Source organism: Cynocephalus volans, chromosome 4 (assembly GCF_027409185.1).
Source record: "Cynocephalus volans isolate mCynVol1 chromosome 4, mCynVol1.pri, whole genome shotgun sequence".
In the NCBI taxonomy this organism is placed as follows: domain Eukaryota; kingdom Metazoa; phylum Chordata; class Mammalia; order Dermoptera; family Cynocephalidae; genus Cynocephalus; species Cynocephalus volans.
In genome coordinates, this window is record NC_084463.1 from 115,085,986 (window position 1) to 115,374,343 (window position 288,358).

General features: G+C 42.5%; 1 protein-coding gene across 2 annotated transcripts; it reads left to right on the top strand.

Moving 5' to 3' along the window:
* Positions 1–33,802: 33,802 nt before the first annotated feature.
* INSC (INSC spindle orientation adaptor protein) lies at positions 33,803–157,497 on the top strand. 2 transcript variants are annotated; one of them, XM_063094610.1, is made up of 13 exons: positions 33,803–33,898; positions 64,827–64,927; positions 89,848–90,193; positions 91,262–91,314; positions 92,481–92,604; positions 104,479–104,592; positions 113,616–113,741; positions 133,653–133,824; positions 138,095–138,273; positions 147,203–147,269; positions 149,997–150,152; positions 151,688–151,764; positions 157,369–157,497. In XM_063094610.1, exons 1-13 carry the CDS (start codon positions 33,803–33,805, stop codon positions 157,495–157,497), a joined length of 1,740 nt encoding a protein of 579 aa, XP_062950680.1. The 2 variants fall into 2 exon arrangements, with proteins under 2 accessions (XP_062950680.1, XP_062950681.1); XM_063094611.1 differs by lacking the exons at positions 33,803–33,898; positions 64,827–64,927; positions 157,369–157,497 and adding an exon at positions 152,811–152,837 and having other exon boundaries at positions 89,858–90,193.
* The last annotated feature ends 130,861 nt before the right edge of the window (positions 157,498–288,358 follow it).

A 288,358-nucleotide genomic window follows, 5' to 3' on the forward strand; every position in this document is an offset into this window, starting at 1 on the left:
AGATGCAGTTATAGTAGTACTTCTGTAAATTAGTCTTCTTTTCAGTAGTAGCTGTGATTACTCACTTCTTGTTCTTCTTTTTCTCCTACTTTTCCTTCCCTTCTTTTTTCTCTTTGTTTTCCGCTCTATCCCCTCATCTCAGGTTACCATGAAGCTGAACTCACCACTTCTATTATTATTTGTTGACAACAACTTGGTGAGGAGGCCCCATGGAAGATACGCATGTTTGCATCCTAATAGATACTGAAAAAAGCACCTTTGTCACTTGAAAGGAATGAAAGTGAATGCAAAACAAGCTAATTCCATATTTGTTGTGCATCATTTTTATATTTGATTATATGTCCAGTAAATGTGATGGCATCTCTCATTGGCTTATCTAGTAGCAAGTTGGTTCTTTGAGACTCATCCTATTGATTATGGCAGCTCTGCCAAACCTTAGGGAGACATGAAATCACTGCCTCTTGTGGCCTTTGGGACACATGGTAATAGTGATGCTGTGCCTTGTTGTCTAAGAACATGATTGTATAATTTGTTTAAGGAAATGTCAATATTGTGCCATTTGTGAACTTCATCAAGATTAAAAACATATTTTGGATACATTTGTTTCAAGACCCTGGTGATTCATTTCAACTTGTTTTCCTATGTAGCAGTAGTCGTAGTAGTAATAATAATAATAATAATATTTTTGGGGTGCTTACTATGGGTCAGATGGTATTCTAAGACAGTGCTTTATACCTGTGAATTCATTTAATCTTCATGAAAAGACCATGGGATAGATACTATTATTCCACTTCAGACAGGCAGGGAGAAGAAAAGTCTAAGGTTACACAGGAAGAGAGTGGCATACCCAGGTGTTGGTTTCCAGAGTTTACAGTAGAAACCATTGCATTATGTGCTTTTCAACAGTGGATTATGATGTTTTCCAGAGACCTGTGAACTATTCTTTAGCCTAGCTGCCTGCCATGGTAGACTCCTGGATTTTGGAGAAAATTTTAAACATCCAAACAACCTAGTCTTTGTATAATACAATGGATTCTTTGTACCCATTACTTGACTTCAAGAATGATCAGTGGTCAATATTGTTACTCGTATATATCATCTACTCTGGTACTCCGAGTATATTATTGTATCAATACATCCATAAATATGGGAAAGACTCTTTAAATGTAACACAATTCCAGTTAACAACTTTAATAAATTAACAATAATTTCTTAATTCATTAATAACCAGTCATGGTTTAATTAAATGCACCCATTATCATTCATATGGATAATCAGGGCCCAAATTGGGTCTTTGCATTGCTGATGGTCGATATGGTTAGGGCTTTTAGTCTGGAAGTTACCCCTCCATCTTTTTTACCCCTTGCAATACATTTGTTGGAGAGACAGGTTATTTGTCTAGTGAAGTTTTCCACATTCTGTATTCTGATGATTGCATCCCTGGGGTGAGGTTTAACTTGTGTTTTCTATGAATTGGCAGTCAGACCCAGAGTGAGTGATGAGGAAGAGAAGTAGGAGATGAGGTTAGAGAGTAAAGGGGGAGAACAGTCATATGGGACATTGTAGGGCACCAGAAAGACTTTGGCTTTCCACTCAAGTTTTAGTCAGGAAAACGGGAACTACATCAGTAACTTTAACAGAAAGAATTTCATATAAGGAATTTACTAAATAGGTATAGAGTCCTGAAAAGGCAAAAGAGAGCAAGAGGTAGAACAGATAGAGAGCGTAGGAAGCAGCCACCATCAACAGGGCTGGGGAACAAAGGCAAGAGGTGGGGTAGTTAGAATTCAGAAGCTTGGAGAAATATTCTCAGACCATTGAGAAGGTAAGTCAGCAGACTCTGGTATGTTTGAGGGGCTGCAACAAGGCTGTTCTAGGAGTACGGAAAAATGAAACCAAACTGTTCTTGTACAGCATTTATTATTAAAAATGAACATTTATTATCAAAATCAAACCAAAACTGGAAACTGGAAAGAACTTCACTGCTAGAGTCAAGCAACTCTGTGTGTGATGCTGACAGAAACAGAAATCAAGATCGGAAAGAGCCAGATCCTTCCTCTTCTTCATGCATTCTTGTCTCCTTTTAGGACCGCCACTTGGCAGAGCCTAACGGGGTCCAACTGGAGAAGGAAAATGTGGTCTCCAGAGTCCCAGCTCCATATCTCACTTTAAACATGTAATTGTAAATTTACATATCGAAAACTTTAATCTTTTTGGTGTACAGTTCTATGAGTTTTGACAAATACGTTGAGTTGTGTAATCACCAAAACAAGATGTAAAACAGTTCCATCCCTCTCTCAGATTTCCCCGTGCTTCCCCTTTGTAGTCAAATGCTCCCTCACCCCTCAACTTCCGCCAGCAGCTGTTCTGTTCTCTCTCCCTTCTGCTTTCTCCAGAATGCCATGTAAGTGGGATCAGTATATAGTTTTGAGTTTGGCTCTTTTTACTTAGCATAATGCATTGAGATTTATCCATGTTGCTGCAGTTTGTTTCTTTTTATAGCTGAGTTGTATTACATTGTATGGATGTACCACAGTCGGTTTATCCATTTACCCATCAAAGGACACTTGGGTTGTTTCTAGTTGTTGGCATTTATGAATAGAGGTGCTATAAACATTCATGGATAGATTTCTTGTGTTAAGTGTAGTGGGCCCCCCAAATATGTCCATGTTCTTATCACTGGAAACTATGACTGTTACCTTATTTGTAAAAAGAGTCTTTGCTAATGTAATTAAGTTAAGGATCTTAAAATGAGATCATTCTAGATTATACAGGTAGCTCCTAAGTCCAATGGCATATCCTTAGAAGACACACACAGAGAAGAAACACATGCAGAGGAGAACATGACATGAAGACTGAGGGAGAAAGGCCCAAATCCAGGAAGCCAAGGGAGCCAGTGACTACCAGCAGCCAGAAGAAGCACAAAACAGACTTTTTCCTAAGAGTTTCTAGAAGTAGTGCAGCCCTGCTGACATCTAGATTTTGAACTTCTGGCCTCCAGAACTTAATGTAAGCCACCAGGTTTGTTGTAATTTGTTATAATAGCTCTAGGAAACTAATACAATACATTTTCATTTCTTTTGAGTAAACACCTTGGAGTGAGATTTCAGGGTCATTTGGCAAGTATATAGATAACTTTATAAGAAATGCCAGGATGTGGCTGTGTCCTTTTGCACTCTCACTAGCCAAGTATGAGAGTTCTAGTATTTCCACAAATGGGTATGTAGTAGTATCTCACTGTAGTTTTAATTTGCATTTCTCTGATAACTGATAATATTGAAATTTTTTTCTGTGCTTATTTGCCATCTGTTTATCGTTTTTGTTGAAATGTTTGTTCAAATGTTTTGCCAATTTTTTAGTGGATTGCTTGCTTTCTTGTTGTTGAGTTTTGAGAGTTCTTTCTGTGTTGTGGCTGCAAGATAGTATCAGATATGTAACTTGCAACCCCCTTCCAATCTGTGGATTGTTTTTAAAATTTTCTTAGCAATGTCTTTCATAGAAGAAAAGTTTTAAATTTTGATCAAGTCCAGTTTATCAACTTTTTCTTTTACATGTCTTAATCCTTTTAAATCCCTTAAGACTAATTGTTTTGACACATTGGTTCTTTAGAAATGTATTTTTAATTTCTAAATATTTGGGAATTTTCCATCGTCCTATTATTGGTTTACAGTTTAATTTCATGCATAATTTCAATTTTAAAAATATTTTAAAGTTTGTCTTATCATCTAGAATATTGTCCATCCTGATTAATATCTCACAAGCACCTGAAGAAGTTTGTATTCTGCTATTGTTTCATGGAATATTCTGAAAATATTAATTAGAAAAAATAATTTTGTAGTGTTGTTCAGGTCTTCTATATCCTTACTGCTTTTATGTCTATTTTAACCATTACCGAGAGAAGATTGTCGAAGCCTTCAACTTTGATTGTAAACTTGTCTATTTCTATTTTCAGTTCTATCAGTTTTTGTTTCCTACATTTTGAGGTTCTGTTTTTAGGGGAATTCACATTCAGAATTGCTATTTCTTCTTGGTGAATCAAACATTTAATTTTATGTAATGTTCCTCTTTATCCCTGGTAATTTAATTTTTCGTGTTCTGAAGACTACTTTATCTAATATTAACATAGCTACCTCGGTTTCTTTTTGATTATTTTCTTCATAGTGTATCTTTTTGTATAATTTTACTTTTATCCTCTCCATATTTAAGTAGTCTTATTTAGTTTTGTTTTGTTTTTGTATAAAGCACATATTAGGGTCTTAAAAAAAATTCCAGTCCAACAATAGATGTCTTTTAGTTGGTGTGTGTGGACCATTTTTAACATAATATTTGATTTAGTTGGATTTAGGTTTATCATTCTGTGATCTATTTTCTGTTTGTGCCCTCTATTTTTTATTCCTCTATTCTCCCTTTCCTGCTTCTTTTTTTTTTCTTATATGGGATTTTTAATTAAAATTTTTTGAAAAGTATTCCACTATGACTTCTCTAATGGCCTTTAGTTTTATCTCTTTATTAGTACCCTTTAAGGGTTTCTCTAGGAATGACAATAATTATACCTAACTTTTCATTGTTTACTTAGAGTTACTATTTTATCACTTTGAGTAAAATGTAAAAGTCTTACAATTTCAAAAAAACGATTTTTTATTGTGGTAAATCATATATAACATAAGAATTTCCATTGCAAGCATTTTTAAACATACCATTGCATGGAATTGATTGTATCCACAATACTGTGTAATTATTACCTCCACCTATTTCCAAAACATTTTTATCATCCTAAACATAAACTCTTGCACTCATGAAGCAATAACTTCTCGATATTCCTTTCCCCCTCCACTTCTGGCCTCTAATCTACTTCTGTCTCTGAAAAACATTTTTTTCTTTTAAATCTAATTTTTCTTAATTGACCCATGATAATTACATACATTTATGAAATACAATATGATATTTGGGTACATTTATACTGTGTGCAGTGATCATATCAGGGTGTTTAGCATATCCATTACCTCAAACATTCGTCACCTCTTTTCGTTGGGAACATTCAACATCCTCGACTAGCTACTTGAAGTTATATAGTAATTTGTTGTTTGCTATAGTCCCCCTATATTGCTATAGCAAACTAGATCTTATTCTTCCTATCTCTCTACAATGTCGTATCCCTTCACCACACTCTCTCCATTCCCCATCCCCCGCCCTGTACCAGTCTCTAGCAACCACTATTCTAGTCTCTACTTCTATGAGACCAGCTTTCTTAAGTTTTACATATGAGTGAGGACATGTGGCATTTCTCTTTCTGTGCCTGGCTTATTTCACTTAACATAATTTTCTCCAAGCTCATCCATGTTGCTGTAAATGGTAGAATTTCATTCTTTTTTATGACTGAGTAGTATTCCCTGTTGTGTATATGCCACATGTTCTGCATCTAATCATTTGTAATGGACATTTCCAGCTCTTGGCTATTGTGAATGCAGCTATCATAAACATGAGAGTGCAGATATCCCACTGACTTGTTGATTTCCATTCCTCTGGTTATACACTCAATAATGAGATTTCTGGATTGCATGGTTGTTGTATTTGTAGTTTTTTGAGAAATATCTGTATTGTTTTCCATAATGCCTTTATTCTTATTTTAAAATTGAGATATAATTTCCATACTATAAAATCTATTCTTTTAAACTATACAATTCATTCGTTTTTAGCATATTCTCATGGTTGTGTGATTATCACCACTATCTAATTTTAGAGCATTTTTATAATTCCCCTCCCAAAACTAAAGACCCATTAGCATTCATTATCCATTCCCCTCTCCCCGCATTCCCTAGCAACAACTAATCTACTTTCTGTCTCAATGAATTTGTCTATTCTGGACATTTTATGTAAATGGAATCATGTGGCCTTTTGTGTCTGACTTTTTTCACTGATCTTAATGTTTTCAGGGCTCACTCATTTTGTTACATGTATCCGTACTTTATTGCATTTTATGGTGGAATAATATTCCGTTCATAGATATGCCACATTTTGCTTATTCATTCATCAACTGATGAAATATTTTTTCCTACTGTTTGGCTTTTGTAAATAATGCTTTCATGAATATTCATGTGCAAGTTTTCGTGTAAACGTGTATTTTTAGTTCTTTTGAGTATGCATCTAGGAATTAAATTGCTGGACAATATGGTAACTCTTTATTTAATCTTTTGAGAAACTCCAAGACTATTTTCCAAACTGACTACACAATTTACATTCCCACCAGAGTGTTTGAGGTTTCCAGTTTGTCTATATTCACCAACACATGTTATTGTATGTCTTTTAGGTTATAGTCAGCCTAGGAGGTGCGAAGTGGTACGTCATTGATATTTTGATTTACATTTTCCTAATGACTAATGATGTTGAACATCCTTTTTTTATGTGCTTATTTGGTCATTCGTATATTTTTTATTGAAATGTCTGTTAAAATCATTGACCATTGTATATTAAGTTATCTTTTTATGATAGTGTTGTAAGAATTGTTCATTTTGAATACCAGACCCTTGTGAAAAAATGATTTGCAAAATTTTCCCTCATTCTGTGATTTATCTTTCCACTTTTATGATAGTGTCATTTGAAGCACAAAAATTTTAAATTTGATGAAGTACAGTTTATATTTTTGGGGGGGTATTAACTGCTTGTGTTTTAGGGATTATGTATAAAAATCTATTACCTAATCTAAAGTCATAAGATTTACCTATGTTTTCATCTAAGAGTTTTATAGTTTTAGCTCTTACATTTAGATTTCTGAACCATATTGTGTTAATTTTTAACTATGGTGTGAGGTAGGAATGCAAATCGTTTTATTTTTATTTTTTTGCATGTAAATATCCATTTGTCCCAGCACAATTTATTGAAAAAATGATTCTTTTGTGCATTGAATTGTAATTGTGCATTTTGTGCATTGAAACTTTGTTAAAAATTAATTGATAATTGATGTTTAAGTTTTTTTTCTGGACTCTCGATTTTATTCCATTGATACTTATATCTAGACCTTACCAGTAATACATATTTTTAAAATAACGGTAGCTTTGTAGTAAGTTTTGAAATAGGGAAGTGTGAGTTTTCAACTATATACTTTTTCAAGATTGTCTTGTCTATTCTGGGTCCCTTGCATTTCCATATTAGTTTTAGGATCAGCTTGTCCATTTCCGCAAAAGAGGCAGCTAGAATTTTGGTAGGGATTGTCTTAAATCTGTAAATCAATTTAAGGAGAACTGCTGTCTTAACAATATTACATCTTCCAGTTCATAAACACAGAATGTCTTTTTGTTCAGTTAGATTTTCTTTAATTTCTTTCAGTGACATTTTTACTTTTCAGTGTAGAAATCTTGCACTTCCGTTAAATTTATTCCTAAGTATTTTATTAATTTATGTTCTTATAAATAAAATTTTCTTGATTTTATTTTGTGATTGTTTATTGGTAGTGTCTAGAAATACAACAGATTTTGTATATTGATCTTGTTTTCTGCAACCTTGTTGAACTTGTTCATTTGCTCTAAAAGGTTTTTGTGTGTGTGTGTATGTGTGCATTCCTTAGGATTTTCTGTATACGAGATCGTGTTATCTGCAAGTAGAGATAGCTTTGTTTCTTCCTTTCCAATCCAAATTCTTTATATTGATTTATTTTTTATCACTCAGTTTCCCTGGCTAGAACCTCCAGTACAATTTCGAATAGAAGTGGCAAAAGTGGATATCCTTGTCTTTTTCCTGATCTTAAAGGAAGTGACTTTCAGTCTTTCGCCATTAATTATGTTGTTAGCTGTGGGTTTTTCATAGATGCCTTTTACAGACTCTCTTCTATTTCTGTATGGCTTAGTGTTTTTATCATGGATTGTTGAACTTTATCAGTAGATTTTTCTGCACCAATTGAGAGAATCATGTGTTTTTTTAAAAAACACTTATTTGTATATATTTGTGGGGTAGGGTGTTGTTTCAATACATTCATATACTGCACAATGATTCACTTAGGATAGATAGCATAGCTTTGTACTTGTTAATCCACCACTTCCCCTCCCCCATCCCCTCCTCTCCTTCTGGCCTCTGGTAAGCATTATTCTACTCTCTACTTCTATGAAAACCACTTTTTTTTTTTAAGCTTCCACATATGAGTGAGATCATGTGTTATTAGTCTTTCTGTGCCTGGCTTACTTAACATGATGGTCTCCAGTTTCTTCCATATTGCTACCAATGACAGGATTTCATTTTTTATATAGTTTAATAGTATTTCATTATGTATATATGCCACAGTTTTTAAAAGTCTATTTATCTGTTGATGGGCATTCAGGTTGATCCCATCTCTTGGCTATTGTGAACAGTGTTGCAATGAACATGGGAGTGTAGGTGTCTCTTTCATATACTGATTTCATTTCCTTTGGGTATATACCCAATCAATAGTGGGATTGCTGGGTCATAAGGTAGTTCAGTTTTCAGTTCTCAGAATGTTTATACTGATTTGCACAATGGTTGTACCAATTTACATTCCCACTAACAATGTAGAAGAGTTCCTTTTTCTCTGCATCCTTGCCAGCATTTTTTTTTCTGTCTTTTTGATAATATCCATCCTGATTGGAGTCAGCTGATACCTCATTGTGATTTTTAACTTGCATTTCCCTGATGATTTTGATGCTGAGTATTTTTTCATGTGCCTGTTGTCCTTTTGCACGTTGTCTTTTGAGAAATGCCTGTTCAGGTCCTTTGCCCATTTTTCTTAATTGGGTTACTTGCTTTTGTTGTTGAGTTGATTGAGTTCCTTGTATATTCTGAATTTTAGCCCCATGTCTGATGTGTAGCTTGCAATAATTTTCTCCCATTCTGTATGTTTTCTGTTAGGTGCATCTAGTCTATGGTGCCATTTAGATCTGATGTTTCCTTGTTGATTTTTCTGTCTCGATGATTTGTCTAATGCTGAGAGTGGAGTGTTAAAGTCCCCTGCTATTATTGTCTTGGCATCTATCTCTCCCTTTAGGTCTGATAATATTTGCTTTGTATATCTGGGTGCTACAGTATTGGGTTCATACATTTTTATGGTTATTATGTTTTCTTGCTGTATTGATCCCTTTATCATTATATAATATACTTCCTCATCTCTTAGTATAGATTTTAATTGGAAGTCTGTTTTATCTGATATAGGTATAGGTACTCCTGCTCACTTTTTAAAAAAAAATTTAAGGGAAGTTTATTATGTGCAAGGAACAGTATTTTATACTGATAAAAAGAATGCCTAATCCATCATCAAAATGATTATGCACATGTACATAACGTATGATATATAAATAAACAAACACTAGACATATTAGAATAAATTGACAGATATAGTGAGTGATTAAACACATACTCTCTGGGAACAACATTTATATATAATTAGACAGTAGAACATATATGTAATTAGATTTTTACAATTAGTAGCTTTATGTAGGATATGTAAAACCAACATCCATCCCCCTCCCCAAATGCTTACATATGTGATTAAATCAGTTAAGTACTAATGCAGTACTAGAAAGATAGTTCATTTGGAGCAGAATAGAGAGCCCATGCATATATGGAAACTTGGTATATAATAGAAGCAATACAGTAAATCAGTGGGGAACAGGGAGATTTAAATATTGGTGCTAGAAAATTTGGCTTATTTTTAAAGCATAGTTTTAATGGGCTTTGTTGTTCTCTTTTTTCCCCCACTGGAATATTTAATTAATTAATTATTTTATATATATTGATTATGTATATTCATGGGGCACTGAGCTGACTGTCAGCACTGTGCCAAAAATGTGATGATCAGATCAATATTATCAGCATACCCACTACCTCAAATTGCAATTATTCCCCATGTCCCTCACCCAACCTCTCCCCAACCCCCCTCTTCCTTTCTCCCCACCTTGCTCACTTTTGTTTTCCATTTGCATGGAATATCTTCCCCCCGCTTCACTTTCACTCTATCTATGTCTTTATAGGTAAGGTATGTTTCTTGTAGACAGCATATGGATGGGTCATGTTTTTTTTATCCATTTTGTCAGTCTATATTTTTACATTGGGGGATTCAATCCATTTACATTCAAAGGTATTATTGATATGTGAGGTCTTACTCCTGTCATTTTGTTAGTTAATTTCTGATTGGTTTTTTTATGCTTTGATCCTTTCTTTCTCTCTTATTGTTTATCCTTGTGGTTTAGTGGTTTTCTGTATTGACAAGGTTTGACTTCTTTCTCTTTCTAATTCGTGTATCTACTGCAAGAGTAAGTTTTATATTTTCAGGTGCTTTCATGATGGTATTATCATCCTTTCTCTTCTAGATGCAGGACTCTCCTAGCATTTCTTGTATGCCCAGTCTAGTTGTGATGAATTATCTTAAGTTTTGTTTGTCTGAGAAAGACTTTATTTCTTTCATTCTTTAAGGATAGGTTTGCTGGGTATAATATTCAAGGCTGGCAGTATTTTTCTTTTATTATTTTGAATATGTCATTCCTTTATCTCCTGGTCTATAGGGTTTCTGCTGAGAAGTCTGCTATTAGTCTAACGGGGATTCCCTTACAAATGACTTGACATTTTTCTTTTGCCGTTTTTAGAAATCTCTTTTTGTCTTTATCTTTAGATATTTTGACAACAATGTGTCTTTGAAAGAACCTTTTTGGGTAGAATCTAGTTGGGTACCATTGAGCTTCCTGAATTTGGATGTTTGTATCTTTCCCCAAACTAGGGAAAGTTCCAGCTATTATTTCATTAAATACATTGTCAAGATCTTTTTTGTTTTCTTCTCCTTCTGGAATGCCCATAATTCCAATATTTGCTCACTTAATAGTATCACTAGATCTTGTATGCTTTGTTCATTCTTTTTAATTTATTTGTTTTCCTGTGTTATTTTAAAACAGCTGTCTTCAAGATTAAAATTTTTTTCTTCTGCTTGATATAGTCTGTTGTTCAGGCTCTCAAATGTATTTTTTAAATTTCATTCGATGAATTCTTTAATTCCAAGATTTCTGTTTGATTTCTAAAAATTATTTCTATATCTTTGTTGAATTTCTCATTGAGATCATGAATTGTTTTACTGATTTTGTTGAATTGCTTGTTTGTATTTTCTTATATCTCATTGAGTTTCTTCAAGATTATTAATTTGAATTTTGTTTCTGACAAGTCAGAAATTTCCAGTTCTTTGAGATCAGTTACTGGATATTGTGTTCCTTTGGTGGTGCCATGTTACTTTGTTTTTTCATGTTTGTTGTTTCCCTGCTTTCATGTCTGTGCATCCGGTGAAACAATTATGTCATTGAATTTTGTAGAGTGGTTTGCATGGGGAAAAAGACTTTCACCTACAAATGCATACTAGGGTATAGATTGAGTAGAGTGCAATGGCTTTATTGTGGATGGATGCAGTAGTGTAGATTCTGTGTAGTTTTTCCAGCTATAATCCGCTTTCAATGTCTGTGAGTGACTCAGCAACTGATGCTTGGGAGGTTTTTGGTGGTGGTGGTGCCACAGCATTACTAGGGGAGGGATGTCTGGATTGATTCACAGGCTGGGGGTTTGTACACATGTACTCTGTGGGTCAGTCATCTTAGGAGCTGGCTCACTGGGGATGGGATTTACAGATTGAATCCCAGGCTAGGAGTGTGGGCATATGGAATATCAGGGTCTCTGTGTCCGGTTCCCCAGTGGCAGGTCACTGTGCTGCTTCTCTAACCAGCAGTGGGATGACTAGGGGCATTTCAGCTAGGCTGTTTCTCACTTGGATGCATGTGTATGTGGATGGTTCAAGGAGTCAGGGCAAGTCTTCCAGGGGCATGATCGCTGGGCTGTTTTTCTGAGCCAGGGGCGTGAGTGTACTTTGGCTTGGCTAGCTGGGTGTGGGTCTGCCAGTGGCCCATTTGCTGCATGACTTCTTACTACCAGGTGTGAGTTTGTGCTTCTCTCAGCCTCAGTAGTTTCGGGAGTGGGTCTGCCAAGTTTGGGACTGCTGAGCCACTTCTTGTTCAGCGGGCAAGTCCGTTAGGTAAGGCTGCAGAGAGGGGGCCCAGCTAAGCCATTCCTCATTTGGTGGGTGAGGTTGGTAAGTGGGTTGCCAAGAGGAGGAACAGCCAAATGCTTCTTTTTTTTTTTTTAAATTTTTTTTTTTTTTTTTTGTCCTTTTTTCGTGACCTTCACTCAGCCAGTGAGTGCACCAGTCATTCTTATATAGGATCCGAACCCGCGGTGGGAGCGTTGCCGCGCTCCCAGCGTAGCACTCTACCAAGTGCGCCACGGGCTCAGCCCCAGCCAAATGCTTCTCAGGCAGAAAGTGAGGCCTTGGGTTGGGGCTTCAGAAAGGGGACCTGTCCAGCCACTTCTTGGGTGGTGGGCGAGTTTGGAAGGCTGGTCTGCTTAGAGGTGGCCCAGTCATTCATTTCTCCAGTGGTGGGTAAAGTCAGAAAACTGGTCTGCCAAAAGTGGGTTTAGCCAACCGTCTCTTCGATGGAGGGCAAGACCTCATGGTGGGCCTGCAGAGAGAGAGAGAGAGCCTGGCCAGCATCTTCTCATGTTGTGGACAAGGTCAGGAAGCAGTCCTGATGAAGGGGTCCTGGCCAGCTGCTTCTTGGCTGGTGGGAGAGGTTGGGAAGCTGGCCTGCCAAGAGAGGGCCAACCAGCTGCCTTTCGGGTGGTGGGCAAGGCCACTGGTGAGACTGTTGAGGGCCAGACCAACTGGCTGTTTCACTGAAGGGCTTGGGTGAGCTTTATTTCCATCAGACTGAGGGCGTGTTCATTAAGGTAGGGACCCATGAGCTATTTTCCCAGGTTAAGGGCTCAGGTGCACAGAATTCAGCCAGCTATTGGGGGGTAGGGAAAAGAAGAAGGGTGGTATATCTGAGGCTGGTCTGCCTGTCTGATCTCTGGCCGTGGATATGGGGGTGTACCACTTCTGCAGGCCTGGGGTTGGCTTCCCAGATATGCAGGGCTGGGGTCACAGCTGCCACTAGGTCCAGGCTTCAAGTCACTGGGATTAGGGCATTGTAGCCATTTGTGTGAGTGCACTGGGATGAAATCTTCAGGCTGGGGAAGTGCTGTGAATTTTGGCCCAAGGGCAAGTTGTGCCACCCCAGTGGCTCTGGTTTCAAAACGGTGCTGTCCTGTTACAGCTTGAGTCATGAGGGTGAGGGTGGGATGGGGAGTGCACTGTATGTGCTCCAAGAGAAATGAAGGGTGTGAATTCTAGGCAGCTCCCCACAGTTTGCTCCAGGCTTGCAAGGGCTGTGGAATCCTCCTGCAGTAGGATCTGCAGGCCTCCGTGGTGAGGATGGGGGTTGTTATGGGCCTTCTGCCTACTTTTTCACCACAAGGGTGCCAGTCCTGGTGGTGGAGATGTTCCAACTGAGGCCGTGTGCCTCTTTCTCCTCTCTATGCTGCCATAGTGATCTTGCCTGCACTCCTCCAATCTCCTACAGATGCTCTTGTCACTATTTAGCTGTCACTATTTAGTTGCTCTGGTCCTTTTCCGTGGGAGGATCATGCCCCAGGCACTTCCAGTCAGCCATCTTCTATTTCTTCCTTTTTAAGGTAAGTATTTACATCTATAGATTTTCCCTGAAGCAATGCTTTTGCCACATTTCATGCATTTTGGTATGATTTATTTGTTTGGTATATTTTTATATTCATTGATCTCAAAGTATTTTTTAAATATCCTTTGTGATTTTATCTTTGACCCATTGGTTATGTAGAAGGGTGTTATTTAATTTTCACATATTTGTGAGTTTCTTAAATTTCCTTCTGCTGTTGATTTCCAATTTCATTCCACTGTGGCAGAGAACATACACTATATGATTTCAATTCAATACTGTACCTCATAAATATATGCAATCAACTATGTTTCAATAAAAATTTTTTTAAAAATTATTGATAATTGTTTTGTGACCTAATATATGGTCTATCCTGAAGAATATGCCATGTGCACTTGAGAGGAGTGGTATTCTGCTGTTGTTTGGTGGAGTGTTTTATAGATGTTTGTTATGTCTATTTGATTTATAGTATTGTTCAAGTCTTCTATTTCCTTATTGTATAATCTTAAAAAAATTCATTATTGAGAATTGGGTTTTAAAGTCTCCAAATATTATTGTTGAATTATCTACATTTCCCTCAGACTTTGTTCATTTTTTTTCTTCATGTATTTTGGGGCTCTGTTATAGGCACACATATGTTTATAGTTGTTATATACATCTGGTAAATAGACATTCATGCCTATAAAATATTACTGTTTGTTACCAGTAACAATTTTTGTAATAAAGTATATTTTCTCTGATATTAATATAGCCATTCCAGCCCTCTTTTGTTTACTGCTTGTATAATACACATTTTTCCATCCTTTAACCTATTTGTGTCTTTGAATCTAATATGTGTTTCTTGTAGATAGCATGTAATTAAATAATATAATTTTATTAATTCTGCCAAGATGTGCTTTTTAATTTAGTGTTTAATCCACTTACATTTGATATAATTATGGCAGGATTTATGTCTGCCATTTTGATATTTATTTTTTACATATATTATGTCTTTTCTGTTCCAGTATTCCTTTATTATTTCTTCTCTTCTGTTAAATAGATATTTTTCAGGTGTACCACTTTAATTGTTTTGTTTTTGTTTTAACTACATATATTTAAGTTGCCTTCTTTGTGTTTTTCATGGGCATATCAATTGGAATATAATTTGTAACAATATGGTTCAGATTAATAGTAATTTAATTTCAATAGTATGCAAAAACTTTGCTCCCATATAGCTCCATTTTCCCTTCTTTTTGCTGTTATTTTCAGGCAAATTGCATCTTTATACATTGTGTCCTTTCAACACAAATTTATGAACATTCTTTTGTGCAGTTGTCCTTAACATCAAATAAGAGAAAAAAGTTACAAACAAAAAATACAGTAATACTGTTTTTTTTTTTGTTTACCTATGTGATCACATTTACTGGTGCTCTTTTTTCTTCATGTGTATTTGAGTTACTCTCTAGGGTCCTTTTATTTCAGCCTTAAGGATTCCCTTTAGTACGTTTTGTAGGGAAGGTCTGCTATTGTCAGATTTTCTTAGTTTTTGTTTATCTGTAATTGTTTTAATTTCTCCTTGATTTTTGAATGATAGGTTGGTTGGATATAGAATTCTTGTTTGACAGATCCCCCACCCAGTACTTTAAATGCATCATCCTTCTTTCTTCTGGCTTCCATGGTTTCTGATAGTAAAGTATCTGTTAACTTTAATAAGGATTGCTTATACAGGATGAATTGCTTCTCTCTTGCTGCTCTCAAAATCTTCTGTCTTTTCCTTTCTACAATTTGATTTTAAAGTATCTAGGTGTGGATCTTTTTAGTTTATCCTACTTGAAATTTGTTGAGCTTCTTGAATGTGTAGATGAATCTTTTTTATAAACTTCATGGAGCTTTTGGTCATTATTTTTTCAAATATTCTTTCTTTTCTTTTTTCTTTTTCCTCTCCTTCTGGGACTCTCATTTTGGATAAATCGGTATACTTAATGGTGTTCCAAAAGCCTTTGAAGCTTTGCTCACTTTTCTTCATTCTTTGTTTTTCTGTTTCTCAGGGAAGAGAATCATCATTAATCTATCTTCAAGTCTGATGATTTTTTCTTCTGCCTGCTCAAATTTGCTACTGAGCCCCTCTAGTAAAATTTTAAGTTTTGTTATTGTACTTTTTAAATCCAAAATTTCTATTTGGTCCTTTAAAAAGAATTTCTATCTCATTATTAATATTCTATATTTGATGAGATAGCATTCTTATACTTTCCTTTTTTAGGCATGTTTTCCTTTAGTTGCTATGATATATTTAAAAGAGCTGATTTAAAGTTATTGTCTGGTAATGTGATGTCTGGGCTTCTTAAAGGACAGTTTCTATCCTGTGTAATGTGTGTTCTTTCTTGTTTATTTGCATGTCTCATAATTTTTTAATGTTGTTGTTGAAAACTGGGCATTTTAGATAACATAATGCAGCAACTCTGTAAATCAGATTTCCTCCCTACACTCAACCTCAGGATTTGTAATTGTTGCTGTTTGTTGTGGCTATTTTTACTTGTTTGCTTAATGACTTCTCTGAGCTAATTTTGTGAAATCTGTATTCTTTTTGATGTGGTCACTGAAATATATGCTTAGTTAGCTTAGTTATCAGCTGATGATTAGACAAATATTTCCTTATTTTCTGGAAACAATAATTCTCCCAGTCTTTCTTTTTTTAAAGGAGCTATGTGTACATAATGGGACATGACTTCAACATTCAGCCAAGCAGCTGAAAACTCTGCTTTACTATTTACTTCATGCTGGCACAGTCTTAAGGTAAGCCAGAGGTGACAGCTTAAGGCTTTCTCCAGTGAAAAATGCAAGGCCTTTTGATATTGTCCAACAAATTTTCTGAGATTCTGTTTATTTTTATTTTTTTTTCAGTCTTGTTTCTCTGTGTTTTTCATTTTAGCTAATTTCTATTGATTTTGAATTTACTGGTTACTTCCTCTGTCATCAACATTCTTCTACTGAGCACACTCAGTGAAATTTTTTTGTTTGAGATATTATATTTTTCAATTCTAAAATTTCCATTTTGTTCTTTTAAAATAACATTTATTTCTTTTCTGCCAGCTTCTATATATCTATTGATTTCAAGAGCATTCACTATTACCACATAGAACATGGTTGTAAAAGTTGCTTTAACATTTTTACCTGAATATTCTAATATCTAGATCATCTTGAGGTTGGTATTGATTAGTTGTCTTTTCTCTTGAAATTTGATTAGAATTTCCTGGGTTTTTATAGTATGTCAATTAGATTTGGATTGTATCCTGAGCAGTTTGAATATTACACTGTAAAGTTTTGGATTTTGTTAAAATTCTCTGAAGGGTGCTCATCATTTTAGTCTGATTATATTTACACTGCTGATTATATAAATCTGATTATATTTATACTGCTAGTTTTGTTTTGTATTTTGTTGGCAGTGGTTCCAATACCAGGTCAATTTTCAAGGCCTTTGCTGTGCCATTTTGGTCTATCTGTACATAACCAGCTTGGGGGTGAATGCAGAACTTATGTTGGCTCAGGTATCTTCTCTCTGAGACTTTCCGTCTCTTACAGGTGCTCTTTTCTGTTTCCTCTGGCCATAAAGATAGGTTCCTCATGGAATTCTGATGCATTCCCCCACCCCCATAATGTTGCAGTTTTATGCAACTTAAGTCACCCTTGGGCAAAATATCAAGAAAAAAGAGAGCAAGAGCAAGTGTAAGAGTGGGGGCGGGGGAGAGAGAGAGTTTTTGCACATTCTTTGGCACTCAGAGCTGCACTTTTATAGTACCTTTCATCAGGTGTTGAGATTTTAAGTGCTTGCACCTCTGCCATTACTGTGGCTGAGCAGGTCTGACACTGGGGCAGGCCTTGAAGCAAGGTCAGAAGAGAAAAGAGAAGAAACAATAATGGAGATTTTAGCTTGAAGGGAATCCTCTTCTTCTTTTGGCCAGAAAGAAGGGGATTCTCTCAGGGTTTTGGTTGTCTAAGCCTACTGCACAGTTCAGTGACTCAGACCATACATGGGTTACATTTAGATGATAAAATAGGGGGGTAAAAAAAACCCTAGAAAAATCATGGACATTCTTATCATATTTTTCCTTCCTAAATCTACTTGCTATTGCTTACTTTTGAGAGTCCACAAGTAGATCCTTTTTATATTCTGTCTGGAGGTTTTACTTATAATCAATGTGAGAGACAGGTTGTAGTGGGCCTACTCCCTCTTGGCCAGAGAATTTATTGAACATAATGAAATTAAGATAGAAGTGAATAATAGTAACAATAATAGTAATAAAATTTAAATTGTTTAAAATTATATAAATCATTTCTAAACAAGTCTAGATTCAAAGAAGAAACCATAATGAAAAATTTAAAATATCTAGAATTGAACGAATGATAATGAAAATACCTCACATCAGAATTTGGGAATATAGTATAAGTGGGAACTTTAGAAAAAAAAATTTTTTTTTTTTTTTGGCAGCTGGCCAGTATGGGGATTCAAACCCTCGACCTTGGTGTGATCAGCACAGGTCTCTAACCAAGTGAGCTAATTGGCAGCTCCATTGAGAAAATTTTATAGCCCTATACAATTATGTTAGTAAAGAAAAATGGCTAAGATATAGAGAGCTAGATATTCAATTTAAAAAATTAGAAAAAACACAAAGAATGTGAAAGGAGGAGATAAAGATAAAAGCAAAAATTAATAAAATGTAAGATGAAGACATAACATAGAGGAGCAACAAAGCCAAAAGTTGGTTCTTTTTTTTCCCTGCTTTTTATTTTTTTAATTGATTATGCATATTCATGGGCACAAAGCTGACCATCACCACCTGTGCCCAAGACGTGATGATCAGATCAATACTATCAGCATGCCTATTACCACAAATTGCAATTATTCCCTGTGCCTCCCACCCAACCTCTCCCAATCAAAACCCCTCACGTCCCACAACCCTAGGCCTGTGTATGTTCTCTCCTTCTGCAAGTCCAACACACCACTGTGGTCAAAAGTTGGTTCTTTGAAAAAAAAGAATGAAATTGACAAACCTCTAGTGAGCTTGAGCAATAAAAAATAGAGCAGACACAAATAATATCACGATAAAAAAGACCACACCTGCAAATACAGCAGAGATGAAATGATAGTAAAAGAATACTGTGACTATCTTTACACCAATACATTTTACAATGTAGATAAAATGGACAAATTCCTAGAAAATATAAAACCTATTAAAATTTACTCGGGAAGTTATAGAAATCCTGAATACTTGTATAACTATAATATATTGAATCAGTTTTGTTATTACAATGACAACACCAGACCTGTTGGATTTGCAGATGAATTCTACCAAATAGTCAAGGAACAGATTCTAATCATATAAAATTTTCCCAAAAATAAAAAAAGAGAAAATACTGCGCAGGCCAGTGTGACATATATAATAAGACCAGACAGTAAGTTTTAAAAAATTTTTATTTTATTTATTTTAACCAATTTTTCTTTATCAATATACAATGTGTTGATTTTTGTGTCCCTTTACCAATTCCTCCTTTCTCCCCCTATTCCCTTCCCCCCCATCAATATCATATCTGTTCACTTGTCTTAACAAGTTCAAGGAATTGGGATTGCTGTCGACAGTAAGTTTATGAGAAAGAAAAATTATAGGTCAATATCACCCATGAACATAGATGAAAATATCCTAAACAAAATAACAACAAACAAAAAAAGTAACAGTATACGCAAAACAATGTATCATAATCACTATTTTCTTGCTCTTAAAACATAGAAGTGATTTGACATTTGAAAATTCATAAATCCATTAAAAACTATAAATAGAGTAATATTAACAAACTAAAGGAAAAAATATGATTATCTCAGTGGATGAGAGAATCTGAGAAAACCTCAGAGAAATCAGAGAATAAAATGGAAAATTGTTAATCTGATTACTAGTATCTACCAAAAACCTGCAACAAATATCACTCTTAGTGAAGAAACATTAGAAACACTCTTTAAAATCAGGTACAAGATTAAAGAAGCTCACTATAATTGCTTCTATTCAGCAATTCATAGGAAGTCCTAGTCAACTCACTTTAAAGAAGACTTAATGATAGGGGAAAACATTTTTATAATTATGTACACAGAATCTCCAAACAATATACAAATATAGTATTAGAATGAAAAAGAATATTTCAAAAAATTGCTGGCTTATGACATATAATGACATATACTTCAGATTGACTAATGTGTACTAAATGTGTTTAACATAGTAAACAAGAGATACCAATGACAATAGCAACAAAAACTATCAAGAACCTTGGAGTAAATCAAACAAAGAATATGCAAAACCCGTGCTGAGAAAATTATCAGACTTTTCTGAGAGACACTAAAAAATAGCTAAATAACAGGAGAGACATACTACATGCATGGCTGGAGAGACTCAGTATCTCAAAGGTGTCAAATATCCTATAATTAAATTTAGTGCAAATTCAGTAAATAGTAGGATTTTCTTAGAATTTGGTAAGTTGGTTCTAAAATTATTTAGAAAAGAAAATGATAAAGAACAGCCAAAACGCTCTTAAAAATAATTCTTTTGAGAACAATTTGCCCCCTCAGTTATTAAGATTCATTATATACCTGTAGTAATTAAGGCAAAGTAGTATTGGTCTAGCAATTAACCAATGGAGAATAATCAAGATCCTAGAATTAGACCTATGCATATACAAAATTTCTATGACAGAAGTACTATTTAATAAATGGTATTCAGGCAATTGGTTATCCATAAGGAAAAAAATGAAATTGGTTCCTATCTCACACTTTGCAAAGGGATTAGGAACTTTACTGTGAAACGCAAATATTTAGAACTTTTAGGGGAAAATATAAGAAAAATCTTTTAAATCCTGGAGTAAAGAAGTCATTCTAAACAATCTCAATAGTGCTAACCATAGAAGAAAAAGTTGATAAATTAAGAACTTTTATTTTTTCTAAAAAGATATCATTAAAAAAGTGAAAAACCAGTAGAGAGCTTTGTAACACACATAATGGATATAGGATACCATTGTGTCCTCTATATAGGAGGTTTTTAATATATATATATATATATATATATATATATATATATATATATATATATATATATATATATATATATATATATATATATATATATATATATATATATATAAATAGATAGGTATGGATAGATATACATTATATTCGGGTATATGTGTATGTACACACACAACACACACACACACATACATGCACACAGAGCAGTCATGAGGGAAACAAGTCTTCTTTTGCAAAATAAAAGTATCCTTAAGCAAGGGAAAAACAGCCTTCTCAGCTGGGTATGGGAAGTTTATTTCTCAGGCACAGAAGCCTCAGTAGAGGAGTGGGGACTTTAGATATCCAAAATCACTCTGAATTATTCGGATATCTACTTTCTAAAATCTTAGGATCATCCTCATTCTATATTAATGTCTTAATTTCATATAAGACGCCTGTGGTCATTTAATATAATTCTGTGTCAGCAGGTACATATGTCATTTGGATTTTGGTCGTGTTGGCCCTACAATTGATAAAAAATTTCTTAAGCATTATCATGGAAAGTCCTTGAGTTTCAGTTCATGCCTTGAGTTAAGAGTTTTGGGATTTTAGCAGCATGAGCATTCACCTTCACTTGGAGATCCTTGGATTCCCCAACTCTTATAGTCGATGGGAACTTGATTCCAGGTAACTAGTTTTATACTAAGTCTACAGTCAGCAAAGTCTTGAATGGGGCTGGAGGACCTGCTGTAAGCCCATCTAGCCCATCTTGCTAGATCCCCATTCTGGAACATGAATTGTTTATTTGACATGCATCAGCCATATATTTCTACATTTCCCACATTCCTACATTTCCCACATTCTGCACATTTTCCTGAGTGTCTTTTTTCTGCACTCCACTCAGTCGATCTCTATTATCAGTTAGGATTCTTGGCTGTAAGCAATAGAAATGAACTCGGGCCCTCTCATGTAGAAAGGCAATTTGTGAGCATCAGAAATGTGGGCGTGGCTTCACTCAGTGGTCCTGGTTCATGTTCTCTCATGAGGAGGCAGCCGAGATGTCAGCTAAGTCTGCCGTCACCAAAGTCTTGAATGGGGCTGGAGGACTGGCTGTAAGCCCTTCAGTGTGGCTGTTGGGAGGAGATTTTACTTTCCTACCATGTGGGCCTCCCTGAAACGTTGTTCATGCCATGACTTATCTCAGAGCAATTGACTGGAGGAGGAGGATGCAGGGTGGAAGGAAGAGAGAATGAGAAAACGAGACAGACACTGCAGTGCCCTTTGTACCCAGATCACTTCTGCTGTATCCTCTCTGCCACACAGACGAATCCTAGGGTCATGTGGGAAGGAGCTGCACAAAGCCGTGAATATCAGGAGGCAGAGATGACTGCGGGCCATGCCGGGGGCTGCCTTCTGCAAGGGCTAAGGAAGGACAAAGCTGAGGAATAGAAAAAAACTAGGGGTGCTCCATAGAGCAGACACTGGTCTTTATGCTGGTGTTGCCTCTGTGATGAATATGACCTCTAGTCATTCTATACTGTTGGGTCATTTGCTCAAGATTTACAGCCCTTGGAGAGAGATGAGCCCATCTCGTGTGCTTGTGCTGGGTTAGGGAAGGCTAACCATTCAGCTTCCATCATGGGAAACAAGCGTTATCTTGCACCAAGACGGCACACAACAGGGAATCCTCAAAATGAAAGGTCAGGGTGCTAATAAGAAAGAAGGGTTTAATGCTATGTACCTGTACATACCCGTCCAAAAAATAAAAGACAATATTCACTAGAGTTGTATAAAGTTGACAGAACTCCAAGCGGCTAAAGCTATCTGTAACTATGAGAGATCTACACTGAATAATTAGATATGGGAGTCACTGGCATTTGTTAAGGAGGTATTTGAGATCACGGTCATACTCAAAAAGAGCTAGTGAGTGTTTGTAGAGACAAAAGGAGAGGGCAAGGATGGGCGCTTAGAACATTTAAGAGGTGACAATGACCATGTGGAGGCAGGCTGGGAGCTGAGAAGGTGGCACCGAACTGGGTCAACCCTTTGAAGCCAGTTGATGGAGATCTCTCCAGGATGGGAGTGATATAATACAGGCCTCTGAGCCCCAAGAATGAATTCCAGGTGGCAAAAACAGCCTTGGGCAGTACAGCCAGACTTCCTATTCTTTTGGCATTTGTTTATCTGTTGTTTCCCATATGGGTTTTGTAAAATATGTGAGCGTTCTGGGTGGTCTCAGCTAAGTTCTTAGGGTACCCAGATTGGGGCCTGTGTTCTGTATGGGCTGGAGTTATAAAGGAGAAGTCATAGTCCATTTGCCCTTGGCCAGCCGAGTGTTTGCAGTGGGGGTGCAGAACGAAGCATGAATATGTACCATGCATCCCACGTGCCACTGAGGCCGGCCCTGGAGCATTGGCCCACCTGCGTGGGCCTTACCAAAGCCCGGCAGTGGCCAGTGGCCACACTGCTGGTCCCCACTCCTGCCGCCTCCCTGGCACCCCAAACCTGAGCGGTATCCACTAGAAAGGACGCAAACCTCACTTCAAAGTAAGGGCCTGTACTTCTTACCACTCAGCTCCAAGAACTATGACCTGAGGGCCTAAAACTTTCTCAAGGACCCATGAAAATATTTGCGTTTACAAAATATGTTATTGGCTTCAACATACAAAAATGGTAGAACAGATAAATAAATGTTGATTTAAATGGCTTCATGTCCATTGGTCAACTACAGCTCAACTCTTATGTAGTTGCATATAAATTATATTTAATCTGAAATACAGATGCATTTTAATGTGATGTGGGGTGAGGATTTTAAAAATGAAAGTGTAGGGGGCTTGGCAGCATTTAAACACACCGTCTCTCCCCGTCCCGCCCGCTGGGTGCGAAGCAGCCCCTTCTCCACCAGAGGGCGCACCAAGCAGGGCTTCAGCTTGCTTTGCCCGGATCCCCTCCTCCCAATGGGGTACCAGGCAGGTCGTCCAGATTCATCTCTAATCCTTCCTTCTCTGTGAGCCTTGGTTTTCTGGCCTATAAATTTGGATTAATTTTGCCTCACAGAGGTGAGGCAGAATCTTCCAAAGCCCTCAGGATTCTGGAGGCAGAAGGTAATCCTTAGGGAGGAGGGAAGCTTGTCTGAGAAGCCTTCCTGAGACACTCAGGGACTGAGAATAGGGCAGCCACAGGGAGGCACGTTTTGTAGCACTCTTGATTTCTCTCAAAGGACAAAGGCTGGGGCAGGGATAGAAGAGTGGCAGGAGTGAGGGGCATTAAAGGGCATGAACAGGGATCCCTTAATTTTGACACAGGACTGCTCATTTTCTTGAGCCTGTCTGTCTTCATTAAGATTTATTATTTCAAAATGCCTTCTGAACTCGGAGGTGGCTTGGATATCTCCTGGCTGGAGGTGGCGGGTGGCGGGAGGAATGGGTAAAGACAAAATTAGGGAGGTTTATGGAGAAGTTAGTCTTGAACTGAATGTGAAAAGGCTGGTAGGGTTTGTTTTTTGATGAAAAAAAATTAAATAATTTTTTCTCTTAATAATAAAATGGGACATACTTAAAAAAAAAGTGAGTGTGCATGTGCGTGTGTGTGTGTGTGTGTTTCTTAGTTATCCAATTATCCAGAGAAACCCACCATCAACAGTCTGGTGTATGTGCTTTCTTTTACATCTTGTCTTAGTCTGTTCTTGCTGCTATGACAAAATACTTTAGAATGGGTAATTTACAAAGAAAAGAAATATATTTTTCACAGTTCTGGAAGTGAGCAAGTCCGAGATCAAGGCACCAGCAGCAGGTTCAGTGTCTAGTGAGGGCTGGTTCTCTGCTTCCAAGATGGTGACTTGTTGCTGAACCTTCACCTGGAGCAAGGGCAAAAAAGAATGAATGCTTCTTCCTCACATGGCAGAAGAGATGGAGGGGGGAAACTCACTCCTTCAAGCCCCTTTGTAAGGGCTCTAATCTCATCCATGAGGGTGGAGCCCTTATGGCTTAATCACCTCTCAAAGGCCCTACCTCTTAGTACCATCACCTTGGGGTTTAAGTTCCAACATATGGATTTTGGAGGGACATGTACATTCAAAACATAGCACATCCTATGCACATATTTATAAAAATGTATCACACCAAACTTCTTTGAAATCTGCCTTTTTCATTGTACATCTTTCTGCCACTCCATGTTCTTTTACTTATTTTTCTATTATTTATCTATTTCACATTCCATTAAATAAATGTGCCAGAATTTGTTTCATCAGTCCCTGTATATATGCAAGTTGTTTCCAGATTTTTATTATCATAAAAATTCTGTAATAATCTTCTTTGGAGCTAAATTTTGCAAAAAATTCATATTTATTTCATTAGGAGGAATGTACAAGGCACAATCTGGGATCATCTTAATCTAACTTTAACGTAATACCATTTTTTATCTTTTTAAAAAGTGGCGTTACATAGTCAAAGGGTAAATGCATATGTAATTTTGCTAGATATAGGCAATGTGCCATTTTTCATTTCTCCTCGCCTTATATAAGAGTTCCTGTTTCTTGTAGCCTCACCAACTGGATATATTGTCAAATTTCTCAATGAATTTCTGGATGAACAGACATAGGGGAAGACAGGGCAACTTATAAAACAGACAACAGAAACAGACCCACAAGTTCAAATGTAGGAGGAAGTAACAGGAAGAGAAATGTCAACTCAGTATGGGGAAGCACTTTCTGTCATCGTACCTGTCTAAGATAGCATGAGATTTTCAGGAAGTGATAGGCTCCCTGTCACTGGAGGTGTTCCAGGAGAGTCCAGATGGCCATTCAGGGAAGGTTTCAGTACCAGTTTGGCATTTGAACCAAGGACTTTTAAGACTGTAGAAAAACACATACCCATATTGATTGCCTTTTTAAAAATCCCTGAATCCATGACCATGAGCCTTAATTAGGCCTTTATATCTTCCAGGAATTTATATTATATGTCCCTATTCCATTAATTGTCTCACTTACATCTAGATTGCTATTTCACATCATCTTCTCAACCCCTGACATCTCCACCATCTTCATTCTCAGCTCCTGACCTTGCTTCCTACTTCACTGAGAAAATGGCATCAATCAGAAGAGAGCCTTTGCAGACTCCCACCAAAACATCCTACACCTCCTGGCATCTGCACTCAGATGCTCTTCTTGCACTGGTTGCCGTGGATTAACTTTCCACGCCCTCAGCTAGAACCATTTCCTTCCTTTGTACATTAGATCCCATCTCCTTTCCACTACTCAAGGGCATTGCTCCAGCTATTGTTTCTCTCTGTCTTCCTCTCCTCCTCCTTCCCTCACCCTCTTTTTAACTGCTCCACCTTACTGGTTTTTCTGCTCTTGCCCAAAGACACCAGACACACTTGCTGTAGAAGTTTTGCTTTGACTATTTCCATTTTGGGGGGAAAATTCTTCTCCGAGACAACTATTTGTATAACACATAACTCTCTCACTTCCATTTACATTGACTGGATTAACAAAAAATCTAACTGTAGGCTCTCTACAAGAACTGCCAAAAACACAAGGATACAGTAGGGCAAAAGTAAAGGAATGAAAAAACACTATACCATGCAAACACTAACCAAAATAGTGATAGTGTCACTATATTAATTTTGAATAAAATTGACTTTAAGGCAAAATCACCATAGAGATAATGAGAGCCACCTTATGATAACAAAATTTAAAATTGGCCAGCAGGACATAAGAATTCTAAATGCATATGCACCTAATAACATAGCCTTCACAATTTGTAAAGCAGAAATTCACAATTATAGTGGGCATTTTAACACACCTCTCTTATTAATTACCTCCTAATATAGGAATGATCTATTAATATCTCTTTCTCTACTACTATGCTATGAGCATTCCAAGGTCAGAGACCCTGCCTTAATCATAGTTGTATCCCAGTGATGTGCCAGGCATTGGGCTGGCCTTCATTCATTAACGTTTGCAGTACTAAACTTCCTCCAGCAATCGTGAGGTCACCATGTTCTGGAGCAGCGCATTCTTTGGGAGTGCTCCTACTCTTAGAAGGGTCTTAGTCTTCCGGATTGAAACCTCTCTCTTTCTTGGTCCCTCTCTGCCTCCTAGTGGGGCTTGGGTATGGATGGGTTCTGGAGGTCAGAGCTTTGAAACCAGGGGTGGTGTTATTTGTACAGATCAATTTTTTTTTCCCTACAAAGTCATGGGCTGGGCATGGATTTTATTAGAAGGATCCTTTCTGGGCAATTACCCATCCATTCTCAATAATGTATCTGGGGGTTGGCATTAAGGCTTTTCAATTATTCAAATTGTCAGATTTTTAATTTCCTGGTAAAACTTTTCTGGAAGCTTCCGTTGGAGCTGTTGTGTGTGCTTGATAGCACAGCTAAAGCCCTTGCCTCTGTCTTTGGCAGGCTCTTAGCCGAGGGCTATAAATCTGGGCCAATCAAGACCATTGTGGCTATTTAGAGGCCTTCTGGAGGGTTCTGTGTTTCTACAGAGAGATTTAAATGAGAGGGAGACTGTGAGGAGTTAGAGAGTGTGTAGGTCTTGGTTTCTTTCTGGGTTCTGGGTATAGACCTTTTGTACAGTGCACCTGCCCCATAGCTTTGCCATCTTTCTCTGCTGTGCTCTATGTCCTGAGGAGCTGGTCCTCAGACCACATCAGCAGACTCCCTTGCTCACTGGTTGGGTTCTGCACTGGCTGGAGATCAGAAGGATGAGCAGAGAGAGGTTAGGGAATCTCTTCCCTACGTCCTCTTTTTGGAGCCATGGTTTTACGATTGCAGCTTCTGCTGGGTAGCCTCTTCCATGGTTCCATTGGCACCAGTAAGCTGTTTTCCTCCTTGTGCCTCAAGACTGAGAGGTGGTAATAGCTTCCCAAAGTTGTCAGTCCCTGGGTGCTTTAAAACACTTGTTATTCTCCTGACCGTAAATAGCCTGTCAGTAAATTGTCTCCCAGATCTCACTTGAATGGTCTTCTTTCCTGCCGGGCCCTGCCTTGGATACAAAAATGTACAGAATGTGCATTTTGTCTGAAAGATGACCCCCTTCATTAGCTATGGGCTCAGAGTACTCATCAGATACACCTGGAAGGACTCAGACCAGGTCTCAGGTGCTACAGACAGGGAGACTTGGAGGAGAAAAGAACTCAGCAGGCTCACAGAGATAAGAGCTAAGCCTCAAACCCTTATCCCCTGTGCTGTGTCCTTCCCACTGACTTGTGGACTTTCTCTTGTGGCTGTCTTCACCCAGGAGACATGAGGACAGGGTACACATTAGGACTTTAAACCTTGAAGGCAAAAGAAAAAAAATCTCAAACCAGCTTAAGGGAAATAAGAAAAATATTGTTAGAATGTCCAGGTGTCTCATGAGATCTCCAGCTCAGGGAAACTATTGGGGTTTATGAGCCAGGGGTATGAATGCCCTTAGGGAAAATCCTTAGAAATTCAAGTCCTCTTCCTTTTGGGGGCTGGATTTTCTCTTGGATCCCTTTATCTTTTCACTCCTGGTTCCTGGATGGTCTCTGCCACCTCTCTGCTCTGCCACACGGGGCAGCTACTTCCTCCGCCATATTTCAACCATTCCACTGAAGTTTACTGAATTTATATGTGTCAGGCTCTGTGCGTGAAATTAGGGTCTCTGTCTTGTGGCATGGAGGGTGGGAGAGACGGACAATAATCAAACAAATAAATAAACAAGGACATTTCAGACAGCGATAAATGATATTCACAGGAGAAGGGTGGGTCAGGGAAGACCTCTCTCAGGGCGATAATGTGATCTAAGATCCTAATGGAGAGAAGAATCATGTATCGTTTTGTCAGCCAGAGTAAAGGGTTTGCGATTTTTGCTCTAAGTGCTCTTATCAGAAGCTGTGCAAGAGTTTTAGGTTGGAGGAGGACAGAATCTTCCTTACATTGTTAAAGGATGACCCCTTGATCAGCTGCGTGGAGGTGGTGCCATTTATTGACCTGCCTTGATTTGAGCTCACAAGTGCTTTCAGAGCACCCTACTCTCCAGGGGAAAGTTCTTTCCTCTCCAGGCTCCACGGCTGCCCTGATGGCTCCCCGGGGCCTGCACTGACCACCTCTATCTGCAGGCCTCATTCTATCTGGGATCAGCCCTTGTCCCTAAAGTCAGATCCGGAATCACTAAGTTCTTGCTTGTGTGCATTGCCCTCACTGGCTTCTGTTCCTGTTCAGCCTTCACGTGGGAGCTCATCTGTCTCTTCCCTGACTCCTCAAGGCCCCACCTTCACTTCCACCCCTTTCTTCTCCACAACTCCCCGACCTCCCACTTTAGAAAAGAGCCCTCCCTCCTCTCGTCCCCATCCTGTGCTTCCTGCTCAGCAGCAGGTGCACATCCTCCTGTCCCAGTGAACCTCTGCACCTGTACTGAAACTCCAGGTTCTAGACTCAGGCTGACCTGAGTTTGCATCTCTGATCTTCCAGCACTGGCTGTGTGATATGGGGAAAGCTATTTAACCTCTCTCAACCAAGTTCCTCTCCTCTAAAGTGGGGCTAATAATAACTACATCATTAGATTGTGGTGAGAAATATAGGAAACAAAGCATGGAAAGTACTTATAAAGTGGGGCTGATAATCAGGAAGAAGTCAATACTTAATGTAGTAGTATTTTTATTATTATTTTGCCCTTCTTCCCAAGACCTCACTTCCATTACCCTCAAACCTCATCTTTTTCCCTGAACCCGGGGAGCACAAGAAATGGAGGAAAGACTGGATTCAGAGCTGGAGAGGCCAAAACGGCTTCAGGAGCCATGTCCTTGGCAGGCCTCCTTCCAGAGGGACACCTGAAACTGTCCCAGGCTAGGCAGAGCAAGCTCCTGGGAATTCATTGGGCCAGAGAAGGTCCACTGAGTCACCCCCTCCATTAGGCACCAAGATTGTGATGGAAGTAGCATTTCCCTGCTGTGTCTTTGCTGAGGTCATCCTGCTGTTTTTGGAAAAGGGGACTGTGTCTTAGCTCAGGATGCATGACCGCTGCTTAGCCTCCCAGGATTCCCTAGGAGCACGGGGTTAAGGAGGCTGGGCAGGAAGGAGTGTGACTGGCCCCACACAGCCTGTGCCGGGCTTCACTCCGACAGCCTTTCCTCCCTGAGCAGGAACAACTTTTGATTCATTGTTAGGCAGGCAGAAGCTATGGCCCCTCTGGCTAGAGCGATGGTCCTCAAAGTTTAGTGGGCATCTGAATCACCTGGGAGGTTTGTCTAAACACAGCTTATTGGACCCTAGCCCTGGAGTTTCTGGGGTGAGGCCTGAGAATCTTCATGTTTCTATACAATCCAGGAGTTGCTGTTGCTGCGGGTCTAGGACCACTCTTTGAAAAGCACTGCCCTCAAGAGATGCAAATATGCACAATTGCTCATCCTTTGGCATCCTGTTTGAGGGCAGAGCATGACAGAGGAGAAAGGCAAAGGGGCAGGAGTCTTGGATTCTTATTTTCATGAACTTGCTCTGTGGCTGTACTTAGAGGTGGTTCTGGTTGTAAGAAAACATAGTTTGTTACTCTAAGCAATACGGAATTTTTGGGGGAGGATGCTAGAGCATCTCTCTGAATTCAAGGAAGAGTTGAAGAGTTAAGGCTTGGGAAGGGCAGAGCAGCCCTGGGGCCCCTGGAATTCATGTCCCTGCTGCCTAGAGCACTCCAGTCAGGTGATTCAAATTCTAAATGCTGATGAGAGATAATCCGTCCCACAAGGGGAACTTTCCTGACCTCCCCTACTCAGCCAATAAGCCACAACAGGTATGTGGTGGAGGGGACACAGGACAGGGTCAAGTAAACAGGCAGGGCTGCTCCTCAGCCCTCACTACCCTGGACTGAGCAGCCTATGACAGTGACTTTGACCAAGATCTTTCTCCTCACTGGGCCTCAGTTTCCCTATTTGTAATATGAGGGGTTTGGATTAGAATCTCACCACTAGATCAGTGTTTCTCAAAGTGGGCCTGCATCGTATTTACTTGGGATGCTTGAAAAGAGAGACCCACAATGCCCTGTGGTATGCTGGTAGATAGTCAACGACAGGCTTTCCAAACCAAACCACACACCCTGATTTGTAGTGTTTGCCTTAAATCCTCCTACCTTGACCAATCCAAGTTGAAAAAAAATGAAGTCATTGAACTTCATGCTGGAAGAGAGGTGCACGTGGACTCGAGCGCACCATTACTGCTGAATCAGAGCCTCTGAGAGAGGCACGGGACTCTGCATTTCAGACCCCCAGGTGATTCTGGTGGATCATAGAATTTCAGAAGCCCAGAGATCTCTGAGGGCCTTTCTGGCCCATTTTTTTTTCTCCATTCTAATTATATTATAGGTTCTCATCTGGCTCTGGGAGTTGGGGAACATTTTTCCTCTTGAGACAATTGCAGAGCAAGAGATGAATGGGCCATTGCCCAAGTGTGTCCATGGGTGTCCACCCTGGCCCGTCTGGGACTCTGCCGCTAGATTCTTGTCTCCCCATCATCCGTGAGTGCCCTGTCCTTCCATCATCCTGGAGGCACAGCAGCAACTCGATGTGCACATCTCAGGGATACAGGAAGGGCATGAGGTTGCAGCGGTGGGTACTGGGACCCTTGCCCATTGCTCATCTTTCTAGTGGGGCTGGTATTTCAGCTGTTATTGTCTTGATCCTCTGCTCTGTTATCTCCATTCCCAGAACTGGGAGCCTGCCTGGTCATCAGCTAGTTTTGTGCCGGTCCCTCATCTTGATAACCTTCCCTGTGCAGGTCGAGGACAGAGTGGGTGATACCACTTTTGTCTTGAGGTGTGCTGAGGCAGAGAAAGTCATTGCAGAGCCATGAAAGACCTGCCCACCAACAGAAGGGGTGACACAGAAGCTGAGAAGATGGAGGTTGGACAAGGGGAAGTACAAACTGCTGACAGGATTATAAATTCTTTCGTTAGGGAACTTTCAGGAGAAACCACTTATGCTCTGAAGTTAGGCTGGAAATTTAATTTTGAAGTCGAATGACCTCTGACTTTTTTCTTATTCTAGAAGGCAGTGGTTCTGAAAGCATGATCTCCAGGTCAGTCACATCATCACCCGGGAACTTTGTAGAAATGCCAATTCTTGGGCTTGAAGTGTTTCCCCATCTTAGAGCCATTGCCTGAACCGCCATGATTCCTGGTTCATTCGTGGGGGTTAAGCTCTTCTCTCAAAAAACCCTTTTCCAATGCTAAGGCACCACAGGGCTGCCATATGGAGCCATCCTCTGGCCACAGAACGAATGAGCTGTGACAACAGGAACCACTGAGGAATTCTGGGATGGGGCTGGGACTGGGGGAAGCCACGAGAGATAACAGAGATTGCCGTGGTTATGACAGGCTTGCAGGGACGCTCTCTATTGGCGCTGCTTTGGAGGAGGCCCGGGGCTAGCATGCCTCCCGCCCTGCTTGGAGATTTCCAGCATAGCATGGAAACCTCAAGCAGTGGACAAGTTCCTGAACTGCTACAAGTAAACTCTTCTGTTTCCCCTTCTGCATGTCAGTTCTCTCAACTCCCTGGGCTTGGGATTTCACTGCTTGTCCCACATTATGGCCCTGCCCTAACCCCCCTCTCCTCCCATTCCACCAAGATCTTGCCATCTTTCTGCAGTATGGCGTATGGCTCTAGTTCCCTGGGGCCTCACATGCTCTTTTCCACCTGGTGCCTGCACTCCTGTGCCATGCCTTGTCCCATGGGCCCTGTCCAACCTCATCTGGGCCTGGAGGGCAGGAACCAAACAGTGGAAGTTGAGAGGCCTCCTTGGCCAGCCCCTGGCAGTGCTCAGAGTCTCTGAGGTGCTCCCTACGTGGAGTTTGTGATCCCCATAGCAGAGCGTAGCTGAGCCTTCTTTCAGTGGCCATGTTGGCTATGCTGGGGAAAACTGGATTTGGAATGGAGGCTGGGAGTTGGCTATGGGACTGGCTGACTGGAGTGTAAACCTGAAGTCTTTCCTCCATTTAGGTCAGAACTTGTCCTTCCTGAAGTGATGTGTGAAGTTGGTGGATTTGGGATACGCCATGTGAGAGGGGGAAGAACATGGAGTCTGGCTGGAGCAGACCTTTGCCTGATACGGCTCTGGACCATTCCTGAGACTCCTGTTTTGGTCTAGGTAGAATAAGCTGTTTGATTCTTCGAAGTTGATACGACAAGCAAACAGAAAGGACATTGTTGGGAGGGAGGGGGGAGCGGGAGGAGGGAGGGAGGTTTTGGTAATGGGCCACAATAATCAACCACATTGTATATTGACAAAATAAAATAAAATAAAAATAAAAATAGAAAAAAAATAAAGAAACCAAACTCAAAACTCTTTTGGAAAAGAGAAAAATTAATAATAAACATTTTTGAAGAGGCAAAAAAAAGAAGAATCTGCTCGTGGTGTGCCTCTGAGTGTGTGCATGTGTCTCTTTACCCGCATGTCTCCCTGTGCAACTATAAGGGTTCCCAAGCATATCTGAGTAGAGTCTACCTTCTTCTCCCCAGCTGGGAGACCACAGACAGGTAATTTAAACCACTTGACTTCCATTTTCCTTGTCTGTATAATGGGAATAATAATGACTTCTACAAAAAGTTACCATGATGGCAAAATAGAACAATGCACATAAGCCTCTTAGAGTAGTTCCTGGTGCTCAGGTGTTAGGCTGTTTTCACCAGATGCTTTATGCAAATTACTTAACCTCCCATGCCTCAGTTTCCTTGTGCGTAAGATAGGGATAATAACAGATCCTAGTGCTATTATGAGGAGTAGAGAAATTGGTACCTGCACAGTACTTAGTACCACTCAATAAACGTTAGTGATTAGAATGCTCACTATCTTTTGGTGTATGGATATGTCTAGGTGAGAATCTCTGAGTCTGTGAATGTCTGCGTGCATGTCTTTCTGCTGGTATGTGTGTATATGTGTATGTTTGTTTTGTGGCCAGGCAGGCCCCTCTCTCTGGATGGAGTTTGCTGTTGGCCCAAGCCTGGACTCCCTGAGCCAGCCAGGGCTGGCGCCAGGGATGGAATTTCCATTAAGAATTAAGCAGGACAGCACTGGGAAGCCAGGAAGGCAGAGAGGAGGGGGTGTAGGGGGATGCTGCTTCAACTCTGAGCTCCTGAACTGCCTTGGAGAAGGTCTCTGCCAGCTTTGCCTTCATTCACAGGCCTTCTGAGGCCATGGCCCAGAAGGATGGGCAGGGAGAGAGAAGCTGTGCACAGGGGCCTCTGTAAGGAGACTTGGATTTGCTGTGGCTAAGACTGCAGCCATGAGGCGCCCCCCCAGCAATGGAGAGGCAGCCAGCGAAGGTCCAGGTGGCTGGGGCCTATGGGAAGTCCAGGAGTCCAGGAGGCTGTGCTGTGCTGTACGTATTTGGGAAGGTGGATGTGTGTGTGTGTGTGTGTATGTGTGTGTGTTTGTGTGTGTGTGGTGTATGTTGGGGAATGCAAGAGGGGAGGGCATTTATGTCAAGTGACTCAAGGGAACATCTAACAAACCAAGTCTCTTTCTCTCTTGCCCTGAAACCCAGGCACAGAGTTTGGACCTGGAAATAAAAGACCTTTGAGGCCTTTTGCTAACACTGATGCTATAGTGTTTGTAAGTTCCATTCCATTTCTAGCATGTTAAAAAATTATTTTAGTTTTCCAGGTACTTTTACATCTTTCACCTCATTATGTACTTTGTGCAACCTTATGAGCTAGGCAAAGATTATTATGATCCCCATAATATGGGAAAATGAAGCTCAGAGAGGTTAAGTGACTTGTCCAAAGATACACAGCTAGAAAGTAGTAGAGGCAGGATGCAAAGCCAGGTCTCTTTGAGGACAAAGTCCAGGCTATTTTTATTATACCACTTGACTTATCAGAAACAGACTCAGAAAGAAGATCTGCCCATTTGAGGAAGGCTATGGCTCCTGTGTCAATGCCCAGCCAAGTGGCTGGCTGGAGTCCCCAAGCCCTGTCCTCAGGCCCTGAGACAGCCCTTGTTGAGACAGAAACTGAAGCCCCCATTCAGGGGACTGGGAAGTAAAATTGGGCTGTCCTGGACTGGTTGAGGCTAGAGTTGAAGTTGCCTTGTCTGAGGGGAATGACTTGGCTAACTACAGAGCCCCAGGCCCCCAGGGAACTGGGGCAGGTGAATTAATGTCAGGGGCTGCTATGTGTTCAAGGCCAGGGAGCAACAGTCACTTCCAGCCAGATCCTGGACAAGGGAACAGGGGTTATTAGCATTAAGGAAGAGAAGGGTGAGGTGGGACCCTGAGGTGGTCACTGTGTCATGGAGATGGACTTGATCATCCTCTCCCTGAACACATAGTGTGAGCACCCTAACATAGTTTGTACATGAGGGATTTAGTTTAGGTGCCAGGGAGAACTTTCTGTCAAGAGAGTTCAAGCTTTGGAATAGGGCCCAAGGAAAGCCAGGGACTGCCTTTTCTAGGTGATGCCCAAGAAGAGGTAGAGGCTCTCCAGGGCCCTAGGGATTCATGGCAGAGGGGAAGGAATTGGACGGAATGACCTCGAAACTTCCTTCCAGTTCAAGAATGCAACATTCCTGAGCTTTTGGGTAGGAACCAGGCTTCTCTAGACTTAGCCATTTGACACAGAGTCCAGAGGGGCATAGGCAGTCTGATGTGCCCAACTTAGAAGGAGTCTGCAACAGCTCCTTGTCATTTTTGGCAGGTCCGTGATTTGGAGGGTGACTTAGGTTCCAAAGGGAAGCACCTGTGGTGCATAGACCTAGTCGCATTCCAGGTCTTTGGAGGTTGCTCAAAGTTAGGCGGAGCAGAGCATGTGAACTGCTCCCAAATCCCTCCTCGTTTGGTTTCAGCTCCAAGGGATCGCGGCACATTCCCTTCCCGTCTCCAGATGCTGGCATGCGGGGCACATGTGGGCGCCCCCGCCCCGGACGGCTCCTGGGTGATTACCCGCCTTGACTCTGGCCCGGCCCGGGGGTGAGCCGGGTCTCTAATTAGGCCTGACCGCGTCCCCATTCCAGCGCTTCCGCAGATGAGAGCGCGATGTTTCCATTGCCGAAATAGCCCTCGCGGCGGCCCAGCTGAGTCTCGCAGGCAGCGGTGCCTGACGCGGGACAGAGGCTTGGCAGGGAGCGCAGTGGGCGGGGGACAGAGGGCGGGGCGGGGGGCAGCGGGCGGCCCCCTCGGGCTGGGCCGGCAGAGCGGCCACTTTGCCTCCGGAGCTCCAGCTGCGCCCTGCCACCGCTGGCCGCTCGCACGCTCAGAGTAAGTGGACACGCTCCTCTGGCTGGATTCAGGGGTTGCTGCTGGATCTGCCAGCCTAGTTGGGGACAGAGCTGGTTTGTGACTTTTGGATAGTAGGTGTAAGTGTGTCGGTGGGAACGCTTGTGAGTGGGAGCGGGTGTCAGTGGGAGGGAGTGTGTCTGGGCTGAGATGTCAGCATGTGGAATTTTCTAACCAGTGCCCTGGAGTGTGGGTGGACAAGTGTGTCAATGTGTGTGGTGGGCCTGGAGCGTGCCCACAGGTGGCTGCCTGTCTGTGTGGCACCTGCGCCATGGGTGGACCTCGTCTGTACCTGTGGAAGTGCATAACTGCGTGTGGTAGCAAGCCCTTCGTGTGGGCTGAGCCAGTCCACATGTGGATGGGTGGCTGTGTGTGAGAGTGAGCCCGTGAAAGCAGACACAGGAGGATAAGGAGCGTTATCTGAACTCTGACTTTCTAGGGTGACCTGACTTGTCCCCTGCTAGGGTATCTTCTCTGTGGGTTATGTGGCTTTGGTTTCTCAGGGCTTTGAGCAGGACAGGAGCACAGAGCGCTCACCCAACACTGGAGTGAATGGGGATTTGAATGACCTCTCCTGGCTGCGCCAGGGGACCCCACTCTCACGCCAGGAGAAGAGGCAGCAGGACAAGGAGATGAGCAGACACACAGCCACGGCCATGGCCATGCTCACCCACTCACTGACACTCACGGTGTCCCCACAGCCACATGCTTGCATCTGTGTATGCGTACACGCATCCCTGCCCACACATGCTGTTCTTATAGGTCTTACACTCTCTTTCAGGACATCTATGCAAATGCTCACACATCTTCAACATGTACACCGTGTACAACAACATGTATGCAACATGCACTCACACTGTAAAATGCATATGCACACACATGTACCCCTGGCTTGGCCCCACCCTCAGCTTTTAGACCCCCCTTTTAACCCTTTTAGCCCACATGTGGTACTGCTGATAATGGGGCCAAGATATTGGCCTTAGTAGGGAATATCTTAAGTCAGGGGCTTTTGCTGGGGGGTCAAGGCAGATGGTGATATGATGCCTTGAGGGTGTCCCATTTAATCTGAATCTGAGGCTGCCCATGGAGCTCAGCCAGAGAGCATCCTTGGGCCTCAAAGACTGGGACTTAGAAGCAGTGTTTGCTGTTTTAGAGGTGAAAAGGCAGGTCTCACAAGGCAAGTGGGCCAGGCTAAGATCTGAGGCGGAGCTCAGCACCTATAATTTGCTCCAGGTTCTGGTTTATACTCTGGATTGCTCCTGCTGCAGAAAAGTAGTGAGCCTTCCAGGCATCTGCAGTCTGGTGGGGGGATAGCCTTTGCTCTGCTCCTCTTGTTTCTTCCAGCAGTTATCTCTTTTCTTGACAGAATTTTCTTCTCCATGCTGCCTTCCCCTGGGGACCACTGGGGACACCCTAAACTGTGCTTGGAAGAATAAGTGTCCCAAAACATCAGCTGATGGTGGTGATTATTATTATTATTATAGTTATTATTATTATTGTTCTTATGGCTTCTAGACATCTCTCATTCTGTCCATTGTCTTGTTGACAGGCTGCAGTGAGGTACCCAGACTAAATGTGCTCCTTGAATTGGGAAGGTAGACAGACCGTATTGACCTTCTTCTTTCCTAGTGTTTATGGTTTGGTTTAAGGGGTGCCTGAGCCTCACCCACCAACTCCCTTAATATGCAGGACACCAAGTCCAGTTCAACCACTTCCTAAGGGGAGTGCTGGGATCTATCTTCCCCTTAGCCTGGTTTTAGGCTTGACCCTTGGGGGTGTTAAATAAGAGCAGGCTGTGGTTAGTCCAGCAGGCTTCCTGCAGAGTGAAGGTGGTGGGGAAAGGGTGTATTTCCCTATTGTGTTTCCCTTCTCACTCTGGCTGCTAGGAAGCTCTTAGTCTGTCATATTGCTCCATTCTAGAAACTGTGTTGGTTGGAACCATGGCTTTGACTTCTAATTTCTGCTTTAACAACTTTATAGAATATACATCTTTAACTGTAAACTCCCACATCCTTTGCAGAAGGAGATCAGAATAAATAAATGAACAACCAGCAACTGAGCATTCTATTGGCTTCTGAAGATGGGCATCCCACTGCACGGATTTTTTGGGGGAAATCCCCAATTTCAAATATTTCGTTTGGTTTTCAAACCATATGTCTCAATTTTGGCTACTGTATCTTTGGACTCTGATTCGTGACCATGTCTTGGGGTTTTTCTTCCCAGCAGCTTTGGGAGATAATGCCCATCTCTGTGCTGGCCCGGACAATGGAGATTGTTGAAAATGAATTGGGCCATTGATAAGCACCCCCTGCTTTGAGTGCTTCAGCTGCCAGCTCCTCCCTGTCTCAAAAGCTCAAGTGTCTGAATGCCCGAAGGAGTTTGACATTTGCCCTAAGCCTGGCTCTGGCCCCATGGCCACCCCTTCCCCATGTGACCCTGTCTAGCCCAGGAATCTGCTGGGAGGTCTGTGTCTTTCGGATCTGAGCCCTGCTTCCAGCATGGACCACACCATCTCTGATCAGGGATGGCCCTTGAGGAACTGGAGCTTGGGATGAGGAGCTCGAACTTTAGAGTATGGAGGGGCTTTCCTGTCCCTCCCCTGGGTCTGTGAGGCCATAGTCCAGTTCTCAGCCCTTTAACTCTCCCCGTAAGAAGTCTCAAGTTTGCCAAATGGTCAGGGAGTCATTTGTCACCTCTTACCTGTCCGAGACATCAGTCACCAGGGCGGGGCTTTGACTGTGTTGCAGAGTTTATGAAACTTCTAATTCACTTCAAGACTGATCATTTTACCCTGCCCATGGCCCTTAGTGTTTAGAAAGGGGAATGCTGGAGGGCAATTCTCAGCGCCAAAGAATGATTGGAACAACTGGGCTTTGGGGCACCGTGTTAGGGTCATTTCTCAGTATGTGTTGTCAGCCTAAGCTGGTGGTTGCTGCCCCACATTCAAGACTAATTCTCTTAGAAACATTGATCACAAAGCGGGTTAGAAGACATGCCTTTTGACCTGGTTCTGGGTAATGTGCTGATGGATTCATATAGATGAGAGGTTTGTTCCTTCCCAGATAAATGTCATCTCAGAAAGGTAAGACTAAGACTTGATTGCATCTCTGCTGAGAATTCATACTGTTTAGATCCTGGCTGTTTCCTGGACTTTAAGCTCAGCCAAGTGAAAACATGGATTTAAAATCCAGCAAGAGGGCATCCTGTAAGATGGGAAGAACTTCTGCAGGGGAGGGTGGCTCACGGTTACTGCATTTATTTAGTATCTACTAAAGACCAGCTCCTTTTTTAGGTTCTTTGCATCTTCTGTTTCATGAAACCTCTACAACAATGCTATGAAATAGTTACTGCTATTTTAAAGATGAGGAAACTGAAGCACAGTAAGGTTACATGATTAGCCCAGGGTCAGAGCTCCAACAGTTCCTTCCCAGGGCTGTCTGACTCCAGAGTCTTTAGTGAATGTGCTCTACCCACTCAGAGAGACTGGGAACTCCCCATTTTGAAGGTCTTGAAAGCAGGAAAAAACACCCCTTTGGGCAGACATGGAAAGAGACTAAGGGCCTGACTTGTATGTCTGCTCCCAGAATCTGAATGGCATCAGCATCACTGGGCTTTCCAGCCTCAAGGAGACTACTGCTCTGGGGGAAGCAGGAAGAGGGGGTGGTGTGGGAAAGGCCTCCTGGGCTGGGCAGGGGTCCTCTTCCTCTCTCCTCCCCCATCACCATGGGGTGGACAGCAGTAGACTTCTCTGGCTCTATTTCTCCCCTGGAGCAATCTCTGTCCTGGGAACCAAGCCTCCACCTAGACTCTGCGATTCAACCAGCCTGGTCTCCCCTTCCCCAGCTCCAGGATCCCCTTAGTGCCAAGCTCTGGGGGAGTCCTGGAGCTTTTGAGGACATCTCTGGGCAGGCCAGACCCTGTCCGTCATGATGCATTGTCTGTAGGTGTCAGCAGTTTGGCCAGGTAGTTGTGTATAGTGTTCACTTTCTGCTGGGGGAGTGGAGATTTTGTCTTACAAAGCAAATATCCTGGGTTTGGAAACCATGTGAAATGTGGCCTGTGGTCTGAGGGTGTGAGCTGCATTGTGGGTCTGTGTATGGTGCCAGTTTAAAAGGCACTGTTGAGTGGCAGAAACATCAACTCAGACCTTCTTGTTTCTTCTGATGGAGGGTCAGAGGTGGACAGTACATGCTTGCAACGTACAGAGAAAAGAGCATGGCTTTGCAGCCAGACAGGCCTGACTTGGAGCCTCGGTTTCTTCATCTGTAAAATGGGGTTCTTCAAATGCAATAGTAATGCTAGAACCAGAAAATTTATTTGAAACATAGTGTCTAGTGTAGAATAGGCAAACCATAAAAGGCAGTATTCTTCCTTCCTGTCACACCCACCTTCTGTGATAGAGGTGGCTTATTGGCAGAGATCTGGATTTCAGCTCCAGCTTCGCCTCTGGGCACACTGTGTTATCTTGGGTAAGGTCACTTACCTTTTCTGGGTATCCTTTTCCTTGTGAGCAAAATGAGGGTAGAACTCATTTTCCTCATTCCTCTGTATTTTTTGAGGATAATGAAAGAGACTTGGAAGATCCAGAAAGTTCGGTCAATACTGACTCATTTATTCATGGCTCAAATATTAATTGACATCCTTTGCTGTGCCAGGACCTGTGCAAGGCATTGGGGTTAGGGTGTGTAGGGAATATCCGATCCTCAAGCAGCATTCAGACCATGTGGCAAGACAGAATTTTAAACAAAGGCCTGTCTGTGGGACAGGATCAAAGCAGGTACTGGAGGCATTGGTGTGTCGGAGAGGAAGTGCCATCTTCAACTGGGGCAATCAGAGAGGCCTTCCCAGAGGTAAAAGTACTTGGTCTGGATCTTGAAAGATAACAGGAAGTTGCCAGGAAGATACGAAGAGGGCATTCCAGGCAGAGAGACCAGCGTGTGCTAAGGCACTGAGCTCTGCAGAGTGTGGTAAGAATGCGTGGGGATTTTAAGTAGTTAATTTGATTGCAGCGTAAGTGTGCGTGTTCAGTAGTGATGGAAAGTGAGATGGGAGACGTTACAAAGAACTGTGGATGAATTGCTGTGAGACAGTGTTTGGATTTTTATCATGATATTTATGGGCAGGCACTAAGTTATTTTAAGCAGGGGAGGGTCAAGGTTGGATATGGGCTCACTCATTCATTCAACAAACATTTATTTAAGGCTTACTATTTTTATGTGACTTTTAATTTTGATATCATATCAAACTTAATGGAAAATTTTAAGACTGGTATAAGAAATCTCTCTTTATCTGTATACCTCAATTTATATAATGTTCCATTTACTTTATCATTCTATTCCCTCTGTCTCCAATAATATGAAAATACCATTTTTATTATTTATATATATTTTTGTTTATATCATTTACATCTCATTGCTGTATATTATTATATTTATCATCTTATTATATATGTATATATGAGAGTACCTCAAAAAGTTCATGGAAAGATTTGCATTATCTTTTAATTCTATTTTTTCATGAACATTTTGAGGTACCCTCATATATGAATACATATAAAAATGTTTATATTTCTGATCAATTTAAGAGTAGATCGGAGACATGATTCTTCTTTACCCCTAAGTACTTCAATGTGTATTTCCTTTAAAAAAAGATATTCTCTTACCACAGTGCAATTCTGTCCCAATAATGTCTTTATGGCTCCGCCATCTCCCTACCCCCTTCAGGGTCCAATCCACAGGTTGTGTTTAGTTGTCACGTCTCTTTATTCCCCTTCAATCCAGAGCAATTCTTCTGCTTTATCTTTCTTGATCTTTATGTTTTTGAATAGTGCAGTCCAGTTATTATGTTAAATAATAAAAACCTCAAATTGGGTTTGTCAGATGGTTCTGCATGATTAATTCAAGCTGCACATTTTGGGCAGGAATACCATTGAAGTGAGGTTATGTCCTCTCCAGTCTTCATATCAGCAAGCACAGGATGTGGGGACTGTCCCAGGACTGTATCACTTGCTTAAGGTAATGTCCACGGTTTCTCCGCTGTGTAATTACTGTTTTTTCCCTTTATAATTAATGAGTAATTTGCAGAGCAATACTTTGAGACTATGTATATATCCTGTTCCTCATCAAACTTACACCCACTAATTTTATCATCATTGATAATTTTGAGTTCATTATTTCCTCTATATTTATTAGTTGGCATTCTACTTAAAGAAAGACCTTTTCCTCCTCCGTCCCTCTCTCCTTTCCTTTCTTCCTGTCACTAGGGACTCATGGATTCTTCATTACTCAGTAAGTTATAATAAATTACTACCTTTATTTTCATGTTCACATTGCCCTAGGTTTGATCACTGGGGGCTCTGTAAGCTGGCTCCTGTTTCTTTTTGACTTGTCCCCAGGCAGTAGCCTCTGGGCACCAGCTGGGTCATTGAAGGTGGTGGATACCCTCCCGTAGGGAGCCAGGCATTACTGTGCATGGACAAAGAGGTAGGGCGGGTGCCTTCTGAGTCCCTAGTGATAGAAAGGAAGGAAGGGAGGGAGAGAGGAGGAAAAGGTCCTTCTTACAGTAAAATGCCAACTGGTAAAGATATCTGCCGTAGCAAGAAGTTACAGGCTCATTTTGTGCTTTCCTTGCTCCAGCCCTGGAATTAGCCATTTGCTCAAGGAGTCTTGGGTCCTTTCAGTGGAGAATGAGAGTTAGAAACCAAGAGTTGAATGCTCCGTGTGCTCCTTTGTTATTGCCTCTATGACCTCTTAGCAAACAGTGCCAGGACATACATGTACTCACATATTTATTTCTAAAATAAACAAAGACTATAAACTGTTATGGGTTTTTGGAAGGAAAAAAATCCAAGTGACTGAGATGGAGAGTAATAGGGCAGGGGTGCTTTAGATGGGTGGTGAGGGAGGGCCTCTTTCAGGAGGCAGTATTTAGAAAGACCTGTAGCACGAGGTGGATAGATTGGAAGGAGAAGGAGCCTGGAGGCTGCTTTAATTATCCAGGCAGTAATTACAAGGGCCTAAACCAAGTCAGGGTGGAGAGGAGGTAGAATCAACAGGACGCTGTGACTGGTGAATGCAGAAGGTGAGGGAGATGGAGTCAAGGGGACTCTGGGCTGATGTTTCAAAGGCCTCTCAATCTCAACATGTTTAAAATGGAGTGTCTGGTATTCTTTCCCTACACTAGCCTCCTCTTACCTGGCCCTGCTCAGGTATTTCAGATCTCCTTGAATGGCTCCTTCATCTATGCAGCTGCGCAAGTCAGAGAGACCTGGCAATCACCCCTGACACCCCTCTCCCTCAAAGCCCATACCCAACCCATCCCCATGTTCTGTTGGGGTTAGCTTGTAAATATCTCTCAGATCTATCTCTTCTCTCCAGCTCCACCAGCATCACCCTAGTTCAAGGTAGCAGCCAGAGTGCATTTCAAAACACAACTCCATTCATCTCATTTCTCTCCTTAAAAATACTTCAGTTGCTTCCTATTGATCTTAAGATAAAGACCAAACTCTTTAATAAGTCCTCTGAAGTCTCGCTTGTCTGGCCCCTGCCACCCTCCCCTACTTTCTCCTACACAGCACTCCCCTCGCTTTCCCCCCCACACTGGCCTTGGCTAAGTCTCAGTGCATTTGGTGGACTGGTGGTAGATGACATCTAATTCCTGGATGCATCTGAGAAGCTCCCTGGAAGAGGTGGCTTCATCACATGGCATCTCTGAGCTGTGGCTTCTCCATCTACCCCTATCTCTGATTTGTAGAGTATTCAGGATATATGAGGGGTCTCCAGGTGGCCCTGTCTTGGCTCCTTGGCTACTTGCATAAAAGATGGTTACAAATCCTATGAAGACTCCTTGGAGCTAAAGAGTTACTTGTATGATACACATTGGTCAGGAGCTGCCAACCTCCTCCCCACCCCTGAGACGGCACTAGAGATAGGCAGAAAGAGAATACAGAGAGCTGGTCTTCCGAAGCCCAGTGAGCCATCCTGGCAAAGACGTCATTAGCAGTAGGACAGAGAAGCCCACTTAGTCCCTCTGGCTCACCTACTCTTGCAAGTCCCTCCCTCACTCATTCAACTATTTCATCTTTGTTCAGTCACTTACCCACCCCCTGCCTATCTGTCACCCACCTATCCTTCCACAAACAAGTCACCCTCACCCCACTCTCCTCCATCCCTTTTTTCTATGGTCCTCCCAGCCCAGAAGCCCAGGACCGTCAGGGGTGAGAAGATGTTACTGTGCTGGCTGAGAGCTGGGTGATTGCAGGGTGTTAGCAGAAACAATGGGGGACCAGAAGCTGCTGCACTGATTACTCCTCTTGTCTCACTCTCTGCTTTTCTGGCTTCCCCTCTGTCAGTGGCAGTTAGAGCTTAAGAATTAGGCTCCTTGATCAAGTAGGTAATTGGTAGCTGGGCTCTGCAGAGGTGCTAGGGACTCTGGCCTGAGGGTAAGGAGAAACACAGCTCTCCAGGAGCTCTGCTGTGGAAAAGAGGTTGCTTTTGTTTTCTTCTTCATTTTCTACGATGATTGCGCTTTAACCCTGTGGAATTTGCAGAGAGGCAAGGGGGTGGGTGGGAAAGCAATATTTTAAAATGTGGTATTTAGAAACCAGGCAGTGGACTAATCCTGGCTCTGCTCCTCCAGAAGCTGCTCTTTCAGTCCTCTGAGGGCTGTCATTTACAAAGAGCTCCTCAGAATGTGTGCTGTCCATCTGCTGCAGTGGCAGACGGCACTGCAACTGAGCAGACATAGGGCAATGGCAGCCACATCAGATAAGAGCATCTTGGAAAAATGCCCAAAGATGCCAAGGGCCTAACTCATTCACTCATTCCCCCTCTCACTCATTCATTCAACAAGTATCTACTTAGCCCCTACTGTATGCCGTGTATTGTTCTCAGCACTGGAAACACAGCAGTGAGCAGAACACCAGTTTCATGCCCTTGTAGGATTCACTTTTTGGTTTAGGAAGACAGGCAATAAAAAGGCTGATATGTAAAGTTTGCAAAATGGTGACTGCTGTGGAGAAATGTGAAGAATGGTAAAGGAGTTCCAAGGGTGGAAGGGGTTTTGTACATTTATCCAAGGTCAGGAGGTTCTCTCTATAATGAGCAGACATTGAGGCAGGGGCCAGGCAAAAGTGAAAGGGCAAGCTTGTGAATATCTGGGGGAAGAGCAGGCAGATAGAGAGAAGAGTAACAGCAAAGGCCCTGAGGCAAGGTTGGGGATGAGCATGAAGGTCACCGTGACTGGAGTGAAGTGCAAGACGGGAGAGCAGAAGGAGTTGAGACCAGTTATGGGGGCCGGAGCGCGAAGGCTCCTGTGCATTACCTGAGGAAACTTGGTTTTTAATCTGCATGATGTGGGTGGACATTGGAAGGTTTGGAGCAGAAAAATGACATGCTGTGGCCGCTATGAAGATTGGGGCGGTTTGGAGGAGTAGAGATAGATTAGGAGCCTATTGTAATTTCGGTGAGAGATGATGGTGGCTGGGACAAGGTTCACTTATTCATTCATTTATGCACCATTTCATTCTTTTTTTTTTTTTTAAAGATGACCAGTAAGGAGATCTTAACCCTTGACTTGGTGTTGTCAGCACCACGCTCTCCCAAGTGAGCCATGGGCTGGCCCTATCATTTCATTTTTTATTCTTCATGTCTGTGTAACACTGCCTCTGTATGAGGCCCTTCATCACTATTCATTCATTCCTTTGGTCCCCTAGTGATCTTCATTGTCCAGCTGTCTTCATTGCTTTTAACAAGTCTTCACCTGTTGCATGTAGAGCATTGTGCCAGTTGCTGGCAGATATGAGCATATTCTTGTGGGCCTTAGGCACTAGCAGGGAGACAAGATGCACCCACAGGAGATCACCAATCAGTTATGAAACCAAGCAGGCCACAGCAAACGCAAGACGAATGGTATCAACACCTCAGTATTCTAGGAGCCCTGTGGGCCAGGGGTCAGAGTTAGCCTCTGGGTGGAGGCCACACTTAAGCTGAATCTTGACATGTGGAGAGGGCAAGTCAGTCATGAAGAATGACAGGAAGCTTGCCCTGAAGCTTGAACATAAGGGACATACTGGGGAGTATAGGGCAGTTATGGTAAAAAGAGGTGGGGAGGGCTAGAAACAGGGTCCAGAGAATCATGAGCACCAGGCTAAGGAGCTCAGACCTGAATTGAGAAACGCTGGGCAGACATAGGTTTTCAAGGAGATTTTACAACGAGAACTGTGTTTTAAAAGGCTGAAACTAACATCAGAATGAGGAGGGATAGGCTGGGGGTCGGGAGGTCAGCAAGAAGACTATTGCCTTGTGTGACACTTCTTGAGTTTATGTCCAGGAGGGACCCTAAGATTGGCAGCACTCTTGGGGTAGCTCCCAGATACACAGTGGGCAGGGATACAATGATGTGGGGGCTTTAATGGCGAACACAAACAGCAGGATATGTGAGTGGCAGTCACTGGGACAAACCCCCAGATGTCTCCTGTCACTTGAAGCCATCTTTGAGTGAGGAACACAGAGCAGCCTGTGTTCTGGGCAGAGCAAGATGGAGAAAAGAATCTGGTCTCTGCCCATGAATGACTCTTTTAGAGTTAGCTTCTAGGTGGAGGTGTCATTGGATTGTAGGGATGTTAGATTCAGAGCAGGAGCTCATCTAATCCAGCCCTCTACTCTTACAGATGGGAAATTGGAGGTCCAGAGAAGGGGCATAAATTGTCCAAGGCCATATAGTGCACTTGTGACAGAGAAAGGTCAAGCATTTCATTGAACTCATGCTGAAGGAATTACTATGTTTTATTTAATTATGCATTTACATATCTCTTTGAAGAGGAAATTCTAAGAAGAAGAAAATTGTTTTATTCATCTCCTTCTCTATCATCTAGCTGGGGCTTAATACAGAGCACATGCTCTGCCTGACCCTAAGGACCACACTTGTCCCAGACCAAGGCAGGATGTTAGAACAGTCTCAGAGATGGCCAGAGTGGGATCAGAAAGAGCAGCCCAAGGATGGGGATAGAGCCTGGCCCTGGATCCCTTACTCATTCATACGGGTTGGCCTGTGCCAAGTTTCTACTTCAGTTCCACTCACAGTCCTTCCCAGAGTCTCACCAGTGGCCATGAATGTGAGTGGGTAAAGGCGGTTGCTGCCATGAAGGTGCCTGCCGAGAGGAAGAGGGGAGAGAGCGTGGGTGAGAAACTGGGGTGTCCTGTGCCTGAGGCCACTGGAAGAGGAGAAAGCCCCTGCCTTGCTCAAGAGAGAGTAGCCCGCAGGGAGATTGGCAGCCTCTGGCAGGCACCTGGGATGCATTTTCAGGTCTTAAGTCCAGTGCTTGGTCTGGCTTGAGGCTGGGTCCCTAGGGACTTCACCAAACCCACTTATTTGCTCCCTTACTGTCCCAAGGAGCTAAAAGCCACTTCTTTAAGAACAGTGTCTCCCCATGGCATGCAGAAGTCTATGGCTTCACAGCAAGATGTCAGACAGAAGCCTGCATCCCTACTTTCAGGGTCCTAGTGGGGAGGGCTAAAGCTGGAGACCATTTCCTGAAAAGTCAGAAGGATTTGGGCCTTAGCTTCTGCCAGCCCAGGCCCCAGCGATTGCGTCAGTGTTGGATAGGTAACTGGTTCTTAAGTTCTTGGTCAACACGTCCTGTTTGTCTTGTGCTGTAGAATTGGCAGGAGGATTTTCACATGGAGGGAGTGAGTTATACTTGTGAGTAAGCTCACTTGTAGACACAGGAAAATAAGTGTCCCAGGTTCTGCATCCCTTGGTGAATGCCCTGGGGGAGGCAGCCGTGTTTTCTTCAGCTGTGGGGTCAACATGCCTTCCAAGGTGTCAATCATGGGCCAGGCCAGGTTTTGGATGGAACTTGAGAGGAAGGCTAGAAAGAACTTGGGTTCTAATCTGGGTTCAGCTTCACATTTGCTATGTGACTTGGGCAAATCACTTGCCCTCTGCGGCCTCAGTTTCCTTTTGCATGTAAACTACAGGGTTGGAAGAGATAATTCCTGAGCACATGTCCTGCTGTAATATTCCAGATTTCTTGCTTACATTATGCCAACAGGAATTTTGATTAAGACCCTGACTTCCAAATTTCTATCCTGGCCTAAGTCTGATTTTTCAATTTGCCTGAAATTCTGCTTTTATAGATTCATTTAGGGGACTCCTATTTCCATAGACCATATTGCCTAACAAAATCCTTTCTATTTTTATGGCCTTATATAGGGATACAAAGCAGTATCACAGTGTCATATCCATTATTATATTTTGATCTTTAAACAACTTTGCCAGGTAGTCAAATATTTATTATTATCCCTACTTTGCATATGAGGAAAGAGGCTCAGAGAGGTTAAGTAACTTGACTCATGTTAGACAGTTAGTTACTGGCAGAGCTGAGACCAGGCTGCAGGTTTTTTGGCTGCTAGTCTGTGCTCTTTTTGTGTCATTCTTTGGGTTTGGGAAGGGGCATCATAAGGATTTCATGGGCTGGGGGTTGTAGTATTCACCAGCTGACATAAATATCAGGATGAGAGCATCTGTCGCCACAAACCTGTACCACGTAGGGCTGCAGTGTTCTTAGCCTGGGGCTTCCCCGCCCTGCCTCCTGGGCCTCGTGGTGAGGGGCTGGGCTGGTTCCTGTGCTCCAAGATGCAAAGGTCAGGGCAACCACAGGCACTCTGCAGCAGCTTTTACCACTGATCCTGCCCTGCTGTCTGCTGTTTTAGCAGGGTGGTGGGTATCTGGCCAAGGTCAGGGCCTCTTCTCTTTTCTAGAAGCTTTTTCCTCTGCTTGGTTCTGAAGCTGGCTTGGCTCTTTCTTTTTCTTCTGGTTACAGAAAGGGGCTCTTAAAGGAACCCTCTTAGCTTGTTTCTGGCTCAATCCCGCCAGATCATTGCTCTGGGGCAAGAGGGAGCCTCAGCGGCAGAGTGTGTGCGCAAGAAGGAGCTCTCCCCTCACAGACCAGGCAGGAGCAACAGTGGCATTATCTGCCTCCCCAACCCCCCAGTTCGTTTTCTGCTTGTGATTTGGGATGGGTGCATGTGTGACTTCTGAATCTGTTGCTCTCCATCTGCCCCTCCTCTGTCATTAATCAAGTTGCCATATTTGCTTGGGTCTATTTTGGGGCTCGCTAAATGTATTGCAGGGTCAGTGTCACGTTGTATTTACTATTTTTAAATAGGACTTACTATCTGGCAGGAAAAGTCCCCCCAATTTCTTTTTCAGGAATATTTTGGCTATACATTTCAGATTCAACTTTTCAAGTTCTAGGAAAAAATCCTGTAGAGATTTGATCAGAATTGCACTGGATCTATAGATCAGTTTATGGCAAATTGATATTTTCCCATCATGTACATGATACTTCATATCCGTGAACTGTCTCTTAATTTATCTTAGCCTGCTTTAATGTCTTCTAATAATGCTTTACGATTTTCTCAGTACGGGGCTTGCTCATGTTAAGATTCATTTTCACGCATCTTGTATATTTTTGCTGCTCTTGTGAATGACCTCTCTTCTAAATTTCACTCTGTGTGTATGCTGGTGTCTAGAACTACACATGACTTTTGTATATCCATTTCCAGACCAGTTTCTAAGCTCTTTTATGAATTAAAATTATTTATTTGTTGATGCTTTGGGGTTTTCTGTGTGGACAGAGAGTGGATTGCTAGTTCATATGACATTTTTATAAGAATTAGTCTGGGGGGCACACAAACAGACCCATAGACCCTTAGCTTGCCCAGTGGGCTGCAGGTTGGTGCGTGGTGGGCCAGCCTTGCGTAGGGCACGTGGCTGGGTGAACACGGCAGAGACCACTTTTAGCCTCCAGGCATTCCCTTGTCTGTGTGCTGCTGTGCAAGGCTGATGTCACAGCCCTGTGGAAAACTGTTATCAACAGCAAATTATGCGTTTTGTTTCTTCCCATTCTTACACATTTTCTTTCTGTCTACACTAGCTGAACTCTCTAATAAAATAATGAATAGCAGTTGGTGAGAGCTGTGCGTCTTCATTTTGTTTCTGATCTCACAGGAAATACTTTCAACATGTCATCATTAAGTGTATTTTTCATGGTATTTTTTTTCGGTAAGTGTCCTTTAATCAGTTTAAAGAAGGTCCCTTCTATTCCTAGTTTGCTAAAAGGTTTTGTTATGAATGGTTCTTAAATTTTATCAAATTATTTTTCTTTGTCTATTAAGATAATCATAAGATTTTTTTTTCTTCTTTAGCCTGTTAGTGTGGTGAGTTTTATTAATCTATCTTGCAATGTTAAAATAACCATGTATTTTAGACTAAACCCAACTTGGCCATAATGGATTATCCTTTTCATATATGGCTGAATTTTATTTGCTAATATTTTGTTTAGTATATTTTCATTTGTGTTTCTATATTTTTTTTTCTTGTGTTCCTGTTTAGTTTCTGTATCAAAGTTATGTCAGCCTCAGAAAATTAATTGAAATGTATTTCTTTTTTCCTATTCTCTGGAAGAGTCTGGGTGAGTTTATCTTTCTTTTGAATGGTATAAACTCATCTGTGAACTTTTCTGGGTCTGTTATATGAGAAGATTTTAAACTACTGATTAATTCATTCAGTGGTAATAGATCTATTTCTTTTTGAGTTCATTTTGGTATATTATATATTTCTAGGAGTTTAGTTGATTTATGTTTTCAGTGATATTCCATTATATTCTCTTAACTCTGCTGCATTTGTAGTAATTAAACCGCTTTTATTGCTAATATTTTTGTGTTTGCTCTTTTTAATTTTTTTATCTTACGATATGTGTCTATTTTGTTTGTGTTTTCAAAAACTAACTTTAATTCTGTCATTTTGTTTGTGTTCTGTTTTCTGCTTTTATTTGTGTTTTGTTTATTTGTTTCTATGCTATTTTCCTTCAGATACTTTCTCTGGAGTTATTTTCCTCTTTTTTAAAAATTTCTTATACTGGTAGGAGTTAGAAATTCTTCTAATTTTCAGATTTTCTTGTTTTCTAATTTAAGAATTTAAGGTTATAATTTTTCCTCTTAATTCTACCTTATCTATATACTACAAGATTTTCATATGTGTATTTTTATAATCATTTAGGGTTTTTTTTTGTAATTTCTGCTATAATTTCTTCTTTGACCTATGATTTGTATATTTAAAAGTATCCAAATGTGTGGGGGTATTTATACTGGGGTAGAGACTGAAATCTATAGCATGTCAGTCTTGAAATTTGCTGAGGCTCTCTTTAAGATCTAGGAACTAGTAAATTTTCTAAAAAAGAGAATGATTCATGAATGCTTCAAAAGAATTTGTATTTTTGACATGCTGGATGCAAGGTTATATTCATAAACATTAAGTCCAACTTAATCATGACATCCTGATCTGATATATTTTTACTGATAACTTTTCTGCTTGATTTATTAATTAACGACAGAGATGTGTTGAAATCTCCGTGTGTGACTCTGGACTTGTTCATTTTTCCTTGAAGATTTATCAATTTTTATTTTGTGTATTTTAGGACCATGTTATTAGAGACATCCTCATTATTATATCTTCTTAATGAGTCGAATTTTTTATTTTTATGTAGTGAATCTCTCCATCTCTATAATGCTTATTTTCTTAAAGTTTGTTTGGTGTTATATGAATATATTAACACCAGATTTCTTTACAAAAGTATTTTTATGGCATGTCTTTTGTAGCCTTTGACTTTAAGATATTTTGGGTCTTTTTGTTTTAGGAATATTTCTGGTAGTCAGCACATATCAACATATCACATAAAATCTCTCTCTCTCTCTCTCTCTCTCTCTCGCTTGCTCTCTGTAATGCGCCTTTGGTAATCTTTGCTTATAACTGGCTAGTTTAGCTCATTTTCCCTTCCTGTGTTTACCATTATACATTGATACTCCCCTCTCCACACTTTCTTTCTTTTTTTCGATTGATTTTTTCCTCTTACTCATTTATTTTTTCCCTCCTATTCAGTTGGAGGGAAATGTTTATTTCTTTCTCTATGTCTATTCTTTTGGTTATTACTCTACATATTATAGCATTAATAATAGCCTAACAAGCTCAAAGTTAACATCTCTATTTTCCTCGCCCTCAAATAGAAACTTAGAATACTTTAACTTACTTTGGTCATCCCCTTCTGAATTTATATACAGTGGTTTTGATTTATCTTTTTTCCCTTATCCCATGAATGAGGTATTATAATTGTTTCTTGTAGTCAAAGTTTGCTTGGTTTTACCCACATAGTTTCAAATAAGTTTGCTCATCATTCTTTGTTATATCTTAAACCTTCCATCTGACATTACGTTCTTTCTGCCTGCAGTAAGTCCTTCAGCATTTCCTTTAGTGTGGAGTTTTTGCTTGTCTGAAAATGCCTTTATCTCATCCTTATTCTTGAAAGAGAGTTTCGCTGGAAATAGAATGATAGGACAATTATTTTCTGTAATCAGACATTTTCCTGTTGTCTGCTGACTTTCATCATTGCTATGAAGTGGTCATCGGTCACTCTAATTTCCTTTTTCCTTCGGATGCTTTCAAAGTCTTCTCTGTCTTTAGCATTCTTTAGTCTTATGAGTTGTCCAGGGTGTGTATATATTTTTTATTTGTTCTTCTTGGTATTCATTGGGATTTCTGAATTTGAAGTTGCTTTGTCTTTCAAAAATTCTGTGAAAATTTTTAGCCACTATTCCTTTGAATATTAGTTTTCGCCCTGTTGTTTCTCCTCTATTTCTTTGCAAATGTGATGAAATGCTTGTTAGACTACATCACTCTATATTCCTTAGCTTTATTTCTCTCATATTTTCTCTCTCTTTGTCTCCTTGGGCTGCATTTTGAATAGTTTCTTTTGTTCTTTCTTGTAATACACCAAGTCATTTTTCAGCTGTGATTACTCTGTCTAGTAAATTTTTCTTTTTAATTATTGTATTTTAATTTATAGAAGTTCTATTTGGTTTTTCTCAAATTTGCTTGGCCATATTTTATAGGCTTTCTTCCTTGAAATTGTTTCCAAGACTCTCTTTTATTTCTTGAGACTAAAATCTCTACTTGCCTTTCCCCAACAGACAATGTGGTCATTAATTCTTGACATTTCTTGCTGACACTTTTGATATAGAAGGGTTATTTCCCATTTACCCTTACACTGACTTTATGGTCTACTGTGCTCCTATATGATTCCTATCCTTGGGAAGTCCCTAGGCTTTCTCTCTTTTCTCCCCTGCTATATATACACATGAAACAAAAGCTCAGAGGATACAGCATTCAGCAGATTTTCTCAGGGAAAAGACTCCCTTCAACTCTTGCTTAAGACCCCTGGTTCTTCATTTGCTTTATTTTTGGGCTCTCCAGATTTCTTGCATTTTTGCCAGCTCAGTGATTTTTAAAAATATTAAAAGCATCTTTATTCATCCTTTAAAGTTGTTCTCACTGAAAAGTATTTTAGAGTATCTGGTTTACCATATTGCTGGAAATAAAAATCCGAACTTTCTCTATGTAAAGATGACTCAATTGTCAACTAAAAATCAGGTGCTAAAAATTGTGGCATGGTATGGAGAACCTTAAAGACAAAGTAGAGTCTTCATTCTTACTCAACTTATTAGCTGTGTACCTTATCAAATTATTAAACCACTGTGGTCTCCATTTCTACATCTTTAAAATGGGGACAATAGTCACACTAATTATTTATGACTTTTGGAGGAATAAATGAATTTATTTATGTGAAACACTTAAAAGAGTTCTTGGCACATTGTTAAGTGCCCAATACAATATTTCATTGAATTTAAGAATCCATATATTGTAAGATCCCTGCCTGTTACTTCATAAAATAGAAAATATTGTTCCCATTAAACTATGATTCAGTGCCAAGATGCCATTGACTGAAAATACATCCCAATTTCAGATGTTAAAATATGAAAAAAATGCATCTTAGAATGACCTGAGTATAATAAATTCTAGTTATTATAAATGAATGCACATGAGCAGAGAAGGCAGTGGCCGAGAAACAGAATCTTAGTCTCAGCATTAATAAACTTTAAATATTTGTAGATATTCATTTCATCCCACCCTCACTCTGACAACTTCTAGACTCTAGCTGCATTGTGCATGAGCTAGAGTCAGTGTTCAGAAGGCTAATTGTCAGTAGATGAACAAAATATTCCAACATCTCCTCCAAGACTGAGGATAGGAAAAAGAACTTAAATTTATTGAGGGACTTCCATGTGTCTAGTGCACTCATGAGTTTTTAAATATAGCGTTTGCTTTAATTCTCACTATTAGTCAGGTAATTAAGACTAGTTGCTGCAAACAACCCCCTAAATATTAATGATTTAGTGCATTATGTTTATTTCTTGCTTATCCCACTCTACTCTAAGCTGTGATTCAGGACTCTCTTCCATCTTTTCACTTTATATTGTGGCTTTCAGGTTGTTCTGGCATTATCTAACAGGCAGAAAGGGGAAGAGAGAGGGAGCATCGAGAAAGTACACTTTCTATTACAATATAATTTAAAATTGTTCAAGACCTCCCAGTTTTCTTTATTACTTGTTAACTTTTTTGAGGGAGAAATTAGTATAGATTAGGATGTTGTCCTACATAACAGATGAGGTAGCATTAGAGCTGAGTCCTGAAGCATTGGTATTACCTAGAGAGAGAAAAAGATAATTGACGAATCTCAGTCTGGATATCTTGGGGTGCCATGACCAATTGCATAGAATTATGGAAGGGGAAAATGTTTCTGGATAACCATGGAACACTATGTTCGGGGAAAGACTAACATTGATTGAGCTTCTGCTTTGTGCTAGACGCTGTGCAAAGCACTGCTTGGATGAGACTATGACATGTGGCTACTAGACATAAACGAGTTTTGGCAAGACAGCACTCTGCAAATGGGCTTATCTTTTGTGTGTGATTCATTTTGTGCTCCAGGTAGTTAACTCACATAGTCAAACGAGGACCATGTGGTTCATGTACCTGACATTCCTTTCCCCCAACATAAAGGATTCTTTAACTATGACAATGACAATAGGATTTATTGAGAATGATTGCATTGTGCTCACACTCTGGGTTGTTCTGTTTACATACAGTGGTTATAGAGTGGGTTATGAGTCTTTCTTTGGTTTCTTTTCACTAATGAGTTGGTGACAACCTTTCCCCCTTGTGGCTGAGCCAAAGTTCTGGTTCAGTCTGGATTCTCCCTTGCATATCCCATGCTACTTTGGTCATACAGGATGTGAGCTGGGATGTTAATTGTTTCTTTGGGGTCAATGCGACTAATCACAGAAAATGTCTTACTGTTTTTGTCTGTGCTTATTCAAAGCATGGTCTCTGTCTTAGTCCATTTTGTACTACTATAACAAATGACACAGGCTAGGCATTTATAATGAACAGAAACTTATTGGCTCACACTTTGGGAGGCTGGACATTCCAATATCAAGGCACTGACAGGTTTGGTGTCTGCTAAGGCCATTCGCTTCTTCAAAGATGGTGCCTTACATGGTATGGAGGGGAGGAAGTTTGGATCCTCACATGGCGGAAGGTGGAAGGATGGAGAGAGCGAACCCACTTCTACGAGTGCTTTTCATAACAGCACTAATAGATTCAGAACTTTCATGACTTAATTGCCTTTTAAAAACCCCACACAAACATTCAAACCATAGCAGTCTCTATGTACTGAGTTTTTATCAAATTTCTTCCATGGGAGACTTTGCTTCTTTCAATATATTTAATATATTCTGCTTCTTAATTCTTTTTGGTGGGAAACAGGTCTTTGAACCTGAGGTCTGAGTGGGAAATAGATTCCTCATGGGGCATAGAAATGTATATCATGAAACTTCCTAGGTAGCACCATTAACTAGCTTTCCAGTTCAAAGTAGCTTCTGGTGTTATTATTTCATTTGCTCTGTTGTGTCATGTAGGCTATGTGATCTTATGTGATTCTAACAACTCCTAGAATAGGTTCTATTCCCAGTTTACAGATGAAGAAGCTAAAGGTCAGAGAGGCCTAGTAAGAGGCAGACTTGGATTTACATGACTTTACAATGCAACCTTCTGAATGTTACCAGGCAAGCTCTAGTTTGGAGTATTTGAGGGAGGAAATAAAATCAGAGAAGATTGGACTATCATAGTTTTCGATGTAGCACTGTCATCTGATCATGGCTTTAGAAGTAAGAAAATTATGGTTGTGAAACTATAAGAGATTGTACAATTTTCTCTCCTATGTCCTCTTTCCTAAGGGTATATAGACCCTTTCAACCTGGGTCCTCATCATGACTCACAGAGGGAAAAGCTTGCCAGTGTGACCTCTGACTGTGATTTATGAAACAGGATGTCTTCAAATTTTCACCATGTTGGAACTATTCAATTTTCTCTAATGGCCTTTATCTGAGAGTTATGTCTATTCGTGGCAGTCACAACCAGTAAGTCATTAGCTTAAAGTATACTGATTGTTAATTTTAGCACCCTGGGACCTGGGCCCGGTGGGAGAGGTCTCTTAGTTTTGCAAATTGAAGCTAAGGAACACTTGAGCAATTGGCTAACATTCATTTCAGGAAAAGTTAAGAAGAAGGGGTAATTAAAATGTAAAAGAGTAGAAGTCGAATAGTTGGAATTCAGGAGGTGGCCGAGTGGCCTCTGTCTGACTGCCTCCCTACTGTTAGATACCTTTGGTGTTCTCACCAAAAGACAAATGAAACCAACCTTTATATCAAACACTCCCTCTGTGCTAGGCACTTCACACATAGGATCTGATGTGCACAGTATTCTCATTTTATCTTTATTATATATCCCACTTTACAGACAAAGAAACCTAATGCCCACGGTCACATAGCTAATAAATGATGGAGCTTGCGTTTGAATGTGGGCAGTCTGACTCCTGAATCTGTATTCTCAACCAACAGTCCTCTTCATGGGGGTAGCCCAGAGGCCCAGCCAAGCCTCCCTCGGGGCTACACTCTACCGAAGGTCTTAGGGGTCTGGGCACCAGTTTCTCACTTTTGACGCTTAGAAAATCCCTAGTTCAGGGCCAGCTCCCAGAATGCCAGTAACCGAAGCTTCCTTGTGCTGCTCAGGGCTGGGAGCTCCTCTGCTGGGCAGCTGAGTAGTCAGAGCCCCAGAGCCAGGAAGGGCCCTCCCTGAGACATGGTGGAGGCAGCCACCACTTTCCTGACTCCAGGAACCTAAGCTTTCCTCCAGGACTGCCATGCAGACTTCTTTAGGGGAGGCTGCCTAGTGGTTTGCTTGGACAAATCGGAGCCATTTAAAGGATGAGTGGTCATATAAGTCAGGTACTAGAACATGTGGGCCTCAATGGGGAGAGTTTGACACTAGGCTCCTCTCTCTCTGACCTTTGGAGACGTGTGGACACGCCTGAGTCAACCTGGCTGTCCCATTTCACAGCTGAGCTGAATCCCACCAGGACCCTTGAATTTCCCTGTCCACCCTGTTCCCCTGTGCTTGATAACCATGGCAAAGGAAAATGAGTAGGCATTGTTACTTTTGTTTTACAGATGGGGAACCGAGGCTACATTGACATCCTGTGGTAAACCATTCTGAGGCCCTGGTTGGTCTCTCTAGGCTCCTACTAGACAAAGCCTTATTTGAAATTCCCATGGAGGCAGTTTATGGGATCAAGGAAACCTGCATGCATGTCCTGGGTATGGCTTGGCTCATTGTCTGAAGGTGTCTCCCTGTCTGTCTGCATTAACCTCTCTGTGCTTCTATCTCCTCAGCTGAAAAAGGGGAATAAATATAGTAACTTATCTCGTGGGGTTGTTTTAAGAACTAAACATCAAGCGTTTAGAACAAGGCTTGCACACAGTGAGACCCAACAAGTGTCTCTCTCTCTCCTCTTCCTCCTCTCTGTTGCTGTTATTCTGTTGTTCCTTATGGCTGTTATTATTACAAGGGGTATCTTCAAGGCCCCCTACTACTTCTGATACTCTAAGAGCATGATATGAGCTCCTCCAAGAAGGCTGCCTGGATTTTGCCTGCAAGCTGTACTCTTACCCCTGTCAAATTCACGAACATATTTGTGTAGATAGGATTCCTGTTGCCTTCTAGGTAAGGTCTAGATGATAGATGTATCCAGTTAATCAGGTGGAAGCTTGGAACCTTGTCTGTGTGTTACTGAAACTGTTCTGGCTCTGGAATTGATGAGCAGAGCCAAGTCCTGGGTGGGGCTCCCCTACCTGGTGCACAGTCCTTCTGGGCTGTCCACCAAGGGTTTTCAGGGCCTGGAGGGGAAAAGGCTCAGATCTGTGAGTCTTGAGGCTTGTCTGCTTACTTGCTGGGCTCTGTCGCCCGACAGCTGTGAGGGCCATGGGGGTTTCCTCCAGAGAGCCAGAGCTCTCTATATTTCATGAGGTCAGTTCATTCAGTAGGGCTGGGTGGCTGTTTGCTCGGTTTCTTGCGCCTCCCCTGGGAACGAGGGTTCTTAGAGTATCTGATTGCTGCAGGATGCTGGCCACCCCAGCAAGCAATACTGAGATATCTCCAATGACTATCACCACCTTTGCATGGGTCAAACAGAGGCCCAGAGTGGGGGTGGGGATGGGAATTCATTGTCATTACCTACCAAAGCTCTAGTGCTTCTCCTGGAAGCTTCCTCCTGCCTCTTGAATAACCCCCTGCTACTGGTCTCACTTTCTGGAGTCCATCCACGCTACTGGTCACCATGTAAACTGAAATTCCACTCTGATCATTTCACTCCCATGCTCAAACACTTTCGATGGCTCCCTATTATCCACAGGATAGAGGGTAAAGAATCAGTTCCTTTCATAGTCAGGGCTGGATCCCTGAATACTTGTTACTTTTTCTGGTCTTCTTGCCATGGCTCACACTGCTCTCTTTGTCCTGAGTGCCCTCGTCCTATCTTTACCTGGCAAAATCCCACCCTACATTTGAGGCCCAGCTCAGATGTCACCCTAAGAAGTCTGCCCTACTTCCCCAGCTGAAAGTGACCACTTTTTTTTTCTTTTTTTTTTGCATTCCTACACCATTGGAGTAACTTTCTCTAAACTTCACTACCAGCCCAGTGTGCTCCAGCCTTCTAGAAACACTCGCAGCTCCCTAATCTTACCATGCTCACAATTCTATGCCTTCCACATGCTCTTCTCTCTGCCCTGCACACTCTTCCTTTTAGCCCCTTCTCCTTCCTCTGCTATTTCCACAGTCTTCTTTCAAGTTTCAGTGTTGGGATCATGCTCTGAGAAGCTTTCCATGACTCCTTCTCCCCACCTTCTGTTCTGACCTATTACTGCCTAGAAGTCCCCTAGAACCCCTGTAGCATTCCCCTGGTTACCTGTCATTATTGTTTTCATACAGCATTGTGACTGTCTGTTGGTCTGTCTGTCTGTAAATCTGAGACAACCTGATGAACACAGAGCTGGGGAGAGGAGGGAGGCAGCCCAGCTGGGTATGAACAGATGGTGAGGACTCCAAGGACTGAGGAGGGACAGGTGGCTTTGTCTCAATGGATGTGAGGACGCGGGTCCCTTTTGATGCACAGTGTGTATGGTCTGCAAAGGCTCTCCCACCGAGTTCTCATAATGACGTGGTGAAATAGTTACCTAGATACCTTCATTTCCAGTGTGTCAGTGAGGAAGCTGAGGTTCCTTCGATAAGAACTCACCCAGTCAGTCAACAAGTGTTTATTGATCACTGTGCACTAGATGCTGTGTCAGGTGTGGCGGATACAGCAGTGAGCAGGACGGACTTTTAGTCTCTGCTTGGGACCGTCGGCAGAGAAAGAGATTAAGCTACTAATGTCACAGTTAATTTTTAAATTACAATTGTGGTAAATTCTATGGAGGAGAAGTAGTGATGGGTCTGAGGGTCCAAAAATGAGGGACTTGACTGAATCCTCTGGTGGAAAATCCAGAATCTGGCCTTCTGGACTTTAAATCCTGTGCATTTTGCACAGACTGGGGGAGGCAAATTGAGAAAAAAGCATAAATTGTAGGGCCACTTCAAAGTGTAGTTTGCTTGCCAGGTACAGGGGAATTTGATTCTCCTGCAACCACTGCAGACCCCAAAAAGAAACATCCTTCTAGTCTTAAGCTCCCAGCCCTGTGTGTCTAATGGGTGCTTCTGTTCTGTGTGCCTGATTGGTGAAACCTAAGTCATGTGCTTCTGCTCTGTGTGCCTGATGGGTGACACTCTGGTCATGTGCTTCTGCTCTGTGTGCCTGATGGGTGACACCTCGGTCATGTGCTTCTGCTCTGTGTGCCTGATGGGTGACACCTAGGCCATGTGGTTTGTTCTTGCTGCAAAGGATGCTGGGAACAAGTGCCTGGCTTTTCAGTTTTTGTATTGGGAGGCAGGTTTTTCCTTCACTAAGACTCATAAGGGTAGAGACATTTCTCAAATGTGAGTGGGTTCATTTGTTAGGGAACCAAATAGAAAGATAAATCTTTTCACATGGATTATCTTAATGCCCGTAACAATCTTCTGAGGTTGAGTCTACCTTTTCCTCCATTTTACAAAGCTCTTATTTCTTCCCTGATGGAGCAGTGCTCTCTAAGGGCCCTTTCAGCTCTAAATGTAGAGTGATTTATAATGATGGATGACAGGACAGCTCAGTTGCTTCCAGCTTTTGCACTCCCCAAATTTTTTGAGAAAAAATTAGAGCCAGATCTGCCTGGTCCTGTCCCACTTCTCCCCTGCTCTCCAGCTGCTTCCTCCCTGTACGTAGCGCCCTGCTAGTAGTTACGCACTGCTTTCCACAATATTTACTGTCCCTCCCACGCTGACAGTCCAAATAGGCTCTGCAGATTAAACAATCCCAGCTGTAATTTGAGCTGTACCCGGATTGGCCCATTAGACAATGGCAGAAACCGCCCTTGCTCCTGGTTCTAATTGAATAATTTACTGTAAATAGCCCCCATTTCCTTTACGATCTCAGTCTCCTTAGCCAAATGGAGTTGAGCGAGGGCTTTCTCTAATGGGATGTAGGAGCAGAAATGAGCTGTCCAAATGGAGCTGTGGTCACAACAGGCATTCAATTAAATCAGAGACACTTAAGGCTTCAAGTCCTTCTTGTAAACTAGCCACTCCTGGTGGTGGAGACACAGCCCAGAGCCCTGAAGAAACAAGGCTGCAGGATCCATGGTGTGATTTTCAGTGAATTGGGAAGGGCCCTCAGGATAGGGATGGAGGGGTTTTCTCTTCCCTGCTTACTCCTACATGTGTCCTTTTCACCCTTCTTACTGGGCAAAGCAGCATCTCTGCTTGGAGATATATTTCTCAACACCTCCTTCCAAGAGGAAGGACACTCCCTCTTTGAGACTATCATGTGCCAAGCACAATATCAGGGACTTTGGTAAGTAATCTCATTTAATCCTGATGAGGCTCCTGGGAGGTAAGTATAATCAAGGAAACCGCATTCATGGTTGATGATTTTCCCAAGGTCATGTACTAACCCAGTACAGAGTTAGGATTTGAAACTGTCAGACTCCAAAGTTCAAGTTCATTATGCAGCACCAGTGAGGACACATGGTGTAGGGTAAAGGGGTTACCTTGAATACATTCTTAGTTTCCTGACATGCTGTGTAGCTTTGGAGGGGTTTTACTTGTACTCTATGAGTATCTGCTCCTGGGCTGAGTCAGACTTAGGGCAGTAGGAGGAGGTGGCTGCAAGGGCATCAGACTGAACATAGAGCTGCCCTGAGGGCTGCACACTTGAAAAGCTAGTGACAGTTTGAGGCTTTAGCTGGGACTGTGGTTTCCCCTCCCCTGATCCCTGTACGACTTTCACAAAAAGAGCCAATAAGTGAGGAACGAAAGAGAAATGTCCCTATTGTCTGTGCCCTCTTCCTCCCACCATTTGACTGTAGTGTTTGTTGTGCTGTTTTTTTCTGCAGGACGTTTTCTGTCTTCTGGCTGTGTCACTGAGGTCTGGCACTAGATGAAGCAGGGGGACATACAGTCTGGGAGGTGTGAGCAGAGGGAGGCATGGGTGAGAAGGGAAAAATGCTGGGCTGTCTACAAAGGGTCCCTCACGGCTGGGTGTCACCACCAGGGAATGGATCAGGCTGCCTGTTAGCAAATGCCAGACATGTGTCAGGTGTTTGCTGTTGCCATCATCTTCACCTGCTCTAGCACCTTCCCTCCAATCAAAAAACCTGGGTTCTAGCACTCTGTTATCTACTACCTACTTCTCACTGAATTTCAGAGGTCTCATCTGTAATAAGGGGATGATAGTATTAAAGGAGTTAATACTATATTAAATACGTAGAACAGTGCCTGGCACACAGTACACACTCAATAAATATTAGCTATTAGTATCGTTATAGGCATCAGCTGGGCTAAACTCCTGGTATTTCCTATCTGGCCTTCTAGATATTCTCCTAACTCGTTTTTTGTCCCCAGTGAATATGAGCTGCAGTTCCTCTGAGAGTTAATCTGATTCACAGTCTAGGCTCTTGACCATGTTGGTCATTGTCTAGGGTCCTGTGCCCAGTCCCACACTGAGCAAGATGTGGTTTCTGACATCAAGGAGTCTTGTACCATCGGGGGAAAGGGCAGGCATAAATAATATAGTCTGTAAATAGGACAGTGAGGCATATGCAACCCAGATGTCCCCAAGAGGCCTCCCTAAGCTCTGGGAACACATGAGATCACATGAACCAAGCTTTGGTTAGCTGGCAGACTCCACCTGCATGACTGCTGGGAAGCTAAGGATGAACGAGGGCATCTCACGGGGTACTTTAACTAAAGTCAAGGTACATTAGGCTTATTGCATTCCCCTCAGCTAAGAGCCCAGTGGCCCTTAATGAACAGAAGTAGATTGTTTTGGCATGACTTGTTCCTGCCGTGTCCTGGCTGGCTTCTTGCTCACTGATCAGTGATTAGGAGTCAGCACTAGAATTTCGTGCTCACCAAGCTACATCTCTGGAATCGGCCTCTTAGAAATTCAGAACATTTTCTTGCTTTCAGACTTCTGCTCATGACAGCTCTTCCTTTCTCTGGGTCACTCAGATATGACTTGGATCAGATCCAGAGTTTCCTCCAATGGTATGCGGTATGCTTCACCTCCTCCGGTAGAATCCTACTGGTTCAAACTTTAAAGGGCCTTGGAACTTCTTTACTGTCTCTCTGAATCCTCGCCTACCTTTGGCTTCAGTTTCCTCTTCAACATGTTTACTTTGCCTGTCTGTTCTCCATGATGAAGATGTAAGAAAAATAACATCTGCTGTTTACTGCCATCTGATGACATCACAACTTTTACCCTAAGAAGTTGGTATTTTCTTTTTTGCACTTTAGTCAGACATATCAAAAAAAGGGAACACAAACCTCATTTTGTTGTGTCTAGCTTTTTGTTTTGTGCTATCCTTTTCAGGCTGCTGGCTCACTAGGTTCCAAAAATGTACTTTCTCAAAAGTGATAATAATGATAGAAATAATGATGGTGATAACATGGTAACAAATGCCCAATGAGCACTATCGCTGCCCTAAGTACTTTATATGCTGTATCTCATTTTCTGTATCTCCCTTAGCATAGCTGACTACGGGACTGGGCACATAGCAGACTCTTAGGGCATAGTAATAGTAACGGCTACTATTTATTTAGCTTTCTTTTTTTTTTTTAACATTTATTTTTATTTTATTTTATTATTATTATTTTTTGTCTTTTTCGTGACCGGCACTCAGCCAGTGAGTGCACCGGCCATTCCTATATAGGATCCGAACCCGCGGCGGGAGTGTCGCCGTGCTCCCAGCGCCGTACTCTCCCGAGTGCGCCACAGGCTTGGCCCTATTTATTTAGCTTTCACCCTGACCTGATATTTCTACATTCCTTATCTCATGTCATCATTATAGATATTATCATCTTCAGTTACAGTTGAAGAAGGGGAGTGCAACATAAATATATTAAAATTTATTTCATTCATTCTTTCATCAGATACATAGAAGGCAGGTTAAGTGCTCAGCCCTTGGCTCAGTGACGGGAACACATGCAGTCCCTGTGCTCCTGGAGTAAGGTCCTCCAGGAGCAGAGAAGGGACAAGGCAAGGCAGGAAGAGACAAACAGGTGGGCAGCTTGTTTTATGAGGAAGGAGGACACTATAGTTTTGGTCCAACCCGTGAGGCACAGGTCAGCCAAGTGTGCTCAGTGCTGGGATTGGAGGCTCTTGGAACCCGGTTCACTTTTTTTCCTTTGGATGCTCTCGGCTATACAGAACAAAAACTCTCGCTCAGACTGACCTAAAGGACAAGAACTTGTATTATTTTACATAATAAGACTGGAGGTGGTCCAGACTCCAGGATTAGTTGATTCAGTGGCTCAGTGATGAAGGTCCCAGATATTTTTTTCTCTGTGTGCCAACTCTGTTCTCCAGTTAGCTCCTTTCTTGTTTGCAAGATGGTCTCTAGTAGCAGTGAAGTGGATATGCTTTCTTGTTCAAGTCTAAGAGGGGAGGCACTGTCTCACCTTGTGGGTCTCTCTTAGGAGAAAGCAGACTTTTCCTAGAAGCAATCCTGTCATGACTCATTGGCCTGAATTGAGTCACAAGCCTATTCCTGAACCAATCACTGGCACTTTGGGTGAAATGACATCATCTGAAATGGAATTGATTTGGGAAAGCAACCACCATGCCCATTACAGGGTCACATTTCCCAAGATAGACTTAAGTATAATCACAGTGGATCACCCAGTGCTCTGGTGGTGTATAGCTAGAGAATCAGCACGTAGAGTTGCTAAATTTAACAAATAATATAAAATGCCCAGTTAAATGTGAATCTCAGATAAACTATGGATACTTTTTTAGTACAAGTATGTTGTATGCAGTATTTACTGTGTGTCCCAATATTTGGTACATACCAAAATGGATCAGGGACATATGGAACATATGACAAGATTGTAGGGGATTACAGCAGGCGAGGGACTTAGAACTAAGATCAAGTCTGAGTCCTGCCTTACTTGTGTGAGTTCAGTGGAATGTAGACTGGTTCAAAAGGAGAAGAGGACTAGGAGGCCTTTCCTCCACATCTGCTTTGGCTCCTTGTGGCCTGGGTCTGGGAGAAAAGGGATCGCACCTCCTCTTTTGGGACCCTCACTGACCCATCCTGCCCTTTCTTTCCAGGGTCCCGACCACTGCGGGCAGGCCTTGCTGCAGATTGGGATAAACATGATGGCGCTGCCTGGAGGCCACCATCTGGACTCCACCCCCCTGCCGGGGCAGCAGTAAGTCCTATAGCTGTCTCTGAGCCAGGCCTGCTTCTTCTGGACTCTGGCTGAGCCCAGACCCAGGATCCTGAGGCTGTAGGCAGCCCCATCTCTCCATGCACTGTCCTGGGGAGAAAGCCCACGATGAGATATTGGGGATGCAATGTTCACTCGGAAATATGGATGGAACTGGGCCCTAGGATGTGGAAGAATCACCCAAGGAGCTGCAGTCTAAAGTAGAGGCAGACAATGAAGCAAAGAATTGAGTGGGGTGTGCTGCTAAGACAGAGGAGGCTTCTGATCCCACCTGGGCCAAGGGGCCAGAGCCACTGAGTGTCATTGGGGTTAGCGTGGGCCCTCTCTGAGCCTCTTGGAAAGTGTCAGTCTACCCCTAAATGTCCTCTTTTCCCCCAAAAGCACCAAGGAGGGAATTGAGCATAGAGCTGATGCTTGGGAAGTACTTGTTGCCCTGAGTTGGTCAATAAGCAGGGAGGAGGGAGGCATTCACTGAGCTGCAGGTGAAGCCGAGAAGATGAGGAGTAAATAACTGGGGAGTATTGAGTCTCAGTTCTCAGAGGTGGGGCCCTGAGTGGCTGATGGACGTTCACGAGATGAGTGAGTGTGGTCAGCTTTGAACACGTGACCGCCTGGCTTCAAAGCTGGAGCCTGCTGCTTACCAGCTGCATGGCTTTGCACAGGTTCCTGAACCCTATCTGTTCCTTGGTTCCTTCATGTTTAAAACAGGGGTAATAATTGTACCTACTTCCCAGGGATGATGTGAAGTTACATGGATTTATTTATTTAGTGGCTGGCCAATTCGGGGATCTGAACCTTTGACCTTGGTGTTATAATACACACTCTAACCAATTGAGCAAATTGGCCAGCTCAATGGATTTATATACGCAAAATGTCTGTCACACATTGAGGCTATGTAAGGGAATTATTGTTGATCAAGTGAATGCTGCATGTCAGGGGCTGTTAACATAGGTGGTCTTAGGGAATTCTTCTAGAAACCCCTCTCTTGACCCCTCATTCTCAGAAGATGACCTCACTGAGAAAATGTGCAATCACAGACAGACACTCCCAACAGCCTAATATTTTATACCAGGAAAAAGTGGAGCTATTCTGGATGAAGTGGAGTATAAATAAATCTTCCCTGCCCCTGTCCTGTCCAGGCAGTAGGTCAGGACTTTGTAGCCAGATGGGCAGCAGCAGCTCTGGAAACAGGGCTTTGGGGTCCCTCCATGTACCCCAGGTTGTAGGTCCTGGGATGGTCAGCTACTTATTAGCTGTAACTTTGGACTTCAGTTTTTCATCTATGAAAAGGGAATGATTTATACTTATATCATTGGGTTGCTAGGAGAATTCGAATAGTCTGCATAAAGCACTTGCCCGACACACAGAAACTGCTCAATCAATGCTAATTTCTCCTTCAAATGAGGAGTAAGTTCCCTTATTAGAGAATACGGGGCAAAGATCAGATCCTGGCACCTTTTAGGTCCCTGAAAACTACTTACCGATCTCTGCCTCACGACCACCACCCCCAACCCCTATCCAATCTCCTCAGAAGTTTTAAGAGTAAAAGGAAGTTAAACTACATGAAAATGACTTGAGAATCAAAGTATTATTCTTTTGGAAGCAGGGTAAGATTTCTAACTGATCTTGTACAGCAAATACTTTGGGAGAAAAACCACAGACTAACATAACTCCAAGAATTCTGGCTGGCCGTAAATGCTGCAACCTGTGAATATGTTTGTTTACAGTGTCTTCATCCTTACAGTTCTGACAGGGCAGAGTGGGCTGCACAGAGAGGGTGACAGAGAGGGTGGTATTTCCTTTAGTACACTCACAGCCTAGCATTGCCAGGCCTACCCGGAACACTGAGAGAACATAATCCCTGGGCCTACTGACCTGTTAATCACAGATGTTCTGGGGGTGCATGCATGGGCCACATTTGTAGAGAAGGTTTGTGTGTATTTACAGGGTGTCAGAGAGGTTAATTTGTCCAATCTCATGCTGTGTTATAGGCAGTCAATAGGGGCCACCTCTTCTTTCCTCCTGTTCCGAGATGCAGAGGCCTCTCTCGTGGGGAATAACACCATGGTTATTGTCCCCAGATAAATAATTAATGCTGGATAATTGATTTCTCTCTGTGTGTTCCATTGAAATTGAATGTCACTTTGCAGCGCCACTGTTTACCTCAATGTACAAAACTAAATAAATAAACAAGTACTGTCAAGTTGTGTGGGATCATCTGGCAGCCTGGGTGAATCATAAGGGTTAGGCCTTTGGTATTTGAGACCCTTACAAGAAAATAGCAGCAAAAAAGGGCTGTTCTAGGTGCAGCCTACTGGAAAAGAGTAGAGGGCAGGGAGCTACAGCCCCTAGGCCAGAGGTTCATCCCATGCTGAACTGGCATGCGTGATGGGTGGTGGCCTGACAGGATGAAGTGGTTCTCAGCTCTGATTGCATCTGAATCTCTTGGGATGCTTTCAGATTTAAAAACAATAGAATGAACACGCAAAAGAACAAAAGTCTTTAATGTGAGCCTAAGAGGTTGAAAGTATATAGGCCTTGGAATCAGACTTTGGTTCAACTCCCAGCTCCACCTCTTACCAGCTCGGTGACCTTGGGTGGCTGCTTTACCTATCTGAGCACCTGTTTCATCTTTTATGACACGGCTGCTTTAGAAGCTTGTGTAAGTGCTTGGATCCAGGAAGGGAGGTCTCTCTAGGGCCTCAGTGTGCTTTGCAGTGCACAACCCTCACTTCCCCAGGTCATACCAATAACAGTAACCCTCCCAACCCCCAGTAGTGAAAACACTGCAAGGTCAGGTCCAAGCACCTGGAGGGTCAAGGATATATTGTTGGGAGTGAAGGAGGGGGCCAGAGATGGACAGCAGAAACTGTGCTTGCTGTGTCCCTAGCTGGTCTTCATTTGCCCCTTGTTCTCTGAGCTCCCATCTTTGCATCTGGGATGCTGATTCTCCTGTAGGCCCTGGTCATGGTGGTGGTGCTGCTGGACCTAGCCATGGAGGTCAGCCAAGGTGGTCAGTGTGTTGGCACATCTACACACTTCCAGGGTTGTGCCTTCCACCGTCACAATACGGCCCTCGTCTTCTGCAGGATCCTGATGGTCCTTTGATTTAACTGACTCTACGGGAAGGTTTCTGGGGGATAAGTCAGAGACTAGGGTCCGCACAGGGTCGTGTCCAGACATCCTCTCCTTTCCCCATTTCTTTTTACTACTTCTCTTGTCCATAGATCAAGCTAGGGCATCTTGAGGTTTTCTCCCTGGGTTACTGCCAGTAAAGGGCTGGGGTGGGGAAATTGATTAAAGAACTGGCCTTTACCAACCCCCATAGCAAAGTTGGCTCACACTTTGAAGCACTTGCTACGGGCTGGGTACTTTTACACACAGCTACCCATTTAGTCTTCACTATGGCCATGTGTATAATTATTATTATCTCTATTTTGCGAATGAGGGGTTAGGTTCTCTAGGAAGCAGCCTTTGAGGTGGAGTTTAAAGTTCAGGATGGTTATTAGGGAGCACCTTTAGGATCAGAGCCTGCAGGAGGGAGAGGAAGGAAGCAGGATTGGGCAGAAGGTAGAGCTGAGCTGTATGCTAGCTTGATGACCTCAGCTCACAGGGAGTTTCAGACTCAGAATTCATTGGCCAAATGACCAGGGCCTTTATGTCTCACCATGATCTGTCATTAGAATGTGTTAAATTTTTTTAATCAGGAAGTCATTGGGCTGGCTTGCACCAATGCTTTAAGTTCCTATTGAAGTTTTATCGAAGCCCAATGTAAGCAGTAAAACAAAACTGGAGACTTTACCAATTGGAAACTGCCAGCTAGGCTCTAACTAGGATCTCTCTGCTCTAACTAGTCAAATATATTTTCTTTGTCTTCCTTCTGTGTCAGCCTATAAAAATTTGCTGCTGGGGACCTCTCTGGATCTCTTCTGGTTCATGAATCATTCAAAATAAACTATGATTTATTTTGTCTAAAGTTTTTTTTTTTTTTTTTTTTTTTTAACAAGTGGGCAGCTCTAGGAAGCTTAGGTGAGGTGGTTCTGAGACAGTATCTGGAGGGCCTGACAGCTGAGGCTGTCAGCTAATGATACTCCCAGCGACTGGCACAACCAATCCTTCCACAAAGGGTGATCTGGGCAGCACATCACAATGTCCATCCCATGAGGAAACTGAGGCTCGGGGAAGTGAAGTTACTTGCCCAAGTACAGAGCTGATAAGTGGCAGAGCTAGGGTACATGTTCCTAGATGACATTTAACCTGAGTGCTTCCCAATACTTTATCCAGTCTCGGTCTTTTCCACAATGTTCTTGGGGCATTACACAAGGAAATCACTTACTCATTTATTCAGGTAGTTGTTTATTCATTAGCCTTCAACAAAATTATTCTACAAATATTTATTGAGTGCAGATCATGCTGTGTGCTTGAAGATATGTTGGTGACTCAGTTGGACATGGTCTCTGCCCTCAAGAAACTCACACTTTATTGACTAATTTCTCTCTTGGCCCAATCAGACTTGGATTTTTAGCAAGCCTATACAACTTGGGGCTTTCATCTGCAACCTCTCGCTGTGAGTGAATCCCTTCTTCAAGTGGTTTCTGTTCAGCTTGGAGTCTAGGATGAGCCAGGCTGGGTGCAGCTGCAGCAGGTAGCAGGCAACCTCCTGGGTTGCCCCTGGCCTGCTGGGGAGGAGATGTCCAGCTTTCCTGAGCCAGTGGTGGCTGTCACAGGCGAGCCTATCTGCAAGTAGATAATGGCTAGCATGTGTGCACCCCTGGTCTGTGGCTGGCTTTCTGCTGTTGGGTCGTTTTCTATGTCTGTGGTAAAATGTACAGACTATAATTGTCAATGGGATAATTGGATGTTTTTCTGTTGTTTAACTCAAAAGGAAGGCCAGACACAGCTAGAATTGAATTCCTTCCCTTCTCCCATTTCCCAAGAGAAATCCACAGAAACATAGGGTGTGACCTTGAGAAGGCAGAGGGACAATGATTCACCAGTTATTTTTAAGAAGAGAGGCTGGATTTAAATTCCCATACAGTGCAGAGAATGGGATCATAGAGGCATTGAATGTTGTTGCTGGAGCTCGCCTATTCCATCCCTTTATTATAAGATGAGAAAACCGAGGACCAGAGAAGGGAATGGTACTGTCACAGTACTCTTTGGCCCCTTCCCCACATTGTGGAGTCCTGCTTTCTCTGGGCTGTATTTCTTAAGCTCATTCTCCCACCCAGCCTCTCGTAAATTCTAGAAGCTCTGTGTCCTCATCCCAGTGAATTCTTATGTAGCAATTATTTATAAACGAGAAATCAATTCATTCATTCATTCTTTCATTTGCATGAGATTTCCTTTGGACTGAAAACTTACTTTGAGCCAGGCCTTGGGTCGATAGTGATTTATATATATGTCACTTTCTCTACTCAATGGCAAATGTCTGGAGGGCCAAATTCAAATCTGATTCATAATTGTGCTCTATGATTAGAACGCACAAAGTAGGAGCTCAATAAATGGTGTTGAATGAATAAATGTTTAATAAATGTTTGATGAATGAACAACACCTTGGTTAAGGTCTCTGGTGATGGTGAGAAATTAAATAACTTGAATTTTGTTCCTTTCTCCAAGATACTCCTCTGCCTCCAGCAAGTTATTGTTATTCTTTTTGGTAGAAAACTGATGTTTGGAGGGAAAGAGTGAGCTAGAAATTTATCTTGATTGATTTAAAAACTCTGATGGGAGCCAGAGATTTAACTGGTTGAAGGAGTCAGAGAGTTGGAGAGACTTTTCTTTTTTTCTTCTAAAGAAGAGTAATTCAAAAATATTTTGTCTTTGCTTTTAAGTTCACCGGAAAAAGAAATCTGCAATTTCATCATCGGATCTCTTGCAGGAGAGCACAGTGCAGTGGGGAGTGTGGGTTAGGAGCCAGGAGCTGGCCTGCCTCCTTCCCTTTCTCCTTCCCAGCCCAGGCTCTGCACTAACCTGCTGTGTGTCCTTGGACAATCCTTCTCCGTCTCTGAGCTTTAGCTTCTTTATCTGAGGATGGACAGGAGGACAAAAGTATCCCCAGGGCCCCTTCCAGCTGCAACATTCTCAGAGTCTGTGAGTGAGCTTTGGATGGTCTGGTCCCTTTTTTGGACAAAAATATCCCACTTTGTGTTACAGGCTGGGAAAGCAATCCCATTGACTAAAACAAGGTCTTCTCATTTCTTCCCATAAAGCTCACAAAGAAGTCTAGTGTTTATCTGATAGCTGGGGTACAAATTACAAGGCATACTCGTTTGGGAGCCCTTCTAGCATCTGAGGGAGGCCTTGTTCAGGTTTTACGGAAGCCTCTTGGTAGAGCCAGAAGTATTCTAAGGCGGTTGGGGTGTCTTGCTTTGATGAAACATAATAAAGATAAATGCGTGGATCCCACACTCTGACATGCTTCAGGGTTTGGCGAGTCATTTGCAGCCTCACCTCCATCCCTCAGACTATCACTTACCGGCACATGATTGCATGCCTCTACTCCTTTGCAAAGGAGTTTCTTCTGTCTGAAACTCTATCCTCTTCGAATTCTGCTTCCTTTCTTGGTGAACTTGAGGGCATCCTTTAAGGATTGGCCTGGGAAACCTACTGAGATGCCCTAGCTAGAGCTGAGCATCACTTCTCCGTGCTCTGTAATCCCCTCTGTCACTTCACAATGCCATATGTAGCACAGCAAGCCAATGTTTGTTTGCAGTCATTCAGTAAGTGTTTACTGCGTGCTCAGGAAGTGCCAGGTGCTTTTCTAGGTGGAGGGAATTTGTCACTGCAATAAAATGCTCTGCCTTCGTGGAGATCATATTCTTGCATCTCCCCTCTGGAATCCCAGCACCCAGCCCAGGGTCTGGCCCATTAGGGTGCTTGGTAAGTTTTGGAGGTCTTTTCCAAGTGGTTTTAATATAGTGAGACATTCCTTTACAGAGAACTCCCCACTTCACACAGCAGGAGGAATAGAGTGAGGAAGACAAACCCAAGTTCCAGACTTCAAGGATTTCTTAATTAAAGTTCTATTCTAAGTGAAAAGAAATTAAAATGAGCCAGGAAGAGAATAGGTGTAAGTTTCTACAAACTTTTGACCCCTGAGTTTTGGGGGACACTGGATGCCAGACCAGCAGGATAAGCTGGAGATAAGGAACTGGTAGCTGAGCTAGGAAAATTATTCCCTGTGGCATCTGAAGGGTCAGGCACAGTGACCTGCCCCCAGTGATGGGCTTTGAAGAGTGAGGGGGGATATCCAAGAGGCAAGGTCAGAGGCAGGGAAAGGCAAGAGAGGGCCGGGGAGACCCCAAGGCAGGCAGAGTCCAGAGAGGTCCTGTCCGCAGTGTCACTGTTTCCATGGTCTCCTGAGCTTCCATGCTCTGGAGGTGCTTGTGCTGCTAATGCATCACAGATCTGTGGTGATGGGACCAGGGCTGGCAGCGCTGACCTGAATGTTAACCACACACACCCCCTTCTCTCTCAGAAAGAAACGAGGCAAGGGTTTGAAAAATGATTAGACACACCGCAGCCTTTCAATGATCACGAGCTATAAAGAGGTAGCAATATGTCACATAAAAGTAGTCTTGCAAAGTGGAAAGAGCCCCAGCTTTGAATTTGAGGGCTTGAGTATCAGATAAATTAGCTAAAGCACCATCAAAGGGCATAGCATAATAGTTACGGACAAGGCTCTGGTTTCACATTGCCTGGATTTTTGTTTCCACTTATCTACTGTGTGACGTTGGCCAAGTCATTTAACCTACCAAATCTCAGCTATGGGAAACTCATGGAGTTGTTTTGAGGGCTAATTGAGCAATTAAGATTGAATCAACACTTAGCACAATACCCAGAATGTAATAAGCCCTCGATCAATTTTAGCTTTATCATCACCGTCAGCAGTCAAGTCTTGGATAAGTTGCGTAACACCTCTGAGCCTCAGTCTCTACATCTGTAAAATGGGGACAGTAATCTCCAACTGTCAAATCGCTGTGAGAGCTGAAGCAGAGCATGCGTGATACACAGGAGGGGCTCTATAGTGGGTAGTCCTCCCTTTTTGTTGTATGGGTAGTTCATTCCCTCTGACTTTCCAGCAGTCCTGGGGAATATTTTCGGGAGCACTGAGTTTCATACTGAAATTCCTTGGTATGAGACTTTGCTACCCTCTTCCTCCACCCCAACTCCACCCTGGATAATTCCAGCTTTAAAAAAAAAAAAAATCATCCGGCCAGTAGCCTGGTATGTGGAGATGACTGCGGTTGTGTCTGGCTTTGTGTTTAGAGTCTGCCAGACTCCAGAAACCCCAGATTTGGGGGCTCGATCACCTCATTCCAGATGTCCAGGAAAGCCTCCACAATAAGCAGGGCTGCCTGGGAGTAGGCATCTGCCGGAAACAGGGAAGGACTCCTGGGAGCCCATGTCACTGTCTGGGATGCCCTCCCTGCTTCCCAGGCATGGGGGCAATCTTTATAGCACCAGGTTCAGATTCCAGTTCACCATGGAGGCCAAGGAAATAGAACCCCAGTTCTGGCCCATGGCCCCTCTGGCTCCTTGGCCAGACACCCTACAGGCTCCTGACTGTGGCGGTTTTCCACCGTGAAGGGAATGTGACTCATGGCCAGTCCATCTGCCTTGACCTCAATTTTCAATTCCCTTCCTCTGTGTGAGTAATAGGATCAGTTGTCTGTATTTGCACAGGAAAGATTTCATGCACAGTGAGATGCAGCTCCAAGTTCATGGCTGAGGACAGTTGAACCGCTGGGAGCTGGGAGGGGCTGGGACAACAGGCAGCCCCTACCACATAGCCAGAGTGGCCCTGATTAACCAGACTTTTTATGTTGGGGTCAGTTAGCAAATCCAATAGCAGAGGTGGAGCCCGGAGAGCCAGAGAGCTAATGACAGGGAGTCAGGCGAGCTATGCAATTATGGGATGTTCAGTGCTAACACAGTCCAAACCTTAATGAGCTGCAGCCCATAGACTCCAAAATTGAGAAGAGCAGCTCATTATGTGGCGGCACAGTGACCAGGGCTGGGAGTGGATGGACTCGTGATGGGGCCACGTGGGGTTCACCAGACCTGGCCTCCTCCCTGGGAAAGCTTGGGCCCTGTTTGATGGACCTGTCTGCAAGTCCTGGCCCCCACTTCTGCTGTGGCCTTGTGTACCCCACTTGTCATGGTGCCTCACCCTGAAACCAAACAAAACAGAAACTAGCTTCTCCCTGGATGTGTTTCCTATCTCAACAAGGACAGCTTCAGTCACCAAAGGCGGAAACCCAGGAGGCAACTTAGATCCTTTCTTCTCCCTCCCAGATTGTCCACTTCTTCTCATGCCCTGTCACTGCCTTAGCTAAGGTTTTTACCTTCTCTCTTTGTATTACAACCATCATCTCTCAATAGGCCACCCTCCTGTCTAGTGTTTAACCCTACATGGTTCTATTTACCACTGACTCTCTGTATAATAATGTCACTGCCCTTCTCTAAAATGCTTTCAGTGGCTCCAAATTGTTTTCAGGTTCAAATCCAAATCCCTGGTCATGGCATTCAGGGTTTTTCATCAACTGGTCCAAGTATCTGTCTTCAGACCCCATCCTGGCCACTCCTTCAAAGGCTCCCTGAGGCTTTAGCCCAATGAATCTTCTTGCCATATTACTATTTTTGTGCCTCTAGGCCTTTGTACGTGGTATCCCTGCTATGTGGAAGTCCTTTTGCTCTTGTCATCCTGGCTAACTCCTCTCCTCTAAGAACCAGGGCAAATGTCATTTCCTTTGTGTAAATATTCCCAAGCGAAGTCAGGCCCTCTGTCTTCTGTGATCCTAGGCCATCCTGCTCACACCTTCTTTATGGCAGTCTGGTGTTTATTTGATAAAAGCTGAGACTCTGGAGTCTAGAGGCCTCGACTTAAGTAATGGCTCCACCATTTCCTCATGATATAGAAGCTAATATGTACAGAGGGCTTAGAACACTGCCGGGCTCCTTGGTGGAGCTCAACACATTAGCTACTGTTATAATTATTACCAGATTGGATTGCTGGTACTTTCTTGCGTGGCTGGAGTCTTTCTGGGCTCTGTGAGGGCTGGGATTTTCTGCTCTTCGGCTTTGCAGCCTCAGCTCCTAGAACAGGGCTGGTGCCTAGCAGGCTCACAGAAAACACCAGGAGACCGGGGCTCCAGGCCTGGCCCCCGGCATGTACTATGGTGGGACCTGGTGAGACAAGGCAGCCCCTCCTGGCCTCTGCAGCTGGGAGCCCTTTTGGAGGGCAGAGCTGCCAGTGCAGCCCAAGGTGCAGGGACTTTACTCCCCGCAGTCTGCCCACAACTGGGGATAGAGAATCCCTGGTCAGAGCCTGAGGCTTAGGGGTGGAGGGAAGACATGGCAGAGGGGTCTGAGTGGTGGGGGCTGGAGGCAGATGCAGAGTTTCTGGAGCTTTGCAGATGGTGTAGTGACCAGCTCTTGGAAACCCTCTAGTGGCAATTTTTATCCTCTCACCTGCGTTTCATAAAACGACTCAGAGGTATCAGGATGGCAACAGACACATTAGGTCTCTGAATTCTCCTAAATGTTCCACTTTGGTGAATGCAAATATTCTCCTTAAAGTACAGAGGACACCAGAAGGTGAAGCTAACCCACTTTTAGTTTACACGTCAAGTCCCATGTTACTGCCATGAAAGTTGAGGACAAGCAATAGCAGTAGCTGAATTCATGCATGAGAGAATGCGCTTATGATTCCTACCTGGCAATACTAAACATGGCATTTGAACAGAGGACAGCCTTTCATAAAATGTTTTCACTGCAGCATTTAAGAACAAGTGGTCTAGAGTCCAAGGAGATGGGTTCAGAGCTACACTTTATTACTTACAAACTGTGTGATCTCATGTAAGTTACTTCACCTCTCTGAGCTTCAGTTTCCTCATCTGTAAAATTAGGATCATAAGAGTGCCCTCCTTACAGGGTCATTGTAGAACTAAACGAGGTAATACATGTGAATCAGTCCGTGAGACGTTAGCACAGGGCCCATCCTTAATAAGTGTTACTGTAATGATTATGGGTTGTATCCCCCTTGACTCTCACAACCCAGTGAGACAGTATAACAGCACAGGTTATTGTTATTCCCATTTAATAGATTTTTAAACTTAATTCAGTTCCATAAATATGCCCTGAGCATCTTCAATGTGTCAGGTCCAGTACTAGGTGTGGCATGTGGGGAGGAAAAGACAGACACAGGCCTCCCCTGCCTTGTCTAGTGGATAAAGCAGACATTTGTAAGTAGTTAAACAAATGAGACTAGTGTGTGACAGGGGAAAGGCAGGGCACTACAGATACATGAGACACATGAGACACATGAGACATAAACTCGTCTAGGAGTCAGAGGAGGCTCTTTCCAAAGAGATGTTGGGTCAAGACTTCAAGGATGTGTAGGGATCAGCAAGGTGAAGAGGAGGTGGGAGAGAGGGCCCAACATGTGCAAAGGCTGAGAGGCTGGAAGTCACAGCAGAGAGACTGAAAGAGCTCAGTGTGGCTGGGACGGTGGTCAGGAATGAGGAGGAAATGAACAGGGCAGGGAACTGAGGCTCAGAGAGGGCAAGTGTCATGTGCAAAGGCACACAGCTATTAAGAGGTGGGAGTGGGAGGAGGACACAGGTGATGAGTCCTAATCAGATATTCTTGCTGCTAGTATCATCGTACTGACTCACTTGCATACTGACAACGCACATATACCCTTTTCAGAGTTAAAACATAAGTCATTCATGAGTTAATGAAAGGCCAGGGAGTGTTAATAATGTCTGCTCTCAATCAAAGGGCATCTAAAAATGCCAGAGCTTAACAGAGTTAACAAGATGGGGCTCTGAGTCACCAGAGAAGAGGCAGCTGTAAAACATGCACATTGGCTCATTGGACTGGAAATAGTTACCTGGAGCCAAATTCAGGTTCCCTGGCTTTCTGAAACAGAAACAACAGTGATCTCCAGTAGGGTGCTGGGCAGATTGGGCAGGTGGTGAGAGCAAGGCTTTGGGGTCAGGCAGACATGGACTGAATCTTGGCATGGTCACTGACTGCTATAGGAAACTTTCTGAGCCTCAGGTTTTCCTCCTTTGTAAAATGGGGATAATAAATAGTGTCTCTATGAATACAAGTTAGATATTGTATGTGCAATTACTTGTTATGTGCCTGGTATGCAGAAGACACTCAAAAAATAGTTTCTTTTACAGCATGCTTGTAACTGTGCAACTTTAAAAAAACAATTTGTTAGAGTAGTCAACTCTCTTCTCTACCCTCAAAGCTTCCTATGGATTGAGAGAGGGCCACAGCCCGGAGAAATGGATGTGACAAAGTGATGGTAGTACCATGATCCATTTCCCCGTCACAAATTACTCCCTGTTATTAGCTTTGAGGTGTATTGGAGGGCCCTGTTCCCCTTCCCCAGCACTCCTGGGGTTATGTGAAATGTAGGATCCATTCTGTCACTACGGTAGAGTGAACAGTTTAACAGAAAATGATACAGGACATGTATACCAAACGTTAAGAGGGGAGAATGAAGAGCGAGAATGGGAATTTCTGGGTAACTTCAGTCTGTAAACTCTTTCCACTGCTACAGCTTAGAGCAGAGGGTCAGAGCATGGAGATGGGAGAGAACACAGAAAAGCACAGAAGAAAAGAGGCCACTCCCAGCATAATAGGTGGATGCAGGAGGCATTTCGTAGAGTCCACTGAAGGAGAGAAATCCTCCTAATGTTTTGGTATTGCATGGTTGGGTCAGTGACAAGTTTGAGCCAGGGCTGCCGTGAGCTGTTCAGCACCGTACACTGGTGACGAATCCACACTTAGAATATGAACTTGGAGTGCTTAGGGATGGAGAGATGGAAAATAGTTTGCCACTTACACAAAAGCCCCGATGCACACAAAAGCCTTTGCTGATGTAGCTCGGCATGGGATTCAGAAGCAGATTAGAAGCAGGGCAATGAAAACTTTGGAAAATCTGAACAAGATCAGAGTAGCAACATTTCCTTTAGTCACACTTGGCTAGGGCTTCACCAGTGCCTTCATGCAGAGGGGCTGGAAGTTAATACCCTTACCACACTGTAAATTATTTATATCCTGTTGCATAAATAATTATGCTTACATCAACTGTTTAGTAAACAGTTTATAGTTCACTGCATAGCAGAGGTTAAGTCATTCTAAATTAATCTATGTTTTGTTTTTATAAAGCCCAGGGTGAATCTTCCACGTTGGGTTCTAGAGAGAAGTATGGGCTAGGTGGGCCCACTGACATCTGGTGGCAAGATTCCTTGGAGGACTCAGGAAGTCTTCTGTTTACTCAGAATAAAACCTAAAGTGCTTACAGTGGCTTCCAAGGCCCTCCGTGATCTGGCCCGATCCCTTCTCTGAGCTCATCTTCTCATCTTTCCCTTGCTCCCTCCACTCTAGCCACACTTATCTCCGTATGTCTCTCAAACCACTAGGCATACTTCCTCCCAGGGCCTTTGCACTAGCTGTTTCCTCTGCCTGGCCTGCTCAGTGCCCATATTTTAGCACGGCTGATTCTTTCACCTCCTCGAAGTGTTTACCAAGGTCTTACCTTCTCAGTGAGCCCTACCTGATCACTTATTTAAAATAACAATTACCAGGGGCTGGCCTGTGGCTTATTTGGGAGAGTGTGGTGCTGATAACACCAAGGCCACTGGTTCGGATCCCTATATAAGGATGGCCGGTTAGCTCACTTGGGAGCGCGTGGTGCTGACAACACCAACTCAAGGGTTAAGATCCCCTTACCAGTCATCTTTAAAATAAATAAATAAATAATATATAATAATTACTTCCCTGCTTTTCACATGTGAAATCTTGATCCTCCTTATTCTACCTCTACTTTTTAATAGAAATGATCTATTTTCAACATACTATATGCTTTTTAATTTATTATATTTACCATTATTGTCTACTTTTCCCTGCTGTAATATGCCCTCCACAGGGGCAAGAGGGATGTTGATTCGTCCTGTTCACTTAAGTATTCTGAGCAGCTAGAAAAGTTCCTGAAGCAGAGCAGGCACCAAGTAAATATTTATTGAATAGATGAATGAATATTCAAGGTGGGACTTATGAGAGCAGGTGGGCCATGCACTCTGCATGGATGCTGGCAGTGCCTGGAGGTGTTTGGAGTAAAGTTCTATAGGAGGCCAGTCCAGTAAGAGGGACTGGAATTCTTGAAAAGAAGAGACGGTAGATCTACTGGACTCACCATGTCTCAAACTGAAGCCGTTATAGTGTCTTCCAAACTTGTTCCTCCTATCCATGCAGCTGCTCAAGTCAAAAATCTGGGTCTCCTCTTTGACTGTTTCCTCTCATTCATCATCTATATAAATCGGTGTCAAAGTCTTGTTGATTTTAATCCTCTTAATTACTCTTGAAGGATTGTTGCCCAACACCACTTCTGCCCCTGGCGCTCAGGCTTTCTTCTCACCTTATGCTTGAAAGTCACTTCGGATGAATATAAAATCCCTGGCTCACACTTTATTTCCATTTCCTTGAGTATTTAAAATATGCAGCTCTACTTGTTTCTGGTATACAGTATTGCTTTAAAAAAAAGTCTGATGATCACATAGTTTTCTGTCTCTTATCAGTCACACGCATTTATTTCTAGTGCACAAAGGACTCCCTTCCTCCCTCCTTCCCTTTGTTCCTTTTCTTTTTTCTCTCTCATCCAGTGATCTTGCCAGAATGTGTCTTGTATGTTTGTTTTCATGTATGCAGTATGCTCTTTCAATAAGTAGATTTTAATCTTTTTCCTCCCAGGAAAGTTCTCCTCACTTGAAGTTTTTAGTATTTATTCTGTTCCTGTGCTTTGGGTTTTTTGCTTTTTTTAATCAGGAACTTTTATCACGTGTCTGTCAGATCTTCTTTACCTACCTTTAATATTTGTCACTTTTGCTTAAATCCTTTTTATCTCTTTCTTCATTTTTGCATTTAATTTTATTAAGTCATCGTCTTATGTATTTCTTCTTATTTATTCTTTGTGTCTAAAATGACTTTTCCCCTTTTATTTGTAATTCTTTCCTGATAGGACATCTTTCTGAGAATTTATGTGTGTCTTTCATGTCATATAATTTTCTTAAAATGCTCAGTTATTTTGAAATGGTGAGTTATAGTTTTTGTCTGTTTTATGAGTACATTTTCCTGGCATTTTTTCATTTTAAGAATATTATTCTGCTCTTTATTCTCTTTTTAAAATAATTGTGTGTGGGATGAGGCTTCAGTAAATTTCTGTTGCTTACTTTTAAGTGAAATCAGTTTCCATGAACTTATAGAGGGAGGCAGTGTTCAGGAAAGCTCTTCTAACTGCAGAGAGCACCACTTTCTCTTATTCTTATGTAGAGCCCACAAATAATGGTGATCTGCTCTCTGAGGGTTCCGAACTCTGCTTCCTTCCCTCACATTATTCTGAATACCCCCTTCCTTTGCCTCTGTTGTTGCCATCCCACTTGATTCTGATTTCACTCCCAGAAGTTTCTCCTTAATGTGATGCTTTGTTGTAGAAAATATTCCTGGTGGGTCCTCCTTGAGGGCTTGTAGCAGATATGTTGTACTCACCTAATATTGGAGAGGCAAACCCCTTCTAGTTTCACCTGCTATTCTCAAATTGTCCTACGGTGCTTTCCAGTAAGAACCTAGTGGCTATTTGGGGGTTTTCCTTTCTCGCCTTCATCAGATGCCACTTTATTGACGCCTCCTTCTTCTTCTCATATGATACCAAGTAGGGCCTGTAGCTGTTTGTGGTTTGTCCCTGCTTGCATATATTTTTAGGTTTGTGGTGATACCTTATCACCTTGTTTTGTTGTAAATATTATCCGGGGGGGAGGGGGTTGTTATCTAGTTGTTCTGTCAATTTTTATGTGGGGATTTGAAGAGGTTGAAAAATTATGCCATATTTTCAGGTTTATTTTCATTTCACGTACTTGAACGAAGTTCTGATGATACAGCTGTTTTATTAAAACTGTTCTAGTAGTAACTAACACATATAATACTGCCTGTCAGGCATTTCATGTATAAAACATATATTCATATATAATATATAAATATCTAGTACTATTAATATAGGGTTAAATACTATTATTTTCCCCTATTTGCCAGGGAGGAAACTGAAGGACAGAGAAGTTATATAACTTGCCCAAAATTTTACAGGTAGCAAGTAGCAGAGCTGGGATTTGAATTCAGGCAATTTAACCCTAGAGTTCATGCTCTGGTGGGAGCACTTGTACCCAACAGAAGCCATAATGATGCCGAGAAGACTCAGTGGCACAGCTGGTGGTGTTATGATGGTATCTAGAAGAGGTGGCAATAGGAGAAGTGGTAACTGTGACAGCCTGAGATGTCCAGTAGAGTCCAGAGAGCATGACATTAACCAGAAGGAAAGACAGCCACATTGGGTGGACATGGCAGGGCTTGGCAGCTAGAGTAGTACCCAGTGTAAAGGTGCTGAAGGGAGAAAGGATGACAGAATCATCCAATTTCACCTTGTGGTTGACTGAACGAAGTTTTCTTTTTTTTTTTTTTTGGTGGGGAGTGGGTAGTGCAGAACATATATGAGATGAACTTTAGGGGCTCCTGGAAATTCTTATGAGAGAGTTATGGCCCATCATGACGGGAAGAGAGTGAAGAGGTTGAGCTGTATTTGTTTATGTCTGTCTCTTATGTTAGACTATGAGCTTCCCAAGGGCAGGGATCACCAGCACAGGGCCTGGCACATAGTCAGCATCAACTGTATGTCATTGAATCAGGTTGACCAAGAATTGCCTGGGAGATACTGCTTAGTTTTAAACTGGTTGTCAAACTGGTTGAGAATACTTTATGTTTGCCATTGGAGACAGACACTTCCCCTGGGAGCTCAGATCTCCCTTCAGGCGCTTCACAAGGGCTTGGATACGTATATCCATACCTCACGCTAGCACCATTGGCCTGTAGGTTCAGGCCAGAATTCAGACAGTGGTTGCTAAGGGTCTAAACTCTACCCAATTGGAGCAGTGCTTGGTGGAAGATAGGAATGTTTGCAGAACATCTTGTTCAAAATCTTTCTCTGGCTCTATTGACATCTGCTTCAAGTATTTATCATCATGTCTTTTGTGGGAGTTAGTTACTTGCCCAGCTCTTAAACTTTTACCACAGGGCAGGGAACTCACCTATACTTTGCCTGATATTCCAGCCAAAGACAGAACCCATACCTCTTGAAATGTAGCCCAGAACAGAGCATGGGGAGAGTTCAGTGCTGTGCACTCATGCCCGTCTTGTGTAACTCCCTGCAAGTTCGGAAAATATTTCCAGCTGGGTTGGCAAGGGCTTAAAATCCAGGCAGTCTCTGGCTTACTCGCTTCAATTACATATTTATTGGTACCTGCAATGTGCCAGGCCTTGTGCTGAGTGCTGGTGATCCTGAGGTGAATCAGACAACGTCTGCTTCTGAGGATATCTCCATGGCTGGTGGGGGAGAGACACAGGTGGGAAACTGTATAGTGAGGTCAGAAGGCACACAGTCTCTGGAGCAGGCTTCCTGCATGGAGTTCTGGCTCTCTTAAGTTATGTCACCCTCCTGTACCTCTGTATTTTCATCTGTTAAATGGAGACAGTAAAAGTGTGTACCTAGTCAGGTTGCCAGGAGAATAAAATGTGTGATAAATGCACAGCCCTGGGGGCACCGTAGAGGTTTAATAAATACTAATTATTATTGCTGGTGGACTTTATCTACTTTTCCTTTCCCTGTGACTTCAGAACAGCTTTCCATCTGGTTCTCTCTATATTCTTTTTGTTAAACACAACTATATTATTAACCCAGTGGTTTAGGTGTAACTTGGGCAGCTTGGGTGGAAAGCATTCTGGGATAAATCAGACTAGTGCTGCGGGGTGGGCCTTGAGCAGCCAACACATGCTGCCCTTCACCTGCTGGTGGCCTGGAACCTCCCAATGTCCTCCCCGCCCTGGCCAGAGTTGGTCCTGGACCTAAGAGAGATGTGCTCACTTGGTGGCACCTGGGAACTAGTTACTGCATGGAGTCAGCAGGATGCACGGATCCCTGAGCTTATTAGTCTGCTCTGTTTTTTCTCAGTATGTCTGGTTGCTGCTTGGGGAGAAAAAGGAGGCATCTGTGTAAACAATCTCTAGCAATAAAAGTTATTTTAAGCTTATTCTTAAAAAACAAAACAAAACAGATTCTGCTTTACCCACTGGAGCCTTGTTCATCCCCCTCCCTGAAGCTGTCGCCCTGGAAGGCGGCTCCTGCAACTGGACAGCCTGGAACGGCTTTGGTCTGAAAGGCCGCAGTTACAGCCCTGGGGCCCGTCATGCTGGCCACCCCCTCCCCAGAGCTGTAGGCAGCATCAGCAGCTCACAGTTTCCCTTCATCTTCTTGTTGCTCACAGCAGCCTCTGAAGTTCCTGCTCGGGAAACCGTCCTCTCCATCTCTCTCTGTTAAGCTGCATCATCCTGTTCATGGCTCCTCTGCTTCCTTCCTTTCTTCCTTCCTTCCTGTCTGTCTTCCTGTCTGCTTGTCTGCCTTCCTTCTTTCCTTTTGAGTGAGCGGGATTGGAAGCAGCAAAGAATAGAAGCTAAGAGCAGACTCTGGAGTCAGAGAGATCAGGCTCTCAACCTCGGTGCTACTACTTTTCACCTGGGTGATTTCACTCCTCTGTATCTCAGTTTCCTCATCTGCAAGATGGGGATAATAATGGTACCTAACTCAGACCATTGTCCTGGGGGGTAAATGAAATAATTCATGTAAAGCACTTAGCATGATGCTCAACACATGGAATGTGCTCAATAAATGCCATCCGTTATTATATTTGTAGTTATTGTTGTTGGTGTAAAAGTGTTACACATGAGGAAGGGCAGCAAAGAGAACTAGCATTTTGGAGCATCTCCTTTGTGCCATGCAGTGTGTTAAACCTTTCACATTCACCATTTAATTCCTCTATGAACCCTGTGTGGAAAGTTCTATTATTATCTCTATTTTACAGATGAAGAAATTGAGGCTCAAAGAGGTTAAGAAACTTACTCAAAAGGTTAATTTGTGTTGTTAAGTCAGGTACTGGTTATCCTGGTTGGGGAGTGAACAGAAGGGGGCACAAGGAAGACTTTCAGGGTACTGGTAATAATTCTATTTTCTGTGTCTGATTGCTGGATATGTGGACATGTTGACTTTATGAAAACTTATCAAACTGTGGCTTGATGTTATGAGTTGTTCACTTTTACGTGTATATGTTAAATTTCAATAAGAATTTCAGAAAGGAAAAGAAAAAACACTAAGAAGCATCTTGCCTAAGGTTACATGGATTATGAGAAGCAGAGCCAACTCTTTGTACCCCCATGTACCACCATGTGAGCCTGTTGGCTTGTGCCTGGAAAAGTCCCTGTTACACACATGGCCCTTGGGCATTTGGCTGTTTCAGCTCTGGGGAAGTTCTGGCTCAAGGCCTGTCTGTTCAGGCAGTTAAGGAGGGCTCAGGGTTACCACGAACCAGTCAGAGGGAAGAATGCCACAGGGCTGAAGGTCCTGTCTTATATCATATCTTACCATATCATATATCATATCATATCATGGGTTCATGCTATCAACATGACTTATCATTGGTGAGGTTAACCTCGATCACTTGGTTAAGGTAGTGTCTGCCACGCCTCTCCACTGTAAAGTTACTTTTTTCTCCCTTCTCTATACTCTTTTCTTTGGAACTGAGTGACTAAGTGTGGCCCATGCTCAAACCCCATCCCCTCCATTTTTAATCATTAAGTTTATGTGATGTAAGATTTATAGACACACACACACCCATCCAAGTATTTGTGCAGGTAGGGATATATGAACTCACATCCGGACGCACAGGTCCAGACATCCAGATTATAGACAAACACTCAGGTGAATTCATACCCACAAACACAGACACTCATAGGCACAGACACGCAGATCCTGGAGGAATCAATAGTTTTGTCATTCTACTTCCTACGAGCAGAGGGGTGAATCAACTAGGATTTTAATTAACATAGCTGCTGAAATCTCTCTTTCTAATTCTTAAAGATCTTAAAGAGCAATAACTGAGTACACCTCCCATGCAAATTTCAGGTGGAGGGTTTGATAAAAATGTGAGGTTTGGATCACACAGGCCTCCCAGGATGGGCCAGGCCTGAAGGATTTGGTGACTCTGCTTCCCTTCTTTTCCTTTGCTGGCTCTTCCATGGCTGCGGGGTTGGGTTGGCTCTTTCTCTAACGGGTCAGAGGTAAGAGGTGTGAGAGTCTCCATTCGGGAAGTGTTCTGGGAGCCTGCCTAGCACGCAGGTTTCCTTGTGCCAGATGCTGGTCCCAGGTGCAGTGGTTTTGCCATCTTCCAACCTCACCAGTCCCCACACCTGTGGCTCTGCACTGCCACCCTTCAGTGGCTTCTAGGGTTTTCGGCTCAACCCTACCCTGGTGTTCAAGGCTTCTCAAGGTCAGGGCCCTCATCTACCTTCCCTCTTTCCTCCTCACTGCTCCCTCTTTTCTAGGATGTACAACTCTAGTCCCAGGGATTTACTTAGTGTCCCTTTGACTGCCCCACCTTGGTGTCGCCCCCTTTTTTTTTTTTTGTCTTTTTTGTGACTGGTAAGGGGATTGCAACCCTTGGCTTGGTCTTGTCCACACTATGCTCAGCCAGTGAGCGCACCGGCCATCCCTATATAGGACCCAAACCTGCGGTGGGAGCACCGCTGCACTCCCAGTGCCGCACTCTCCCGAGTGCACCATGGGGTTGGCCCAGACTGCCCCACCTTGGAATATGCTCCTGCTGTCCTGACATGTCCAAACCCTACCCAGCTGTGCAGCCACCTCCCCAGGCAACTCCCCCCCCCCCATCTCCAACTGAAAGGGACAGCTCCTGCCTTTGAATTCTCCGAAGACCTCTTCTGTAAGGGAAGGCACTGACTCAACTCTGCTTAGTTATTTGTGTACTCGTGTTTTAGGAAAGATTCTTTTTGCTACAAGCAATAGAAATTAACTCTTGGACTTAACTCCTCTCTCCCAAATGATCCTGGAGTTTCTCACGGAACCATTGACGTTGTCGTCATTAACGTGACCCATGTGCAACAGCTCCACTCTCTATGACTCATGGTTCTAAATTTCACAATTTGAGGAGAAGGAATTGAATTAGTGCATCTTGGTCTAGGAGCCCACCTCGGGATCAATCACCATGTATGGCCAGGGGCATTTTCACACAGCCCAGAAATGGCCATGAGGGTGGGGATGGGGACAACCCCTATGTTTGACAGGAGGGGCCTTTCCCAAAGAGAAGGGAAAAGCTGAAGCCTGAGAAGCCACCCTAAAGGTAGCTAATGTAAGTCGTCTCTGCTGTTGACAGAGAGGAAGGAAAGGATGCTGGGAAGACAAAGCAACAGATGTCCACCACAGAGTGTTTATGGAGCAGATGTCAGTGAGCGAGTGACGAGTTCATTCATTGCCTCTTAAAAGCCCCTAGCTCAATTTGCCTCTCTGTTCTGTATCTCTAGAACACAATGATCCTACATTTTTCCATCCTCTGTGTCTCCATTCCCATCATGTCAGTCTTGGGGCTCTCTCTGGGTAGCATGAGTGGTGGAGGCACATGAAGTTTTCTGCATAGGTATAGAGGTACAGCAATAAATGCCTGACTCTCGGCCACTCATTCATAGGCATAGTTTTCTGAGTAACTGATAGTTATATGCTGAGCACTGGCAATAAGCCAGACGTAAGGGAGCATCCCTCATGAGACTTGGAGAGTTCAGACAAATACACCAATTACAATAGAATGCTATTAGTGCTCCAGTGGAGGATGCAGGGGCCTTGGGGAGGGACTGATGAGCTCTGGCTAAGCTTTTTAGAGGAGGTGACAGTAGATCTAGGTCTTTCAGTGTGATTAGGAGCTTTCTAGGTAGTGAAGAAGGAAAGGGGATTTCATTCAGAGAGGAAACTGTATTTTCAGGGCTGTAGGGGATTGTGTGAGAGAGAGATGTGTTTGGAAAATAGGGAGGTTGAGTGTGCCTGGAGTGTAGAGAGTGTTTATGGCAGAGGAGCTAAGAGTTGGGGGAAGATGGAAAAGGGAGATGTGTGGGAAGGGAGGGTGGGGCGGATCATGGAAGTCTCAGGAGTTTTGACTTATCCAGGAGCTAGGGATCTGAGTGGCACTGAAGGATTTAAGCAGGGAGTGACATATTTCAATACCTACATAGCAAGCCCTAATATGTTGTTGGGGGAGTGTGAAGCACTGCTGCTGCTGGAAGCCAGTATGGCAGCATCTGTTGAATTAACAATTCTCAATTCCTGGGGCTCTACGCCATAGGATTAAGATAGTGAGGTGGAAGGGCATATATATGTATGAGGGTATTGATTGTTGCATTGTTTATAGAGGTCAAGAACTAGAAACAAAGGGAGTGCCCACCATTGGGAAAATGGTTTAATGAGCTGTGGTATGTACACAACACAGAATAATCTTTAGACATTGAAAAGAATGTTTTAGGGTGCTACTGGAAAACTTGGAGGGATTTCCATATTAAGTAAGAAAATCAAAATGCAGCAAGATGTGTATATATTATGGTCATATTTATAAAACAAGCAATGGGTTAGAAAACCCTATAAATGTATATATATTTAGATATGTCTGTGCAGGAATGTATGAGTATGGAAGAAAATAAGAAATGGCACCTACGAGGTTGCCAAGAGTTGGCTTGGGGGTGTGTGGCAAGGATGGGGGAGTGATAGTAAGAAATTATCTACAATCAAAGAGTACATGTGATATGATCCCACTTATGCAAAGTTAAATGTGAGCTTATAGAGATAGAATGAGCAGTGGAGTGCTGTGATTTCTGATTTCAGATGATTCTCCTCTCTCTCCCTCTCTCATGTACACACACATACATGTATGTAAGTATATGTTCCTATTCTTTACAAAATATAATATTTTCATGAAAGTAAGGGGAGAGAGAAAGGTCATTGGTGAGGTTTTGTTTTTAACAATTTAAAAGGCAATTTCCTATAAGAAACCACATGTACGATTTCCCTGGTTAAACATTATAAACCTTGTGGTTAAAAGTTACAGTAAAAGCCTTATAGTCAAATAATTACATCTTTCAGAAAGTCTTGCTCCTTCTCATTAATAACTGTAAACATGAAGACATGATTTTAACCTTAATAATTGGAAAGTGCCTTTATAATTCAACCTTACTCAATACCTTGGTACCACCAGGCTAGCCACAATGGTGCCCTTTGCTGTACTGACTCAGAATGACAGCCAAGTCCTCACCTTGTCCTACACAGCCCTGCAGGATCTGCCCCCGCCTCCCCCACTGCTCTGCCCTCATCTCCCCTCCCAACTGACTCTCCATCTACTCTTTCCTCCTTCCTAGTCCTCACACATCTTGAGGACTCTTCTGCCCCAGGGCCTTTGCACCTGCTGTTCTTTCTCCCTGGAACAATTTCCCTCCAGATATCCACATGGATTCTTCCCTCATGTCCTTCATGTCTTTGCTCAGTTGTCCCTTTCTCAGTGAGCCTTCTCCCATCTGCTTATTTTAAATTGCAATGCCTACTCCCCTTTCTACCCCAGTACTCTGTAGCCTTGTTTTCTGTCCTCCTTTCCTTCTCAGCACTTAGTACCTGCATAATGTTATACACATTGCTTATTTATTTTGAAAACTGACTGTCCTCTCACTTGAATGTAACCTTTGCAAGGGAAGTGATTATTTGTTTGCTGCTACAGCCTTGGTCTTAGAGTGATAGCTGGCAGATTGTAGGCACAGAATACATACAAGGATACTTGAAAAAGTTCGTGGAAAATTAGGATTGAAAGATAATACAAATCTTTCCATGAACTTTTTGAAGTACCCTCATATTTGTAGAATGAGTGAATGAATTGGTGGCTGGTGGAGAATGGCTTGAGGCAGGTAAGATTAACCACAGAAAGATGAATCAGAAAAGACTGTTACAAGCCAAAGACAAAGAAAGGGATTTGAGCTCAGCCTTAGTGATTAACTATGCATGTCTTCCATTGGGAAATGATGGTGAAATCTGTTACTGTCTTTTAACCTCCTTAGTTTGTCTTGATTCTTCAGGTGGACAAAAAGCTCCTTGACAGTGGAAGCTTAAGGTCTTCATCTCTGCCTTTTCCACGGTGCCTGTCACTTATATACTATTAAATATAAGGTAGTCAACAAATGTGCAATGCTTCATTAATGATGTGATATTACTGACTTCTATTTGACTAAGTGAATGTTAGAGTGAATTTTATTTGATTAACATCTTAAGATATAATCTATGTTCTCATGCTGTTGTACTAAATAAAGTTAATTTTGTTCTACTGCAAAAGTAATGTTCACTGTAGAAAAATTGAAAAAATGCAAAACGAAGTTTTACCACTCATAAAGGATCTTTAGCATATTAATGTCTTTAGCATTTAAATATTTTTTTCTAGACATATCTTTTAAACGTTATTGGAATAATTGTGTGTTTACCTTTACATTTTGAATACTGCTTTCCCTACTTTATTAGCACACACTTCTTTTTTTTTCTTTTGCTATAAACTTTGGAAAGCATTATTTTAAATAAGTGCACACTATATAACCATATAGCTCATTTAACATAACTATTATTTGATATTTAGACTACTTCCATTTCCCCCTTATTGTAAAGATCATCTACTACTCTCAGACTTCACTGGCTGTTGTTGATTAGTCTGGTCATCTGCCCTTAAAATTTCTGTGCCTCAGTCTTATTATCTGTAAAATAAAGATAATGAGAAATAATTGAGAGGATTAAGGTTCATGAACGGGAGAAACAGGGCTGAGCATACAGTAGGTACTTAGTAAACATCAGTGGCCTGGACTTAAAACCTTGGAAACTGAGGCGTGTTGATAGTCATCATGGGGCTGTTCCCTGGTTGCAGGCTGCATCTAATGCAGGTGGACTCGGTCCAGCGCTGGATGGAGGACCTGAAGCTCATGACTGAGTGCGAGTGCATGTGCGTCCTGCAGGCCAAGCCCATCAGCCTAGAGGAGGATGCGCAGGGTGACCTCATCCTGGCAGGCGGCGCGGGCCCTGGAGATCCCCTGCAGCTGCTGCTCAGGCGGGGCTGGGTCATCAGCACCGAGCTGCGCAGGATTGGGCAGAAGCTGGCCCAGGACCGCTGGGCTCGCGTGCATAACATGAGCGTCCGGCTGACCTGCCATGCTCGCTCCATGGTCAGCGAGTATAGTGCTGTCAGCAGGAGCTCCTCGCAGGAAATGTGCCAGGTCAGGTGCCCCAGGATGGGGGTGGGTGGGCACTGGGGGTGGGCATGCCTTCCAGAAGAATGTGTCTGAATTGTGTGGAATCTGGACCTTTCCTGCCCTGAGGGTGGGGGTGGGGTGGGGTGAGGGGGGAGGGGGCTCCCTCCTCTTCCCATAAAGCAGGGAAGAAAGACAGTAAGGACCTTTACAGAGTACTTACTATGTGCTAGGCATTGTGGAAGGTGTTTTTACACTTATTTCATTTAACCTGCACAACCTGTGAGGTAGGCACTGCCACTGCAAGAGGCTGTACAATGGTTAAGTATACCTACTTAAAAGCTAGACTGCCTGGGACCAAATATCACTTTTGCTGTGTGACCTTGGCAAGTTACTTAACTTCTCTGTGCCACGGTTCCTTTGTCCTAACGGATATAATAATAGTATTTATTGCATGGATTTGTTGTGAGGAGTAAATGAATTATTACATGCAAAACATTTAAAGCAGTTGGTTAAAAATATTAGCATTATTATCCTCATTTTATAGATGAGGCAACAGAAGGTCCTCAAGGCTAAGTAACTTGCCCAAAGTTACGCAGTAGATGGTGTAAGCAGGACTCAACTTAAGCTTTTCTAATTCCACAGCCCGTGACTTTGAATCTTCTTCTTCTCAAAGCCCAAAATGAACCATTCAAAGTCCCCCTTATTGCTATTTCTCTCTTTCTTCCATCATTTACCTTTTACCTTGTCTTTACTCTTTGCCTCAACTTTTCCTTCCTTCAGTCTGCAGACAGCAAACTTTATTCATTCTTTAAAATCCACCTTACATGTCCCTTTCTCCCTGAAGCTTCCCAGACACGCCAGCATAACTGATTGCCCAGTTTTATTTTCTTGTGCTCCCAAAGCAGCTGACAGTGATCTCTTTTGCCACCCATATCATCCGGTATTATAGTTCACGTGCCTGCTCCCCAAGTCGGATTACTTGATTCTTCATCATTATGCCCCAGAGTGCCCAGCATAGCGGTTCGGTCTCAACCGGTGCTTATTGAATTGAATAAAATTGATCTAGAATAACATTGATCTGTTTTCCTACAGGTTGAGAAGCTGCTAATGGAGAAATGCAATGAGCTCTCAGCAGTCACAGAGAGGTAAATCGGGAACTGCCGACCCACCCTCTGGCAGAGGAAGGGGCTGGCATCGTCTCCCATAGGCAGAGTAGGAATGAGGAGGCCTGGTGGTGGTCCAGGAGTTTCCTTTTTCTGACTTTTATCAGAAACCTTAAGAGATTCCTTTGAGATTTTCTGCCCCATTTTCAGTCTCTAGAGATAAGATAAAAGGCAGACGTGAGGCCAGGACACGGGGAGAGGGAAGTTTGGGGAGGGGGGGTTGGTAAAAAGGAAAAGGTTTCCCTTGGCCTTGGGAAGGCCCTCTTGTCCCCAGAGTCAAGGCAAGAGTCAAGGCAAGGTGGAAGCAGACACTCAGGCCCTTACACGTGCACACACACACAAACAGATGCTCACAGACACTCACTTGCTCATACACAGATACATAAACACACACTTGTGTAATCACAGACATACACTCACCCTCTCTTCTCCATATTTCACACACATAAACATGCATATGTTTACACCAGACACATACACACACTTAGCCTCATGTACACACCCAGGTGTGTGTTGACATTTTTCCTCACCCTTCCCAGCCCCCCTGCCTTGGGGAGAAAATCCTGGATCTTGGCATCCCCTAGGGCTCCATGGGGTTTTTGGCTTTCCTGGGTAGAACATTCTGAGGCCACAGGGGTAAATTTGAGCCTGATCCCTCTCTGTTCTTCTTGTCTGGGGAGAAAATCCTCAAGGCTGCTTTCTGCATGTTGTAAGCAGCCGTGTCTTAAAGAGCCACAGGCATTGCCATCACCTTTAGAGTGAGCAGGCAACACCTGGCACTCCAGAACCCCTCCTCTGCAGTTCCACCCTCCACCCCACACCCCTAACATGTCTAAGAAGATAGACTGTGGCCACAGTGAAGGTAGATTCTCTGAGGAGAAGCCCAGAAGTATGGATATGCCACTCCTGGTGGCTTTTCTTCCTGGTGACATGGACAGTTAGTCCTCATCACAGGCCAGCATTTCTCTGCACACTAAGGGTCCAGGTGTGGAATATTCCATCTCTGACTCACCAGGAGCTGATGTCTTCTCTCAGGCCACTTGACCACAGACCAGCCCTGGAACAGCACAGATCTGGCCCTTTCAGTGGCTCTGCGTTGTCCACCTGCTCCTTCCAGTGGCCCCCCCCCCGTGGTTTCTTCCCCCTAGGTGCCTCCAGGTTGAGAATGAGCACGTCCTGAAGTCGATGAAAGCCTGCGTGAGTGAGACCCTGAGCACGCTGGGCCAGCACTTTGGCCAACTACTGGAGCTGGCTCTAACACGGGAGGTACAGGTCAGTGCAGGCTTGTCTGTGGACAGAGGCACTCGTAGATTTTCGTGGAGGGGACAGCAGGGCTGAACCAGGTGGCGGGAAGCTGCTGAAGTGGCCTTTTTTTGGGAAACATCCTTCTCAGACCACCAAAGTCAACTCCAGCATCTGGGAGACAAGACTGTCAGAGCTTGGCTGAAGCTTCCTGAGCATCTAGCCCACTGCTGCATTTTCCGGATGTGAAAACTTGAGCCCAAAGAGGCAAAAGACTTGTCCAAGGTCACACAGCAAGGTGGTGGCAGAGCCTGGCATCTCCCAATTACACTTTCGGTATTGTTCCCACCACTCTAAATCTTCTCTGTTGAGTTATTGGTCACAATGCACTCAGTGGGTCCTTACGATTCTCAAAGACTTAAGGTGCCTGTGAGGAATAGGCCAATTCTGGAAATCTTGGCTACAGAGAAGAATCTAGAAAGGCCGTATAGTTCAGCCCCTGCCTCTAGGCAGGCTCATGGTTGATTCCAGGCAGAGGGAGGGCTTTGCAACCTGACAAATCTACTTTCAAATTGTGGTTCATCATGGGACCTTGGTCAGATTCCGCAACCTCTCTCAGCCTCGTTTTCCTCATCTATGAAATAAGAAACCTTCCCCAGAAGAAAAGTGAGAGGAAGGTGCTTAGCACATAGTATGGGTTAAATACATATTATTTCCCCCTCTTGCCCTTTGCTATTTTAAAGCCTCCTAGTAAAACAGATTCCATAAGGTTTTCATTAGGAAAGGTATTTACATGTTATTTATAGTTACAGAAATATCATGTTACATATTTGCCATTCTTTTCCCACCACCAAATAAAAGCCTCCCACAAATAACAAATCTCTTTCTATGTCAGTTTCTCTCCAAACTCAGCCTTTCTACCCAGCCCAGAGTTTCCTTTTCTCCTTCCTGTGGGTTTGGCTCACTTCACGCTGGCCCCAGGCCCTCCTGGCCTGACTCACCTGCTGGTGCTGCCTCAGTTCATACTCCTTGGTCCCACAGGGCCTGCACCCATGTCAGTGCAGCTGGTCCCAGGCATTCTCACACTCCCAACCACAGAACGGTCCCCAAAGGCCCCTTTCCCTGTCCTGAGAGTCTGGGACAAAGGGAAGGAAGTCCCAGCAGCTGGGGTTCTGGGGCAGGCACTTGGAGTGGATGAGCCAATGGTGACAATCACATGCAGAGGCAGGCAGTGGTTTAAGGGGAGGCCCATGCCCCAAACTGGACCATCAAGTCCTAGAAGGACCAGTGGGACATGGGGACCAAAATGGGTAAAGAAATCGAGGGAGTGATGAGTGAGGAATCTTGAAATTAGTGGGGTGGCGACTTGGAGGAATTTCTGATTGGGCGTGCAGGTGCCAGCTACTGTGTTTTATACCATTTTCAAGCCCACTTGCCTGAAAATGCCAGGTTTAATTACAAGGGCTGAAATGGAAGCATTAAGTTAGATTGGACTGAATAATTGTAAGGTCTCTTCCAATTTTGATAATATATAATTCTGTGAATGTGGGCATTGTGGGGTAGGGGACTGAGCATGGAGTTTGAAGTCATCTCAGGGTTCAAATCCTGACTGTCACTTACTGGTTATGTAAACTTGGGCAAGTCATTTAGTTTCTCTGACCCTGGCTTTCCTCACCTCTACAATGGATTGTGGTTAGGGTTAAATGAGATAACAAATGAGTAATTGGTGTCACTCTCCTGACTGTGTCATCTGCTTTGTTCACTAGAGACCTGCTCTGCCTTAGAAGCCAACAACAAGCTTTGCTAAGGGAACCTCCTAATTACTTACTAAGATCATTTAACCACTTGGTGGGGAGGAAAAAATTGAAGGCTTAAATGTTAGGGGCTACCAGTGGGAAGTTAATGAGATTGATGATTAGTCTATCTGGGACTAAAGAATAAACCATGTGGAAGATAAGAGGAGAAGATGACTTATAAAAATTGATTTATGTAAAGAAGACTTAGGGACTCTCTATTGAACCAATTGACTCTTACCTGTATCTTTAAATCCTTGAATAAGCTTCGTGTGGATAGATGTGATATTCATTCATCTGTTCATTCAATCATTTTTATTTCAGTTTAAGATATCACCTTTATTCTAGTAAAATGGGAACATAGCTTTGGCTCTGTGGCTAAATTAGCTTGGTAAAACTTCATCTCACAACTAAATTTTCCCTCCTTGTCCCAGGCAGAGCTGGACAACCTCAGGCCTTGCCTGAAGGAAAAGCACCTTTCCCAAGACAGAGGTCAGACCAGATGGACCTTCCTAAGAGGGGCAGGCGCTAAGCTGAGCATACCCAGTTTCTTCATAACTCATCCCTACGCTCTCACTGACGTGACGTAGAGGGGTGGGGAGCAAGCCAGAAGAGGTGGTGTTGCTGAAACCCCACCTAAGCTGTGGTCAGGCAGGAGTGTGGCTGGGTCCCTTGGGGGAGGAGGTCACCTGTCTTTGGGGCAGTTCTTTCCCACCTTCATGAAGCTATTCCCCTCAAATAACAACTTCTGCTACTTCTTGGATCCTTCTGGAATCACGATGGGCAATTTAGGCTTTGTTCCTAAAAGACTCAGAAATGACTCATAATATTACATTCAATAAATTATCTGTAAGGATGCTTTGCAGCTAAAGCTCAAAATTTTCTTCCTATTCTATTTCTCACTCTCAAATTTTGCTCAGTCATATTTTCCAATATAGGTAAGCAGAGGCTGCAATGAGACTAAATGGCAGCACAAAGATTATCCAAACCTACTTGACAGATGAGAAATATAAAAATGTCCAAAATTTTAATGTGTCCTCCTGACCCATTTTGAAGTTCCCCAGGAGAAAATGAAGTAAAAGAAGAAAGGAAAAAAAAAACAAAAAAAACAAAAAAAACCCCAAAACCAAAACTGAATCCCTTAACTCTTAGTAATAATTCAAAGTCCCAAATTCATAGGTCAATACAATTTCTTCAGTTTTCTTATTCTGTTCCTCTCAGCCAGGAGGGTCTCATTTCAGTGTGTGAAGGAAGTCGACTTTCCTTCAGCAGCTGCAGTCCAACCTGTCTCTACAGGAATGGGAGAGGCTTCCTTAAGGACTTCTCAATTTGTGCTAGTCTTTCCCAACCATAACTAAGGGGCCCAAAGAGTTAGTACATTGGATACACAGCATTATCACCACATTAACCCCTAAGCTCACAGAAAGTTAAAATAGGCCAATCCTCAATCCGTAGGGCAGGAACTCCATTCAACATATTATCCCAGGACTCTTCCTTAAGGTTGCCAAAGGCCTTAACAGAAGCTCATCTGTAGCTGGGAAAAAGAGGAAGGGTGGTGGACATCATCCTGGCTGTAGCCTGGGCGGGAGGTCAGTTTATTTCTGCTGTCCATAGTCCACAAAGATTTGTGAACATACACTCACCAGTGGAAAGCATCCACCATAGGTTAATTGTGGTACTATGTTTGCCATATATGGGAGAAAAATGTTCCCTTTCTTATTGAAGGGTATTTGATACATTTTCATCTTCCTGCAAAGTCAGGCATTTGCACCTCCTTTACAAGGACTCGATTTATTTGCATTCTTTCCCATTCAGCATCTTCAAAACATCTTAATTTCTAGCTCCCTCCAAACACTGTGTTTCTGCCACCACAGGCTGCATTGGTTTGTGCTCCATGAGGTGACTTAGCCCAGTGGTCTTCAAGCCACTTCAAATGTATCACATTCTCCAAGTTCCCAAAGATTTCCCAGGAGAAATGCAAGCACATAATTTTAAGAAAATCTATTTCCAGATGTTCAATTTTCATTTGTTTTCTTTCCCAAAAAAAACACTGAGATTTTATAGCCTTCTATTACTTTCCAAAAGAAATGCATACTCCTCGCCCATCTCAAATCTTACAGTGTGTTGTTATGCTGTGCAGGAACCCTCGGGTAAGGATGAAGAATCCAGCAAAGGAAAAGCTTTCCTTCATGAACCATATAACCCTTAGGCCTCTGTGAATTTTTCCATGTTCTATACTTATTTATGTTGAGAGCGGCATTAGATATTGTGTGTTTTTTCCCAGTGTGGGGATTTTCTGAATTCACGTATGTGGTAGAGTGTGTGTGAGTATGTGGTTGGAAAGGTGGTTATGAAAGTTTCCAATTTATTTCATCCCTTTCATCTATTGATTCTCAAATGGCATATGGCTGTTGAGGGACATTGTCCTAAGACCAAAGCAAAGAGAGTGCTGGTAGGACACATCAAACACAAAAAATGGCTTTTTTAGGGCACATATTTAAATGCAAGCAATTTCTTTTGGCTGTTTTTCATACTTGTCCCTAGGATGTGTCTTTAGCTGGAAAGAAAATCATCTTTGAAGAGCCAAAGACTCTAAAGGTTAACGATACTGTTTCTTTTAAATGTCACTGGAATACTTTCGAGAATGACCAGATTTTCCAATAGATATTGGATAAAATACAGATACAAGTTTTACATGATTTTTTTTCAGATTATTTTTGCACGTTATTTAAGAAAGCAATTAAAGTCTATTTTGTCAAAACACTTTTTGAAATATTTATGCTAATTTTTGCTTCCTGTTAACAAAAGAAAAAATTGATAGCAACTGGACTAATTGGATTTAAGCAGTATATACCTTTTTCCTTTTTGAAACACAGTACATAGTGAAGTTTGATCATGAGCGCTCCTAAAATTAGTAGAATTATTTCTGAAATTTTAATACTCGGTTCTTATTTATTTCCTAAAGATGAACACCAAAATTTAATACATATATACACCTATTTTCTGAAGGAATACTAAGCCTTTTATCATATTCTTAGATTTATACACTTAGAATGTTGGCTACATATTGTCTTGCATTATTACAAATTTAGTAAATTGTTTCATCTTGGCTTTATGGCGTGCAAATAAATCAAATTTTATTTTAGGTCTATATTATTTAATATTGACAGTTTTTAGCATTTTCCCTTAGAAAACAATCTGCATGATTATTTGTCAGGGGTTTTGGCATTTCTTGAAACATATCAAAACATTTTTTTAATTAAAAATGAAGTCAGGTTTTTACTGAGAGAAGTCTGACTTGGCTAATTGGCTTGACTAAAAAGACTGTCTTTGCCAATTAGGTTATAGGGTGGGTATTTTACATAAATTAAATAAGCAAAATCTGTAGCTTCAAGATTTTGCTAAAACATATTTGAAGCACAAAAATATTTGATTTAAAAAATTATATTGGCAATGAAATTAATAATATTTTGATTTTCCCAATCCTTTCTGAATAATTCAGGTGACCCGAGATGCTGTAAGAGAAAAAGTAATGGGTATAATTAATAGTTATTTGATAAATCTTGATAAAGTACTTTTGGAATTTTTCCCAGAAATTGAGAAAGTGAGTGAACGACTCTAATGATTGGGTAACAAATGCTTTTGCAAGTCAAGTGGTTTCCAATTCTTTGCTTTTACCAATTTAGAGGAGGACCATTTAGAGGAGTCATCAGCTGCCAAATCATTAAAAATAGTGTTCGATGATCGATCATTATGTGATTACATAACTCAGCAGGTGCTCAAAAGATTGAGCAATGTGGCTATACAAACTCCTCGCATTCCCCTCTGTGGATTTAAGGAAACAAGAGTTTTCAGAGTTTATGTTTTAAAATATAGGAGTAAGTCAATATTTAATCATGGATACATGAATGAATTAGAAAGCCTAAAAAGTATAAAAATCCCCATTAATCTCATTAAGAGATATTTTTATAATAAAAATTTAATTTTATGATATATAATTATCAACATTTAGAACCTGTTTATTTAGTTTTGACTAATTTTGCTGATAACAATTGTAACAGTAACTTGACCAAGGAAAGATTATTTTTTGAACACTTGAAGCCCTATAGTAATAGGAAATAAAGCAAAATTTCAAATTTTAAAAAGTGTAATAAGGGTGATCGATAAAACACTTTAGAAGTTAAATGTATTACATTAAGGTAAAATTCTGATAGAAAATTGGGATGGGAATATAAATTTAATGATGAAAAGAAGAGATGCATAATTTAAAGAAAGAAATTATTCATGTATTTTTACATGGATGATGATTGTATCAAGTTGTTTTGATATTTAGATCCCATCGCATTCATATGAAAGAGTGATGTAATGGTTTTATTTTATGTCAATATTTATAGTCTTCTGGAAATTATATCCTTTCCAACTTTGTTTTTCATTTTTTGGTTTTTAAAAATTAATTAATTAATTTTAAATTTTATTTTTTGCCACAAAACAAATCTTAATACATTTTAAAAGGCTAAGATCATAGATGATATGTTCTCTGACCAAAATAATAGGAGGAAATCTGGAAAATCCGCAAATGTGTGGAAATTAAAGAACACTCTCCTAAATAAAGAATAGATAAAAAGAAAAATCAGAGGGAAATTAGAGAGTACTTTGAGATAAAAATCAAAGTGCAACATATTAAAATTTATAGGATGCAGGGCTCAGGCAGTGCATAGAAGAAAATTTATACTTGTAAACACCTATATTAAAAATAAGAAAAATCTCAAATCAGTAATGTAAACTTCTACCTTAGGACAATAGAAAAAGAAGAGCAAACTAAACCAAAAGCAAATAATAACTAGGAAATAACAAAGATTACAACAGAAATATATGAAATAGGGAATTAAAAAACAATAGAGAAAATCAACAAAACCAAAAGTTGATTCTTTAAAAAGATCAACAAAATTTGCAAACCTTTATCTAGACTGACCGAGAAAAAAAGAAAGACAGAAATTACTAATATCAGAAATAAAGCAGGGGCGTGGTAGAGCAGTTCATTATTCTATTATGCTGGAGTGGACTTTGAGGACAGACATGTCCTCTTCTTTTTCTGGTCTCTGCTATTGACTCTCCTTGTGTCACTGCAGTTGAGTGTCTGGCAGGCTGCCCGGCAGGCCTATGGTGGCTGTGGCTACTGCTGTGGCATCGAGCTGCTTTTGCAGCAGCTGTGCCTATGGTGGTGGCTGTGGTGAGCTCTCCGTGCAGAAGAGGTGTTTTCGGCGTGCTCCTTGTCTGCTTCCAGGCAGGGTGTGCTGCCCTTGGCTCTTTCCTAGGACCCAGGATACATCTGTTTCGTGCCTGCTTCTGGGCAGAGGGGGCTGCTCTCAGCTTTTCAACTTTGTTTTTTAAATTTATGACGAAAAATTTTAGCTGTCAAACTAAAAATGTGTAAGGGGTCATATATTTAAAAAAACTTTTTAGGGTCAAATGAGAAAAACCTCTTTTGACGTAGGCTACACAGGCACTCCTAGTTCTATATCATGATGGCTATTGTCTCTGCTTTTTATTAGAGGGTTCTCTCAGGCCTTAAGACCCCTATCTTCCAGGGAGGTTTCCTTCTGGTTCCATACTTGCTACATTTGAAGAATCACCCTCAGCAGATACCTATATTGAGGCCACTATTGATGTTCCTGAAGTCTGGCTCCTATGGCCTAGTGAGGACCAGTACCTTCTGCCAGGTGCTTCTCAGAATACCATCTGTCCTCACCTTTTGAGTATTCTGGCCTTGAGTAGTATTTCTTTCTGCTACATCTTTTTTTTCTTGCAGTTATGAACTATGCCTCTAGTGTTCTCTTTCCTCCTGTTAATCTCCTACTCCTTGTAGGGAGACTCACTTGAATTTCTGACAGTGGCTGTCCTCCTCACATGGGTCTCTTCGTTCCCTAACTCACAGAATGTCTATAACAGCTGGGTCTGAGAAGCTATCCCCACATTTGCACATTCTTTTGCTTTTACAACAAACTCTTCGAGATTTTGGGATTTTCCTTTTTGAGAAATGAAATCAGTTAAATTCTGGGTCTGCCCAAAGCCCCCAGTTCTAACACATATTATCCACATTTACCTTTCTAAATGGAATATTCCCTTCAAAGAGGTATTTTCTCCATTTGACCAATAGCTAATGTGAGCCCAGAATTAATTATTACTTTGTCTAGCATCTCTTCAGTATGTCCAATCTCTGTGTCTTCCCTCAGAGCTCTAATTCATGCATTTCTCCAGTATGTTCCTTTAGGACACAGGCAGTACTACATCCCTACTTCCAAAAACTTTCACCTGGAAATTTATCCAGCAATCCTTTGAATATGTTGATCTCTGCAGTGTTTTTCTTTGTTCCAGAACTCTACTGAAGCATTAAAAAAAATCCCAACAACCACCATTTTAATTATATCTCATGATTTTAAGGGTCAAAAATTTGGGAAGGGCTTGGCTGAGTAATTCTCCCATTCCATGTGGCATCAACAGAGGTGGTGTTCAGCTGGCAGATGGTTTGGAGAGTCCTAGACAGCTTCATTCACATGTATAGTTCCTTAGAGGGGATGGCTGGAAGGCTGGTCTCAGGTGAGAGCGTCGATAGGGATTCTATACATGGATTTTCTAGCACGATAGTCTCAGAGTTATCAGACTTCTTACATGGAAGATCAGGACTCCCAAAAGGGTGTTCTAAGAAGCCTGGGTGGAAACTTCATGGCTTCTTATGAACTAGCGTTGGAAGTACCAGGACATCGTTCCTGCCAAGTGCTGGCTCCTATTAGTCATGCAAGGTACTAAGGCCAGCCCAGATTCTAGGGCAGGGGAATTAGAGCTCATCTCTCTATGGAAGGAATAGAAAAGAATTTGTAGCCTTTTTAAAAATCTACCACACCCTGTCAAATCTGCCTACATTTTAAGTAACCCCTTTGCGTGGATGGGCTTCTTAACTGTAGACTCTCTATCTAAACTTTAGGAGCCAATATTTCCTGGCTTCCTCTGAGGAACTCATTTCAACCTGCCCCTCAAGGGTCTACCTCCCTTTTGGTAGATTTCACTGGGTTGCAGGAAGACCGCTCTTTCTCATTAAGAAACAATTAAAAATACATCCTCCTTTTCTAATCCTTATTTAGAGCAGACTACATGCATCTCCTTAACTCCTTTTTATCCCTTTCTCCTGGTCTTGAAGATCTGATATGTTTGTTTGTTTCTTATCTGCCTAATCTGTCTTTTAAGAAAATATTTGTCATTCAGCCTATTAAGTCTATCTTACTTTTTTTCGTTTTCAATTTTTTACCACTCTTCTCGTAATATAGAGTGAAGCACAGTTTAGAAACTTCTCCAATTTCTCATTGATTTTCTGAAAAGAATCTTGATTTTTAGAGGCTGTGTTAGTTTGGAGCAGATACCAGCAGAGGATCAGACAGACAATGCTGTGAAGGATCACGAGGAGGAAGCAGAAGCAGGCACGGAAAGCCATGTAGCAGGTCTGACATCTGAGAAAGAAAAGGGGGAAGGAAGAATTGAGTAGGAAGAGACTCAGGGAATCAAGCCAAAGTCACCCGTTAGAGGAATTTCCTGTCCCACAGTCATGCTGTGCTCAGTCACAGCTGGAAGTAGCTCTGGAGAAGTGTGGCCTGGGCCAGAACGCAGTGGAGGATCCAGAGGGGCCCAGCTGGGGCTGTCAGCCAGCTATGTCTCCTGTTGCAGAAACTCTGGTTACCACCATAGAGGGTTAGATGCGAATGGGAAGTCAGGATGGAGAACCACTCTCCTACTTGGTGAGAGCTGCTAATGAGGCTGGATGGCATTCTTGCCTTGAGCTTCCATCTCCACTCGTCCAGGTTAGGTCCTGCCAATGTTAAAGGAGATGGATTCACTGACCTTGGAAAACAGGAAATTGGACTCACAGGGGTCAGGGTCCAGTTCACCCCAGAGCAGATGTGTGACCTTTGTCAGGTCTACATCTCAGTTTCTTCACCTGTGAAATGAGGATTGGACAAGACTTCTGAGGGCCTTCCAACTCTGACATACTGTGGTATTCAGGCCTTGAAGATTTCAGTGGAGCCTTCGATCTTATATCTTTCCAAATTTATGCTGTGGAAAGGATGCTTACAACTTTTCTTTGTCAGAGATCTGATTTACTGAGACATAGCTGAGGTGTAATTACTGTATATATGTGTATAGACATTAACAGGAAATTATTGTCAGACATAAATGGTCTAATATTAGCAGCTGATTGCAAAAGACATTGGGTTTGAATTGTTTAATGTAATGCTAATTTGTTTCAAGTGCAAACACTAATCAGAAACATTAGGTAATTATCATTTAGGTACAGGACCCCAGTATATGAAATCTGCATTTTTCATCTGAGCATTAGTATCGCATGTGTAACTACTTACGGTAACCATGGGGAAGGATTCTAAGAAGTATGTTCATTACAGAGATTTGTAATGACAAATCTTGGTTATTAATTTTACCTTTTGTTGAATCTCTAACATGGAGCATCCATCAAATCTTAGAGAATAATTTTTATATTTAATGTAGTTTGATTAAATACACACTTAATCTTAAACTGCTATATGTAGAGGCTTAGCATGCTGAGTGTGTGAAGAATTTTATGAGTTTGAATAAAGAAGAAAAAAGGAAGAGCTATTTACCTTGAGCCTCAAACCCCCTTAATTTTAATCATTTTACACATGGGGAAACTGAGGCATGGGGAGTTTATCTCAGTTGCCCCAGATCATAAAATAATAACTGCTAACAATTTTATTTTGCTTCCACATAGCAGGTAACTTTGGAAGTCTTTTATATATATTGGCAACCTTAAGAAATGGGCACAAGCATCTTAAGAGATAGACCCTGTTATTTCTACCATTTTACAGATGAGGAAACTGAAGCAAAGACAGGCTAAGGTACTTGCTGCAGGGCACATAGACCGAAGCAGCAGAGCCAGGATTTGAACACAGGCACTTTAGCCCCGGAGTCCGTGCTTTCAATCACATGCACACTTCATCAACACAGTGTGGTAAAGGCAAGCTGAGACTAGAACTCAGAGCTCCTCATTTCCCTTAAAGTGTCTTTTTCATAACATCAGGGTTATTTTAATATTTTAAGATAGACATGGCAATTGGATCTGCACAAGTAGCTGCTCAGTCCACCCAGCTCTGGAACTCTTACTTTCTTGCATGAGGCAGCTCTCCCCAGTCTCTACTTCCACATCTCCCAGGAGAAACTTGAGCAACTGGCATTAATTAGCAGGTAGGAATCATTTATAATCAATGAATCACAGGCTCCAAAGCAAATGGCTGATTATGAAGTGGTCTCAAGATACGTGAAAAGCTTTTCCTCAGTAATTAGCCAAACTCTCCTAAGAATAATCTTCCTATCTTTTTTGTTACTGAATCTTCTATTTGTTTCCCTTCCTGGATCTCCCTTGGTCCTATGTTTCATCATTCCCAGCCCCTCTCACCACTAGCCTCAGATCCTTCAGCCTTGATCAGTATGACATTCCTCACTGAGTTACCCACTTTTTGACAAGATTCACATTGTTGCTATTTTTGCCTGTCTATACACCCCACGCAAATGACCCCCAAGCAGTAAGCTAGTTTAGAGTGCTTCTCCTCACTTAACTCCTGAGCCCATCCCCCAGCTGGAGTTCACCATCAGCTAATAGCCATCCAAAATGAGCAAATTCTTTGGTCATAGCTGTAGCAACTCATTAGTTCTCAACTTGATGGTTTGTTTATTTAACTGATGGTTTCCGTTCCCATTAGGAGCCAGTGGCACAACAACATAGTGTTTGCTAAAGCCATCAAGTTGAGAGCTGGTTTTCTGATGCAGTTTTGCAGGGCAAATTTGTTGCCCATGCCCCAGGGGTTTGAAATTATCCTATATCTCTGGAAATGTAGCTTAGACCTCACCCCGACACATGTCTTTCCCAAAGCTAGAACCTTGTTGCCACTACGGTGGGGCAGTGGATGGGGCAGGATTATATGTTCTATGGAGGCTGTTAGAAGCATGGACCCACTGGTATTCCAATAAGGAAGATGAGCAGAGAGAATAAATGAGGTGAGTAACCAGCTCACTTTTCTTCTCTTCTCAGGCACTGGTGAGAAAAATTGATGCCTCGGACAACATCTACACCACCGAGTCCACCACAGGGAATCTGTTCAGCCTGACCCAGGAGGGGGCTCCTTTGTGCCGCATCATAGCCAAGGTGAGCCTCAAGGTTAAGGGCCAAAATGGCAGGCCTGAGGAAAGTGAGAGGAAGCTCACGTGTCTGGTGGGAATAGCTGGCTCAGAAGGTCTGTCTTGGCTCCTGATTAGCTTGCTATGTGACCTTGGGAGGGTCAATTCTCCTATCTGGGCCTTGGTGTCTTCATTTTTAATAGGGTGGCCAGCCCCTCTGATTTTACTTCCCACTTGAGACAAAAAGCTGTTGCCCTCAGAGCCTCTATCATCTTTCTTTATGCAGTGTCTATTATAAATGACAACCCTTCTCCAATTCCACACATCCTTCCCTTCTTGGCAGCTGTGGTGTCCCTGGTGTCCACAGGATGATGTATGAATACAAAGACCATTTGGCATGTAGCATTTTCCAAGATTGATTGACTTCATGTGGCCCCCTGGCCTCATAAGATAGGTAATGTCTCAATCCCAATTCAAAGGAAAGGTTTTTCATATAGATTTGTCTATAGTTTAAGCCTCATCCACATCTCTTAAGAGATGTCACCATAAAGACCTACACTCTATAATAATCAGCAGCTGTGTTATCAGGAGAGACAGGAGGAATAGCCTACCAGTATCTGGGTCTTCTGTCATTTTGTCACCAAGGACACTGGCCAGTGTTCAGCAGGTATCAAGACAACATGGGTTCCAAAATGCACCCACTCTCTGCCCGTCCTAAGCCTTCCTTCTCACACAAGAGAAGGCTGTGCAATTCTCCACATGAAAGGAAATGCAGGGGCTTTCCCAAGGAAAACAGGAAGGGAGAATAATGCAGGTTAAACTGCAAAGTGGACTCATTTAAGGAATTCATCTTAATTCTGTTTGCCTGTTCCTCCTTTTAAGCCCTCCTACCAGCTTCTCCCACCCGCAGGCTGATGTGGAGACCAAAGACATCCCCCCCGCCCCAGCTCTGTAGGATGTGTCCTACGTTTGAGGGGGAGGGCAAAGAAATGCCTTCCTGGGTGTGGGTGAGCCCCGAGATGAGATGATTGTGAGTCTGGTTGCCTGCAGGGCGGGATCTGGCGAGAGGTCCACTGCTCCTCTAACAGTGCCGCCTCCCGCTGGCTTTGTCCTTTCTCAGCCGTTGGTAACTTTTCTTTTCCTGTTGGTCCTTAATGGGCAAGGTAAGTCCTGCCTTTCACCCCTTTGTGTCTTCATGATTTGAATGCTCTTCTCTTCCTTTTGCCGCTTGGAAAACACATACTCAGCATTCCACACCCATTTCTGTGTTTTTCTGTATTGCTTTCCCAGACACCCTCAGATCCTCCCACCTGTGCTGTGTAAATAGAGTACCAGGCACTGTCTCAGCACTTACCACATTCTATTTTCTTGCGTATTTTAAGCTGTGTGCTTTTTGAAAGGCAGAAACGTCTGAATCACCTCTGTATCCTTAGCACTCAGTGCAATGCCTGCCCTTGAAGAAGACTGAGTGTGCAAGTGACAAACTCACAGATCCCAAATCTCTAGAGGTGGGAGGGATATGAGGTTGATTCAACCCCTAACTTCTGTAGGGACCCCTGTAGGGCTGTTGAGTATCTATCTGGTGGGTCTCCCTTTGGTCAGATACAGATTCACTGGATGTGGGGTATTTTTAATAAACATTCCTATTCCCCATCTCTCATGTCCCCCAATTCTAATGCGAGCTCCTGGGGTACCACACTTCGAGAAATATGAAGCTAGCATGGCATTCCTGAGAGACATTTAAACTCAAGCTAGATGCATATATATTGGAAGGAAATTGACTATGATACAAGGATACTTCAAGAACTTCATGGCAAAATAGAATTAAAAGACAATATGAATCTTTCCATGAACTTCTTGAAGTACCCTTGTATTTCTGGCACTATACAGACGGTATCTCATGTAATTCCCATAAGGATGCTGTGAGGAGGGTGGTGCTAACATTTCATACAAATGGAGGTATTGAAGAACAGAGAGATTAAATACTTGCTCAAGGACACATAACTAGCAAGTTGAGTTGCTGGTGCTCCAATTGTGGGCTCTGATTCCAAAGGATTCTTTGTACTTACAGCACATACCTGGGAGGAGATCTAGGATTTGTGGAGCCTGAAGCTTATAGAATTATTGGGGCCCCATTGAAGTAAAAGATTATAAAATAATGAATTTGAAATTATTTAGGAAAGTGAACATTTAGGATAAGAAAATAATGCAGGGTTATTTTTGGAAGCCAATTCTATACCAGGTTGGATCGCAATAACACCTACATGAGAAAGTGATGCCAGTTACATGAACATATCCCACCAAACTCAATCCAAATGTATCCCCTAACTCAACTTCTTGGGTGGATTCCCAAAATCCCTGCAGCCACTGCAATACTACATTAGGGGAAGATGAAATTGGAAAGGATAGTGGTGTTCATTAATTACAATAGAGATTATCATTCATGGTTAATTTGCCCCTGTGCTTGTCCTCCAGATACTTAGAGCAAATATAAACAATTGGTAGCCCTAGAACCTCAGTAAGGTCTTCTGTTTCATTTTTCCTTTTTGACTTCAGAAATAACTCCATTGGAGATAGACCAGTTTTCTAATTGGAAGCAAAGGTATGTCCTTCAACAGACTTAAAATGCCAGTCAAAGGCAGATGCTCCAGGTCGTTGGCTCTAGTTCTCACTCTGCATCATAATTCCTCAGGAAGTTTGTAGAAAACACAGATACATTTGCCCTACCCAAGATTTACTGAGGTTCTGGAGTAAGATCTGATAAGCTACATTTTAACAAGCCCTACAGGTGATTCTGAAGCATGGCCAGACTCTCCGAATCACTGACTTAAGAAAAAATCTAGAACAGGGTAAATGCTTGACAACTCTGGTCAGGGGAGAGTGAATTATATATAATAGCAGTAGCTAACATTCAAGTATTGCTGTACACTGTGCTTAAATGTCCAGCACACCTTATTTCTTTTAAATAACAAAACCATCCTATGAAGTAGGTAGCGTGTTGCTCCTATCTATAGTTGAGGAAATGGTTTAAGGGACTCATCCAGGGTCACAAAACTGATAAGGAGTGGAGTTAGAATTAGAACCCAAGTCTCTTTAATTCAGAGTTAATGGTCCTAAAGCCCACAGTGGTGACTTCTGGTTCAATCCTTGGCCCTTCAGGTTCTTGGGCCAAAGTGTGACTCAGAAATTCTTAACCTTGGATGCATATTAGAATCCCTAGGGAGCTTTACATAGTTTCTGATTTGGGTTCAATTCATCTGGGGGGGGGGGGGGCGGGGGGCGGGAGGACGGTGTGTGTGGCTATTTTAGCATTCCAGGTGATTCTAATGTCCTACTGGGGTTGATGACCACTACTGTCCTTGGGAGTCATTTAGGTGTGATTGAACTTGAAGAGCTTGTGGTAGTGTTTAGCCAAAGGGGATGAAGAGGGTAGCATTGGGTCTGCCCTGTCCAGGAATTCTGTAACTCAATCGTTCAGCTTAGTCAAGAATGTGGACTCTGCAGAGGTCTATATTGGTGCTGTGGGGGAACAGAGAACTGTTCCAACCTATGGGATGAAATGGATCCAACGTCAGTTTGATGATTAACTTTAAACAGTTCTGGCTGGATTTCTTTTGGAACAATGATCATTTTTCCCTTGCAAAATGAGTTGCAAACATTGGCTGTCTTTGGGCTCCATGTGTGGATCTGAGGCCTGGAAGGGGTGAGGACCTCTTCTGAATGGCAGCATTGGGCCTGAAGGGGTTTTATGTTTTGGAAAGAATAGGCCTTGGAAGTTTCCTGGAAAGGAAACTTTGCTGGACACAGAAGTTCTGGGTGTTCTATTCCAGGTCCTGGGCACTCAAAGTCTTGTCTCCATGTGCTGCCTGATGTAGATGGCTTCTACCTACCACTGCTTGCATTTGTGTTCCACTTTGAGAAAAGCAGAGAGAGGACACACACTTGGGTATAAACCAAAGATAGTGCTTGGCCACCTGCAGAATTATTCTCCTCTTGGGACTAAGCATTACTTTTGGTTAAACATTGATCCCAAACATTTCCAGTGGTAGAAAGAGAGGAGAAAGGCCTGAGTTGGGACCAGAGGACAGCTGTCATCCCAGCTCTGTCATTAGCTCACTGAGGGAGCCTGGGCAGACCACTGGGGTGTTAGTTCCTCCTATGTGACCTGAAGAGGCTAGACTGTATGATGTTTAAGAGATCTTCCAAATCTACCATGCCACCTGACTTTCCTGGTGTTTTTATGGGAAAACTAAAGATGCACCTTTAGTTTCATCCTACCCCATTTTTAAACAAAAGGCTAAGGTGAGCTGTTTTCCACAGCAAGTCATCACTTCCTCCATGTCTCTCTACAGGCTCCTCACCTGTTCCATGCCTCCTTCAGTTCCTCAGCTATGGCCCATGCCCCCAACACCAGCCCTGGGCTCTCAAGAACCATGACCTGGTTGTTTAAAGATTTGGAATGATCCTATAAGCATCGGTGGGGCCACACCCCACCAGAGCCTGCCAAGGGAAGACATAAGTCTCCCTGAATATTAACAATGATTCGAATTACTGTTTACTTGTTGCTTACCGTGAGCCAGGCCCTGTGCTTGCCCTTTCCACACAGTTATTGTAGCTCGTCTACATGCACCCTTCTGAGATGGATATCAGTGACCCTGTTTTACAGATAAGGACTTCAGGACTCACAGTGGTTGAATACCTTGAGCAGTTGACACTTGAAACCAGATTTGTCCAGTTCTGGAGTTAGTGTTTGTTTTGTTTCACCAGCTCAGTTGGCTAAAACTTAAAGAGTGCTTCCCCTTCCAGGCAGAACCCCCGCCACAGCAAATCTGTCCCCCTCTTAACCACTGTTTCCTCCTTCTGTGCTCCTGGTGTGCTACACAACGACCTGCGTGCCCACTCTTGGCATGAGGCGGGCAAAGGCCAAGATTGGGAGGCGTTGGCAGGAATGGAGGAGAAATGGGAGAATCTGAGATTTCTAAGGCTGAAATGGCCAGCTTTGGTGATGACGATGGTGATGATAGCTGTAATAGCAATAGTAACAAAAAAACAAACATTTTTATAGCACTTACTGTGTGTCAGATAATGTTCTAAGTGCTTTATACATAATAACTTATTTAAACCTTCTAACCATCCTCTGGGGTAGGCATTATCTAACCCCACTTTACAGGTGGGGGAGAAGGTCACACATCTAGTAAGTGACAGAACTGGAATTTGAAACCCGGCTGTTTGGCAGCAAAGGCTATGCTCTTGGTTGCTGTTCTGAGCTGCCTCTCAGCAGCCTCCTCCTTTCTTCCTACCTCCCTTCCTCCTCACCCTCCTCCTCCCTTTGCCCTCTTCCCACCCACCTCCCCTGTCCTTAGTTATTTCCTCAAACACTGTGCTAAGTTATTATCACTATGCTAAGTCATTATCTCATCACATGCTCCAGCACTCTTTTGATGTGTTATTATAATTCCCATTTTTAAGATGAGGAAACAGAAGCTTGGAATGAAGGTAAATAACTTGTCCAAACTTACACACATTAATGCAGAGCTAGGATTTTAACTGGATTTGCTGAGTGCAGAATCTTCATCTCAACCTTCTTGTGTCTCCTGCCATTGGGATAGAGTAGACAGAGGGCTGAGCAGAGAGAAGATTCAGTGATGACTCCCCAGCCTTCTTGCCTGGGAGATGGCAAGACTAGATCTTCCAGCAGAAACACTGTGTTTGGGTTTCCAGTCCCGACAGTGACACGGGATCTGGAGTCTCTGGTGTGCCCTGCACAGCATCCTCACCTTGGATGCTCAGTAAATATGCCCGACATTGTGGCAGATGTGGGGCAATCCTCCAAGTGGCCTTCTCATCCACCTCTCTGGACCCACCATGGTCCTTCTTTGGGAACTTCCCCTGTCTGAGTGCCTCCAGGAGAGAACTTGGACAGGCCTGTCCTCTCAGCCTCTTGGGTTCCTCCGAAAGCCAAGGAATAAGCCCAGTACTTCCTGTGATGGTGGTGGCAACCCCCCTCCCCTTCCCCAGTGCAGAAAGCTCCCCTGTGCTTTGTCCAAATTACCACCCCTCAGCTCCTCCGTTGTTCCCTCCACCACCGGCCTACACACCCGACAAGTGGCCCTTCCAGCTTTATGACAGTTCATCCCAAGCCTGTCTGAATAATTCATACTGTTATATAGCTGGGCTCTGAGCCCAGAGCTTTCTGTAAAATTAAATAAGCTCCAGCCAACAGCGTGATTCTGCTAGCTCAGGCAATTCCCAGGTTTACTCTGGGATGAGTGCTGCTCTCAGGTCCTGAATGGGGGTTCCAGAGTGTTCCATGAGACCAGCCCACTTTATTCCCTCTGTGGCCTCCTTCCTCCTCTCCCCTCCCACATATCCCAGGCTTTGGGACATCTTTCATGAGGGCATGAGGCACTCTTCTAACTAAAAAGCCTTCCATAGCCCGGCCCTCACTCCAGTGTGCAAACCAGCTCCTAGGCCCATCCGCATACATTAACTCAGTTGCTCCCCCAAAAGCTTGGTCATGTAGCTGCCACAAACCCATCTGTAGGCAAAGCTATCCAGCAGCAGAGCCAGGATTTGAACCAGAATCCCCTTAGTCAAGGTCCAGGAATTTCCCCCTTCCTTTCCCAGTAGCTAAAAATGCTAAGAAAGGCATTTTTCACAGGCTTGGGCAAAGATGTAATGATGATCCAGTGCAAGTGCGTGCAGAGGCTTAAATATAGTTGTGCTGGGCTCGGGACCTCTTGAGCCAAAGGAGGGCTGCCACGTTCAGCCTGGCTTTTGGCCTCATGTTCTTTGGCACCATTTCTTCATTATTTGCTCCAGATGTAAATATCTCTCTATCTACCTATCTGTAGAAATAATATTTATACAACTCATATGATTAAATATAAATAAACACATATATAAATATTCATCCATATATATGTATATATACACATTCACATCTGGAGGGAGGCTATCAATGACCAGTAGTGCTATCTGGGGAAAGCTTAGGACTCCTTTTCTTTCCTTCTCACTTTCTTAAAGAGTAACTGGATTTTGCTTCAGTGACTCTCTGAGTGAAGTTTGTGTGGCGATCTCATCAAATGTCCTGTAGGAAAGTAGAAAGACAGGGATAAAGGATTGTGGAACCAGCAATCAGAGGAGTAAGTGTCTTGTCTCATGCAGATGCATTTTTATTGGAGTAATGATATGCCATGTAAAATCAGAGTGGGTCTGTCTTACCCCTCCTATGAACCCCTCCCAGATTATGTTAGGAGCTCCTGTTCTGTGCTCCCTTAACCCTGTGCCCCCATCCCCCGTCATTCCATCTCTACCCAGCTTTGGACCTATTTTCAAAATTGTCTGCCTTCCCTGCCAGACTATGAGTTCAGTATGGACAGAGACTGAGGCAGTCTTGCTCAGTGCCCAGCATGGTGTCTGGCATGTAATAAGCCACTAATATTCTTGAACACACGAATGAATTTGCCAGCCCTAAGGTATGTCCCTTTCTCACCAAATAAACTACCCTAGAAGGAAGTAGGGATATAGACGTTTGTGATCACTCTCAGCTGATTTTAAAATGTCAGAAATTATCAACTCCACCAGAGTTGAACACCTTCATGGTGGTCCCTGCAGTGACCAGCAGCAAAACTCTTAGAATGAAAAGGGCCCCTGAGACTATCTCTCCAGAGTGGAGGGAAGGGAGGATCTGTGATTGACTTTTCTCAGGGCACCTGTGCTGTGCTATGGTGGCCACTGCCTTCCCTTCCAGTTTATCCTCATCATCTTTCAGTCATTCACTGCTGCACCCTCAGTGCACGGAACAGAGCCGGGTACATAGGAGGTGCTCAGTATGTTTCTTCTCGACAAAGTTCTCAAAAATCTGACAGGGGATGGTATTTTGTTGAACTCACATTCTTCCTGAAACAGTTTGCTCAGTCCGGGGAACAGGTGCAATGGGCTTAGTTATACCCAGGAGCGATGGGGTTAAAGGCAGTGCCCAGGGCCCCAGGGCAGAATAGTTGCCCATGCATTCTTTACTGCTGCCACCCCCAGGCACCCTTCCAGCCTCGGGGGAGGGAGAGAGGCAGGGAATTAGGTAAAACCAGCTGGAGGTATCCAAATTCTCCTGCTTTGGATGCACAAGGTAGTGTTGCCATTGGTTTGCTGGGCACCATGGCAAGTCACCTTTGTGACGTGTTGGCTCTTTCACTTTGCTCCCAGAGCTAGGGTGGGCTCCAGTTATTATTATAGAATAAATATGACTAAATAGCAGGGAAGATGAGCTCCTCATCCTCAGATTCTTGTCTGGTGCTGTTCACTTTACTGAGAAGTCTCCACAAGATAAGGTAAAGAAATTTCTACGTACAGCTCTTACAAAAGGAAAAGCACACGCTCATACTCAGGATCTAGGATGATCGTTCCTAAAGGTTTTTTTTTCTTCTTTCTCTTACAAACAAGGGTTAAGGACTAAAAACAAGAACCATGTGGATTTAGGGTGAATTATTTTACTCATCTGGACTTCAGTTTTTTTCATCACAAAATGGGAATAAATCATAGTACCAATATAAATAACACACCTTTTTTGTTGCCTCCCATAGCGGTTGGAAGGATCTGAGGAGTAACATGGTCACTGCTGGCAGAGCAAGAACCTGCACTGGGCATCTAGTCAGTTCTCTTCACCTGCCTCAGATTTGTTTCTGGAACTTATTTCCTGTTTCTCCAGGCTTGTTGCTTCACAGGGGGCTGCTCAGAGGGAGTCACCAGGTGTCTGGGAACAGTGTTGAATGATATTGACCCAGGCCCTGGCAAGTATGCTGGCCCTGGCCCCTGGCACCTGAGCCCCAGAAGCATTTAGCGAATCCCACCTGCAGCTTGGACTATCAAGGGTGTCATGTTCCTGGCGCCAGCATTTCACTGTAGCATGCATGTGAGTGTGTGAGCGTATGCATGTGTGTGGGGGTTGGGGGAATCAAAAGCTTATCTGCTGAATGAGGGATCTCAATTATTATTGAGTTAGTCCCAGGGAAGTTACACAGTGAGGTCATATGACATTCTTTTTCTTGGCAGGAGGGTGGGGTTGTCGCACTCTTCAAGGTTTGTCGGCAGGACAGTTTCCGGTGCTTGTACCCCCAGGCGCTCCGCACACTGGCCTCCATCTGCTGTGTGGAAGAAGGTGTTCACCAGCTGGAGAAGGTAAGGGCAGCTGGCTGGGTGTGGCCTAAGGCCTCTGACGGGGGTGGGGGACAGGCCTCCTGGTGGCCATCTCACCCTCTTCATGGAGCAAGTCCCTTGAGCCCCTCCTTTTCTAGGCACCATTCAGGGGGGGCTGCTGGGAACTTGACTCTGGGAGTTGATGAAGGGGTGAAGGGGACAGGGACAGAGGAGCCTAACCAGGAAAGGCAGGCCCGAAGGGCACTCACAACTTCATGGGCATGGTGACCTACTGAGAGCATCTAGTGGGGGGAACCCAGCAGGAGGTAGGCAAGTCGGGTGGGGAGTGGTGTTGAGGTTGAGGTTCACAGGCTAGTTCTTCACTCACAGCTGCACCCCAGCAGAAGGAAGGGATGCAGTTCCTCAGGGGATAGAGTGGGCAAGGGCATGGTGGGCACTGGACACCTTGGCAAGCAGGTGGGCTCCACTCTACTAAGGACTAGAAGGCTTGGGTAGGGAAATTGAAGCCCAAGTCCAAGTGCACCTCGGGTCAATATGACCTGGGGTAGGGTGGGATTAGAGAAGGATTGTGGTGCTCTGACAGGTCCCCGGTGCCTCAGCTCAAGTCCAGTCTAGGTGACATGACTGATTCCAGCCAAGCCCCACTCCCTGCCTGAGTTGTAGGGCTAAGGCTACTGCTCAACTCAGACCTGCATAGGCCTGAGCCTACAGGGACTCTAGCTAAGAGGGCTGGGGAAGCTGGGGCTGATATCTGGGGACTTCCCAACTAAGTTTCAAGGAAAGATACTGAAAATTCTTATGAAAGAGAAATGGAAAGGCGTGGTATGTCCTAGGACAATTGTGGTGCTTGCAGGATTCGAGGTAGGTATGGTGAGTCTGTTACTGTGAGTCGGTCTAAATGGGAATGAGGCAAGCAGACTGTGCATCTCCTTTCTGTGCATCTGTATCCCACAGTCTGGTCCTGGCTGCCCAGATAACCCCTACCCTACCCCTGGCTTCTTCACTTTGGTATGGATTCCTGAACAAATGGTCATCTTACTTGACACTCTGCTGCTTTTCACATCTATTCAGATTGCTGGGACAGGGTCAAAGGATGCTTTTAGCTGACAATGAAGGGTGGATGGGGAATCTGCTCATTTTATAGATGAGAAGCGTGTGGCTCAGAATGGGGAAGTAATTTGTCTAAGGCTGCACAAAAAAATAGTAGAAGAGCTAATGCCAGCCCTCTGGATAGAGTGCCCCCTTCCCACTGCGTTGGAAGCCTTTGTATCTAGTTGCTCTGAGCTTTGGATTTGGAGGGGAGAGATCCAGGCTCATGCTTTGGTTGTTCTACTCAATGGGTAAGTCAGCTGAGGAAGGAAGTGACTTGCTACTGAATGGAAGAGCCAGGATCCAAACCCAGTTCTTCCAAGAGTGAAACCAATTACACTCCTCTGCACTCCCATGCACTGTCTGATTGTGTGAGCACAGACTGCATATGTGTGTCTTCTCTTAGATGGCAAAATATAGCAGTGAGTGGGTGGCAAGAGAGAGACAGACAGACAGACAGACAGACACACAGGTGAACTCAATGAAGGAAATGCATTAAGCATCTTCAGCTTCATGTACTGAATAATTCCCTCTCTTTTCCCATAAAACATCTTCCTTGGATAGTGGCCAAATTGCCAAATGGGGTTTGTTTCTTATCTTTCAATGTGTGGTTGGCAGGGAGAATTGGAGGAGAAAATAGAAGGGGCTTGGTATCACCAGCCCTCCAAAAGCAGTGGATTGCTTGGCTTTAGTGAGTTTGCAGGGCAGCAGGAAGTTTTCAATTCAGAAAAAGAAAACAGCAGGACTTTTTTGTTTAGAGCTGAAAACCTGTGCATCTGGGACGGCTGAAGGCAGTGTTTCCTTCCACCTATTTGATGCTGCTCAAAAGCCAGAATGCATTAATGTGTCTTTCCTAGGCCATGCCCTGCTGAACAAGAGGAGAAAGGGATGCTCATCTCTGAGGGCTTGCTATGTATGTGCCAGGTGCTGAGCGAGCCCATTACATACATCCCTTCATTAATGCACTAGAACCTTGTGAGGTGAACACATTAATATCTCCATTATAAAGACAAGGAAACAGAGTCTGAGACAGTTTAAGTGACTTGCCTAAAAGGGTTGGAACCCGAAGTTGGGCTCTGTCTACCTGGGTCCAATGCCTGGTCTACCTCACTGCCACACTGGCTTAATAGATACTCTGATAGCACTGAGAAAGTCCCTGCAGGTCAACCTTGGACCACCTTGCTGCTCTTGACCAGTGTTCTAACCCCCCTGTATTAGTTATTTTTCTGTAACTTAGAATACCCGAAACTGGGTAATTGACAAAGAAAAGACATTTATTTCTTACAGTTTTGGAGGCTGGAAAGTCCAAGGTTGAGGGGCATATTTGGTGAGAGTCTCCTTCATGGTAGGGACTCTTTCAGAGTCCCAAGGTGGCACAGAGCATCACATGGTGAGGGAACAAGAATGTGTTAACGTGTGTTAACTTGATCTCCTTATAAAGCCTCTAGTGCCCCTCCCATGATAACTCATTTATCCAAATAAGCCCGCGAGATCCGATCACCTCCCAAAGGACCCACTTTTCATATACTGGAGTCAAAGTTTCAACCCTCTTAACACTGTCACAATGGGAATCAAACTTCCTTATGAGTTGTGGGTGGGCATCCAGACTATAGCACCCCCAATTGGCACAGGGGATGGTCTACCTGGACATTCGCCTCCTCCAGGTCAGATTTCTTTTAATACACAGACAGTCATGAATTATCTCCTCTGTCCGAGGCACTAAGTAGGAATGAGACTTACCCTGAGAAGGGGCCCTCCCTGGGTGGTCAGAAACAGCAACTACATTGTACAGCAGTTGGAGAGCTTACAAAGTGACTCCACATGGATTCTTATTTCATTTGATGCTTGCCTTAAGTTTGAAAGCATCCCCATTGTGCGGATGGATAAACTGAGGCTCAGAGAGTTGAAATGACGTTTTGCACAGAATCATAGTGTGTAATTCATTAATTCATCAAATATTTATAGAGTATCTACTATTTGCCAGGCACTGTTGTAGGTGCTGGGAGTACAGCAGTGATCAAAACAGGCGAAACCCCTCATGGAACTTACATTCTCATCCGGGGGTGACAAGTGATGGCCTGTGGTCCAGATTCAACCTGCCTCTTTTTATATGGCCCATAAGCTAAGAATGGATTTTTTCATTTTTAAATGGTTAACGAAAAGATCATAGAAGAATATCATTTTGTGTCACAAAAAAAAAAAAAAAGTGAAATTCAAATTTTAGTCCATAAAGTTTTATTAGAACACAGCCATATCCACTTACTTAGGTGTTGTTTATGGCTGCTTTCACACTACAACAGCAGAACAGAGAACTGATGACCTGCAAAGCCAAAATATTTACTATGTGGCCATCTACAGAAAACGTTTGCCGACCCCTGTTCTAGCAGGTAGTGAGGACATCATGACAGTGACGAAGAGGTCAATGACTGACTAACAGATATCGTGTACTTGCTTTGGGCAAGCACTTTGCTAAGCCCCTCCTTTCGTGGTGTCATTTAATTCTCGCCACAGCTACATTCCATTGGCATGTTGTTATCGCCACTGTTTACAGAAGAAGGAAGGGAGAGTCAGAGAAGGGAAGCAACTCGCTCAAGGGCCCACAGCTGACAAATGGCTCGGGCGGTAGTAATTTAATTCCAGCTCTGCTGGACCAGAGCCAGTCTGTTAACCATTATGCAGACCCAGGACACAAAATCTCATATTGCGAAGCCAACATCCATTGCTCTTTTTCTCCGCATCATTTCACTTCCAAAGTTGTGAGAAGTTCTAGAGACACCCAGCAGGGCCTTCACATCCCCCACCCTCCACTCAAGCCCCCTGCCTGTGTCTTGCCCACACCTGCCACCCTCTGTGATCAGGGCTGCTCAGTCCTGGGCTCAGCGGCTCTGGCAAGGTTGTCAGTTGTCAGCGATCAGGATGGAGGGTGGAGAAGCCCAAGGGTGGACAGGCCGTAGGAACCACAGAATGACAGGAGGGTGAAGGTGGGGTGGGCAAGTGCAGTGCCCACTCACCAGGCACGGTTCATGGCCTAATTAGATAATGTCAAAGTCCCAGCTTTCCACTCCTGATTTACTGGCCAGGAGTGCCTGCTGAAGTCTGTTTAATTAATAGGCAGTGAAAAATATGCTCGATTTGGTAAAATTCATCTCCATCCTGCGGCTTCCTCCTGCTTTCCCTCCAACCTTGGAGAGGTTCATTAAATCCCGCACAGCCCCCAGCAGAGGTGTGGGTATAGCCAGGTCCCTGGACACCTCTCTCCACTCCGAGCCCTGCTGGGTGATCCCTGGGTCTTGTCAGGGTTGGGGGACTTGTGCGGTCATAGACTGAGTCATGGCTCTCACCCATTCACTCACAGCAGGACACTGAATCTTTGCTTCCTCATTCCTTCTGTCCTACAGTCATTCGCTTACTTCTAAACTCACCCACTAGCTGGATCTCTCATGCAGCCCATCACTGCTTCAATCTACAGATTTGTTCTTTCATCACATGATTGTTGTGAAGCAGCTCAGTGCAGTGGGGAGACCAGGACTTTGAGAGTCAGGCCATCCTGGGTTTAAACCCAGATTCTCTACCTGTGAGCTTGGATGTGTTACCCTGGAGAATTTGCTTAGCTTCTCAGTGATATAGTTTCTTGATCAGTAAAATGGGCATAATAAAATCTACCTCCTAGGACTGTCTGAGGATAATGGATGTACAGTAATGTGGTGCTCGGCACCCAGTAGGCACTGACTATATGGTAGCTGTTAAGATTGTGGCAGGTACAATGCTGATCGCTAGGGCTTTGGAAAGGAGTGGACGTGGGAAGGCTACAGTCTGGTGTAGAAGGGCGGGCTGGTATGCTGGGGGAGGGGCCAGCCCAGTCAAAAATGCGTTCAAGTGCACAGTGTAGGGAAATCAGGTAGGGCTGGAGCAATGAGTCCTCACAGCCTTTCCATTTTACAGATGAGAAAACTGAGACTTGGAGACTGTGTTCTCTCAGCTCATGAATGTACAGCTTAGATTACCCAAGTCTGGCTGGTTCTAAGCCCCTGCTCTTTATTCCCTGCTACCCTGGGAACAGCTGGCACTTCTGAGGTGGGGGCTGCAGGGAAATGCTCCCTGGGAGCCGGGCTCTGGGTGTTGGCCTAGGTAGGGGGCAGACATGGGTCCTGGCTGAGCAAGGATGGAGGGGGCGCGATGTCAACACACAGCAAGGCCTCTCCGCAAACTTCTGAAGGGCCTTTCGAGGCTTCATTCTTTTCAGAGCAGCCCTATGGAGGCCACAGCCTCCCCACCATTGTGTTCCCCTGGATCAGTAAGCTTTGGGAAGTCTGTCCCTGTGTCCACAGCAAACAGTCACTCCTCACTGCCCAGCCCTGTACTGGGCTCTGGAGAGGAGAGACAAGCAGAGCTGCTCCCTGCCTTCCGGGATGCCCGGATCAGGACTGCCTGGCAGTCCAGACAGTGTGAAAGGTGTCCCATGGCCATCAGAGACTGCAGGCAGGTGGCCCCACCTGTACAGGGTTGCTGGTTCAGACAGCACCAAGGAGGCAGTGGAACTGGCCCCAGAGAGACCAGGAGGAGCTCCCAGACAGGCCCGGGAAAGCCGTCTCAGCAGAGCCAGAGGGACTCCATAAGCTGGCTAGTCGGCCTGTGGGGCTGCAGGGCTTTTAAGGAGCTCTGTGTTCAGTGAACTGGGGGAGCCCCAAAGAGGAGGCAGTGTTCTTTAGACCCCATTTGGGAGAAGACTGGAGGAAGAAAATGCGGGCCTAGGAGGGAGTGAGGGTCCCAGAGCCACCCAGTCCAATGGCAGCAGATGGACCAACTGTCAGGGTAGACTGGTCAGAGCAGCTTCCTGGAGGACTGCAGCTGGCGAGGTAGACTGGCATTACCAGGGGGAGGCCTGCAGGTCCTTGAGGAGGCCCAGAGAGGGTTAGGGGACAAGTCACTTCCATCTGAACCGTGGTTTCCCCTTCTGTACAAAGAAGATGACACCCCCTTTGGGGGGCTGCTATGACGGTACAACGCAGCCATGTGAGTGGAGTTTGCAGCATGGTGCCTGCATGGAGGATCACTCTGCAGGCGTCTGCTTCCCTTTCTCCCTCCCTGGCTCACTTGTCTCCACTTTTTCAGGCTGATCTGGGGAAAACCCTGCATCTCCCCCAGAGAGCCTGAGTACTGGGAATTTTGCGGTAGTCCTGGCAGAATGCCAGATGTTCTGAGTGGCTAAAGGGGAGGTTGGGGCACTGCTGGTTCAGGGACTGGGGTTGCATGGGGCCAGGCCAGGACAGGGTTGGAGGGGTCTGGGGACTAGAGCTAGACTGAGGGGCTGAGGATCTGAGGCCCAGGAACCTATAGGTCCATGGCCATAAGGGGCAGGGGGCACTCAAAACCCGGTGCTCAGAGAAGACAATCTCAGACAACCTCCAAGACAGTTCTAGTAATTGCCTCTTCCAGCCTTAAGACAATCTCACTTTCAAGGAGAGTCCTTTTATTCCCACTCCCCCTCCCTTTTGTCTTTTTTTTTTTTCAAATAAGGAGTTAGTTTACCCTGTGCTGTTGCCAAGGGGAGAGTTTAATGAAAATCAATAGAGAAATTAAAGATGAGAGGGGGGAGGGATGAGGGCTCAATTCTGAGCCCAAGAAGAAAATCGCCAGGGGTGAAGGATGGGAAGATTGCAGCCTGACTCCATGCAGCTCCCTCACCCACACCCTCCAGTTTCCTGGGGCAGCTCGTGGGGTGGGACTGATATGTCCTGACAGCTGGAGCGCTGGGCTGGATGAGAGACAAGACAGGGAGGCCTGGACCTCACTATTGAAATTCCAGATACCCTGAGCAGGAGGAAGGGGGCTGCAGGGGGGTGGGATGGGGAGGGGAGGTTCTGCAGGTTCAGTGGCCATTTTACAGGAGTCTCTTCACTGCCTGCTCCCCGTATGGCTGCAGATGGTCAGAAATAGTTAATTTTTGAAAAACAAGCAAACAAAAAATCCTTTAACCAGTTTTTTTTATTCTTTGGCATATTTGCTTCTCACAGTCAATTTGCAAGGAAGGCAGGGAGAGATGGTCACCCCCCCCCCACCCAATTTTACAGAAGAGCAAACTGAGGCTGTAAAGGATAGAGACACTGGGAGGGACAGAGCCAGGGCTGAGAACTCTGCTTTTTTGCTCCTGGTCATAGTTTCCCCTCCCCCATTAGCTGAAAGGGGCTGTAGTGTGCAGACCCCAGGACAGGCAGCTACTTTATCTTGCTAGAGTCAGTTCTAATATATGAGAGGCTATGTGAGGAAAGAGGGGCTATGAATGCCAGGCAAAAAAACCTTTGCTTAATTTTGCTTGCAACCTTTTCTTTACCTAGAGTAGCTCCTGGAGAGAGGGAGCTACAGAATGCCTTTGAATGGGGGTCCCAGATGCTTCCCCACCCCTCCTAAGGGCTCAACCCACCTAAGCTTGTCAGCTTCTTTACTCCTCATGCCCCCAGGCACTGGCCTTCAACTGCTCTGGGAATGGGCTAAGGCTGTACAGAGTCCCATGGTCCCCGGTCAGCTGTCTCTGCTGTGACTATGGTTGACAGGCAGAGAGGAATGGGGACAGGCACTGTCACTACCCCAGCCTTGCAAGGGGCACTGTCACTGCCCCAGCCTTGCAAGGGGCAGGGTCTGTGACCAAGCCTTCCCAGGAGGAATGTGGCCCATTCACTTCCCGATTCCCCTGTCCCTCTGCCTCAAAGGTGGCGCTGAGGGTGGGGGTGGGGTCATGGGGTATGGGGGCAGTTGGAGGGGGGAGTGGAGGGTGCAGACATAGGAGGCCAGGATGGGAAGAGGCAGGAACAAAATCGGGCACACTGGCCCACCTCCCCTTCTCTCTCCCTGCAAGGATCCAGGCTGAAATTATAGGCCAGTACTGTCCAAACAGAAGGAAGGCCCTGTAGGCTCAGGGGCTCACGCCACCCACCAAGTCCAACCTGAGTTTGGAGAAGAGATGGGCTCTTCCTTGGAGAAGAGGTGTGTAAGCGCAGCAGCGGGTTTGCAGCAGCTGGTATCCCTCTGGGGCTCAGCGGGCCCCCATGTGCTGTGCAACAGCGGCCCCTGGTGGACAAGAGCATCAGCGGCAACCCCTCCAGGTTGCCTGGGGCTGCCTTCTCCTGGAGCTGCTGAGGCTGGTGGGCTCTGGGGTCCCAGGACCAGAAGTCAGGGCCAGAGTGTGTCCGTGGTGGGGGTAGTGTGGGGGAGGGGGATAAGATTTACAAATTCAAGGCAATGGGGTTTCTTCCCACTGTGCCTGCCTCTTCCAGGAGAAGGACGTAGAAAAATCTTGTAATCTAGCATGTTTCCAGCTCCCAGGCTTCCCAAGAGAGTCTGTCCTGTGCCTATCCTAGCAGAATCCTAGGCCCTGTAGTCCCCTCTGGACAAGTCCAAACCCCGCAGTCCAGCAATGAAGGTGTCCTCTGACAAGCTGTCTCCAGCATATTGTCCCTTTGGTAAACAGGTCTGGGTTCAATGCCCAGCCTCCACTTACTATGTGTGTGACCTTGCGTCCCTGTGAGCCCTGTTACATCATGAGTAAAAGTGGAGTGATTATTCTTGCCTTGCAGCTTGTGAAGACGAAATGTGTCAGAGCTCCATAAATGTGAGCTATTTTCTTGTTCCCACCGGATTCCTCCACTGAAAGTCCTTGGGTCTTCGCTGCCTCAGAGTCCCTGCCTACACTGGGGTACCCCAACTGGAGTGTTTCACCTCCGCTTGTTGACATGCAGCTTGGATGCCTCCTTCTCTGGACCTCCTTCCTGACTCCTGTCATCCCTTCTTGGTGCCCATGCTGTATGCAGTGCATGTCCCACACTGGCCTCAGCTCTGTGTGGGCTTCCCTACCAAGACACGCTATCTTGCCCTCCCCTTTAGCCCATCAGGGAAGTAGCTGGCACACACAGGTGAACAATGTTTGGTGTATGGCTGAATAAATGCTGTTTGAAGAGTTCTGGTGCATTCTTCCTCCCCATTGCAGATGAGAGGCTAGAGGCCCAGAGAGGTGAAGTGGTGTGCTCAGCTGCAGGGCTGAGACCAGAGCACAGAACATCTGATTTACTTAGAACAGCCTGGCAAGACTTCATGAGCAGTTTCAGGCCCTGGTGTGCAGTGAGAGTGGGGGGACTCAACCTGTAGGGTCCCTCAGCAGGGACAGATGACTGGAAGTCATTACATGGGGTTTGCCCTGAGCCCCCTTTTGCACCACCTAGCCCTGGTAATTTGCACCAGCTTCTCCTTTCTCCTTCCCCCCCTTTAACTGCTATGGCCCTGAGCCCAAGTTCTTAGGTCCCCACGCAGACCTAGAGAGGCTGGTGGGCCAAGACGAGCTCTGTGAGTCAGCCTGAGACAAGCCAGATGAATAGAAGGCACCTGAGACTGGCGGTGCCTTCTGGGCAGAGGCTACCAGGCTGAGGGTGAGTGAAAGACCCTGGGACCCATCCTTCCTTCACCACTGGTGTGCTGAAGAACCACAAGGAAGTTTTCTTATCCCTGTGAGCCTCAATTTTCTCATTTGGTGGCATCCCCTGTTCTGCTGGTGTAATGCGGCGTATAAGGTTATTCTGTAGTGTAATGTGGTGAACAGAAGTTAGAAGGTGTTGAGCTGGCTGGGCTGGGAATTCTGGGGCCTGTTCTCTGGGGTTTGGTGGGTGTGTTAAGGGGGTGGCATTCCTCTAGGAGTTGTCAGAAGAGAGCTGGTCACCTCTCTATCCCTGTGAGTTCACAGATGGAGCCCTACTTTTGAGTGCCGTGTGTGTGCGTGCGTGTGCGTGTGTGTGCGTACGTGTGCGTGTGTGTGCGTGCGCGTGCGTGTGTGGTGGGGTGGGGTGGGTTGAGAAGCAGCGGGTTTGGCAAGGTAAAATGCTAGTCATCGTGTGCATTTCCTGGCTGGTCTCTGAATTATCTGGTGAGAACAGATAATAAATAAGAAGTCAGATGTAGACATGGTGCTGGTGCTGAGGAGGAGGGACGCTGTGCTCGCAGGGTAGCGAGGTTTCCTCAAGGTGCTGGACAAGGTGCAGAGCTGGCACTTTCTGCCCTTGGCACGATCTTTCCTTTGGCTTCTGGACTGGGGCAAGTGCTAGGTTGGAGGGGAGCCGGGGAAAGGAGGTTGCTACGGCAGGGAGAAGACTGAGAGGATGACAGAAGGCGCGAGCTTGGAGGCAGAATCTGACAAGGACCCACTTCCGGAGGGTAGTCTGGACTGACAGACAGCACCGCACTGACAGAGGCCAGCCCTCGAAGCACAGAACTGGAACCGGAAACAGCATCCACCCGCCGCTCCCTGACAGCAGGTGCTGGGGCCTCTGGTCACCCATGGAGACAGAGAGAGACAAGGAGAGGGTAGGGGGGTGAGAAAGAGGAAGAGACTTACGGAAGGAAGAGAGAGGAAGGGGGACGGGAAGACACACACACAGAGGACGAACCTACAAGTTTCCAACGGAGTGTTTCATTCTGTCCTCTGCTTGTGATCTGCTTGGATGTATAGTCATCTCTCATTGTGGTTTTAATTTTTATTTTCCTGATGAGTCATGATTTTGAGCACTTTTTCATATCCTTATTGGCTGTTTGGTTATCTTCTTTTGTGAAATGTCAGTCTGAGACTTTTCCCTGCTTAAAAACATTGGGTTGTTTGTCTTCTTCTTACTGATTTATAAACTTTAAAAAATATACTGTCCATACAAATCTTTTTTCAGATATAGGTATTGAGAATATATATTGTCAGCCTGTGGTTTGAATTTTCATCCTCTTAATGGTATCTTTTGATAAATAGAAATTTTTATTTTATTAAAGTCCAATTTATTGATGTTTTCTCTTGTAGTTAGTGCTGCTTGCATCCATTTAAGAAATCACTGTTTTCTCCATAATCATGAAGATATTCTCCCACATTTTCTTCTAAAATTTTTATTGTTTTACATTTGACATTTTAGCTTATAATCCATTTCAAATTAATTTTTAATGGTATTCAAGATTCTGTTTTTTTCTCATATGAATACTCAATTAAGCCAGTACCATTTATCAAAAAGACTATCCCTTCACCACTGAATTGAAATGATGCCTTTGTTGTAAGCCAAGTGGTGATATATGGGTGAGTCTATTTCTGGACTTTTTTTTCTGTTCCGTTAGTCTTATGGTCCACCCTTGTGCAAAATGACACTTAGTCCCTGTAGTGTAACAAGTTTTGGTATTTTGGTAGTATAAATCCTCCAACTTCCTTCTTCTTTAAGATTATCTTTGTAATTCTTAAGTTCTTTGCATTTTTATATATGTTTTAGAATCTGCTTGTCAGTGCCCACAGAAACACCTGCTGATATTTTGACTGAAATTTCTTTAAATTTATAGATTAATTTTTGGTTAATTGACATCTTAAACAATATAGGGTATTCCATTCAATGAACATAGTACATCTCTATACTTAATAAAGGTGTCTTTAATTTCTCTCAACAATGTTTTGAGTTTTCAGTGTCAACATCTTACACATCTTTTTAAAGATTTATTCCTAGTTGTGTTTTTATGCTAATGTGAGTGGTATTTTAAAATTTTATTTTCCGATTGTTGTTGCTAAAACATAAAAAATACAATTTTGATATTATATTCAATGATCTTGCTAAATTCACTTATTCATTTTAACAGTGTGTAGATTCTTTTGGGTTTTCCACATGCACAATCATGTCATCTGTAAAAAATGACAGTTTTGCTTCTTCTTTTCCAATTGTTATTTTTTAAATTTCTTTTTCTTGTCTGATTGCATTGGTCAGTATGAAGTTAAATAGAACTGGTGATGATGGATAGCTTTTCTGGCTACTGATTTCAAGGGGAATGTTGTCAATATTTCATTCACTATTTCATTGTTAAATGTGATATCATTTTCATTTTAAGGATTAGAAAACTGAGGCTCAGAGAAGGTGAGTAACTTTTTCATTTCAGCAAGTCAGCAGGGAGCCCAGGCTTTTCTCACTACGAAGGTCATGCAATTTCTTTGCACCACAGGTACCTCTGGAACAGTGCTGCTCAACGCAGTATGTCCAGTAGACTTACTTGAGGAGTTTTAAAAAATAATGATGCCGAGACCATCTCAGACCAATTAAATTCAAATTTCTGGTGGTAAAGCCTGAATATTAGTGTTTTAAAAACTTTCCTAGATGATTCTAATCATCTGAGAACTGCTGATGTAGAAACACTTTTGGTACATTTCAGATCCCAGCTAAGATGTGAAGGGTAAAACAAACCCCACTAGTGCTTTGCTGAAGATTTAATATTTTCATATCAGCACATGCCTGTTAACCCTAACCCAAAGGGAAGCCCACTCCCAAATGCCTTCAGAGCATCTCTTTGAAAATCTTCTTTAAAGAAAACCATCTGCTTGTCAGGGAAATCATTTTCTATTTACAGTCTTAAGTGATTCAATCCGTGATTTCTGTCCACTTAAATAACTCATCTCTGCTTTCTCTGCCTATATATCTCTCTCCCTACTTGGCTGACTTGCCTGCCAAATTGGCTATATAATCCTTTCTATCCATTGTTCCATTTCCTAGTACATATTAATTTTTGTGTTTATCCACTTTGATACTCAGCTTTTAACCAAAGATTATTGTTTGAAACAGCAAAACAGGTTGAGTGAGGTCTGGCATATAATAGCTTGGGGAAGGATAATATTCTTCTTCTGAAGACATATTTCAGTTTCTGTAGCTTTCTGTGGAGCTGTCAGTTCTACCACTACTCCATAAAACAAATACCTCATTTTATAAAGGGAGCCTTTAACCTCTTGCTTTGTTCACAGACCTTATCTGAGCCTTGCCCCTATCTGGTTCACACTCCATATTTGGATTTTGCTTCTGGCTCATGGGTTTATTTATTGCATCAAATGATTTGTCCTGTCCCTTGTTCCCTCACTTGTCTTTGCTTCCTTGGGCATAACTCTTGCTTTCTTTTGTGGCTATGATTGAATTTTTCTTCTGACTGTACTGTGGAAAAACAGACCAGTGCTGCCTGGACCCATGAGCAGGATTCCAATTGCTTTGCAATTCCCACTTATCTTGTGTTTTTCTGCAGCCTTTAGGTGTCTGAGTGGACAGAAAAGTAAAGAAGAAAATTTGGGTGTCTTTAGGTCATTCTCCCTTTCTTGTGGCTGAGTTTTCACTGCATTCACATGATTCTGTTTAATTGTTACAATCCAGCAGCCAACTCCTCCTTCTTTCCCTAAAAACTACACACAAAACAAAAACAAAAACAAGTTCCCTCCCCCAAGCAAAACTAAGAAGTAGCAGACCAGCACCAGTGACATATGATGGGCCTTTGTATACTAGCCTGTGTCCCTTAGATATTTGAATAAAAGCCACCATGGATGCTTTTCCAGTAATCAGTAGGAGAACGTTGTTCATAAAATGATGTTTACTGTGCACTTTGGGTTCCTCAGCTGCATGGGTTCCATGCTCTTTCTCTCACTCCCCGGGGAGAGTCTTAGCATTCACTGGCTGCCTCTGTGTCCAAACTCCAGGTGCATCAGCTCTGCTGCCCAGGTGATGACCAGGGCAGGCCATCCTTACCACCACTTGCAGGCCCACCCATGAGGAAAGTCTGGCCTCAGGCCCAGGCCCATCCCACTCTATGTAAAAGCTAATTATCTATAAGTGCTTCCAGCAGCAATTTCTTCAGAGATGTGTAAGTGCTTTGATTAGATTGTTCTCTTGGCATCATTAGGTTTGTGACTGGGGGTGGGAAGTGGGTGGTTTGGTGATAGAGACTTTCCTGAAATGAAATGGGACCAGTGTTTGAGGAAGCTGGCCTCAGGCTGGGCTACTCCTGAGCCCATCACAGGAGCTGAGATGAGCTACCCCTGTGGACCTGGCCCTCTCACCAGCTTCTCCCTTCTTTCCTCCCCATGGGGACCACTGACGAGGCACAGGACAAGGAGTGGGGAGATCAGGATTGGAGTCCCAGCCCCGGCATTAACTTGCTATGTGCTGAGGGCCTAGAGGTGATTGAGGTAGGAGCTGCCCCGGGCAGCTCACATCTAGTGGGGGATGGCATGTGACCTGATGAGACCATCCAGCATGATGCGGGCTCTAGGTGGGGTCAGACCAGAGTGGTGTGGCAGCTGGGGGAGGGGTGGGGGGTGCAGAGACCACCCCCATGTGGGAGAGGCAGGTGGATATTCACAGAGGAGGTGGCTTCCGACCTGGGTCTGAGAGGGTAGTGAGGGGAGCAAACAGGGAAGATGAGCACTTTGGCTTTAAGTGAACTGGGTTTGAGATGCCCATGTAATATCCAGGCAAATTATTTTTAGAATTAAACATAAAATGATCCAGTAGTCAGTTTGGAAATGCAGATGGGAACCTCAGGAAAAAAGTCAGGGCTGGATGGCTAGGTTCAGGGGTCATTGCAGTGAGTCACTGAGGCCACCTGCGTTTGGGTGCCATTGTCTGTTATGGTACCAAGCGGGCTGGCAGCAGAACCTGGCTATTGTCAGTATAGATAGATGCAGAGGAGGAGAGGTTCAGAGAGCAAATGGTAAGAAATAGCTTGCTTGGGAGGAGATAAGCCCAAAGTGTGGTATCATGGAGCCCTGGGAGGAGGGAGGGCCAAGGTGGAGAGAATTCTTAGCAGGAGTAGGGCTAAGCAAGACAGGGATGGAGAGGCTGGGATTCGCATCAATTTCCCAAATCTTTTGCAAGCATGCGATTTCTCTCCCCATCGCCTTTCTTTCTATCTCACTCCCCTTCTGTCTATTCTCTCAAGTTTTTGTTTCTGTCTGTCTGTCTTTGTTTCTCTGTATCTGTCATTTATTTCTGCTTCTTCTCTGTGTCAGTGCCTTGTTCAGCACCTATCACAATGTAAGTGCTCAGTAAATGTTTGTTGAATTATAGAAATGCAGGGATAGTGCTAATTTTCCCTCTGTTCCTTTCTGAGGGACTGTAATTGTTCATCTTATTATAACTGGCCAGGAATTAAAACAGGAATCACTCTCATTTTGAAAGTCCCAGTTCTGGGTTGCATGATTGGAGGATGTCCAAATAAGTGGGTTAATTATGGGCCCCAACCCAAAGGGCTGAGGTTCTCTGTGGGGTCTCAGTCCCAGAGGAATCTGCATAAAGGAGCCCCAGAGAGAAGCCCTGCTGGGCAGGCAGAAGTGAGGTGAGCTAGGAATCAGGATCCCAAGGCTAGGAGAGATGACTGCAAGCCACCAAGTAGGGATGGGTGGAATGACGGCGCCACCAAGTGGCAGGTGCTGTACATGCGGTCTCTCATTTAACGATTTCCATAGTCCTCTGAGGTTGATATTTTTATCCCCATTTTATAAAGGGGAAAATACCCCTGTGAGATCAGTATTGTTACTCCCTTTCTATAGATAAAGGCTCAAAGTAGGTAAGAAAATTGTTCAGTTAGTAAGGGACAGAGGCAGGATTCAGACCTGGTTAGATCTGACTCCAATGCCTCTGGCATGTTCTTACACTATAGAAATTGTCTCAGGGGCTGGGAAGCCCAGTGGTGTGGGGCCCTTCGGTGGCCTCCTGCTGTGGTGAACTGGGCTGGGTCTTAGCTGCTGTGATGGATATGGAGATCAATTTGGGCTGTGGCAGACTGCTGGCAGCAGGCTAGTGGCAGGTCAGCACCATCAGAACCAACTTGGCCCCTGTGAAAAACCACCAAATAGAAAAATGAGCAAAACGTATGAACAGGCAATTCAGAGTAGAGGAAATCCAACTTGCAAAAACAAAAGCCAAAACAAACTAAACCAAAGCAAAACAAAGTGATATGAAAAGACTCTTAATCTCATTGGTGAGTGGAGATATGCAGGTTAAAATATAATTTTTATACTGATCAATTGTCAAAAACATAGAAATCTTACAACACCAAGTACTGGCAAGGATGTGGAGTTAAGTTAGCTTATATATTGCTGGTGGGAGTGTAAATTGCTACTACCATCTTGCAAAACAATTTGGCAATACCAGTAAAGTTAAAAGATGTTACATCCTATGCTCTAGGAATTCAACTCCTAGATTGAGACCCCCCAGAGAAACTAGCACATGTTCACCAGAAAACATTTCAAAGAACATTTATAGTAGCATTGTCTATTATAACAAAAGCTGGGAAATCACTCAAATGCCCTTCGAAGGGAGAATGCATAAATGAATTGCAGTCAATTTACACAATGAAATACCACACAGCAGTGAAAATAAATGGACCATAACCACATGTAACAACAGGAAGAAGTTTTATAAACATAATACTGACTGGAGGAAAAGCACATTGCAGTATACAATATGATACCACTTATGTCAAGTACAAAACCTTATCAAACCAAACAATACACCCGGGCAATAGGTCTCTAAAGAAAACAGGAATAATAAGCACAAAACTCAGTGTAATGGCCCATCCAGCAGGAGAAAGCACAGGTACACAATTAAGAAAGGTGTGGGGGTGGATTTCTTGGTTTTATTTTATTTCTGAGACTAGAATTTCTGGATATTAGGCATTTTTTATTATTTGTTATACCTTATAAATTCGCCATATATATGTGTATATATGTATATATGTGTGTGTGTGTGTGTGTATAAACTCTTTTGAAGGGATAATATATTTATATATGTTTTATAATGAATTACTGAAAGAGATCTGCAGCATATGAAACAAATTAGAAGGAAAGGACGACAATGGGCCATTGGTGATTGTACAGACAGGGCTCCACAGATCCTCTGGGAAACTAAAGGGCAGTGAAAGAATTGGGGTCCACATCAGGCTGGGGTCACTTTCCCGGGGCCAGGAATCTGTGGAATTTATGTTCTCATTCTGGCTGTTTCTCCAGTGCTGTCCTTTCCTGTAACTGCCTTCACTCACAATATCCCCTCCATCTGCAATGTCATCCTCTCCCTTACTTGTCTAAAGTGTGCTCTCAAGTCTTAGGTCAAATTTTACTTTCGTGCATTTATTTCCCATTTATTGAAAACCTCCTTCGTGCCAGGCTGGAGCAGCCAAAAGTGAACAAGCTGTGGTCCCTGGACTTGCAGAGCTGGCAGGCGAACAGGGGAGCCCAACAGACAAAGGAGCAGAGAATCATGCTGTGGTAGTGCTTTTCCAAATTGCTGGTGCATAAGAGTCAGCCGGGACCTGTTAAAAAGCGGATTCCCAGGTCTCCCCAGAGATTCTGCGGGATAGGTCTGGGTGGAGCATAGGAATCTGCTCTACGGAAACCTCAGTGAATTTGATGCAGCTGGTCCACAGGCCCCACTTAGAGAAACAGGGCCCTTTAGTGTGATAAATACTGTGATGGTAGCAGAAGTACTTGGGCATGGTAGCCCCGAAGAGGGCCCCCCGAGCTGGGGTGTGGGCATTAAGTCAGGAGAGGCTTCCAGGAGGCCATCCTGTAGAGCATCCTCATTAGAAGTCACGTTGTGTGATGACTATTTTAGATGGCAGTCGCTTCCTCCACTGCAGGGGGCACTCTTCCCTGGTTCACCTTTGCTCTGAAACAAGGCCTGGCATGCAGCATGTGCTCAGAGAAATTATACTCAGTGGGTTTGCAGGGCAGCATTTGGGCTGGGCAACAGGCCTGGTGTCTGGGCCTTTGGTGGCACCAGGCCCTGGGGACCATTAACTCCTTGGCCTCTCTGATGTGTTCACATTGGCCTGTCTTCAAGTGTGCATTGGGGACTAATGCGGGATACTATTTTAGTCTTATGGTCCAACGGTCCCAAGTGAGTCCTTGGGACCAGGGTACCAACTCTATCTGCAACCAAGATGAGATTAAGGAGATGTGATTGAGACATTTTTCCATTAGAGACTGTAGTTCCTTAGCAATGGGCTCAGTTGGTGCTGGAAGCAGGTAAGAGAATGAAGGCCAGACAGGATAAGGTGTTCCTTATGTTGGCAAGAGAGCTGATTCCTGTTTCTAGGCCCAGAGCAGCCTCACTTCCCTTCCCTGGGCCCCAGCGAGACCCCTCTCTGAGGGCCTGTTAGTCAAACACCTGGCAGGAATCCAGCCCTGTCAGGGGCTGCTGGGCTGCTGTTTGTTCCCTTTTATTAAGCACATCCAGGTGTGTTTTATTGCGGACAGTTCCCTGGGCTCCTGTTTCCACATTTGTCTCCTTTGAGCCTGAGATTGCCAAAGGCTTTCACAGCTAATGGACCTTATAGTTCCCAAGAGCCATTTAAGGGAGGTACAGAACTCAGCGGTGGTAATTAGTCAAACGAAACACGGATCTCGGGAGACCCACTGGAGCTGAGTGGCAGGAAGTGAGGATGTAGGGACAGGATTCTCAGACCTGTGGCAGGTGTGGGGAACATGAGCACAGGCTTGTCCTCACCTCACCTCTCCCTGTTCCCCTGCCCATCCCTACCTCCTCCTCCTAACTGGGAAAGGACTCCTAGGAGCTTAGTGGCAGCATCCTCAGGCAGGCTAGTGTCCTGGGTGTCTGAGGGGCTGCAGTCACACTTCTGAGCTAACCTTGACAAGCTACTGCCCCCTTTTTCTCCAACAAGTCTCACTGACTGACCCTTCATGAAGGCTGAGGTCTGAGCTCAGGTGCCACTTCTCAGGAGGCATGTAATGTTCTGTTCAAAACCTGGGCTTTGAAGCCAGACTGTTTGGGTTCAAATCCCAAACCAACTACTTTCAAAGTCTGTGATCTGGCGCAAGTCAATGAATCTTTCTGTGTCTCAGTTTCCTCGTCTGTAAGGAAGGGATAATAATACTGACATCAAAGGGTTTATTGTAAAGAATAAATGGCACTCTACTTAGCGTGGTACCTGGCACACTGTAAGCACTCAAAAAGCAGAAGCTATGATTACGCCAAGAGCAGATCTGGTGGGCTGAGCTGGGAGCTGAAGTCTTTATCTGGCATTTATATCCCGCCAGGCCCAGGTTTGTTCCTCTCTCACTGGGCAGAGAGAACAAGTCCTCCAAGGAAGCAGCCCGCTTTCTACGGGGGAGGATGTTGGATGACAAGATGGGAAAGGAAAGACGTATTAGTCCATTTTGTGCTGCTATAATATAATACCTGAGACTGGGTAATCTGTAGACAATTGAAGTTTATTTGGCTCAGAGTTCTAGAGACTGGGAAATCCAAGGGCACTGCTCTGGTGTCTGGTGACGGCCGTCATGTGGTATTGTTCCATGACAGAAGGCAGAAGGGCCAGTGAGACAGACAGAGAAAGGGGGCTGAACTCCCATGATAACTGACCCACTCCTGTGAAAACAGCATCAATCCATTCATGAGGGTGGAGTCCTCGTGACCTACTCAACTCTTAAAGACTCCACCTCCCAGTACTGTTACGTTGGCAATTAAATTTCAACATGAGTTTTGGAGGGGACAAACATTCAAACCAAAGCAGATGTTGAGCTCAGCCTGCTGCTAAATTCAAGGGAGGTAGGAGGGAATCGACACTTCCTGAGCCTCTCTTCTCGATCAGGCATTGCCTGCTTTAACTCACTAATCCCCCAAAACCCTGTTGATGTCTCAGAGAGACTAAGTGCTAAGTCACACAGCAAGGAAGAGGGAGCCAGGATTGGAGCTCAGGGATGTGAGATTTCTATGTGACTGTTCTTTCTGCCATGTTTTGCTGTGGTGGATGACCAGGGTCTAGACCCCAGACACTTGGCTTAAGGTCTGCCATCTAGAAAACTCATTGGAGATCACTGATCTTTGCTGGACTCACAAAAGAGTGCCAGAGTTTGGGTCTTTCTGCATTTGTCACTGGGTTTTTCCTGATTGCACACTGGGTCCTGGGCTATTCTGGGAAGCAAGGGCTAACTTTGTAGGGGGCTTAAGTCTGTCTCATTACCATCACAAGCAGTGCTGCCCTCCCAGGACACACAGGGAAGCTTCCTCTCTCTGTCTGCAGGTGGACGGTGTTCTGTGCTTGGCTGACATCCTGACTGACAACAGCCACTCAGAGGCCACACGAGCTGAGGCTGCGGCTGTGGTGGCCCAGGTCACCTCCCCACACCTGCCCTTCACCCAGCACCTCAGTAGCTTCCTGGAGAGCATGGAGGAGATCGTCACAGCCCTGCTCAGTGAGTCACCCTGGGTGGGTGGGACCCCTGGGTGAGAGAGCCTTGGCACAGCTGCCTTCAGGAAGGCCAGAGAGGAATTCTGTCCACTGCTTGCCACACCCCAAGTGTCTTCTGCATAGATGGCCACACTAGCTGAAATCCCACCATTAATGGATTAGAGTCAGGATTGGAAGAGCTCTATTTTCAAGAGTCTTCCATTAAAATGCATGCAGCCTTCTGAGAAGTAACTGGAAGTTGGGTATTAATTGGCCTTTCAGAAGAGAGTCCAGGACAAGCCCCAGGGAGAAGAGGGTCCTCATATTTTGAGGTTCAGATCTTTGGCCAGAAACTTTGATAGACTTTGTTCCTAAAGCCTCAGTCTTTGTATCCAACAAATCTGGCAGTGAAAACTGAGGGCAGATAGCTTCTCAGAGAGCACCAGCTCACCACAACCTGCTGCCTGAAATCCCACCACTGGTCTCACATCACGGGGCCTTGAAAGCATGGACTCTTCTGGGTTCCCCTCTTTGGATGTCTATACTTCTGGCCAGAGAATCATAGCCCTGTACCTAAAATATGCTCCTTTCCTAGCTTCCCTTTGCTAAATTGCAGAAACTAGAGGGACTCTTCTGGATAACAATCCTCAGGACACTTGTTTTACAAACTACTTCCTTTTTTTAAAAAGAAAAAGAGTGCTGGTGGTCATCTGTTTTTCTACTTCTATCTCTATCTCTGTCACTGTCACTACATACACGTTTTATTGAAACTGAATGAAAATTAATTTCATCAGAAAATTTAGGGTTAGCACTCGGAATCACCATAACAGGGCCATTGCATACCAGGGATATGTGGAACAGCACGAACTTAGGGGCAGTATAGAACACTGGGCTAGAATTCAGAACACCTGGGTTTGGGTTCTGGCTTTTCTTTCATCCATTCGACAAACAGCTATTGACCAGCAACCCTGTGCAGGCACCAAGTGAGATTCTGCCACTCCCTTACCACGTCACATTGTAAAGCTCACTTTCTAGTTTTCCTAATACTGTATATAAAATGAGAGGTTGCAACTTGTTTCTTTCAAGGGTCCTTCTAGCTCTAGAATTTTAAGATCTGCAAGTACTTTGCTCATAGGAGACATCAGTTAAGTTGACTTTATGGCTGATTCTAGTTCTAAGGGCCTGGTGCCTACAGGTCAGGCTGGGAGAAATTAATTTGCCAACATCCACATTTATTTGAAATTGAGAAAACATGGAAGCTAATTGCTGAAACTCTTGGCTAGAGGGAGCTCAAGGGAACATAAAGTTTAATGCCTATTCTAAAGGGAAGAAATTTGGGCCTTAAAAGGTTTAGAAAGTTTCTCAAGGCCACACAGTACCATTATGATTCACTTATGCTAAGAGTCTTATACTCAAATATCCAACAGAACCTGGCAGGAGGCTTAAATGAGTTGAAGAGAGCCAGATGGAAGAAGAATATAAGAAGGTTTGGTTCCTATATCGAATGAATTTGCAACATCAAACTGAAAAGCACATGCACTGACTAGATGGAGGGAGTCACCAGCAAACTCCAACTGATTATTGTTATGTAGGAAAGGCCTGGACTTTTAAAATAAGATAAAAATCCTAAATTTTATACAAAATCACCCAATTTAGAAATGTTATCAAATAATAAAACAAATAAATCAAACCATATACAGTCCAAACGACCTTTTGGTATTGTCATATGTGCATTCCTGCTGCTTTGCACAGGCTGGATTTCTCCCTGGAGGACATTTATTTCATCCTGATGAAGATGCATCATAGCGCTCACTCTGAAATTCAGCGTTTGAAATCTATCTTTTGGGAGGGAAGTCAGAGCACAGTTCTTTGGTGGGAAATAGCCCTCCAATTTCTTGCCATTCTCTGGAAACATTTAGAAATGAGTCACTGTAATCCTCAATTTGATCTTCCTAACACATCCCAGGTGACTTGGACTGCAGTTCAAATAAATGTGCAGCAAAATTAGAAGGCACTTAGATGGCTGTGTTAATAATTGCTGTGTCGGCAGCAACAGCAACTGCATGAGAATGAGGGGGAGTGTTTGGACCTAGAAGAAATCTTAAGCAAAGTGGGCCAGTGAGGTCTGCAGTCTTACCCCAAATCCTAGATGATGGAAGGTGGCCTCAAAAGGGTTGAATGATCCTAGAGACTCCCCAAAAGTCAGAGGATGCAGTGGTCATTGGATAAAGGGAATCATAGAGTTGTTAATTCCTTGTCTAACCTGTTTTCCCAGCCCTGGGTAGTTAGATCAAGATTCTGAATTGTTTAGTGGTCACATCTGGGCTGTGGGAGGCAGAGCTGCCCAGAGGCAGGCATTACCCTCCCAATAGGTTTGAAACCTAGGTCTAGCATCGCCAGGGTGAGTCAAAGGAGCCAGTGACAAGAAGCAACCTGGAGCGTAGGAGAATGAGGACTTTGGAATCAGGCAGACCTGGATTTGATTCTAGTCCCCAACAATTACCTACTGGCCATAAGACTTCAAAAAATCACCCAGTGTTTGAATTCTCAGTTCATTCATTTATAAAATTGTGATAAAAATTAGTTTGTCATAAGGATTGCATGACTTAATGAGGTAAAAAATGTACAGCAGTGCCTGGCACAGAGCAAACCCTGAATAAATGGTAGCTGCTGCTGCTACTACTAGTTTCTCTAAGACTCGGCTTCCACATCTGTCAATGTGGACAACCATTTTCTACTTTGAGGGTGCTCAGAATTTAATGGCACAGTGCAAGGCCCATGGCAAGTGTTCAACTAGTGCCACTGTCTGTCCCTTTTTAGGTAGGGACCAGTAACTGCATTCACTGGAAAGTTCCAAGAGGTGCCAGCTGCAATATCAGAATCTGGAAGTATGGACTCTTTGTCTGGAGGCAAGAACCAGGGATCAGGATAGAACAAAGCTCAACTCTCTCTCCTGAACTTTCTTTTACTCTGGAGGCTATTTTCTTGAAGTGTGGCCTCTCCTCCTGTGGTTTGTAGAGGTGCTATCAGTGGGAGAGGGCCTGGACCCAGGAAGCAGCTTGACTGGTGGTCAAGTTGGAGGTTAGTGTCAGAAGTCAGGTCCATTGGGATGGGGCAGCACCACGGACAGGCCCTTTATGCCTCCTCCTGAGGCAGAAGTCCATTCCAGGTCCTGTGGAGCCCATGAGGGACTGTGTTAGGCTGTGTTATGGGAACCCTCCTCCTTAAAGGCCTTTACTGCAAGTAGAGATAGTACATGGGGAAATTTGGTTAGGGCTGGGCTATGACCAGTAGGATCAGAGAGAAACAGCTTGACATTCAGGGGCTTGATGTAGGAATTTCCTGCAGCCAGACGACACTTATACTGGGACCAAAAGGCAGTACTGAAGCTCTGCTGAAGGCAGCTGGAGAGGTAGAGCCTTTCTGTGGTAACTTCAGCTTCTTCTGTTATGGCAAATTTAGCAGCAGTCTAGTGTGCATTACTGGAGATGTGGATAGACTAGGAGCTCTTTCCTGCTTCATGGCCTTTGTACGTGCTGTTCCTTTGGTCTAGACATTCTTTTCCACTAGATATTTTTACGTCTGTCCCCTTTTCTCTCTTAAGGTCTCAGCTGTAAAGTCACATTCGTAGGACACCTTCCTTACGCATCCCATTGGACACCGAGTTATTCTCTGCCTTAGCATTTGATTATTTTCTCTCTTGTATTTATCAGAATTTGTAATTATTTGTACTAAGTTTTTAAAAGTTTCTTTTCTTTTTTATTTCAAGTTTCAATTTATTATTAGCATATTCACTTTTACAAATCGTGATTTTTCTTTAAGCCCTTTGCCCGACCTATCACTTCCCAAACCCCCTCCCTCCCTCCCCCCATCTCTAGCATCCTTAGGTTTGTTCTCTCCTTCTGAAAGTTCAATGTATGGTTGTGGACTTTTCTTTCTTTCTAAAGTTTATTTTCTCTTGCCCACTGGAAGGGTGTAAATTAAACAAGGGCAAGGGCTTGATCTGTTTTGTTCACTGTGCCATCCCAAGACACCAGCGGTGCCCAACATATGGTGCTCCCTTGATAAATACTTGTTGGGTGAAGGAGTGAATAAGGCACCGGGTTTCAAATCCCAGCTCTGCCACCTATGTAGATGGATACATTTTCCTCTCTGGTAACTACTTATCACATTTGTGAAATAGGTGTTATAACACCTGCCTAAATTATTCCCCAGAGCTGTGGTGGGAACCAAAGGAGATAACTGCTACAAAAGCAGTTGGCACTGAAGCTATTTTCTTCCTCTTTGCCATCCAGAACTGTGCCAAGAGGCCTCATCCGGGGAAGTCTTCCTGCTGGCCTCTGCGGCCCTTGCCAACATCACTTTCTTTGACACAATGGCCTGTGAGATGCTCCTGCAGCTGAACGCCATCCGTGTCCTCCTGGAAGCCTGCAGCGACAAGCAGAGAGTGGACACGCCTTACACCCGGGACCAGGTGAGAAGACCAGGAAGGACCCGGCCCAGGGCCTGTAACTGTGGAGACAGAGGTTAGGAGGCCAGTTCTGAGCTTCTGCAGCATGGCCTGGCAGCATGTGCTTAGTCCTGCTAGTCCCTTTTCCTGGCACTGTGAGCTTTGCATTCTGTAGGAAGGTAAAGGAATATGTTCTTGACATCTCTCATCAATCTGGAAGCCTCTCTAAGAGCCCCGCGCCTACTGCCCATCCCAACCACTGTAGGGTCTTCCTCTATCTCCATCCATACTGTCCATCCTGGGAGGCAGAGAGATCCGTGGGAAGGTCCCTGGGAAGGTCTGTGTCGCAGTCATATTGGTGTCCATCTGTATTCTATCTACGCTGCAGTGAATTGTTCCCCTCTGCCTCTATAAAAAACAGAGGCTTGGAGCAGAACCTTTATTCTGGGCCTCAACCTCTATACCAGTCACATTTTTTGGTATATGTGAGCTCCATATAAGGTTTTGTTGGGTGGGAAAGGGTTTTACTACAGTTTGAAAATATTGAATGAGAGGGATTTAAAGGTTTGATGAACTCTAACATTCAGGAGTTTTGTCTTGTCCCACCTCTGGCCACACTTGGCCTCCCATTTTCTCACCAAGCGGTGGGAGTGGTAGATCAGGTGGATTTTACGTCTCTAAGTTTCACCAAGTGCCTGAACTCTGCATTAGATAATTCTCCAACCCCCTACCCAGCTCATACCTGCCTGCATTTTAGCCCCCCACCCCCCATCTGTTTCTTCCAGCCTCATCTCTTAGTTGAAGCTGCCACAGCTTCAAGTTCCAGCTCCTGCCCCAGCAACTCCAGGAAAGCCTTCCCTGATGGCTTTAGCTCTCTGGAACTGCCTCCTTTTCTTAGAGCTATGCCTCACAATGCAGTGTTGACTTATCCAATGACATTTATTGCTCTTAATTACTTCATGTGATTTTTTCCCCCTGAGGGCATGGTCCATGTTTCATACTTCCCTAGGATTTCTTAAGGCCTCTAGCCTAGAGCTGAGAACTCGGTGAAGTTCTCTAAATGCTTGTTTGGGGCATGAAAGGGAAGAAGCAGGATGGAGTTCATTAGTTGCTTCTTATCCTTACCATCATTTGTAGAAGGGCAGCTGACCACAGAGACTCTCATTCAGAGAGAATTTCCTAGTCCTGTGATGCTGGTGATATTCGCCCCATTTTATAGATAAGAATACTGAGGCTCAAGAGGATGTCCCCCAAATCATATGATTGGCAAATAGCATTTCAATCCTGTCCAACTTAGATTTTGGTAAGTGAAGGAGGCAGTGCAGCTGTGGGATCAGGGAGGCTGGGTGTTGACCCTTTCTGGGCCATTTATTAATTGGGTAACTTTGGGCAAGTCAAAGACTCTTGGATATTGGTTTTCTCGTGTATTAATTGGGACATTAATGTCTGCCTTGCAGGATATTGTGAAGGTGCGTGAGATCATACATGTAAAGGCCTGATATAATGCTTAGCCCTTCATAAGTTCTTAATAAATGGCAAATATCATTATTTTTTAAACCTGATGCTCCAAGGAAGGGCATGAATAGTGAATTATTCAAAATCTTCAACTTGACCTTCCACTCCATGCATGATATAGTTCCAGACTTCCTTTCCAGTCTAACCTCTCACTTCTAAGAGTTGGACAAGCTCCCATAGAGATGAGGTATGACAGTATGAATAGATAAAGAGCAGTCACCCACTGGGCTGGCCATTGGTCTGATTAGCTCCTGAGGGGGGCAAGCCCAATGTCTGTTGTAGTCACAGCCCTTGGTTATGGGGCAGGGGGACGGAGGCCCACCCTGTGTGATCTGCCTTTCTTATGCTCTTTTCTTCTGCTGCTGGACTTCCAGTTGCTAGGTCTCTTGCCTACTCTATATGATTTTGGGTCCCTTTACCTTCAAGGGCCTCTCATGTGGTCAACTCTGGTCATTTTATACAAGATCCAGAAATGAGGCAGTAAAACAGGAATTTTGGAGTCAGATGATCTGGGTTTACAGCTTCTCTGCTACTAATAATCATGTCACTTTGGACAATATACTCCAAGCCTCACTTTCTTCATCTATAAAGTGGGAGCAAATAATACGTACTTTACAAAGTTGAAATAAGAATTAAATAAACTAATGCATATAAACTCTTGGTACAGATCCTGGCACATAGAAACTATTAAATCCGTGGAAGCCACTGTCAGTGTTGTTATTATTATTATTATCGGCCTTTGAGTGTGTGGCACACAGCACTGAGTGGGAACCTCCAGAGAGGAATTTGCTCACCTGTAAAATGGGCCTGGTCTCCTCCAGCTTGTGCATCCTGTGACTCTTTGTGCAGAGACTCCCTTCTTATCATGAGGAGTGACTGGGCCCTTCTTGAGGCCTGACAAATTCCCAGGAAGGAGAGGGCTCGGGGTAGGGAGAGAATGTGGTCAAGCTGTAGGCGGATAGCCGTTCTCTTTGCATCTGGAGTCAGGAGCTTATCCTTTCCCCTTCTGAGCCAGGCATGTCTCCCACTGTCCTCAGGATGGCCTCACCTTCTGCCCTGTCTTGGAGCAACCACTTAGCTAGTGAGAGTACACCCATTAAAGAAACAAATGGCTCTTTCCTATGGCAGAGGAAGGATTAAGGTGATCAGAGGTCTCTCTGTAATGAAGACAAAGAAGATGAATTAGACTCTGAAGTGCTCACAGTGCCCTGAAATACTTAGGAGATTAAATGTCCCGTGAAGCTTCCGTTCATGAATCTGCCAGTACTGCCAATGCTGCATGGAGCCTCTTGGTCTTGGATCTATGCGTTGCCTACCTCTTTTTGGACATCTCAGTGAGAACTCTTCCATCATCCCAGCAAGCTGAGTCCACGTAATTTGTCCAACAGAAGCCTTGCTGGCTGTGACAATCCTGTACCCACCCTTGGGCCTTGGCCCTCCTGTCCCATTCTGCTAACCTAGAGGGGATGCTGTGGGCTGCATCTGGATATGGTCAGGCACCCAGAGGAATGCCCTGCCTAACAAGTGATCTGTATGATCCTGTGTTTTCATGCCCAGGAGTTATTTTCCAGGCGCCATGCTACCCAGGGAATCAAGCTACAGACCTGACAGGGAGGCAGGAAAGGGGCTGCTGCTTCCAGGCCTTCAGAATTAATCACTTACACAGAGGTAGAGGATGCTGATATACACTTCCCATGGAAATACATCAGCCATTTGGTACTTTAGAATGACCAGATTTTGTAGCATTTCTGGGACCTCACTGTGCATACCAATTGCTAGGGATTGTAATTTTGACTCACGTCTCAAAAGCTCTCTATAGTTTATAAAGCTCTGTCATGTACATATATGACATAGTTGAAGTAGCACAGGTTTTGGGTTCAGAAAGACCTGAGTTTAATTTCTTGTTCTGCCATGTCCTAGCTGTGTGGCTTTGGACAAATCACTTAACTTCTCTGAGCCACAGTTTCCTCATCTGTGTAATGGGGATAATACTTCCTCCCTCCTCATGGCATTGCAATGATTAGATGGGATAATGCTTGTAATGTACTTAGAACCAAAGTGGATGCTCAATAACGAATGGGGTGGGCGCCCCTGATAGAACTGGGGATTGGGATGGATCTGAGACATAGAATTTCAGCATTGGGGCAGGAAGGTAGGGTCAGAAAATGTAGTTATGTGTCAGGGAGTGTTGTGTGTTGTAAATGAATATGTGGTGTGTGTTATTTCAATTTGTGTGTGGGCATGTGAAAGTTGTGTGTGTGTTCAGGGCAGAGTGATAAGAACTATTAGCACTTAAAGGGGTGGATACATTTATTTGCACATGAAGATGCATGCATATTAACCTATCTGCAGAGGCTTGGAGGAACCCAGATCACAACACCCAGTCCTGACCTGCTCCAGAAACTTCTGTCTACAAAGTCAAGGGCAAACTAAGCACAGAGAATATGGTCTAGCATTTACATGCTCTCAAATACTGTGATGCTTACCCCCTAACCTCTGTGCAATCCCCAGGGAGGGGAGCTGTCTCACTGGGAGAGTACTTTGGCCTAATTCACCAATAGCTTGGGACTCTCGTCCAGATCAGTTTTGTGTCCTTTGTGGCTCTCTCTTCTAAGTCCAAATTTCAGCTCTCCAGTCTTGCCTGTTCAGTAGTAAGGAAGGAAAGCTGGGCCTGTCAGTGAGAAAACACAAGTACCAGAGAGAGGAAGCAGTATGTTTGTTGCGGGGCCTAGGTCCCCATGATTAGTCAGCCTTCTTGGGTCCTGGGCCCCCTGACCATGCCTGTCAGAGGGAGGGAGAGGCTCAAAAGAGAGCAGAAGAGGGGGAGGAGTCTTGCTTTCTTCTGGACCTCCTTACTCTCTGGTCTTGGGGAAGAAAGTGTGTTCAAAGAAACTATACCATTCCTTTCTCCAGTCCCTTAATGCCACAAACCAGTGTCCTTATCTTCATTCCTTCTGCTCTTCCTTTGGTAGAGGAAGTGGTGTAGAGGGAAGAAGACAGGACAGAGAGAAGCACTGAGCCTCTGCTAGAGGCTGGAAGTGGTTTTGCTTGCTAGTCTCAGGGCAGCTGACATTGGTGCTATAGCTTTGAGAGACTTAACAGTGATAACAGAAGTATACATATTTCGTCTGGCAATTAGAGAGTAATTCTAATTATAGTCATATGAATTGCTGTCTTTTTTGTCTTAACTCCTGCACAGCATAAAAGTAATCATAACTTTTCATTAAATCTGTGTCAGGTTTTCTGTACTGTAAGTTCTATTAGATCAGAGCACCTATTTGGGTGTCCTGCGTGTTCTTCACTTATCTTTTATGCAGTTTGGTCTTCAGTATTAGTTTACAACATAGCAAATAAAAGGGAAGGCGGGCAGAGTTGGGATGTGATCAGGGCTGACCGCCCAGACTCAGCAAAGGGTGCAGGGTGGGCCTGGCTCATGCCTTGGCGTGGCTCTGTGGATGCATATTTCCAGGATACCTGCTTTGGGTCAGCACAGGGTGAGCTTTTTCCTCTGTGTGTGCTGACACCAAAAGACTTTGCCAGCCTCCTTCTTACCACACAGGGGCATATCTTCTTGAACCCGTTACATGGGAGATCCCCTGCTATTCTGGGTCAATTTGCTATTCTTCCCAATTTTCCAGAGGTCTTTAGAGGCCAAAGGAAAATTAATTTCAAAATGCTGCAGAAGGTAAGGAGCACGGACTTTGTTGTTCTTCTGGTGGGAAGCGTTCCTCTTGCTTTGAGACCTGCCCACTTTGGGGGAACCTCACATTAGCAGCACATCTTGGCAACACTAGTGCTTGGCCCCATAGGCACTGGGGGATGCGTTGGTAGTTGATGGAGTTTGGATGTGTTGTCCCCTCCAAAACTCATGTGAAAATTTGATCCCCAATGTGGCAGTGTTGGAAACTGATTGAGTCATGGGGGTGGATCCCTCATGAATGGATTAATGCTCTACCTGGGGGAGGGGGGATTAATGAGTGAGTTCTCGCTCTATCAGTTCCCACGAGAGCTCGTTGCTTAAAAAGACCCTGGCACCTTCTCTCTCTCTTGCTTCCTCTCTCTTGCTTCCTGTCGTCATGTGATCTGCTTGTACCCGCCGGCTACCTGCCACTTTCCACCATGAGCAGAAGCAGCCTGAGGCCCGTGCCAGATGCAGCTGTCCCAGAATCGTAAGCCAAATAAACCTCTCTTCTCTATAAGTTACCCAGTCTCGGGTATTTCTGTTATAGCAACACAAAACGGACTAAAACAGTAGTGCTCCTGGACAGTCTTTCAAGGTCTGAGTCCTTCCAGGCACTACTTTCCAGAAGCAAGTCGTATTCATTTTATTTAACAAAGGGTGCTTGATGAGACATTAACTCATTGAATGCTCATAACAGTCTAATGAATAATCTTATTTTTATCTCTTGTGATAGTCCTTCTAAGGGGTCCCCCATACCTGTGAATAAGTTACCTTACATGGCAAAAAGGATTTTGTAGATGTGATTGAGTTAAAGATCTTGGTATAGAAATATTATCCTGGATTATCCAGGTGGGCCCAGTGTAATCACAAGGGATCATATAAGAGGGAGACAGGAGGGTTTGAGTCAGAGAACAAGATGTGATTAAGGAAGCAGAGGTCAGAATGATTCAATGCCAAGAGCCAAGGAATGCAAGCAGCCTCTGGAAGCTGGAAAAGGCAAGGAGATGGATTTTCTCCTACAGGCTCCAGAAGGAACTCAGATCTGTCAACACCTTGATTTTTACTTCAGAAGACCCATTTAGGACTTCTGACCTCCAGAACTGCAAGATAAGCGAATTGTGTTGTTTTAAGCCACTAAGTTTGTGGTAATTTGTTACAGCAGCAATAGCAAACCAATATACCTTCATTAACCAAGACACTGAAGGTTAGGTAACATGGCCAAAGTCATAAAGAAAAGTGATAGAGCCAGGATTTGGAAGTAGACTGAACCACACGTTCAGCCACTGCATCACGCTGCCTCTCACCTGGGGCCTCGCTCAAGGCTGACACCTTCTGTATTCACCAAATAACTGTAGGGGAAGAGCGCCTTTCATTCTGGAGGAATAGGACTTAATTGAACATTATCAGACAGGACTAAATGAGCTTGGGTGAGGGGAAACTTCCGGGCTCCTGCATTCTGTCCCCTGACAGCATTGCTATCTTGTATCCAACCAGGTAAACTAGTTGTCCCGAAAATCCCAGCTGTGGGTTTGACTGTGAGGAGGAACAGTGACCTCTTTCCCCTCTACAACATGGCACATACAAGGATGTTTCAAAAGGGGGACTCAACACAGGGCATAATTGGCATTTATTCAAATTGTGCTTAATTGAATACTTCATCTGCACCTCAGAAAACCACATGGGGTACAGGCTCTGTAAAGAGGAAGCAATTTTCATTAACAGGATCTAAATTAATCTGACACAAAGACCTACTTGGTGCCTGTGACATAGCTAATAATTACTGTGTAATGAACACGTTGCTGCAGACAAAGGTTTCCTTTTCTTTTTTTATTCGTCCCTCCCTCCCTCCCTCCTTCCTTCCTTCCTTCCTTCCTTCCTTCCTTCCTCTCTATATTCCTTTCTCGCTCCCTCCCTCTCTTCCTTCATTAATCAGTGTGTCAAGTGTTCTTACTGAGAGAGGCCAGGCTGGCAATGGTTGGAGTGTAGCAGCCCCTGTGTGGTGAGAGCAGAGGCCACACTCCCTGCTACTGTTAACAGCCCAGAGAAAAATAAATTAACTGTACTCTGACATGACCCAGGCCTTCTACCTTCTCCCTTGTAGTACTGTGCACTTTATGGCTCTTGGGGAACCTTCCATTTTCGACTGCATCTTCAGCCCATCATTTTCCTCTAACTCTTTCCACTCAGCCCACAAACACTCACAATCCTAAAAAGGGGGGTGGGGGATGAAGATTTAACCCTCCTTTAGTTCTATTATCTTTCTGTAAAGCAAATATGAGCTTGTCATCTGGTGGCGCAGAGTTGGCTTCAGGATAAAGTTTGCAGTGTGTTCTCCCGTCCCTCTTGGCAACCTGCTCCAGTCTTGCTTATCCCCGAGGCCCCTGACCAGGTCTGAGCTGGAAGGGGCTGACACGCACAATTGCCACGGTGGCCTAAGAACATGACATCCCTTTTCAAGATGTGTTTAGAGGGGAGGGAGGAGATAGATATTTGAATAATGTGGTAAACTTATTCCTTTCTGTTCAAGAGATTTTTATATGCATGTGTCATTCAGAGTAATGCATTAATATTAAACCAATTAAAATCTAGATGATAGTCTTTCTTGGTAGATATCACATTACTATCCAGTTTCAGAATTTAAGCTGCCTGAATGGTCCTCAAGAGACTGTCAGTTGCTGTCTCGGATGTGATATCATGGCCTCTGCTTATACCATGCCACAACTTTAAAGAAACCTTTCAAGAGAGATAGGCCTGTACCAGTAAGAAGTTTTATTATTATTATTATTATTATTATTATTATTATATTTTATTGTTTGTTTTAATTACCACTTGAGAGGGCTGTCTACTTCTGTGAAAGTGGGTGAATTTTCGTTTTGCTGTGTATGTCAGCAACAGTGTTGTGGGTGGTATATGAATTAATAGGTACTGTCTTTTCAACTTATTCCAGTAGTGTTTTGGCACCCACAGTTTGGATTCCCTGCAGTGGGTCCCCTGCTGGCCATTCCTTAATCCAGTTTTGTGCTTTGAGTTCTCTGTGCTCCCTTGACTATGCCAGGGGGTGCAGGTGAGGTGAGGTTGTAACCGAGGCTCACTGTCCACCTGACGTCAGTGCCTCTTTACTACAGTCAGAGATCTTCAGTGATGACCGACAAGTGAGACCACAGACTTGTGAAGTGCAGCCGAGTATGAACTTTCTCTTCCAATTCCTGCAATGCCTGATGCCTGGGGTGTAATGCTGCCTCTTCCTGCTCATGCTCTCCAACTTGATCTTAGCCTTCATTCTTTGTAGGTTGAAAATAGGTGAGGTCACTGTTAGGGAAAGAAGCTCACATGGGGGAACCCAATCCAGGGCAGGGGCCAGCTGTCAGGAGGATGAGCCAGCAAAGGAGTTAGAGGGGTCAGGGACCTGCCCATCCTGTCTGCATTTTAGGGCCTGGGTCCAGAGGGGTCCTGCAGAAAGATGGCCAGACCAAAACTTCACCTAGGGTGACACTGTTCTCTCCAGTGGGTCCTGGGGCCCTTGAGGGCCATCTCAGGGCCATATGCTAATGAATGGACATCAGTCATTGGGGAAATACATCTAAGTGGCAGGAGCTCATGAGAATGGGAAGAAACACTATGGAAGGATAGATCAGGTGAACAGTAAGGAGTCAGGGGATAAAGAGAAGCTTTATAGCCTCTGGCTGACCCGTCTGTAGACAGCACCATTTGGATCAGGTGTGCCCATTTTCTTTATTTCTGAATTCTCTTTTCCAGATTGTGACCATCTTGGCAAACATGTCTGTGCTAGAGCAGTGTGCCTCTGACATCATTCAGGAGAATGGTATGTCATTGAAGCAGTGTGCATGCTATATGGATTATGGGGATATACAGGACCGTGTACCTTTATGCTTGTATGAATGTCTATGTGGAGGTATCTAAATATGTACACATGTCTCTGTGTTTGCATGAGCACATGCATGTGTGCTTATATGTGCATCTGGGCCAATATGTCAATGTTTGTTCACCTTCATGGTGCTTCAGTTCCAGTGGGAGACAGATGATGAGCAAGAGGATAGAGAATGTCAGGTGGAGATAGTGCCGTAGGGAAAATACAGTCATGCACCACATAACCATGTTTCAGTCAATGATGGACTGCGTAGATGATGGTGGTTCCATAAGATTACAGGTGTGGAGTAGGCCATACCATCTAGGTTTGTGTAAGTACACTCTATAATGTTGGCACAACTATGAAATCGCCTAATGATGCTTTTCTCAGAATGTATCCCTGTTGTTAAACGATGCATGACTACAACGCAGGAAAGGGAGCAAGATAGTCCCAGCGTGGGAGGATGGTGTTCACTATTTTAAGTAGGGTGGTGAGGAGAAGGCAGATATTTCATTATGATCCCCAAAGTAAAATCTTTTCCTACTAAGGGATGCCTTCCAACTTTAAGTTGTTCCTATCTTACTGGATTTGGCCTCAGTAGAAGGCCAAAGTGTCTGGGAAGGGGTGCAGGTTGGGGGAGCAGGGCCACCCAAAGGCCTGAGCCCCCACTGAGAGCATTGATTTTTCCCATCTGCTCCCTTCTGCTCCTTATGCTGAGGCTGTCACCAAGGTTCAGGTGAAACGTGGCCAAGTTTCACTGGCCCGGAAGCTGATCTAAGTAGTCTCTGCCAGAGGACAAGGCGGCTGCCTTGCAGCTGGAACAGAGAGTGGTGAAGGCTTCCCCTGGCTGGGAAATGAAGGAGCAATTAGCAACTGGTTGGAAACCAGAGACGCTAATGAGGTAGGGTGAGCAGAGAGCCTGGGCTGCTGCCTCTGCTCTTGTGAAACCCCCTTCCCCCGGGCTGCCCAGCTGTCTTAACAAACATACACTTCCCCATCCCCCATCACTTTACTACTAATTAGAAGGCATCATTTTGTGTTAATTTTATGTGATTGAGCTAATAATGAGAAACTTTGCTGAGGCAGCTGAGGCTGAGAGGCTGAGAGGTATCGTTTGTGCCCTGTTCTTTCAGCACTTAGAGCTTCAAGTTCAAGTGGTCCGTGGGAGAGGGTGTCCATGGGCCTATGAATTTGAGATGCAGATATCTGCATCTTTAGATGGTTTTATGGCATGCAAAGTGCTCAACAGTTATTGAGACCACTATGTGCCTGGCATTGTGCTAGACAATGAGAACGTAGAGATGAACAAGCCCTTGACTTGTCCTAGAGGATCTCACAGTCTAGAAGGAGCACCCAACTAGACAAAAGTGATAACGTGGAACAAGTGTAACATTTGCAATAGAAGAATGCAGTAAGGGGTGGTGGCATAGTGCTTGAAGCTGAAAACTGGAACCATACAAGGTTTTAATTCCTGGCTCTGTTGTTTACTAACTGTGTGGGCTCTCTGTTTTGCCATCTGCAAAATGGAACAATAATAATGCCTATCTGATAGGGATGGTGTGAGGATTAGTAGGAAGCATGTTAGAAGAGTGTCTGGCACAGAATGCGCACTGTGCTAAGCCTATCTGCTCTTTCAGTAAACAGTGGCAGTCTCACTGGATTTAAATGAAGAGAGACTGATGAAGGAACTACATAGAAAAGTGGAGCAGGATCTGAGGGATTGACAAAGGTGGCAATGCAGCCAGGAGCCACGGGAAGACAATAGGACTCCTACAGCTGTAGGACAGGACAAGCCTCGTACAGACTGGGCTTTGAGATCCCATAGTCTGAGTCACAGGTTGCAAACTTAGATGGCTGCAGGATCCAGACAGGTAATAGAAATGATGAAGTGAGATTATCAGGAGCTGAATCAATCTCGTTGAGAAGAATAAGCTTATAATAAGCTTCAGCAGATTGTTCTCTTGCAGAAATGTGGGCCTAGTGTTGTCAGTTCAGGAGGTAATTTTTTAGAAGTCAGAAATCTGGATTTTTATGGAAATATCCCAATTTGCATGTTAACAAAAATTTAAAAATTTTAGACACTGTGTGGAGCAACAAAACAAAGCAAAATACATCTTTGGGTCATGTCTGGTTTAAATTCTAAGTGGGCAGGTGCCTCTGGGTGCAGAAGTGGGGTGTGGGATGCAGCCAGCATCAGAGGTGAAGTGGAGATGGAGAGTAACCAGCTCTCTGAGTTCCAGCACCAGCGCCCCCAGCCCCCACCTACTAACTGTGTGACCCTGGGCAAGATACTTCACCTCTCTCTCAACCTCAAGGTGGAATTACAGTAGTACCTAGTTCATGAGGCTATTGGGAGGTTTTAGAGGATTGTGTATTTACTGTGTATTTAACATGGTGTCAGGCATGAAGTAAAAGCTCAGTAATAGTATTAAAAAAAAAAAAAAAAAGGATGTCCTCTAGATGTCCCTTCCAAGAATAGAGGCTTGGTATACAGAATCAGAGACATCTACAGGGCGTAGAAGGAGTAGAAGATGTGGCTGTGCCCACCTCCTCCCTGTGGTTCAGACTCCCTGAGTCACCCTGACAGCCTTTGCTTGAGCCCTGCAGCCGTCCATCCACCTGGCCCACAGGGAGGGCTTCATGCTGGAGGTGGCTGCCAACCATTTGTTTATTCCTGCCCAGGGGTCCAGCTTATCATGGACATGTTGTCTGAGAAGCCACGATCTGGGACCCCTGCCGAGGTGGCGGCTTGTGAGCGAGTCCAGCAGAAAGCTGCAGTGACCCTGGCCCGTCTCAGCAGAGACCCAGCTGTGGCACGGGAGGCTGTGCGGCTCAGCTGTAAGTGATGCTTGCTGTGGCTGGTATGGACTTGGGGCTTGGGGATGGGAGCAGCCTTGATTTCATGGTGGTCACAGTGGACACAGGGTCAGGAATGGCTGGGGTGAGCCCTGCTCTCTGGGTGCTGGGAAATCCTGGGATGGAGGCCTTGGGTGCAGCCCCTCATCTTGTTTGTAACCTGGGTGTGAGGCAAGAGAGAGGAAGGGCCAAGAGAGGTTAATGTTGGCCAGGATAGTGACTCACCTGCAAACTCCCGGTTAATTAGGACCACATTCTTTCATCACTCATTTATTTATTCACTTATTCATTTACTCATTCATTTACTTATCCACTCATTTACTCATTACTCATTAATTTGTGCTTTTGTTCATTCATTCATTAACCCATTAAGCACTTCATTTATTCACAATTAACACATTCATTAATTCATTCATTAAATCACTCATTCATTCAACTAGTCACTTATTTACCCAAAAAATATTTTCAGAGCACCCACTGTATGCTAAACTCTGTTCGGAGTGCTAGCCTTATAACACTGACTATAACATTGTCCTGACCACAGGGGCCTACGGCCTCATGGAGGTGACAGATATGGAAAGAAATATATGTATTTGAGTATCATGGGATGCTCAAAGCACGCCCCTGGCACATTTGGCATACAGAAGAAGCAGCCCACGTTTATCTGGGTGGGTGGGTCCAAGAATGTTTTAACACAGAGGTGAGTCTTCAGCTGTGGCCTGAAGGATAAGCCAGGGTTATTCTGGTGTGAAGGCCGAGAAAGGGCACTCCAGGTAAAGGTGTGAGAAAAAGCATGGCACTGTCACCAAGGGACAGCAAAAGGTGGCCTGGGGCAGGAGAGGGCTCTTACTCCACAGTGACTGTATGGGGGATAAACATACAAACTATTTCTGCATACCTTTTATTACCAGAGTTTTTTGTTTTTTTTTAAATAGAATTTTTAAAAAGTCAATCTGCATTGAAAAGTTAAGTCCTTTATTTAACTTTCCTCAGTAAAGCCTTAGGAAACATTAGTAGAGTTTGTAGCTTCCTGTAGTTTTAGTTACAATACATTTTCTGACTGAAATAGGCAATTGGGGGGGAAAAAGGCATAGCTGGGAAATTCCTCTAGTAAAGACTTAGGCATTAAGCATAGCTCTGGTGAAATCAGAAGTGCCTAAACAGCAAGTTCCTTTGTGAAATGGGCAATGTGTCTGCTGCAGTTTTAGCTAAGCTCAGTCTTGGCCAGTGTCTGGCACTGGTGGACTTGGCTTTGATGCTCCAGCTCATCCTGGCCCTGGCCAGGGTCTGTTCATGGCTGAGGAAGTAGAAAGTCTCCACCACAAACTCCTCCAGGTGGGTTCAGCCCCCTTCCCCAGCATATTGGGGGGGGCTGATGGGGTCCCTGTGAGCCACCTGCCTCCACAGAGCCCCATGTGGAGCAGGTGTGGGAGAAGGGGCCAGCACCTCTGGGCCAGACCTGGCCAGCCCTCCCATCCCCCAAACTGCGCGTGAGGCTCTCCCTTTTTCTCCTGCAGGTATGTCACGCCTCATCGAGCTCTGCAGGTCCCCGTCAGAGAGGAATAGCAGCGATGCTGTGCTTGTGGCCTGCCTGGTGAGTTATCTTTCCCCAGCTTTTCCTCTTGCTTTTGAGATTGCACACCAGGGGCTGGGAGGACTGGCTGTGTCACAGTTGCCTTGGGTAAGCCATAAAACCTCTCTGGGCTTCAGCTTTTCTCTTTAGGATGGGATAATTGTAATACTGTTTTTCCTTAATCCATAAGACTGTGATGACAATTATATGAGGTCATATGTGTGAAAAAGGGGGGCTGAGAAACTCCCCTTGTATCCTATCATAACACATTTGGTAACTGCAAACCTTTGAGGTTCTGGGGAATCTTAGTGGATCAAAACCAGAGTGGGAGGCTGGCAGAATGCCAGGTGGTGGTATTGACGTCAGGTGCCTGCAGAACATGAGAGCTAGGGCATGGATGTCTCCAGTCTATTCTAGAGTGGTCATTGTGAGTCCACTCACCCCTGGAGAGAGCCCCTCTGTGCACTCTTCCAGCAGTGTAGCTCCCTCCTCTTCTATGGGATAGGACAGGAGGGAATGACAGGACAGAGAGGATTATCCAGCCAGCCACCAGGATCTTCACCTCAAACCCAAGCAAGTACGTCCTGGAAGGTCCCTACCCAACTTCTTGAGGCTAGGGTCCACCATGAATGAAATAACCAACAGTACCAGGCAGGGAATGTGAGCTGTGTCTGTATCCTCCTCCCAGCTGGGGCTGTAATGTAACACAAAGCAGAGTAGCTTCCACTTGGAAGCATAGAGTAGCAGGGATGCCATTGTGTAAACGGGGCCATTTAACTTCCAGATTGTTGGTCCTCAAAGAACACAAGAGAGAAGTGATGGATTTAAAGATCCTTCAAGCTGTTCCGCAGTAAAGCCCTCTCACCACCACATCAGTTTTTAATTGAGCTCATCTCATTTCTGGGAGTTCCTGATGGGTGTTGTGCAGTTGTAGGAACAGCAGGGCATTGCAGTCAGTCCTGCTCTTATCATTAATGAGCTGTGCGACATTGGGTAAGTCACTAAGTGCTATTAATTTATTCAACAAATGTTTACAGAATGATTCTACGTGCCATTCACTCTTCTAGGCTATGGGGATACAGCTGTGGAAATAAAGATGAAAACCTCTATTCTCCTGTGGCTTTTATTCTGGTACATACAAGGCAGTCTTAACTCTTTGTGTGCCTTTGGCAGTCTGGTGAAGGTTATGGACCCCTTCTCAGAATAATGTTTTAAATGCATAACATAAAATATATAGAATTAAAAAGGAAACCAATTAAAATAATTATTAAGAAATTTAAATACATGATATATTAATATATGTGCTTTTTAATCAACACATTACATAAGATCTAGCAGTATGTCTAATAAATATTGTAATCCTGCCCAGGGATGGCTGTAAGTGATATTTGAAGGTACCCTCCACACCTGTAATGGGATGTGGAAGTATCTGTGATTTCTATTGGTGAGCAAGTCACAGATATTGCTAAGACTTCATGGCCTCCCACTGTCTCCAGGCTCGGTTCAATTCAGAGTACCTTGAACTGTTCCTGGGCCCTTGCCCCAAGCAAATGCCCTCTCTGCAACACTGTTTATTAAAATCCTGCCCAACCTCCAAGGCTCAGATCTAAATCCCTCACCTCCATGAAGTTTTCCAGGAGCCTCTGTGGTATAAAGACAGGGAGTACCGGTGTGCACCTGCCCCCCCTCTTGGATTTTGTTTTACCCAATCTGAGGCAGGTTCTATTATCTGTGCTCCAGGTGTTGTAAGGGGAGGCTCTTGGATTCAGACACATGCCTACCTGCCTTTGAAAGCCTTGACTTTTCCACCAGACTTTCTTGTTTCCAGCCACACTCTTTATCTTGGCCTCTTTTGTGTCCCTGGTCTTATTACTGTGACTCATATGTATTTTCTCACCTCTAGTCTGGAACCTTCTCAGGGTAGGGGCCTTTCCCCAGCTCTTTGTATCTCCACAGGATGACTTTGGGACTGACAGACTTGCTCTCCCCGCCCCTGCCCCCAGTGTTGTTGGGTGTCCATGGTTTGCCCCAGTGGTCCCCTGGCTGGTGCGATGGGTGCCACACAGAGCCCGGCCTGGCAGGTGGAGTTGGAAGCCACCTTTCCTGTTCTCCCTCAAGGCCTTCTTTCCAGTTTCAAAGGCTCACTTCAGGTGGAGGGAGGAAATTTCAATTATCATCTCCCCATCTGGGAGAACGGCAGCGCAGACGGCTTCTCATAAACAGAACTGATTTTTCCTTAATGAAGCGGCTGTCAGTGGGCTGCTGGGCTTAATACTCATATGTACTCAGGCTGTCTGGCAGTGAGCTCTGGGATGACTGGCTGTTAACCCTTCCAGGAAAGCAGAGGCTCAGAGGAAGGACTGGGAAGGGTACAGGGTCCTCGGAGGCTTCTGGATGCCGAGGAGGGCTGTTCTGAGCTGGTGTGCGGTTCATGTCCTGCAGACTTTCTGGGGACCCTGGCGGGGGGGGGGGGGGGCGGGGTCTGTTTTGTTTTTCTTGGTTGTGTTGTTTTTTAAAATATTTTTTCTCTTTTTCATGGATTCTCTTTCTTCTTTCCCCTGCCCCCTTCTTCTTATCCCCCTCATCCCTCTCTCTACTTCTTCCTTTTCCTCTCTGCCCCCTCACCTGCTCCCCTTCGCGCCCGTCATTCCCGCTCTCCCCAAGGGCCCTTTCTCTTTTTCTTTGTCACTATTTGGTTTTCTCTCTTCATCTGCCTTTCATGCTTGGTCTCTTTTTCTTCACCAAGTTCATCTCTGTCTCTCTGTTCTAATATTTTCTTCTTGTTCTGTTTCTCTGTTCCTGTCTCTTTTTCTTTGTCTCTCTGCTGTTTTCTTTCATCTGATTTTCTCTCTTGATGGGTCTATTTTCTATTTCTTTGTCTCTCTTTGTCCCTCCCCTTCTTGCTTTATTTTTATCTCTTTTGATGCAAAATACACCAATGGCCTGATCTCCCCAATTGCTGAGTGATTGATCCCTGGTTTCAATTTTACTGTGATAATTTAGGGCAATGGTGTTATTTCTCCCAGTAAGAGCCAAGAGGAATCAGAAAGTGCTATGGAGTTCAGCCTCTAGCATCTTCATGCCCCAGGAGATGCAGGACATGCTGGTTAGTGACAGTCCCATATAGTCTACTTCCTGCTACCAGTGTCTCAGACCCTGCTTATGTGCAGAGACACATGTTCCTTCTCCTTGATCTGACTTGGATATGACAGCACCTGTGACTCTAACAACCAGCTCAAACCATTCTCTCTTTTCACCTCTTTGGCCTGATTTCTCAGCAACAGGCTACCTGCTGTGTGTAGGTAATAAGCTCTATCCCTGCCTTGTACTTAATATAACCTAGTGTCCTGGGGTTGCAGCATCCTGTCTGTGTGTAGCTATGAGTGCTTTGGAGTTGGACTGCTATATGATGTTCTGGAAGGCCACTTTCCCTCTCTCAGCCTCGGTTTCTTTATTTCCAAAATAGAAGTCATGATACTTTGCAGCATCGTGTAGGGATTAAATGAGACACTATGTGTAGATACTCAGTGGGCATTGGCATTCCCTCCTTTGCTCCTTTTGCCATTCTAGATATTCTCCACTCTCTTTGTTTCCCTGGGGGATGGGGCACCCTTATGCCCAATCTTGTTCCCTGCTGTGTCTATGCTCAGAAAGAGGGGAGGAATTCATATTCATGGAGCACTTAGTATGCATTGCCTCAGTGAACTGGTAAGCAGGTCTAGGTGGGTGCACAGCTTGCATTTACAGTTCCAGGTTGCTCTATCAGTAGACTTTAATTTTAAAGCACTTTATTTGATTATTTCTTTTCAGCAAACATTTATCGAGCCCTGTGCCAACCCCTGTGCTACCTGCCGTAGATACAGAGAAATGTAAATCAGGATCCCTAACTCTTGAGGAGCTTGGAGTCTGGTGTGAGAGATAAACACCTAAAAACCAGTTACAGTCAAGCGTGAGAAGGTTGAGGTCAGCCCGGGGGCTCTGGCTGCACAGGGGTAGGACGGACTGTCTTCCAGGCAATCAGGGAAGGCTTTCTAGGGGTGGTGACAGTGAGCTAGGCCTTGCAGGTTGAATGCATTTGCTGGCTAGAAAAGAGTGGGGAGGGACTTCCAGTCATAGGGAAGAGTGTGAGCAAGGGCACATGGACATAAAAGAGGAATAGCATCTTGAACACTCAGATGTATGTGGAGCCGAGGAGCAGTTTCATTCTGCCTGCCCCTTTCTTTCCTGTTTATTCCCTCGCAGGACCTTGGACTTCTCAGTGGCAGAACTCCTATCGACTCTGACTCTGCGTTCTCCTCTCTTCCTTCGTTCCTTCCCATCCCATAGTGCTTTGTACAGGACCTGGCTGAATTTATGGATAAATCGTCCCTGCTGTTCTAAGGTTACTCTAGCAACCAGGAAGCAATAATTTAATTCCACTGGTGCCTCAGGCAGTTCCAGTTTCTAGACAAACATATCTTGGATTTAAATATGTCACTAAGTTGACCAGATCCTTAAAATGACAGATCTTTAAAATGCCAGGTTCCTATGATGATTGTGTTTGGAGAGCCTCCAGCTAAATTGGGGTTCCAGTACCAGAACAGCTAGCAATCCTGCCCTAAAGGAGAATGAAGGGGAAATGGACATGGGTATTTACAGTGTGTCTTTCATGGGATACTTCTTTTAGCAGGCAGACAGCCTAATGCTTAGTTGTTTGAGCCATGACCAGGGAGTCCCTCATAGGGGAAACTTATATGTTTATATTGGCAGATGCCCTCATGGCTCTTGTCTTACCCATGTCCAGTTTTATGGCTGCCTGACCATCGCTGTGATGCTGGGAGCCCAACCTCAAGTTCCCCCAGGCATCCTGGGGAAAACAGCCTGGCGCAGCCCCCAGTTCTTCAGATAGAAAATGCAAATTCAATACACCACCACAATAGCAAATAAGTTCAAAGATTTATTACTTACAATCTCTACAGGGAGGGTGCGATGAGTCAGGAGGGTAGACCTCTGTCCCCGGGTCATGTGAAGCAGGAATGAAGAGTCAGGCAGAGAGAGAGCAGTGACTATCAGTATATATATAAGGGAAGAGGGTGTGGGTCACTTTCAGTTCATGGGCAAATGTCTGAACGTTCCCTTTAAAGGAAGAGCAAAAACATGGGAAGCCCAGTCTGCTAGGTGGGGAAGATGCCTCTAAGTTATTATCTCTGGCTACCTGCTTGAGCCATTTGGGTGTGGTGTAGCACTGGAAACTGTGTCAAGGGTGACCGAGCCCTGCTTCTGGTATGAGAAAGTTAAACTTGTGTTCAAAATGGATGCTGAGGCAACTTAAAATTATAAGAATTCATTACACACTGAAAAATCAAGATAGAAAGACCATTATGAAGATCATTAAGTGCTTTCAGATGACATCCACCACAGTGACCAAGGTGCAAATGAAACCATGTGACCAAGTGATAAGGTCACTATTGGTGACCAGGTGACCAAAATGGTCACTAAGTTGCCAGGTGGCCAAAATGGTGATCAGCTCAAATTTTCTGGTAAAAGACGCACTTCCTGAAACATCTCTCAGGTCAGTTGAAAGAAATACGTGCTCCTGAGCAGGACCCAGCCTGACCCAAGCAGTCTCTTCTGTTTTCTCCCCAGGCTGCTCTGCGGAGACTGGCCGGAGTCTGCCCTGAAGGCCTCCAGGACTCTGACTTCCAGCAGCTGGTCCAGCCCCGGCTTGTGGACTCCTTCTTACTCTGCAGCAACATGGAGGAGAGTTTCGTGTAGCAAGCGTGGGAGAGAAAAGGCATTTGGCCTGTTCTCCTGTCCCCTGAGTACACACCTGTGAACACACCTGGGTACACACCAGCTCCCTTCACCTCCTCTTTATTTATACTTAATTTATTTTTTACATGAAATAGACAGAGGGTGAAATCTTATAGCAACATCATCAAACAGCCTGTGGTCCTTTCTTGTTTTTATCTTTTGACTTTTGTGGCTTTTCAGTTGCAGATGTGAGACGCATAATGGCTAATACACAGACTGTCATGAGTGATTTCACTGCATCTTGTTCTCTCCGCTCTCACTATATAATCTTGTCTCATTTTTTTTTTTTCTACTTTGGAACCAAAGTATTTTAACAGGAGTTTTTCATTTTTCTTTTTTTTTTTTTAAAGGTGGAGTCACTCTTTCCAAAAATTTAAAATGAATTTCATAGTTGGACAAAATGTACTGGAAGGAAAGTTTTTTTCTTTAATAAATGGAATTATGCAAAATGTGTCTTGGTTTTTCTGATTAAATTGTGTCTTAAACTAAGTTCTTGCTTCCCAAGGTTTTATGCCACAAAAACCTTCCCAACTACTGAAAGTGCATGGAAAGTTGTCTTATGTTCATAGGTGCTTAAACGGGTCAAGTTCTGGGTGAGCTAATGAGAAATCACAATGATTTTCAAAAATATTTCCAAAGACACCAGAAACTCAGCTTCCTTTGGCTTCTCTGCTCTTGGGTAACCTCTGGGTCACCTCCTGGTGAACTGAATCCTCAGATGAGGTTTATTGAATGATTCCTCTTCAAAAGTATACCCGAAAGCACTGGTGTGCTGGAGCTGTCATATTGGCTCACAAGGAACAACTGTGGGGATTTCATTCCAGTTCTGACTTCAGTAACCTGAAAGCTGGAAAGTAAGCCGGCAGCTTGAAATTGGCCATGGTGAGAGTATTTACACCACAGAAATTGGCAGATTCTTCAAATCAGAGCTTGTGATTTTTTTAGAGGGCCGTTTTACCAATATCGCTGCTTGAAAGTATCACAAAAATCTGTGAATCCTTCTTAAAGTTTTGATGCCCTCATGTTGTGATATGATTTTATTATTGATCATATTATTAAATCACTTGCCCAAAGTCACTAGCTAGTAAGTGGTGCTAGGATCTGAACTTGGCAGTATCTGTTACCAAAGCCTTTGCTCTGAAGTCCTATGCTATACAGAAAGGTGGTGTCTAGTCGCTCCCACCTAAAATGATGATGATGATGATGATGATAGAAAACACTTATACAATATTCACCATGTGCCAAATGCTTGTTTTGTATTATTCTATATATTAAGTTATGAATATACATTAATATTTATCACTATATTATTTTTTCAGTTCTTTTACAGCTCTATGAGATAGCTATTATACCCATTGTACAAATGAGGAAACAGAGAAAGCTCATTTTACAGATGAGGCAATGGACTGAAGTAGCAAGTGGCAGATCCTGGATTCAAACCAAGGTCCTCTGAATCTTTATGCAAAACTTCTACTTTTAGGAGTAAGGTTTTAGATATATTTCTCTAAGTTATGCAGATTGTCCAGATGTTGACACCTTTCATTATATAATATCAACAAATAGGGTTGGCCCCGTGGCTCACTCGGGAGAGTGCCGTGCTGGGAGCGCCGAGGCTGCAGGTTCGGATCCTATATGGGGATGGCGTGGTGTGGGTGACACCAAGCCAAGGGTTGCAATCCCCTTACCAGTCACAAAACAAATATCTTTTGCTAATATCATGATGATCTCATCAGAAAAGTCTTTAAATATTGGGATGTTATCAAGCTTGAAAGCTAAAATTTTGTCATTGGCAACAAATACTGTCTGTTGTTTTCCTTGAAGAGACAGCCTCATTTCATTCATTTTTGAGAAAATGTTGGCCAAACATTTCAGTCTCAATAACAATAGATTGTCTGTCAATTATTATTTCAAATAAAAATGGTGTCCCATGGGAAAAGCAACTAGTTCACTTCTCAATTTACATAATTACACAAGTACATTTTTTCCTGAGACTGACACCATCCTCTCTCGTCACACGATAGAAGTGCCCGAGCTGTCGTTATTTTATCACTCTGAATATACATGTATATGTACCAAAAGGTCAAGATTTAATAAAATTAATAATTTTTTTAACTGCTTCATCATGGATATTCCTAAGTGAAACTGGTATTTAAAAAATTTGTGTGTCAGTAAAGACACTCTACAGTTTGGTGCCACTGCCTTGATTAAGGTGCAATTTTACTTACCATTGTTTTTGTACCATTAGTGCAAATGTCAACTGAAAAAAGGTAAAAAACTTATTCATATTATTATGAAAATAGTTTTGACCTCACAGAACTCCTGAAAGGGTCTTAGGAACCCCGAGATTGTTTCCAATCAAGCTGTTGGAAGCATTTCCAGAATGGCAGAGTAAAGATTCCCCAAAGTCCACTCCTTCATAAAAGTGATGGCAACGCTGGAAAAGATTGTCAAAATCAACTTTTCCAGAACTATGAAAATTAATCAAAGCCTTGCAATAATCTAAGAAGTGTTTATTTACAAAAACAGCTGAATCTTGGTAAGAACAGTCAGCTTTGTTGTGTTTGAAATTGTCCTATTACCGTCTCATCCCATACCCCTGCTCCAAATTCTATGGCGTCCTTGAAAGCCAGCAGCCTCACAACCACAGCAGCTGTGAAAATCAGCAGCCTAGAAACCACTGAAGGGGGTGGAATGGGTTTGGAGTTTTCAAACTGAATATTCACATGCAGAAAAGTAAAGTTGGACCCTTACCCTACTTCGTACACAAAAATTAATTGAAAATACATTATGGGCCTAAATAGAAGAGATGAAACTATAAAACTCTTTGAAGAAAATATAGGTGTCAACTTTTATAATCTTGGGTTAGGCAATAGTTTCTAAAGTGAAATTGACAAAAGAAAGCTAAATAAATTGGACTTCATCAAAATTAAAAATATCATGCTTCAAAGACCACCACCAAGAAAGTGAAAGGACAACTTTTGGAAGGGAAAAAATATTGTCAAACCATATACCTAGTAAGGGATCAACATCAGACAATAAATGCTTACAACTCAACAACAAAAACACAAATAACCCAATTAAAAAATGACAAAAGATTTGAATGGATATTTCTTCAAAGAAGACATACAAATGGCCAAAAGTACATGAACAGATGCTCAACATCATTAGTCATTAGGGAAATGAAAATCAAAATTGCAACGAGATGCCACTTTATATTGACTAGGATGGCTAAAATAAAATAATTAAAAAAACACAGATGATAATAGTATTGGGAAGGATGCAAAGAAACTGTAATCCTCATACTTTGCTGGTGTAGCCACTTTGGAAGACACTTTGTTCCTCAAAATGTCAAACATAGAGTTATTATGTGGCCCAGCAATTCCAGTTAAGGTATATGCTCCAGAAAAATGAAAATATATGTTTACACAAAAACTGTACCCAAAGATGCATAACAGCATTATTCATAATAGCCCCAAAGTGAAAACAATCCAAATGTTCATCAACTGATGAATAGATAAAAAAATGTTATTTAACCATACAATAGAATACTATTTGGCAATACGAGGAATGAAGTATTGATACATTCTACGACACAGATTACCCTTGAAAACATGACACTAAGTGAAAGAAGCCGGCACCAAAGACAACATATTATGATTCCTTCTATACAAAATGTTCAGAATAGCCAAATCCATGCAGCCAGAAAGGAGATTAGTGCTTGTCAGGAGCTTGGGGGAGGGGAATAGAGAGTACGGGGTTTCTTTTCGGGGTAATGAAAATTAGTGTTGATTGTTGCACAGCTCTGTGAATATACTAAAAATCACAAAATTGTACACTTTGAAAGGGTAAAATTTATAATATGTGAATTATATCTCAATAAAAATGTTATTAAAACAATGCCAGCCAAGGCTGTAATCATGTGAACACGTGAATAGGATCGGAGCCAGAGTGGCTCTCTCCCGTGGCGGGCAAGTGGTGCTGGTTGTTGGTGGGTTCCTCTTCACGTGGGCCTTTCCTCAGATGCTTGAGTGTCCTCATGACATGGCATTTGGCTTCCTCTAGATTGAGTGATCTGAGAGAGAAAGGGCCAGGCAGAATCGATTATCTTTATGACCTACCCTTAGAAGTCACTTCGGTTACTTCTGCTACATTTTATTAGTTAGAAATATGTTGCTCAGTGTAGCCTGCATTCAAGAAGAAGGGGAATTAAGCCACACCATTTGAAGAGAAGAGTATCAAAGAATTTTCAGACATATTTTGAGACCACCACATGATTACATTTCCGGCAAGTCTTCTCTCTCTGATATGCTATTTTCTTATCAACTTCATATTTTCCAAACTGCTCACTCAATTTTAGAAAGTTCCATAAGTCAATATCCCTAGGCCCCCATTCATCTCTCCATGTTCCACCCCATCAAATCAAAGCATCCAGAACTGAAAACCCAGCCCTTTTCCCTCTGCTCCCTACACTGTACATCTCCAACCATGCCAGACAGCAGGCGTGGTAGAGCACGGCCATCAATTAGAAGGAAGGAGAAGGGACAATTATCACTAAATTTTTACATCAAGGGACAAGAGTTCAAAAGGGAAGCTAAAGAAAATGCACCAAATGGAAGAAAACATACATTCTTGCTTAATGACAATATTCCATATCCTTTGAGTTTTTCTGCTTGGGGTAAAGAGGGTTGGGAGCAGGAGATTTATATGTCTAATTTTCTAATATAAGTTGTGATAAAGAATAGGAAAGGAAGATCTAAGACTGAGGGAACTGAGAGCCTATTCAAAGGCTTTGGGACGCAAATGACACTATGTAAGCTTTCATTGTAAGATCCTCCTCGAGAGGATCCTGCCCTTGGAGGACCTGCAGCTCTGTCATGTCTTGTCTCTGGCTATATTAAACCTCAGAATAATTACTGTCCCTTCAACAATATCTTTTTGTAACACCCACAAATTCATAGCACGGAGAGATGGTGTTACACATAAAGGAAATTTTATTAATAAGCAAAAGAAGAGGAAGAAGAAAAGGCAGTTGAACACAGAATGAAAAACTCAGCCCAAAGACTTGAAGGGTCTTTTTTTTTTTAGTAATGTTACTCAGAAAGGTGGAACTTTTGGAAGAGAAAGTTTTAAAGAGGAATGAAAGGATGACATCAAGCCCTAATTGGAATTTACAGTTAAAATCTGTAGAAGATGGGAGAATGTTCTGTCCTCCCTCTCTAGGTTGTGAAGTGTAGGGCAGGCAGGATGAATGACTCAGCCTCAGCTGATGACACACTCAAAGTCCCACTGATTTTTCTTTCCTTCTTTTTTCTTTTTTGGAGGCTGGCTGGCATGGGGAACTGAGTCCTTGACCTTAGTGTTACAACACTGCACTTTAACCAAGTGAGCTAACTGCCCAGCCCCTAAAAGTCACATTGATTTTTAAAGCAGCCCTGGAACGTGGAATGAGAGCTTGGACACATTTGTAAGCAGCTCTGTGGCTTCAGACTGCCCTAGACAGGAAGTCATAATGGAGACCCTGGGCAAAGCTTCCCATTCAGGGACTTGGAACAAAGAAGAGTTGAAGGAGCCTTTCCTTAGCTTCTCAGTAGCTCCATCTGAAGTTTGCCTCAAAGAACGGAACTAATGCTGATCTATTTACTGATTGCCCCCTACAGGCAGTCATTTTACCACGTATTACCTACCATGTTCACATCTGTGAGTTAGGTGCTATTAATATTCCCATTTATACTTTCCAATACAGATGGGGAAATTGAGGCTTGGAGAGGTTAAGTAGCATGGCCAAAATCAAAGAGTTAACACTGATATAGGGATTGAACTCACATCTGTTTGACTTCAGAAACTAATTAGGAAGAAAGCAGGAACTTAGCACCAAACACTGCAAGGTAGATGTGGCTTAGACCTTTGTAGAGCCATCATCCTCCAGCAAATGTATCATGAGGGTCTTCTCTAGGCTCAGGAAAGAAAAATAAAAATGAATAAATGCTGGGATTATTTCTGATTTTAGACTGGAGAGTGGTGGGTTAGTTGTGGGTAAGCTAGTCCCCTTGGAAAAGCTGCAAAACACAGTGGTTAAAACTGCAGACTGGCCAACCTGGTTTGAATCTTGGCTCTACCAATTACCAACTGTGTGACCTTGAGCAACATACATACCTCTGTTTGCCTCAGTTGCCTCATCTGTAAGATGAAATAATGATAGTACCTTAATCATAGGATTGATACGAGAATTAAATGTGCTAATACATGGAAAAGGCTTAGAATAATAGTGTCTTATGGCAAATGCTCAATAAACATGGCTACAGTTAAAGTCAACTAAATTCTACCTTGGCATCTATTCAGGTTGCCAGGTGCTGTTTGACAGTGCTTCAAATATAGACTGACAGTGTGTTTGAAACACAGACTATTAATCCTTTGAGGTATTTAGAGACCATTTTGGCCCATCTCTACATCTTACACCTAGAAGTAAGGGGACATACCCAAAATTACAGATCAAGTAAGTGGAAGAGCTGGGACCTGGATCCAAGAAATAACAGCTATTACAGCCATAGCTGCCATTTTTTGAGCACCTGCTCTGTGTCAGGCACTGTACATACACTACTTCATTAAATTTCTAAGACAACCCTGCCAAGTGGTTATTATTGATCACTTTTTACAAATAAGGGAACTGAGGTTTAGAGAGACTCTATGTCTTACCCAAGATCACATAACTAGTAGTAGGAGACAGGGTTTGGGCAAAGACTGTCTGAAACCAAAGCCCATGATCATTCCACTTGGCACACATACATTTTATTGTATGTGTGTACACATAAGCCCAAACACCATGCATGATCATAAAAATAGAAGTATAACATGTTGGCAAATTCCAAACTATCTCTTTATTTGAAAAAAAAAAAAAGTTTGAGTTTTTAATTAATTTTTAAGCACAATACACATTCCTTATTATTCACTTGTAAAATTGTGGTAATACATATGAAAATTATTTCAGAGAGAAACAGAGGAATAAGATTGAAATATAACTTAAATAATGAAAATAGAAATCCTGTGCAATTCCTGATCAACACCATAAAAATCTCTGAAATAGATAGTTTCAGAGTAAAGCATCAAAGACGAATCAAAGTGGATGTTATACATCATCAGTTCCATTTTTAAAGCAATGACAGCCTTTGGGAACAACTGCTTTAAAGTTTCTTTTTGTTAGAAATTTCCAGCAATCCCTTTGTAGAGATTCTATTTATGTTCACAATCTTATTGTCATCTTTGCTGTAATTTTTATCTGCGTTCCTTACACAGCTTTGGAAGCTATGCATGATTGATAAAAGCAGAATTTAGAGGATATTTATATATGAATATGTACGTGGGTGTGTGAGTGTGAGTCTCAGACTTGAGGCCCTCCAAGGAAACTGTGGAGTCCAAATAGAAATTCATAGGAAAAGCTATAAAGGGCTATTGACTTATTTTCAAATTTTGGCATCACATAGAAATAAGAACCTTGTCAGTTTACTTACATGGTTAACATGGTATATTTTGTAAAGTCCATGGCCTCTTTCTTCCACCATCTGGGAAGAGAGACTGAATCAGTCCCACTGCAGGCATATCCCACCATCAGCTTTTAAAATAGACTCACTTAAAAAAAAAAATAAATAAATAAATTTAAAAAATAAAGTAAAATAAAGGGCCGAGCCCGTGGCGCACTTGGGAGAGTGCGGCGCTGGGAGTGCGGCGACGCTTCCGCCGCCGGTTCGGATCTTATGTAGGAATGGCCAGTGCATTCACTGGCTGAGTGCCGGTCACAAAAAAGACAAAAATAAATAAATAAATAAATAAAATAAAATAGACTCACTTTGGCGCAGCCATGGTGACCATGGATGACAGGTGGAATGTGGGTGAGGCTCTCAGGTGTCTCTTCTCAGAGAAGGCTGGGGAAGAGGGCCACGTTCAGGATATTAGCCCTATTCTTCAGGCTTGGCTGATCACACAGCTCCACCTGTGCTCTCCTTTGGGCTGAATCCGCACATGCCTTGAGGAACAAGGATGGGGGAGGGGCATGCCGATTTCCAATGGTCTTTGAAAAATTTATTCTTTAGACTTCAAACATGTTAAAATTTAATAATAAACTTATCTATACTTCCAAAGTACTTCTAAAATTAAAAATTCTTCTGAGGAGCTCCATTTAGATGATTGTCTTAAGAAATGCATCACATGACCCCTCTGAGGTCATTCACTGCCTCAAACTATGTTGACACTTTTGTATGAAGGTCCTTGGAGAGAATTTCCAAATTTTGACTAAGACATTTTAAAGGCCCAGGTAGCAGGCAAAGAATCTCTAAAATTCACATCCAACCCATTTTTCACCCCCAGAAGACTGATCCCATCTGATTTCCAGCGTTTTCCTCAAGAGCCCAGTATTTGAGAGTGACATAGAGCTCTCCTATAGGGGCTCTTCAGAGAGTCATAAAGATGGAGGTGCATAAAAGCAGAAGGTGCTCACACCAAATGTCACATCATCAAAGAGGAAAAAAGTGGTCCTGGGCAATGGCAGTCAACGTCTCTTTCCCTGGGATTGCTCCTCAGGAAGACTTGATCACTCTATCCATGTTAGGAGCTCTGAGTCTAGTGACCAGTGGATGTCTTTACTTTCTCTAAGAACTTGCCCAGGATGGCCATTTCCTTGTTGATCTCTTGGCACTTGAGTCTGACGGCTTTGTGGAGTACTTGGATGAGCTGGTGGGCCTTCCTCTCTTCCCTGTGGTTAGCCACTTGAGCCCATCTCTGACATGCTGTATCTTCTGCTTTTAAGATCGACACTGCTCGCTCTGCCAAATCTCAGTTCAGCCATGTCTATGACCCTAGACAAGGAAGACCCCAGATGAGCAGATGAGGCTGCAGGCTACTCACTTGCAAGAAGGTCTGGCAGCATTCCTGCAAATTTCAGGTTACTCATTAACTTGCATTTGCAGAGTTGGCTGGTCACTGTGACTCATGATCAAAGGACAGTGGGGTTGATTTCCTCCCCAAAGAGCAGTTCAGGAGAGCCAGGGAGTGGGTAACACACCTGATCTCCAGCCTCTGCCTTCCTGCTAAACGTCTGTCCCTGTAGCTTGGGGCATTCAGCTGTTATCCCAGGGCTCTCTCAAACCAAACTGAACTTTTAAAACTAACTGATCAATTAAAATATCTTCACTCTCTTTTTTGTGGTATAACAGTATTTCCCAATAGTTAAGTGCCTCCTGTGCTGCTTGAAACTTCCTTAACAACGGGACCTGCTGAGGCCTGAAATCATAAAATTGCAGGATCGTGAAATGCAGTTAAACAGCTGTGTAATCTTGGCAAGGGCTGAAACCAGAGAGAGAGCTCATGTAGTCCAAGCCCAAGATGCATATATCTGTTATAATTTACTGATCAGATGGCATTTTGAACCTTGTGGGTATTTTAAATTTTAGTACAGAAAAGAGATTGATACTGGTAAGTTTATGTAGTAAAATACTATAAATGAACTAGAAAAATATGGATACATCTCAAAAATATTACTGGGAAAAAAGGGAAAGGTACAAAAAATACACTGTACAATGCCATTTGTATAATAGTTGAACATACACAAAATACTATGACATGTTTATGAAAAAAATCATAAGTAGTGGATGTACTAATACATGGGTGGTGTTATGAGTTGAATTTTGTCCCCCTGCCAAATTCATATGCCGAAGTCCTAACCCCCAGTACCTCAGAATATGACTTTATTTGGAAATAGGGTCTTTGCAGATGTAATTAATTAAGATGAAGTCATACTGGAGTGGGATGGGCCTCTAATCCAATATGACTGGTGTCCTTATAAAAAGAAAAAATTTGGACACAGAGACACACACACAGGGAAAACACCACGTGAAGCTGTTTGGTCACCTTTAGAGGAAGTATGGCCCTGCTGAAACCTTGATCTCCAACTTCTAGCCTCCAGAACTGTGTGACAAATTTCTGTTATTTAAGCCACTCAGTTATTGGTACTCTGTTATGTCAACCCCAAGAAACTAATACAGGTGGGAAGGATACACATGAACTTCAAGATAATGCCTACCCCTGGGGAGGAAGGAGAGAAGAATGGGATTAAGGAGGGGTATAGGAGACTTTTATTTCATTAATAATAAAATAAAATATCTGCAGTATATATGGTAAAATGTCACTAGTTTTAAAATCTGGGTAATGGACATAAGGGTGTTATGTTATTCTCTGTACTTTCCTTAGTATGCAAAATATCGCCAACATGAATCAAAAAGATATTCAGAGGAGTATAACAGCATACCTCAGACGAACAGAGCAGTGTCATCTCTGGTTGCTGATTCTAAAGCTGTAGTCAACCTAAAGCCCTGCCTGTCTTCAGTTATGGAGGGACAGCCTGCTGGGTCAGAAACTGAAGATGCCAAGAACCAATCCAGACAGGTTATGTGGAGGAAACCAGATGGATGGCATAGACTTATTTTTAGGGACGGCCACCTCATTTGCTTGTCTCATCCCTCTAAGGTTCTTTATAATTCAACTGCATCATTCATCTGGCTTTGAGGCTGAGATGTAAGGTCAGAATTTTACCAATCAGAGGAGGAGATTCTTGTAGAAAATGCTGTCTCTGGAGCTAAAGCTCATACAATACCCTGTTTAGATACAACTCTCAGGTCAGTGGGTGATGTAATTTGATCTGTTAGTATTCAACCTGGAGAGACTAAGAATTCATACTGACATCTGCTGGACTCTTTGCATACTTCCTGGTCTAAGTTAGAACCAGGAATTCTGGAGCAGGAGAACTCCCCACAGGCCCCTTTAGGAGCTCTCTGACCTGGGGCGGGTCTGGCAGCATGCTGAGATATGCATCTTGAAATCAAATTTAAGATCTTTTGCTCACTGCACACATTTAGCATAATACATCCGTGGCAGAATGAGGCAGGACATCTAGGGTATAATTAACAATCACTATTCTATGACAGTCTCAGCAACACAAATACCAATTTGCTTGTCAAATTCCAAAGAGAGAGGAAGAGACCATATGGTAACCATACAAAACAAAGTCCTTGTTTTCAGGGTCCAGCTCAGCAATTGCTCTGTCTTTTGTGTGGCAGGAAAGGCAATCTCATCAGATCCTGATACACTGGGCTGTACATGCAAGTGCATTGCCCGAGCATCTCTCCAGACTCAAATTTCAATCCATCCTCGTTCTCTGGATTGGGGGGGAAGTCTGTAAAGATGTAAGTGGAGATCCTTGAACCAAGGGGAGGCAATTCAAATAACTCACACTCCAAGTTCCTTTGCCTGTGGCATGTTGTGTATATGCCCATCAAAAGCTCTAGTAGTCATTGTTATTGCTTAATAAAGACAAGAAAGTGAATTATTAGTAACTGTAATTTATTTGACAGGGAAGATTTTTCTAGGAGTGGTAGTGTCTTTAAAAAAAGTAATTAAAAGAATTCCACTGTGGTATAAATGCTGGAAGTATTTCTGTAACTAATAGTAAAATTAATTTTTTTTTTTCTGAAGAGAAACTATTGATCATGACATAAATAATTTTTTTTATCTCTTCTGCTTTATACCTTTCCAATGTAAGAAGGAGCTGTACGATTTGAGTTGAAATTGGATTTTTAAACAAATTCTACTCAGATATGTCTATTATTGGATGACAGTTCACAGATTCCTTCTGTTAAGGAAGCAGAAAGAGGAAAGGATAAAAGCATTTGTTGAAGTGCTAGACACTTTACATGCATCCTCGGATTTCATTCTCACAGATATTATTATGTCCATCTGAGAAAATCTGTCTTGAAGAGATTAAAATATTTTTCCCCAAATTTCATGACTAGTAAGAGGAGATCCAGGATAGGAGCACAGTTTTGTCTGACTCCAAAGCCTTTCCTCTTTCCCCTACGTAATATTGTCTACATTTGATTGTAATTGCTGGGTGAAAAAAATCACCAGATTCCACTTAGGTGTCTTTTGTGTACCTCAGTGATTAAAATACATATAATCTCAGTGTCCAGACTTGAGCCACCTTTCTCTGTTCTCTCATGTGGGAGAGAACCAGAAGATGAAGATGGCAGAATGACCAGTGGGCAAAAAGTGAAGGCCAAATAGATGGAGCTTTGGTTTCATAGCCAAGGTAGGCATGCATCTGATGGCCACGGGGTCTGGGGAGAACCTTCCCAGCCCCGCCTGACTGAGGGAGGCCAACCCACACGCCCAAGCCTTGAGCCCTGCTCTGCCTGTATTCTGTCAGATGCCAGAGGCAATTTTCCAACTGATTGCGCCTTCCCTGGACACAGCTTAGTGACTGTAAATGTCATCTGGATCCATCTACCTACTATGCTCTTGACTGGGTATGGTACTTTAGAAGACAGCAGCAGAATGCAGTTGAGAAGCACTTTCACGTAATATATGATTTAATTTATTCATTTTGTAAATGTTTATTGAATATCTTTTCTTGATGTCATGAGACAGAATGCAGATAACGGAATCATCTAGATCTGGAATTTAAATCCCAGTCAGCCACTTATTATTTAACGTAAGATTATTAGTGAACATCTCTACACCTTATCTGTGAAATGAGAATAACACAAAGCTCACACATGATTATCATAAGAATTAGAAATAATATATGGCATGTGTCTAGCACAGGGTCCAGCACCCTAAAGTTACAAAACAAAATGTTAATTATTATTGCTTTTGTTATTTGTGTACTTAAAATGGTTATTGTGTTATATTGATGTTACAGAGATCATGACACACCTGGAGACAGATAAATGGAAGAATAGGGAACTTCCCCAGCTTTTGAGAAATGCATATCTAGTCCTGGAGAAAGAAAAATAAACACATGAGGATACTAGGATGAGAGAAGTTCCATTCCATGACTGAGGTAAGACCAAACTGATCTAGGAGCACCTCATATAGTTTACTATTAGTTAACTTAGACATAACTATAGAGAGAAGCTGCAAATAATGCAGGGTCTATAGACACTGGGTGCCTGTTGCCTCTAGCAATGCCTTACTAGGGCAAGGCCCTAAGTCAGGAATCTCTGAGCCAAAGATGGAAATTAGATTTTATTTCATGTGTCAACACTGATAATTGATAGTGGCTTCCTGCATAGCTCTATTGTTGGGAATTCGGGTAGGAGCAGGAGACTACTGTCTTATTGTGGAAGCAGTATATCAAAGAGACTAAGGGCTTGGGTTCTGGAGCCAGACTGCTCTGTTGCTTGCTTGACTGTGGACAAATTTCTTAACTTCTTTGGGCTTTAGTGTCTTACGATAGTGATGACTACATCATAGAGTTGTTGTTAGGTTTAAATGAGTTATTTCATTGAAGAGCTTAGAATAGTACCAAATTTAGCTATTATTATTATTATTATCATAAGTATTATTTATCATCATTATTAAATTAGTGATCTCTGCCAGTGGTGAGGGAGGGAAGAGTAGTGTAAGAAAAGCACTTATCATTGGTTCTGCGGGTCTTGTTTTTTCTGATCTAAGTTCTCTTCTGCCATATTCTGAGTTTTCACTTTAGCTTTTGTGTTTTGGTTTTCAATCCTTTTCATACCCCACACTAATCCATGTCCCATTTTGGCCTTAGCTAGTTTATAACACTTTCTTACATCAGAGCTGATAAGTAACAGCAGAAAAATTTTATTCTTTTTGCACTTGCTCAAAGTCCAGTATTCAAAGTACAGAGAAACACAATTTTGACCGTGTAAATTCCATAATTATTCCATAACAATTTTTATTGTTCCAGCGATTTGGTACCTAATTAAGCAACAATTTTGAATTAGACACTTCATCCACATCATCTTTGGTCCTTCTAATAATCTGACAAAGATATATTTACAAATGAGAAAAATGAAGGCTTAGGTAAGTGGAGGCTTAGGGAATTCAAGTGGTAACTCACAAATGGAAGATCTGTAAACTTTGATATTTTGGTTCCAAAGTTTGAGCTTCTTCCTTTATTACTATGGGCTGTATTCTGGAAACTATTATTGTCAGCACACTCAGTTCTAGCACAGGTTAGGATACAGAACTTTGCAGTGCTTGTTCCAAAGAATATTGGGACAGATGAGGAAGTTAGTTGGAAAACAGAAAATTTTCAGAAAGAAAATGGGCAATTAAAAATTAAATACAGTCAGGAAGTCATGATCTGCTTCACTTTTATACTTCTGTGCAGGTATGGGAACAAGGCTGGACTGATTTGGATCGGCAGAATGAGGGTGGGGAAGATTCCGAACTGCAGGGCAGGCATGGCAGGATATCCGGCATTGTGGGTGCAGTGTGGCTGGGCTTCAGAGGGGACAAGTAGCACTAGCAAGCTGAAGCATGCAAGTAAGCCTATCCTAATTACTAGAGTGCAGGATGGGGCTCCCATTTTTCTGGGTCCTGGTTCCTCAAAAAGTACCTGAGAGAGAGGAAAAGAGGCAGGGGGTAGCTTGGAGAATTCATCTTGCAGAAGGGCAAGTTGCCTGGAGCTTCCATTTCTGGCAGTGTGACAGATATAAGGTATTTTGATTGACCCTTACTAAAAACCGTGGAAAACAATGAATAAATTATATACAACATTTTATTAAAGACTTTAATGAGCTGGTAAGAGAAAAAGAAGCCATGAACCAAGTGCAAGTAGAAACCCAAGAAGCAGGCTTTGACAATGAGGACATTTGCTAAATCAGATGAAAAAGAGTTACGATTTTCAGAGCCTTGCATGGTACTGTTGAAATGAAACAAAGTTCAGAGCCTACTGGATGTGGAGAGTCTAAAGAGAAGCCCCCAGCAAAAAGTTGGGACTCTAAAAGATTTCATCCCCAGTACAAGGGTGAGTGGGAAATAAGCCTAAACATCTCACCCAGAAGGCTGGAAGGAAAACTGCCTGTCTTGATTTTTGACATCGATAGAGATAAAAATTTGTGCCACAAGATGGCCCTCTTATGTGTTTTCAGACTGCATTCACATTATCTGGGTGATCCAAACAAAACAAAACTCCAGGCCAAGATTTTTTAATTAAGGTGGTCCTTTAATCAGATGAAAGCACAATTCTCTCTGGAAGAAACTATTTCAAAAGCCTCAAACTATTTCCACAGATAAAGTTCCAAGGCATATAAACTCAGTCCAAAAAACCCACGAGTAACAAAAGGAAATAAAGCACTCCAAGAAAAAGTCAGAAGAAAAAATTAAAAGAACTAGGCCTACACTAAATATAGTTATCTGACTCACCGGATACAGAACATAAATAAGAATATTTAATTTTTAGAAAAATAAAAAGGGGGTCACAATATTTGAAAAGACCATTGCTATTAAAAATGAACAAATGTATTCAAAGTAGAAAGAATAGAATTTCTAAAATTAATAAAAAATAAAATAATTAAAATGAGAATTCAACAGATAGTTTCACAAGAAGATTAGAGGCACCCAAATAGTGCACTGTTGGAAGATATGTCTGAAAAAGGTATCTTTGATAGAAATATGGAACAGCAGTTAAGAAAAATTGAATACTGAGCCAATAGGTTCAACATATATCAAATAGAATTCCAAAAGAGGAAAAAAGAGAGAATTGGGGAGAGATCATATCTGAAAATATAAGGGCTCAAAAATTTTCAACACTGGTGAAAGACATTCCCCGTTCAGAAACTCTAATGATTTCTCAGCAAAAAAAAAAATAAGAAGAAATCCACATGTAAACATATAAAAATAAAACTGCAAAACATCAAAGACAAAGACAAGATCTTAAAGGTAGACAGAAGGGAAAAAATCAGATTACTTTACAAGAAATGATAATTAGAGCAACAGTTGGTTTCTCAACAGCAGAAATGGAAGCTATAAGTAAAGTGATATTGTCCATGTACCTACCATGCATTAGGTTTTTATTACTATCGTAACAAATTACCACAAATTTAGCCACTTAAACAACACAAATGTATGATCTCATAGTTCTGTGGGTCAGAAGTCCAGGTTGGCTCAGATGGTTTCTCTGCTCTGAGTTTCACAAAGCTAAAATCAAACTGTCAGGCAGCTGGGCCCTTACTGGGAAGCTTTGGGAAGAATCCTTTTCCAAGCTCATTGAGGTTGTTGGCATAATCCAGTTCCCTGTAGCTGTAGTACTGAAGTTCCTGTTTCTTTGTTTTTTGTTAGCTGGGCATGGCCTTTAGATCCTAACGGTCTCTCTTTGGTACTTTCATGTGGGCCCCTCTGTCTCAGAGCCAGCAATAGAAGCTCAAGTTCTTCTCATGCCTGGAATCTTCTGGACTTCCCTTCTGTGGCATCTCTCTTCTGCTGCTGCTGCTGCATATCTCTGAGTGAAGGCAGAGAAAGTTCTTTGCTTTTAAAGGCTCATGTGGTTAAATTGGACGAACGTGGGTACTCTAGGATACTCTCTCTTTAAAAGTCAATAAACTTAATTACATTCACAAACCCCCCTTTGTAATATAAGGTAACCAATTCACGAGTTCTGGACATTAGGGCATGGACATCCTTGGGGAGGGGGCATTTTTTCTGCCTGCTACATACTGAGAGAAAGTATTTATTTGGAAATATTTTTCAAGAACAAAGGATGAGTGACACTTTTAGATAAACACTAACTTAAAGAATTTGTCATCAAACAACACTCACTAAAGAAAACTGTAAAGAATGTGTTTTAAGCAGAAGAAATGTGACTCAAGAAGGAAGTTGTGAGATTCAGGAGGAAATGAAAAATAAAGTAGCAAATATGTAGGTAAATCTTAGTGAACATTGTATAACACAGTAGTAAGGGTAGTTTGTAGATTAAGAGAAATAAGATTACATTAAAATACTTGACAACAATAATGTGTAAGTTGGGTGAAATGAATGTATTCTAACATCTTTATATGCATTCTTTGAATGCAAATAGACTTGCTTCTGCAAAAGTCTCTGCAGAAGTCTTCCCGTGTTAGGTTTTGGAATAAAGTAATGCTATTTTCTTAATAAATTTTATATAAGTTTCTTTCTGGAATAATTTGTAAGATAAGAATATTTTGAATAAAACTAATCAATAAGATGATTTAGTATTCTTTTTGGGAAGATTTTTAAAGTACCAATTCAGTTGAGGAATTATTGGACTATTCACCTTTTTTTTGTCTGTTTGCTTTTTTGTTTTTCCTTACAGTGGATTTTCATAAATTGTATTTTTGGAGGATTTTGTAAATCATGTTTCAGTTATTTATTGGCATAAAAATTTCAGAATATCCCTTTATTATGTTTTAAATTCTACTGAATCTGAACTATGTCCCATTTCTAATTTCTAGTATTTTTGAGCTTTTATCTTTTGTATTGATCAAGTTTACCAGAAGTTTGTAAATTTTATTGGTCTATTCAAAGAACTATTTTATGGTTTTGTGTTTTCTTTCTGTATTTTATGTTTATTTTAAATTTTATTTAAAAAAAATTTTATTCCTTTGGTATGGTGGGCATTTTTCAGGTATGTTTTTTCTTTTTCTTTTTTCTTTGAATCTTTCTGTATATTTAGCAATTTTTTTCTTTTTTTAGTAATCATAGTAAAATTTATCTAAAACTTAGCATACATGAAATCCTTTGTCTAAATGAAATTTTCCAAGAGGCGTGTGGTTCTCACAGGCTAGAAGTTTCTGTGGGTTCTCATAGGAACTAAGTCCATCAGGCCTGAGACCACAGAAAGATACTGGCTCAAGTTCTGACATAATTTCCAGGAACAGGGGAGTTTCCATCAGAAGAGAGGGATGAAGTCTCAAAATGCATCTTCGATGTGGAGAAAAAGTAATATGCCCAACAGTTAGTTTTATCCTTAGGGAAGATAATTTGTATTTTTGGAGAAGGGAACAAAATAGGTTAAAATAAAGACCTTTCTAGAATGAGACAAAGAATAGAACCATTTGTTTTACTGGTTTTAAGGTTATTTGTCTGTAAATAGAGTCTAATCCATAGTCTCACGGTAAATATAGGGTATGCCCCTTTGATTAAGAGGAAAAAAGTAACATTACACATCTGTACATAATTAACGAGGAGATGAGCTACCCAAATCCTGACAGAAGGGATGAAAGATATATTAAGACCATTACTCTTCAACGAAACATTGTCTGATGTGCTTCAAAGCTCAGTTTTGATATTTTAAAGGCTGTATATAAACATTTCTAGGCACATTTATATTGCTAAGAGCAGAAGAGAGAAACATCACAGTTTTACCTTATATCACACCAAAATAAGGCCAAAAGCAGCAATTTTCATCAAAGAAGTACCATCAGGGCTCATGCATTAGTTCAAGTATTTCCATAAAACCAAGGAAAGATCTATATAATGTGCATAATATGTCCAGATAATTTCTTCACTTTTTTTTTTTCTCAATTAAGAGTAGAAGTCTGAGATCTCATGGTTTTTACATCAATATTAGGGAATTTTGGGGTAGGGTAAGTATCAAAAAGAGGAATATTATTCATTGCTCATTAATGAGACTATACCAGGACCTAGAAAAGAGGCAATTCTTTTTTTTTTCAAGGTCCCATTGAAATAAAGGGAAGCCCTTGTCCAGCTTCTACTCTGGGCACATATATTTTCAAAGGAAAGTTTGGAGTTAGGTCCAGCTACAGTGAAGAATGCCACAGTCATTCACAGGGAGTGTGCCAAAAAAGGATTGTGGATAACAATTGTCAAGGAACCATTGGAACAGACAAAGGCAGTTGTGAATTCATATACTCCAGATGTTCCTTAGGAAGTAGTGGAGGCCTCCTACATTCTCCAGATCAGTTTTTGACCCATCTTTTAAATTACAAGTCACACTTTCATTCGTCTTCAATCAGGGATGGAATTCAATTAATGGATGACATGATGTGATCTCAAAAAGCCACTTGGTACATTATTCAGGATTTGAATGGCAGGGACACAACAACAGAATAGAAACTTTCCCGGATGCCTTAGGAACTACGCTGGCCTTCATAAGGGTCTGTTTGCAATTTTCAGATCACTTATTGTTACAGATTTAATTAAATAGAGGCTTATCTTATTATGCACATCCTATTGACATAAAAGTACATTATTATAGTTGTATCCAACTATAATAGTAATATGTAATATATAGTGAGCAGTGGGATGCTCCAGCACATATATCAAATGGGAAGTTTGAACAACTGTTTCTATCATAAAACAGAAAAGTTCTCAGAAGAAAGGTATTTTTTCTCCACATATTTCAGTAGTCCCAAATTTAACAATCAATTCACTCTCCCAGCCATTTCACACAATTTTTCAAGTAAGTTTAGAAAAGGAAGATTTCATGATTGTGTTAAAGAGTGGACGATGAGAAGACAATCAGAGACGATGGGCGTTACGGTACATCAGGATTTCTGTTAATCAATTAAGTAGATAATAGATGCCATTGCCTGAAATTGTCATGTCTTTGTGTAAATTCAGGTTTCCATCTAGTATCATCTTTCTTCTGCCTCAAGAACTTTCTTTAATGTTTCGTGTAGCATATATCTGTTATTATTGAGTTCTTTCAGCTTTTGTGTGTTTGGAAAAGTATTTCTTGCTGGATATATAATTTTGGGTTAACAGGTTTTTGTACCCCTACCACTTCAGTTTTGTTCCACTGTCTTCTGGCTTTTATTGTTTCTTGTGAGAAGTCTGCTATCATTCTTATCCTTGCTTCTCTGTATGTAATGTGTCTTTTATCAGTAGCTGTTTTTAATTTTTCTTTTTATCATCTGTTTAAGCAATTAGATTATGACATGCCCTGACACAGTTTTTCCATGATTATTTTGATTTGGGTTCTTTCAGCTTCTTGGATTGGTTCATTGTTTTCATCAAATTTGGAAAGATTTTGGCCATTATTTCTCCAAATACTTTTCCTGAACCACTCTGTTTTCTCCCTTCAAGGACTGTACATGCATAACGGGCTGCTTGAGATTTTCCCAGTACTCTCTCATACTCTGTTCATTAATATATAAATAAATAAATAAAATTTTGGTTTCATTTTGCATAGTTTCTATTGTTATGTCTTCAAGTTCTCTCATATTTTTTACTGCAATATCTAATATGCTATTAATGCTTTCCAATACATTCTTATCTCAGACTTTGTAGGTTTTATCTCAAAATGTTCAATTTGGCTCTTTCAAAAATATCTTCATGTCTTGACATGCTCTGTCTTTCCTCCACCTTCTTAATTTAACATGTTCTACCTTCTTGAACATATGAAATATATTTATAGTAACTATTTTAATATCCTTCTATACTAATTCTATCACATGTGCAGCTTTTAGATTTGTTTCTAATTGATTTTTCTTGTTATACTTTCTAGTTTTATGCTTCTTTGACCACATGGTTATTATTCAGTATTTGCAAGACATTGTGAATTTTACTTTTGGGGTATTGAATATTTTTGTGTTCCTATAAATATTCCTGAACTTCGTGCTAGGATGGAGTTAAATTGTTTGGAAACAGTTTGGTCTCCCAAAGTTTGTTTATAATCTTTGTTAGGGAGAACCAAAGTAGCCTTTAGTCTATAGATAAATTTTTTCCACTACTGAGGAAATGTTCTTCTGAGTACTCTATACCTGATATCATATTATGAAATTTTTCCATTCTGGCTGGTGGGCACACAGAATGTTTCTGGCCCTGCGAGAGCACTAGGAATTGTTTAATGTAATCCTTTTGAGTAGTTCTTTCCCCAGCCCTGGGTAGTTTTCTCATATGCTCACATTGATTACTGTACAAGTGAAAACTCCAGGGGCACCTAATGATCTCCGGAGCATCTGTTCCCTCTTTCTCTCTTTCTCTCTCTCTGCAGGTCTCTCTTCTCTGGGAATCTTCCCTGTGAACTCTAGCTGCCTTGACTTGTCAGACTTACAACTCTATCTCCTCACTTCAAGGAGACTACTAGACTGCCTGCATTCCACCTCCCTGCACTGTAGCCTGGAGATGCTCATCAGGAAGTAAGATGTCACAATCAAAGGTTTCACTTGGTTTGTTTTTCCTCTCTCAGAGAATGTATTGTCTTGCATTGATTGACGTAGAATGTTTGAAAACAATTGGCTTATATATTTTCTTCAAGTTTTTAATTGATTTGGGTGGGAGTCAAGTCCAGTGCCTGATACTAAAACAAAAGTAGAAGTTGCCTCTCCTTTAGTAACAGAATTCAGGTATTTATTGACTATAAAGAGACTGATGTGGCCAGAACATCCTTTTCTGCTGTTAGACCTTCTTTCAGTACATAATAAAAATATAGTTGACATCTTTTATGTTTTCTCTAAATAGATATCCTTTAATTAGTGAAGGATCATTTATTTTTTCATGTTGGAAACAACTAGATTCAAGAATCTGAAAATCAAGAGGGCAGAAATGGTAGTGTCTAAAATACCAGATAATATTTTGAAACAAATGATTTAAGATATCAGCCGTGCTTGGCCTATAAAGAGTGTTTGTCCTCAGCCATCCGGAAGAAACAATGTTACAGAAAAAGGAGTTGCTATGATATCAAGAAATTAGGTACTTTAACTCTCAGACTACGTGCTGTTCACACCAGGATTGGTAGAGTTACCTACTTATTCAGGATCTATGTTATATTTCAGTCATGCAGTCATAGTATTTTTAGAACAGTATTCTAACTTCAACCTAACCCTTCTGAACAGTGGTCATGGAAGCTGAAATTTCATATGATTATATGGACAGCCTATACACTATGGTGGTTTTTCTTATAGCTTTAATTTCTTTAAAAAATGCATTTTGAAAGTAAGAATTATCCTAAATACCTACATTACCAACTTCAAATTGGCACAGCAGATGTAACATCTGTTATTCATACAGAGGAATAAAGGGTAATCTGCCATTTTTACATTTCCGCATTCATTTGAATCTGAATTCTTTATAATAAATATCTCAATTACCTGGCAGTCACTGATTGTGAAACAATGATACTCTCCTCAATATGTCAACAATTTAGTCTTCAAAGGTATATGTATTTCATTAGCAGTTATTATTTTATCAATACAGTAATACTATTTTCTTTCCAGGTGCTCAAACATTCAGATACTCAGTTATCTTTTTCAAATGAGTGCTTTGATTAAATCTTTGCCTATTATATATTAAAGTGGCATATTAAACATTCAGTTAGCCACAGTTATGAGTTCATGGCTTTTCCCACTGTTCTGAGCCTCCTTTTGAGGCACTAGTGTCTCTTTCCTAATCTGTAATCAAATGGCCAAAGTCTCCCAACTATCCTTACGCACTTACAGTGTTAAGTTTTCAGCTTCACGATTTTATGGAGACCTTATTTCCTTCCTTGGCAGTGATACAGTGCTTTTTTCTCCATCCATGGCTGATTGAAATTCCTGGTGTCTTTTGGATTTTTTTTTTCTTCAAAGACTCTCATAGAAGTTTCTCCAATAGCAGTGGTAAGGAGGACCATGCTATGTAAAGAAGATGGTTTGCACTGGATAAACCAGATCATCTTTTGAACAGCATCCCACATGACATCCTCTTCTCTATATCTTTTGTTCAAGTCTTTATTGATTAGCTCCACAGGAATCAAAGTTTTGCCCATAAATGTAAAATTCATGGTTTTCCAGGAATAAAAAAGCAACTTTTCCATATTTTTAATCAGGTTGGCCTTCTAAGCCAATGTAAGACTTAATTCCATGGCAAGTTGCAGTATAGGTTAATCCACATCTCACCAAGAAAGCTTTTCATTGCAAGTACCTCCTGCCCAGGTTCCTTCTCCTCTCTCTCCATGACGCCTCCAAATAGGATTAGATTGGTCAGGTCAGGGCTGCTGCACTGTGCACATTCCCAGGGGGCACTGTCCACATTATGGCATCATTAAATAATTCCCCTTGGCATTATCTTACACTACAAATCCTCAGGCAGATTATTTTCAAATTTCCCAGAGCCAAATTGTTGACTATGTATATGCATAAAATTTTACAAATCATCGTGATTCTTTTGTATAATTAATCAACCTTGAGGTCTTCTTCAAGAGGAATGATCTTCTGGATTTTCAGTGTTAGCTTTTTTATTATTCTGAAATTCTTTACTAAAGACTTATATATACAAGCTTTTCATGAGATAGAAGTCCTTTAGATCTGATGTCTTAGATGCCTTTTCTATCTCCAGGAGAATCTTGTCTTGTGTTCCTGTGGTCATCTTTGTCTCAGATGGTGACGATTCCCTTCTTCCAGTTGCTCAGGCCAAAAGCCTTGGATTACCGGATACTTCTTTTTCTTATAACCTATAGCCAGCTCAACAACAAATCTGCTTTTCTCCAATTTCTATTTAAACATATATCTCAGCTCTTTTGGAAATGGTTTTTCTTTACTACATTCATGAGAAAACTTTATAAATTGCAACCAAAACAGATGGTTTGGGAGCTGGATTGGAGCTAACATTTAAAGAAAAAGTAAGTCCAATAGTGCTGAAACTATTCCAGTCCAGGGACAAAAATGGAAAGGTTGCTATTTATTTATTTCAAGAAGCAAGTGTAGCATTAATACAGAGTACTTGGAGCCTTGAAACCACAGGCTGAGGGTCGATATCTCACGTGGGGTGACACTTCAGTTCCTGAGAGCCATGCCTGGGGACCCTGTGCTACTGTTGGACATACCACCTGGTCCGAGACGGCTGACCAGAGACTTTTTATAAAAATCAGTCTAACTATATTTACCTTTGAATAAATGAATTCCCATGTTATTTACTTTTATTGTAACCATTCATTTCTACCACCTTATTTTGTGCTTTCTATGTGTCTTACATTTACTTTCTTTTTCTCTTCCTTCTTGCTTGTTTTTGAATGAAGTATTTTTTCCCTCACTGTAGTTTTTATCTCTACTTCTCTTCTTTTTATGGATACCCTGGAAATGTAGCATGCATGATTAACTTGTCAAAGTCAAAAATTAAACAATGTATTTACCAACCTCCCAAATATTACAAGGACCTTAGAATATTTTATCTTCAAACATTCCTTGCCAGAGAGTTGCTGTTGTTTTAGTATGTTTGTCCTTGTTTGTTTTTTAACCCATAAGACAATATTGTTTTGTTGTATACAGCCAAAATTTGTTTAGACTCACATAGTTACCAATTCTTTTGCTCATCATTCCTACTTGTGTCTCAGACATTCCATCTTAAATAATTTTCTGTAGAGAGACTTTTGCTCAAGTCTGTCAGGAGACATGTACAAGAATGTGCAGAGCAGGGCCAGCCTCTGTCCAAACCTGCGGACAGCCAGAACGGCCATTTAACTGTTCAATGGAGAAATACTCTGCTATATTCCTTCAGTGGAAATCTATAAAATGGTAAAAAATGAAGACACTGCAGCTGTGCAGAAAAAATGAATAAATCTTTGTATAATAATGCTGAGTGAAAGAAGTACATAACAAAATACGTAGTGTGATTTTGTTTATACAAAGTTCAGAAAATGCAAAACTGAGTAATATGTTGTTGAGGATAAGAAATGTGTAATGAAACTATAAAACGAAACAAAAAAGTGATAAATGCAAAATTTAGAATGATGGTGACCTCTGAGGGAGAAGGAAAAGGGCTGGCTTCTGAGAAGGGAACACAGAGCACATCTAAGAACAGTGCTCTTTTTCTTAAACTTGTTGATGAGTATAAGGATGTTCACTCCATGTGCCCATGTTGTGGTAAAGTCCCTCCATCTGTTCCTTCCTAGGCTCCACCCCCTTGCTCATAGGCAAGGCCCTGTGACTGGTTCAAGCCAATGAACTGCAGGCAGGACTCGTGTGTGTGTGTGTGTGTGTGTGTGTGTGTGTGTGTGTGTGTGTGTGTGTGTGTGGGTGTGTGTGTGTGTTACTTCTGGACCAGTGCATGACCCTCCAGCTGACTCTCTCTTCCATGGCCTCATGTTGAGTTGGAGAAGCCACAAGATTAAACAACCTGAATGGCTGAGCCATTGTGTGGAGAAGAGTTACTATGGACACGTGTCCATCCCAGCAACCAATTTTGCAGAGTTGAGAAATCCACATTTGTTGCGTTAAGCCACTGGCTTTTTGGCATTATTTGTCACAGCAGTATAACAACATGGACTACCTACCTGGACAAATGCACATAGTTTTACCAATATTCTTTTATGTTTACTCAATACTTAACAAAGTCAAATTATAAGGTTCATTTTCAAAATTTCAAATGATGCGAACCAATAAAGAAAGAGTGCCACCCAGGACTTCAGTATAAGTCATTCATGACAATTCCAAACTCTTCTAGCTCGAATGGTAACGCAAAGCAATACACTCATCTATGGGCCTCCTGTTGGGTCCAGAGAAGTGTGATTGGGCAGAGGTGAGTGGGCATTCATTAGAATCATCTGGATGAGGCTCAGCTGACTCTGGCTTGCTTTGCATCATTATTGAACTTGGCCGCATGTGTACGTCTGGGCTCCCCAGTGGGGAGGCAGGGAATATGATGTCTCTTCATCATTCTGCTATCCTCATCCTGGTACCAGGTCTGTGAGTGATCAGAAAGAACTTGTTGCACTGAGCTCAGAAAGCCTACCTTTCCTCTTCCACTGAAATTCTTGACAGATGCTGCAACCTCCCTGCCCTTTCCCACCTTGCCACGCACCTTTGGCCTGGGGACCTGCCAAACAAGACCCATGGGACACAGTTTTCTAAGAAAAGCTGACTTCTCCAGCGGGGGGATTTGCCAGCCGGCAGGATGTCATGCGAGACAGATTGCAGACGCCTCGCCTCCGTGGCCATCAGAATCAGAAATGCTTGCCTGCCAATCAGCATTACAGTGAAGAGCTGTGACATGACAGTTGTCTGACTTGTGTTAATACATTCTAATCTTGCAAACTAATTTTGTTCCCCCACTTGGCCATCCCTGCATTGTGTTTGGCCTGCCAGGGCTGGTATCATCCATCAATCTTAGTTAGTGGCCTGCTCCTTCTGTCCTACAGCTGAGATTGTCCCTGGTCCCACTGAGATGCTCATAACCCCTCAACAAAGCTTCTTTTGCAGTCAGCTCTGTAAGAATGCAGTCATTTGGTTCAGAACAAAGATGCATGTTGGTGTCCATGAGGGCTCACAAGATGGCCATTGTCTGGTAATATTTTTCAGGATGACTTTTCTTGGGGAAAAATTCCCCATGGCACAAGGAGAGCATTGTGGGGTCTGGTTGTCATTCATGAGGCAGTGAAACATGTTAAATTTGTTGGAGTCAAACTCACTGCCCTCTCTGTGGGCTTGGTTTTCCCATCTGGATGTGGAGGTCTGAGCTACATGATCTCCAGGGTATTTCTCGTCTTTGAAATCCGATTAGTTGTCTATCATTCTACAGCTCATCCTCATTCGTCTGGTAACGGCAATTCTTTTGGTGCTCTTTAGTTTACTATTTTCACATTTTTGGGGGGTATGGAATGTTGCAAACCCCTTGAGAATCTGAGGGAAGATATAAAAAGTTTCTCCCTAGAAAAATTCACTAACACAGAACTTGTACTTAAAATTTCCCGAGGTTTGTAACCCTTAATGCCCATTTATGATCTCTAGGTTGAAAAACTAATCTTGATTTGTGTCCTGATTTTATTTCTTACCCTGGCTTTTGCCTTATTTTTAAACTTGCAAAGCCATAGTAAATACATTTTTTCATTCCTCCCAATGTTCTGTTCTGAAAAATTTCAAAGCTACAGAAAAATGAAAAGGTCCAGTGGATACTATCTACCCTGCAAGTAGCTTCACCAACTGTTACATTTGCTGTCTTCCTCTCCTCCTTTTCCTTCTCCTGCTCCTTCTTCTTCTCAACTCTGTGTCCCCTATCCCTCTCCCCTCCCTCCCCTCCTTCTTTCCTTCCTTCCTTCCTTCCTTCCTTCCTTCCTTCCTTCCTTCCTTCCTTCCTTCCTTCCTTCCTTCCTTCCTTCCTTCCTTCCTTCCTTCCTTCCTTCCTTCCTCTTCTGCACCATTTAGAAATAAGTTGTGAGAGCATTTACATACTTTTCAAATGCAGGTGGACTGTAAACTTGAAGTGCAGATACAAGTAACTGTCTTTTTCTGGAATGTCCTCAAGAAAAGGAATGGATGTCCTTGGGAGTACTCTACCTTCAGACCCAGTCTTGCCTGGCTCCTCTATCATAGAATGGAGACATTCATTGCACATGGGTGATGACACATTCATCAAATGTTTACTAAGCACCTCCTACACAGGAGGCCTTATTCTGGAAGCTGGATCTTTGGACACGTGTGAAATCCAGCCTCTTCTCTTTCTTCTTTGCTATCTTGTGGGATGATAAGACAAGGACACGTATAACTGCAATAGAAAGCAGACCTGACCAGTGTCACAGTAGAGTCACAGATGAAGTGCTATGGAGAGGCTTCCACTGGGTGTAAGGATGTAGGGAGGGATTGGCAAAAGGCATCATGAAAGGGTGGCATAGTCCTTGAAAGACAGGCACATTTGGTGTAGGTTACGGTGTCGGCGAAGGCATGAAGCCATGAGCAATGATGGATACAGTTATCCTGTGGATTTGTTCCTGAGTATCATTTTTCTCTCTTACTGGCCTGTCCCTAAATGAATCCAACCCCCACCCAAAGCCTTCTGAGGGTATTCCCCTGGTACTGTGGGTCCTTCCTAGAGCTCTTCTTCCCTTTAATGAGAGAGGAGAAGGTTCTGTCTGCTCACATGACACTTGGATAAGGAGCAGGTGATGGTTACTACACAGCCTCCCCTACCGCCCATCACATCTCTTCCCCTTCCTGGGATTCAGGTAGTGTTTGACTCAGCTGCCTTGGCCAGCAGTGCCAGCCTCGAGTGTTCACGAGTTCTGAAATTCACTGAAAGGCAAGGAGCACCTGTGATTTTCTGATGAGCCACAAGAGGGAGAAATGTGAACGCAAATGAAAAAAGGAAAAAAAAAAAAAGAAAAAGAAGAAACTAAAAACCAAAACCCAGCTGGGAAGTGAACAGCTTTTCTGAGGCCCTCGTTCCTGATGCCAGGCTAGCAGTTTCAATCTGTTATGTTTCTCTTTCTCTCTTTCTGTCACTGTTCTTTCTCCTCCCCTCTCTCACGTTGTCTCTCACTTTCCCTCTGGAATTTTTTAGGGAAAAATGCAAATTTGTTTTGCTGCCTCTAGGTTTGAAAATCAATTGCATGATTTCTAGATGGGGGAAGTCCAAGATCTGAGGAGGTTTAACTTTAATCTTAATATCAGTCAATGGGGAGTTTTAGCAGCTAAACTCCTCTCTCTGCACAAAAACAACAGAAAGGCGTCAATGAAAACCAGTGCCGTTTTGGTTACAGTAATAACAACAGTTAACATTCGCACAGCACGCTCCTTTTGCCAGACACTATTCTAAGTGTTTTGCACGGATGAACCCCGTTAATCCTCCTGGTTACACTCTGAGGTAGGTACTAGTATTGTCACCATTTTACAGATGAGGGATCTGAAGCATGGAGATGTCAAAGAGCTTGGTCAACGTCACACAGCTAGTGTCAGAGCTGGGATTCGAAGGGGACAGTCTGGTTCAAGACTCTCTGCTCTTAACTTCTCTAGTAGAGCTGTATCTTAACATTAATGAGTATATAGTGTTCAAAACAATGGAGGCGGTGGCTCTAATACAGCCTCCCATAGTCGAATCAGGTGCTGTGTTCAGCTTGAGGGAGCATATTTTAAGAGAAATCGGTGGTATTGGGAGCTGCCCTGATGAAGGTGATGAGAGTGATGGAAATAAGGTCATATGAGGACCGTATGACTCAAGGGAGAGGGTTTAGTCTGGCAAAACAAAACGAAACACAACCACCTGAGAATGGAGGCCAGGAAAATTGTTCTCAAGTATTTGCAGAGAGTCTGAGACCTCTCTCTGTCTCTGGAGGCTCAGAAACTTTCTTCCTGAGGCCTGTGGAGCTTTCCTGGCAGGGGGACTCTTTCTAGCTTATTTGGGCCCAGGATTTCTGATCAGTCCCCAGAAAGGCAGGAATCCCATGACCTGGGAAGGAGACTGACCCTCAGTCAGTTGCACTCCCTGTGTCTCCCACTAGGCTATCCAGTAAGGCCTTACTTTCCCAGGCTGTGGGATTAAGTCTGTGTATCAATGATAAAATGCAATTTGAGATTTCCTTGTGTGTCATTGCAGACATAACCAGGACTATCTTTTCCTTAACAAATAATGCTGTATTATTATGATGAAACAATGCGTATTCAATATAGAAAATCTAGAAATTATACTAAAGTATGGAGAAGAGTATTTTACACTGTTCCACCACCCTGAGAAAGCCAGGTTGACATTTTATTATATTTCCTCCTGATCCTTTTTTTTTTTTCTGTGCATATATCCTTGTCCACACCCTTCTTAATGGTCCTGAAAGGGGTCCTTCCTGGAAGAGCCATAAAGAAAACTCAGAGAAATGTCATCGTCCATTATGAAGCATGAGCCAGATTTTTCTTCAGCCTCAAAAGAAGGTCTCAGGTGGAAATATTTCAAAAATCATTCTGAAAAAGAGTAGTGATGTGATTTCTTCCAGGGTCTCCTCTAGAGGGTGGGGATTGCTTAGGCAGAGAGCACATAGTGTGGAGTGTTCAGACTTCGTGGCACCATGAGGAGGGGATGGGAAGAGGACAGAGGCCACGTGGGCAGGCACTGACTGGGTACTATGCTCATTTACTCATTTATTTGAGAAACATCTCAGTGCCCATAACGATGAGCACTGGGGATGTAATGGTGAATGTTGCATGGAACCTGCTCTCAGAGAGAAAGTAGTCTCAAGGGGAAGACTAAGAGTGGTCAGTGGAGGGAACTCCAGAGAATACAAAGGGGGACCTGGCCTAGCCTGAGACAAGGGTTGGGGCTGATCAGAAAAAGCTTTCCCTCAGGAAGAAGATTGGATCTCAGGCCTAAAGGATAAATGAAGTTAGGTGAGGGGAGAGGGAAAAGGAAAAACATTCCAAGAAGAAGGCAGACTATGTGCAGCAGTGTTTAGCTGGAGGATACCTGGCATATTTATGGAGAAGAAAAGTGGGCAGAGAAGGAATGGGGAGGGGAGCGATGCAAATAAAGTTAGGGTCCATAGAAAAGAGTGAGCTATTGTACTTGTAATAACATGAATATCTCAGACTTAACCTTGAGTGAAAGAAGCCAGACACAGTAGCATACACTGTGCATGATTCACTTATATTAAGTTCAAGAACTAATCCATGGTGATAGAAGTCAGGACAGTGGTTATCTCTGAAGGGGCTGGCATTTACTGGGAAGGAGTGTAAAGGAACCTTATGGGGTGCTAGAAAATTTCTCTTTCAGTCAGTGGTTATACAAATGTGTATATATGTAAAGTTTCATCAAGTTGTACACTTAAGATTAGTGCACATTACATACTTTATGAATGTATGATCTAACTCAATGAAGAAATACAATATACAATTTTTAAATATTTGATGAACCACTCAAAGTGAGGTCCATGGGCTGATGTTGCTCTGTGAACTGTTTGTCCCCAGTGGGCAGGAAGATAAGGAGCTTTCTGCAGAACACAAATCAATGAATTACTTCTCTCACTGAGAAAGTCTTGCTACAACAAAATGCCAGCTGAATTCAGCAGTGTGCTTGGGGATGTGGCACTACTCTAGGTGAAAGCTGATGGCAGCTCGGACTATGGTGGAGAAGTGGAGGAGAGAAGTTAATAGAGAGTCCTCTGAGGCTTTGTTTTGTTTTTGTGGGAGGTTTTTGCAAATTAGGAAACTGAGACTGAGAAGGATGATTGCTGTGGTCTGAATGTTTGTGTCCCCACAAATTCATATGTTTGAAATCCTAACCTTTAAGGTGATGATATTAAGAGGTAAGGCCTTTGGGAGGTGATTAGGTCACAGACTCTGCACTCATCAATGCGAGCCGAGTTGGGGAATGTTGATGGCTTGGTGGGCACTGAGGAACTGTTGGGTGTTGCCAATTTGGTGGTCTTGAAGGTGGCAGGAGGTGTGGGAGCCACTGTGGGCAAGGAGGGTCCAGTGGATGTCAAAGACGTATACATGTATGTGTGTGTGTGTGTATAATATATACATACATACACATATATAATATACACATACATACGTATATATATAATACATACGTACATACATATTTGTAGTATATACATACATATCATTTATTTAGTTTTTTTTTAAATTTAACAGAGGATAGGCATTTTTTCATTGTCAATGAACGTATTCCCTTGTCTCATACTTCTTAAGGCTACATGGTATTTTAAGGCACAGATGCACATCTAGAGTTTATTTAACCAGACTTCTATTATGGGAGATGTGGGTGATTTTCAATGTTCTCTGTTGTAAACAATGCTATAACAAAATCTTTGCAAGTATGTACTTGTGTAATTTTCTGATTCCTTTGCATAAATCTTTAGAAATGTAATTGACAAAGTTTTAGAACTTTTGGATGTTTATCCAGGAAAGGTTTTAAGCAGGGAAGCAGCTATAATATTGCTATGTAGAAAGATCACTCTGACTGCTGGATATTGGGAGAGGTCAGGGAAAAAGCTGCCACAAGAATCTATGTGAGGTATGATGAGAACTTGAGGTAGAGAAATTTCGGAAATAAAATCAACAGAAATATTTGTAATTTGATATGGGTGAAAGTTCCAGGGAGTGGAAATGCGAATTTTTAAGAGTAAATTTTATAAGGCAGCAATAGTATCTTTTTTACACAATGGAATAAGAGGAAGTTAGTGCCCACTAGTGTTATGGGCTTGTGTCTTCCCCCAAATTCTTATGTTGAAGTCCTAACCCCCCGTATGTCAGAATGTGATTGTATTTGGAGTTGGGTCTTTAAAGAGGTAATTAAGTTAAAATGAGGTTTCTAGGGTGGGGCCTAATTCAGTAGGACTGGTGTCCTTATAAGATGAGGAAATTTGGACACAGGTGGGTATGGAAGGAAGACAGTGTAAAGACACGGGCGAAAGGGTCATCTACAAGCCAAGGAAAGAGACCTCAGAAGAAACCAACCCTGCGGACACCTTGACCTTGGACCTCTGGCCTCCAGAATTGTAAGGAAATAAATTTCTGTTAAGCCCCCCTGTCTGTGGTCCTTGTTATGGCAGCCCTAGCAAATTAATACAAGTAGAAAACAAGAAGAGGCAGGAGGGTGGGTTATAATTTTAAAAGTGGTTTTTGAATCCTCCTTGTGCACTTTCTTAGCCACTTACAGGGTTGTAATATTTCTGCAGAAAAAGAGCTCAGTGATATAATCAAACTCTGTTTACTGAAGGTATAAAAATAGTACAACTAATCAAATAAAAATGGTGTTATCAAAGGAATTCCCATCAATTTTCTAACCATTTGCTAGATTACTCTCTCATTTGATTAAAATTTTTTTCTTTTTTTATGAGTAATTGATCTTTGTAAATTTTCTGCATGTTCCCAAGTTTAAGTGTTTTAGCATATAATTATCCTACATTGTGTTTGTGAACCTCCAACATGCTGACCTCCATTCTTTGTAGACAATTTCAGCCTTGGGCTTGTTTACCTACGATTATTAACATATTTATATGCAACTGCAGAATTCTGATACTTAATTTTGAGTTGATATGTTGAGATATTTCAAGAGGAAATTCACATAGCTGATACAATAATTTCTATAATTTTCAGGGACTTTAATAGTATATGTAAGGGCACAAGAGTGTTATAGAATTTTGTTTATGGAGATTATTAGAAACTTGTCTGTAACTGGCATGAGCATTTCTGCTAAAACACTCTCTAAAATGCTACCAGCTTAGAAAACCTGCTAATTTCCGAAGACATTGACACATGACATTTTCCTTGTGTGATGGCTACTTTTGGGGAGACTTGAGCTGCTTGGTCATCTCGAGTTCTTAAGGAGAGTCCATAGGCCTTCATCACTTCAGAAGACTCTGACCCAATTATCTCCCAAGGAGGAGCAGCCTTTATCTAAAGCTGATGGGACAAGTACCTGGGCTATCCAAGTTTCTTCTGGAAAACCATATGATTCAAGTTGAGCTTGGTTGAAGTCTTGATACTGGAAAAGTCTCCTCTTTGAATTCTCTCTGTCCTCTCTGGGCTATGGACCATCTCTACAGGCCTGAGGGTAGAATAGATCCATGACTTAAGCTCAGGATAGCAGCTTCTTACTTTAGGTTGGTTCCATCCACTAACATTTTCTGAGAACTTTGCCTGTGCCGGGTTCTGTCTCAGGATGTCCATACTGAAAAAGACAAGTCAATCTTTCCTCAAAGAGCTCACAGTATTACCAATGCCTTTATCTCTAATTGTGTTTTGTTGAACATGAGAGCTGAGTGATACTCTCTAGAAAAAAATGTTTTCTGTTATATACTTGTGAGACATTTAAGAAATTATGTATATTCTACCCCCTTTCTAAGAGTTACACTGCATAAAAACATACTACAGTTTCTACTGCAGACATACTTAAAAAAAAAAAAAATTTCTAGGTAAAATATCTAGAAACATCCGAAAGAATACACTACAGAAAAGGCTGAGATTGTGGTGTCTTCCAGTTCTGGGATTTTGCTGCTCTTGGTTCTCTTGGTAACTCTCAAAGTTACGTCTCACCTGATCTTTTGCTCAGTATTCTTTAGTATCCAACTCACACAGCAAGTGTTTATATAGGTCAAACCTTTATACAAAGTCCCCAAGGACTTCTTTAAATTCTTTTCCCGTTACAGAAGATTTTATTGTTTTAAATATTGCTTATAGTAGTGCGTCACTGGCTGGGAATCTTTGGTTAAACTGAGATTTCACAGTAATAAGATCCAATCCAGTCTCTGGGGTTCACTGTACACATTGTTGGTTGGATTTTCGCTTACATTTACAAGAAAGATTACAGTTCTGCTGGTTTTAACCTCTCATTAGATGATGGACTCCCTGAAGGCAGGGACTGAGGTTCCTGTTTGTTCTCCTGACCATGGCTAAATCTCCTCCTCCCCCCATACTACATAAAAATCTTTCCACATCTAGTAATAGCCCCTGCTTGTATGTGACATGAGGTGTACATCAAGATGAGGGTATCCTTCCTCCCAATACCTTTATCTTTAAGCATAGATGGCCTACATTTTTTGACCAAAGGCTAAGCAGAAGAAAGTTCTAAAAAACCTGACTTGTCCATCTTTCCATTTTCTCAGTCTCCATTGGACCTGCACATGCCATTTCCTGTTGTGTTTCTTGGGTCGCAGCCCCATCCCTGCCTTGTTACCACCACTCCTTCAAACCTCACGTGAACAGCTTGGCAAGCCACCTCAGAGCACTGCACTAAGGTCAATGAAAGAGGGTGAAGAAGAAATAAGATTTCGGAGCTCTGAGAATTAGCAATAGTGGAAACTTGTGTATGGGTGTCAAGGTTATCCTTCCTTCTCCCCTATCAGCTCATGTTTTTGAAGCTATTTTATTCAGAAATGATTCTATCTTGGGGAGCACAGATAAGAAACAGACAAGGCTGAGGTCCTTCCTGTAAATGTCACAGAAGCCTCCACTCAGCAATCTGGGTCTGTCCCATCCCGAATTGGGCAGCATTATTCAAATTGCTAAGTTTGTGCTTGGATCTCTTTGTGGCTCAAGGTATAGTCCTTCTCTCAATCATCCATTATTCATAATCCATTCAGCTATGCCCTGTGGGAGAAAAAGGAATGAAGCAATTTTTTTACCTTCCCTCGAAGAGCTCACAGTCCACTGGTGGAAGTAGGTACCCCAACAGGTCACTGCAGCACTGAGACAAATGTGTGAAAGGGAAAGGCACGGGGGTGGGGTGAGGGCATAAAGGAGGCATGTATCTATCTTCTTTAACTGAATCTTAAGTTGGGGTCAATGGAGTTGTTCTGCAAAGAGGCAGATAGTAAATAGTTTAGGTTTTGGAGGCTATACAGTCTCTATCACAAATGCTGGACTGCCATTATAGCAGGAAAGCAGTCATAGATGATATATGAACACAGTGGTGCGGCTGTACTCCAGGAAAACTTTATTCATGAAAATAGGCAGACAGATTTTGCCTGCAGGTTGTAGTCTGCTGACATGTCTTAAAAGATAATAATAACAAGTGGCTGTATAATGCTTACTACGTACCAAGCACAGTACACACAAATGCATGCATGCACACATACTCAGTCAATCCTCGCAATAACCCTATGATGTAGGTGTCATAATCTCCATTTATAGCTGAGGAATCTGAGGCACTCACAGGTGAAGAAACTTGCCCAGAGTTAAAGAGCTGGTGAGTGGTGGAGCTGGGATTCAAGCTCCAGGTTGGCCCCAGGGTCCGTGCACTTGTTGACTTACTGTACACCAGGCAAGAGCATGAGCAAGTGGAGTTCTAGGCAGAGGGAGCAGCATGAGCAAAGGCCCACAGGCATGAGGCCATGTGAAGAGTGCGTGGAGAGTAAGTGGGAAGCAGAGAGAGGCAAGAAGTGAGGTGAGAAGGGGCCGGACTGTGGGGGGCTTTGAATGCCATGCTAAACAGTGAGGCAGCACAGCTCCAGGGAAAAGGCAACACGTTACTTTGAGATTTGACCCTTGCATTCCTGGGAGCAATGCTTTGATGGGAGGGAAGCAGGGGCGAGCGCCAGGTTCCCACAGAGGTTGAGAAAGGAGCAGGAAGGAGAGTCTTTGGTAGGACAGCCCAACCCAAGGAGCTCTGCAAGGGTGGGGGGCAGTCTGAGCCTGGTTTCTCCCACCTCCCTCCTGGGTTGCCAGCCTGTTTGGCTTGGCAGAGGTGGAGTTGCACAGTTAGCCCATCAGGCCAAAATTCCTCTGCCAGACTTGGAGTTTAATAGTCATCAGAGCCCCATAGCTGGGGAGAGTTTATAAATTCCCATACTTATTATAGGCAAGCCGCAAGACTGTTTATTGAGGTTTTCTTTTTTTTTTTTTTTTTTTTTAATTAAAGCTCCAGCTCAGGCCCCACCCACACCATTACTTTACTGAGTGAGTTATTTCTCTCTCCATCTTTTTAATGGGCCACAGTCACCCTGGTCTCTTGCCTCAGGCGCAGGGGAGAGCTCTGCTGGAAATAAAAGTGTCTAACTTGGAAGAGAGCAGCCAGCTGCAGGCCAGGCTGGGCCAGTAATTGGCTGAGATGATACCGGAGGCTCGGCTAACAGGCCCAAATTGGTCCCTAATCAAGTCCAACCTGAGAGCTGCTCACTTCCCTGGGCTGCCAATTTCCTTCTCAGAGAGAAAGAGCTGTTGGGCAGGATTCCGGGCTGCCTGTACAAATGGCTCTACAATGGTTAAGGGCAGGAACACAAACCCTCTTCAGAATCCATTAGAACATGTCACCTGCTTTGTCCTGGAAGAGATTTGGCTTCACTCGTCTCTTGTTTTCCTGGTGCCAAGGCCTCAGCCTAGCTTTGGGGAGCTCTGGAGAGGCTGAAGGTGTGTTTGACGCCAGTACTGCTGGAGACTGTAATAATCGCCTCACCTCCTCTTGCACTTGATGTACTTTAGAGGACTCGTCATACACATGGACCAAAGAACAACTCTTGGGGGGCCCAGCAGGCATTATAATTCCGTATTTTGCCGATGAAAGAAAATCTCTATTGTACAGATTTGAGGGAAATCTCCTTTTGGCAGATGAAGAAACAAAATCTCAGAGAAGTCAAGCAACCTGCCCAAGGTCCTACAGCAGCTGGTCCAGCGTGGAGCCAGATTGAACTTGAAATCTCTTGGCTATTTGTCTGGGCTCTTTGTCTTTCATGATTTTCTTCCATGAGAGTAGGAAGAATTGTGGATTTATGGGCAGGTATACTGTGGTTAAATAGCCACTGGGCCTGGCTTAGCTGGGGGCTGGGGTGTGCAGCAGAGAGAGGTGTTGCTGAGACAGGTAACAGTCTCTGGGGAGGGACTGTTACCAGAGGTCAAAGCCCATGGATTTGTAGAGGAGTAGAGAGGTGGGCACCGTTACCCAGCAACTAATCGCACACTCCCCCCTGTTACCTAGGTGATGGTGGAGTGAAGAGGTCTGGATGATACAGGGAGTGGGTATGAATTCCAGGTCCATCACTGTGTCCAGGCCTTGGGAGAAAGATTCCTCTTTCTCTGCCAATTATCTTTCTCTAGAAATCTGGTCCTCACAGCAACACCATAACTTCTTCCTTCTAGTTGTCACCCTCTTTTTTCTTTTAGTCCGGCAATAAATCTGCTTGCAGAACATTTCCCCCCTGGCTTGCTTCAGTGTCTGCTTGATTCTGAGCTTTGGAGGACAGAGCCCAAACAAAATTAAGTGAATGGATATTTATTGACTTCCTAGTAAGTGCGAAACCTGCCTTGGGTCTTCGTATTCATTAACTCATCTCATCTGAGGGATGGGTGGCCCGGGCTGACTTGTGAGAGCCGAATGTACACACCTTGCCCCAATTTGGCATTCAGAGACGCCATGTTGGTAAAGTGCAGTTGGTCGCAGGGAGAATATTTACATCATGGAAACCAGCAGATGCTAAAAACCAGGGCTTGCTGTTGTTGAGAAATCTGATTGTTAACATTTATCAGCCTACCACTGTAGTACTCTCCACAACTCAGTGAGGAAATGTTGCTATTTTCACTTTACAGGTGAAAAACTGAGACTCAGTGAAAAAAATTAATTTGTTCCAGGGCATTCAGCTAGTAAGCGGTGGATTCGCCATTTGAACCAGCATCAGTCTGATCCCAAAGCCTTTGCTCTTTTCATGCTATTTCACTTAGGGTCCTGGTAATGCTTGAATTGTGTGTATCAGTGATCGGGATTCTGTTGGGACAAGTCATAAGCACACAATGTACATAATTTTCACAGCACTTTTAAATGTTCCAAACACTTGTGTACTCATTATATTACTTGATCTTATGAAGTAGATGAGTATCATTAGTTCCACCCAAAGTTAAAGAAATTGAGACTCAGGGAAGTTAAATAAACATCCCATGGTCACACCAGTAATAGATGGTGAATTTGAGACTGGAACATTTGTTAGCCGATCTTTGATTCAGAGCTCTTTCTATCATACTGTGTGGCCTCAAACCGTGATAAAATATATCCTAGCTAATCAAACACTTCACCTAAATTCATATTTTATCTTTCCTCTACTTTTTTTCCTCTTTTTTAAGGATATGAGGTATAATACAAGGAAGCCGTTTTATTTAAGGATTTATTAGAAAGAAACAAAAGATACATGCGAGGATCAGCCCGTGTCCGTCCAAGTCAGCCAGGTCCCTGCCTCTTTCTAGGTCCTAATCTGTAATACAGTTGAGACAGGGCAAGGGAGGAGGAAGCGGGGTGATGTTATGTGATCCTGAGACTCCCAGTTTCCTTCCAAATCCACTCACAGTACTGGGCAGTGAGAAATACTTTCAAAGAGATCATTTCTGCAAGTAGTTCCTTCCTAGAAGTACTCTAATTCAATATGTTCTCTGCACTGGCCAGTAAAAGAAAAGAGATCCAGGCGTTGTTCCAAAGTTATCGACTAACAAGGTTGAAATAGAAAGGTTTTCTACTTACCTGAGTAAAATGGGAAAGGAGTTTAAAAAAAAAAAAAAATCACCGGGTGCCAGAAGTTCTGGTTAACTGAAATTTGTTGGTCTTTATTGAGCCATGGCTGGAGATGCAGAACAAGAAAACCAAGCATCTGTGGGGCCATGAGAAGAGCTCTGGGAATGGGGACGAAATAGATAACAGCAGCTCTGCTAAGGCCGACTCAGTGACATTGGACAGACCACTTTGGCTTCTCTAAAATCCAGTTTCTGCCTTTATAAATGAGAGTGAATAAAATAGTTTACATATAGTTGTTTGGAGAAATAAATTAAATGTGTTAACTGATGCAAAAGGGCATAGTGGATATTCAATAAATATATTTAATAAATATTTCTCAAATGAATAAGCCATTTTAGGGCTTGCTCTTGAGCAGTCAACTCTTAACTGTTCTCTGTCAAAAATCCACTTGGCATGGCATTAGAAGAGTTAAGTTTGATTCAGCAATCCAACTGATTGTCCTCTTTTTTGCAAGCCTGTTTAGGGAATGAGGCCATTCTGCTGCCACCTCCCTGGTGGCATGGTGCCCAGCTGCTTTCTGTAGGCAATGGCGTGAAAAAGATTTTAATAGTCAGTCATGCCCTAGAGTGGGCATAGTTTATAATTTTCCATGACTTACTATGCTCAGCCTCAATTACTCTTGATTGAATATATATATTTTTAAATCACCTCATTAATAGTGGTGCTTGTGATTTTGTCTTCTATTTCTAATAGAAATCTACCATTTTTCATTCGATGGTTTTCTAGCCAAGTGGGAAAAAGACATCCAAGATAAAATAGATCCATTGAAAATAGTTTATGGAGAGTATGGGCAGGAAAATGTTTTCCAAACCTGTAACACAGAGGTGTTAACCCCTTCTCTTTCTTTTTTCTTACTGTCTCACTCTCACACCCATCCATCTTAGCTATTTTGGTCATCTTTTAGCCCATGAATTACTTTATTGGTATAAAGTAGTGAGTCCGAGAGCTGGAAAGAAAAGAGATTAAGAGAGTTAATATATATGAAGTGCTTAAAACTGTGCCCAACATGCAGAAATCATTTCTTTAATGCTCAGCCACGAGGATCGCCACTTTGAACTTGAGTGGACAGAACTTCTGCAAATTGAAATGTTGGTTCAGCTTATCTTCTGGGCTTTTATCTTGCCACCTTTATGTTTCCACATTCTCCACCTCTGCCTGACCTTATCCAGGTCCCGTATATGCTCTCCATCTCCTTTTCATAAAATCCTATTCCCTGGAAAGGCTCTGGTGGATTTATTCACAGGGAGATGTCAAGGATAGATGTTATTCTGTATGATCCCTGGGTGGGAGTGGGACTGGAGCCAGAGGGTTCTATTTAGAGAGCAAATTCCATTGGAGTTTCAAGCCCAGTTGTAGAAATTCACATCTGGGAAAGGGAGACATGGTTTAGGGAATGGAGTAGGGGAAAAACCCACACAATTTTATGGGCACTGCAGACGAACCCCTGGGCTGAGCAGGCCTGGACCAACAGGGAAGGAAGCAGCACTAAACAAGGTCAGCCATCAATGCCACACTCCCCAGTAGGCCCAGCACATGGTGACACAATACAACATTCTTCTAGGCGTCAGTCAAGCAAGATGCCTTCCTAGTGCCCACTGGACACCACTAATGTCTCCCTATGTTCTCAGTAGATCTTTAGAAGTATTTATCAGCTATAGGAAGTCCTCAACCAGGCCATATATCTCCTGGGCTTTCTGGATTCTGCTTCAGCCTTGATGGAACAAGGCTGATGAAGCCCTTTTAGTAGGGCTTTGTTATGCAGCAATCTCTATGTCATTGGGTCTGCAAATAAAACCAATCCCGAGAAACCAGCAGAATGAATTTGCCTTCCTGGCACCTCTCAGGTAAAGGACTGTCCATTTTGCAGGCTCAGTGTTCTTCATTCCTGTATCAACCCGTGTGAAAATGTGCTCAAAGCCAGCAGCAAATGGGGTCTGTAGTTACTTCTGCTGCCACAGGCTTAGTGTTGCCATGGATGCCCATATGAGAGCTCTCCATGGGAACTTGGAAGTGAACTGAGACCAGGGTAGGGCTGAGAAGAACAGATCATTACATCTACAGAATCTAGTTGGGAGGAGTGTAACATAGTGGGAAGGACACAGACTTTATAGTCAAGAGAATGAAGTTCAAATCCTGGCTGCTCCTAACCTGTGTGATTTGGACATATCCCTTCATCACTGCGGACTTCCGCTTTACTTATTTATCTATGACACAGGAATAGTTCTCTCTGCCCTGAAGACACCTAAGGGTTGTTCTGAGCATCAGATGAGATCTTAGCCCTGATGCTAAAATCAAGGGTGAGCTGCCTGCACTTTGGCCCTGGGACTTGAGTTTTCTGAACGGGCTGCAGAGAATCAGCTGACATTGGATGAAGAGCTTGCGGGGGATGAATTTGAATGGCTGCTTTTCTCTCTGATGATCTGTGAACCTAAAGAAAACCCTCCAGAGAAAGTCTGCCCTGGTCCCAAGTGATATTTGCAAAGATGGGACCCTTGGGCTGAGTATAAGACCAGATTGTGTAGGAGAAATTGATAGAAATCATAACTGACAGGTCACAGATTTAAACATTTATTGACTCCAGCTAACTATGCATACTTATTCTAGTGCTACATACACTTACTTTGATCTCACACACACTCTCTCTCAAGATGTCACAAACGCTTGGCTGTTACACACACTCAGCCTGTTACACAAACACACCCATGCAGATGTTACACATAATTTCTCAGATGTCACCTGCACTCAGATATCCCAGACACTCAGTCACAGGGTAGACACACTGGTTTTTTGGCTTCACGCTGTCTTAGGCATTATTTGGTTACATGAGACCAAGACCACTCAAACTAACTTAGGCAAAAAGGAGATTTGTTGGAAAGATTAAAGCTGTGTAACAGAACTCTGGATGGACTGATAGCTAGTCTTTTAAAGGAGTCGGGAGCCAGGCTATGACTTTCTCTCCCTTATCATCCTGGTTTTTGCGCTCCACCTGTGTCTAAGCATGTGGTTCATTCTTCTATTTCTCCTATGGCCAGTTTTCTTTTCTCTGCTGGCATTCAGCTCATCATAGTTGTTCCTATAGGTTAAATCAACTTTTATGGGTTGTTATTGTTGTTTTTAAGATCATGATAAAACCCATTTGTCTCTGTTCTCAGAAACTAGTCGTAGTCCACTCGTTGGTATCCCTTTTCAATTTTTAATGCCAAATTTATGTGTTTTTCATCATAAGGCAAAACTTTTCATTATGGAAAATTGGAAAAAAGATAGAAAATCAGCAAAAAAAAAAAAAAAGGTTTCATTGTTATACCACTCAAAGATAATTGCTGTGAAAATTTTACTTACTTTCTTCTCATCTTTGTTACAATGTGGTTATTTTTACAGTTATGGTCATATAAACTAGCTTAATTTAGAAAAAAGCATTTTTACATCTTTTGCAGGAATGTGGGTAAAGACACATTAGGTCTGCCTTGATCCCTTCCAGGCTTCTCAACCAGGGGTTCACAGATGAACTTCAGTTCTCAGGGAACATCCCATAATTATTTTATTGTATTATTTTTTTGGTGGCTGGACAGTATGGGGATCCGAATACCTTGACACTGGTATTATAACACTGTGCTCTAACCAACTGAGCTAACCAAGCAGCCCACCCCATAACTGTGTGCCACATTTGTCTTTGCACTTTTTCTGGAGGAGAGAGTTCATAGCTTTCATCAGATTCTCAAAGATATTCACGATCCAGAAATGTGAGAACCCTGTGTCTCCCATACAGCAGAGGCTTTCCCAGTCTTCAGGGTCCTCTGCCTTCCTGGTTTCCCACCAGCCTCAGCCACGGAGAACAACCAGCAAAAGAAACCAGCGTATCCTTCTTCCTCCAGGTTTTTTTTTTTTTTTTTTTAACTTTTGTTTTCATTTTTGAGGTCTGATACACATTATTCTAAACTGTTAAAAGGGGTGAGAACCTTCCCACACAGAAGAAAATGGAATTGGTATGCAAAGTAAGCCTGTTCTTGAATAATTGATTCTGATTTGCATGTTCAGATGAGCCTGAGAGCTGCCCTGGCAGCCGGGAGGGATTGGACGTGCAGGAAGGTGGAGGGTGGTGTGCCCAGTGGAGGAGATTCAGCTTCTTCAGGAACCTCCAGTGTCTTTCTCAAGTCAATTATTTTGCCGACTGGAGCTGTAAAAGCTCTGGTGATGGGGAATTGAGGCCCAGGGAGAGGAAGTGTCTAGTCCAAACTCACACAGCAAGTTAGTGACAGAGAATATCACATAGCGTTTAATAGCCAGGATTCAGGGACTCTTAGACCACCGGAATTCCAATTCCATCACTTACCACCTATGTGACCTTGGTAAGTTAGTTAGCCTCTCTAAGCCTCAGTTTCCTCATCTGTAAAATGGAGACAAGTAATAATATCCCCTCAATGGGGCTGTCGCAAGCATTCAATTCAGTGCACCTGGTGCTTCCAAGCCTGGTAGGAGTGGGGGTTGCTCTTGCAGTGCTTCTCGTCATCACGATGATCACCGTCCTCCTCTTCTTTCTTCCTCCTTCTCCTCCTCAGTGGGGAAACTATCATTAGAACCCATATTTCATTGTTGGCACAATTTATGTTCATCAAGAGCAGTTTAAGGTCTTCAGTGAGCCTCAGTGCCTCCCTCCTGCTAATCACCCTGTGATACCGTTGCTAGGTAACAACAATAATAATAGTAGTAATAATAATAATGATATATACTAAGTGGGCATTCCTTCTGACGTATTTTGCTAAGCACTTTGCGGACATTTAGGTCCCTGGGACTGATGATTCACAAGGGTCCTGGACCCCAGTGTTGAGGATGGAGAAGAGGTGCTGTCTAATGGGATGGGACACTCTCTGGGGGATCTGTCTGGCAGAGGCTTCTGACGCTCACACCTGACTAGAGCACATGCCCTCCTTTCATTCCCACTGCAAAGAAGGCCAGTCAGATCATCGCAAGGGTCAGCACTAGCCTGACTGCCCCACAGTCTGCAGGTCTGAGACCCACTGAAGCCCACTGAGGAGAATGGAAACCACCAACAGACCTCAGACATTCACCGTGAAGGAGAGCACGTGTCCTCACTGTTTCTACTTCCTGAATAGAAAGGGGGTTCCATGGAAGAAGGACTCAGTGTTGGACCAGTCGGGGGGAGCTATATATAGAGAGAGTTTAACTCTCTATAGTTTATTATTAGTTTAATTCTGTACATCAAGAACTCTCTGCAAAAATAGAATTCACCATTAAGATGATTTCCCAGTCACTGAGAGTTTTTCAGGGGATGCCTCTGGGGATATTGCAAAGAGGTTAAACAGGACAACGCTTGGAGGCCCTGGATGTCTGGGATTCTGTTTATAAGTCTTCAGTTTTGACAATGAGACCCTCTTGCCTTCAGCAGGCGTAGAGCTAGGTCTTCTACCCACAGCCTTTTAGACTCAGGAGACTCCAGACAGGGAGCTGGGCTGCCCATGTAGCCCATGACAAGAGACAATCAATCCTCTTTTTCTGTACCTGTGATCCCAAACTGGAAGGACCTTTTGCAGATGTGATAAGCTTATCTCCTTTGGGTATGGGGGTTTATTCCCAAAGTCAGCACAATGTAACAGAACATAAGAACACATCTAGGAGTCAGACATCCTGCGCTAAATCCCAGTACTACCATTCATAGTTTCGTGACTTTGGGCAGCTTGTTAAACTTTCCTGAACCTCAGATTTCCTGGGGTCATATTACCCATTTGCTGCACTGTAAAGAGCAGAGAGATGATGCTTGCATGGTGCCTGGCACGGCATAGATGAATACTATAATGTACATCAGTACATGTACATTATAGATGTATGTAGATACAAGACAGCTGTGCAGACTAAATGAGAAAGCATAACATAAACATGGAAAAGCATAAATGCCATTTTCTTTTCCCCAAGCACTTTTGGTGTGTCAGGGGTGGTCTATATCCTCTGATGTGTCCCTCCCAGTAGCCTCACATCTTTCTTCAAGCTTTACTTTCAGAAGCCCCTATTTCTGCTGGCCCTGAGAGGGGAGGCCAAATTGGGACTAGGATGCTGGCAGGGGATTTGTATAAAAGTGAAGAGAGAAAAGCCTTTCAAATAGGTGACATCACCTCCTGATTGATGTGTTGGGAAGACTTTAGGCATCTGTCATGATGCCTAAAATTTTAGGCATTGTGTCCCTAGAGTGCTGGGAGTACTGGAAGAAGTATCAGAAGTGGAAAGAGTAAAAATCAGAAGACCTGTCCCCACCCCTTACTATTCAACTTCTCTGTGCTTCCATTTCCTCATCTCTAAAACGGGGGTAATAAATTCTGCTGAGGATTTTGATGAAGATTCTATGAGTCGACTGATGGAAACATCTAGCCCAAGGCTTAGTGGGCACTCAGTGTATGCTAGTGAATCTGAATCTGGATAGTCAAACTTTATGATTGGCCAAGGGCCAATCACTTAAATGTTAAAATATTTGAAAAATTATTTTTCTGCAGATCTTTACATTTTTCTTCACCAGAGGAACTGAGTACTATTTAACCTTCTCTTGGTGACTTAGGGTCATCATTACGAACACCAACCACTGCTCAGTGAGGCCCTTGGGAAGGTGCGTGGGAATGTTTGCCTCCACGATAAATGGCTCCAGAACAAACTTTTGCCTCATCACTTCTGTTGATGTATCTGTAAATAGTAGCTTTTCTCTACAAATTTAATTTACTGCCTCTCCTTTTCTGTAGACTGGGAAAACCACATCCAAAATTTTGTGAGTAAAATGCCTGAAGGTCTCCCCACGGTTACAGTACCTGGTTTGTGGCAGCTCTTTTTGGCTGGCTCAGACCTTGATTGCTTGCCTCCTTGTACTGGGTGTGCCTAGTGTGGGTTATGACCTATCCTCCAACTGGAACACAAACTGTGGAATCTTACACTGTTCCTATATAGCTTGTCTGGCAAACATAGGGGAGGCTGAGGAGCAGCACTAACTTCTTAACTTTCTTTCTTTCTCCTGTTTTTTTTTTTTTTCTTTACTGTAGTTGTCAGGACTTACTCTGCTGTTTCCATGCATGTGTGCACAATTGTGTGTGGCTGAGCTACAGGAAGGCTCAGATATCACTGTAGTTTTGTTGACTTGTCTATATCTGATATTCTTACTTCGGGGAGAAGATTGTTTCAAAATCCCTGACTTGAAAATTCCTAAGCTATTGAGCTTGTGCTCAAAATCAGAGAGTAAATTCATCTGCATTAACCTTGGGGACCTTCTACGCTTCTGTAAGTAAGGACTACAGGCAATGATGGGTATGCAAAAGCTTGACTTGCAAACTTGTGTTAGATTAGAAATGGGGTAATGGGTCTTTAGATCCATAGTTGCTGACTAGAGCTTTCCAAAGGCATGCCCCTTTGCTTTCCAAATGATCATTTATGATCCAGAAGGTAGTGTCTAATTTTGAGATATTTCCTGCTGTGGAGTGCCATGATTCCCAGACATTGAGGCCTGGGATGCAGAACTGCATGTGTGCCTGCGTTGCTTGAAACACACGCATAGTCATGCATGTGACCCTGGACAAAATCCATCTGACCTGTGCACACAAAGGCTCCTAGGTAATTCTTCACTTGGCTCCCTTCCTTTGCCTGGCTAACTCTTTATTTTCAGGCCCTGGCTTAAGTGCCACTTCCCCTGAAGAAGTCTCCCTTAATTTCTCTTAATTTATGTCATATGTCCCAGCTACACACACCAAAAACTCTCTTCTTCCCGTCTTAGCGCTTATCCTGCCTTACTGTGATTGGCTATTAATTGATATATACAGGCCTCTACCAGACCACGGCTCCCTGAGTGCAGATACTTTTGAAGATTTCATAACAATTTTAACTCTACATTGTCTAGTACATAATAGATGCTCAATAAATATTGTCGAATGGATACAAGAAATGGTCACACAAACCCAAACCAATCCACAAAATCATTCTCATATACATATCCACGGAGATATACATAGGTACTTCAAAAAGTTTGTGGAAAAAATGGAAATGAAAGATAATATGAATATTTCCATGAACTTTTTGAAGACCCTTTGTAGATATATACACAAATGTGGTATATACTCAGAGAGAGAAGCTTATGCACTATTAGTCACACACACCCATAGATCTGTACGCACAAAGCAGGTACTCCCCCAAGTACAGAGGCTCACAGTCAGACACAAGCAGGTCCATATGAGGACTGCTATGCACATACTCCCAAGGCAACACACACACACACACACACGCACCCCTCAAGGGAGATATTTTCCTTTCACTTATACTCACAACCTGTGTATGCAAATTGGATTTTCAGAATGTTCTAATCCTTTGTTGACATTTATTAAGACAAAACAGAGGTGGGCAGACTCAGCCTCTTGGCTGGGCAGAGGCATCTTTGCTACGATGTAATGTCAAAAACTGTTGATGCAGAATTAATGCTCACTTTTACGAGTTTATCTTATGTCATAGAGTTGAAAAAATCCTCGGTGTAAATATTCATCATATGGCTTAATTGGTTTGATGTACCGTAGCAACAAGCACAGCGCCAGACGCTTGCTATGGAGGCCTTCGCGTTGTTTCAAAGTCTTTATTATTATGACAGCAAAGTCTTGTTCATTAAAGTTTCACAATCCATTTTCATTAGGTTGAAGCTGAGTCTGTAAATGAACAGTTGCTCTGAAAAATCAAGCCCTCACAGTTCTCGCTGGGGAGGCAGCGCGTCTGTATTAATTATCAGGACGCTGGTGTCGATCGACGATGTTAATTGCACTGATGGCTCGTTATTTGGGGAATTGCCATGCATTTCATGCAGGGATAATAAAAATGAATTTTTAAACAAAGAGACTTAAAATAATATCAAATCTGCAGAGAATACCAACATCAAAGGCGTATCTCAAAGCTTTGAATTTTATCTTTGTGGTCCAAAATGTTAAAGAGGCGCCCGCAATGCAGTTGGTTCAAGTTTGCAGTGAAGGAAAACAAAACAAGAGTTAATTAACTGTTATTACAAACCTTTTCAACTTTAATTTGACTTTCAAATATTAGCATTTATCTATGAACTGTGCTTCTGGGTTTGACAAATTAGTTTTCACAGAACAAGTTTAATTAGGCGTCATTGTGCTTTTATGTCAGTTTTCAGAGCTCCAGACAATGAATGGATTAACTTATTAAAAGTCATCTGTTTAAAAGACTTTGTCGAATGGCAAATGGGTGGGCAAAGTTGCTTGGCTTTGCAAGGAGATGGGGAAAATGAGATTGTTGGTTGGGTGTCAGGGGGCTTGTAGATAAGATGAAGAGAGGATTGGCCTTCCTACCAGCTAAAGCCTGCTTCCAGGGCACCTCCACCTTCTTGTCCTCTCAGGTGGGGAGGGATCTGTAGTCCCTCCAGCACAGTGCCTAGGAAAACTGAGTCAAAGAAGGCACCATCTCCACTGCAGAGGAAGGAAATAGAATGGAGAGAGTTTTCACCATAGCATTTAGGATCTGTTTACATGGCAGTCTGCATTTGATGTGTTATATTCCACGATTCTCTAGTCCAGAGTTCAGCAAACTTTTTCTGTAAAGGACCATACAGTCTTTGTCACGACCACTGTAGTGTGAAAAACAGCTATAAATCATGCACCATTGTAGTGTTAGAGCAGCCATAGATTAAAAAATGAGAATGGCCCTGTTCCAATAAAACTTTATTTATAAAAACAGGAGTTGGGACCATCCTTGACCCTGGGGTCATAGTTTGCTGGCCCTTGTTCTACTTAATGTCATGTGTGGGTCTGGTCACACCAACCAGAATACATTGAACAAAACAGAGTTTCTTCTCCATTAATTTTCTCCTAAGAAGGAACCAAACATTTTCTGTCATCAAACATCTTCTGACTTTTATCTACAGCACTAGGCACTGCTGGGAAAATGATGATACACAGATGGATTTTTAAAAAAAGTGTCCTAACCTTGTGGAGGGCACATTCTAATGGTGGAGCTCTTTCTTTGGAAGCTGCTATTATAATGCTAGGATTTATTTATTTTGACTTATTGAGTTAGATGTCTAGTGGTTTGTTAGGGCAGAGAATGTGTGGCCTTGGGGATTTCTCTGGAAACTCCAAATAGCTTGCTGCTGCAGCCTCAGGACTCTTCACACAGGCCCTGGGAGGTGGAGAGGGCAGGGCCAGGACTAGCATGGGGCAGACGAGGCAGCCAGGGTGCAATTTCTGAGATGTCACTCTCAGGTGCCAGACCTTGGTGGCTAGTCTAGAAGAAACATGGACTAAAAGGCAAGGCCTCTTTGGCTCATGTTCAGATGCAGACACAGAGGTCTAGAAGGGGTTCTGGACTTGCCTGAGTTCAAACCATGGAGGGAATAATAGGCTTAGAGTTGGGGTCTTAAGGAAAGAGAGGAGAAAAGAAGCAGGTTCCAGGGATCTAGGTTCCAACCTCGGGACAATTGCTGCCCCCTTACCATGTCTGCTTCTGCTTCTCCAACTCCCCACTTCTGGGGTCACTTTCTTCTTTGTGCCCCTTATAGATTCAGCCTTTTCTGATGTTCATACCAATGGGATCTAACAGCTTTGGTCTATTTTTGCCTTGCTGGAGATGGTGAGCTTCGAGGGCTGTACATGGTGTCCCTCCCAGGGCTCTCTGAGCTCCTGCCTGCTTCTCCTCTCAGTTTCCCTGTCCTGGGGTTGCCTAGGCTCAGGGTTTGGCTCTGGTTTAGCAGGAGGCCCACCGCTGTCTCCTTGTCCTGAAGTCAGAGTATGTGCACAGCTAGGGCTGTCACCCTTGGTTCATCCCTCCTGAGGATGGTTATTGCCCATCTGCATGACCCTGGATGCCAGACTCCTTCCCAGGGCCCTGCTTCCCTGTAGGAACTGTCCTACTTACAGATATGTCTGATGTCTAGAGATCTCTGAGTCTCTCAGACCCTGAGTCTCACCTGCCTGAGAGGCCAGGCCGTGGATGTGTCCACGATCAACCCACAGCTCCCTGCAGAACTTGCCAGCCCTGGGATGTCCCTATTAGGAGCTTTCTGGTGTTATACTCTGGGCATGAGAATTTTAGTCTAGCCATAATGCAACAGGGAATGGGGAACATCAGACAGTAACTTGTGGATGAAATGGAGATAAAACATTGTTGTGCTTGGGATGGGTGGGGAAGACTTCCTTTAGGTTTCCAATGTCTGAGATTGCTTCAAACACACCTCCTATCACCACTACCTAAGAGATGCCTCAGTGAGAAGAAAAACAAAATAATTTCTTTTTGTCCTTATGACAGTCTTTCAAAGACAGATTTATTATTCCCATCTCACAGGTATGGAAACTGAGGTTTGGAGAGGTGAAGTGATTTGGATCAAAGAGCTGGTAACTTGTGAGTCTAACCCCAAGAGGATGCTCTTTTATGGTTTTCTACATTGACCGCACCCTGGAGCCCTTCCCAGGAAAATTCCAGCCCGGGGCTTGCTAGGGAAGCTGATCACATGGGCCACCATGTTCTTCATATCTTGTCAGTCCCAGGAAAGACACTGACGGCTTGGTGCACACATGCAAATGACATCCAGCTTCTCACTGCCAGATTCCTGAGCACAAGCACTTGTTGTTCAATTCTATAAATGTTAACATATCAGGATGTATTTTGACACACTACTAAGATAAGTGCTAGAGCTGACAATAATAATGTATAATTTATGTCTCTCATATTACCTTCCCATCACTGTGCTTACATTATTACATAAATTAGTTTAATGTATCTGACATTCATCGGATAATTTAAGCATTTGTTCTTTTGTCTCTGTCTGCTGTTCGGCAGGCTTCTAGGCTGGAGATCATGGCACCATTGTGGCACTAATTTGAGAGAACCTTGGGAAAGTTATGGAAGACTTTCCTGACATGCATAGAGGAGATTTACTTTCTGGATGAGCGATTGGGCGGTTGGGAGCAGACAGACCTGGAAGAAGTACTCACCTCTGAGATAGAGTGCAAAAACGGTCACAAATTTTTTCCATGCCAATATGTACACCCTTTTATAATGTGACTTTGGGGCTCTTCCCATCAAGAGGTAGAATGTATTTCTCCACTTTTTGAATCTGGGCTTGGCTATGTGTCTGGCTTTGGCCAGAAGGGCATTAATAAGCTTGTGAACTGTGACTCGCCCTCTTGCTGCTCTAGAAAATCTGCTTTCATTTTCATGTGAATGAGCCCCACAAAACTCACTGGATGATGAGACTCAATGCCTAATTACCTCCTCCCCTGCCAATATTCAGCCATCTGCCAGACATGTGAGTGAGGCCATGGACTGCAAGTCGACTACAGCCATGTGAATGAGCTCAGCAGAGACCAGCAGAAGAACCATCCAGCTGATCCCAGCCCAAATTGCTGATCCACAGAATTCTGAGCTAAATGCATGGTTGTTACTTGGGGTGATTTATTACCACAAAAGATGACCGATAGAAGGCTGAGGCTGATTGATAGGGGAGTCCTTCTTATAGTTGTTAAAGAGGGGAAGGGGTTATTTCTTGAGTTCCTACTATATCTCCAGGCTGGGGTGGGCATTTACACTTATATTATCACCTTTGCTCTTCACACCAGGTATATTATTTCATTTGTGATTTAGGAACTATTGTTATCCTCATTTTACAGTCAAGGAGACCTGAGATTCAAAATATTTATGTTCTTTGCCAAGGTCACAAAGCTAGTAAATTTACCATTTAATAAGCCAGGATTCAAACTGGGTTTGTCTGCTTGAACACCCTAACTCTGATCATTTATTGGGATCATTAACAGAGAAATGAATTCTAAGTTTTCATTTTTGTATCGGGTGAGGGGCATCCATAAGACAACTCTAAGTGTTTGCTATGACCATAGTCCAAGGAACATTGATACAGTGTCTGTTATTTGCAAGGCTTTTTTACTCACATTACCTCATTTAATTAGCCTACTCTTGTGGAGTCAGTATTATTATCCTGTTTTAGATGAGTCAAATAGATTCAGAGGGGTTAAGAAACTTGCCCAAAGTAAGCAGGGGAGCTGAGACTAGAGCTCAGAACTCCTCAATCAAACCCCGTGGCTGCTCCCCCAAGCCAGGCCATCCTCCTTCCCAGTTTTCCTAGTGGGACGACAGGCTAGATGCTGTAAGTTCCGATAAATGTCATTATCGATAGAGATGAAGACAATATATTTAGAGACACTACTTGTGTGCAGAGCCATGTGCTAAGCCCCAGTCGGTTTCAGAAACAAATATGGCATAGTCTTGCCCTCACAAGGCTCCTCTGGCTGGGGAGACAGTGCTCTATGGTATGTTAGAGCTGGGTCTAGGTAGTGCCACTGTGTGGAGTGTCAATGCATGATCTGGTGTATCATCACCTTCCTTTCAAGCGATGCTGACACTTGTCCACTTAAATAAGTCAATGCATCCATTTTCACAGTCAATGCTTGTGCCCCCATGGGACCCTTCCAAAGTGCATCACTCTGTTTTCATGTTCACAAGTGTTAAGAAGCAGTCAAAGACTTAAAAAATAAAATGTCCAGTTTTGGTGAAGATCTGCAGAAGCTGACAGAATTAGTAAATTGATGCAATTTTTTCTGGATGGCTATTTGTATTTGGTAACAAAACCCTTAAAGTATTCATGTTTGACCCTCAAATTCCAAATTCTAGCTTATTCTAAGGAAATTGCCTACCACGAAGAGGTGCAAATATTTAGTTGTAATATTTTTCATAATGATGTCATTTAATTAAAAACAACCTAAATGTTAATAATAAGTTTTAGTTAAATAAAATATGATATATCCACACAATGGACTGGTAACCAGTGAGTTAAAATGATTCTGTAGATGAATAACGTGAAATGTAATTAAAAGATAAACGATAAAAAAAAGTATTGTGGTATGAATTCACCATGTAAGCAAGGTATCTATGGAAAAATTCTGGAAGGCTGTGTAGTAAAGTGTTAAAAATGGCTATTTCTGGTACAGGAATTAAGAAATTAATTGCATTTCTTATTTTCTTCTGCATGTTTCTTTGTATTTTTTCATTATCTTCATTGGTGATGTAATAAAAGAAAGAAATAAATCATATTAAACAGTATTCAGCAGTTTTAATAAAATTTTCACAATATCTGTTTACCAAAATCTGGAAATCTGGGTGATCTGATGGTCTAGTTTTAAATACGATAGAAAAGTAGGTACAGAATCAAGAAGTGAGGGATGGGAGAAGTAGTATCAAGATATGGGCACCCCATTCTTTCCTTCCATACCCCAAAGCTATCTAGGTTTCTTATTTACAGAGTTCATGTTGTCTCTTATTTTGATTTAAAACAGATTTAACCATTATTTAGTACAAAGAGAAAAGACTTTGGCATCGGATAGGTATGGGCTCAAATTCTACCCACTTACTACCTAAGCAATATTGAGCAAGTCACTGAACTTCTCTGAGCATCCATTTTTTGTGTGTGAAATATAGATGTACAATCCATACCAACACTATAGATTTGCAGCACTGCTGAGAGAATTAGATGATGTTGAGAGAATTAGCGTGTTAAGAGCCAAAAACAGTATCTAACATATAGTAGTTGCTTCATAAGTTGTTATTATTATTGTTGGTTTTTTTTGGTTATTATCACACAAAGAAACCAGAAAATATGGATACTATGCCCATGTTTTCTGATCCGAACATTGAATCAGCAATAGAAACGGGCTTTTGCAGGGTCTCAAGGGTAGTAAGGGAATGCTGGTTGGCTGTAGACCCATGACTGACCTCTTTCTTAAGTAGTGGCACTTTAAACAGGTTTCCACATATATCTCAGAGCTCAACCTAAGTATCTCCACTCCTGGGAAAAATCATATGCAGGCAGGTCATGATTATTACCTTGCATGCATCAGAAAGTATATAATTCGCCCCCACGTAAATGTGGCTCTGCCTAGAATGGAGCCTAGTACCCCACTCTGCAGGCCTGTACTGGCAGATGTTGGTAATCAATCATGATGCCCTTTCCTCCTGAGTCCAGGCATCATTTTAGGATTTCTCTCAACACAGTGTTTTATGTAGCTGTTGCTAATAAGTGATCAGAAGTGGCAAATAAGATAAAATCCACTTGTCACTTTGAGCTAAAAACTGGGTGGGAGGAGGAGGCAAGGGCTGAGGGTTCATCTATTTCAACCTTCTAATTTACTTCTGGGAGGTCAGAAGAAGAGTCTTTTCCCCCTTCTGGGCCTCATTTTCCTCATTGATTCAATGAAGTCCCAGGATTAGATCAGGGCTGGCGATAGATTTCCTTTCATGTCTACTTAGATGAATTAATATCTCTACAAAGAGTATTTTGTGCAAAATTATTCAGGGGCTGCATCCAGAGTTGGCTAAAAAGGGTGATATGGTGGATCGGTGATGTCTGCCATAGCCTATGGGTTGGGATAGGGGTAGGTGTGCCAGGTGTTTGCCATTCCTGGATTGGATGGTTTCTAGTAGCTCTGAATTTCTACGGTTCTAGGAAACTTAGGCACAGATGGGAAGTGACTAGTCCAAATGAGTTTTTGGCAAAGCTGGGAATATGACCTGGGGCTCAGCTCCCCATTTGAGACTTGTTCCAGCAAGACTCAAATCCTACTTCAAGTCTCTGGGCAGCATGAGTGTTCCCCAAGAGAAAATACAAGTTCTTGGTGAATCGGCAATGCCACTCCTTCCTTCCCTGGGACAGAGCTTGGCTGCCCTCGTGGTGCTGTCCATTCTTCCTGTTACCCCTGAGTACAGAAGTAGGCCCTGGAGCTGGGGCCGAACTGCTCCTCCAGACCTGCCTGGAGACTCTCTCTGTGTCCTTCCTAAAAGGCTTGGGGAAGGAAGTGATTAGATTCCAAAGCCTTTCCCCTGGAGTGGAGTTGGGGGGTGGGAGCATTTCCCAGAGTGGGGCTTTGGCTAGGCAGGGGGCTCAGCTAAGAGCTACAGGGAAACAGCAGGGGATCCTTAAATATGCAGAGGGAGCAGCTGCCTTTGATCTCTCCAGTGGCAGAAGCAGACACTCCCCGCTGAGCTAGAGTGTGCATGTATGCCTGAGGGTGGCGTGTGAGTGTGGGTTAACATGTAAATGACTGGACGCCAACATGTGCATTGTGTAAGTATGTGTACGCATGCATGCACCACTACTGATTCATATATGTGCATATGCACGCACATGTGTGTACATGTCTGCACATGTGTGCCTATATCAGCGTGCGGGAGTTATCAAGTGTGTGTACATGTGTGCACTGTATGATTTGTTGGGCCCAGCACACGTTGCACATTAGTTCAGCTGAGATATCTCTATAACACCGTGGTATTATTTGCCCAGCAGCCCCAATTTGGAGCGACTACCTTTTTCCCTTCATTATTCTCGGCATTATTGCTGGAGCCACCACAGTAGCACAATCTGATCCTGCCTCCTGTCTCAATTAATTTGTCAAGAGATGGGTCGATTACAGTACCCACTCACCTGGTCACAGATGGTCAGGAGACAGTGTGGGAGGTTGTAATACTCTTCAAAACATTCATTACTTCCTTCTCCCTATTGAATTCAGGTATGGCTGAATGGCTTACTTTGGCCAATGGAATGCCACACTTGAGCAGAAGTCCTAAGGGCCTTTTCATGGCTTGCCACATTTTCTCCTTTCCCTCTGCTGTGAGACTTGCTGTATTCAGATAAAGGCTGTTCTGTCATCCTGGGTCCCAGAAAAGTGATGGCATGTAGCAGAGCCATAGCCAGCCCATGATAACTCTGACATTAGGTGAGAATAAACTTTGTGGGAGTAAGATTTTTGTTCTTGTCATTACTGCAGCATAACCTATCCTAAGCTGACTAAAAGAGATGGGCACTGGGATCAATTGTTCTTTCCCTTGGATTTTTGGTCCTGGAACTAGAAAGCACTTGTAGTAACACTATTTACCATAGTCTGTGGCTAGAGATCAGGAGGCATGTGGCCATTTCCCACACATGGAGAAAGGCTGTGTTTCCCACATTTGGCTACATACACACTTTTTGTGTGAAGCCAGCACAGAGAGCAATAGAGACCAAAATGGGTAAAGAAGTTGATAAAGTCTGTGGTTCTGAGATTGGTTGATCCTGAGGCCTAGATGCCTCCTTGCTTTGCCCCCAGCTTCATTGTCCCATCTCACCTTGATTCTGTTCGGGATAAATTCCCCTTGAAGTTAAAGCCAACGTGAGTTGGGTTTCAGTCACTTGTACCAAACTCTAATGTAATATGTGTGCTTTTCATATGATTCTCTGTATGTGTATATTACACCGCTATGTGTTTGCATGGATTTTTATGTGTATTCATGTATGTACCCCCATTTGTGGGCTGTGTGTGTCTGTGTGTGCCTTGGTAATCATATGCAGCTATATAGGCATGTTTATGGTATACAAGTAGGTGTGTGAGTTTGCCTGGCACATAGTACATACTTAGTAAACATTGCCTGAATGATTATACCATAGTGCAAGAGGGTGTGGTTGTGCAACTAGTGACTGAGAAAGAACCGGGTGGGGAGGAGGGATTGGTCATGCATAGCAGCATTCTCCTGGCTGTACTTGGACTTGTGGTGGGGATTATCCTCACACTTCCATTTCTTCCAAAGGGTTTGCATGTTGGGGTTGCAGGTTGCCTCCCGGACATCTACCAAGGCCTCATCCACTCTTGGTCCCTTGTCAGGGAAAAAAAACCCTAGGCCTACCCAGACAGTCTCTGGTGGTGCTGGGACAGCTGCCATGGAGGCTAGGAGAGACCCATGGTTCAGGAAGTATTTGTGGAAGGACTGTTTAGGTCCAGAGTCAGGATGGCTGGCGTCACCCCCGGCCATCTGCTCGAGCTCTGGGTCAGGCGTTCATTGTTGTAACTGGGAATTTTAATCAACAGACCTTCTGCATTTGGCCTTGGTAGTTTTGTGATTAGGTGGTTTGACAGAAACTTGGGACTTGATTTCTGCTATTTGCACTTCATTGGCATGTGTTAGGGAAGTATTTTGAATTGGTGAGGTGGAAAAATTGAAGAGACAGCAGCAAAGGGCAGTGCGGGAGAGGTGGCAAGATCACTGCGCAGAGGCGAAGCATCACACTTGGGGGCTTTCTGAGTGAGAATCGGGGGCTTAAAAATCAGCAGGTCCAACCCCACCCCCATGCCCAAATTGCCAAATAACAGTAGCTGTAATGATAGCTTCTCTGTGTTGAACACCTACCAGACTCACAGGAAGTTGTTGTAGTGGGGCTTGATAGGTGGCAGGGAATATAGACCCACCCTAGACAGCTCATGTCCCCTTTTCTCCTCACCTCCCTCCCTCCCTCCCTCCCTTCCTCTCTCTCTTCCTTCCTTTCTTTCTTCCCTTTTTCCTTTTTCCTCCCTTTTCTTCCTTCTTCCTTCCACAGTTTAAAGAGCTCTTCATTATTTCTGACCCTCAACTTGTGTCTTTTGTTCTGTGTTAACCTCCTGGAACAATTCAAACAAGCCCAAACCTTCTTCTGCGGGACAGCCTTGCAGGGTTGTAAAATCAGAGGAAGTGGGTCCCAGTCACTGAGGACCTCGAATCCTGTGAAGATGACCAGTTATCATCAGTCCTGGAAGGTCCAGTTTTGTTCAATTCAATTCATCCTACAAATATTTAAAGCATGGATTTTGAAGTCAGGCAAACCTGAGTTTGAACCCTGCATCATTCATTTCTTAGTTGTCTGATTTACTGTCAAATGATGATTATTCTGAGCTTCAGATTTTCTCGTCTGATTCACAAGGGGCAGGCATATCTGATCCATGGGCATTCCATGAGAATTAAATGAAACCACATATGTGAAACACTTAGAACAGTGCTTCATCTACCCACCCACCCACTCATTCATTCATTCATTCTGGATGCTAAGAGCTTGAGAGATTCACTGGTGAACAGACAGCGTCCTTGCCTTCACAGAGTGTAGCATGGCACACAACTGCCACATACTTAGCAAATATTGCCCTACCGATGCAATGTCACATGCGTCTGTACACTCAGGAGACAGTACTGGGCAGCTGGGTGTGGGTAGAGATACAAAAACGAATAAAACAGGACAACTACTCTCAAGGAACTGAGACTTCAGGAGCAGCAATATGCTCTTATGGGGTTGGAGAGTGTCTGACTGAAGTTTTTAAGCCTGAGTTTAAATTTGATACTAAGTCCTAAAAAAGAAACCCCAAAACTTGATTTTCTTGGTGACCAGGATCTGGACTGGAATGTGGTGACACGTAATCACAGGAGTCCAGCTTCTCAGAGAGTCTAGCAGAGAGAGAACCTGGATGAGGAAGACTAGCTCTGAAGGGCAGTGTGGGGAAACAAGGTCCATCAATCCTATTCCTAAGGGTCTACTTCTGTTTATATTCACTTACAATTATTGAAAGTCTGTGTGCCAGTCATATGCAATGTACTGGTATAGACCCTTCTCATGATTTTACAGTGTAATTGGGGGGGCGGGGATTGGTTGTTATAACCCAGGATGATGAATGCTAAGACAGGTGGGGGTATCACAAGAGTTGCTGCATTATGGAGATATAAGGAAAGACCATCCTCCATTCAGAGCAGGGGTTCCTAACTGTGGGTGATTTTTGCCTCTCAGGGAACATTTGACAATGTCTGGAGACATATTTGGTTGTGGAGTTTTTTACTGGCATGTAGAAGGTAGAAGCAGGGGATGCTGTTAAATACCCTACAACACAAAGGACAGCACCCCACAGTGAAGAATTGTCTGGGCCAAAATGTTAATAATGCTGCTGTTGAGAAAATGTAATCTAGAGGGATAATATGAAGCTTCTCAAAAGAAGAGGTACTGAGTTGAGTATGTAAGGATGAGAAATTAACTGGATAAAGAATGGGGGTGTGGCAGACTTTCCAGGCAGAGGGACGGCATATTTGAACATTTGGAAATGAGAGAAAGCATAAGAGAGCAAAAGTGAGAGCCAGGGTGGCAGGAGATGGACTCCGGAATGCAGAACCACCCATGTGCAACTCCGTCCTGAGAGATCTGCCGTGTGGGCTGCACCCAGCAAAGCTGTGGGGATGGGGCCTCCTGGAGACTTGGGGACCCAATCCCGGCTCCAGTGTGTCCAGAAGGTGGGACATGCAGTCAAATAAGATGACTCTCAAACCTTAAGCTTTAATGTTCATTGCTCTGTTGGTTTGGACTTGTTTGGGACCAGCTACCTCTTTCTTCTTATTTATACCTTTTGGAATGGAAATGTTTATTCTATGACTAACACAGCATTGTATTTTGGAAGCACATAACTTTGATTTCTCAGGCTCGTACCTGGAGAGAAATCTGCTTCAGGATGAATCACACCTTGAGTCTCATACCTGTCTGCAATGAGTTGATATGACTTTAACTTTAAGGTTGACATTGGCCTGCACTGGCCAGCCACCAAAAAAAAAAAAAAAAAAAATGTTGATGTTGGAACGAGTTCAGGTTAAGACTCTTGGGGCTATGGAATGGAATGAATGTACATTTGAAAAGTATATGAATTTTTGGGAGCCAGAGGTGAAATGCTATGGTCTGAACATTTGTGTCTCCCCACAATTCATATGTTGAAACCTAACCCCCAAGATAATGGTAGTAAGAGGTGAGGGCTTTGAGAGGTGATTAGGTCATGAGCTCCACCCTCACAAATGGCATTAGTGCCTTTATAAAAGAGGCCAAAGGGAGTTTGTTCTCACCTTCTGCCATATGGAGACTCAGCAAGAAGAGAGCAGCCCTTACAAGACACACAATCTGCTAGCACCTTGATCTTGGACTTCCCAGCCTCCAAAACTGTGAACAATGAATTTCTGTTGTTTATAAATTACCCTGTCTAAAGTATTTTGTTACAGCAGCCTGGATGGATGTAGACACTGACCTTTTGTCTCTGTCTTTTTCTCCCTTCTCTCCAATTTGATCTCTCTTTGTTGAAGGTAAGTTGAAGCTAGGTCATAAACGCCAAGTAAAGGAATTAGATTTCTTGCTAAATTTATTTGTTAGTTCACTCAGCAAATGTCTACCAATTTCTTACTCCTAGCACAGTAACATATATTAAGTGCTCAAGAAATATTGGTAAATAAATGTATGAATAAATTTAAGTCTTAGTTTAAATGTTACTTTCTTGTAGAAGCTTCTTTCTGACCATCTTGTGAACAGTCATCTTCGATCCCAAGTTGTTCTCTATACCATTGCTTAACTTCATTTCTTTCATGGTACTTATAAGAATCTGAAATTATATTAAAATAGGCACTTGTTGTATGTTACGGTTTATCTCCCGTACTATAATATAAGCTCCTGGAAATCAGGCATTTATCTAATTTACTTGGTCTCTCCAGTGTCTGGGAGAATTTTAGGTACACAGTAGACACTCTCAAATACTTACTGAATAAAGAGATGTACTGGTTGGCTTCTCTGGGTCATGACCTGTGATAGGTACTGAGAGATGGACCAGATACGGCCCCTGGCCAGGAGATTCTGCTATGTGGGATAGAAAATGCCTGGTAAATTCTGCAAGTGGTATGTTTGGAGCTCCACTGAGGTAGACTCACTTACCCTCATGGAGAGAGCATTAGAGTAAGTAGCTGCCATAACAAACAACCCCAAGAGATAAATGACATAATCCAATAAAAATTGTATTTCTCTCTTTCACAGTTCAGTGAGGGTCAGGCAGCTCTCTGCCAAACGGTGACTTGGGAACCCAGGCTCTTCCATTTCATGCTCCCATTCTCAACATCAGCACATGGTCACTATGAAACAGGAGGAGAGTGAAGGATCACAAGTGGAGGATTTTTAAGGGCCACACTGGAAGTGGCACACATGATGATGACCTACGTTTCATTGATCAGAATCCAGTTATATGGCCCCACCTAACTGCATGAGGCTGTGAATATTATCCATTTATGTGCCCAGAAGGGAAAGGAAATGAGTTTGGTGGTGACACAGCTTTTCGTTTTACCTCAGACAGGATGGAAGGGAGAGGACATAGACTGAGAAAAGAAGGTCACCTAGAAGAATTAATGAGCCCCAGTACCATAGTAACTGCAGTGGCCACGGGGTTTTTAAAAGAGAATTGAATAAGACTATTACCAAACCCAGAAGTTAAAGTCACGTAATCATGCACTGGTTTGATGAGTCCTTTAATAAAATTGCCGTGAAACTTGTATCTGAGATGCCTCCTGACTTTGTAATTGTTTCATCAGAAGTTATTCTGAGGATGACACTGCCTGCGCTGCTCTGTGAGTTTCACTGTTGATACAAAGTGACAAGGTTCTGTCTTACTGAAGGGATAATTGGAGCATGGACTAAGAGTGAGAATTTGGGGTACAAAGATTGTCCAGGTTTTTTATGTGGTACTTCCATTCTTTATATTTCACACAACGTCCTCCTAAAATGGGAGAGGGCCCATAATGTGTGTAATTCTGCGCCAGATGCTCAGGGATATGAAAGGAAAAAGGTATGAGCCTGACTCTCAAGTGACTTAAATTTTTCTTCAGGAGCTTCAAGTAACTCATGTGACACTATTATGGACCCAAAGCCATCAGACTCTTGAGATGCAGGTGCTGCTGTGTGGGCTCCCAGCGAGGTGAGATAAGTGAGAGCAGGTGTTGATGAAAACATTTCTGGGGGTGATGGCACTCAAGTTGGGTTTCCTAGAGTTTCCTCCAAAGCTGCCATTCACTTGGAACCTAGTATATTCCAGAGCTAATAGCATGGCTTTGGAATTGTATAGGCTTAGGCTTGTAGCTGGGTTCTGTCCCTTACTAACTCTGTGCTTTTGAGTAAGGGTGGGTAAATGAGACATCACAGACACAGAGTGTCTGCCACAGAGATAACGCTTAGTAAGTGGTAGGTGTTAGCTCATAAGAGTAAAACATAACAGTAAAAGTATACTCTCTGATGCCAGACATCTTGGGTGTGAGTCCTTGCTCAGCCTCTTACTTTCTGTGTGATATTGGGCAAGTCACTCAACCTCTCTGAGCCTCTGCTTTTTCATCTGTAAAATAGGTATTATGGTACTGCCTATTTTATAGGGCTGCAGTGAGTGGTAAATACATGAGTATATATAAAAAAACACGTAACAGGGCTATATGCAAGTTGTAGCTATTAATATCACTATTATGAAAGAAATCATTTCACTTCCACACACAATCACTTCTAAACTGAGAAATAGTGGCATTTCCTACCCTGGAGATCAGCAGAATAATTCAGACACGGGCTGTGTGTGTTTTCCATGTGTGTGAACACTTGTGTGTGTGTGTGTGATGAGAAGTGATGGCCTGAGCGCTGGCACCTTTTTCACATTGTGACATTGACACATGCATTTTCAAATAAGTTGAGTTCCCATTTTGCTCTACTCATTTGGCTGCAACCACAAGTTCACAGAAAAATATGAATAGACAAGGGAAAGGTGTACAAATGGGGTGGGGGTGGGAGAGGCAGAGAATCAATTTACAGTTTGTCAAGACAAGAGGATTAATGCCTCTCTTTTATTAAAAAAACTAATGCACTGGGTCCTTGTCCATCATGGATTGTAAAGGGAGCATATTGAATGTTCCCTGCGTGTGTGTATGGTGGGGGGCATGTTGCTAAGTCCCATATGAATGCATTATCTCATTTAATCTTCAGAATATAACAGGAGGTTGGTACCAGTTGAAAGGGCTTTAAGAGGTTACCTGGCCTGAGGATGCATGGTCTGTATATGATGGAGCTAAGACTAAAATACAAACCTTTCTGGCTCCAAAAAGAATGGTCTAAACTGCAGCCAATGTCCAGCCAGGAACATGCCAGCTGGCACAGCACAGGTTGTTTGCAGCCATTGTCTTTTCTGATGGGCAGTCCCTAGTCATTGGACTGTTGAATAGCTCCACTATCACCACTCTTCTCATCCACAAGGTGATATTACATGGTTACAGTCCAAGGTCAGAGGGAAAAAGAGGCAAATCTTTGATATCTTCATAGAGTCTATAACCAATTGATTTGAATTTAAAACTAAATTTTAAAATGCACAAGATCTTAGGATTAAAGTGGTCATCAAGCGTGTTTGCAACACCTAATCAGCACAGCAAAGGGAAGGAGCACTGTGATACGAGTTGGAGGAGCCGATGTATTAAAAACACCCCACCACGGTATTGACCAAAAAAAATTTGGGTAAATGCAAAAAACAAAACAAAACAAAAAGCTGAAAGGAAAAACACCCACAATTCTCAGTCTTATCACCTGGAGAAAACTCCTGTAAACTACTGTGACACTTTGATAGCTCTGTGTGTATAATTTTAGAAATATACTTATGTATTTCTACATCTGTAGGGTCATGAGGTTGATCTTAGAAGCCCGTTCAGGCTGAAAGCGATCTGACAACAATTCAATAACTCTCATCGAGGTGTCCACTGGGGAAGGCTGGGGATACGCCACTTCTTACTGGCTAGCTGGGCTCTAGTTCATCCTTAGAGAAATACTGGCGAAGGGGAAAATTTCTCAGTGTGTAAAACTGAAAAGCAGAACTCAGTACAGTATATAATGCTAACAATGCCACATGAAAATGCGGTAAAAATAGAGTCAATTATACACTGTCAAAGCTTTTCTCTAAACAGCTGCCTAACAGAATATGACAATTTTTCCTACAATGTAGTAAAATTTTTTTTTTAAAAAAGTACTTTCACAATGCCAACTACACAGGGCCGAATTCATTAACACTTTATTACCTTAAACTCCATTGTAAGAGAAAAATAATATGACGCAACTTGTCACTTTTTTCTTTTCCTGGTTTTGTTACTGTGACACATTAAGGTTTGGGCGCCTGCTAGTGTGTTGTGATCTACATTTAATGATCTTAACAGGGACTTAGTAAGACATTGTTCGTTTCTCTTGCGCTATCCCTGAGCGGAGTGTTACATGAACAGTGAGATCCAATTATATCATAGTGTAATTTGCAAAGGAGAAAAAAAGTTCTTTTCATGGTGTGTTCCCCAAGGAGACTCGGAGTATTGTAGCAGTTTCTTGGCTCTGCTTTGCAACAATATAATTAGCTATAATCTGTACATTTGCATATAGTACACAGAGCCCGAGTAATTCTCCGCTTGCTGGGTTAGGATGTAAAATGGTCTTTTATAAGACAGTCGCTTTGATACACCTAATTTTACTTAGTAAATTTGCATCTATGTTGTGGCTGATCATCACAAATGGAAATTGTCACTCTTAATGTGGAAGAAAAATGAAGAACTACACCATAATGAAAGGTAATTTTTTTTTTTTAATCAACAGATTTTAATTGAGGACCTAATATGGACTCAGGACTGGGACAGAACCCTGATGCTTTTGAAGTAAAAGGCTGGGTTTTATTTTCGTCCAAACTTTGTATGCAGTTAGGATTACATCTCGTACACCTTGTAATTTGTATTTGGGAATGTCAAGTTCTTCAGCACCATGGTACCTGGAGCCTCTTAGCAGCAGTGCTTGGTTCCTTAAACAAACAAGACAACATTACTTTAGGGAATAGAGGAACAGAAAGAGAGTTATTAGCTAGCCTTCTCTTTCTTATAAACTGTACACTTTCTCTCTTACTCTTAAACCATTCATCTTGAGATTGGCCATAACTCCGTAAACTGTTCACATTACTTGATTTCACCTTAGGGAGTGTGTGTGAATGGTTCCAAAGAGTAAGGCAAAAATCTCAAAATCAAAATAACCTTTGAAAATTCCATAGAATCACCCTCAAGATAGTTGAGAAACTATTTTAAAATGCCTGTGGGAACTGAGCCTGTTGAAAGAGTAGTAGATCCATTTCAGGCTCCCCTCGGGCACACCGTAATTGTGGATGGAAGAGCCAGGCCCATGTTTAAGTAACTCTGTATCCTTATCTCCTCTTCTGTTTTCTTCATTCCAATTAAGCAGAAGGATCTAGTTGATAGTAAGCATGACCCTCACGCACTACCCCTAGGATGCAAGCTCCACTGGAATGTTGGTCTTGTTCACGTTTGTTTCAGCACTAGCACAGTGCCCGACACATAGTAAGCACTTGGTAAATATTTATTAAAAGAATTTGCTAATCCTTCAACCTTCAGCCACAAAAGATATACAACTAGAAAGATTACAGTGAATATCAAGCCCCAATGGTCTTGTTTAAAATCTCCATCTTACACCCTTGAAAATTCAAAAGATGATATTGCTGAGCTGCTAATGTGTTTTTTCTGAAGTTTGATTTATTTTCTCACTGCTGGTCTGGGAAAGTGAAATGCCATGTCTTTGGAATGGATTGGAGAAGGTCTTGGCCAGCCAGTATGTATTGATTAGACACGGGGAGTCTTGGACTCCTAGGACTGTCAAGTGTTAATGCTAGCAGAACCCTTAGTGATAATGGAATTCAGGACTACAAATTCACATGGGTTGAATCGTATCCCTCCCAAATCCATATGTTGATGTACTAACTCCTAGTACCTCAGAATGTGACCTCATTTGGAAATTCAGTTTTTACAGAGGTAATCAAGTTAACATGAGGTCATTAGGGTGGGCCCTAATCCAGTACACCTGGTGTTCTTATCAAAAGGGGAAATTTGGACACAGAGACATGCATAGATGGTAGATGATGTAAAAAGACACAGAGACAAGACAGCCACCGACTAGCAAAGAAGAGAAACCTGGAACAGAGTCCTCCCTGAGAGCCCTCAGAAACAACCAATCTTGATAATGCCTTGATTTTGAACCTCCAGCCTCCAGAACAGTGAGAAAATAAGTTGCTGTTATTTAAGCCACTCAGTGTGTGGTACTTTGTTAGGGCAGCCCTAGAAGACTAATACAGTGGGTAAACTGAGGTACAAATCTAGACCAATATCCAGGCCCCTTATTAGGCAAGATGATACTGCCTTTGGCCAGGTTTGATTAAATATGAAGAATGTCAGCACTTAGAGGCTATTTTGGGGAGGTCATGGCAGTCTTCTCCATCTGTGACCCCTTCTTGAAGAACATTCCCTAAATTTAAATGGTTAGGAATGGTTGGGAAAAGTTTAGTAAGAAAGGAGCATATATATAAAATGATAAGGAAACGTGACAAAAAGAGGCCAAGCTCTTTCTATTATGATTCTCCATTTGCCCCTCAGTCAACAAATTTGCAGAGCATTGGTGAACTTTTCCTATTTTGCTAGTGATACTTGTTGCATTAGGGGATGTCAGATTTAGTTTTCCTACTGTTTATGGTGATTTTTTTTTCCTGGTGGAAGTTGTGAAAGCAATAGGGGAAAGGAGCAAAAATACAGAGAGTGGGAAGTAACGGGAAATGCAAAGTATAATTTTTCATGATTTGCAGCCAGCCCTCCAATTTTTTCACTTTTTAAGTTGAAATAATTTTAATCTGACAAAAAAGTTTCAATAATAGTGAAAGAGCTCTTATACATCTTTCATCTACCTTCACCAATTGTCAACATTTGTCACATTTTGCCACATTCCCTTTCTCATTGTATACAAGTATATGCTCCTTTCTTTCTAAATATTTCAGTGTGGTTTTCTTAAGAGTGAGGGTATTTCCTTACATCACCACAATACGATGATTAAAATCAAGAAATTTAACATTGATATTAACCAATAGACATTATTCAAATTTCACCAATTATCCCAATAATGCCTTTTACAGCACTGTTTTTTCCTCTGGTTCAAGAAGCAAGTTAAGATCATGCCTTGCATTTAGTTTTCATGAATCTCCAATCTCCTTTTATGTGCAAAGATTCCTTAGTCTGAAGATACCAACATATTTTAATGAGCATAAGTCATCTGTTTGGTAGCCTGTCTCTCAGTTTAGGTTTGTCTGATGTTTTCTTGTGATTTGAATGGTCTGGCAGGAACCCTCTGAGGCCTGCTTCCTTCTCAATGAATCAATGCAAGATGCTGGGTTGTCTCTCCAGCTTCCTCTCCCCCTACACTCTACCATGTGGACAACAACAGCAGGTTAACAACGAGTACAACTAAGGATGACCTTTGAGAGGAAAATTCACATCTTCTTCCATCCCGTCATCACACACAGGAATTTTATAATCTCCAGAGCACCAATTTGTTCTTTTCTGGAAGACAGATTAATTAGTTTTTGTTTTGTTCCAATGGTTTTTACAAACTGTGTAGGGTGTGGAATGCCTGGAAATCAGGACCCTTTTAATGGATTTTTGAAGATCCTCTCTCTAATGCTATGCCAGAGAAACAAGTTGTAAACCCACCCTCCACCAAGTCCTCACACAAAACAAGAAGCAAAACGAGCTGTTGAACTAACATTATCAATCGTCTCTAGTTTTCCTGTTAATAACTTGTTCCTTGCCCATTCATTTTGTTTCCTGAGCAGCAGTGCAGGGGTAGCTAGGCTTAAAGTTTTAAAGAAAACATTGTGGGAAAAAAAGATTGTAGCTAAAGAAATGTTCCTCATTAACACAACGTGTTCTACTAATTGGAAAAATCCTGCCGATGTTGGATTTTAATTGCAGAATCCATTTGTGAAACACAAATGCCTGCAAAGAGGAAAAATGAGAATTCTGGTTCTCTATGGCACATTTTCCCAACTGATACAGGACGAACGGGCTTCTAGTGTGTGCAGCTCGTGGTTCCCCTTGTCTGGGGGGTGATTTGATGGGGCCTGGGGAGCTGGAGCCCTGAGTTGATCACCTCTGATGAGTAGCCTTGTGAATTTATCCCTCTCTGCCCTTAAAATTATTATCATTTTCTGTGCCTACCGTGAAGTGAAAAGATTGGGAAACACTACAGTCACCTGCTTTATTTCATGTCTTCCTGAAAGCAGGTGCTTGAAGGCAGAACTTGGGTCTTACTCATTCACTTGTTTTCCACAGTTCATAGAATAAGGTCAGGCATGCAGCGTTTAGGCAGTGTGCATGTTTTGCACTGAGGTTGCTGAGTACTGCTGCGAGCAGGCACTGTGAGAAAAGCTGTGGTGGTTCAGCAGTGAGACACTGTTTGAGGGGCCACTTTTCTAACAGCTGTTGACTTGGAAGACAGAGAATCTTTTTAAGCACAACTTGAAGGACACCTTGAATCTGAAATAGAGCAAATGACAAAGTGGTGAAAGAAGAGACACATAACACATTTCAGGAGAGAGAGTGAACCCAATCCCCGACAGGATTAGTAGGTTAATTAAAGAATCTGTCCTGACGATGCTGGCACGTCTTCAATTCAGACTGACATTAACTCAAGGCACAGGCCCCAATCTATCTTTTCCTCCAGCTGCCATGGAGCTCAAATATTAGCAGGCAAGTCAGTTCTTAAGGACCTTCTAGACATGCATGATAGTATCCCAGGTGGAAGTTCCTGCAGGAGACATGATGCATCAGCTCCTGGCTGAGCAGGAACAGCATTATCTGATTAGCTCTTGACCACTTAGTAATGGTCAGTGGGCAGAATGTGAAACAGGAAAAGAAAGTTTATATAGAGCAAGCAATTAACACTCTCTGTACCCCTGTCATGTGCCTGGCACCATGCTGGGCATGTCATACCACCTATTTCACTTGACGTGATGGTTAGGAATGGCTACTGTGCTGTCAGGCAGAGCTGGGTTCAAACCTCAGCTCTGCCATTGCTGACTGAATGACTCTGTGTGGGTCACTTTTCTGTAAGCTTCCGTTGCCTTATCTATAAAACAAGTACAATAATGTCTTTTTATTAGTTTCCCAGGGATGCCATAACAAATTACCAAAAGCTTTGTGATTGAAAACAACGCAAAGGTATTTCTTCAAGTTCTGGAGGCTGTAAATCTAAAATCAGGGTGTCAGCAGGATCAAGAAACCCTCTAATGTCTCTAAGGGAGGATCCTTCCTTGTCTCTTCCAGCTCCTGGTGGCTCCAGTCATTCCTTGGCTTGTGGCTGCATCACTCCAGTCTCTGTCTCCTCCTTCATATGGCTTCTCCTCTGCATCTTCTTCTATTCTGTCTCTCATAAGGATATTTGCATTGGATTAGGGCTTTTCTGGGTAATCCAGGATGTTCTCGTCTTGAGATCATTAACTTAGTAGAGAGCTACATCACAATGCTAGGAAGTCTGGGAAGTACGTCTTATAAACCTCTTTTTACATGGTGAAATAGGTTCAGAAAGGTTTATTACTTTGCCCAAGGTCAAACTGTTTTTTTTTTTTCTATCCAGTGCTAAGTAATCACAAAGTCTGTGTTTTGGTCTCTTACCATGAAGAATTGGCTGGATCTCCCAAGGAAGATTCTGAGACAAAGATTTGGGTATTAGTGGGCTGTTTGGAAAATGATCCCAGGAAGCAGCGAGATAGTGGGAAAGTGAACAAGGAAAGAAGAGAAGCCAATGAAAGTTGCATCATAGTACATGGGTTACTGCTGTGAGCACCTGGGCCTCAATCCCACTGGGACCTTCTGGGAGGTTGGTGGGTACGAGAACTGTCCACCAAGACACATGACCTCCAGGATGGGCAAAAAGGGACACCAAGAGCATCTCTTACCCCTAGCAACTCTATGCTAGCAGAGATCTTGGAGGGTCTGGGTGGGAGAGAGAACTGAAGGGTGGAAATGGGCAATAAAAGTCAACTGTAGCTTTTAGTAATTTTGCTTGGGCCACTTCTGGGAGGTTTAATGGAAGCACTGATCCTCAGTGCTGGTGTGGACCTTACAAATCATGTAGTTTGACTTCATTCTCATTGCTGCAGTGCCCTATACAATATCCCATATCCTCAAGTTTGCTCTCAGTGGTCATATATAGCCACTACTTAGATATCTGCAAGACGGGAAGGCTCCTTAACTCCTGAGGCAGACTGTTCCATTGCTGTACAGCTGTAATCATGAAAAAGATCCTTATGCTGATTCAAAATTTTACTCCTTGGGTCTTTGACTTATGAGATCCAGTTTTTTCCCTGGGCCTTCACTTCGCCCCTAAGAGATTTCTTTTGCTTACACATTATTTTTAGCTCTATAATTCTATCCTGTCCCTGCCCTAGAGCTGTGGCTCTTTGGAAATAATGTGTCCAGCTCTAAACCTCCAGTTTATAATGGTCTAGGAAGTAACTTAAGTGGTTTTAGAATGAAATAAAAATTAACTGTCAGGGATAGTTGGAGCATATGGTATAGTAAGAGAACATCCATTCAATGAATGCTAAATAAGCACTTACATTTTGTGTCAGATCTGTGGCCAAGAGTCTGTTGGGAGAGATGGGCACAGAATGACCAACTTCAATACCCAGGATAAAGGTCTTGAAAGGTCACTCTAGAAGGGATAGAATGAGAAATGCCATGCTTACGAAAGTATGAAGGACTACATGCTCTGAGCATAGTAATTTCATCAGGGGATTGGAGAAGACTTCATGGAGGTGGCATTTGAATTGGGCTTTGATGGATGGTTAGGATTTTAACAGACTACAGTACTGGCAGGAAAGGAATCTGAGAATATGGAAATGGCAGAAGAAAGTCCTGGAGATGAGGACACGTACGTTTTATTCAGGGAATGGCAAGTTGTCGGCTGTTCCTGTTGTCCCTAGAGTTCAGGGTGTGTCTGTGTGTGTATTTGTATATGTTAGTAGCATGTGAGGATGGTATAATATGTAAAGGACCCACTTAGAAAATACTGTATGGTAACTCGTCTTGACTTTTCCACTAGATGGTAAGAAAGTCTTCAAATCCTTTTGCAGAGGGAAGAGAAGAACTCCGTTTTATTTTTAAAAAGATTTACTCTAATACCACCATGGAGGATAGGCTAGATTGTGGAGAGAACTTGGAAATAGGAAGACTAGGTAAAATGTGAGTGCAGACATTCAGTGTAAAAGACTCTCCCTGTATGCTTCCATTCATCTTTCCTTCCGTCTGTCCGTCCATCCATCCATCCATCCATCCAGTCTTAAACATTTACATGCTAATCATTGTGCTAAGAATTAAGGCTTTGGAAAAAGGAAAAATATTTTCTATCTCCAGTGGGTTTATGCTCTAGTAGAGCTTGAATTGGGGAAGTGAAAGGAGAGGAAGGATAAAAAGATATTTCAAAATTGAAGTAGACTCTCATCAGTGTCTAATTGCATATGGATGGAAAACAAGAAGAAAAGTAGAAAAAAGTCCTTATTTTACAAAGGGGTAACTGAATTCTAGGTCCAACTATGCTATTGGCTATATTGTACTGTCCGCTGGCTGTGTGACCTTGGACAAGTCCTTACCCCTCTCTAGGCCTGTTTTTCTCATCCACAAAGTTTGGACTGGATGATTTCTTCCAGTACTTGCCATTTCAGGATTCCATCATTCTATTTCTTTGTCCGTTAATTAGTAGGAGAGGAGAAAGAGCAAAAGTTAGGAAGTAGTAAACTGTAGGGTGTTTGGGGCGTAGGAAGTGAGTGTGGGGCAGTGTGAATGGTGAGGAAATAGTTGGAGAGATGGACAGCTAGGTACATATGTAGACTTAGGTTATGGGGGCTGTGAATGCCAGAGTAACAAACCATAGTAAGAACCACAATTATTACTAAAGCTCTGTTCCATCACTTCATCTTTCAGCTCCCAACATGCTTCCCTGATTCTGGCTTAGACCTGGCTGGAGTACTCCCAGAAGCCTCTGGTGTAGCACAAAGGCCACCTGCTGTGAAGCCAGGTAACCACAGTTCCATCTCCTTCCTTCTCAAGTGGTTCTGGTCCTGGACATGCATGAGGCAGTCCCGGACCAGCAGGGTGTGGATCAGGGGACTCTCGGGTGAGGACACTGACGCCTTCTCCTCTGCGGGCTGGCTGCCTTATCACTGTGGGCTAGAGCTTGTTCACTTTTCTCCCCTTGGTCTCTCCTCAGGACCTTTGTTCAACTTGGTGAAGAAGAGCTGCTAAGGTCATAGAGTCAGGGATCTAAGAAGACAAGAAGACTTGGAGCTCCTTAAGGGCAAGAGCCACACCTTGGTGCTTGCTAAATTCTCAGCCCCTAACCAGATCCTGGTCCATAATAGATGCTCAATCAATGCTCATGGAAGGAATGAATGAATGAGTGGAACAGATTGTGTACGAATAACAAAACTGAAATCCAGGATGGCCAAGAGGCTGCTGAAAATAACACTGGCTTTAGAGTCAGACAGAACTGGAGTCATATCTTAGTGCCATTCCTTCTTGGTCATAGCTCTTTAAAATGAGGACAATAATACATGCCCTGAAAAGACAGTAGTTGTGAGGATTAAAAAGACACTGCAGACAGAGCCTCGAGAGTGGTGCTGAGCACACAGTTCATATCCAGTAATTTTAGGGTCTACCCCAAGGCTGTCAGACTGTCAGACTGTCAATGGCAATCCCTGACTTTTGGAAAGAACTAAGGGTGTCATGTAAGGAAATTCTTGTTTGAAAGATTTTAAAGACCATAGACAGCCTCATCTGTCTTAGGAGCTTTGGATGCAGCCTCATTAGAGGGAGAGGGATGGACTAAATGTCCTTGGGCTCTTTCCAATCCCTTTTGGGTCTTGGAACCAAGGATGCAGTTCTAATCCTGACCATTGGGTGGCACCAGCCCATCAGCTTAGGTAACTCTCAGTGGCGGGCAAGGCTAGCTCTGCTTCCCAGCAGGGGAGTTGTTAGGGGGTGGGGGCGGGGAGTGAGCAGAAATGGGGGTGGGGGGAAGGAGCAGCTTAGAGAGTCCAGGTGTTTGTGCCTCTGTGCGCCTGTGTGTGTGCCTTTGTGCATGACTGGGGTGGCGGGTGGGCTGTATAAGCATTATGAGGGTGTATGAGCATGTGTGTGAGTGTGCGTGTGCCTGTGTGTGAGAGACAGCTAACAACTCACAGAAAGGGGGCCTTTGTTTCACTCCTATTTATGTGCAGGGAAATCGTTTGACCTAAATGAAATCTCTCTGCCCCAAGGATATTAGTACATGGCTGTGGATGAAGTAAGGCTTGGGGACATGGAATTTTCAAGATGTTAGAAGCGTAAAAATTTGTTTAGTTGACACCCTCATTTTACACATGGGAAAACTGAGAGCAGAGGTATGCCACAGACTTAACTGGGTATGCCACAGACCCTTGGTGGACTGGGCAGAGCTCTGGCTCCCTGACCCTGTCTTCCAAGTTCTCTGCATTTGAGCCTGTGACTACCTCAGGATAAGAAGCTGGACCATCCAAACATGGTGGGTGACCTCCAGGAAGAAAGCCCAGGCAATATGGGGCCCAGGATCCCTTGCTTAGTCCAAGACACATGTCAGTGTGAGCATCCTGGCTTCTCCTCCATGCACTTTATGCTTCATGTCTGCATCGCAGAGCCACACTGGCCCTGCCATCCCCTGAGCAGATCCCTGGGGGCAGCTGACCGTGCTTGGCATCCCAAGGTAAGCAGGCAACAGTCAGGAACTAGAGTCCAGGTCTCCTGTCTTCCATCATTGTTTCTGTCTCACTTTCAGGGAGCGGCTCTATCTGTCCCTCAGTAGCCCAGGGATCAAGCTTTGGGGGCACTAGTCACTGATTCTACTCTTCTGAGGTTCTCAGTGTCATTTTAGACCCTTTAAAGAGGACCTTGAGCCATACTTAAGGTCCAATGATAGTAACAAAGATTTATACATGGAGCTGCTGGCCTGCTGCTGATAAAATGATGACCAGCACTGCTGTTTATTTGGGTTTACTCTGCTCTGGGTACTAGGCTGGGTTCTTTAGCTCTGGGGTCAGACTGACTAGGCTTGAATTCTGGGCCCTTCACTAACCAGCTCTGTGACCTCACACGAACCTCCTAACCTCTCAGTGTCTACATTTTAAAACCAGGGATGTCACTAGTGCCCATGACAAAGGGCTGTTGAGAAGGTTAAAATGAATTGACACATTCACAAGTGCCTGAAAATAAAAAGTCTCATATACATGTTGTTATTGTTATGTTTTAATCCTTAAAATAACTCTGCCAAAAATGGAGGTATGGTGCTCCCATTTTATAAAGGAGGAAACTGAGACCTAGGGAAGTGATATACTCATATGATTCAAGGTAATAGCTAGTAAGTGGTAATTATGACAATAGGAACCAAGTCTATAGAGTTAGACCTTATGCTTGTCCTTTAAAATCCTTTACTGTCATATTGCCAACCCCCTGCATGGCCTCCTTTTTAAAACAATTTTTCAATAAAAGCAGAATCATATATTGTATATGTTTATATACTTATATACAAATATGAAAGAGTAAAAGAGAGTTTTAAGAAAATGGAAAACAGCTTCAAAAAATGACTCTCTCCTAGACCTGATGTTCTCATCAAGCTCTAAGTCTGGAATTCTAACAGGTTGGTACCAGGATTCTTTAAGAGACAAACATTTCACAGAAACCCTTCCTGGTCTGCCAGGAGTCCTGCACTTACAACTTCCTCCTCTCCCAACTTACCCATCACTTGTCAATTCAAATCTATCCCACAGTGATGGTGGATCTATATGGGCAGCAGGATGGTATACCACAGACTCCCCAGCACAGTTTAGAATCAGTGGCCCTTTACGAGCTCTGTGCCTATGCATAATCGACTTCATATAAAACGTAGTTATGAGCACTCATTATGGCTGGGAGGAAGCAGTTAACATAGAAATTACATAAATGCAGATGTGCAATGTCAAGCCACCAATGAACCAGTCTGGCAGCCTAGTGGGTCCCACCTGATCCAAGGAGGAGCCTCTGGGCAGCTTCACCCCAGCCAGCATGGAGCCTTTAGGATAAGGTGGTGTTTGCTGGGTGGCAGCTCCCCATGATTCTTCCATCAGTGGAGGCTCCCTCCAACCCAGATGGCAATAAGCATCCTGCACATCTGCACCCATCCATTCACCCAACCAATGTCTTTGGAGCTCCTACTCTGTGTGGCATTAGAGAGACCTTAATGAACAGTATCAACTCTTGCTCTGCTTCCATGGATTTTGCAATTGACAACTTTGAGTTTTACAAATGACAGTTATGAGCCAAACCACTGCCTTTCGGGGATCCAGAAGACCCATTTGATCCCAATGGGTGTAGAGCCACTTGGGCAGGTGGCAGGTGGTTGAAGTGGCTAACAACAGGACAGGTTGAGTCTAGAGGAACCTGGGGTGGAGGTAGAAGGAACTAGGCAATCCGGATTGCTCAGCAGAAAATTTGGGGTTGGAAACAGGAGCCAAATCACTAGGCCAGACATTCAGTAGAAAGTGGACTGAATCTCTCTGCTTTCATTTTTGATACCAACAGTTTATTCTTCACTCAGAAGTCAGAGTAATCTCTCAGACAGTTATATCACACTACATTTCTCTATTGCTTAAAGCTATCCAACGGTTCCGCGTTATGCTACAAATAAAAGCCAAGCCCCTTATCATGGCCTATAGGGCCTGGATGGTCTGTCTCTTCTCTTCTGCTTCTTGGTCCTTGTGTCTTACGTCTTATTATTCTTCTGTTCTTCTCTACCACCCCCTGCTCATCTGCCCCAAACACATCGGCCTTCTTTCTGTCTCCAGATACACTGGCAAGCTTAGTCCTGTCTCAGGGCATTTGCTCCCACTTTTTCCCCCTGCTTGAAATGCTGGTATCCCAGGTTGTCTGAAGATTGACTGATTCCTGTTATTCAGGTCTCAATTTAAATGTCACCTCAGAGTTCTGGTGGTGATGGGAGATTCAATCTTTTCATCTTAGAATTGGTTATAGCATCCTTGCAAAGACATCGCCATACTGTGACTCCTGGATCAGATCCTCATGGACCCAGGGAAGCCTATATCCTGCCAGCACTGCAATCAGAAATGTAATAGATATCTGCTCTTATAATAGTGACAGAAGGTGTAGCTCAGGCTGCCATAACAGAATGTCACTGACGGGGTGGTTTAAACAACACAAATTTATTTTCTCACAGTCCTGGAGGCTGGAAGTCCAAGATCAAGATGCCAGCAGTGTTGGTTTTTGGTGAAAGCTCTCTTCCTGGCTTGTAGATGGCCATATTCTCTCTGTGTCCTCACATGCCCTTTCCTTTATGAGGTGTGGAGAGAGAGATCTCTGGTGTCTCTTCCTTTTCTTGTAAGGACATCAGCCTATCAAATTTAGGCTCCACCCTTACGAACTATTTAACCTTAATTATCTTTTTAAAGATCCTGTCTCCAAATACAGTCACATTGTAGGTTAGGGCTGCAGCATATGAATTCGGGGGGATCACAGTTCAGTCCATAACATCTCCTTTTCACAGGTGTGGATCCTAAGTGCACTTCTTAATATCTTCTGCCCACTGTCTGTCTCAGTGTCTGCCTTCTGGAGAACTCAGGTGCATTGTACCTGGGACATAGTAGTTACTCAATTAATGATGATTGAATGAATTGCTATTTGGATCAGTATTTGTTAATGGTCCAAGAGAATAAAAATTCAGCTATTCCCTTTTGGGTTTTTATTTAAGTATTTATGTACACAAACATCACAAACTTTAGCCCAGTAATCATGGGGTCAAGTAGGCTTTACTTACTGAGTTAGGAAAAGGGTCATCTGACTGGTCTAGGTCTTAGTTGGAAATATCTAAAGGGAAGAATGGAGAAAGAAATTTCCAAAGAAATTTCTGTAAGGCAGTGCTGTGCCAGAAGCCTTATTGGCACATATTTTCTCACATACTTCTCATAACTGCCCAGTGAAGTAGGGCCTTTGTTAACTCCATTTGACAGAGAGAGAAACTGAGGCTTCCTGTCCAAGGTCACACAGCCAGCCAGTGGCGCATATGAGAGTCAATCCTCGCTCAGCATTGGAGTCCCTGAAAAGAGAATAGGCGTCCCAGATCCAGTCTCTTTCATTAGAGGCATCACCTCCTGCCTCTCCAGGTTGACAGTGACAGGCCTGACCCTCCCTACTCCCACCCTTGAATGTGCACAGTCCCCACTCCAGACGCTGTTTCTCAGAAACCTTTGCAAGGCTGAGGAACCAGACCTCTGGGGATAAGGCTGACACTAGAAGTTAATGACTTTCAGTAGAAACAAAACACTTGTTTACATGTTGCCATCATTAGAGGTTCCAGCCTCACCTCTGCTGGGCTCCTGCCAGATGTTTGGAGGGGGTTTTCACAAGCTGTGCAGTTTACTCCATACAAAAGCACTCATTATTAAGCCTTTTGGTATTAGGTAGAGCAATTCTGATAATGGGTAATTGAATTTCTTTATCTGGAGAAAAAGGGATCAAGACACTCTCAGAATTTGCTAAGCTAAGGGACACAGATGGCTGCTGGAGACATGGGGATTCCCTTCCTGAATCCCCACTAAGGAAAATAGTTTGGCTTAATGTGTCTGGCTCCTGATAGATGCTGAAGCAACTGTTCCTGAGAAAATCAAGAGATTTCACAGGGTAAGTGACATTTGCACTTGATGTTGAAGAATAAATGGGATTTTTGTAGGTAGAATAAAGGGATGGGGAAGAGCATTGCAGAGGAGAGAACAGCACGTGCAAAGGCACAGACGCATGGGAGTCTGTCATTTTGAAGACAGAAAGTAGCTCCCATGGCACTAAGCACCCCTTTATGTCTTGCTGGTCACTATCCAGACCAGTGGTTCTCAACCCTGCTCAAATACCAGGATCTGAGGAGCTTTAAAAAAATTACCCAGTCCTCCTTTTAATTTTAATTTGATTAGTCTGAAATGGATTCTGAGGACTAGTATGTTTGAAAACTTCCCCAGATTATTCTAATATACAAACTTGAGATTGATCCTTACATCTCATTGGCTTCTCATCTTCCCAACTTTTGGACAAATGCTTTGGGGAGAAACTTTGGTCAATTTTTTACATTTGTTACCAACTGTGACTGAAGTGCAAGATGGGGCTTCCTCAGGGCTCAGCCTTGAGGGCGGACATTTCCCTTTGGGCTAGTGGAGCATACAAAGCACCTTGTCTCCCGTGAGAGCCTGTTAGGGGAAGAACTTGCAGAGCTCAACTTTGACCATGTCCAGACCACATCAGTCACATCAGTAAGCAAATACCAATAGGACCCCAGTGCATTTACCTGCAACTCCCCTTCTGCTGACTTTTCTGGATGAAGAAAAAAAAAATGGTAAATTATTCAATGATGGGGAGAGCAGGTTTTGTAACTGTGAATTGTAAGATGGCTGAATAAGGAACTATAGTAGCCTATACATATTTTATCCCTATTTTTTATTTTTTTGCTCCCTTGCAGAAGAAGATTTCAGTTTTCGTTTCTCCCAAGCAGGACTGCTCACTTTGACATTCCCCGGGTGTCTGTAGTACTAGGCAATAATTAAATATCAGGTGCATAAGTTGCTCTTTAATTTGACATGTGTGCTCCAGGCAATAACGGCACGCAGTGCCATGTGGGAGTGTAATTGCTGAGGAATAAAATCTTGTAGCAAGTGAGATCATTGTATCAGGTACAGTGTGACAGCTCATTTGATCATTATGCCCAGGCTAAAGAGTTTGCCTAATTAGTTTCCATTAAAACTCACCCTTTAATCAAGAGTTATTCTTGCATAAAGAATGTCACTTGGTCCAGATGAATGAACAATGGTTTCCCCTTGAGGTTGGACTCTCGGCTGCACTGGGATGCCATATGTCTTTTCAAACAATCCACACCCGGCCCTCAGCTGAGAAGCCTGAGCTGGAATGACTGGTGTGAGGGGCGGGGAGGGAGGCATTGGGAGGAGAGAAATGGATGCTGCCAGTCCTGGTGGGTGGGGCTTGGGGTCTAAAAGAAACCCCCTTGCTAGGCACAAAGAACTGGGATTCCAGAGTCTTCCATATGCAGAGAGAATGAGGATCACAGAGGGGAAGTGACTTGGCCACAGTCATACAGCAAATGTGGCAAAGAGCAGGCAGGGACCTAGTTCTTCTGACATGCAGCCCAAGGCTCGCTCTTCTCCATCAAATGCTGGCCTCAGTTCTTAAGCTTCTTAGGACTGAGGATGTGAACCTTTACTTCCTGACCCTCTCTAAGTACTGAGCTTTTTTTATAACCCCACCTTCTAACCAAATTTTGTGGATGTATAATTTACATCAAATAAAATTAATTCACTTTAAGGGTATAGTATGACAACTTTTGACAAATATATACATGAATGTAACTATAACTATATATAGACTATCTTTTATTATATATATTTTAAATTTTTTGTATTGCAACATAGTTGATTGTACATATCTGAGGGGTACAGAGTTGAATATCAATGCCTGTGTGCAATATGTGATGCTCAGATCAGGGTAGTTATATATTCAACATTAAACAATGTCATTGTTTTTCATGTCCCTTTACCGATTCCTCTCTTATTCCCCTGTCCCTCCCCATCTCCCACCTCTGGCACCCTCATTTCTATTCTCTCCTTTTGAAAGTTCAATGTATTATTGTGGTTGTTGTATCTTTTTTTTAAAATTTATTTATTTTTTAGCTCTCACTTATGAGTGAGGACATGCACTATTTCTCTTTCTGTGCCTGGTTTGTTACACTTAACATGATTTTCTCTAAGTTCATCCATGTTGCTGTGAATGACAGTATTTAATTCTTTTTTATGGCAGAGTAGTATTCCATTGTGTAAATAGACCGTATTTTCCTTATATAGTCACCTGACAATGAACATTTAGGTTGGTTCCAACTCTTGGCTATTGTAAATAGTACTGTGATAAACATGGGAGTGCAGGTGTCCCTTTGACATGATGATTTCTATTCCTTAGGGTATATACCCAGCAGTGGGATCGCTGGATCTTATGGAAGTTCTATCTGAAGTTGTTTGAGGAGCCTCCATACCGTTTTCCATAATGGTTGCACCAGTTTACAGTCCCACAGGGTTGCAGGGTTCCCCTTCTCCACATCCTCACCAGCATTTGTTATTCTCAGTCTTTTTGATACTGGCCAGTCTAACTGGGGTGAGATGATACGGCAACGTGGTTTTGATTTGCATTTCCCTGATGCTGAGTGATGTTGAGCATTTTTGCATGTGTCTGTTGGCCATTTGTATCTGAGAAATAACTATGCGGCTCCTTTGTCCATTTTTAATCAGGTTATTTGGTTTTTTCCTAAGTTGTTTGAGTATCTTGTATATTCTGGATATTAACCCTTTTCAGATGCTTAATTGGCAAATCTTTTCTCCCACTCTGTGGGTTGTATTTTGCTCTGTTAATTGCTTCTTTTTCTATGTGGAGGCTTTTTAGTTTTATATAATCCCATTTGTTTATTTTTCCTTTTGTTACCTGTGCTTTGGGGTCATATTCATGAAGTCTTTGCCCAGTCCTACTTCCTAAAGTGTTTCCCTTATGTTTTCTTTTAGTAGTTTTATAATGTCAGGTCTCATATTTAAGTCCTTAATCCATTTTGAGTTGATTTTGATATATGCCTGGAGGTATGGGTCCAGTTTCGTTCTCCTACATATGGACATCCAGTTTTCCCAGGACCATTTATGGAACAGGCAGCCTTTTCCCCAGTGTATGTTCTTGGTACCTTTTTCAAAGATCAGTTAGCTGTAGGTTTTGGGGTTGATTTCTGGGTTCTCTGTTCCATTGGTCTGAGTTTCTGTTTTTATGCCAGTACCATGCTATTTTGTTTGCTATAGCTTTGTAGTATAGTTTGAAGGCAGGCAGTGTTATATCTTTGGCTTTATAGTTTTTGCTTTGGATTGCTTTGGCTATATGTTGTTCCATATGAATGTTAGGATTGCTTTTTCTATTTCTGTGAAGAATGTCATTGTTATTTTGATGGGAGTTGTATTGAATCTGTACATGCTTTGGGTAGTATGGACATTTCAATAATGTTAATTGTTCCAATCCAACAGCATGGAATGTCTTTCCAACATTTTGTATTCTCTTTAATTTCTTTTAACAGTGATTTGTAGTTCTTGTGGTAGAGATCTTTCACCTCCTCGGTTAAATTGATTCCTAGGGGTTTTTTTTTTTTTCTTTTTCTTTTTTGGTGATATGTAAATGGGCTAGCTTTTTTGATTTCTTTTTCTGCTAGTTGTTGTTGGAGTATAAAAATGCTACTATTTTCACATGCTGTTTTTGTATCGTGCAACTTTACTGAAATCATTTGTCAGCTCTAAGAGGTTTTTTGTAGAGTCTTTTCTATATATAGTATTATGTCATCTGCAAACAGGGATAATTTGACTTCATCTTTTCCAATCTGGATGTCCTTTATTGCTTTCTCTTGCCTGATTGGCTTGGCTAGTACTTCCAATACTATGTTAAATTGAAGTGGTGAGAGTGAGCATCCTTGTCTTGTTCCTGAATGATATTGATGGTGGGTTTGTCATATATGGCTTTTATTGTGTTGAGATAATTTCCTTCTTTACCTAATTTGCTGAGTCTTTATCAGGAAGGGATGCTGAATTTTGTCAAATGCTTTTTCTGCATCTGTTGAGATAATCATACAGTTTTTGTCCTTGATTTTGTTGATGTGGTGTATGAAATTTATTGACTTGCATATGTTGAAACATCTTTGCATCCCTGGGATGAATCCCACTTGATCATGGTGTACACTTTTTGATGCATTGCTGTATTCCATATGCTAATATTTTATTGAGGGTTTTTGTGACTATGTTCATCAGAGATATTGTCCTATAATTTTCTTTTTTTGTTATTGTTGTTGTACCTTTGTCTGGTTTTCGTATTAGTGTGATGCTAGCTTCACAGAATAAGTCTAGCAGAATGGCCTCTGTTTCAATTTTCTGGAATAACTTGAAAAGAATTGGTATTAATTCCTCTTCAAAGGTTTGGTAGAATTCAGCAGTAAAGCCATCCAGTCATGGGATTTTCTTTGTTCAGAGATTGCTGATTACTGCTTCAATCTTGTTGCTTGTTATTGATCTGTCCAGGTTTTCTATGACTTCTTGATTCAGTCTTGGAGTTTGTATGTGTCCAGAAATTTACCCATTTCCTGCAGGTTTTCAAATTTGTTGGTGTACAATTTATAATAGTCTCTAATGATATTTTGTATTTCTGTGGTATTGGTTATGTCTCCTTTTCATTTCTACTTTTTGTTATTTGGGTCTTCTCTCTTCTTTTTTTAGTTAGCCTAGCTAATGATTTGTCTATTTTGTTTTTTAAAAAACCAACTTTTTGTTTCATTGATCTTTTGTATCATTTTTTGGGTCTCTATTTCATTTAGTTCTGCTGGGGTCTTAATTGTTTCTTTCCATCTACTAATTTTGGGATGGGATTGTCCTTGTTTTTTGAGTTGTTTGAGGTGTAGCCTTAGGTTGTTTATTTGAAATCTTTCTGTTCTTTCAATGTAAGTGTTTATTGCAATGAACTTCCCTCTTAGTATTGCATTTGAAGCATCCCACAGATTTTGGTGTGATGTGTTTTTATTTTCATTAGTTTGAGAAATTGTTTGATTTCCTGCTTAATTTCTTCTTGGAGCCATATGTCATTCAGGAGCCAGTTGTTTAATTTCTATGTGTTTTTATAGTTTTCAGGGTCTTGCTTGTTATTGATTTCTAGTTTTAATCTGTTATGGTCTGAGAAGATGCCTGAAATGATTTTAATTTGTTTAAATTTGTTGTGGCTTGATTTGTGATCTAACATGTGGTCTGGAGAAGGTTGCAAATACTGATGAGGAGAATATATTTCTGTGGTTGTTGGATAAATTGTTCTATAGATATCTGCCGGGTCCTATTGGTCTAAAGTGTAGTTTAAATCCTGTGTTTCTCTTTTGATTTGTTGCTTAGATAATCTGTCCAATGTTGAGTGAGGGATGTTCAGGTCCCCAGCTATTGTTGTATTTGGGTCTATCTCTTTCCTTAGGTCTAATAGTGTTTGCTTTAGATGTGTGGGTACTCCAATATCAGGTACATGTATATTTATGATTGTTATGTCTTCTTGTTGGATAGATCCCTCTGTCCTTATATAGTGGCCTTCTTTGTCTCATTTTACAGTTTTGGCTTACAGTCTATTTTATCTGATATAAAAATAGCTACTCCTACTCATTTTTGGTAGGCATAGCTTGGTAAATATTTTTCCATCCCTTCACTATTAGTCTGTGAGTGTCTTTACAGGTGAGGTGAATCTCTTGAAGACAGTATGTTGTTGGGTCTAGCTTTTTAATCCAATCATCAGTCTGTGTCTTTTGAGTGGGGAACTTAATCCATTTATGTTTAGGGTTGTTACTGAAAGGTATTGTCTTATTTCTGGCATTTTAATGATTTTTATTTAATGATTTAAATATCTTTTGTTTCTTTCTTTCCCTTTCAGAAAAAAAGGGAAAAGTTTGTTTTTGGTATGTGTTGGGTTTTGGAGGTGGTAAAATACAAGTTTCTTTCTTTTTCTCCTTTGCATTTTTGTTCTACCAGTGGGTTTTGTTCTTTCTTGTGCATTCATGGAAGTGATTACTGTTTTTTGAATTCCAGATGCAGGACTCCCTTGAGGGTTTCTTCTAGGGATGGTTTTGTGGTGGTGAACTCTCACAGTTTTTGTTTGTTTGGGAAATAACACCATTTCTCCTTTATTTCTGAATGGTAGACTTGCTGGGTATGGTATACTTGGCTGGAAGTTTTTTTCTTTTAGTATTTTAAATATATCATCCCATTCTCTTCTGGCCTGTAGAGTTTCTGTTGAGGTCTGCTGTTAGTCTGATGGGGACTCCCAAGGTGACTTTACTCTTTTCTCTTGCTGTTTTTAGGATTCTCTCTTTGTCTTTGAGTTTTGTTGGTTTGACTATAATGTGCCTCAGAGAGGACCTTTTTGGATTGAATGTATTTGGGGATCTTTGAGCCTCCTGAATCTGAAGGTTTGTGTCTCTCCCTATACCTAGAAAGTTTTCTGGTATTATTTCATTGACTATGTTATCAATGCCTTTTCCTTTCTCCTGCCATTTAGGAATACCCATGATTCAGGTATTTGTGAGCTCAAGGTTGTCTGCTATCTCTTTTAGATTTTCTTCACTTTTTAAAATTATTTTTCTTTCTTTCTTCTTCTTCTTCTTCTTCTTTTTTATTTTTATTTTTTGTCTGCCTGAGTTATTTCAAAGAGACTGTCTTCAAGATCAGAAATCCTTTCTTCTGCTTTCTCTAACCTACTGCTTAAGCTCTTGGTTGTGTTTTTTATTTTGTTGAATGACTCCTTCAGTTCCATTAGTTCTGCTACATTCTTTTTAGAGTATTAATCTCTTTGTAGATTTCCTCCATCATATCCTGGATAGTTTTGTTCAGTTCTTTTTGTCATCTAATTGTGTCTTCTTATATCTCATTGAGTTTTCTTAAGATTTTTAATTAGAATTTCTTTTCAGTCATTTCAAGTATTTCCTGCTCTATGGGATCTGGTTCTTGAGAGTTATTGTATTCCTTTGGTGAACTCATATTTTCTTCTTTTTTTCATATTTTTATTTTTCTACATTGATGTCTAGTCATTTGGTAGAGCAGTTGCTTCTTCTGTTATTCCCCTTACCTGGATTCCACTGGTGACCCTCCTTGTGTCAGTTCAGTCAAGTGATTGTGGTCCACCTGCACAGAGGCAGTGGCTGCTGTAGCTGCTGCTGTATAGTAGGATGCCCTTGTGGTGGCGGTTTTTGTGGCAGTGATTTTGGCAGGCTACAGTCATGGTAGCAGTGGCTCCAGCAGTGGCAGGCTGTTCACACAATGATGGTGGCTGCCTGGAAGTGCTAGTGGTGGCAGTGACTGCAGCAGTGGCATTTGCAGCAGCCACCTGCTTGAATGCAGTGTCCACATAGGCATCCCACACTGCTACAATGTCCACAGTGGTAGTGGATTTAACTCATCATGGCAGCAGCAGCACTGGTGGCTATAACTCCCTCCCTATGTCTGCAATGTCTGCAGCAGCAGCAAGGTTACCTCATGAGGGTGGCAGCAGTGTCAGCAGCTAAAATTGCATCCCTTATGTCTGCAGTGTCTCTAGTGAGAGTGGGGTTACCTTGTGGGGGTGACAGTAGTGCTGGTGGCTGCACCTACCTCCCTCCTGTCTGCAATGTCCCCACGATCAGTGGGTTTATCTCGTGGGGGTGGCAGCAGTGCTGGAAAATACACTTGCTACCCTCCTGTCTGTGGTGTCCACTGTGGCAGTGGGGTTACCTCATGGGGGTGGCAGCAGTGATGGAGGCTGCAACTGCCACCGTTGGGTCTGCAGTGTGTGCAGCAGCAGCGGGGTTACCTTGTGAGGGTGGGAGCAGCACTAGAGGCTGCAACTGCTTCCTTCATGTCTGCAGTGTTTACAGTGGTAGTGTGGTTACCTTGTGAGGGTGGCAGTGGTGCTGGTGGCTGCAACTGCTTCACTTGCATCTACAGTGTCCTTGGCAATGGTGGGGTTAACTCTCAGTGGCAGCAATGGTGGTGGTGGTTGCAGCTGCCTCTCTTGCCTCTGCAGAGTCTGCCATTGCTATGACGGGTCACCTGCAGGACTGCTGCTCTGTGGGGAGCTGCTCTACAATGAGCAACCATTCTGGGACTGGACAATGGCTTTGGTGACTGCAACACTGGGGGCATTGGACTGTTTCGATCTGCTGTGGGAGGAACACACCCTGGGCACCTTTAGGCTGGGACTTCCAAGACTTTGTTTTGTTTGCTGCTGGATCCATCCTTATTGCTTGGAAAAGAATCTGGGACTGCTGGAGCTCAGAGGAAGAGGAGGAGAGACCCATGGAGTTCGTGAAGACAGGAGAAGCCCTGGCCTTTATTATATATGGACAGATTATAGTTGAATATGTTTATGGGGAACAAAGTGATATGATTTTTAAATACAATGTGGAATACTTAAATCAAGCTAATTAACACAGCCATTACTTCAAATATTTAACATTGTGGTGAGATCATTTGAAATTTACTCAATTATTAGCTTTATTCACCATGCTCTGCAATTGATCTCAAAATAAAAAATCAGGGGTTTCAAGATGGCGGCGGCTGCGGCAGCTGGCGCGGAGTAGCTGAGGTGGAAAAGGTGGCCACTGGGCCTCAGGCAGTCGGGAAACTTGTGGACCTTCCTCTGGCCATCTCTTAAGGGAGGACTGCTACTGCTGGCCGGTCGTGGGGGCTCAACGCCACTTTGCCCCCGGCAGGAGAGGCTGCCTCATTTACAGGCAACAGCTTTGAAGTGTGGAGCAGGAAAAGAACTGATTCTTAGCTGCAAAAGCGAGTCTTGAAACAGGGAACACGGTGCCAGGGCTGCTGTGGATGCAGCCAGGATCCCGGAGGCTGGGGCCGCACTGAAGGTGGCCAGCTGCCCTATTCAGGATTCGAGGTTTCAGGCCGGCATTAAAGAAGATTCCTGGGAGCGCCCGAGCGGCGCCGCGACTGAACAGCCCGAGGCGGCAGCGCCGAGAACACGGAAGGCAACAAACCAGAGACAGAGCGAGCGCCCGACCTGGCACAGCACTGTGAGTGATCCCTGGCACAGCTCTGTTCGGGGGATGGATGCCCACGCGGCTCCCGCCTGCACCACCAGGCCACTCACTGCCCCAGTGCTGCCTCCATTTTCCCAGGTGCGGGCAGCTCCGCCCTGCTCGGCCATCACTGAGCCCATTTGCTTGGCCTGGCGCGGGGCTTTCCGGACCCTGCGGGCCGGCCTCCTCTCCCACTCCCTCCGCGGTTCTCTGGCGGGGCTGGGGGTGTGGGGAGTCCCGACCAGTGTTGGGAGGGCTAGGAAGTATGGGCGGGCCGACTGTCACTCCACCACACCCTGGACTCCGCCCCGGTAAACTTCCTGTTACTGGGAGGCAGATACCTTCTCTGCGACCACCAGTTTGGAAAAAAGCCTAACGAATTTCTGGTTGGGAATAGTGTGGCAGGAGAGTTCCCAGGTCCGCTTAAACCTGCCGGAGAGCAGGCTGCAGGCGGGCACTAGACTCGGTTTATACCGGGGGGATACAAAGGTGAACAAGACCCGAGAAAGATCTACACAGTGCTACAAAGGCACCCAGAGAGTCCAGTCGTCTGTGCCTAGCAGAAACCTGGTAGACTTCCTGGGCGAGGCGGTGCTGAGCAGGGTCTTGAAGGCCCAGCTGATAGACGAGGGGTGCAGAAGACACACCCCAGCCCAGCACAGTGTGCACAGAGGGGGGAGACGTGCGGCCAGGGAGGTGGAGACTCGACAGAAACCACACACCCGGTGGAGTCGCCACTGCACGATCTAACAGCCTGGGCCAGAGCACACGGAACGGGGAGAAGTCCTGTACAGAAAGTGAAAGCTCTACAGAGATCATACACCCTGTGGTACGTGATCCACCAGCCCAGCAGAGTACAAGCTGACCAGAAAGGTGGATCCCTGGAGAAGCCCAAGACCTGAGGCAACCACACACACAAGACACTAGAGGCCAACTGAGCAGTCACGGCGGGAGCCATACCAAATTGGCAACCACAGCAACATCCTAATTAGTCATTAGTCTCAAACCGGTGGACTGTGAAACCCCCTGCCACAATGAATAAACACCAAAAAAAAGACACCAGAAATACAAAAAATCAAGAAAGTACACCACCAAAAGTTAATAAATCTCATACTCTAGATCCTATAGAACAAGAAGCCCTTGAAATGACTGACAAGGAATTTCGAGTGATAATTCTAAGGAAACTGAATGAGATACAAGAAAACTCAGCTAGACATCATGATGAAATGAGGAAAAGTATACAGGATCTGAAAGAGGAAATATACAAGGAAATCAATGTCCTGAAAAAAAATGTAGCAGAACTTGCTGAACTGAAGAAGTTATTCAGCGAAATAAAAAACACAACGGAGAGTTTAACCAGCAGGCTTGTCGAAGTTGAAGAGAGAACCTCTGAACTTGAAGATGGGCTGTTTGAAATAACACAAGCAGACAAAAAGAAAGAAAAAAGAATCAAGGACATGGAAGAAAATCTGAGAGAGATATCAGACAACCTCAAGCGTTCAAATATCCGAGTCATGGGTATTCCAGAAGGGGAGGAAAATGGAGATTCCATTGAAAACATATTCAACAAAATAGTGGCAGAAAACTTCCCAGGTATAGGAAAAATCACAGATCTTCAGATCCAGGAAGCTCAACGATCTCCAAACGTATTCAACCCAAAAAGGCCTTCTCCAAGACATGTCATAGTCAAATTGGCAAAACTCAGAGACAAAGAGAGAATCTTAAAAGCTGCAAGAGAGAAGCGTCAAATCACCTATAAGGGAGCCCCAATCAGGTTAACATCAGACTTTTCATCACAAACCCTAAAAGCTAGAAAGGAATGGGATGATATTTTCAAAATACTAAAAGACAAAGATTGCCAGCCAAGAATACTCTACCCTGCAAGGCTATCCTTCCGAAATGAGGGGCAAATAGTATATTTCTCAGACAAACAAAAACTGCGGGAGTTCACTACCACAAGACCACCCTTACAAGAAATCCTCAAGGGAGTACTGGGTTTGGTTCCTGAAAAATAACTACCACTGCCATAAAAACCTAAGAAAAATCTAAACCCGCTAGTACAATAAAAATGGCATTCATGAAGAGAAAACAAGCTAACAAAAACACTATCTACAACCTAAGGAACCAACAAACAAAGAAACCAAACAGTAAATCAGAAAGCAAGGAACAAAAGACACCTAAGACAACCAAACAACCAATAAAATGCTAGGAATAAATCAACACCTTTCAATAACAACTCTTAATGTAAAAGGCTTAAATTCCCCAATTAAAAGACACAGACTGGCTGACTGGATCAAAAAGCAGGACCCAACTATATGCTGCCTACAAGAGACCCACCTCACCCATAAAGATTCACACAGACTAAGAGTGAAAGGATGGAAAAAGATTTACCATGCAAACAGAAAAGAAAAACGAGCTGGAGTGGCTATTCTTATATCTGACAAAATAGACTTTAAACTAAAAACCATAAAAAGAGACAATGAGGGACACTACTTAATGATAAAAGGACTGATCCATCAAGAAGACATAACAATCATAAATATGTACGCACCCAATGTTGGAGCAGCCAGATTTATAAAACAAACTCTATTAGACCTAAAGAAGGAAATAGACACTAATACCATAATAGCAGGGGACCTGAACACTCCACTGTCAATATTAGACAGATCATCTAGGCAAAGAATCAGTAGAGAAACACAAGATCTAAACAAGACTCTAGACCAATTGGAATTGGCAGATATCTACAGAACATTCCACCCAACAACATCAGAATATTCATTCTTCTCATCAGCACATGGATCATTCTCCAGGATAGATCACATATTAGGTCACAAATCAAGTCTCAATAAATTCAAAAAAATTGGAATTATCCCATGTATCTTCTCAGACCACAATGGATTAAAACTAGAAATTAATAACAAACAAAACTCTGGAAACTATACAAACACATGGAAATTAAACAGCATTCTACTTAATGACATATGGGTCCAAGAAGAAATCAAGCAGGGAATCAAAAAGTTTATTGAAACTAATGAAAACAATGATACATCATACCAAAACCTGTGGGATACTGCAAAAGCAGTATTGAGGGGAAAATTTATTGCATTAAATGCTCACTTCAGAAGAATGGAAAGATGGCAAGTGAACAACCTAACACTTCACCTTAAAGAACTAGAAAAACAAGAACAATCCAATCCTAAAGTTAGCAGACGGAAAGAAATCATTAAGATCAGAGCAGAACTGAATGAAATTGAAAACCAAAAAGCATTTCAAAAGATCAACGAATCAAAAAGTTGGTTTTTTGAAAAGATAAATAAAATTGACAAACCATTAGCATGGCTAACAAAAAAAAGAAGAGAGAAGACTCAAATAACAAAAATTAGAAATGAAAAAGGCGATATTACAACTGATTCATCTGAAATACAAGGAATCATTCGAGACTACTACAAACAACTATACGCCAACAAATTTGAAAATCTGGAGGAAATGGATAAATTTCTGGACACACACAAGCTCCCAAAACTGAACCGTGAAGACGTAGAAAATTTGAACAGACCAATAACAATAAAGGAGATTGAAGCTGTTATCAGAAGGCTCCCAACAAAGAAAAGCCCAGGACCAGATGGATTCACAGCAGAATTTTACCAAAAATTCGAAGAGGAATTGACACCGATTCTTTACAAACTATTCCAAAAGATTGAAACGGACGCAAATCTCCCAAACTCATTCTATGAAGCAAACATCATCCTGATACCAAAACCAGATAAAGATATAACCAAAAAAGAAAACTACAGGCCGATATCCTTGATGAATATAGATGCAAAAATCCTCACTAAAATACTAGCAAACAGAATACAGCAACACATACGAAAAATTATTCATCACGATCAAGTGGGATTCATCCCAGGGATGCAAGGTTGGTTCAACATACGCAAATCAATAAATGTGATACACCATATTAATAAACTCAAACACAAGGACCATATGATCATCTCTATAGATGCTGAAAAAGCATTTGATAAAGTTCAGCACTCATTCATGACAAAGACCCTCTATAAGTTAGGTATAGAGGGAAAGTATCTCAACATAATTAAAGCCATATATGCCAAACCCACAGCCAATATTATCCTGAATGGGGAAAAGCTGAAAGCTTTTCCTTTAAGAACAGGCACTAGACAAGGATGCCCACTCTCACCACTCCTATTCAACATAGTGTTGGAAGTACTAGCCAGAGCAATCAGAGAAGAGAAGGAAATAAAGGGCATCCAGATAGGAAAAGATGAAGTCAAACTGTCCCTGTTTGCAGATGACATGATCCTATATATCGAACAGCCTAAAACCTCTACAAAAAAACTCTTGGAATTGATAAATGATTTCAGCACAGTAGCAGGATACAAAATCAACACACAAAAATCAGTAGCATTTCTTTTCTCCAATAGTGAACATGCAGAAGGAGAAATCAAGAAAGCCTGCCCATTTACAATAGCCACCAAAAAAATAAAATACTTAGGAATTGAGTTAACCAAGGAGGTGAAAAATCTCTATAATGAGAACTACAAACCACTGCTGAGAGAAATTAGAGAGGATACAAGAAGATGGAAAGATATTCCATGCTCTTGGATTGGAAGAATCAACATAGTGAAAATGTCCATACTACCCAAAGTGATATACAAATTCAATGCAATCCCCATCAAAATTCCAAAGACATTTTTCTCAGAAATGGAAAAAACTATTCAGACATTTATATGGAACAATAAAAGACCACGCATAGCCAAAGCAATGCTCAGCAAAAAAAATAAAGCTGGAGGCATAACACTACCTGACTTTAAGCTATACTACAAAGCTATAATAACCAAAACAGTATGGTACTGGCATAAAAACAGACACACTGACCAATGGAATAGAATAGAGAATCCAGAAATCAACCCACACACTTACTGCCATCTGATCTTTGACAAAGGCACCAAGCCTATTCACTGGGGAAGGGACTGCCTCTTCAGCAAGTGGTGCTGGGATAACTGGATATCGATATGCAGGAGAATGAAACTAGATCCATACCTCTCACCGTATACTAAAATCAACTCAAAATGGATTAAGGATTTAAATATACACCCTGAGACAATAAAACTTCTTAAAGAAAACATAGGAGAAACACTTCAGGAAATAGGACTGGGCACAGACTTCATGAATACAACCCCAAAAGCACGGGCAACCAAAGGAAAAATAAACAAATGGGATTATATCAAACTAAAAAGCTTCTGCACAGCAAAAGAAACAATTAAAAGAGTTAAAAGACAACCAACAGAGTGGGAGAAAATATTTGCAAAATATACATCTGACAAAGGATTAATTTCCAGAATATATAAGGAACTCAAACAACTTTACAAGAAGAAAACAAGCAACCCAATTAAAAAATGGGCAAAAGAGCTAAGTAGGCATTTCTCTAAGGAAGATATCCAAATGGCCAACAGACATATGAAAAAATGCTCAACATCACTCAGCATCCGGGAAATGCAAATCAAAACCACATTGAGATACCATCTAACCCCAGTTAGGATGGCTAAAATCCAAAAGACTATGAACGATAAATGCTGGCGAGGCTGCAGAGAAAAAGGAACTCTCATACATTGTTGGTGGGACTGCAAAATGGTGCAGCCTCTATGGAAAATGGTATGGAGGTTCCTTAAACAATTGCAAATAGATCTACCATACGACCCAGCCATCCCACTGTTGGGAATATACCCAGAGGAATGGAAATCATCAAGTCGAAGGTATACCTGTTCCCCAATGTTCATCGCAGCACTCTTTACAATAGCCAAGAGTTGGAACCAGCCCAAATGCCCATCATCAGATGAGTGGATACGGAAAATGTGGTACATCTACACAATGGAATACTACTCAGCTATAAAAACGAATGAAATACTGCCATTTGCAACAACATGGATGGACCTTGAGAGAATTATATTAAGTGAAACAAGTCAGGCACAGAAAGAGAAATACCACATGTTCTCACTTATTGGAGGGAGCTAAAAATTAATATATAAATTCACACACACACATACACACACACACACACAAACCGGGGGGGGGGGGGGAAGAAGATATAACAACCACAATTATTTGAAGTTGATACAACAAGCAAACAGAAAGGACATTGTTGGGGGGGAGGGGGGGAGGGAGAAGGGAGGGAGGTTTTGGTGATGGGGAGCAATAATCAGCTACAATGTATATCGACATAATAAAATTAAAAAAAAAAAAAAAAATAAAAATAAATAAATAAATAAATAAAAATAAATAAAAAATAAAAATAAAAAAAAATAAAAATAAATAAATAAAAAATCAAACTTATTCTCCTGAGGCTTTGTACCCTTTGACTGTCATCTCCCCATTTCCCCTAACCCACAACCTCTGGTAACCACCATTCTACTCTGTCCTTCTATGAATCGAATCATTTTAGATTCCACATATAATTGGGATTATGTAGTATTTCTCTTTCTGTGTTAGACTTATTTCACTTAGCATACTGTTCTCCAATTCCATCCATTTTGTCACAAATGACAGAATATCTCCTTTTATAAGGCCAAATAATATTCTATTGTGTATATATAGCACATTTTGTTTATCTATTCATCTGTTGATGGACATGGGTTGATTCCATATCTTGGCTATTGTGAATAGTGCTGCAATGAATTTGGAGAAAAAGAGTGCAGACACCACTTTGGCATACTGATTTCAAATCTTTCAGTAAATACCCAGAGTGAGATTGCTGGATCATATGGTAGTTCTATTTATAGTTTTTTGAGGAACCTACATACTGTTTTCCATAATGGCTACACCAATTTATATTCCCATCAACAGTGTACAAGGGTTCACCTTTCTCCACACCCTTGCCAGCAATTATCTTTCATCTTTCTGATAATAGCCATTGTAAATATCTCATTGTGACTTTAATTTATGTCTCCCTAATGATTAGTAATGTTGAGCATTTTTTATGTATCTGTCAGCCATTCATCTTCCTTCTTTTGAGAAATATCTATTCAGGTCCCTTGCCCATTTCTAAACTGAATTATTTGTTTTCTTGCTATAGAGTTATTTGAGTTCCTTATATATTTTGGATATTAATCCCTGATCAGATGTATGGCTTGCAAATATTTTCTCCCAATCAATAGGTTGTCTCTTTGCTCTGTTAACTGTTTACTTTGTTGTGCAGAGACTTTGGATTTTGTTGTAATCCCATTTGTCTATTTTTGCTTTTGTTGCCCATGCTTTTGGGGTCAAACCTAAAAAGTCATCACTCAGTCTTGTAGTATTTCCCCTATGTTTTTTTCTAGTAGTTTTCTCTTTTATCTATTTTGAATTGATTTTCGTATTTGTTGTGAGATAAGGGTCTAATTTTATTCTTTTGCATATAGATATCCAGTTTTCTCAACACCACTTATTGAAGAGACTGTCCTTTTCCATTGTGTATTCTTGGCACCTTTGTCAGAAACCAATTGACTGAGCTCTCTGTTCTGTTCCATTGGTCGATGTGTCTGTTTTTATGCCAGTATCATGCTGTTTTAATTACTATTGCTTGGCAGTATAGTTTGAAATCAGACAGGGTTAGGCTTTCAGCTTTGTTCTTTTTGCTATCTCATCACAGTAAGTGATGGAAGGCTTAGCTCTTTTATTTTTGACTTGTTGCTGTAATTAGCTACTCAGATACCTGACAGTTCAGCGTGCTCTTTCCCAGTTCAGCTGAGTGCCTGACCATCCCTTTCATGCAGCTTCCCCAAATACAGGGCCGACTTCATGGCCGTGCATTGGGAGCAGTCTCACTGGCCCTGTGCTTGGTCTTATTCTCTGCTGTTGCCACCTTGAAATCTTAATAATTTTTGAACAAGTGTCTCCACATTTTCATTGTATACTGAGCCCACCAAATTATGTGCTAGTCCTGTCGTAATGTTAACATCTCACATAACCATGGTACATTTATCAAAACTAAGAAATTAACATGAGAACAGTACTATTCACTAAACTATAGACTTTATTTGGACTTTACCAGCTTTTCTACCAGTACTCTTTTTCTGTTTCAGAAGCTAATCCAGATATCACAGTACATTTCATTGTCACATCTCCCTAAACTCTAATCTGTGACATTTTCTTGGTCTTTCTTTGACTTGGACCTTGAAACTTTTGAAAAGTCTTGGCCAATTATTTTGTAGAATGTCCCTCAAATTGGTTTGGTCTAATGCTTTCTCTTGAGTAGACTGAGGTTATGGATTTTTTGGAAAGATTTCAGAGAGGTGAAGTGCCCTCATCACATTGCGTCGGGAGGTATGTGACCTCACCATGACTTATCACTGATGCTTCTTATCTTGATCACTTGATTTGGGTGGTGTGTGCCAGGTTTCCCCATTACGAAGTTGCTATAGTTTCCTTTCCATATTGCATTTGTGGGAAGTGAGTCACTAAGTCCAGCCCATACTCAGGGGAGGAGAAATAAGCCCCACATCGTGGAGGGAGGAATATCAATTTGTGAACAAATATTAAAATCACCCAAGCAATAAATAAATATTTGGAGGAGACACTTTGAGATTATGCAAATATCCTATTTTTTAAAAAATGTTTTCCTTACTAATTTTAGCATTTATCAGTGGAGCTTGCCTGCAGCTGTTATTACTACGGTAGTGTTCTGACGGTTATCTTTTACTTTAAGAAGAGCCTTTTAAAATTATGGTGCTAACTTCATTTGTGTATTGATTTGTTCTTTTTACTGAGCTGGTAAAACCTTGAAGACTGCCCTTTGCCTCTTGCTTGTACTCTTTAAGTTCTCCATGAAACTTTGTTCTACTGAGTTGAATTGAATTGCTTTTATCAGAGGATGCTTAAGTACACATCAGGCATGATTGCTGGGCAGTGGTTCATACAGTGTGGTCTGTGACCAGCAGCATCAGCAACACCTGGGAACTTATTAGAAATGCAAATTATCAAGTTCCCTTCCAGGCCAAATGAATCAATAACTCTATGTCTGGGGCCCAGTAATTTGTTTTAAAAAGCCCTCCAGGTGATTCTGATACCAGTTAAAGTTTGAAAACCACTGATGTAGGAGGTTCTTTAATCCAATTCTTTACAGGGATACAAGTCCCTTTGAACCCATTATCTTTCCTATCATCCTGAGCAGCTGTTTTATACAAAAATGAATGAACTGGCTGATGGTTTGAATCAACTTAGTCAACATGGGTGGAGTCCACTCTGTGCCTGGCATTGTGCTATATCCTGGAGGTGTCCTCATCCTGACCTTGAGAAGTTCATGGTCTAGAGCCTGAAATGGGTGTGAAAACATACAATTGAACAACATGTTAAGTCTCTAATAGATATCTGGGCACAATTCTATAGAAAATATGATCCCAATGCCTATCACTCTTGAGAATCTACCACAAGCCAGGTAGTTTTGTGTGTGTTATATTAATTAATCTCCATAAAATCAAGCAAGGAAGACACCAACCCTATTTTATAGATGCTGAGACTGTATCTATGAGAGGGGAGGCAATTTTCTTGAGTTACCAATCTTGAGAATGTCTTACTAACCCCAGGAGCTGTCTTCTCACTGCCAATCTGCCCCTGGTCAGGGAGTTACCGATTCTGTTCGGGGTAGAAGGAAAGGGGATGTAGTTTGTGAGAGAAAGTAGGATAAATGGGAGTTTTTCAGGTGGAAAAGATAGACAGGAAATTCCAGGTGGAAGGAATCCGCTGAGTAAGGGCTAGGAGTCATGAAAATACAGACCCTGTTGATCTAAGGCAGGTATCCCAATGAGGCTATAACAAGAGCTCACGGATGTGAGGGAAGGAAAGGCCTGGAATGAAACTGAACCAGTGGACTGGGCCAGATGAAGAAGGCAGCTCTGATGCCTCAGGATCCACTCCAGGTCCCCTCTTGCTAGTTGCAGACAGCCAGTGTGCTGTGGCTGAACAACCTATGGCACCAAGAGCAAAAATTATATTCGAGTCTCCCTAGAGGGAGCTGGTCTAGCGGGGTTGTTAATAACAGGCTTTGGTGTTGTACATATGGAGGTTCAGATACAACTCTTCTGCATATTGTATTTTGAACTTAATGCTCTCTATTAGCCTCCCTTTCTTTAACTGTAAAACAGACAATCATAATTGCAGCATGTATTGAGCACCGACCATATGTCAGGAGCTTTCCTAAGTACTCCATGTGAACTCACCCACTGCATTGTCTTAACAACTTTTGGGGGTTAGTAATATTATTATTCCCATTTTACAGAGAGGACTCCGAACCATGAGATAAGTTCACAGAGCTATTAAGCAGGGCACACGGGATTCAAATGCAGACTCTTAGCCACTCCTGTTTGATCTTGTTGGAGTCCTGTGAAGATTAAGTTAGACACTATATAAAAACTGCTCAGTACAGTGTTACACCCACAGGGAGCTTTCATGAACGGTAATAGTGAGCTGTAATAATTCACAGGAGTTCCATGCAGATCTGTGGGGGTGGGGGCCCTTATTGGAGTCTCAAACTTTCTGTCATCTCTGGTTTTCTGCTCTGGGCTCTTGCATGCTTTAGGGCTGTGATGGTCTCTTGTCACCTCTATTCATAGGATCTCCAGAGGGTCCCACCTTCCCTAAGATGGGCCAACTCTAGGTGAACCTGGAGTGTGAAATCTGAGGAATTGTGAAGAAAAGGCAGCACCATGAAGTGACCCAAGAGTCAGAAGACCCTGGTTAGAGGATCCCCAAGCCTGTGTGACCCTGAGCAAAAGTCTTCTGCAACCTGGATCTCAGTCTTCTCATTCAGGAGAGGAAAAGGTTGGATTTTATTATGTCTGAGTTTCCTCTCATCTCCATGAGAAGAAAAGCTGTTCAAGGGCACAGTAGAGCCCAGGGCATTTTATCCTTCTGGGTATGGCTGTCCTAGCTGGAGATTGGTCCCACAATTATTGGGCACGTCTTTATTCCTAAATTATGTGCCAGACTCATGATATTTAATTAATGCTTAGTAAACATTCCAGCAATTCTGAACCTCTAATCCATGGACTTATATGTAACCATACCAATGTGAATACTGTGATGCCTCATTAATTTGGACTCAAAAGGTTCAAAATGAGGGTGAACTTACCCTATCATAGTGCTGAATTTTACACTTGGATTGTTTCTGAAGACTGACCAAGCTTATAAAAAAAGTGAAAGGAATCAAGAAGAAGCATGTGAACCATCTTAAGATGATCCAATCTCATGATTTTGGAAATGCTTTTTCCATTTAAACAAAATACTAGAAGCCACTTTAAATTCATGTTTGCAAAAGAGGGAGGGAAAAATGGAATCAAATCAATGAACATATTAGATGTGTTCTTTATTCATTAAAGTAGGCTTTGAAAGGACCTATGCTAGGGAAACCTTAGTTAACCTAATCTGGGGTTCCTCTAAGTTTCTGGAAGAAATAATAGTATATTTATTCTCATGGCCCCTTTAGTTCTAACTGTGCCTGAAGTGAAGAACAGAGGCAGTCCCTGATATTAGGGACAATCAATGAAATCTGGAAGGTGCAAGGCTCTGGCCTCCTTACAATGACCTTAGACTTCTTGAAGGTCTCATAAAGGCCACAGTGTTTTCCCAAGTCTGTCTTTGCTCTCACAGCTGGGGAGGCCCTGCCACCCCTCAGGCAGTGGGTGGTGGTGGGAATGATTTTCACCCCATTTATCTCTTCAATATCAGCAATTTCTGTGTGTTCCTGACAGCAATGGATGTCATGCTGGGTAATCCCCTTCCTGTTGTGAAGGGACCTAAGCAATTACCAGTGAAGTATTCATGAGATCCAAGGGGAAAAGGTAGTTAATGACACCTTTTATCAGACCTACCAATACATGAGAAAACACACTTTGGAGAAAATAGAAATTTTTTTCTCTTAAGGGTATACCCAGAAAGCTGTGTTATATTTTTGAAAGAGAGAGAGAGACAGAGAGAGAGTGTGTGTGTGTGAATGTATATGTTTAAAAAGTCTTATCAGTATTATTATTAAAAAATTAATTTCACTTTCATGGCCACCTTCCTCTTGTTGCAGAATCACAGGAGAATAAAAATAAATTGGCCTTCTAACTTCTCTTACATTTCCATCCCTGCAGTACCACTACCCCTCTCCTCAGAGCAACCAGAGTGGTATTTGAAAATATAAAACAGATTATATTATATCCTCCCCTAAAAATCTTCCAATGACATTCCATTGGCATTTCCAATAAAATCCAAGCCTGGGCTTCACCATGGCCTGTGGGGCCCTGCAGGATGTAGCCCCTGCCCACCTCTCTAGCCTCCTTTCCAGCCCGCCTCATCTGGGCTACGGATTGCTGTCCTTCCTTCTGGGCCTGTTTTCATCTCGGAGTCCTTGCACCTGTGGGGTCCACTGCCTGCACGTGCACCCCCCACCTTTCTGAAGCAGAAACCAGTCATCGACACTCTAACTCACCTCTTCTTGTCTGATTGCCTTCAAAGCATTTACCCCTCTCTGACATTGTCTTTTGTTCATTCATTTACTGTCTGCCTTCCCTCAGAGTAAGCTTGGTGAGGAGGAATCTCACCTGTCTCATTTACCACTGCATTCCCAGCACCTGGAAGAGTATCTGGACATCAGCAGATGCTCTATGTGTTTTTCAATGACTGACTGACTGAATTAATGAATATAAAACTTGGCTGTCCCTTCAACTGCTGTGCTCTTCGTGGTCTAGTTTTTCTTTTTTGGATTCTAATAAAACTTTGGAGGAAGCTACGAATTGGCTGATCAAGTAGAAGTGAGTGCTATGTGGGTCATGGAAATCTGGCTCAGAAGCTGGCTGAGACAGGATGAATCAGGCTAATGTAGGCTTTTGGAGGCTGAAATAAAAATGGTTTCCTCCTCAAGTTTGAGACTTGGGTATCAAGGGGTTTACAAAAAGAGATACTCACTGGACAGCCAACACTTACACGTTTGTGCTTTCCAAACTGAATGAATGATTGCCATGAACACAGGGGCCTCCTAAGAGCCTCCTTTAGCAGAAAAGCCCTTAAAGGCTTTTTAAATTATATTTCTAAAATACCTCCTGCCTCTATTCTGACACTTTGTTTCACTGCACTGCCCTAGTTAAGTTCACTTTACCCCTCTCCTGAAGGAGATCTTGAAGGATCTTTCTTAAAAGCAAGTTCAGTGGTGAAAATCCCCTGCTTGCCCCTCCTTGGAAAACAAAGGAATTCTAGCCTAGGGCTGTGTAGGTTGCACATATGTCACTGTCAGATGAAAATGAAAAGGATATTTGCTGCACCTTTAATTGATTGATGACCCTTTATTAGCCATTCTCGCTGTACACAGTGACCTCCTTTTGTTCCTAGCTGCCAAAGACAATCCACAGTATACCACCTCCCACTGCCCAAAGTCCCAGATATACCTCTTCTCACCAATCAGAACAGAGTGGCAGAGAGGAAAGTGTTCCACTATTCAACCTAGAAACTAAAGACCTTTCCAGATAAAGGATAACAGAGTGAAAGGCTAAGGCCAAACCAATCCAAAGGCTCTTAGGAAAGTTTTTCAACTTCACAGAGCCTGCAGGAATCATGGTGCCAGAACTCAAATGCTGTTTCTTGTAGCAAGAAGTACCTTCAGGAAAAAGGCTCATATAAGATGCCTCTGTAATACCTGATGGAAGAGTTTTAGGGAAGAAGAAATGAAGCAAGATGACAAATGTAGTTTTTGCCCTTAATTTGAAGATTTTTCTTCACCAAGGTTTTATTAGATATTTTTCTCTTTGTGAACTCTGCATTTTGTGAACTATATCACTTTTCCAGTATTACTTTTTTCTGTGAGCACAGAACAAAATCTTCCAGATAAACCCAGGATCAAGGATATTTCATGTATCCATGGTGTCCCTCTCCATATGAGCATCAGTTGATAAGAATAAAACTCAAATTACATAAATACTACATGTCTGTAGAAAGGCATTTCCAAAACTGGTGAACCGAGGGATACATTTTCCAAGAGATTATTGCCAAAAATATTTAGTGCACCTTTAAGTTGCATTTTCTGTAATAAAAGCTCCATGAAAAGAGGGACTTTGTCTTGTTTACCACTGCATCTCCTGCATCTAAACAGGGCCTAGCACATAGTTGGCACTCAAAATATTTATTTTTGAATGAAATGTTGCTAAACTGGTTTAAACAGTTTTCTTTTCTGTGGGACTTCTCAGCCTTATTATGCTAATACACGCCTCCAAGAAGAGGCACCGTTATGCCTTATTTCTCAAACTTTTTGACCATGGTCACCTCAGGATACATGTATTCACATCTGCTGGAATGGTGTTGCATAAAACAAAGTTTGGGATGTGCGGAATTAAATTAAAAGAACAGATAAAAATTTCTAAGGCAAAAGGGACTGCAGGTGGTGTCTTTGATTTGAAAAAAGTTAAATTTACAATTTAAGTTTTGTTACAACTTTTTGCTAACTTACATTATTTGATCCTTGAATACAGGAAGAATGAAGATGGAGGGAGAGAGGGGGAGGAAGGAGAGAGAGAGAGGAGACAGTAAGAGAGCGAAAGTGAGAGAGCGAGAGAGAGAAGGTGACCACTTCAGGTGGAAAAAATGGCGGTCCCCTGAGCTGTAGAGAAACATTCACACTGCTCTGGGCCTGGCTAGCAGATGATTGACACCTGGAGGCTTCTCATGGAACCTAATAATGATAATTGCTCACAGAGTGGCTTCATCTTGTAAAGGCTTGCTTGAAACCTTTATCTGCTCAATAATTGGCTATGACCAGTGCAGGGGACACTGACAGTTACATCTGTCCTCTCTTTTTTGGTGTAGGTTCATCCACCCCTCTTTCGTACTCTGAGATACACATTAATGGATGGTCTGGATTCACTACTACAGAGGAAATTAGGCACAGAGGGTGAATGGGTATGGGAGACAAGCAGTTGGGTTGATAGTGACTATCCCGAGTGATCTTGGGCCTACTACGTAACTTCTCTGCTTCAGTTCCCTTCTCTCAGGTATAGGAATGGTAATAATATTTATCTCATTAGGTTCTAAGGGTCAAATAAGGTGACCTATATGCACTTAATACAGCACCTAGCACATGGTAAATGCTCAAATATTAATTATTGGTATTCATAATAGTAAAAAAGATATATCTGGGGGCACTGTTAACTCGTAACTTATATTTCAATTTTAAAATATGTCTATTCTGAGAACTCTGTATAGCATTATGTAAGAAGACTAAGTTATTTCTTTTAATACAAAGCACATATCACAAAATCTACTTGCTTAGGGGAAGTTGATAACATGGTTTTGAAGGTGGGTGTGCTGTTAGGGAAAGGGGTTCGCTTGCAAACAGGAACTTTTCAGTCACCTTCCATCATCAGTTCTTTTCTCTAAAGAAAATAAAATGACCACCAGAAGTGCCCAGGCTCCCAAGCTGGGGCGGTGGGGGGCTGAGGGCCTCAGTCACACCCCCCTGACATCTGCATCCAGATCAGCAATGGCCAAGCTGCTGCCGGAAGCCCCCTGGTCTTCCCTGTTGGAATGAGGGGAGTGCCATGGGCCTCAACCATTCTCCCTCCTACTTCCTCCTCCCACCCTATCTCTCTCTCCCTTCCTCTCTCCCCCTCCCCTCAGCTGCTCTACAACAATATCTTAGAATGTAAAAATAATAATAAGAAAGAAAGAAAGAAAGAAAAAGAAAGAAAGAAAGGGAAGAACAATTTAGACACTTGCATCTCAAGCTAGTTGCTTAATATCCTATTCTCAATTTCATTTTGACTTTCTTCTTATCTTGTTCAATATGTTCCAAAGCAAAAAGTCTATAATTCCAATTCTCCAATCTCTGTTCTGCTGAACAAATAATGTGCAGCACAGCTGGAGAGAATAAGCCCTTTGTACACCTCATTCTTTAAGGCAGGGTGGGAGAATGTGTCTCTCACCTGTTATGTACACCGTGGCTCCTAGGTCGTGATTACACTTATCAACTGGCCTCACTCTATCCTGGTGGCTCAGCGCATCCACCTGAAGGGACTCTTTCAGCATGGGACTCTATAACAAAAATAAAAACATTTAAGACTGATCAGGTACAAGGGTCGAATTACAGTTAATTTATAAAGCATATGGTTTAGGTACAGTTGTGTGTTTATGCCACAAATACTATATCTCAAGTACCCAGAGCAATGCCTGGCCTATAGTAGGCATGCAATAAACATGTTTTGAATGAATAAATGTTAAATCTAAAATTTGCTGCCATTTTTAAAGTATAAAGAGGAAACCGAATAATGGGTCTTAAGCTCCCTTACCTCAAAAACCCCTATTGCCCTCAAATGAGTAATATATAAATAAAGCTAGAAAAGTCATGCAAATAGAAATCATTGAAGTAAAGGGCTGCCATTTCCTTCGTTGTCCTTCATCCCATTTCCCCAAAGGCATCACTGAAACAGTTTATTCAGTGATTCTTTCCCCAAAGCAATTATTCACGTAAGGCCACATACAAATACACAGGGCCACGTTACTGATATAATGGACTACGAACACAAAAGCAGAGGTTCTCAAAGAGAAGCCTGGTGACAACCTAGGCCAGCTGCCTCAGAAACCCCCGCTTTGTTAACAGTACAGATTGCAGTAGACATTCTGAGTTTGTTGGTCTGAGCAGGCCCAGGAATCTACATTTCATCCTGCATCTCGAATAAGTGTTTTATATAACTCTAAAGCTGAAGACGATGGCTCATTAAGGATCTACTGAAGCATCAAATGGTTCAGGTTTTAGTGTCAATCCCTCCTCATTATGGGACTGGTGGAACGCTTAGCCACCTGTGGGTAAAGCAACATATCTCAGAAAAGATAGAAAAGCAGTGAAAGAAATTAAAAAAAAAAAAAAAGCAACATATCTCTGCTACGTGCAGCCTCTGACTTTATCAGTCTGCTTCCATCTTATCCCAGTTCTCCTAAACACCCGTTCCTGTTCCGTGTCTTCTGCCAAACTGGCTGGATATGTTGCTTCCTTGTAGCAGACATAGCAATTTACTGCAGATAATTCTCAGTCTTTCTCACTTAAACTGCTCAATTTATGTCCAGCTTAAAGTTTCTAGTTATAGCTGTGGCTCTTCCTGTTCTGGATTGTTCTGCTGCACAGATCCATGCAATGCTGGAATTTCTAGTATATCTGTTCTTCTGTAGGGGACCTTCTTCTGAAAAGCATCTGCTGATTACGACTATGGGAATGTCTCTGCCCGTCTCTCTCTTCCTCTCGGTGTTGAACAGCCAGACCTGGGCCCGAGTGCGGGCCTGCCTCTCTTTTTTTGATTCACTGCCATCAAATAATGTGGTAATGAAACTTTTATAAGTTATCATGAATTTTAGCCAGAAAAGGATAACCTGTAGTCTTTGTGATATCTGAAAAACTCTTCCCCGTTCTGTGGGTGCCATGGGCTCCAAGTGTTGTGTTGTTAATGTGGTCACAAAAGCAGGAGCCCAGGCTTTTCCCCTCTGCTCAACTGTTGGAGGGCAGTCTCTGCTTGGACTGCTCCGACCTCATGTAATAAGCAGGGAAGGTGAAGGAGATGACTCTGCCAGCTCAGACTCGGAAGACAGCTGATGTTTATGTACAAGCTATCAACATGAAAGGGCATGGAGCACTGAAGACCCTGGCAAGGGAGCGTGTCCACCACCAGGTGCACATGACCAAGGAAGAGTGCTCTTTTCTCCAAGAAGATTTTGGACAGAGGAGTGACATAAGCCGACATGTTGGAAAAGGACCACTCTGATCACTGTGCTGGGAATCAACTGGAGGAGGGCCAAGAGGTGGCAGGGCATGGTGTGTGGGGGTGGGGGTGGGGATGGTAAGCAGGGAGACCAGTTGAGGGGATTACAGTAAGAAACTGAGGCTGGGGATGACAGTGGCCAGCACCAGGGTGGTAGCAGCAGGGGAGTGAGAAACAGCTGGAGGCAACGCAGAAACTGCCTGGCTCCCCGCTGTACACAGCCGCCTGAAATTCCAAGGTCTGCAGACTCACCCTGTTCACACTTCTATTCCACCTTAAAGGCACTTTATCACAGGATTTCCTAAGACCTTCCTCTAACAAGTTGAACAACGTCTGGACGGGAGCAAAACATCTGGTACTCACAAGCTCCCAAGTGGTTCAGATTGTCTGAAATCTCAGTTTGCAGCTTTTGAGCATGTCAGTGCAGGCCTGCAGCATGGTGCAGTTGAGAAGCACTGTGCTAGGGCTGGGAGAGCTGGTTTCTCATCCTGGAGCTGCCTCTGACCTTTTGTATACCCTGGATAGGCCCCTTCTCTGACCTGTTATAAACGAAGGACATGGAGGAGGTGGTTTCTGAGGTTCCTTCTACCTCTGACAGGCTATAGTTCTTAATTTTCTGATGCCCAGGCTCCTTGGTAAGAATTTCAGGAAGGACTTGGACTGGGGCATCTGTTTTGTTTTCTCTTTTCTCATTTATTTGAATTCTGGTTTTTAACCTGAGCCCAACATCCCTAAGAACCTGCATGCCAAGGTTAAGAGTGAAAGACTGCACTTAAATGGGCATCACTTTGAAAGCTTTTGCTCTGCACATTCTCAGAGAACAGTCAACCCAGTTCCACTTGGAACCTCACAGCAGCAAACTCCTGGGCTAGTGAAAGCATTTTCCTTGGACATTTCATTTGGTTCAGGCTCTGGAGGACTGTGAGCTTGTTTTAGGACACGTCCATTTACACTGCTGGTTTCTTGTTGGATGTGATTGGAAACAATCTCTGCAAGCTTTGGCAGGCATCCTCTCTAGTTTCTGCACAGTGCCCCATCACTGCACAGATGAACACTGTGCAGCTTTGAGGGATGCCTCCTCCAGGTTTGTGTGTGCCTGACTCTGCCCAGAACAGATGCACATGAACTGGTGAGCAGAAGTGGCCAGGGGGTAAACGTTAAGAAAGACTTCTTTCTTGAGGGGCTATGCTTGGGGAGGCTTTTCTTGGAAGGGTTTCACTCTGTCCATTCAAAAGAGAAAGCTGCTAGTGTCGCTTGCACCAGAGAGCATTTTTGTAAATATAGTCTGCAAATTGTGAAGGCCAAATTCCCCAGGGAGCAGAGGTCATAGCTGATGAGCCCTGCCCTTTAGTGCTAACCAGGGCCCATGTCTCTAAAACATTCCCAGGATGTGTTTTCAGTGGCAATCCTGCCAATACTAACTGAATAGTTAGAGGGCCAGGAAAGTGTGCCAACCCGAGTTTGAAGTCTGGAGGTCAAAGAAATCTCTATTTTTCAAGTATGTTTGCCTAGTATTGAGCAACTCTTTTTCTTATAATTAAAAAAAAATCCCCTCTATCTGTTCTAATTCCCCTGATTTTTATTTCTAATTTTGTGTATTTATATTCTCTGTTTTGTTCCTTTCATTCAGGAGTAAATAAGGCAGTGATTTACCTATTTTATTATTTCTCCCCAAAGAAAAAGCTCTTGGATTTATTCGTTACTTCAAATCTTAGTCTATTTTCTAATTTATTGCTTCCTGTTTTTATTTTATTAATTCATTCTTTCCACTATTTTACTTTATTTTTAATTCAATTCAGTGCTTAATTCATTCAGTTTTATTCTTGTTTGGCAATACAAGTTTTTATGGCTGAGTCTTTCTATGTGCACTGTTGTGTCTGTGTTACTTAGGTTCCAAGATGGAGAGATTCCACTCTCCTTCGTATTTTGAATAATCTGTATTTATCGAGAGCCTGCTATGTGCCAGATATTGCACTAGTGGCTGGAGATGCAGTTCCTAAAATCCCTGCTTCCATGGAATTATTTCAAATGGGGGAAAGAAAATGAGTAAGTCAACAAAATAATGTGAGGCAATGACAGTGACTATGAAAAAAAGCAAAAGGGGGAGAGTGATGAAGAAGGAGGTGGTGTCATAGAAGGGGTGTTGACAAAGCCTTGTTGATAACTTGACAGTCAACTAGAGATCCAGAAGAAGTGAGGAAGAAGGATGGGAAGGAATATTCCAGGTGCAGGAGACAGCACATATAAATGATCTGAGGCAGGAGCATGTGTGGTGTGTTCTAAGATGCCCAAGGCGGTCAGTGTGACTGAGCAAAAAAGATTTAGGGGGAATGGCAGGAGGAGGCTGGAGAGGTGTGTAGGAGCCAGGTCACCTGCAGGTCATGTGTAGCAGTACAGGCCATGGCAAGGATTTTGGATTTTATTATAGGTGTAAAAGGAAGATATTGAAAGATTTTGAGCTTGGAAATGATGTGATCTAACTTATGGCTATTGATTCATTTATTAATAATGAGCTTCACTGATGTATAAAACTTACCTATTTTAAGTGTGCAATGTGATGCATTTTGACAAATATATACAATTGTGTAAACACCTACAATATAGCGAACATTTTCAATACCTCAAAAAGTTTCCTTGTGCTCTTTTACAGGCAAACCTCATTCCCACTCCCAGGCTCAAGCAACCACAGATCTGCTTTCAATGACTATAATTTTAGCTCTTCTGGAATTTTATATAAATGGAATCATACAGAATAGTCTTAAAGTCTGACTTCTTTCACTTAGCTTAATACTCTTGAGGTTCATCCACACTGTTGCAAGTATCAGCTGTTAGCTCTTTTTATTGCTCAGAAGTAGTTCATTGTGTGGATATACCACAATTTGTTCATGCATTTACCTGTTGATGGTGATTTCAGGTTTTTGGATGCTATGAATAAAGCTGCTATGAACATTAAGACTTTGTGTGGACATCATTTTCACTTCTCTTAGGAAAATAAAAGGAGCAGTATTGCTGGGTCATTCAGTAAGTGTTCGCTTATTTTTTGAAGAAACTGCCAAACTGATTTCCCAAGTGTCGTTATCTTGAATTCCCACCAGCTGTATGTGAGGGTTCTAGTTGTTAACAACTAGGCTTAGTATGTCTTTGTAAGTGTTAGAACTCATAAAACCTCATATGTCTTTCTAATTTTGTCAAACTCCTGGGTACGTGTTGGTATCTCATCATTCTTTTCCTTTGCATTTCTCTGATTACTGTGTTGAACATTATTTTATGTGCTTATTGCCCACTCATTTATCTTATAAAGCATCTGCTCAAATATTTTTAACTTTCTTACTAAGTTTGAGAGTTCTTTATACATTTCATTGTGAGTCCTTTTTCAAGATATATAACCTGCAAATGTTTACTTTCAGTCTATAAATTTTTCATTTTCTTCATAGTGCCTCTCGAAAAGCAAAAGTTTTTTAGTTTTTAATGTTGATGAAATACAATTTATCATTCTTTTCTTTTATGTCTTGTGCTATTTGTATTCTAAGAATATTTGCCTACCATAAGGTCACAAGTATTTTCTACTGTATTTTCTTTTTAAAGTTTTATAGTTTTAGCTTTTAGATTTGCGTATATGATTCATTTCCTGACAGTTTTTTATATTTCGCATGAGGTAAGTGTTGAGGATTTGAAAAATCTTCCTTTCTCCCTTCCTTCCTTGCTTGCTTCCTTTCTTTCTTCTTTTCCTTTCTCCTTCCTTTCTTTCTTCACTTCTCTTTCTTTTCTTTTCTTTTCTTTCTTTCTTTCTTTCTTTCACCTTCCTTCCCTCCCTCCCTCCTCTCCTCCTCTTCCTCTCTCTCTCTATCTCTCTCTCTCTCTCTCATAGGAACATCCAATTGTTCTACCAGTTAAAAAGACTATTCTTCCCCATTGAATTACTTTAGCATCTTTCAAAAATCACTTGAGAGTAAATATAGATGTGCCCTATTTTTGAACTCTCTATTTCATTCCATTGGCCTATATTTCTATTTTTATGCCACTTCAACAATGTCCTAATTACTGTAATCTTACGATAAGTCTTGAAATCATGGAGTATAAGTCCTCTAATTTTGTTCTTCTCAGAAATAGTTTTGGCTAATTTTGGTTCTTTGCATTTTCATGTGAATTTTAGAATCATCTTGCTTAGATTAAAAAAAATCTATTTAGATTTTGAATTGGGATTGCTTTGAGTCTATAAATTGATTTGGGGAGAATTTAAATTTTAATAATATTGAGTCTACCTATCAATGAATATGGTATATCTTTCCACCTGATTAGGTTTTAAAAATTTTTTCTAAGTAATGTTTTATAATTTTCTTTACACAGATGTTAAAAATATTTGGTTAAATTTACCCTAGGTTTTCATATTTTTATTGCTATGGATTGTATTGCTTTTAATTTCAATGCCCATTATTTAATTATGGCACATAGAAATACAATTAATTCTTGTATATTGTTCTTGTATCTGGCAACCTAGTATCTGATAAACTCAGTAATTATTTTCAGTGGCTTTTTTGTAGATTCTGTGGATTTTTCTGCCTAGACAAAAATGTCAAATTCTTATAAAGACACTTTTAGTTTCTTCTTTATAATCTGTATGCATTTTATTCATTTTCTTTGCCTTATTGCACTGGCTAGAAACTCCAGAAAAATTTAGAATAGAGGTAGTAAAAATAAATATCATTGTCTTATTCCTGATCTTGAGGGGGAATGTGTTCAGTTTTTTCCCTTAAATATCATGCCAAATCTGAGTTTTCCCATTGACATCTTCTTTCCCCTATTTTGCTGACAATACTTTTTAAAAATTATATATGAGTATTAAATTTAGTCAAGTTTTTCTATGCATTTATTGATACTATCATACAGCTTTTCTATTTAGTATGTTAATATGGTCAATTACATTAACTAATTTTCAAATATTAAATGAGTCTTACATTTTAGAGGTTAACCTGACTTAGACATGATGGGTTATTCTTTTTATATGTTGGTGTATTTTATTTGCTGGTATTGGTAAAGAATTTGTATGTCTATGTTTACGAGAAATATGGATCTGTGGTGTTTTTTATTGTAATTTTTTGTCAGATTTTGTTTTCAGTAACATTGACTTTTTAATACAATCTTTAAAGTGTTTTCCCTTTTATTTTCTGAGAGAGTTTGTGTAGAATTGGCATTATTTCCTTCTTGAATATTTGATATAATCTTAAGTAAATTTAATAGATATATAGCTATTTTGATTATCTATTTCTTCTTGAATGAGCTTTTGTTTTTTGTGTCAGAGGATTTTTTTTTATTTCATCTCAGTTATAGAATTTATTGGTATAAACTTGTTCAGAATACTACCTTATGATCCTTACAATATTTGTAGAACCTGTAGATAAATTCTTTTGTTCATTCCTGTTATAGGTTTATTTTGTCTTTTCTCCTTACTTTTGGATTATTTAGCCAGACATTCATCAGTTTTATTGATTTTCAAAGAACCAGCTTTTGGTATTATTTTCTTTAAATTTGTTTTGTTTTATTTTAGGACATTGGTTTCTATTGTTATCTATATTATTTCCTTCCTTCTGCTTACTTTAGGCTTGATTTGTTTTTACTTTTTCAGTTTCTTAAGGTAGAATATTAAATTATTGACTTGAGACTATTCTTATTTTCTAATTTGTGCATTTTAAAGCTATACATTTTCCTCTAAGCAATGTTTTAGCTGCATGCTAGTTTAGTATACATTGTATTTTAATATTTGCTTGTTTCAAAACATGCTGTATTGACTCAAAAGAAAGATTAATGTCTTTCCCAAAATGCTCAAATTAAAAGAAAATCAGCAGTCCATAAAAAATTTCTCATGTGTACTTTCTAGAATCAAAATAGTCAATGATCATACAAATGCACCATTGCTTTAGTAAGGCCCAAAACTATGGCCAAAAATGTTTGCTAAATGCTGTACTTCATATTACATGACTACAACTGAAATTTAGTACTTTATTTATTTTATATTGTTTTATTAATTAATTTATTTATTGAAACACAACTGATTATACATATTCATGGGGTACAGAGTTGAATGTCAATACCTGTGTACAATATGTGATGATCAAATCAGGATAATTAGTGTATTCATCATTACAAAATGTGATCTTTCTTTGTAACCCTTAACCAATTTCTGGCTAAGCCCCTCTCCTCCTTTCCCACCTCTAATAACAACAGTTCTGTTCTCTCCTTTTGATAGTTCAACATATTATTGTGATTGTTTCCACATCACTAATCATCAGGGAAGTGCAAATTAAAACCACAATAAGATATTACCTCATAGCTGTTGGAAAGGCTATTATCAAAAAGATGAAAGGTAACAATTGTTATGAAGGATGTGGGGAAAAGGAAATCTTGGGACACTGTTGGTGGAAATGAAAATTAGTACAGCTATAATGGAAAACAGTATGGAAGTTCTTCAGAAAATTAAAATAGAACTACTAAGTGATCCAGCAATCCCAATATCGGATGTATATGAAATCAATCTAAGTGTTCATAAATGGACAAATGGATAAAGAAAATGTGGTATATATACACAATAGAATACTATTTAGCCTTAAAAAAGAAGGAAAACCTGTCATTTGCAACAAGATGGATGAACCTGGAGGACACTATGTTAAGTGAAACAAGCCACACAGAAACACAAATACCACATGATCTCAGTATGTGTGGAATATAAAAATGTCAAACTCATAGAAACAGAATAAAATGATGGTTACTAGAGGTTGGGGGATGGGGGTATTGAGGAGATGTTGGTCAAAGGACATAAAATTCCTTTTAGACAGGAGTTACAAGTTTAACAGATCTATTGTACATCATGATGACTACAGTGAAAAACAATATAGTGTATACTTGAAAACTGCTGAGAGTAGATTTTGTGTTCTCACCACAAAAAGTAAGTATGTGAGGTAATGCATATTTTAAATAGCTTGATTTGGCCATCGCACAATGTATACATATATAAAAACACCATAAATATATGTAATTTTTACTTGTCAATTAAAAAAATAATCCTTTTCCTGAGATTTTGTTCATCTTAGAATTTAGTGTTAAACATAAATCAAATGATGGATTTGGTATTTGGTTGTTTTTCTCTATTGTTAAATATGAATGTACTAAGATGGAAAACTAAAAAGCTGAAAACTTGGTGTCAGTTCCTTTAAATTAATTATTAGTTTTTTTTATTTTAGTGACACACATACCCACACAACTCCCAAGTCTGTGTTACACTATGCAACACTAGTTATACTGAGCTTCTGGAGATGGGTCAGAGAACCAAGGCATCTCAGAATTTTATGGATCTTAGCAACCATGTACAACCTCTCTGCTATGTCACTTTCTTCTCAACAGCTCGTATAGGGGACATCTGGTCTCCTATCGAATAGAAAGCTCATTACTTCTGACAAAGCATCCTGTTTCATTTCTAGACATTTCTACCTGCAACATTTTCCTGTGGGATAACAAAGAACATGACTTCTTCCTTTTCCAAAACACACCCGTTCAGTTATTTAAAGACAACAGCCATATCCTGCCAAAGGATTGTCTCCTCCATGTAATATCACATCCTTCCTCTTTTCCTTCAGCGAATTGCCATTTGCTGGTGGTAGTTCCTGAGGATGCAAACACCAACTTTCATGCATTCATTCATTTATTCAGCAAATATTTATTGAGTGCCTGTTATATGTCAGGCACTGTTCTCAGTCCTGGTTATACAAGAGTTACCATTGTATTCATTCATCTTATTTTTTAGTATTTTTCCTTTTCATTAATTATTTTTTTCATGATTTCTCAAGGAAAAAAAAAAAACACTGGTAGAAAGTCATCCCATCCACATATTCTGCCAGGCCTGGAGACTTAGAATCACTTACTCTGGCTAGTAACTTTGATTCCTCTAGCATCATATCTTCCCCCACCTTGCCCCACCTTCTACTCCTTTTCATCCTTTCTTCTATCTCTTTCATTTCCTTCTCCTTATACATATTTTTTCTTCTTCAACTTCCTCCAGGTTTGGAGACTCCCTTCTCAAAGAAAAAAAAAAATCTGTGAATAGGGCTGATTCAGTGGACTTTACTGGAGTTGACAAGTGATCTCTGAGGATTGCACACTTGCTGGGATGTGGGGGGGCTGGGACCAAATATCCAAAGTCTGGGCACCATCTATTATTTATTTATTCTTCAACTGGTCCAAAAAGAATAGGAGAAAGAGACTGGGCACTGTCTTATAAATGGATAGGGCCAAAGCTGATTAAGCTAGAATAATCTCTCCCCATGAGTTCTTAGCATAGTCAGCCATCTCCCTTGCTTCTCTACAACCTCACGCTCCTTAAATAACACTTAACAGGATAAACATTTTCCTCCCTGCAGTAGCATGTGGTAAGGAATAACAGTAATTTACAATACTTGAATCCAAGCAATTAACTCTCCAGCATTTCGTGAAAATGCAATTATTCTTGAACTCGAACTCTCAGGCCACTGCTAGAAGAGGTGGGCTTTGCAGAGTTGCGTGTGCTTCTGCCTTAGCTGGGATGAAGGGGGTTTTCTGTTCAGTATCCATATCCACAGCCTGGCGCACTGAATAGTCTGGGCTAAGGCTGACCCTGCTCTGAGCTTTGGGTGCTTTGGGATGACAGCCACAGCCTTCAGGGAAGATTTTGGGATGGATGGCTCATCTTGCCTGTATTTCACCAATGTTTGCAACTTTCTGAGAAGGAAAAGCATACTGCTTTCCTAGAATCCTTTTTTTGTTTTGTTTTGTTTCCAAATCTTCAACCTTCTCACCAGAATAACGTTCAAATTTGTGTGTCCGTGTGCACGTGTGCACATGCGTGCGCATGCTGTACACACACACACACACACACCCCAGAGCTGTTGGGTCTGGAGAACGCATTGATAATGTAGTCAAGTCTGGGTGCTTTTTAAAAGTCTATTTCTTGCTTATAAATAAATGGTAATTTGTTTAAAAGCATCATTACACACAGTGTTCAGTCAGATCCCATGCATTCGATTATTTTAAATAAATGGACCATAAATGGAACAAGTTCTTTCTAATTTACAAATGATAGGAAACATTTTTCAAGGAAAAAAAAAAAAGGAAAAAGTGTAAAATTTGTTCTTAACTACATCTCATTAATGTAGAACTGTTCAATGACCTGTAAAGATTAAAGAATTAGTGAATTGGTGGAATTATCAGAATGAAAAATCTGTATAATTTTGGTTTCAATTTAAAGATCTACTAAACAGTCTAGCGACTTTAGTCTCGGATATTACTTTTTAATCTCAGTTCCTACAAATGCTGTGGCATCTAGGTTACAAATGAACTGAATGGAAAGCAACAAATAGCATGTTTAAATTCACAGCACAACAGAGCAGCTAAAGTAGAAAGGAGGGACACCCTGGGGGGGAAGAATGGGTTATTTTTTTTTCTAATAAAACAACTGAAGACATTTAATTAAGTGACCACTCTGCTAAGTGGAGCAAAAATTAATATACATAAATGCATTTATGTCCAGGCAATGGTGCATGATTAAGAAGTCAGCTTCAAATGGAGAACCAGAGACAGAGCTATTTACCCAACATTGCCAGAACATCTTCTTCCTAAAATTGTTCCAGTGATCATAAATATAAGAAGGAGAGAGCAGGGAGGGAGTGGAGAAGGTCTTACACATTGGACAGGATTCACAAGATGTGGCCATCCCAGCTGCTGAGAGTCTGCCCATAAGGCAAGGGTGGCTGCAGTGTCCCCTTACCCTCCCCCTCCCTGACCTGCCCATACCAACTTCCCCCTCACTGTGATTCATACCTATCAGCAAAGGATGTCTGCTTTCTGACCTATCCCTACTGGCCTATGTCTGCTTTGGATCAATTTAAATGTGACTTTTTTTTAACCTTTCATGCTGGATAGGAAATCCTTTTGAAGTGAAACATTATTTCTAAGGTCTCCCAGTGACCATTATTATACCAAGCTCAGGGTTGAAGCACAGCGAATGTTTTTAATCTGGGATTCAAGACACACCCAAAGACTTTGTGGAGGCAATTTGTGCTAGGGCCCTAGCTGCTGACCTAGGAAAAGAAGGCCTGAAGAGGGGATTCCTGAGGCAGTGGTCTCTGGACAATTGCCACGTACCCCAAGAGTCAGCACCTGCAGGAGCCAGGACCATGGAATGCTTGTCACTCTCAGAAATCCAGGTGGCTTTGCACCACAGACCTGGAATTGTATCTGAAGAATGAGGTGCTGTAACTACGGAGAGGTAAATCTATGTCTACCATCCTGCCAGCTGGAATCAGCCAGGATTCTAAGGCCTGCTTCTGGAAGGATAACCAAGTGGCTTTTCCTAACCATGGCTTGGGGGACAGTATGTCTAGTTTGGGGAAAAGAAGCATTGTGACTCCAAGTTTCCAGTCTTTGCCCTGCTACCAGGTACCTGGGAAGCAGATAATGAACGGGCAGGTCATTGGGTCATGTTTGAACTGTGCATACTTTGTGGGAGGCATTTTTCCCTCCTTTGAAGGGAAAGAAAGAGACCCTCTGCTTTGACAGTGATGCTTGGGGACCAATCTCGCATATGAAGGCCATGGGACTATTTCCAGCAGGAAGGAAATTCCAGAGCTCACATATTCAGGTTCATACTCAAAGCTCAATGAACAGCTGTTCTTTGCCAGGTACCATGTTAGTCATGGGGGAGTATACACAGATAAATCGAACAAGATATCTGCCCTCAAGAGGTGTATAATCTAAAGAAAATTTTGTTTTGGCCAGTTACAAAATCTCACCAGGAAATTCTAAGTCAACAGGCCAGGAGCTTTGGTTGGACATGCTCCTCTTCCATTCTAGCTCCCTCATGCAAACCTGTTCCCTTCAGGAGTGGGCTCTGCAGCTAGCACAAAGCCACTATTAGCATTTTATTTTCAAAATTTGACTGGGTCACTTTTCATCACTGCTTTTGGCTGAATCATCAGCCCTGCCCTCTGTGGCTCTAGGCTTTGCCTCTAAACTGTTCTTTTAGATCTTTTAGATGCCCTGGCCATAGTAATAACCCAGGAATCACCTGCTGGGCACCTCTTGCTTCTTCTTTTCACTTATGCTGGTTATTTTCTGTTGCCCCTCAATCCACTCCCTTTCCCTCCACTCTGCTCTGTTCTTAGGTGGCATTGACAGCTTCCTTGGGCATCTTGAAGCCAGGATTTCCCTCTGTAAAATATGTAAGCAGCTTGCATTTCTAGAAGATGCTGGTCAGCTGCTGGCAGTTACCTCTCCTATCCTCACTTCTGAGTGTGGAAAGGGCCTGTTTTCCCAAGTATGATTTATTCTTTCTTTGGTGAGTCAGATGGTACTGTAAGAACTAAAACAGGTCATCGTGACAAACACTTGTGCCATCTTATAAATGCAGATGGTTTAGGGGAGGTTAGGTGATTTGGGGAATCTATCTAGAAAGGCAATTTGTAAGGCAGGTATAGAGGAACTGAGAAAGGTGGAGAAAGTTAGATGATCAACTACAAGGTTCGAGCCACATCAAGAAGCATTGCAGGAAGCAGTTAGTACAGGGGTTGAAAGAGTAAGTGCTGGAGTCAGAAACTCATGGGTTTGGACTTCTGTAGCTTACTACTTTAGTGGCCTTTGGCACATTTCTTAACCTTTTGGAACCTCAGTTTTATAATCTGAAGAATGGGTATGATAATATCTATCTCTCAACTTTGTAAGGAATCATAGTGCCTGGCACAGAGTATGTTTAGCTTAATGGCAGCTGCAACAATTGTTACCAACAGGGCAAAGGAAAAGTTGAGCACCCAAGAGCCTGAAGTAACTATGAATTTGAAAATCTCATATAAATGGGAGTGAGAACATGAGGGAGAAGGGAATTGGGATTTGGCAATTTAAGAATTTTTGAGGAGTGGCAGCAGTTATAGGCTACATAACAACAAAAGAAGTTGACACAAGGGGAATGAAAAAGCCTAAAGGTGGATAAGGAGGCCTAGAGCTTTGACTGGGAAATCCTCATGGACACTGGAGCCAATTAGGTGAATGATCCAGAAGCCAGAGCAGTTGGTGGGTGGTGGTAACGACAAGGAGGGACAGAAATCTAGTCTGATGGCACGAACTCCAGAGCATTGAGGGTTTTACATGAAGGTTACAGAATGATGGTTTAGAAGTATTTATGAGGAGCTGGAGGAATGCTCAAACCACCTCCTGGCTCACAGATATATGGGTAGAAGAAAGACAACTGAAATCCAAAGGATTATAAGGGAAATGGTCTTCAAAAGGGAAGGCCAAGTTTCTGTTCATCTTAATACTTGCTGACACTTTGTGTTTGTGCGTGCACATGTGTGTGTCTACTACATACTAGCAAGTGCACAGGCACTGATTGTAATCCTCACTATGATCATGAGGTAGGGACTCGTACTCTCATTTTATACAAGTGAGGAGACAGAGGATCAGAAAAGTTAGAAACCTCATCCTAAGATACACAGTTAAGTGAAAGACTCGGGACTGGAACATGAGTCCGTCTGAACTCCATGCCCGTGCTCTTACCTCCGAAGCAGTATGTCCGCTCATCGGGCAGAGAGGAGAGAATTTTGAGGGGAGTGTAAAGATGTTGTGTTTTTATTAACCAGGGAATAGAAGTTCCAGACACACAGAAGAAAGGGGTGGGGAGGAGGACGTTGGAAAATCTAGAAAGAAGAGAGGAAGCAAAGATGGTGTGGGCTGACCATGGCAGAAAGGTCAGTAATTAAATGGGCCAGGCAGGAGGAATTTGAACAAGGCTCACAGGGATGTAATGTATGGGGAGAATTGATTTGCCTCAGTATCCCAGATTTGCAAAAGTTACAGAAACTCTGCCTTTTCCATAGTTTGGGGGGAACTTCCTCAGTGGATCTCTGACATCTGCCTGTCCCTGGAGAATTGTCAGTAATTGTGTCCAGGAGGTCAAGGAAGGGCAAGGGTCAGGTGCTTGCGATGGGTTGACCTGGAAGTTGGCATAAAGGACAGTCACAGTGGAGGAGTTGTCCATAGATGCATGGCTTCCTCCAAGCACACAAGGCTTTCAGCATCCTTTGAAATCAGTCAGTGGTCTGTCTGTAATAATTAATGTGCATGGTTCCCTAATCAGGGACCAGAGTCTGATGCCAATTGTTTCTTTTACTTTTTAATGGATTCGAACTCCATACCCAAGCTTAGAAAATCAAAGCACTTCTGGAAGATATTTATTAGCGGCCAAATTATAAAAACACATAGCAAACCTTTAGTTTGCATTACAAGTGTTAATATATGCAGAGCCTCTTGAATAGCTCATCTTTCTGCCTCTCTTGTATCTTAAATTTTTCATTACAAATTTCCAGGGCTTCAAAGTAGACTCTCACAGCCGGCGCCTTTTTTCTCCCTTGCATGACAAAGAGCTGTCAAAAACGGTTCCTGGGCTGGCTAGTTTCTTCCCCTTTTTTCTCTCATCTAAATGTCAAACAACTTAGCTTAAATAAAGCCCAGCATTCTTCTTCTGGTGCTTCTCAAAAGAAAAACACCACCACAGAAGGCATCTACAAAGGCCCTAATTAATGTTTCTCATTGATTTGGTTTTAGTGTGATGTATTTTATGAAAAAAATATGAATCCAGAAGGCACTCTCATTAAAATCATTAGCGGCTCAACATTGGCTGCAAACAGCCTGGTGCGTGGTAGGGCTTAAGAACCCAAACTCACACAAACACACAGAACTCACACGTGCACTTGTAAATGCACATGACATGCTTTCCAGATCACACACAACATACCTGATGTGAACACATGTAGAATCATGTGCAAGATATGCACAAAATACCTGCATGCACATGAGCACACAGATCACTGATGAACATGTGTACATACCCATGCGTGACTACTCATGGGTGTACATGCAAGCACACCAACGTGCATGCATCTGATTACTCATGCTTACACATGCAGCATATACTCACACACAGAGTGTGCATGTCCATGTGTACACTTACTCTTGTGAGCATGGCTGCTGACCACATGTCAGTGAATACCCACGTATTGGAGGGAGAAAGGGAGAGAACTGTCTCATGTTTCTTGGGATTCTGTTCATGAGAGAGGTCAAGAAATATAAGAGCCAGTGGCTTTCCATATCACTGCATTGTCTCTTATTAAGATTTATTATTTATTTCTTTATCAGCTGGCCTCCTAATACCATGGGCCAAACCTATCATATTAGGGACATGTACCTGTCCCTCTCTTCTCCTGCAGCTTGAATTTTCTGTGAATGGGCTGGAATGTTTTCTTGAGTTGCTTATCGGTCTCTTGGCTGTTCATTACAGGGTTGGACAATGGGGAAAAGAGCCGGGTATACATCCTGATAGGGCAGGGAGAAGAACTCTATGATCTGAAACTCAGATCACATGGAAGTTGAAATTTAGGCTCCTTAGATGGCAGCTGCTACCAGGGGTGGTTTGGAGGTTGACAAAAGTCCCACTGCTTCTTTGTTCCTAGATCCCACACTTTGTTTCCTCTCCACAAATCAGTTCTTGGTTAAACAAACACTGTCTCTAACTCACATCCTGTTTTTAGAGTACCCTTTGTTGTTTTCTGGGGATGGTAATTTTGAAGGGGCTTTTATGTCTTACAGAGGGACCTGGCAGAAGCTCCCTCCTCAACTTCCCCTCTAAGACACATACTCTCTCTGCTTTCATTGTGATGTGCCTGGATCTACCCTTATCTCTGGCATCCAGCAGGGTCTGAGAATAACCCAAGTATTCTTCCTCTCCACTCAGCCTAGTCTACTAGGTCAGCATTAGGCTTTGGGGTGCTAGCCATTGCTCACATCAAAGACCAGATTTGCTCTCAAATTGAGATGCTTTGCTATTGTTTCATGTGCATATATTTCTTCCAAGGATTTTGCATGGAAGAAGTCACTGGACCAATGCATGGTTAATGTATTTTTAAAGCCCACATGTCAATATACTATCCAACCCCAGATGATACATGAAACTTGGACTAGATAATGATAAGTTGGACTGAAAATCCTCTGAAATAATCAGAGACTCCACTTTTCACCCTCCCCCTTAGAGTTTATTCCTGAGCCTACAGGGGCATAGGCTTTCCTTTCAAGCACCCTCTTCTCTCCTTCCCCAGGGGGATGGAGGGATCACTTTTGCCCCTACAGAGGAGAAGCTGCTACCCCAGCATAGAACCCTTATATTTGGGGGCCATATTACCACATGGAAAGGCTCTGTGTTGGAGGTCAGAGTTCATACCAATGCCCTCTTAACCTCTTGCCTTCTCTTGGGCTTCCTGCCTCCTCCTCTCCGTGTGATGATTGTGACATGGCACAATCAGTAGACTGGCATATACACCATTTCTCTCTTTCACTCCCTTCCGACATGAATGGTTGGAGTCCCCAAGTTTTAGATTCGGAAGGAAGGAGAAACACACTGTTCAGCCTCAGTCCTGAGCCCTTTCTACAATCCATTTGTACTGAACATTGGGACTTTGGATGCTTGCTGGCTATTAATTATTTGACTGAGACTTCATTTTCCGTTTGACTAGTGACCAGTGTCTACTGTCATTCAGAACCCCGGAAGGGAGTAGGAATGAAGGGAATTTCAGTTCATAGCATTTCTAAACACCAACAACATTCATAAGTAGCGACGCATCTAGATGAAATAAGTAATGGCTACTTTAAGCGTCAGAGAGAGAGAGTGGGAGAAGGGGGGGCCATGCGTCAAGGCCTCTCCAAGTAATTAAAGCACAGTCTTCATGTTTTGCCATTTGTCAGAACAAAGTAAATATTAGAATCTTTGTACTTGCATCTTCTTGGCTAAATATCCTTCTGTGGCAATTGCTCAAATATTGAAAATACTTGTGTAAGTTCTAGTGCAAAACTGCCATCGGAGTGATTTATGTGGAAATATAACCTGCTGCCTCCCTGAATTCATGCATCCACCACCACAGTTCATATCAATTTTGCTCTGGTCCCCATTAGCAATGTTGTCAAAAAGAAAATCACAGAAAAATAACGACACTGCAAGCCAAGAAATTTAGATCCGGATATGAGCCGTAAATCTGTATTAATTTAATAGTTAAAGTGCGTTAATGCTTTGTAATATTTTTTCTTTATAGAGAACACAATAGTGAGGTCATCTGTAATAAAGATGTTAATCCTGAGCCACCTGCTAGTTTGTTTTGCCTCTTGGGGCAAGAGGACGTTAATGGATGAAATACGGCCTCGAGCTCCTTAAAACAGTGTTTTATGGCAACCTCTATGCAGGGCTATAAAACACTCACTCTGAGTGATAAAGAGTCTCAAGAAGGGATACGCGCTCTCCATCATGCCTGATCTGACATTAGATTTGCTTCACTTATCACTCACCCCCAGACACCCACTGGGCTGGGCAGGGAAGGGAGACGGGAGCCCCAGGGCTCAGGGGGAAGTAGGTGGGTTGTCTGGCCTTTTGGACCAGTTCACGGGGCTCGGGCCCTGGGGAAGGTGTCCATTCTGGAATTGATTGCCTATTTTTTCTCCCTGGCTCTTTGGTTCAGGAGGATGGGCCGTTGGTATACCACTGACAATATACACAAGAAAAAAAAATGTCATACCCACCTATCTTCAAAACTATTTCCTTTTCGTATTGTAGGGGACATCCTTTGTTTAAATTTCGGTGGTCTCTTTCTAGAATAAAGGAATAAGCCCCATTTAGAGTCTTCTTATTCCTTTTTCAATACCTAATTTTTTTCTTCTTGTTGGAATAGGCCTCTTGTGCTGACACACCCAACAACCTAATTAGACTATGCTAGTCTCCAGGTAGAAAAACTTTACTGTCCCAGCAAGACTCTCAGAATTAGGGGTACACACTTCACTTTGGCATTCAAGGGTCTTGGACCACAGTCAAGCACAGTGAGGGCGCAGGATGCTAGGGGCTTGTCAAGGCAGTGGGCATTGCAGGGAACAGCTCACATATCTGCCCTAGGCATCCATGGGGAGTTGGCCCTGGAATCCTCTCTAAGAGAATATGGGTGTAGATGGTCCAGGGGAAGGAGAGACGAAGCTGCCCGGAAGGTCTGTGTCAATGAACTCTCAAGACAGTTTGTTATGTAGACCAGCTCATCAGGAATCATAGGATAGGAGGACAAGGGGTACAGCCCTTAGGTAAAAGGAGAGAGTCCACATATGAAGTTCCAGAAAAAAGGGCAAGAGATTCACACAAAAGTGAGGAGGCAGACACAGGAGGAGGTTCTTTCCCCTCCTCAAAGCCTCTAATGCTGACTGACGGCAGAGCACAGGAGACCCCAGTCAGCTGATACCTTGGCAGGGTGCTTCTTAATGTTGGTGACCATGGAGGGTGAAAACAAAACTAGGATGCTTCAGAGGAGACTGATGGCTTGAGGTCCACACATGGGCACAAGGCACAAGCTCTACCTCTGACTGTACTTCCTTTCTGGCTGAGTCCAAGAACTTACACATGTTCAGTGATTGCAGGAAGAAGATGCAGCCCACAGCTCCTGTGTGCACCTTTGAAACACCCTGGCTGGACCAGGGATGAATATCTGTGGTCACATCCCCTCTGGATGGCTGAGAGAGTGTATCTGAGCCACAGGACAAACTCACCGGATGTGTCCTGGTAAGTAACTGCATAGAGGGCAGAGGTTCTCCTTGTCTTGGTTCTTCTTACCTTAGATTTTAAAGTCCCATCATCAGCTTAGTTGGTAAACACTCCAAAATGAGCATACATACAGACCAGTGTGGAACACAGGTTAACCTTCCTTTCTACCTTTATTTATTTTAGCTACCATTTATTGAACACCTACTTGCTATGCCTATCATAAATATTATCTCATGAATCCTGAAAATAATACTTTAAATAAGTTCCTACTGTTATTTTCTTTTTGCCAATGGGCAACCTGAGTCATGTAGCGGTTGGTCAATGCATGTTTGTTGAATGAAATAGTGATGGTGACAAGTTTACAATCAGCACTGCCAGTTCTCTCACGATCCATAGGCTGACATATCAGGAGGGCTCCCATTCTCTTCCTTATTCCTCCTCCCTGGATTCCCTTATGTGTCAGCTTTGAGGACTTGGAAGGCCTTGGAAGGCCTCAAGGAGAGGTGCTGTCTATCTTTCTGCTGTCCCTTCTCGCTCCCTGCGGATCACAGCGTTCGATCATGTGTTCACTCCTAAATCTCAGCTCAGTTCCTGAGCTGATGAAGACACTTTACTGTGATGTGATATATCTGTATCATTTTGCCAAGGGCCAGAGAGACATGGGGACCACGGGATGTCCAGTGTCTACTTTATTAACTCAGCCCTCCTGGTAGCCACTAAGTGGAGATTGATTTCTGGGTTCCCTGGGTGGCCGTGATGTGGGGAAAGGCCTATGGGAATGGACACTCACTGAGCACGACTCTGTGTCTGATGTTAAGCTCTTAGTTATTAACTTGATCCTTATCTTAAGCCTATGAAATAGGTATTTTGCACCTAATTTGTGTTGAGGAAACTGTGGTTCAGAGAGGTTTAGTCACCCATGCAAGGTCGTCTCTACCAAATGAGCAGTAGAGTTCTTTTCAACCCAGATTTGACTTGAAAGCACATGTTTTTCACTATATCATGTACGGAAATTTTCAATAAGCAAAAAGGATTACTGGATGTATCCAGTGAAAGATTGTTTACAACATACTCTTGAAGTTTATCTGATTTTAGCCTTTACTTGGTATTTTACAATGTAAATTGTAGATAAGTGATAGTAATGCAAAATAAGTCTTGTCTATAGAGATGCAAATAAATTCTGTCCAGGGTAGTTCTAATTGACTCTTTCCCTCTACCCCTTAAAAAAGTTTTACATCAATTTGTAAATTCATTTCAACTTCCTTTACTCCATGTAAATTTGCGATTCTTTGATTTCTCCTTTGAACAAGATGTAGCATATTTTCCAATTCTTTCATACATATTCATTTTATATTTTATATTAATTTACATATAACAGTCATGCCTTATTTTAGAAAATTATCTTTTAACAGCCATGTGGCCAAAATGCAGGGTTCAGGATAGGATGGCGACCCAGCGAGGCCAGTCTCTACCTAGTTGGATTGTGTAAACCCAGAGCTAGACAAGAGGAATGAAGAGAAATGAAGGCCCATCGTCTCATGTCTCCATCATCGAAGCCAGGCTAGATAGCCTAGTTATTGATTAGAGGAATCACATACCACTGCTATTTATAAATCCAGAGCTCCAAAGAGAATGTTTGTTTTTCCTGCTTTTAATTATTGAACATGAGATACCAATGTTGTTTTGCCAACAGTGGCACAATAGGTCCCTAAGGAAATTCACTGAGCTGCTAATAATCAAACATCAAGCACAAGTAACCAATGCAGTGAGATATCAATTAACATTCTTCAACAATCTCTCTTTTGTTTTGATTGTTTTAAGGAAAACTGCTTTTGCTGTTATTTCTTCAAAGTTATCTGGCAGAACTTTCACTTCTGATGAAACTGTTCTAAGGACTGAGCTCCAGTCAGCTATTTCCTAGTTCAAATTGTTGTCCTTCCACTAGCTACAGGATGAATCTAAGCACCTCAGCTCACTTTTCTGAGGCAGAATCTTTAACATGGAAAAAGGAACTAAGGATAGCTACTTAGAAGGGTTATCGTGAGGCTAAAATAGGATAATGTAAGTTTTAGAGCCTAATGTATTTAGCATAAGCGGAGATTCAACACATTTTTAGTTATATTTCCTTCCTTCCTTCTTTCCTCCCTCCCTACCTTCCTTCTTTCACATTCTAATCTGTTTTCATAAGCTTTGTATTCTCTTTAGAGATCCCTACAACTATCTCAAACTGTGTTTCCATACCTTCATCTTTGAAATTATAACTTAGCATGGTTCCTGCCAAAGGGGTGTGTCTAGAGATTCATGAATGTGCCATAGGACCCTGACAACAGATGATCAGTCCCCAGGAATCGATTCAGGAAGTGGGTCAAGCTAATCAGATTCTCCATTGTGAGACTCTATACTAAGAGAAAGAAACTCATTAGTTAGTGACGGGGTCTAAAGCAAAAAGGTCACATAAGGTCAGGGTGAGAGCTGGTGCCATGACAAACCAAAGGCAATGAATTCTGCCTTGGTGATGAGAGAATGGGAATTGTGATTCCAGAGGAAGCCATGATGTAGAGAGAAGCAAACCCTTGCAGCAACGAGTTAACCATGTGGATAAAGGAAAAGAGAGAAAATATGCCAAATGAATTTCTGCCCCTATTAAGCCTAGCTGTACTTCCTTTAAATGTCCTTTTATTAAAGCAACCACAGTCTTTGAGCGAACTGGTCATGCTGATAATGGGGCAGGGAGAGAAAAGGGTAATGGGAAGAGGGCGTTTTCTTCAAGGATATGAACATTTTAAGATGACGGCAGGCCCAGCCACACTTTCAAGGGTGGTCCAGTGACTGTGTGAAAAGGGGAGTAACATGAGAGGCCCTAGACTTGGGGTGCTCAAGGCTAGCATCTGGGCCCACTTTATTGTTTTGCTTGGAGCAAGAGAGCCTGCCTTTGGTCAGTGGCATGACTGGGCTCTTTGGCTCATCACCTGTGGTGTTTCAGGGGCACGGTGGGGAGCCAACTCCCCTTTATTAGGAGCTGGACAGCTCAGATGGCATCTTTCCTGGAGAGGCTGGAGAAAGACTTGCCAGTTTCAAGTTTTAGTTACCTTGAAGCTAATTTTTTTTTTTTTTTTTTTTTTTTAGGGATCTGTTAATAGCCAACTGGAGGGGACAAATGAGAGAGTAAGTGAGAGAGACATCAGGTAGGGAAAGAAGACACTGAAGGGACAAAAGGTTATTAAAGTTTGCCTAGTCTACAGTCTGCGAGAGAGTGCTTTCTTGGCCTGCCACTAAATTAAACTAAATATTGTCAACTCTGTCCACTTGAACAAATCCATACCTAAAATATGCAAGGCATGGATGCTAGGTAAATGGAGAACACAGGGATGATTCTCAGGATATGATGTGCTCACAAATAACTATATACAAAGTCAGAATATTGTGAGAGTATCACGAGAGACACAGAAAAGTGATCTGGGAACTGAATTGAAGGGGAAATGACCCCAGACTGTAGAGCTTTCTACAGAAGGTGGATTATGGATGGCTCTTCAAGGACAGATGGAGAAGGAGAAGGTGGATTAGAGATGGACCTTGAAAGACAGATGACAGCTTGACAGGTGCCAGTGAGAGGGTGCAGAGAAGTATTCCAGGAGGGGGAAATATCATGTGGGAAAGTATGAAGGAAGAAAATATGGGAAGGTATGGAATGCAGGAGTCATTCTTCTTTGGGTGGAGTACAAGGGTGTAACCCGTGATAAGATGGAACTGTATGCTGAGGCCTGTTCTGCAGCATCAATGCCAGGAAGAGGAGTTTGTTATGAATTTGGCAGGTAAAAGGAAGCCTTGTCTGAGCTGGGAGCAATGCGATTAGAAGTGAGATTTAGGAAAATTAATGGGCAGCTGCGTATACGGTGAGTTGAGAAAGAAAAAGGCTTGGTGCGAGGGAGCCAAATAGAGGTCGGTTTAGTGTAGAGGAGAGAGTGCTTCTGAATGGCTTGAGAAGCCCTCGTGGGGAGGTGATGGGGAGATGGGAGGTGGAGTTCTAGGGCCCATCCCCGCTCCAACCTGAGCCATCAGATCATCTGAGTTTTTATCAATTTATGGGGATCAGAGTAAGATTTCATTTGCACAGTGGTTTGAGCTGTCACCTACAATAACAGTAAGAACAAAGCAAAACCAAGAACACCTTACCAGTTTCCTGTGTAGTAGAAAGGATACTGACTTGACTGGGTGTTTGACAGGTCTGGAGTTTAAAATCCTTACTTTCAAACTTACTAACATTTGCTGGACCCCTTCATCTTTTTGACCTTAGTTTTCTCATTCTTACAAATTTGTATGATAAAACCTACCTCATGAGGTTGTGATAAAGACTAAATAATGTGATGTATAGAAAAATTTAGCACAGGGTTGGCATAAAACAGACACTGAACAAATGCCCACCTCCTATCTCTCTTTTCTTGGGGAGGTGGGTGGGCAACTGTAAAAATCTTTAATGAATATCATTGGTGCCTGCATAATTAAATTAATATAAAAACGAATATAATGGATACACTATATATCAGGAACTGTGGGTTATCAATCATGGCGTAATCAGAAAACAAAACAAAACAAAACAAAAAGAAGAAATTTCAAGGATTTATAGTGGATGAGTTTTAATGGAAGAAATTTTGGAAGAGCTGACAGGCAAACAGAGGCAACCAGAGATTAGTAAGATCAGGAAGTCCCTATGGCTCTGGGCTGGAGGGACAATAGGAGGGGCAGTGTTTTGAGTACCCCAGTGAGAGCTGGAACCAAGGCAGGCCTGTCCAGTGGGAGTTGGAGCCAAACAGGAAATGCAGCTGCTGCAAGATAAGCCACCTGAGGCAATGAGGGATGGGAGAAGCACATTGGCCTTCCCTTCCTCCTGTCCTTCGTCTCCCTCCAGTGCCTCCCATTAGCAGAATCCAACTGGAAACAAGGGGTGCAGGGGCCAGCATCCATGTGACACAAGATTTGTGTCTTGGCTGTCTCTCACTGTGTGACCTCAAGCTACCAGTTGGTCTCTCTGGGCCTCCACCTCCCTCCCCGTCATGAGGGAGTCGGTTTAGGCTACAACTATGGGTTTTTCCGACTGTGTCAACCCAATGCAGAAACAATATAAGAATCTTGGTCCAATTTAAATGATATTAATAGTTATGGCTTATGGAGCACTTAACTGCTAAGAATTTTTCATGCATTATTCATTTAGTCTTGATCTAGGAGACTGCTAAGTTGTGTGATCTTGTTTGCAGCTGCCTGTTGTAGAGAGTATCTCAACTGCAGGCCACTCACAGCTACTGGATCCATCAAACATCCCAGGATCTCAGGCCCAATCACTTTCTTATTCTAAATCCCGTGCATGCTTTACTCAAACATTATAAAGGGAACTCACTGAGATGTGAAGTGCTATCAGCTTTCGGCCCCCAATTCAAATAGCCACAGTACGTGTCTCCTGTATAATTCTTTATAACTAGTACTTTGTTTAGCCCTGCAAGCAGGAATTGGGGTTGGCATAGTGTCTTACTAAGGTATTTGCCTGTTGTTAACCTTGCTTCTACAGCATGTCAGTAAGGAAATGGTAGAAATAAGATATGGAGGTATCCGAAGTGTAGCAAGAGTTAGCATATCAATTTTAAAGCTCATGGGTTTTGGCATACATTCAAAGATATGTGTATCCCCTCTGTCTGCCTAGTCCAGTTCAGCATCTCATAACAGCCATAAGTAAGTACTATTATCACCCCATTTTTAGAGATGAAGCAACTGAGTCTCAGTAAGTTCATTAACTCGCAGAAAGTCAACTAACCCTTTCTGTCATGAGGGATTAATTCTCTAGGTATGTTGGAAGCTCTGTATGGACAAACAGTTCTCAGAGAGTTCCACATACAGGTCTTCCACCCCCAAACCCCAGTCCCCGTCATTACCAGCTCAAGATCAGGATTCAGTGAATGAGGGAGCTGGGCATGGGAAGTCACATTTGACTCCAGTTTAATGATTAAAAATTTATGGCAGGTGGGCTCAAGGGGGTAAGATTGGAGGTTGGGAGACCAATTAAGAAGCTGTTGATAAAATTGAAGTAAAAGATAATGAGTTCTGAATCAGATTAGAGGTGAGTTGAGAAGAAGGGCAAATTCATGATGGTAATATAAAACAATCAACAGTGCTCGGCTAATGAATGGATGTGGAAATAAACGGGGAGAGAGGTGTAATGACTCCCAGCTATTTGACATGACAACCTGGGGGACTGTGGGTGTCCATTCATTATGATGGGAATTACAGGAGCCGTGCAGTCCCAAGTCAGCTTCCCCTTCTCCTTTCCCAAGACATCTATTGGGAGGGTTGTGTCACATGTCTGCTTCTTAATCATCCATCTGATGCCATTTGTCCTTTCATGGGTTCCTCGAGCTGCTCTCTACTCCACCTGATACCACTGTTCCTTTTGCTGCTGATCACAACCTGTTCCCCCTAAGAAGAATATTCCTTCTCCCACAGGGGTGAAGGGGAACGGGTCACATTTCCCTGTTTGGCATGGATCCTTTACCTTCCACACCAAACCCACATACTTCTGTTTGGGTATCTCAGATTTGGTTGAAGAGTTGGAAACATTAAAGGGAGTTGTAGCTCCTGATGGGAAAAGTTGTAAACTTAACACGCCTATGACTACCCCTATTGCCTGTCATCTACCAAGCATCACTGATTCTTCTATTTTTAAATCATTATATTGTCCCCTGTCCCTGCTCCACTCACCCCTGACCGAATTCTGACCTCGGAAGAAAAGTCATCCATGGAGGGCTCCCCCCTGGCCACAATCTGGTCTAGTTTCCTGTCCTTAAGATTTTCCTGCTCTGATAAGGTGCCTTGTTTCTTAAATCCCTTTCATGTGAACAGTCATTCCTTTTTAGGTAAACCCCTACTCCTACTACCAGGATTGGCTTTCCCCTAGAATCTATCCCTTTACCCCCAAGAGATGATACTTGAGATGCAGTGATCCTAAACTGTGATCCTAAGCTTTTTCCTTACATGGATACTTTAGAGTAAAATCCAGGGAGGTTTTAGTAGGATAATTCAGGATGGACTTTGAGATATAAATATTAGGTATAGAAGAAGGACTCCTCTTAATTACTCACAGGTAAATATTGACTCAGACTCAGACCAACATTTTGTAAAGACTAACAGTTCCTGGAGGCAGAAGTCTAGACCGACACTAATGAAGGAAAACAATTTCCTAAGTGAAACATCGTCTACACAGACTCCTGTCCCAAGGGGAGTAGAACATGTGCTTATGTCAAGGACCATCAGGCCCATTTTCTTCTCTTTGGTTTACGGGTTGTAATTTGAGGCCCTTTGCATACATGAACTTTGGCACTTGCTGTGTGCCATCACTTCATGTGGATTAGCTCGTGTAGTTAACCTATGAATATCCCCATTCTATAGATGAAACAAATGAGGTTTAGAGGTAGAGTGACTTGGCCAAGCCACCCAGCTAGCAAGTGGCAGAGGCTGATGTGGACCCATGTGCTCTGCACTCTGAGCAATACTATGCTAACTCTAAACAGGACCCTCTACAGAGACTGCACCTGTTCAAGGACACAAAGGTTGCATGCAGAAGTCTTGATATAACTACTCATACTACTTAGAACAAACTGCATTTCCAAGCAACATTCCAGCCTCATAGCTTATCCTCTATAAGTGTGAGGGAGGCAATATGAAGACTTTATTGTCCTGTATAAGTAATTCCCATAGACAGGGGTTGAAGTGTTATGATGGGAGGGGAGAGAATGTGATATTTATCTTTTCTGTTTATGAGAGGAATAAATCAGTGTGGAAGAGCTCAGTTTTGGACATGGTAAGTGTGAGGAATCCCAGATGCAGATACTCAGTAGGCATGGGGTCCATGGTGTGGCACTCGGGAGGACCACACTGTGACGTGGAGCCAGAGGCATGGATAAAGTGTCTCCGAGAAAGCTCCCCTTACTCAGCATGACCATGGACCAAACACGTCAATCTAATTTGGTATCTCCAAGGAGGTAAACTGGATCTGCCTAATATACTCAAATGGTGAGTCCTGAAGTTAAGGCCTGAAAAAGGAGCTGAGGGTCTGAGGCCTGGAGCCAGGCAGCCCATGGTGAATGTATATTCAGCCCCAGTCCTGGTTCCGGGATGTGTCACTCCAGGGCAGCTGCCATCAGTTCAACAGGTCCAAAGAAGACCTGGTCTGATTTTTCTTGCTGAGATCCGGAGGGAGTACAGAAGGTTTTTAGAGCCCACACCAGGTCACCCACAGGCCATCTAGGCACACAGCTCTGGCTTTCTCGGGAAATCAACTAACAGCTTTTCCTTGGCTTTCCTTGGACTGCTAATGTAATAGTACTTATTTTCAGAATCTTTGTGAGGCTGAGGAAAGCATCGGAGTTTCATTGTAAATCCATTATGTCTTCTTTGGTTAGAAATTATCCCTGACAAGCAGTCCCACAGCAAAGAAAAGTCAGTATTATTTTGCAGAATAAAAAAGGGGATTGGCCTCTCTTTTATTATTTTTTTATTATGACTGTCCTCCTTTTGGTTATGACATTCGATGTATTATTTAGCTTAAGTGCTTGATTAAAGAAGAACTGGTGGGGGGTGGAGTTGGAGTAGAAAGGGGGGCAGTCGCACAGGAGCTGGTCTTCCTGCTCCTGTCCTGGTAGCTGGGATGGAAATAAACTGCTAGGACCCTTTGGGGATCCTGACTTGTTACCCTTAGCACAGAAGATCACATTCCGGTTAAGGGACCTTCTGGACATTTCTGGGTCAGCAGAACCTTGGTGCCTTTTTTTCATTTATCGGAACCCTTGTGTCTTTATTAAAAATTAATTTGCTGTCAATAATTAAATGCTGATTATTTGATCTCTAATGGGGTCAGGATTCCCACAGTCCCATATTAGTGTAATAATGCAAAAGTAAAAATTGCCTTTCAGATGGAAAAAAATGTACTTATTATTCTTTCTTTGTTCGGAGTAAAATGGTTTGTCTTAAATTAAAAATTAAAAGCAGAATTTTCTTTAATCTTCGAATTAAATTAGTGCTAATTAGTTCTATTTTCTGTACAACATTCACATGCTAAAATCTCGGCCATTCCTTCAGCGTATTAATGGTGCCCTTTGGCTGTAATCAAGATTGTCTTACATTAAAAATGATACCGTTAACTCAATTATATTAAGATTCATTGTTCTCAAATCACAGGGTTATGACTAGAAGCTGTTGGAACTGTTGGAAGGGCTGAGATTGCTAGGGTGAAGAATAAAGTCATCCATCATTTCCATTTCAAAATCCCAAATGCTGGAGTGAGGCTCACAAAGTGTCTGAGATTTCCAGGTATCCCTGGGGTGAGTGGCAGGCCCTGGGATTGGATGCAGATTTCATGCCCATCTTGTGGAGACCATGGCAACATTCACTACTCTCCTTTGAAAGAGAAGGGGAAAAGAGAAAGCCTGAGTGAGTCTTCATTCTGGGATGAACCCATATTTAAGAGCTGCTTGTTTCCACCTCATCCCCCACCACCTAGGGAAATGGTGCTCGGACTCTGAGTCAGGTAGCAAAATCAGCAGCAGCAAGAGAAATGACTGCATCTACTACTGCCACCCCCCCACCACTACTACTTGCTGAGTGCTTACCAGGTGAGTCAGGTCCCATAAAGCAAGCTCTGTAGTACATCACTTCATTTAAACAAGAATCCTGCAAAGTTGGTATTGTTAGCCTCATTTGTCACTTAGCTGAGGCTTTAGAGAGGGTGAATGATTTTCCCGGTATCACATAGCT

Bases quoted from the DNA above. Each gene is read 5' to 3' on its own strand.
- INSC (XM_063094610.1), top strand. From the start codon at position 33,803: ATGAGGCGCCCCCCCAGCAATGGAGAGGCAGCCAGCGAAGGTCCAGGT. The intron at 113,742-133,652 runs GTAAGGGCAGCT...CTCTGTCTGCAG, and splicing joins GTGTTCACCAGCTGGAGAAG to GTGGACGGTGTTCTGTGCTT. The intron at 133,825-138,094 runs GTGAGTCACCCT...TTTGCCATCCAG, and splicing joins GATCGTCACAGCCCTGCTCA to AACTGTGCCAAGAGGCCTCA.